Here is a 288,358-nt window from a genome sequence, read left to right as displayed (position 1 = left end):
AGGCTGGAATACCACCCCTACATCGTCTCTACGATTTTAAGTTAGCATTGGTGGTCAGGCGTCAATTTCAAGAAAGTCGACATTATTTGTACGACCTCTCGAAACTGCAGCCAAATAATTTGTTCGAAACATGACATAAAGAAACATGGAAAATAAAAACTTCGAGAACAAACTACTCCACAGATAGGTTGTTCTACACAGTTTCTACGTTAATTGATAAATATGTGAAAGCTGGCATAGATTTCTTACTCTGTACCCGAACTCAATTGCACGATATACACATGTATAGTTTTCAAGATTTCTTTGCAGTTGCTACATTGTTATCATGGTTGCTATTTTTATTTTTAGAATTTGAACTTGATATTTTTGTAATTGTTGCTTAGATAACATTGCTAACTGTTTGCCAGTGCTGTCGTGCTAAAGGCGTCTGTGGGCCTATGTCAAGCTGCCTCTTTCGAAGAGCAGCTTTTACCTGCCGCTGTCCTTCATCAAACTATTGATGAAAAATAAAACATTATTATTATTATTATTATTATTATTATTATTATTATTATTATTATTATTATTATTATTATTATTATTATTATTATTATTATTATTATTATTATTATTATTATTATTATTATTAACTATGCTCGACAAGATGATGATAATGATGACGATAAAAACTTTATTGGGGTCGCAATGTGTTGCCCTCGATAGGCACATCACTGCCTTTACCATATCGTCTCATCGCACGGACATATAAAATCATAGAAACGCGCATCGGCCAGCGCTCCCCGTTCCAGCAGACAAACTCCCGTAGCGAAATTTGACGCACAATTTTTGTTGTGTAGGTCACAGTAAGAGTTAAAGCTTCAATTCCTGTGTCTCTCCTTGATATGCGTCCGTTGGCGTATGTGCATTATTCTCTTCTATCAATTGACTACAAGTGTAACACCTGTCGAGGGCGAGTGTCCAAGGTAAGTGCTCAACAGGGGCACTGCGTTTCACCTGACGCGTCCTAAACAACCTAAAATCAGTTTGATATTCTATTACCAATGAGTACATTATTAGTCAAAAGCTTTATGAATACTAAATTGAAGTTTTTTTAGGCTGGAATGGCAAAAACAACCATGCAGCAAGACATTTCTACGCAAATATACAGCTTTAGAAGTCAATCAACCAGTATAGCCTAACTACTAAAATGTAACACATAGCACACGTTAGCCTTTTCAGCAAAAAACAATCACACGTATAGGCAGTTTGTCACAGAAGCAGACGCATGGTATCAGTCCGTCGCCCTCCTGCCGGCCGCACAGTAGCAGACGAACAGGTTATAGGTAGCGCCACCTACGGCGAGCGATTGAACGAGAGCGGGGACACGCGCTCCCATAGGAACCCCGCTATCTGAACAGGTCAGGAGTGTAGTAGGTCATGGCTGAAACTTCACAGGGCCTGCGGATATTGCTGTTGTAACCATGACCTACTACACTCCTGACCTGTTCAGATAGCGGGGTTCCTATGGGAGCGCGTGTCCCCGCTCTCGTTCAACCGCTCACCATTGGTGGCGCTACCTATAACCTGTTCGTCTGTTTCTTTACGGTTGTTTTGTAGGCGCTGGTATAAGAATGCCTGCATTCTGTAGTGAACTGGCGGCATATATGTGACTATTTCTTCCCATACATTGCTGGTTAAGCAAGGTGTTCAGAGCGCTTGAGTATTTATAGCACACTGGTTGACAAACGTGGGAACCCGTAGATTTACACGATGTAGGGCAGCCTATGCGTGGTAGCGTGCATTTTATTGCAAAAAAATTCTGAATGTCTTTTAGTATTATTATTTCTGAATAATTCTAAATTTTGGATCATAAATACGCACTACGAGTGCTTTGTTGGTCAAAATTTGACCACAAAGAGTGAAGATGACGTCAGCGAGCAGGTGCTGACTAGCGCCACGCCGCTCGTAGGTGACGGCCCTAGCGGCAGAAGGTATGAACTAGAACGTGGGCGCTGGAAGAGGTGCTCTCTGGGCAGGTCAGGAGTGTAGTAGGTCATGGTTGTAACCAGGATATGGGTAGGCCCCGGATAGTTCGGACACCTGAAGAGCAACGTGAGTATGAAGCGCGTCGAAGGGAACAAACTCGCATCGCTCAACAACGCCGTCGTGCCTGTGCCGAGGTTCGTGCCCAAGAAGCTGAGCGTAGGCGTCTAGCCCGGCAAGACCCAGCTGTTCGTGCCCAAGAAGCCGAACGGATGCGCCGAGCTAGGCAAGACCCTAGAATTCGTTCCCGAGAAGCAGAGCGCAAGCGCCTAGCCGGGCAGGACCCAGAACTCCGTGCCTACGAAGCCGAACGCAAGCGTTTGGCTAGGCGAGACCCAGCAGTTCGTGCTCTTCAAGCCGAGCTGAAGCGTCAGGCGAGGCAAGACCCAGCACTTCGCGCACAAGAAGCCGAGCGCAAACGTCGGGCCAGGCGAAATCCAGAAATCCGAGCTCTAGAAGCCGAGCTCAAGCGTCGAGCCAGGCAGGACCCAGCGTTTCGTGCCCTGGAAGCCGCGCGTAAACGCCAGCGACGTCAAGACGCTGCAGTCCGTGAACGGGAAAGTGCATACAAACGACTTAAGCGCTCCGAGCAGAAATTAGGTAAAGAACAAAACAATCCTTATGACAGTACAGATGACGAACTTGAGGAACAGTTTCCGAATCAGAAGCATGGATTCTCTTGCGATGCTTGTGATCGATGGATTGAAGAGGACTTGACAGTCGTTGCGAACGTCAAAAGTGAACTAATGGAAGAAAATGTTTCGATTACGCAGAGTGCATTTCCTCGCACCGGTGTTCGAAACTTCAAAGTGTGTTATTCATGTAAAAGCTCACTGGACAGTACTGTAAGGAGCATTCTTAAAACTTCTGTCTAGCACCGAGCATGTGCAGCATGATCTTCGGCCGTTGCACGTGGCTACAATGCCAGTCATAATTTTAGACACTACCATTTCAAGAAAAATCCAGATCATTCCTTACAAGACGAATTCAGGTGCCTAGGATTGCCGAAAAATTGCAGCAATTGTTAGGCAGTGAAGTACAAGGTGACACTCATGGCTAGTCAATGCTGGTTCACTGGCACCTCACACATGTGGCATCACACGACAACATTCTAATATATCTCATCTATGCTTCTCTGTAACCTGTGCCCACGAGTACTGGGATGTAACGGTAACGCAAGCGCAAAGTGGAGTTGCCATTGTGACGTGCAAGCATACATATGTATGCTAAACATGCAAGTTGCAACTTTGTGCATATTGCCAAACACTTGCTGATGCGACAAAGAAATGTCTGTGTGCCCTTCACATGGGTGGAAACTGATCGTACATCAGTCGTCGCTGTGTGTCGCCCCGCCGCGGTGGTCTAGTGGCTAAGGTACTCGGCAGCTGACCTGTAGGTCGCGGGATCAAATCCCGGCTGCGGCGGCTGCATTTCCGATGGAGGTGGAAATGTTGTAGGCCTGTGTGCTCAGATTTGGGGGCACGTTAAAGAACCCCAGGTGGTCGAAATTTCCGGAGCCCTCCACTACGGCATCTCTCATAATCATATGTTGGTTTTGAGACGTTGAACCCCACATATCAATCAGTCATCGCTGTGGGAGGCTTCAGCGCTGACGTTTCGAAGGCCAAGAAGAAATTGTTCTTCCATTACATTTACAATGAACTTTGTCGCTTTTGTCGCACGAATCCAGAGTTGAACCACAGTCATCTCACATGCATTGACGTCGTCATTATCATCAGCCTGACTACGTTCACTGCAGGACAAAGGCCTCTCCGATGTTCCGTTAACTCCGTCCTGTGCTTTCTGCTGCCAACTTATGCCCGCAAACTTCTTAATCTCATCTGCTCACATAAGCTTCTGTCTTCCCCTAACCCACTTGCCTTCTCTGGGAATCCAGTTAGTTACCCTTATTGACCAGCGGTTATCCTTTCTACGCGCTACATGCCCGGCCCATGTCCATTTCTTCTTCTTGATTTCAACTATGATATTCTTAACCGCCGTTTGTTCTATAATCCACTCTGCTCTCTTCTTGTCTCTTAAGGTTACACCTACCATTTTTTCTTTCCATTGCTTGCTGCGTTGTCCTAAATTTAAGCTGAACCCTCTTTGTAAGCCTCCAGGTTTCTGCTACGTAGCTAAGTACCGGCAAGATACAGCTGTTATATACCTTCCTCTTGAGGGATAGTGGCAGTCTACCTGTCATAATTTGAGAGTGTTTGCCAAATGCGCTCCACCCCATTCTTATTCTTCTAGTTACTTCAATCTCGTGGTTCGGCTCCGCGGTTATTACCTGCCCTAAGTAGACGTAGTCTTTTACAACTTGAAGTGGACTATTATCCATCTCGGAAGCGCTGCTTTCTTCCAAGGTTGTTGTACATTACTTTTGTTTTCTGCAGAATAATTTAAGACCCACCTTTCTGCTCTCCTTGTCTAACTCCGTAATCATGAGTTGCAATTTGTGCCCTGAGTTGCTCAGCGCATGCAATGTCATCGGCGAAGAGCAGGTTACTAAGGTACTCTCCGTTAACTCTTATCCCTAACTGTTCCCATTCTAGGCTTCTGAAAACCTCCTGTAAGCACGTGGTAAATAGCATTGGGGAGTTTGTGTCCCCCTGCCTTACACCCTTCTTGATTGGTATTCTGTTGCTTTCTTTATGAAGCACTATAGTAGCAGTTGATCCCCTGTACATTTCTTCCAGGATGTTTATATATGCTTCATTGATGCCCTGATTCCGCAGTGTCTGCATGACTGCTGATATTTCTACTGAATCAAATGCCTTCTCGTGGTCTATGAAGGCTATGTATAGTGGTTGGCTATATTCAGAGCATTTCTCTATTACCTGATTGATAGTATGAATGTGGTCGACTGATAAGTAGCCTGTTTGAAACCCTTCTTGTTCTGTTGGTTGATTGAATTCTAATGTTTTCTTAACTCCGTTAGCAATTACCTTTGTAAATAGCTTGTATACTATGGAGAGCAAGCTGATCGGCCTGTTATTCTTCAAGTCCTTGTCATCTCCTTTTTTATGTATTAAGATGATGTTAGCATTCTTCCAACACTCTGGTACTCTTCCTGTCAGGAGACACCTCGCAAACAGAGTGGCTAGTCTTTCTAACACAATCTGTCTTCCATCTTTCAGCAGATCTGATGTTACCTGATCTTCACCAGCAGCTTTACCTCTTTGCATTCTCTCCAAGGCTTTTCTGACTTCTTCCATAATTACTGGTGAGGTGTCATCTGGGTTACTGCTAGTTCTTATAGTAGTAAGGTCATGGTTGTCCCGGCTAGTGTACAGATCTCTGTAAAACTCCTCCGCTATTTTAACTATCTTATTCATATTGGTAGTTATTTTGCCTTCTTTGTCCCTTAGTGCATACATCCGATTTTCACCTATCCCAAGTTTCCTCTTCACTGCTTTGACGCTCCCTCCGTTTTTGAGAGCGTGTTCAATTCTCTCCATGTTATACCTTCTTACATCGGATACCTTATGCTTACTAATCAACTTCGAAAGCTCTGCCAGTTCTATTTTTGTCTGTTGTACTTGAGACTTTCATGCTATGACGCCTCTTATTGAGATTCTTCATTTGCTGGGAAGCTTGCCAGTGTCCTGTCTAACTGCCGTGCTTCCAACTTTCACTGCACACTCCGTAATGATACTTGTCAGATTATCATTCATTGTATCTACGCTAAGGTTGGTTTCGTTAATAAGAGCCGAGTACCTGTTCTGAAGCGAGACTCTGAATTCCTGTACTTTCCCTCTCAGTCTTAGCTCATTGATTGGCTTCTTGTGTATCAGTTTTTTTCGTTCCTTCTTCAAGTCTAGGCGAATTCGAGACCGTACCATTCTATGGTCACTGCACCGTACCTTGCCAACCACTTCCACATCCTGCACCATGCCTGGGTGTGAACTCATTATAAAGTCTATTTCGTTCTTGTTTTCGCCGTTAGGGCTCCTCCATGTCCACTTACAGTTTCCTCGTTTTTGGTAGAAGGTATTCAAAATTAGTAAATTATTGCGTTCTGCAAATTCTACTAGTAGCTCTCCTCTGGCATTTCTAGTACCGATGCCATAATCTCCTACGTCTGGTATCCAGCCTGATTCTTCCCTACCTTTGCATTAAAGTCTCCCATCAGTATAGTATACTGTGTTTTTAACCTTACTTATTGCCGATTTCATGTCTTCATAGAAGCTTTCAGCTGAAGCATCATCATAGCTGGATGCAGGCGCGTAAGCCTGTACAACCTTCATAGGCCCGTGTACTCAGATTTGGGTGCACGTTAAAGAACCCCAGGTGGTCAAAATTTCTGGAGCCCTCCACTACGGCGTCTCTCATAATCAAATGGTGGTTTTGGGACGTTAAGCCCCACAAATCAATCAATCAACAACCTTCATCTTTTATCTCTTATTGAGTTTAATTATGATACCTACCTCCCTTTTGTTAATGCTACATTATTCCTCTATGTTGCCAGCTGTGTTCCTGTGAATTAGGGACCCCTCTCCCAGTTCTCTTTTGTCAGCCAAGCCCCGATAGCAAAGGACGTGCCCATTCTGTAGCATCGTATAGGCCTCATCTGTCCTCCTAACGTCACTGAGCCCTATTATATCCTATTTAACACCCTCTAGCTCCTCGAATAGTACAGCTAGACTTGCCTCGCTAGATAAGGTTCTTGCGTTAAACGTTGCCAACTTCAGGTTCCAATGGCGGCCTGTCCGGATTCAGAGATTCTTAGCACCCTCTGCTGCGTTGCAGATCTGACCGCTGCTGTGGTCAGTTGCTTCGCAGCTGCTGGGGACTGAGGGCCATGAGTTAAGACGTATGCATTGATGTAACATTGTTCAAAACCTTCAATTAAGTGAAATTATGAAGGGGCATGTTCTTGTACACTGTTGGTATTCCAAAGCAGTTGTTAATCTTGAACATGAGTATTGTCAACATTATAATCAAGGATGTCATGGTCAAACTAATGATATATTCAACATAGTATTAAATACATAAAGAAACCTTGATTACATTGAATTGAACTGTTTGGTGATAAACCAGCCTCTCAGCCCGTCATTTTGATAAGGCAGTGTGGTATGTTCCCATATAATGGTATGGTAGCACCCACAACGGCCCAAAAACTAGGTAGACAATTTTTAATTACACAATAAACTTGCAAAGGAGTAGTTCCAAGTATTGTGCGATTGAATCAGCAATACTTATATATACACTTTTTTCTTGCTTGTAGAAAAGCGTCGATGGCATCAAATGTGTCCCTTCGTCTATTGAATACCTGACGGGTCAATGTTTAGATTTCAGAAAAATATTTTATATATTTGTCGGTCATGCTGTGGAATTACATATTTGATATGCCCGGTCAGCCTTTCATTGCCTCTGTGCAGTTCATGTAGTGTGAAGCTGGGGTCAATGTGGCAAAAAAGAAAAAAGATTTTGCTTCAGTGTAATATTCAGCTCAAATGAGGAGAAACTAGAGCCTGCATTGTTTTCTTAGATGCCTTTGTGATGGTGCCTGTTTTGCCGCTTTCTAATCAGAACCGGAGTAAGACCTCACATTTCTGCCACTTTCTTAGTTGTCTAGCTGTAATGTCTTGCTACAAAGACTGCTGTACATCCAAATACAGCCTGCCATTATGCACAAGCCCTGGTACAATGAAATAGTACTCTAACTAAAATTCATTTGACTACTATAACAGTGACAACATGTACTTACAAAAGAACATCTTGGGTGCACCCTCTGTAATTCAGTCTTTTGCAATTGAAATAAGGTACACAATGAACATGGCCATGAGCACAGCTCCTTAAATCATTTTTAGACTTATAATTGATACTAATGCTTGTTTGTTTGTTTTAATAGCATAGCTGTTTAAATTTGGCAAAACTCAATTGTGAAGCATTAGCTGTTTGAGAGAGGGAATCCTGCCTAGCTATGTCAAAACACACAAAGCCGGGAAAGGAGCATACCATAGTATTAAGGTGATAGAGCTAGAAAATTTGTTTCACAGTAATTCTGGTGTTAATGGCATCAGTTGAAAGAAAAATAAGCATTTTTCATGAGCAATAATTCGAGATTGATGCAACTAATGGAATGGAATGGAAAAAATAAAATCTTCCATTCGAGTGTGAATCGAACCCAGGACCTTAGCGTGGCAAGCAGACATACAGCTTCTTGTAGATATGTTAAAGAAAACACTGGTGTCAGTGTCTATTGGAGCTACAATGAATTGCACTTCAGCCAGCATGGGAATGATGGGTAGTACACTACGCAGGTGTGTCTAAACTTCGTTCTTTCGGTTCCTTTTGGCTCTGTGTGGCCTGCATCTGCTTTGTCACAAGATGAAGTTCAGCTGGTCCAGATCGCCACCTTAACCTTTTTAGACTGACATTCAAATCTGCTCACACAGTTCACAATGGTCAATTCATTTATGTGAAACACATGTGAAAACACAATTAATTCACAGGCACGTTCGAAGCTGAAAGTACCAGGCTTAGGCAAATTAGTCTACTTACCATCGTTCCAATAATGACTGAACTATCGCAATGCTGGAGTTCCCTATATTGAGTTCCCTCTAGCACATATTGTAGGAAACTATATGCAAGGAGGTGTATGATCACAATGCTGGAGTTCCCTATATTGAGTTCCCTCTAGCACATATTGTAGGAAACTATATGCAAGGAGGTGTATGATCACAAAACCATGCTTGTACTGAAAGTTGTTTTGGAAAAAAAAATAACGCTATATGAATGTTAGGGGGGTAGTGTGTGGAGTGCCCTTAGTGCATATAATATTGCATGGCAGAAGTGTAAAATCACATTAGGCATTAAAGCTGGCAAATTTCATGAGTTGGTGGTTTAAAGGCCCAGCCATTACTAAGTGCCCAAATATAATTAATCATGATGAGCAGCAAAAGGATCAACAAAGTGAAGCATAGGTTAACATGTCTTATCATAGCAAAGACTGTGAATGTGTACTTGCTGTAAGCATTCTTGGGTAGTTTTGACAGCCAATGCGACTCGTATAGACTGTCTTTTCCATGCGACACGGTTGAGGTGTTCACAGAGAAGTGAAGCGAGGCTAGTGATTAAAAAGATGATGTGAATGGGCCCGATTATACTATTCCAGTAATTACCCTGCAGGCAAAGCTCATCATCATCAGCCTGACCAAGTCCACTGTACGGCAAAGGCCTCTTTCACGTTCCGCCAGTTAACCCAAGCATACTCAAATGTTTACAAGGGAGTGAAAAAAAGGAAATGAGGAGGGGAGAGGGTGAAGCCTTGTGTTCTGTAATGCAGAAACTGAGAAAGGGTGGTGAGAAGGGGAAGGACAAATAGTAACAGCCATGTAAAGTATGGTATAGCATACGAGTGGGAAAGGAAGCGAGGGTGAGTGACTTGAGAATTAGCAAGAGTGGACAGGCTAAAGCATAGCATAGTCTTGTATCTCAAGGGGTGGGAAAGGGAAATGTTAAGGAGGGGAAGGCCATCAGCTCTGCTGTTTCCCCATTCTTTGCACCTCTATAGTGCATGTCTATCCCAATTTCTTGTTTACGTGGCGTTTATGACGAATATTTCTAACCTGCATAGCGCGTGGGAATTCAGCTAATGCTTTTACGCGTGAGACCTGGTGGGCCGCAAGATTCCTTGTAGTGGCACGAGTACCCAGTGACACTCGTTTGCTCTGTTTTAATCTACCCCGTCAAGATGCTATTCAAGTTGTGCGATAACCCGGTTAAAAATATTTAAAAACATGTGAAAGGAATGGAATAATTGGGTTAAGCTAAGGATTGTGTAAAGGAAGACCCTTGCCGTGTAGGGACGCTGTGGTGCCGGGTGCTGTAAGGTCTCTAGGATGTTGCAGAGTGCCTCAATGCCAACGCCATTATGGTGGTCGGCAGGAGTTTCTCTTGGGGTGCAAACCAGTGTTCGCGCCTGGGGGAGGAGGGGGTACTGGTGTAACTTGGGTTAAGGCAAGATCTGGGGAAGCTTGAAAGGGGGCAGGTGCCCATTTTGCACACCCTCCCCCCCCCCGCCGACGCCCATGATCGCCGTTGCCTCAAGGCAGGCACCTTTTGATCCTCTTCATCCCATCGTTTCTGTCTTCTCTGGAGTGTGCGCGGACGGTGCTGCAAATGCGGTCATGTTTACGTTATTACCTGATCACTTATTCGACCTCTATGACTGGCTTCTGTGTGCCACTATGTATAGCGGCAAACGTGCAAATTAAGGGCCAAGAGATATATCTCGCTTCTATGAAGATAACAAGCAAATAAAAAAAAAAGCTCTGGAGTTTCGAAGTACGTAAGGGAAGGGTGTTAAGGTTCCTCTAACGAAACCTGGGGAAGGGCGAAACAAGCAGTGTGCGGTGTTGTACCCATAGCAAAGGCGCTGCTAATGCGCAATGAGACAGAAAAAGAAGAAACGGGGTCCTAACGGAAGTAGTACGCACGCCACATTGTTCCGAGAATTTTTTTTCTTTTCACTTCAGAAGGCATGACGCCAAGCTTGAAGCTAGACATGTAGATAAGGGTGCTTTAGCTCCACTAACGTCGTCGGAACACTTCGTCAACATACAGCTTACCCAACTGTTTCTTATTCTTCTTCCCTACATGCAAATCTCTATGGCTTCTAGAGATCACTAACGTCGTCCGCTATTTGTTGGGCCAATTGTTCCCTTCTTGGACTGGTAATGCAGCATCATTTCGCACTAGATATGTTTGAAGAAGTGGTTTTTTCAAATATACGACTTCGCTGTGGAAGGTGCACGTTTGCGTCTCTGGTTTTAGATAAGAATTAAACTTGCACGTCTTAGTAAACTTCGGAGATTCTGACACTGCTAGTAAGTCAAAACATGATGTTTTAGGCAATAAGGACGAATCTTTAACCCATAATATGCATACTACGGGCTGGTAGTGAGACTTCCCCAATTTTTGTGAGGCATGCCCGTTTATGGTGGACCGTGATAACGACATGACAAACCGAGACCTTATCGTGCTTCGATCGTCCCTACAAATCGGAGGCACAAGTGAAATATGACCGCTGGCATCCGACAAAAAGTACCAGGACTATGCGAGATATGACCGCGCACTTTTGATCTCTATGTAACATATATATGAAGTCATGCACAAATGAAATGCGTTTTGGGAGCGAAACTCCCTATGCCTTGGGTCTTGCGTCCGCGATGTATGTAGTCGTAGTAGGAGGACACCTCCACGGCCGGACTAGAGGAGCGCCATGCGCGCACCCTTTTCAATTGAGGAGGAAACTCGTGCACGTTAATCATAAATAAAAAGGATGGTTGCTTCTGATTAAATAACTTACGGAGACGAGTATTGGTGACTTAATCTTCAATAACATTTGCCTTGAATTTGATGCTTAATAAAGAGAACTAGTATCAGAAACACACACTTTGAGCACTATATATCTGACCAGAAAATGTTGCCACGTTAAACTCGCTGGGCGCAACCTCCTTGGTTTTAGCAATTTTTGGCGAGGGTTGGGCCGCAGTGCCGTGAATATAGTGAACTAGTATATAGCCATGAACTAGAGGCGGTGAAAGGTGGGAAGTAAACACGAAGCGCAGGCCGCATAAAAGTGCGCAAGTGCCACCTCTCGTTTAGTTTTTGGAATGTCCGCTGGATGGTGCTACTTCTATACGCCGGTTCATTGCTGAATATATAATAAATGAAAAGATGCGAGATGGCGGTACTTGGGACGTTTTCACTAGATGGACGGACAGACAGACAGATGCACGGTTGGTCGCACGAACGAACACAGGGACGGACGCACGAATGGACGCACAGACGTACGAGCGGATGGATGGAAGTAAGAACAAACGGACGCGGACGGACGGAGCTTCGCCCCACTCATCATCGTGCACTCCGTGGATATGCTGTGATTTTTTTTTTATTGTGTCAAGCTGCTATTACAGAGGAGCTGTTATTAATGTTTGCTTTTCGTTAGGCCGTGCGGAGTGAATGGAAACTCGGCACAACTAGGCTATGCCTAATTTATGAGGGAACGCGCGAAAAGAATTATTTCGAAAATCATATTTTCAGTTTTTGAAACTCTTTCTCAATACGATTCCAAAATATCTATACTGAAATCGCATAGAAGTGCTTCGAAAAATTTGTTGCGCCCTCATAGGGGGCGAGCATTATTGTGAAAATCACGAAATAACAGTGATTGTCAAAAAAAATTGCCCGCAGCTTCCCTCGGGGGAACACTGAGGAGGATGCGGAGCATATAATTGGTTAACGGGGTGTTAAAGTGCGACTTACTTGGGTCGATGGCTAAATTGGTTAACGTGGTTGTAGGAGGGGGTGTTAAATGAGTGAACACGTACACACGTATGCGAAAGGGCGGCGCTGGTCGAAGGGACGTCGATCATTGTGTTTGTGGATCCGTTGGAATTCATTTCACCGCGACCTTGGACGTCGACGCGCCGTACAAACCAACCGACGAGCGGCAACTGAGTGAGCGAGCGCCGACCTTGAGTATATATACAGCGCGACGGCGCATGCACTGTCAGCTGTTGAATGTTCTCGAAGCGCGACGGCGCATGCGCGTCCACTGGAGAATCAGAATTCTAGATGTCGAACGCGGTGTGTAGAGGAGGAAGGGTGCACAGATGGTGGAGGAGTGAAGCGCGCGCGGTGTGTAGAGGAGGAAGGGATGCACAGATGGTGGAAGAAGGAGGAGGAAGCTTGCGGACGGCGCCGCACTACAAGCCTCGAGTATTAGATGCTCCGCATCTAAAACGGTGCGATGGCTCAGCCGGGATTCTTTGGCCCGTCGGAGACAGCGCAGAAAATTAGCGAATACTTGAGGGTCGTTCCGAGGACGCCGGTTGGCCGCGTCTGCCATGTTGTTCCACCTCGCCTCGCCATTGGTTCGATGCTCGCTCCGGGAGATCGTCGTCTGCTGTTTGCGCATCGCTGGTTCACGGCTGTCGAAAATCGCGCTACTTCGTGACGTGTTCACGCTCGAGTTGGTTCCTGCAAACGGATGCTCGATCAGATTACGATGTTGTGCCGCGTTCGTAGACCACGCTCGGACGTTTGTAGCGCATTGTCACCGACACCGAGCGTCATCTGGTGATTACGATGAAAAGTGTTGCAGTGGCCCTTTGAAACGGCCCTGCAATACTTTTCCCGGTAATCTTCGGATCGCTTTAAATACCCTATTGCCTCACGAATCGACTGTCGCGTTTGTTTTTTTTTTTTTGAATCCGTAAAGTACGAGCGGAGTTACAGGTATTTGTCACCCTATGCGTTTTCTCTCCTCTCGTACTATAGCGAGTGCTCTGAAATCTGCGCCTTCGTGGGAGGGGGAAGGGAGGGGAATGACAAGGGAGCAAGTAGATGCGTCCCTTCATCAGCGCGCGTCATCAACTTGAGGACTTTTTTTTTCTTTTTACTTTGAACGCGCTGCTTAGTTTGCGTGTGTACGGGCCTACATTGAAAACGTCGGTCATTTAGGCTTCCTAGCAGCGTGGGCGAGCACGTGGTGGTAGTCACGGTAACTATGTGGCTCATGATGTCCGAATCAGCGAATGTCCGTGGATTTGAGTATATGACACAGTAATTTGGGCATGTCACATCATCAGCAGAGACATGAGGGAGCGATTTCTAGCTGACTTTGAGAATTGTATGAATTCACCATCAAAGCTCGCGCCACTGTACTTTAGTATCTGCTATCTTCTGCACCGATATTCTTTTTTCCTGTCCATGTCGAGTCGCAATCACGATATGACTTTCTTTTAAAGTGTCAGTCATTTCTTAACGAACTTCGGCCACTTTGAGCGTATCTATCTATATATCTATCTATCTATCTATCTATCTATCTATCTATCTATCTATCTATCTATCTATCTATCTATCTATCTATCCGCCTACGACTTTTAGCTCTCCTGGCCGTTTCAATAATGGTATCGATACCAAAATTGGTATGGCATAACACGACTGTATGACGCGCATAAATGACTAGTCATAACATGAGTATGATGACATGAATTTCATGATTTACATTTTGTCATTATGGTGACTTTTTTATTTGAGCATAACACATACAGGGTTTGCCCGCGAGGTAAGGCAAAAGGAGGACTTACACCCTTTGACTAGGCCGTACCTCGCTGGGGCAGCAGAGACAGCGGATTCGAAAGTTGCAATTTCACTAGAACATAATAAGTCAACATGAACATAATCACTAGTACAATAAGAACATGATCGCTAATTACAGTAAGAACGTAATGACAGTAATGATATAGTAACAGCAAGAACATAATCACTAAGTAACAAGAACATAACAATGCAGTGACCAGTAATGCTTTCATGATCTTGATCTCATGATTTCATGATCTTGCTGCTCTTGCGGTGGTTTCGTTGACATATTTCAAAACTGAAATGGTATGACATGACTGTGTGGCGAACGTAAGTGGCCCTAATGTGGAAATCATGACATGCGTGTCATGCTCATGGTGCGCTCCCAGTCGTTTCACTGATTTCACTTATACCAAGTTTCGTATTACGGGATTTGAATGGATGACGAAGGTATATGACTAGTTCAAACATGATAATCATGAGATGCGTGTCATGTGAGAACATGACTACATGTCACGCTCATGATAAGCTCGCGGCCCTTTCGCTAGCTTCACATATACCAAAGTTTGTATTACGTGACGTGAATGGACTACGATGGTAAATAACACGTCCAAACATGATAATCATGACATGCGTGAGATGTAAAACATGACTACATGCTACACTCATAGCGCGCTCGCGGACGTTTCACTAGCTCCACATATACCAAATTTAGTATCGCGTAACGCGAATAGACGATGAAGGTAAAGGACACGTCCAAACATGATAATCATGACATGTGTGAGTGTAAAACCTGGCTACATCCTACGCTAATAGCGTGCTCGCGGCCGTTTCGCTAGCGCCATATACCAAATTTGGTATCGTGAAAAGACGACGAAGGTAAATATGACACGTCCAAACATGATAATCAAGACATGGATGTCATGTACGGTATAATTTACGGCCGCCTCGTAACGTTGTGCTGATTTTAAAGTTACATATCAACCTTCCTTCATTCGCGCTTCGCATATCATCAATTCCCACTGTACGTGAAATATATGCCCTTTTTTTGTATAGTCATACTTGTTCATAGTACAGGAACAAGAAAAGTACCTGAGTATAAAAGCGAATTCATGGCTCCAGTTCACAATTGGCGCCGCATGTGCATTTGTAAGCCACGCACCATATGTGCGTCCAAGCACCAAATCTCAAGTTGCGCAATGTGCACGAAGACGCTTGGCTTCAATGCGCAAGCGTCAGACCACGCACAGTCGACCCGCTGTTAACTATTCCAGTAAACACCACGTGTGCAACAGCTTCCGCCGCTTCGGCGACGTTGGCTTCGTCGGGACCACCGTTCACTGTACGTACCACACTGAGAATGACCTTCATTCACTGCGCCGACGCCGCCGTAGCATAGATTATTTCTCTATGGCCGTAGCTCCGGTAGCTCCGGCAACAACGCCCGCGCTCTCCCTTCCCTTCGTTTATTTCCCTCTCTCAGGCTTGCAAAGGATAAGAGCCAGCCAGCCGGCAGCTTCGTAGCACTGGGCCCGCAAGTTGCCGCGATTATCGGCGGGTTGAGCACGAAGTCGTACAGCTGCCTCGCGAGCCCATCATGCTTCCCTTCGCCTTCTTCGAAGCGAGCCAGGTCAAACGGTGCCTGCAAAAGAACATCCCACAGCTGGTGCGACTCCTGGAAGACGGATTCCGTAGCCTCGCCTTGGGTCCCGGTGGTGGCATCGTCCAGCCGCAGAGACATGTCGTGCCTGTCAAGGGTCACAATGGGTGCGTTTGATATATAGCCTGTGCTGTAGATTTTCCTCGTTATAATGCTGTATTATATGTGTGGCAAAAAAAAAAAAAAGGACCAGTTGGGCATATATACCTTTGTGAAGAAAAGAGCTGTAGATGACGAGAGCGTCTCAGCCGCGTTCGTGTGTGTCGTCTGCTGTCGCCCGCATTTCGAGCCGCGATTTACTTGTTCCGGGAGTCATAAGAGTGTGCACGGAAGAGGGGGAGAGAGGGTTAAACCATCCGTACTTAACGTAATGTGCGTGCGATCTATATATAAATATACATGATTACGAAAGATTATATATGCGAGGGTCCGATACGAGAGATTATTGGACATAAGGATGCACGTACGAAATATCGTTTCCTAACGATTCGACTGTGGGCAAGCCTTCATCAAAACTCACGGAGTACTTATGTTAGAGACACTTTTTACGGGTGTGTGGGTTTGCACTGAAGTGCACGCAGTACACCACAATCGCCAGCACTGCGCATCAAAAACAGTACGCGCGTGGTGAGGAAAAACATTGCCAGTAGCGATAGCGAAAATAACCATATCGCGTTAGACAAGATACCGCAGGACTGGCCCACTAGTGAGATACAGAAAAAAAAACGTAGCAAGAAGAGCACACAACAGATTAGTTAGCGCTCTGAAACGGAAAGCTTTCTGTAATCATTTTTTTTTTTACTTCCGGGAATTTTTCGTACAGAGTGAGAGAACTGACTACTTTCAATACGGCAGCCTCCCGCAAGCGGCAGGACTAAAGGTGGTAAATCAAAGCCAGCAGTTGACAACCTTCAAGCTCACAGGAACTTATTTACTTGGGACCCAATGAAAAATGCCAGGATTGAACTAAAGCACAGCGTCAATTGTACGGCCCGTAACACACAGCACGATGAATGCAGTCAAAATAACGCGAACTTACTCCACACGAAAAAAAAAAAATAGTCGGAGTTCTTTATCTGAATGTTTGGAGAGCTGCCAACAAATTTGGTCAACTGTAAAATTTAATCTTGTCACACCACAGTAGAACATAGTAATTGAAAAGTAACTGCGTCCGGGACATGGAGATTCAGGAATAGTTCCCGCTTCATATATCCCTTTTCGCAGAGAGAGAAAGAGAGAGAGAGAGAAAGAGCATCCGGATAAAGAGGCGTGACAGTCGTAATTAAAACTAACCTAGAATTTTCAGTATGGGTAGATGTACCGGATCACCAAAGCGTATCATACTAAGTCACGTATTGTGACAACAGCATGCTATCGGGGACGTTTACATATCGCAAATACTCAACCGGGATATCTTGAGAATATTTATGAATGTGTCTTTAAAGGCCCACTGATTCAAGGTAAAAATAAATTATCTTCGCCGGAAATTTCAATTCACCTGAAAAAAAAAACTGGAATATTCTTTCACATGACGGACGGGTAGTACGAAGCTTTGAGTCACTATTACGCCTTGTTTAGTTTTTCGTTATATGAATTGGTTACTGAAAATTCCCCTCCCTAGAAAAAAAAAGCGTAATTAACCCTGAATATCCTTGGGTAAGTCGAGAAATAGTACACATGAAAAGAAAAGTGAAGTGTTGACGGAAAAAAAGGTAGCAACGCTGACACCTTTAACCTTATTTTGACTTAGCAGCAGAAGATCACAGGTGCTAAGTCGCACTTACACAACGTCACTTTACATAACTGACCACGTAGCGCAAAAGTTTGACATGCAAACAAGAGAAGGAAAAAAGACGAACGCTATATTTAAACAAGGTTCGTTTCGGAGATACTCTCAAAATTCGAAATGCCCAACATGCCCTACCAGCATACGAACATGCCACGCTTCATACTTTTGTCACTTCACCTTTTTTTTTTTTTGAGGCACGCAGCCCGCAGAAATTCTGGCAACACTTGGCTGATAAACGAGAAACCCATTCCGCAAATAAAAGTTCTAGATCGCATCATTGTTTTTCGAACCGGAAGTATTTTGAAGGAACCAAACCCTTTTCTTTCAGTCTTTCTTCACGAAATCTTCTTTCTTCATGAAATCTGCCTTCAAAACCCACCTTATCAGTTGAGATTGAGCATGGCAATAAGCGCAGAGGAGAAACACGAGAGAAATCCGCTGGCGCCGATAGTATTAATAACCCATTACTAAACTGATGTGCCGTACGCGTATACTTGAATACCTGCATAATTATTTATCACTTTTTTTTTTTCGAAACAGCAACGTTACCAGACGATTGGTGCAGTGCAAACATAATTCGAAATCGCGAATCAGGTTCGAAATTATAATTATCTTATAGAGCGACTGACGGCTACTTGTTGCAAACTAATGGAACATATAATCTTTCAGACCACGCTACTACATTTAGAAATCAACTAATTGCTCTAAAGCCAACGAGACAGATTTAGATCAAGTCTTTCAACTGTAACACAACTCACTGAATTTACAGGTAAAATAGTTTACGAAATTATTGATGAAGACCAGATTGAACATTTTAAAAAATCCAAGAAGTTCGGCGTTATTCCGCATTTAGATTTAATAGCGAAGCTATTAGTATTTGCTATTGACAATGAAATTATGGCATGTATCCCCAGCCCTTCACCAAATCGAACGCAAAACGTGACAATTATGTAGAATCTTTTGCAGCAACTTGACGTTCACTCTAGTGCTCCGCCGAGATACGTTCTTACCACCACTTTATTTTTCACGTTCACCAACGATATGTTCGCTTTGATTGATTTGTGGGGTTTAACGTCCCAAAACAACCATATGATTATGAGAGACGCCGTAGTGGAGGGCTCCGGAAATTTAGACCACCTGGGGTTTTTTAACGTGCACCCAAATCTGAGCACACGGGCCTACAACATTTCCGCCTCCATCGGAAATTCAGCCGCCGCAGCCTGGATTCGAACCCGCGACCTGCGGGTCAGTGGCCGAGTACCTTAGCCACTAGACCACCGCGACGGGGCTATGTTCGCTTTAATGTTCACGGAACGGTTCAAACACAGTCTTTTGCCGATGACTGTGTAGTGTACATTGGTATATACACAGTAAGCCGTAGTCTCAAGCGACCGAATCGAGCCGATTAATTCACTAAAGTTTATCTGTTAACTGTGGGATACATGGGGCGCGAGAATGAGCGCGTCCGAAACCGAACGCGTCACATTTACCACTATCCACCGTGGTGGAGCTGCATGCTGCTGTCCCGAAGGTCGCAGGTTCGATCCTGGTAGCGGCGGTCGCATTTCGATGGAGGTGAAATGGTGGTGGTGGTGGTAGTGGTTAGATGAGAAAAGGCACCTAATTTCTGCAACCCGGTTGGGAGCACGGCGCAGTGCCTGAAATGGTGGAGGCCCGGGTACTGTGCGATGTCAGCATAGGCGTATCAGCCGAGGGGGGCAAGAAGGGCGCGAGCCCCCCTTCCCCCACCGAGAAAAGTTGGGAGGGAAAGCTGAGCCCCCCCCCCCCCCCCCCACTTTTGACAATGGTCACTCTTGGCTGCAGGCTGGGGAAACCATCAAGTAAGGCGTAGTTTTCCGTCACAACAGTAATCACTCAATCATGTTCTTACGAAAGAATGAAATTGTTCAGAGGCTATGTTACAACGTAGTGAAATTTCGCCAACATTGCCGCAGTGATAATTTTCCTTGTAGGATCTTTGAGTTGGTAGAGTTGGTAGGCCACTGTAGTAAGTGTGCATCTTATTGTTTTCCAATACTGCAGCGTGCGCCGTTCGTAGAGGAATCCCGTAAGAAATCCCCGCAGTAGCCGTGATAACAACAGAAAATTCGACTTCTTCTACGCCATGCATCGTATTTGAGGGCACTGGATTGATTGACATGTGCGGTTTAACGTCCCAAAACCACTATATGATTATGAGAGACGCCGTAGTGGAGGGCTCCGGAAATTTGGACCACCTGGGGTTCTTTAACGTGCACCCAAATCTGAGCACACGGGCCTACATTTCCGCCTCCATCGGAAATGCAGCCGCCGCAGCTGGGATTCGATCCCGCGACCTGTTGGTCAGCAGCCGAGTACCTTAGCCACTATAGACCACCGCGGCGGGGCGAGGGCACTGGATAGGCAAAGTTAAGCGATATGAAAGTTATCTGAGAAGAAGGCGAGGACTGAAGTTGGCCTGAAGTTAAAGAAAAACTGACAACAAGAAAAGTAAAACGCATCGAGCCTTTTGGTCTGCGCAGATTGTAGACAGAATAAAGAGGGACATACGATAAGTGACGATTAGAGTATGTAGGGACGCATGTGATGTAAATAAAAAAAAATCTGGAGCCGTCCCCCCTTCTGGAAAGTGGGCGCACGTAAAGCTTGGCTTGCGCGTGTCGTCCCTACAGTTTTTTTCCTTCCTTCCTTCCTTCCTTCCTTCCTTCCTTCCTTCCTTCCTTCCTTCCTTCCTTCCTTCCTTCCTTTCTTTCTTTCTTTCTTTCTTTCTTTATTAAGTGACCTTGATAACAGAGCAGATTACTATATAACAAACGGCTGATCGCCAACAAGCCCAGGATCGAGTACTTATCAGTTACTGGAAAACAGCACATCCAAGGACGTCTGCAGAACTTTTTTGCAGGGAGGTGCATCGACAAGGGGCAAGTTGGAGGGGGGGGGGTATCCAGCACAAGCAGCCTTTCTTTCACCACCATGACATACAATGCAAGATTAGTAAATATAGAGTGTGAATGTGAAAAATTGAATGACAATAATGAAGGCCAGGATGGTCGACCCTTCCCACTTCCAAAAAATATCGCTGCGCCCCTGCCCGAGTTGGAGATGTTTGCATCACGTGTCGAGCGGTATTGATTTCAGGGTTCATGAAGGCGCAGGTGTTTCGCCAATGCGTCGATTGCACAAGCGCATGGGCACGTCCAAAACGAGTGAGTGAGATCTTTCTCCCGGACGGGACACAACAAAAAACATGAATGAGCAGCTGCAGCTTCAACCTTAGCGCCGACATAGCTGTGGTGTGGATGTTACTGGGCAGGATGCTTCGACAGCGTTGACACAACATGAACAGGAAACTACTGCGTCCATAGAAACGCGGTCACTGACATTCTTAATTCCACGCATTTTTTGAAACCGGGATGTATGCACTGAAACTGAGCCGCCATGTGGCTCAGTGGTGCGCCGGGAAGGGTGCCCTTTTTTGAGGTTATTATGCGCAGCAGACGACCCATGCTTGCCACTGTTTTTTGCGGTGTTTATGTGATGGATGTTGTGTACAAACATTCACGACTGCTGTATGAGGCGGTGCCATAGCGCGTTGTCCTTATTGGCGGCGCTTTTACCGCAGGGAGTTGCTGTCTATGCCGGCTTACATCGCTTCTGGCCAATCATTGGCCACCAAGGTGATCACTTGCTACCCGAACAACAGGCCGCCCTTCCCAAGTATCCAGGGCGTTGTGATCCTCTTCCATGCCAGCACAGGAGCCCTCAAATGCGTAAGTTTGGCATTCGCCAAGAATGGGGTAAGGGATGTCGGCCCGGTTGCGTATCCAGGAGGATAGAGTAGCTAGGACCCAGGACGAAGCGCAGAAAGGAGGACGAGCGCATCAGTGTGCGCAGGGTTGCCTATCAGGGGGAAGGTTGCAAAGGTTCATTGTATTGTCCTCCCCTGCCCCCCTCTCCCATGCGATCGACTGTGGACGCGTGTCTGCTGGTGGTCATGTAAGGATGCACTCAATTTATTGTACCTTTACAATAAACAGAAAATAGATAAGAATGAGAACGAAGTAAGGTAGTAGTCGCATAATTGCAAGTGGTTGCCTGCTTTGAAAAAAAAAGCGAAGGTTATAAAGAAAATATAAGTATATTTGCGAATAATGTTATTGCCGGAGTGACAAATTAGTAAACTAGACATTAAGAGAATTAGAAACTAAATTCACCGCTCACCGCACCCTCTGTAGCATAGACCGCTGACATCTCATCGACAGCTAGCAAATGCAGGTTAAGAGAATAAAGAGAGAATACACAGGGAGCAAGCATAATGCTGTCGAAGAAAAAAAATCACAGGATATCCATTGAGTGAATGATGATGAGAGGGCGAAGGTCCAGATGTACATCGGTAAACCGTGAATTCTTCGTGAATCTTGCCTAGTCGATCATCATGTAAAGACGGTGAGCACGCGCCGCAGCGTTTTCAGAGCCCTCCGCTGCGCCGCATTCTCTTCGTCGCTCATACTCGAAGCACACAGACTGCCGGCGAAAGAGGAAGCGCGCCAAGAGCGAACCAATTTTAACGCAAGAGCGAACCCGGGCTCCTATATATCACACAGGAGCACACATCGGAGTGGAGCGAGCGCCGCAGCACCATGTAGTGAGTAATCCGAGTACCAGCGGTGCGAGCATTACAGCGCCATCTAGTGAGCGCTCGGGCGGTGGCTACTACAACGCGGGACTTGCCTATGCCTTAAGGAGTCTCACCCCTAAACACAAGCCAACCATAGCCGCTGAGCACCTTAGGTAGCGTGATACATGTACACTTCATCGAACAGATTGTCGCTTTGTCGGACAATAATTGTTCAAGTTTTTACGTCCTAATACTCTGATCTCACTATGCAAGACGCTGTATAGTGAAGGGCTTCGGAAATTTCGACCATCTGGTGTTACCGCCGCCTAAATTTTAGCGCAGGGACCTCTAGCATTTTACACCTTCATTGAAATGCGGCCGTCACAGCCGGGATTCCATCCCGCGACCCTATAAGGTCAGCAGCCGAGAACCATAACTACAGCGGCGGATGGTTGTTGCTTTGTCGTTTCTAATGTACCACGACAATGTAGAGCGCGCCGATTTTTAAAGACAATAGTCTTTCTTGAGATACTTCAACGCAAATTTTTTTATCTGTCTGTCTGTGTGTCTGTCTGTCGTTCGACGTGTCTGTCTGTCTGTCTGTCTGTCGTTCGACGTGTCTGTCTGTCAACCGAAACGATTCATATACTAGGCTAAAGTTCAACCACTTCCTCAACGCCCACCAATCTTGATTTGGCTTCAGCGTTTACACTTGTGCGCATTGTCTATTGAAAAGCAAATATTGCACATATTTGAGGCACAATATGAACATGCCAATATTTTGAGGTATTTTTTTATAATATAGCGAAGGCATGCATAAGTATAATTCTAAGGACCGTAGCGTTTATTACGCTGCGCTTACAATACGACGCTTCGCACAAAAAGGCGGGTGTTTCCAACGCTTTGCTAAGACGATACGGTGCTGCCACGTACTCGTGGGATTGCAATCTACAAATCATGGCCTCCGAGATGGTGCGCGCACGCCGCGCGAACGTTTTTAAAAACGTTGCCATATCGGAGGCCATCTTTTCGTTTTGCAAGATTACTGCAACGTGGCGCTCCTGTCTCACGCAGCGCCTCCGGACTGAGGATCCCACTCGCCAATCTACAAGGCAGAAAATCCAATCAACGCTTTACTCTCCCTCACCAGAATCCCGTTCACCAATTTTCTCGCGCAGAACATCAAACAAACGTTTTATTCACTCTCTCCTAACGGTAGACCATCATCTTTCGATGACATTTGCAGTAAAACATGCAGATACGGGGCCAATTTTTTATTTATATTGTTTTCCGTAATATACATCGCTAAATTTAAATAGTAGATAAACGCGGGTCACATTTTTGAGCTTGGCACTCTGACCATAATAACGTGACGCGATTGCGCTACATCAATGAAATAGTTGTGTTTCCTCGCAGGCGACAGGATGACGCGTACTTAACAATGAAACTCATACACCATTAAAGAAAATTTCGAACGTTATAGTCAGCTACCCGAAAATTCAGGTGCCATTCAGCCACGTTGCCAATTAATTTGGGACGGCCAGTTCTGGACGCGTGATTCTGAGACGATCTCGTGCGCTTTCTCTTCTCCAGATAATGGACGCCGTAGAGATCACCGCCTACCGCACCGCTGCCGCGTCAGCTGTTGCTACCAAGGTATGTATAAAGCCTTCCGTATTTCTGTCTATATGTGTAGCGATATTCTGTAAACCCCGATTCGAGCGATGTCCTTCCATGTCATGCGCACATTTACATGAAACATTTGGGCATCTAGCCTCCTCTATGCCACAAAGCAGACGGGCTATCGTGACAAGTCCACTGCTTTCCAACAGAGAGAGAAAGAGAGATAATAAATTTTTATTCTGAGCAGATGCAGGGTGCTTCTAGAGGTGAATGGCTTCTTTATTTCTGATAACCGTGGACTGTCATGGCCATCTTCTCGTGCCCGTTCTATCTGGCTGAGCTGATTCTTCGGGTCTGGGTTTCCTAGCTTGGCTCCCCACTGCTTTTCGGTTATTGTTCGCGTGTCTCTGCTTACGTGTAAGACGCCACCAAGGAGCCATCTTGTCTGTTCTCTTGCAGTATCTCGCCACCGAAAGCCCGAAGATCCTCGCAGTTCTGGGTGCAGGAACGCAAGCGAAAAGCCACGTCCTCGTCATGACCACGATGTTTCGTTTCGAACAGGTTCGTACGGACATCCGCAAAACACCGCTAAGGAAGTGGTAGGATGTGGGGGCTAACAAATATACGGGCCTATCAGATTCTTAACCTTGCCGCCCCTGATGGGGACAGGTGCGGATCTGGAACCACCGCGAGTCATCGGCCGTGTCTCTCGTGCAAGAGCTCGCCGCACTGGGCATTTCGGCACGCTGCGAGGCTTCCGTCGAGGATGCAGTGCGTGACTCCGACGTAGTGGTCACCGCCACCTCGTCTCCCAAGCCTGTCCTGGAAGCCGGCTGGCTGAAGAAAGGCGCCCACGTCAACGGTGCGTGCCCAAGTCTCGAACTAATTTCATCTAGGTGTGTGTAGCGTTCTTCACTGGTAGGGGAGCTTCTTCCATCACTTTCACTAAGTGCAGGGGACCCACCCATTTGATTGTCCATTACGAAAGAAAGCAAACTTCGCGACAGATGCAAGTGAAGCGATGAAGTTCTTAGAACGGCCTTCTTTTGGTCGCGTACTTTCGGAGGGTGAAGGTGCGATGTAAACAGTTCTTGGAATGAATACTACTATAATAGTGGTCCTCAGCCGCCGTTATCGTTAAAAAGCTGCGTGACCATAACGCTGCACGAAATGTTGGCGGGAAATGTCACACTGAGCGTAGTATAGCGCAGCCTTGCAACTCTGTAATGAGTCGTCCTCTGCAGCGCCTTCTAGTGCATGGGTCATCCGCTTCGGCTCCATTTTGGAAATACGGCGCTCGTTCTGGGAATCCGTCTTCTACTTTGACTATCGCCATTGTGCATTGTCGCCGAGTGCCGTCAAATAAATAGTTTTACAAATGCTGTGGAACAGACACAATACAGTGCCCCCCCCCCTCCCCAACCCCACCCACTCCATGCGATTAGGAGGATGGCGCCTCCCTGGCCCATCCATTGCGGACACTCATGGCTGCAAGGCAAACAGGTTTCTGCAATTACACCGCGTACCGCACTGTGAGCAGACGAGTTTGAGGACAAACAGTTGGTACTTTAACTTATGATTATATCATGTGCTACATTGTGCGCATTTGCACATTTATACGCACTTCCAGAATTTTGTATGGTGTTTTTGCACAGAAATGGAGAGAAATGAAGGGCGCTGCTGGCCATTGTAAACCCCTTTAGGTCGTCTGATAAAAGTACAGTTGCGAAGTGTAAGCACTACGCCATAATTCACCATACCGTGAAGTAAGGTCTCCAATGCAATGTGCTCCCCTTCGTGGCTGCATACTTTGTTGACGCTGCGAGTGATACTCACAATGATGATCAGCATCAAGGAAAAAAAAAGAATTGGTCTGCGCTGTCTGTATTAGGTGAACATCTTGTGGGGTCTGAAAAAATATGATCGCCAATCTCGGAACACACGGAGACAGTCACGCGAGTCGGGCAAACTAGAACACGTGTACACTTCTTTACATGCTTTTACATTGACGATTCAGCCAGCCTGATTCGATCCATCACTAGCGACACGCCAAACAGCCCTATATAGCCAATACAACACACGAACTACGTAACAACAAAGTAGCGCGAATGTTTTGTCGCTGATGATCGACTCGCCACGAGGGATCCGCGGGAAACGACCCCCGGTCTCCGTTCACCGCGGATAGGAGACGTCCATCCAGGCGCGCTGTTATATCAAACCGCAGAGAGACTCGCTACTGTTTTTTGTGCGCCGGCCTAGTCTCTCCGCCGCCGACCGCGCGGCGCTGCTGTCGCCTCCGTGCTAAAGTTCTTACTCCACCCTATCCCCATGGTCCTTAGACTATTCCTAACCCGCGCGAGCACAGTGCCACTTTTCGCTCGGCGGCCGTTAACCTAACCGCAGCTAATTCACGAGACGTGCGTGCACCCCGAGGCGCAAACAACTTTACAAAGACTGATATCAACCCCCCCCCCCTCTAACCTTTCAATGAATGTTTAAATCAACCACTCGCACTCCAGGGCTCCATGTAACACATTCACTTGATTCGGTCATTCCAGCGACGCTGGCGGCGCCATGTAGCTGTGCTCCGAAGCTGTCACACGGTGATAATCTGCGACGCAGTCAGTGACGCAGTTCTGTCACTCAGTAGTCATGAACCAACGAACGCGTCTTCATGCTCTGCGACGCTGACGTTGCAGTACTGACGTGCACGCTAGGGTGTCCACCCTATTAGAGTGTACTAGAACTTCTAGTACACTCTAACCCTATTGCGCGCTCGCGACATCACCGTCTTGTCCGCCATTTCGACGTACTGTTGCGCCACCTATAGTCACTGGAATGGTCGAATAGAGCGCACACTATATGCGGTCTTTTTTTTTTCTAAGTAGTTTCATGCACTGGACACGGTGCTGTTGTGGAACACTTGACTGCCACGCAGAATGCTTGAGTTTGATTTCATTTCCAACACCGCATTTTCTGCGACAAGGCCTCTTTTAACGCCCTCGCGTTGAAAAGTACCGACTAATGAGTGTCACGCCATCTCTCGGTCTCGCGCAGCGGTGGGCGCTCCGCTTCCCGACAGGCACGAGCTGAGCGTGGAGCTGATGCGTCAGGCCGTGGTCTACGTGGACAGCACCGAAGGGGCATGCACAGAATCCGGTGACGTCATCATTTCCGGGGTAAGCTTCGCGCGAACCTGGTCCTTTCGGGCAGAAATTTTGCCTCTACAGATAAAGAATTAGCTGAAATACGATAACATGAATAAAAATTAAAAGGATGCGATGAATGGGGCTAGTTAGTTCGTGTTGTAGCACAAACTACAAAGAACACGCATGACGCGGCTTGGGTGTTAGCGTAAAACAGAAGGGCACAGTTGAAGTATACACAAACCACGTTGAAGTTTGGGCTCGTCCTGTTCAATTGTGTCCTGTAGAGTTACTGTATACGACTCCTCTCCCCGCGGTAGCATATATACAGTAACTTTAGCCTTGGCTTCCCCCTTTTTATGAAAGGAAAATAAACTTCTAGTGCTTTCCTACCATTAGCGCATCACTAAGCCATAAAATAAAAATGTATTCACTTGAGAACTGAGTTTTTTTTTTCAGCCAGGAGACGCAATGACATTTTGAAACAAAAGTTCAGCACCATATATATTTCTCATCGACACATGTTCTTTTTCAAAATCATGAGAAAGCTATGCACATTACATGTGTATACCTTCACACTATTGCCAATGGAAACAAAAGCATACGAATGTAACACTTAGTGCGACCATTCATCGCGCATTTCAAAATGCATTGCGCTCCCATGGTTCTATTTTAGAATAACTATTTTCCCGCTGCCTTTGTTTGGAAAAACAGTAGACGGGCCGGCTACTAATCCTTTCTTAATTTAAACAACTATGCAACGGATTAGAATGACGCCTCAAGCAGAGTAAAAATTAAAGACAAAATTAGCAGCGTTCCTGTTCACATCCGCACAGCTCACGTTCGTATACAGTGAAACCTCGCTGTAACGAACACAAATGTACCAAATTATCGGTGATGGCGTACTAAGAATTAACGTTGCTTGGTGACACTCTATTCCAATGACGTTTATTACTTGTATAACGAAGCCTAAAGGCGAGCGCCGCCGCAATAATCGGACGGCTATGTCGGCAATAACTAAGACTTATTAGGTTCGCACGAGCCTCAAAACTAGCCCAAATAATTATTGAATGACAGCTTAGCAGCCACATTCTTTTTTGTGACACTAGAACATTGGTCAAATACACGGTCACATGCTTCTTCAAATCAATGTGTATACGCACACCTTTTGTCAAACCAAATTTGTAACGTTGTAATTTCACCAGCCTTCTCTCTGTTTGGCTAGAAATGTCTGTGAGGCAACGACTGCCTCGTTTAAAGCGGGTCCGAAGCTTAGAATAAGTAATTTTTGTATCTGTCTTCTCGCGTGAGCAGCAGACGGGCGATTTGTCAGCACAAATGTTTATATCGCCATTTCTGCGACTACCGAATATAACCATCTAGTTTGTGGACGTTGTGCATACTTCGCTACTACAAGGTTTAGCCGTACAAATTTGATTGAGCCGCTTGTATTAAGTTTTCTGTTCATTTCATTTATATTTTGATCAGGCTGATATATACGCGGAGATTGGGGAGGTCGTGCTGGGTACAAAGGAGAGCCGGCGCTCCGAAACCACAGTCTTCAAATCTCTGGGTAAGTTGCTTCTGAATTCAACGCGGCATTGTTGCTTGCATCTTTTATACATACGCGTGAACTTCATGTATTGTCTTTTTTTGCCCCGTATACAGGCATGGCGATGGAAGATGCCCTGGCAGCCGACCTTGTCTACCGTCACTTAGCGGACGATAAAAGCTGAATGGGAAAGGGATAAAAGCAAAATGGAAGGAAAGAAATGTGTTCGTATGCTTAAGGGGCTGAATCGTACGATCAGCTTAATCAAAAGCATACCTGTAAGGAGACATAATAAATAGATGTGGACACGGAAACGATGGCACGCACGTGACGTGAAAGTGGCCGGGAAAAGTAATTGGCTGCCGGTAAAGCCCTTAGCTGCCGTCAGGAGATGAGACACGTACATCTTTGTACTTCACCGCAACAATGCTAATAACGATGGTTCTAGCAGTATTCGGTTTTTAAAGGAGGTGGGAAGGGCGTACAATGCACGTGTACAATTTGAATGCGCGTGTTTAAAGGGCCAGTCAACGGACTTCGAAACGCGCAGGATAAGGTCGCGCATTTTTCTTGCGCGTGACCAACCTCCTACAACGCGCAGTGACGTCAACTCGGCGACTTGACGTAGCGCGCAGCTCGTCGATTGGTCTAAACCAGGTATCGATAAAGAGTAATGCAGTCAACGTCGCCGATCGCCGAGTTGACGTCACTGCGTGTGTAAGAAGGTTGGTGAGGCGTACGAAAGATGCGCAAGCTTTTCCTGCGCGTTTGGGAGCCTGTTGACTGGTCCTTTAATCTCTCTCTCTTCTCTCCCTCTCTTTCTCTCTCTCTCTCTCTCTCTCTCTCTCTCTCTATATATATATATATATATATATATATATATATATATATATAAAGTCATGAGATGAAGCGAACGAGCAAACGAAAAACGATGCTTTATTGCTTTATTGCCAACGTTACAGCCAGTACACGCACTTCTTAAGGACATGGCATGGGGGCCCCCTATTGTGAATAATCACTCTTAACAATATTGACATGCATACATGTTGCCCCGCCGCGGTGGTCTAGTGGCTAAGGTACTCGGCTGCTGACCCGCAGGTCGCGGGATGAAATCCCGGCTGCGGCGGCTGCATTTCCGATGGAGGCGGAAATGTTGTAGGCCCGTGTGCTCAGAGTTGGGCGCACGTTAAAGAACCCCAGGTGGTCGAAATTTCCGGAGCCCTCCACTACGGCGTTTCTCATAATCATATGGTGGTTTTGGGACGTTAAACCCCAATAATCAATCAATCAATGCATACATGTTAACAAAAAGATATTCAGACATACGCAGCATTTTGTAGATAGCGGAGCAGCAGTGCGCGATACAGAATATGGGAAGGCAAGGTGACGTGAAAACATAAGATACAAATAATATGACGGACACTTGTGATATCGAAACATTTGTGTATGAATAAAAACAATAAAAAAGGCAATGCCACGTTGAGGCACGTTCGTTGTCAATGAAATATACACGAGCATTGATGCCACTATGCATGCGGTAACAGAGTGTGCACGCGTTCTGGTCAACTAACTGATGTGTCACCGATGGCACCACACTGTAATCGCAGCGGTGAACAAACGTGTACGTGGGCTACAGTGGTTGATTTTCTGTTTTCCTGGCAAAGACGTAAGCCTCCCTAGGTTCTCGTTTATTCCAGACGCTATGGCGTTAAATTTATGAATAAGAAAAGATTCGCGAACTTCCATTTCGTAGTGTGATTTAAAACCAGATTCGAGTATTGTGGCAGTTATGTTGTCGAAAGAGTGGCCTGGGGTAGCGAGGTGTTTGGACAGGGGAAGGCAAGCCCAAGGCGTGTGACCTGTGATTATTGAAGCGCAACCGGAAAGCTGTCTCCATTTTACCAATATATTGGAGGTCACACAATGAGCATTGAAGCAAGTAAATTGCATTGTTCGTGTCGCAGTCGAAATTTCCTTTTATCCGGCGAGTGAAGTTTGACGCAGAGCTCTTAACAATTCGCGACGTGGCCATGTGGGGGCACACCTTGCAGCGCGCCTTGTTACATGGGTGACACCCCACATGGACTGGCGTTGATATTTTGGATGACGTAAGTATGTCTCGTAGGTTTTTCGATCGGCGGTAAACTACTCGTGGAGGCTCCGGGAAGACGTCTTTGAGACTGTCGGTTTTTTAATATTACTTTATTTATACAATTATTCGAATAACCAGAAATCTTCTGAAACAATATTTATGTGAGAAATCCTAGCACTGCCCCTGGCTAAAACGCTATATAGATGCGGCCATTACACACAAGATGACAAAGATTTTTTCTGGCTGGAACACATCCCTCTCAGGTCTTCGCGGAATGCCACGGAGACATCCGATTAACGGGGCGGACGACATCGCCTCCACTGCCCTGGCGTTGTCCTATCCGTCTTCCGCCAACATCCGACGCGACAGCGGCGAGAACTTTCTCAGCACTAACTGGCCGGCTTGCAGCAACGACAGGAGGCCTACCACAGCGCGAGCAGACTTTGAAGAATGTATTTTGGGGACGTTTTTTGCTACTCGCCCACCGTTCCGCGAGCGGCGGGTTTGCCTCCTCTTTCTCGGTACAGCGTCGTGATATTTGCGTGCTGCGCTACGGAGGCTGCATCCTCTGTCAGTCCAATCGCAAAAGCGCGCACTGCTGTGCACATTGTATTCCTCCGCCTGAGGATCCTCCCTCAACTCATCAACTAGTTCCGCGTTGAATCACCTGGAGATACTGGCAGAAAGACATAAATGCGCTTTCTGCGGCGTCAACAGATACGTAACTTTTTTCTTTAGATATCGCAAGCGGTAAAGTAGGACTTCAAGAACGAAGGGCTACGTCGTGTAGCGTAGAAAGAAACGCACATTGGCTGAGCTTTAGAGGACAGTGCGCTGCACGAAACTGCCGTTACAGGCAGGGCTACACTTCGGCCGAGTCTCGGAAGCAGACGACGGGACCGGGGTCGAAGCATCGCGTCGTCTGCTCTCGTGGAGCACGTGATGCAACGGAGTGCCCGAGTAGGATAGACCAAAAGAATAAAAAAACTACGTGACGAGTGGTGCAGCTGGGCCAGGAAACCATGGGGACCATGCTCGCGGTGCTGTGCACGTTGGCGGGACTCGCCGAGATCGCCCACTGCAAGCAGAGAGCGCGCACAGCCGGGGATTCGTGCTGGGCGGCCACCGACTCGCATCTCTCCAAGAAACGGGTAAGGATGATGTCCTTGCCGAGCCGTCTGCTTGAGGTGTGTAAAAGGTTCACTTCTACTATACAGTTGCCGACATTTGGTTTTTCTGAAGCGAAGCTCATTGAAAATGCACTTGTTTTTTCCTAAGCGGTCCCCCGAAATTCACAGTTCTCTTGAAGGCTTCATTGTATAGCGCGAAACGACACGCAGGTACGAAGAGGTACACGAGCACGCCACACGGGTAAACCAACATGTTTACGTTCACAAAACCACAGTGCTTAGAAACCTCCATGCGCATTCTTCGGGTCCAAGTGTCGTTGAGCGCAACGTTATTCTAGTAACTTTGATTTCGCGCTAGCTGTTCACAGGTTCACCAAGTGCATGCGCATTTCAACCCTTCGCCGCGGTGGCGTTGCGGTTATGGTCATGTTATGGTGCTTCGCTGCTGACCTAAAGTTCGCCGGTTCGGCCCCGACCGCGGCCGTCTAATTTTGATGCAGGCGAAATCCTAGACACCGCGTACATGCATGCTATGTCGGATCACGTTAAAGAAGTCCAGATGATCGAATTTGCCGGAGCCCTCCCTTATAACCATATCGTGGTTTTGAGACGTTAAGCTTGAGATGTTATTATTATTTTAACCCTTGTTTCTTTAAGGCCTACTTTGCTTTGTGTATACCTGTAACATGCATGATCAATGTGGGCAAAGCTAAGGAAAAAAAGCTATCGGTCCCGATTGCCTTCTCATCATAGTGTTAAAAAAACAACATGAATTTAAGTTGTGTGAAACCTACGAAACCTCCTTTGCTGTCATACTATAGCGTGCCATCACGGCATCAATTACAGGTATGGATTTGGTGCGTTACGGGAGTCCGACAAATATTGCGTGCCGCCGACTTTATTACGATATTTTGCTGAGCGCAGTGTAACGCAATCTGACTCATTACATGCGGGGTTACAATTGATTGATTGATTGATTTGTGGGGTTTAACGTCCCCAAACCACTATTTGATTATGAGAGACGCCGTAGTGGAGGGCTCCGGAAATTTAGACCACCTGGGGTTCTTTAACGTGCACCCAAATCTGAGTACACGGGCCTACAACATTTCCGCCTCCATCGGAAGTGGATGCGGGGTTACGAGGACAAGGCAGGAATTTCATTACAAGGAAAGCGAGAAGCAGGAATCTTGTGGAGGCTTGGGAATGAAGATGCTGAAATACGCACTGTGTTGAGACGTTTATTGGCGGACACTTGTCGACGATGCTTGACAGCGACAGTCAATGCGGGTACCGACTCTCTGCACGAGCTGCTCTTCCTCTTGCTAAAAAGGGCAACCCACTAGAAGGCGCTGGAGAGGACGACCCACTGTTCGAAGGCTTCACCACAACTACCCCGGGTACGAAGAGGGAGCCGCCTGGCGACCTAGCAGCTGGTTACTATGATCGGGTCGTGGTAGGCTTTGAGGCGCTCCACGTTGACAATGTCGCGCCCTCGACGGCGCATGTCCGAAGATGGTTCGATGGGTTCGATCAAGTAATTTACAGGGGAAGTGCGTTTGACGACACGGTAGGGGCCTTCGTATTTGGGCAATAGTTTTGAAGATAGGCCAGTTGAAGTGGTAGGGATCGAGAGCCAGACGAGCGCTCCAGGGAGGAACATGGGCGCAGTAGTGCTGGTGTCAGCGCGAATGCCTTTTTGCCGCTCTTGATCATGCGCTGTAAAGGTCCTTGCAAGCTCTCGACACTCTTCAGCAAGCTTGGCTGTAGCAGAAATAGGCGCCCACTCTGACGGATCTGGCTTGTACGGAAGTATAGTGTCGATGGTGTGCGACGGGTGCCTTCCATATAATAAAAAGAAAGGTGAAAAGCCAGTAGTGCTCTGAGGGGCGGTGTTACATGCGTAGGTGACGAAGGGTAGAATGGAATCCCAATTTGTGTGATCGGCGGCGACGTACTTGGAGAGCATGTCGCCGAGCGTACGGTTGAAGCGTTCGGTGAGGCCATTCGTCTGCGGGTGGTAAGCGGCAGTTTTGCGGTGAACAACGTTGCACTCTTCGAGAATGGCTTCGACGACTTCAGACAGGAAGGCGCGGCCTCGATCACTGAGCAGTTCCTGAGGTGGACCGTGTCGCAGCATGAATCGTTGGAGCAGGAAGGAGGCCACATCGCTCGCTGTAGCCGCGGGAAGAGCGGCAGTTTCGGCGTATCGCGTGAGGTGGTCCACAGCAACAATGGCCCAGCGGTTACCGGCCGACGTTAGTGGAAGTGGCCCATACAAATCGATGCCAACGCGCCCAAACGGCCTGGCAGGGCAAGGTAGAGGTTGCAGACCTACCGGCGACAGGTGCGTTGAAGTTTTGCGGCGCTGACATTCTATGCAGGAGCGAACGAATTTCTGCACATAGCGGTGCATGCCGCGCCAAAAGTACCGTTGGCGAATGCGCTGGTAAGTCTTCGATACGCCGGAGTGCGCACATTGCAGATCAGTATGAAAGAATTCGCATATGTCAGAGCGCAGACTGCGGGGTATGACTAGTAGCCACTGGCGGCCGTCACCGCTGTAATTGCGTCGGTGGAGAAGGTCGTCGCGAACGGCGAAATGGTGGGCTTGACGACGCAACGCGCGAGTGGATGTAGTGGATGGATCAGTCAGCAAGTCTATCAGTGAGGCAATCCATTGATCCTTGCGTTGTTCAGTAGCAACGGCATGAATGCTAATGGAAGAAACGGCAAGGTGAGACGCTGAGTCGTGGGCATTGTCGTCAGGCAAGGGAGAGCGCGACAGGGCGTCGGCGTCAGCATGTTGCCTTCCGTTGCGGTACAGCACGCGGATGTCGTAGTCTTGCAGGCGAAGTGCCCACCGGGCGAGACGGCCTGAAGGATCTTTCAATGATGACAACCAGCATAGTGCGTGATGGTCGGTGACTACATCAAATGGGCGACCATATAAATAAGGTCGGAACTTGGTAAGGGCCCAGACGATTGCCAGACATTCTTTCTCAGTGACGGTGTAATTAGTCTCGGCTTTTGTAAGCGTACGGCTTGCATACGCCACGACATATTCCGGGAACCCTGGTTTGCGCTGCGCAAGGACAGCGCCGAGACCGACACCACTGGCGTCCGTGTGTACCTCTGTAGGGGCAGTAGGGTCGTAGTGGCGGAGTATGGGAGGCGACGTCAGTAAACGACGGAGCGTTGTGAATGCGTCGTCACACTGTGATGACCATGAATGGAGAGGCCCGTTACTACCGAGGAGCTTTGTCAGCGGCGATACGATAGACGCGAAGTTTCGGATGAAGCGCCGAAAGTAAGAACACAGTCCTATGAAACTGCGCAGTTCCTTGACGGATGTCGGCTTGGGGAACTTGGTCACGGCCCGAAGCTTGGCTGGATAGGGGAGAATTCCGTCCTTGGACACGACGTAGCCGAGTATTGTCAACTGCCGAGCTGCAAATCGGCACTTCTTTAAGTTCAGTTTCAGACTGGCGTCACTCAGACGCCAGTCTGCAACAGTCTATAACATTCAGGGCACTTTATGTTCGACTGCGCCTGATAAAACGAGCGCAAGGTAATACGAACAAAGTTAATTCGGCTGCCTTCATTTATTTCGATGCACGATGAGGCGTTCCGTCGCATGCGCGCGTACATATTAAATATGTGTACATGTCCCGTGCAAAAAGCGCGACTCTACATGCAGGTGATTGATACGTGCGGCTTAACGTCTCAAAACCACCATATGGTTATGAGAGAGTGGAGGTCTTCGAAAATTTACCGTGCACCCAAATTTGAGCGCACGGGCCTACAGCATTCTCGCCTCCATCGAAAATACAGCCGGGATTCGATCCCGCGACCTGCGGGTCAGCAGCCGAGTACCTTATAGCCACTATAGACTACCGCGGCGGGGCGCGACTCTATATACAGGTGTGCTGTGCAGTTGTTGATCCAATGACTTATTGCCAGATGCGAATCGATCGTTCTGGGAAATACGCGCCACAATCCGCTTGCCAATTGTGCATGTTATGTTACGAAGTAGTTCGGCTTTTTTTTTGCCATTTTCAACTTTCGGAGAACGAATACGCCGAACATTTATATAAGCAAGTACAATTACCCACATTAACTCGGAGGTAATTTGCATCTGCTAACGAGTGCAGTATTGCATTAATTAACCTTGTATAACGATCCAACAGATTTTACCAGTAGCTGGCATCAACTGCCACTCCATATTTGCATATATATTTTTAATAGTTAGTTACCCTTAACGACCAGCGGTTATCCTGTCTACGCGCTACATGCCCGGCCCATGTCCATTTCTTCTGGGCCGGGCATGTAGCGCGTAGACAGGATAACCGCTGGTCGTTAAGGGTAACTGACTGGATTCCCAGAGAAGGCAAGCGGGTTAGGGGGAGACAGAAGGTTAGGTGGGCAGACGAGATTAAGGAGTTTGCGGGTGTAAATTGGCAGCAGCATGCACAGGACCGGGTTAACTGGCGGAACATGGGAGAGGCCTTTGTCCTGCAGTGGACGTAGTCAGGCTGTTGATGATGATGATGATCGTGTAAACTTATCCCTTCAATATAAATAGCAATTGTTCTCTAGTCCCCAACTCCGGTGTCTGCATATGTCATGAATGCGACAAACCCCTGCGCGGTCCGTGCAGACAGCTGCCAGCAGCTCTCGTGCGGTCGCACGAGACGTCGCAATGCATCGTCGTCCCTGACGTCTATAGACGTCGGGCGCCAAGCCAGCAACAGCCGCGTGTGTGAGCATTCCTCGAGTCGCGTTTCCGCCTTTTTGCTCTGCTGTTTGCGCATTCTGCGAGGACAGTTTATACGTTTCCGAAACTGACATCTACGAGCGTCCCCGGCTGCTGGGAGACTCGTGTCTGGGGCCGTTATTCATCGCCTGTCTCGCAACGATGCCGGGGTGCTGAGCAGCGAGAACGGGCGCCGAAAGAAGCGACTGGTCGCCGAGTGTTCTTTGGGTGTGAGAGCTAGCGCACCGCAAAAGAAACAGACGCATGTTTTAACGTCAAGAACGCCGAAGAAAGAGCAGCAGGAAACATCACGAAGCATCAAAACTCGCAGTGCAGTGGGATTTTCACCGCATGCTTGCGCACGGGATTAAGATGGAAATGGGACAAAGATCTATGCTGTATTTTTACTCAGCCGGACTTTCCCCGCAATTGAGCGTAATGGCGGTCAATTACGTAATGGCGGTCAATTACTTGACCGTAATGGCGGCCGAAGACTTGTGATGTTTCACTTCAAGAACTGTTTACTCGTCACCTTTACTCGCGAACGATGCATGAGCCTAATTTCCGCGTGTTTTACCGATTCCTCGCTTACGGGCCTATAGCTGATATAGGCGCAAGTATTCGAAACTCGGCTATTGCATACGTGTCGCCCCAAGGCCGCCTTTAACGACTGTCTGCGCAGATCCCGGTGCAAGTTGTCCGCCAGCTGAACGAGGCTCACGACTTGCACGATGTGCTGCGCATGTGCTCGGGTGGCACAAGCGCCTCATGGCGGCGAATAGGCACTTACGGCAAGTATACATACTTTCACGATTACGGAATAGATAACACGCATTGCATGCAGTCGAATTTCTTCATAACAATATGTAGCATATGGGGACCGTAAGTTCGTTACATTCGGTATTTGTTTTAACAGTATAGGTAGAAATCGACATTAACAGATCGGTAATACGGCTCGAGCGATGCATTTAGATACAGAAACAAAACAAAATCATTCTAGGTTTTTAAACCAGTATTAACGACGTATTCCTTACCTGCCGCCTTGTAGCCTTAAGTGAAAACAGACCGAAACGCCAGATGCTGGAACTACAGCAATACTCCGTTCGACAGAACAAGTCTGCACGTAATGATTTGAAGGAAGATGTGACCACACCTTAAACTACACATAATTCAAAAAACACAATTAACTATAAAAAAAATTTGCATTGCCTTTCAGCAATGATATTGTCTCTCACGTTAGAAAGTTTCAGTTTTGTGTGTTTTAAAAGCCTTTGTTTGCTACAGTCGATATCGCGTAGGTGCTCATTTTTTTCGGTTCAATATGAAAATAATAAACGTCATAGAAATAAAGCGCGACCAACCAAAGTTGATGTTTAGTTCGCCAAAACCAATAGTTCGCTGTATCAGTGTTCGTTATAGCGGTTCAAGTTACCACGCGAAGTGACATTTGATTCGCTGCAACCACGTTCTATACGCACCGAGAATCCGCGTGGCTGATGTGTGTGTCCTCCAGCATTTTTTTTATGAACGTAATTTAAATCTAAGTCTATAGCTGTCCATATCAACAGCTGCCTCTGTTCCATCCTGCATTCCGACTTGTGCGCTGGAACACACACGCTGGCCACAGGGCTGTACAGTTACGAACGAGCGAAAAGCTACGAGTGATATTTAAGTTACGGTTTAATAAAAGAGGAACAACGGGCTTGAAATGCACAGCATGGCAAGAACAAGCCAATTCGGTGCCGTCATCTGTATACGTCATTTGCCGTCATTTGTCTGGATCCGGCGCTTCAACTGGCAATTAACAACAACAACAAAAAAACAAGTACTGGGTGTACGACTGCCACAGGGACCATATAGTGAGCGGAGATTGCCGTTTCTGCGGCCCATCTTGGGCATTTTTGAGCTCGGCTAACATGTAAAAGTAGGGTGGTGGAGGAGGGTTCAGCCACGCCCTCACTCTCCCGCTGGCTTGCAAAAGGTTACTTCGGGGGGGGGGGGGGGGGGGGCAAGCTTCGCTCGCGCATGCTGGAACACCACCTCGGTGTCACACTGTCACCAGCTCACTTAACGAAGAACGAACGAGAACATCTCTTTGCGAATCGGGTGTTTTATCTCATTGCGATGAAGTCGAAGCACGGATCCGACATAACGGTACATTCTATCGTCCCCAGCAGGCTACCTTCTGTGGCAGATACGCTCGTACGAAGGGAACATCATGAGACAGCACCTGCAGGCGACCGGTCACGCCACCTATGAACGTGAGCCTTTCATATTTTCGCATTTACCGCTTATTACGAGCCGCATTGTAATCGCTCCAAAATACTGCCGTTGCATGTGCTGAGCTCTGTCACGTTGCTCTCTGCATGACTGTGACCAGGCAGAAAACTGTTGGACACCCCAAGGAGTAACCAGGCGGATACCATTGATGAAGAGATCATGCAAGGTGACGCACCGGCTGAACAACGGAGTGAGTATGTGCGCTGTTAAAAAAAGGCAAAAAGAAAAGCTTCGGAGCATATTCTTACAAAACGAGAACATGCGTTCCTCGCGAAATGCGCCGATCGTTCTCACGCACTTTCCTTCTCCCCCTTTGAGTTGAAGCTTTCTCTGCCGCGGGGACTCCCCTCTCTTACAGCGTCGGCGTGTTCTGGAGAATCATGACCTCCAACATTATGCACACGCCGCGGCTGCACGTTGTTCCTGCCATAGAGTTTCCCACAATACTTACTAGAGGGAACTCTGGCGCTAGTTTCTGTGGGAGTTGCAACACACGGTGCTTCAGCGAGCATGGGAATTATGGGTAGTACCCACATTTGTCTAATTTTCATACTTCTGGCCTGCTTCTGGCTCCGTGTGTGTTCGTGTGGCTTGGAGCTGTTTTTTCACTAAAACATAAATTAGCAAATTTTCACCGTTTGCGCGTTCACAACCTTATTCTTTTAGGCTTACCATTTCGAATCAAGTCCCTAAGTTCAAAAGGGTTTGTTCTTTCTTTCAAAACAAAACCGTAACCAGTAATAAACGAAGCCGCAAGTACGAAGACTAGGCAAATGTGTGTACTACCCACCATTCCCATGGTCGCTGAACGGTCGCAGCGCCAGAGTGCCCTCTAGTATGGCTGCTGCGGCGGAGTTGGCGCCGGTCGGAGAGGTGACGTGCTTTCCGAACGCGGCTTTTGCGGACCCTGGAGTTAGACGCGCGGAGTTATATATTTTGCTAAGCGCACTTCTGGCATGGAAGCTTTGCACCTGATGTGTTAAACGTAGTACAGTCATGGCAACTCGCCATAGACTCGACCAAGAATGATGATGATGATGATGATGATGGCGGTGTGGTGTTTTATGGCACAGGGGCCAGTTGGGCCAAGGGACGCCAAGACATGGCGCATTATTTCAGTCATGGTGTCAGTGACAGTGAGTAAGCGCTAAGGAGGCTCTATATAGGAGTCTGTGCGCTAAGTAGTTAGAATTGCACCATATTTCACTAAAGGCGACCGTGGAATATGTGGGGATGCGAAGCAGCGGTGGTGTTCACTTGTGTTTCCATTTGTATATTTCCGTGTATGGAGTTGTGTATATGATGTGTACCGCTTATGTTACCCCCTCCCATATCTGTGTGTATCACTGCGTGTGTGACGCGAAGTGAACACGAAGCGCTGCTAGGCGAGTGCAATGGTGCGAGCGCAGCATTATATACGAGCGCACAGCTGCGACAGACAGATAAACGGGAGAGGGGAAACGAAGCGGAGGCAGCGCTCAGCCACCTCCTCCCACCTTCTCGCGCCCACGCGAAAAGATGGGGGAGAGTTGGCGCATGCGCGGAGGGGGAGCGCAAGGTCGCCGAGGGACAGACACAGGCCCAAGCAAAAGCTGCTTCGCATTTATTAAATCGGAACGATGCCATGAAAGGTGCACGATGAATGAACCAACCGTCGACAACGGGCGTAACCGTTCTACCTGTTGAAGCCTGGGTGTTTGGAAAAATGAAAAAAAAATGGCTCCGTATCTGCATGTAATCAGCAAATGTCGTCAAAAGACGATCGTCTTGCGTGTGGAGAGAGTGTACAAAACAATTATTTCATGTTCTGCGCAAGAAAGTCGGTGAATGGTATTCCGGAGGCGCTGCGTTAGAGTGCCTCGAGCGTGCAGCGGAGGCAAACGAGCGCATCAAGTCACGCCACACGTGAGATGTGAGCGCCATCTGGCAGTTTCTTTTGGAAAACAACGCGCGTGGCCGTGCGCGCCCGTCTCAGAGGTGATAAGCTGTAGAACGCGAGGCGACCGGTAGGTGCCACCACCATCTCGTCTAGGCAAAGCGCGGGAAACATTCCCCGTTCCGTGCAAGCGTTGCACGGTAAGCGGTACGGTGCTTAAAATTACTTATGTACGCGTTTTCTAGCGAGAGATGCATGTGCAGAATATGTGCGTGTTGGTATGGTGCCCCAGACATGCGCAATAATTGCTTTTTTAATTGAGAATTGCGCAAGCGTGGACGCTCAACCGTTTCAAGTACCCGATGCCGGCAAGAGTGGACAAACAGACAAATTTACAGACTGACAGACCGAAATTTTTGCGTCGAAGGTCCCCAAGAGAGACTATGGTCTTTAAAAATGCGGCTGTGGCGCACGCAGAGCGGACCCTGCGCCTGGACAAGCGAGCCACGTGCAGCCCTCGGCCGGTGCCCGTGCGGGTGCCACAGCCGCGGGACCCGGACGCGCTCTTCTACCCGACATGCGCCGACGTGGAGCGCTGCGCCGGATGCTGCGGACACCACCTGCTGCGCTGCAGGGCCAGCGCTTTCCGAAACGTCACTAGACAGGTCAGCATTTCCATTACTTGACCGCTAACTTGAACCGAGGGGTAATTCTAGACGCCTAAAGCACCACAGGAAGAAGTAATTACAGAGAAAAGAGAGTTTTAGTACTGCGGAATGGTGCTACGTACGCATCACGCAAGCGCCTTGCGTTACGTGGCGTCGTTTGCCACTAATCGCCTTTTAGTACGCCGTAGTACCCGCGTACGTAACGAGCGTGAAGCGTGTTGCGCCATCTGGTATATCAAACTAGAAGCACGTGCTGTTGACAGCCGATGTGAGCCAATCCAAGTGTTATAGCCAGATTATGGCCATATTTTAAGCCACAGAGCCGGTCGGTGCTTGCCTTCGATGCCGCCATTTTGCAAAACAAAGTCTCGCGTTGTCGCAAACTTGTTCGAGAGCGGCGCGATCACCTCATACGTACGCACGCACGCATCTGATGCGTGCGTACGTAACGCGATACGTGCGCGTTGCGGTCTGCGCATGCGCACTACGTGGCGTCCTTACGTACGCAACGCCGCCACGTACGCAGTACTAAAACTCTCTAAAGAGCGTCAACTCGCAACTGATTTATTTGCAGGAGCAACGCAGGAAATATATAGCCGCACCACGCATGTGCAGAGCACACTACTTCACCTAGTCACATGACCACAGACATAAACTGAGGACGTACAACTGGCATATCTAATCAAGCAACGAAGCGCAAAAATCAGACTTGCGCAAGACGACTGACTGATATACTTCCCGCGTTTCTCCTGCAAATAAATCAGTTGCGAGTTGACGCTCTTTCTCTGTGATTATTTCTTTCTGTGGTGCTTTAGGCGTCTAGAATTACCCCTCAGTATGACGAACCAACTAGCCCAACAACAAGTACTTCTATGCTAACCTGAAGTTTACGGGATCGAATCCCGGCTGCGGCCGTTGCATTTTCGATGGAGGCGAAATGTCTAGTGCGTGTACTTAGATTTAGGTGAACGTTAAAGAACCCCAGGTGGTCGAGAATTTCCAAAAGCCTTCTAGTGGCGGCCTTATGGTTAGATGCCGGATTTTCAGGCACTAAAGAAATCGCGTTTTAGGCGCCAAAAATAGGCGGGTAAAACAACGTTTCAGGCCTACAATATCATGCACGATAGACTTTTACATGGATTCAAATTATTCCAAGTGAGAACTTGTGCGACTTTCATACTTACGACAGAAAAAAAAAGCAAGTTATATATATAGTTTAACGTGGTACACAGGTACCAACAGTTAAACGTAGTCGTGCAATTGTAGTTAGTCGGGCACGCTTTCAATAAAACAATCTCTCCGCTTATTCTGTAGCATGGTTAGTCAAGTATCCACGTGCACTGTCGAATTAAAACACACCTATGTAATTTTCTCAGAAAAGACAGGAGGCTATAGGGGAAACCTTTCTTACCATTAAGAGACCAGAAAAAGATTTTTCCTATTGGTCGCGTAGAACCAGTTTATCCTCTGGCGGTGAACACCTTCGAAAGTGAACTATACGAACTAAACAAAAGTCACGTGCACATCACATTTTTCTTTCTTTTGCTGCTCAATCTCGCCACACCATGTGCACGTCAGGCGCGGTGGTGTATTCTTGCCGGCACATTTCGTTTCCGATACTCACATTAACAGCTGCTAGCGGTTCTTTTCGGGAGATAGTGAAAATAGAGGACTAAATTGAACCGCATAGAAATTTGAGCTGTTAATGTTGCTCGGTATCATGAATAAACGGGCTCAAAGTTCACCAGGAAGCGAAACTCGAGGTTAAATGTTAATACAGGCGCCAATTTTGAAAATAGGTCTTTATGATCACTTTGTATGCATATGGGCACGACTGAAAAAAAAAAAGAGAGAAGAAACTTATGGGCACTATCAAAACACTATAAAAGCCATCCTTATCATCCATTCATGTTAATATATCAAAGCGGCACTATAGGAGCGTAACAAAATGAGTATTCGCCCAAAATCCAGTCAAAATCGTATCGCGTTTTTCTGACAATGTCTGTACAATTCATATGGGTGAGTCTAACGCTAACAATTCGCCAGGGTAGTCTAGTGGCTAAGACACTCGGCTGCTGACCCGCAGGATCGAATTCTGGCCGCGCTGACCGCATTTTCGGTGGAGGCGATAATGATTGAGGCCTGTGTGCTTAGGTTTAGGTGGGTGGAACCCCGGGTGGCCGAAATTTCCGGAGCCCGCCACTACGGCGTCTCATAATCGTAAGGTGGTTTTGGAACGTTGAACTCCAATAATTATTAATTGGTCTAACTCCAACAATTTTAACTTAATGTTAAATTTTGTTTATCGCTCTATAAATCAGATACGGCAATATTACCCTCCTTAAAAGCAACCTAATTAAATTGCTTTTCTGAAATTTTTAGAATATAATTTAAGTACATTACGAATTACAGCGGGCCGTGAGTAGCAACATGACATTACCATTGATTTTGAAAAGTCGTAAAATTACTTCAAAATTTTTTAATTGCTTCTTTATATGTAAGTTATGCTCATGCAAACTATATTGCAGCACATTAACATAAAAATTTCGGGTATCTTTGATCCACTTCCCACACTGGAGGCCCGATACTCACGTTAACTTGTCGTTATCTTCTCTTCTTTCTTCGGTCAATTTATTATGGCATGCATTAAATCGCTGCCATAGCGTGCATGCTGTAAATGTCCATGTTTTGCGTGTCACTGGGAAAGTCCCAATGTAGCTATTTCAAGGAGCCCTGCAACACTTTTCTATGGAATCATCAAGTGGATTCATTGAAACAGCTATATTGCCTCACGAATCGAATGCTGCAAGAACATTTTAAATTAAAACCAGAGACGCATAGGATGGAGTTGCGGAGATTCGCCGCGCGCCTTAAGCACTTTTTCTCTCATTTCGCACCAGCGGGCGCGCTGAAAGCAAAAGGGGGGGGGGGGGGGCGACGACAACAAGAAGGCAAAAGATGCCTTCTTTAGTCAGTGCCCATTATTAACTTGAGCACTAGCACTACCTAAAAGTGCTCATAAATTTTATAGTGTATTTTTAGGCTAGAACGAATGTGCAGTGCATGTTTCAGCTAACTACAGCTTTAAGTAGACTTTCATTTTGTGTCCTATAAAGAAAAAGAAGCCTGTGAAAAATTCTAACGACGGCTGTCTCAGCATAGGTGAATAATGCAACGTTGCTGAACAAATGTTCAACTGTGTATTTTTGTTACATGCTTAAAAGTTAAGCAATCTGTTAACCTTGAATTGCTTATCAAATTGGCAATTATTTTGCATTGCAGCAAAATAACTTTCGCATTGCAGCTATTTCACCAGAGTGACTAACGAAAAAAGTTCATTCAACAATCTTTGATCATGCAGATTGGCGGAACAAAAAAAAAAAATGCGCAGATGCGTTGCTAACGGCTCGGAACAATACTGTTGCGTATATGTTAGCTGAAAAGCCTTGCATAGCTTTCCACGACATGTTCAAGAGCTTTCTCCCCCTCGCGACAGGTGTTCGCCCTGCGGCTGGCCTCGAACAAGTCTAACACCATCAACTTCGAGGGCTTCAAGAATGTGCGCCTCGTTGAACATGCCCAATGCCGCTGCGAGTGCAAGGTACGTGGTCCTTCTGCCGATACTCAGGGCCGGTCGTTTGGACGACCGTGGAGCGAATGCCTCATATGTTGTAGAAAGTATGCACATGGCAAAACGTAAATCGAAAACGTCTTTGCTAATCTGTAGTTCTGGCAAAAGTTCAATAGCTGCAATTTCCGCGGCAAGGCAATTCGTGGCGATAAATAAGACTCAAAGAGAGATCAAAGTAAGATATTTCAAGTAATACTTGACGGATAGATTAGATTTTGTAGACAAATTCGTCACTCCCAGCGAAAACACCTTTCAGGCCATATCACTGTATTAACAATATAGCACCCAGTTTAAAACAGCTGGGTAATAATGGCACACAGGACGGCGTGATCGGCGATTTAATACGGAACATGACGGCGATACCGAGGACGAATATGTGCCTGGAGTGTCCATGTAATTGTCATTGCAATAAAAAGTTATGTAGACCCTAGCAGGCGCAGTCAGAATCTATGAAGTGGCGTCGTGACCCGCGTATTTTTTTTTTTCACGTTTTCTGGCGGCAAGGGCTTATATTTTGACACGAGAGGAACCGCTTATTTTTCTACAGCACATTTAAAGACAAGATTACGAATGCAGTAAATCACAGTGGCGTTGGCCAACTACAGTAGCTCTAGTCTTATGTCAGCACTTAGTTCAAAGAGAGCAGCGTAGAGGAAGACATGTGGCATCACGTCCACCCTTAGTATGGGCGAGGGAGATTCGAATGAAAGTCGATAGCGGAAAGACGCCCCAGTCCGACGATCATGTACCGTATTTAATATGAATCACTGCGACAATAAAATGTTTTATCTGACATTGGCAGAAGCTTTTTAAAGCTACGCGTAGTGTGATAGCATAATATATGGGCAAACAGAAAATGATGATGAACTCCTGTATGAATAATCTATGCATCTAGCCCGGCCTAAAGAGTCTAACAACCATACAGAAAGTATTACAAGACAGCGTGATAAAAGCGGGAATACTGCGAATAAAATTCGAACCCTCAACTTGCATTTGAAAGACAGAAATTGGCAGATTGCGAGGCCTGGGGACAAGTAAGGTTTTCCTTTGCAGCTTCGTTCTAGAACCGAGAAAGAAACAATGCTGCCATTTCACTAACCTTTCAGGCTTCTGCAAGACCAATTTGCAAAATCATAACTAACTTCACCTACCCTATAATAAATGTGATACCTCACTGAAGCGAACTCTCATGTTTGATAAGAAGGTAGCTTCGATATAAACAATATTCATTATAAACGTATACCTTCTGTTGAACTGATATCAGCACAACCACAATTTTGATTCAATTATTTACGATATTCGTTATACAGGAATACAGCTGCTGATACGAGCAAAACCGCAATTTTCATTTACTTCATTCTATACGATGTTCATTACAAACGGATACTTGCTGTTGATCTGGTATCAGCGTAACCACAATTTTTGTTTATTTCATTATAATACACGATAATTGTGTGTGTTAGCTGTATTGAAGGATGTTATATATACATTGAACAAAGGCTTCGTTTCTTTATCGGTGCTCGGCGTGCCGGCTGCAGGTGCGTCCTCACCACTGCAGCCGGGGCCAAACTTATCGAGAGGATCGCTGCCAGTGCGTTTGCAACAACGCCTGGATGGCGAGCCACTGCAGTGGTGCACACGTCTGGGACGCGAGGCACTGTGCCTGCATCTGCCGACGCGCAGACACCGAATGCTCAACGGGCATGCGCTTCGATCGAGCGCTATGCAGGTGGGCTTACCTTTATTGTGCTTGGGTGTCTCAGAGGCAAACAATTTCTTTACCCACAGGCAGGCGTGCAACAGCCAAAATAGAATTTGAAGCAATTTTTCAGAGAACTAAAATAAAAATTTGGAGCAGGTAACAACAAAAAAAAAGAAACATGGATTTTTTATGATTCAAAACAAGGTTTGCAGCAGTATAAAAAGAAGGCTTGCATTCAAAAATGATCGAGCCCGCATACAACGGCCTCACTTAAAACGAATGATACCCGCATGACCGAGGAAACTACATCATTTAAATGACACAAAGTCGCACTTACAACAAACGTCTCTGAGCGTGGCCTATCGGTTGCAGCGAACAGAGTCGGTGCTCCGGCCACTTCCCTGGAAACCCCTTTTCACCACCTATAGACCATTGGCGAAGTGCCCATATATTCATATTGTTAAACACCGACCCTGCCTCCGCAGCTCTCTACTTGTCGTTCTCCCCGACCATTCTATTTTTTGTAACGCAACCCCCCTGTTCTTTGTCCCCCGTTACACTGAGCACCTCGCATCACCAGATGAGGCCAGTGTTTTCACACGGCCACCGATCGTTTGAATACCGGTCGACCAACCAGTCTCCCCTCAGATTTTGATCGCTGGTATAGTTACACTATCGTTGGCGTCGCCGGTCCTGAGTGCTCAGACCATTTTCCAACACCGTCGGCCATCGACTTTACCCAATCGTCTGTAGCATGTCTCCATCGGTGTATCGTTCCAGTGCACACGTTTGTGCTACCCCACCCAACGTTCTAGTAACGTTGACCCCATTGGAATTGACAAATTCGCTATTCGTTCCGTGTTCAAAACCTGTTTTCGCACTCGGCTCAGCATGCCCTTTGTATACATTGGGAAGCGCAAAAACGGCTTTTACAAGGAATGAATTGCGAATTATCGAAGTTAGTGGAGCCGCGCAAGTCTGCCAGCACCACAACGCAATTCTTCGACCTCTGCCAGCGCCCCCTAGGCGCTGCCTCTGCGCGCTCAGACCACTCGCCCAAGTTTTCCAAACGCGCGAGTTGCACGTTTCGTGGCCAAGCTACCTGGCCTGCCTTCTTGCGCCTTCCCGCCGTATGCTCCCCTGTCATCACTCAATCGCAACTCATTTGCGTGTCTCTCGCAAGTCTGGTCTCCTCTCTTCATGGCAACTCCGCCCGTCTCCACTGCTCCGCAATGCCAGCCACACTGGCTCAAATTCAGAAGTTTCGTTTTTCAGTAGAAACGGGCCCAGAGTAGTTCCACGAGTTCTAGCTGTTACGTCGCGCGTGCGTGTCTTGCTCGTTGTTCATGCGTGGTCGGGATGGCGAACGGGAGACCTTCAGTGCTTTTTTCTGTCGCTGAACAAAACGTCGAAAGTGTGACCGCTTGGCTTGGGCCGCGCGTTTAAGACTTATTATAGGTGCCGCGTTGTGGAGCGCTTGCTCATATCTGTTACCATCCCGGCAGCCAACTTGACGCGTCCTGTGTCCCTGTATTTAGCCATAGAGATGGTGATGGCTGCGTGGCCGGCAGTGACGGCCACATGTGTGCGAAACCCGCGCTCGAAATCTTTGCGACCATGGCGAAACTGTTTTCGCGAGGCTGACTTTGTCGATGTCGGACCCGATGCCGAGCCTGAAGCTTCCGAACCGGACCACTCTGGCGGCGATTTCTGGCACTTTGACGTGGGAGGGCGTGCGGCACATCTGTTGCGATAATTTAACTACGGCCAATAATGATGCTGACACTGCGGAACTGTGCACGGATGAGGGCATTGTGAATGAAGTGCACGGCAAGAGCGATTTTGAAAAATCGGACGGCGAGGATGACGTAACTTTGAAGCCAGTGCCCACAAGCGTGGTTGTAGCAAATGGCTACATTAACAGCCTCGGGCAGCCTGGATATGCCACGGGCCTCGATAAAGAGCACGCTGCTGCTTTAAATAAACTCGAGACCATTCTTGTTATCGCTTGTGCTCGTCGAAACACGTGCATCACTGACATTTTCGAGAAAAAAAAAAATGTGTGCTTTCCCTCACAACTTTTTTAAAGCTGTGTTTTATTTACTATGAACTTCGTCATACAGCGAACGGATGCCGCGTCATGCTCAAGTTCGTTATAAGCGGGCTCGACTTATGTACAAACCACTTAAAATATCCTAAATCATGTAGAGGGAACATGAACACTACTATTTCAATAATGGTTGTATATTGAACCACCCACTGAGCCAACAATGATAAAAACCACATCAACATTTGCCTTGCCAGTCAGATCCTTTGACAGGCTGCAAACTCAAATGTGGATCAGCCACGCTGGCGACTTCGAAATTCGTAGAATACGTGAAACTGAGGTGAAGAAAGAAAACAAAAAAACCTTCAGCACAGATTTTTTAGGGTGATGGGAATGTCATACGCTGCTCCAAATGATTGCCAGTAACTTTTTTAGGTGTCAGCGATCATACAAGTACTCAGAATTATACGTCTATACATGCCTGAGCAATTGAACAAAATGTGCCGTGTCCCATGCCTAGTATTGCTAACCCCCTTACAAATCATAGTACGCTTTTCCGCAAAGTACCGATGTACTGCGGCGAACGTGGCTTAAACAGATTTTTGCACAGGTTGGAACACGGTTAACAAACTTTCGAACACCGCCTCACATCCCCCTCCTCTTTTCTTTTTTTTTTTTTTCATGATAGACTTAGGTATAGGGCATGACTACTCGGCTCGCTTGCAAGGCACGTTCGATAAGATAAAGTAACAACGGCGGGCTCTTTGGCCCGGAGACGACACAGAATATCTATTGCCAGGATCACAACGGCCGCCGGCAACACCGGTGCTCACAGAACGTGGAGACTGTTCCCGCTTGGAAAACGCGGCATACACTCCCAGCTTTAGTTCCTAAAATGCCATAGCCACGTTTGCTGATTAGGGAATTCGGATTTCCTGTGAAGCGTTGGTGGTTACAGCAACACATTTTTGTCTGCAAGTTGCTTCATCCTGCCGCTTGAGTCAGCATACTGATGGGCATGAGGCGTTGTTACTTTAGCTGGTCGATCGCGTCTCGCAAGTGACGCTATCTTACACCTTAGGTTAGGGTCTACGCGCTTGGATTGATTGATGGGACAGACTGCAGGTGACCACCGTGGCCTCCATTTCTTGCTGAAATTAGCGCAACTGAGAAAATTTTGAGGCTGCTTGAGCATTTCGGTGCAGCGTGGTGCAATTTCAGCAGATGTCAGAGTTCTGGTGCAGCTTGCCTCAAAACTGGCAAATTGTGTCACATTGGCACAATTGATGCAGCTGTTGCACCATTGCACAGGGCTTCGAGGCAGAAATACGGCAAACAAAATCAGTGGATTGAAACTGAAGATAGCACCATAACAGTGGACAACAAACATTAGCATTCATTTAGCAATTATTAGCCAATGCTATAATGGCTTATAGTAGTGTGAAATTAACGTAGTTGAATGCAAAGTGAAGTATAATACCCTATTAGGAATGGGGTGACCCATTTACACCTCAGCAGCTCATGGTCTGAATATAAATGGCAGGTATGACGTCATGCCACCACTGTAAAATTTGAATCAAAGGTAAACAAATGGCATATGAAAACTCCAGGCACATGTTTGACGTAGTCGTCGTCGTAAAGCACAATGTAAAGTCCAAAGACGATAAAACACCATTGTAGGCATGGAAAACCGTCAACTGTAGTGAGGAATTTCAAAATGTGTAACTTATGGCTTTGCATACGTTGTGGACATATTTACGAAACATATTTAGGGTGGAGCTGCATCGAGTATGCAATAGTTGCGGTAAGGAGCCTTTTAAAATAGTGAATTAGCACAGTTGTGTTGACTACCTAAATTAGTGTAAACTTACAAGCTGTTACTTGAGCAAGAATGCTCAGTCAAGTAGTGACACAAGACGGGAAACATTTAAGTTTTTTTAATACAAACATTTATAGTATAAAAAATGCTGCTCGGCATTGTGGCTCTTTAAACAGTGACTAAAAAACAAATTACACATACAAGATAACTTTCCATGACATCCAACAGGTTAAAAACGTTTCTCCGTTAAAATGTCTAAAAGCAATATTTACAGTAAACAGATGATAACAAATGGTTATTTAAGAAGGCCTGGCAGAATGTTGTGCATTTAGAAAGCACGACAACAATTTACCAAACAGGATTTGTACACAACAAAAATCACACATAGTAAGACACACATCATTCAGATGATATGGGTTACAAAAACACACAAAAAAGTGCATTTTCTAAAAACATCATCCTCGCAAAAGCTCGAAACAGAACAATTAGACCTAAAGTCCGTAGTACGAGTTCACAATGTCTCAACGAACGATGTGCACAGAAAAAAAAAAGGGAAGCCCCCTTATATACTTCTAAATGTTCATTCCAGCTGACCAACAAGAATCCAGTGCACCAAAAGTACCATTAATACCAGCAGCTCTTACCATCCCATATAATCCTTTCTTTCTACATTTACCACCAGTGTATTATGCACACCAAGGGGTTAGCGTAATTTTAAATTAATGTTTCATATATTAAAAAAGGAAAAAGTATAACGCATCGAAAGAGACAGCTTATGAGAGATGACTGCCAGCCCTACGTGAGTTTGGTGCTTGTGCAATGTTATGGAAGATTACATGGTGAACTAGTGAGAGGCACTGCGTTTATGTCTATCTTAATCCAGTTGTTAATGTAGTGATAGTTAGTCTGCGGCTGAACAGTGCTGCCTGACACGAACTAACAAAAGACTGTAGAACAACACACAGCTTTTTGCTTAGTCTATGTCAAGTACTTTCAGTGTCAACTTATACTGAAGCAGCAGATTTTACTTTAGTTTTAAGCAACTCACAATTTCTGTGATGATATCATTTCTGCACGTCTCAGCTTACAAGAGATCCAGGTTTATGAATGGAAGCTTTTGCTTTATGTGTGTGCATGTGTGTGTGTGTCAAGTGAGAACAAGGTATCCTTAAATTATTGCTAATGAGCAAAATTTCTTTTAAGACTTCAAGTTCGCTAATATTCCACCCTTCAATCCCGCTGAATTCAGCTCAAGACAGTTTGCAACGGAATGCTACATAACGTGTAGTGCAGATAAGCTTACTGTTGTGTAAAGTTAGCACAACTGCACATATTTTAAATTCTAATTTCATGGCACAGGATATGCAAGGCTAAAAAATATATATATATAATACTAAGTCTTTCACTTGTATGACCACTCTGGTCTGACACAGATCACGCATAAAGGATGTGGTCTGTAAAATTATGAGCAGCTACTATGTACAGAAAGGATTTGGAGTAATACATATAGTATGCTCATATTTTCAACTTTCAGATGTGTGAAAGATCTCTACAACGTGGCAGTGATGACCTGAACGACTTCAAACCACGCCTCTCTGGTGCTTACCAAGATGCACACTGCCTTTGTCATTGCTCCACAAATGTGCATTTGCACATGTTATTTCATGCTCATAACCTCACACATTGGTCTACGCCACCCACTTTTTTTTTTCGCTGCCTAACTACAGCAACACAACAACCAGAACAGCAATATTGATAGGGCCATACATGTACGAGTTTCCATGTCAAGTTCGCACCTGCGGTAATAAAAACAATCTCTCAACATTCACAAACAATAGATGTGTAAAAGCTTATTTACATCTTGTACAAGTTGGTGAGATCAGCATTTTATAAAATGCGCACCCTCCTGCCTTTGCGTAAGCACACACAAGCAAGTTGTCATAGCCTTGCCTTGGAGAAAGGCCTGACCTTTCACATTTTCTCCACCACTTGTGTACCCATCGATGAAAAACTAAGCTGCCATAACAAACCAAGCTAACTTGAATTACTTAACCTAATGATTGCCTCACACACAACTATGCAGGTGCCAAAAGCAGCTGCTAAGTACACCACATCAACTGATGATGACAGAAACACACACAGACAAAAAAAGTATGGGCAGGTGAGCAGGGAAGGGACAACAGATAAAAAATGCGTTGTGCAGTACTTTCTGAATATACATCAGCTTTTAACAGCAGCTGAAAAAAAGCTTCCTGCCAATAATAACGTACAAAAGATTCATTACGCTACCTTTGAATTGAGCAAAAGAAATATAATGCCACAAGGCTCTTCCCTTCCTTGGTAATATAAAAATTTTTTTCTCTTAAGTTGACTCAAACTTAATTTTGTGCTTTTACCACAAGCATGATCGTAATAAAAAGGGCCTTCAGTATAGACAAGCAGCTTTGCGCACTGCTGAAGTTAAAAAAAATGTCAGGTTGTGCATTTTTTCTCCTACAGCATAACATGAAACATTCCAGCTTGAACCTCCCTGTAGCTGAAAGACAAAAGAGAGATCATCAATAAGACTGTACCTAACCTAAAAGTTCTAAACAGTCAAACCTCATTACATGAACGAAAAAATGAAAATATGTTAGTTATATACCGATATTGGCGATGTACTAAAGCTCTCCTGACAAATCATGCCCTCTCGATTCCAAATTGAAAAGAATAGTAGGAATGAGCAAATGATTTAGGATTTAAAAGCAAAAAGTATGGACAAGCAACTGGATATTACCACGTAGCACACATTCCAGCAAATGAGCAGCCCTTTCCAAAGCGCTAATGACTGCAGCCAATTTAGGAACAGGAGTAAAGTATGATTTTAAACCAACTTTCAAAACAAGTTGTAGTTATTTTTTAAGGTGAACTCACATTTTCTAAGCTTCTCAAGAGCTTGGCTTTTCATTTGATGCAAGAAAATGACAACCAAATCATTTCATGTCAGCACCTCTCTAGGTCACTCAATGCTTGTATGGGAATGAATCATTTATCATACTGTTAGGCCACGTTTACACTTGAGGAGTGAAACGAAAACGCCAGAACAGCCGGACAACCACATCCGTGCGCGCCGGAAAGGTTCACATTTGTTCTGCCAATTGTGTGTGCCACCACCACTGCCTCGTATGCTACTTTGAAAATTCATTCGATTTTGCCTGTTTTTTTTAGCACTAAATTTCGTACTGAATTCTGCTTATTAAAGCAAAGTACTGAAAAGAAACAGCTCGCACCTTTTTTAAATGTTAATACAGGAGATACGCCAGCAGGAACGACACGAGCGAACGCAGCGACGATAGATTGAGCCGGCTGTGCTAAAGCAAGACACATTGTGGCATGCCAACTCAATGCTGCTGCACTGTCTCTTTCCAGTGCTCTCGGCGATCGTCATCCAAACCAAGCTCAGTATCAAAGCGACCTCGTTGAGGTCATGAAGCTTTGTTGTGATGCAAGGGTCGCTTGCAATTTGAGCCAATGCGAGCCACCACCGACGCCTTTGCCGCCATGTTAAATCTGCGGCCCGCCGTTCAGATCACGTGGTTTGAGCTAGTGCAGCCAAAGCCGTGAAGCGGAAAGACGATCCGCTTTCACGTGACTGGAAAGTTGGTCTCAGACTTTTTTTCGCGCTGACCTCGCAGCACGGTTTCCAGGCCGTGTAGGTGGCGAAGCAAGCGAGTTACCGGTGAGTTTTGCCACTTCCGCAATTTTCGATGCCAATCAATATTACTGTTACCCTTTAATACGAAGGGCAAAATTGCTCAAACACATGTAAATAGTACATAAACATGTCCACTCACTTGAGCTGACTGCTCAGAAGGTAGCTCTCGACAGCAAACTTGACCTTGGGTATGTTCTGTGCACTGTGCGCACCCCTGCCAGTGATTATCCTGAGAGTTTGCTTCTTCTGCAGACACCAGGATTCACGCTTCTTGAGCTTCACATAATTCTTGAGCACCTGAATGGCCTCTTGCACGTGCAGACCATGAAGGTCCAGGGTGTTGTCATCAGACTGAGCATTCCTTAAGGAAAATAAGGAATAGCACTGTCAGGCAGATGTTCTTTTAATTGAGCCTTTTTTACACCAAAAAAAAATCATCATGGCGAACTAAAACCTTGATATCAGAAAACGTTGCTCTGGGAAGTTAAATTAAATATTTTGCCAGCAAATAAAAATGAGCGCTATTCTTGGTAGCTTGGATCATTCACATCTTTAGGAATATTTCAGCAGTTATAAGAGAAATCCAAAGCTATGTCTAATGACAATTACAAGCTGCTAAATATGACTAACCTGGCCAGGTATGTCCTGAATGAAGTTGCTTTCGGGTTATTTTATGCTATAGTATCACGAAAGACTAATCACAACAGAAAATCAGTACAAAGTGAGCATCAAGCTGGCTGCAGGCAAGGCGAATGGTCACATAATTTATCCTGCATACACTGCAACTAATAATGAAAGAAAAATGAAGACAAAAGTAATAAAGAAATACACAACAGTTGTAAATAAAGTTATAACTATGCACTTTTACCTGAGCTGCAGCAATTTCCATGACGCTCGTTCATTTGCTTCCCTCATTTTTTCTGCATATGCTCGGCCCTACAACAGAGTGAAACAGATATATATGCTATTTCTCTCATAACTCGTCAAATACTGAAAATACAGTGGCCAGTTATGCAGTCTTGCCATACGCAAAGCGTTCAGCTGTTAAAATGATGCAAGATCTAGCAGATGTGCCAATGAGGCATTACACACCACTTGCATTTCTAGACAGTTTTTTTTTTTACTAAGCGGCTGTTGTACAGGTTGTGTATAGACTAGTGGTTCAATATGTTTAGCCGCCATCATTAGTAGCAATATTTTTGCTCATTGCAGGATGAAGGCCTATCTGACTACGATCAACAATTCAACATTTCTTGGAGGAAACAATTCCGTTTAAAGCTTGCATATTTCTACAAATAATTTGTTATGCCCATATATTTTGTTTAAAAAGCAAAAGAGAATGACTCACAAGGACAGGTATTAAAAATGGACGTAATGTATTGTCGAAATCTGCATAATTTCAACACATGACTGCCAGTTAGAGTGATGCTCCCGAAAAAACACCCGATAGTATGCCACTCTTCCAGTGTTACATGAATCACCTAGTTGCCACATTCACTTTTATTTTGGCAGTCATAAAATAATGTCTCCCAGACCTTCCAGAAGAACAAAAGGCAAATATTATTCTTGAACTTATAGAATAAGGGTGCAATCATGATGAAGCGCACTGTGAAACGGTATCAGAAAGTGTGGCGCAGTAACGATAGGAAGGTTATATAAGAATAAGACGTTCGAGCCATAAAACACCATACCAGACGCTATGACATTGCATGCTTTCTACAGCACCAGTTTTATAAACCTAATTTAGACGATACTCATGGGCGATCACATGGATACTCGCCATCTACCAGCATGCAAGGTGCTGACACATACAAAAAGCTTTATTATTTCATAGGAAGAGCATTGTAACCTGTTGCGAGTAGAATGCAGCCACTGTCTTCATGCCTCGATGGTAGGCCTCCTTGGCCTTGCGAAATGACTCTTGACGCATGTGGTAGTGCACAGTGGCCTCTCGACGAATCACGTCGTAGTCCCCTACAAGTCGCAACCTGTCGTACATGTCTTCATGGCCTTCGACGACAGGCTGCCATGCACTGTCGTCAGCTTCCTGCTGCAATTGTTTGCCAAATGGTATAACAACCGTTTGTAAGATCAAACTAGTTTTCTCACGTGTTTCAATGCAAACCAGTTTTACCTGGCATTAAAATATATTACAACGGACGGGACTTCTATGTAAACCTTGGACTGCAACTTTCATTGCAGACAATCACTAAATGACCCAGCTAGCTCTTCATTCTGCACCACATGAAGTAAAACAAGGCCAACAACTTCACAGCAAGCTTGAGCATCATGCAATATTTGTGATCTCCCGAGGTTATGTGAAAGTAAATCACAAAAACTCAAATAATAAACTTCGGACTTTGCACGCCGTACAGGTATGAGCAAAAGTTTCAAGATGGGAGCATCAGCAATGAAATAAGATATATACTATATTTTTGTACCACGGCTCTCCACAATGTCAAATTGCTTCAAGAGACTGGTGCTAAACTTTTGCACAGAGGCCATGCGATTTCATTTCAGCCAGCATTCCCACACTTTGAAATATTATTATTATTTTGCACTAATGGCCTGTAAGCCATTGCTTGCAGACGTCGATGCACACCCTATAACTAACAAGACTTGCTGGTTGAAGGATAAAGAAACGATTGAACACACTGCCAGGCTAGTACGGTATATAACTTTTCTCCTACATCTTTTCCCTAAAACCAGCCGCTAAATATGTCAAAAACAATAAGCTAAGAAGAAATCGGTGGCCTCACACCATCTTCAAGTTTTGTGAAAATGACAGAGGTTTTTTTCACAAAAAACAGAACTTTAGTTGCTAAATCGAAATCAAACTTTAGTTGCTAAATCAAACGGGTTACATGCAACAGTAGAGTTTCTTTAGGTGAAGATGGCAAACGAAATTGCCAATCAATATTTATCCACAATGAAAATTGAAAATGCAACATGCTGCAATCAAATGACTTGTAAGCTGCAAACATTCATTTTAAAGTTGGAGCTTGCGTTAGTGTATTTTAAAACAATGAAAGACACACCAAATGTCACATCAATGCAGGTAAAACAAGTGTGTGCACTGTTACCTCTGACATGCTTTCCATTTCAACAAGATCCACAATTTGCTTTTCAATGTTTTCCATATCATTTTCTTCAGGAGCTACTCCTAGGGTTTCGTTGATAGTCAAGACAGACTGGATCAACGAATAACTGCAACACAAGATATGAAACTTTACAAAAATTCAACACTTCATTTACCATTTTTTTTTTGTGCAAATGCCTCGCCCTCAAATATTGTCTGACTGTTTAAACAATTTTCATTCTAGGTCAATCTTCTAAGTTGATCTAGAATGAAAGTATAGGTAAATGCTGCAAAGACAACAATGGTACCACTCTATATTAATGATCACAAGAGAAATACAACCGACCAACCACATTTCATCATCAGTTCATATGTTTTTTTTCCAGTTCCTCATTTGTTGGAGTCCACACAAATCGGTATCCCTGTTTCCACAAATGTTAGCACAAAAATCTTCCTCGCGATGACGGATAAAGAAAGCCCCAACTACGAATTTAATGACAAGCCTCCAAAACTGCAGGTTTATGTAGTTCACTAATATGTGCTTGTAATAGACCGAGCACAAGTGCAACGCGGTTTGAACGTTGACTCCCTTCGCTCATGTATTAGGGATACATTTACCAAAGAATATGAGCGAATCAAGTGTTAAGGCAATAACAGTACAGAACGAAAAAATGCCCAATCGTAACAACCATAAGAGAATCGCTATAGCATATGCCAACAATTAATCCAAATGTATTCCCACTATGTAATAAATAGGAAGGCAAATTGTCTTTTCTTTTTTATTTTACCATACCACCCAGTAAGCTACGGCTGGGGACACACAAATTAAATTAAACTGGCAGTTCAAAACATGCAGCAATTCATGACAAGCTTGATAATGTAACTGAATGTGCAGACCAGAATGGGAGGACACAACTTGGGAGGGACTCTGGCCACTTCAACTGCATTATAAAAACACGTCTCGATAGGTCTCTGCTGCACATAGAAGTATGTGTTTATAAAGCACCAGAGCACCTGCTAAGCCAGAATGCTATTTTCTGAGAACAAAATGTAAAGCCATTAGTATTACCCAGAAAGGCCAAAAGTAGATGCACTAGATAGCCGTCACAATATGAAATGCCACACAATTGCCTGAATGTTCAAATCAAGGTATCCCTCACTGGTGGATACCACCGAAAATGTTACAGGAAACGTGGCTTCTTTTAATGCTCTTAAATTGAGTAAAAAGTTGACACTGAGAAGAGTTTCCGCATCCGAAACTTCATAATACTAGTCATGCATTGGCTGTATGATGCCTCAGGCAGTCTGGTGAAAGCACACAAATTTTATAGCATGTCCAAAAAACAGGCAGCTTTGTCATCTTTATCACTGGTATCTGTCTGTAAGTTTAAGTCGATATTATAGTTTTCTCACAACAGCCTGCCATCCCTAATTTTGTTTTTTTTTCTTCTTTTCGTGCAACTAACTTATAGCAAATATTGGTTATAATGAAATTTTTGTTTCACTCCACTTGAGTATTGTTATAAGGTGGTTTGCCTGTACAGCCAATCCTCTCCTGCCAAAGGTTGCAGTCTTTGTAAACACATGCACAATCTCTATTTGGTTCCACAAGGCACAGTAACAATGGCAGCATGGCGATTTAGCATGGATCACCCTGTGTTGTAAGTGAGTGCTGATAAGCAGGGTTGCTTGACAAATATTACAGCGCCTTGCATTCCATGCTGTGTCAAGTTCACTGCAGTCGAAGAGTTTCCAAGCAATTTAGATGTGATGCTACAATGCACAGTGCCTACACAATTATTTAATCTGTTGACACAAATCCACTCTGTAAGACAGAGAGAGGCCTGGATTTTTTTTCCTCGCATCAAATATTCTGGTGGGCGCAATGGCAATCATTTTGAGAAAAGTGACAAGCACCTGCCATCTTCCATGAACGGGTGAAGCTCGAGCAACCAATATGCCAGCATCTCCCAAGCAGTTCCCTTCCTGGAAAATTGTTTATCTACCACAAGGTCTTCTGAAGTACACTTACTTGCTTGCAACGAAGATTTCATCCAATGCTTGTCTATCAACACCTGGGAACTTCTCATAAAGCTGCTTGAGCTTAAGTTTGGTTGCCATATCCATGTAAGTATTGTTCTTTGTCTACAAATAACAGACAAACCAATTTCAACATCAAAAGAGACTAACTCTTTCCAGGAACAGTACAATGTGAGTGCACATTAGAAACAATTTTCTCATCCAGTATTGGCCGATGAACACGGGAGTGAAAGAAGACCCGATCACCCTTCATACCCAATCTTTTCTTTTCTCTTCTAAAGCTGCTTCCATTTCCATGATTTCACGAAAGCTCATTTCGTGCGGTGCCTTGCTCCAGCGTGGATCATGGTGCAAAGCCGGAGGTGGAACAGCAATATCTGGTGCGCTTTCTTTTGAACTACCCTCACCACCTGTTTGCGAATGTTGCAGTTCACCTGGAAAGAAGGCAAACTAGTAGGTTATCTGCGTATGCAAGCGATTGCATATTTAACAGATAGCCAAACACCAAACAAGCAAGAGTGATTGATAGGACTGGAGTAGAAGCAACATCAGAGTGATTAGAGCTTATTTGCCAGAATTGATAGCACAATGCAGCTTAAAAAATCGCAGTTTGAATAACAGACAACAAATGAGTATACACCACACTTTTGACCATATATATGCTGTGACCAAGACTTGCAAAGGAAAAATGAACTAACTTTCATGAGAGTTGGCTGCCATTTCCAGCATTTCATCCTCTTCCTTTGACATTCTCTGCTTTAGAGTATCCATCCAAAGTTGATGTATTTGCCTGGCAATTTCACTGCTGATCGTGACATTTAGGTCAACACTTCGGAAAGCATCTGTACAAATGAAAAAGTTGTGAATGACAGCTGTGCAGCAGTGGACACGGTGGTAAACACGAAATTCACTCACTTACCCATAGATACATGCAGTCCTTCAGAACCAAATGTTTCCACAAGCTGACATGCAAATGAGTGATCAAGGTGGAACGTGAACTCCCTGTCAACGTTTTCTGGCTTTGGTAGAAAAGTTTTTATCGAACTTTTCTTCAGCTTTTTATCTGCAGGCTCTTTTACAGTATGTGCGGTCTTAGCCAGGGTTTCATCATGCTTTTCTTCGTTTCCTGCAGGCCCTACTGACGAAGCAAGTGCTTCTGGCTGTTGGCTCTTTGAGCTCGGACTACGAGTGGTGTCCGCATCACATTCTTCATTAATAACGAGTGGTTGAAGGTCACAAGCAACATTAGAGTCCAACAAGAGATCAGCTGCCCACACATGATCGCCATGACAGTGCTGAAATATGTCTTCCAAATCAGGAGGCCTTACACCTGGCATGCACTGCTGGAGCAGCAACAGCTTACCTTCATCATCTAGGTCATCTGTAGGAAGGTCATCAGTGTCTGTGCTCCGAGCAAGCGTGTTTGGCTTATAAGCAGGAGCGAGGTGTATACACTCCTCATCCAGCATATCCGCAGGATCTCTGGCCCCCACAACACGCAGCTCGTCAGATTCTCCAAGAAGAACTTTCCCTACTACGACGAAATCCGCTGGATCGGCATAGGTCGACGCATCCGTGTAAGCACAAGCACTGTGCTTTACTTCAGTTTCCAGGAGGGCAGGCTCAAAAACGTTGAACTCTGGAAAAGTCCAAGTGCTACTGCGGACAACCTTTTCCAACCCGAATATGGGGCCGCGAGCTGAAGAATGTTTCTGCTTTGAAGTCTCGGCCGCCTTGGGTACTGTGTGTGGGGACTCTATTTGACGACTAGTGTCTGCGCTGTTTTCGCTAGTCATCTTAGGATTCACCTTCCCTCTGCGGAACCTCTGCTCTCTTGGAGTATTTGTAAGAGAGTCAAGCGTTTCTTCTTCAGGAGAGTGTTCCCAAGGAGCAGTGAAATCTGCAAGTATTTCCATTATGGGAGTATTATCACCCCTTGCTGAACCCCCGAGGTGTCTAGGAGAATCTCTCGGTGGCTTCGGCTTGTTGTCTTCCCTTTCTTCGATAACATCAGGCCAAGCATCTGTCACAGCTTCTACCACTGTATCAGAACATTCTGACTCCTCTTTTATTTCTTCTAGTTCCGTTTCAAGCCTGCAACTAGCCTCTTGTTCTGGGGCATCCCTCTCTTCAAGTATGGCTTCATTTACTGGCACAATTGATTGCGTGAGTGATGACAGTGCTTTGCGGGAAGCCCACAGAAAGTCATCATCGCGCTCTGTCCCATCTTCTGAGTCGTTGCCATCATGACCAGATGACCAAGAGTCCGAGTTCTGACGACTCCTGCTTCCAGACTCTTCACTGTCATTTTGAACAAGAGCAATGAGATCTCCCAAGCTTATAGTTTCTTCAGGGGCAGCTGTGGAAGTTTTCTCGGATGATGATGTGCTTGGATTTTGATGTGCTTCGAGTGGTAGCTCCAAAGGAATCTTATCACGTGGCTTGGAAGGCGATTCGCTAGCACTGGTTTCTTGTATTTCTAAAGGTGTGCACGCAGGCAAAACTGACGAATCAGGGCTTTTAGGAAACCGGCCAAAGCTTAGGCACAACAATTCTCCTGTAATGTTACGATCATACCGCTCCAACATAGAGTCTATAGTACGTCTCGGAACCCCATGCATATTTTTTTGTGTCAACTGCCTAGCATCAAACTTCCAGGGAGTATCCGGCTCTAAAACGCACACATGATATTTTGCCCTTAATGCCAAGGCCACATAGGGCATCATCTCCCAGATTTCCACGTTAGTGTTATCTATAATGATTGGTGAGCGACCTTCCTGAATAAACTTTTTGGCCCTTCTTTTATTCCACTCGTGTGCTTCTGACAACCTCGATTTATCAAAGTTGTATTTGCCACCTTTGCAAAAAAACTGGTCTGCACTCAACACAACACCTCGACCACATATCTTCTGAGCTAAAGTTGTCTTGCCACTGCCCGGAAGGCCTCTCATCAGCACCAGCACATTCTCACCCTCGTCCAACAAGCTGTGTATCTTCTGGAGTTCATTTTCTGACGCAGGCGATGCTTCAGGCTTGTGGCTAAAAGAGGGAGTAATGTTAAAGCCTAACTGGCATCCCGAAGCTGCCAACTGGCTCCACGCAATTGGAGGAAATGGACCTTGCTCTTTCGAGGCATCAGGGCAGCGAGTTTCTGTGCTGGCAGGCAGGCATAAGCTAGGAACAAAGGGCGCAGCATTCACATAGAGAGCCAAGTTCGAAGGCGAACTAGCGGCGGCACGTGCATTAGCAGCCAGGGGGCTTTCATGCTCGCTCTCCTCGCTAGATTTGTGAACCTCTGCTTCAGAGGTAACAATGTTCTCTCCTGCGCCAATACTTTCACTGCTGGTGGATGGAGACAAGTTGCGCGACTGCAGTGGATGGATGACACTTGCTGCACTAGCACCAGATTCTTGTGGTAGCAGAGTGAAGAGAGCTTCTAGGGCGTTGTTCACTGAAAAAAAAAAAAAATTATGATGACTTATCAGTGCACAAACTTAAGCGCGATAATGATAAATATAATCGCAGCTCTAGTACTATGACCGAGATATACACAATTTATCTTGTTAAATAAAATTGCGGCCCAGGCCTACTCTCCTCCAAGCCATGGCACTTTCACGGTGCGCTCGGAAGGATTTCTTTAGCTCAACTCTATCGTTTAATGTTTGTCTTCTTCCCGCCAAGACGACGATCGGCTGCTAGACGTAGCTAGAATTAGCGTGGAAACGGACGATGCCTACCTTCAGGCGTGCAATCACGCTTGACAATCGTTATCAAAAGAGGCCCTGAAACGGCATGCCTTGTGTTCCAATGAAGTCAAACAATGGGAGTGCCCGACAACACGATCTCAAAATTATGCACCCTCCACGTGCACGAATTCGTCAAAACAACAACACGGACACGAAATGTTTTCCTTACCATTGAACTCACATTCGGTGAGCACCATGTGTATAACATCAGCGTCGAGTTTGCCGTCAAACATCTCCTGAATGTTGCGGAGGCACTCCGCGGGATGAATATCTTCGCCAATGGCAAAATTGTTACGAATGATGCCATCGGGCTGGATGTTATCGCCAATCGGTTGCAATTCGTCCGGTCTGTACAGACCGCTAGTGCTAGCCGCACCATCGGCCGCTGATCTTTGTTGCAGGACACGCTTTTTGCGGGGCATGACTGAAACAGTTCGCCGTTTTCCGTTACGTATGCAGGTACCTCAGGTAAGAAGTTTGCTCGGAAAAGAACACAATGACACTACTGTAGAACGACGCGCTGAACATTTTCCCACCCCTGGTGACACTCGGCAGCACTGCGATTCCATGTACACTGTTTACAAAGAAAAACTCCATGTCATTTTACAGACACGGATGACTTTGAACCCTCCGATTCGCTTGTCGATGTTTCCGACACTCGCTTGACTCGTGTCGTCTGGAGGATAACCAAAAACGTGAAGTGGCACAAACATCGCATACATAGATATAAATTAAGTGTTAATGTTATTGTCATTCAACCAGGACTGTAAATAAAAAATTACATTTTAATTTAACATATAATTACTTTGGGTAAGTTATTTTTTATTTAGGCGCTCACTCATGCTATATTATAAAACGCAAATAACACGCCGAATCACCTTGTGACTTTTCAATCATGCTCGCGATGAGCATCGAGTAGACGAATTGAGAAGAATTGTTTCAATTACGTTCATTTAAACACAATATTCGGCTCCTTATCTTGGGTAAATATAGATGCAGGGCACTCAGAAGGTAGGTTAAACTTTACTTTCCTTTTACATCTAAACCGTCATCGCTAAGCACGATTTACAGCGAGTCCTGAACAGTTTGCGTGACCGCACACTGCTTTGGTGTTGTCCTTTGGTTTTTTTGTGAGATACGCGGACTTGCTCATTTGTCATTGACGGTCATAGCTGTAGGTTTTTGGCAAGTTTTCACTAGCTGCGTTGTGCTTGCTAACGCTCTCCTTTTCATGATTCGGTGTGCGATGAAAAAAACGAATCTACCCTAAAACGGGAGCGAAGTCGCTTCGTGCGATTAGTACGGGTGGCTGTTCAGGTAGCGTAGCCTCTGCGCTTTTTGAAAGAGTTGCTTGAAATATCATGTATAGCAAGCACCAGCCGTGTACGTACGTGCCCGTTTTTCTACCGTTACCTGTTGGCGTAGGCGCCTAACGCAGGAACGCCCTTGGTATTACGCAGCCTCGTCGATGTGAGGCATTTGTATCAGCTAGTGTGCCACACGAAAGACGAGGCGTCGTTTGAACGTTGCGATCACGCTCTTAATTACGAGGTTATTTCGGCTTGCCTCTAATTTGGCGTTGCACGCTTCTTTTTCTCGTCCTAAGACCTTGCCATGTAGTAGTGATTGCATCATTTTATTTTTCTTGTTGATCAAAATGGCTCTCGTTGGATGAACAGTATACGATCGGCCGCACCATTTTCTGGTTGCTCTCTCAGCAAAGTGCGTAACCGTACGAAGCTTGGGGATTGCGATTCGGCTCAAACGCGTCTTGCGGACATATTTCGTACGTACTGCTTTCCCTTAAAAGGCACTGTGTGTTAGATGGAAGATCGGTGACTATAATCGGTAGCTACGCAGTTAGGCTGGTTAATGGTGTGGCGCTGAGCGATCGTTTTTTGTGTTACCCGTCATCTTTGTGCGGCACATCAATACAGTGCATAACCCTTTCCGGTTAATTGCGTTCACTGGGCATCCGTAGCATTCGTAACCTTGTTTGTGCGCGTGCATATTTTGTGTTTTAATTTTCGAACGCTTGCGTCCGACTGCAACGCACCTCTCGATGCATCCTCATCAGTTTCCCCGTTTGCTCTCTTTTTTGCATTTCAGTCACCGTGGCGCACGCTAACACAACAAATTCGTCCTTCCTCCAGTATTCATTTAGGAATCTAGTGAGTGTACAGATTTGTTTCATTGGTCTATTGGTGTCTGTCCTGTTCACATGTCATCTTTGGTTAATGCTAGTCACATTGGTGCTCTCAGTTTAAGACACTTGAACGAAACCTGCATGCGGTGTAGCGTAGCAAAGCCTTGTTTCTTCATTTTTTTCACTGCAGACAATAGAATTTCATTGTGGTTTATAAGAGTACACATACTGTTGACACAAGTGGTTCTGAACGCTATCTTACATAAGAGTAAATGTTTGTAACATTGCTGCCATGCGATCAACTTCTTTGGACCAACTAAAGATCTGGCATTTATTCATCATCTCTTTTCGCAACTTTGTCTTCTTGCACCACGTTTTTCTGCTGTGCTGTTAGCTAAACAGTCAGAATATGAAGATTGCACTTGGCTTGATTTCTTGAACTATAATTACGCATCAATAGTCTTAACTCCTGCGATCGTGCGCTCATTGTTCAGTTCCTAGTCATCCATCATTGGCTTGTTATGAATTTAAGTTTAGACCGAGGCCATCACAACTGAAATTGTCAGTTCGAACCCTAAGGTCATACCTTTTCATATTTCCTTGCTTGTCACTATGGTGTCGCTGCCCATGCTATAATTAAAAATATGCCTGTTGGAAGTACAGTATGATGAGCGGCAGTACACAAATGGTACCATTTTGCTGTGCCTCAATTCTTCATGGAATGCCTTTACTTGCAAGAACTAGTGTTTGAGGAGCATGATATAAAGCTCTAATTTGTGGCATATGAGGCCAATAGTGTGGTAGGTTAGGCAGATTTGTGCTTGACAGCCACATTTCTAAGCACATATTTTCTTGTCTCCCCCTTTAGCCTTCTCCACATTGAGGGGAATACAGAAGAGTGTCTCGAAGGGCCAGTCGGCACATGTCAATGTGTTCAAACTAGTGCAAAAGCAAAATAAAGGCTAAGAAACATTGGTGATGACAAATAACTGTGCACAAGTTTATCGCGACTGAAGGTGTAGGCTAAAAACAAAATTAAAAAACGTTAATTGTCACATGGTCGGAGTGAATAACTTAAAACAAATGTCCACCACGAGTCAAGATAGCACAGTTAACTTAACAAAAACTAAATCTCCTTTTCAATAAGCATGATTGAGAGCTTGTTGTGACGCATGATTTTTTTTTTTAATGGATCATGAAGGCTTCAGGGATTGCGTGCACTATCAGATTTCGATCATGTGAGGACCACACTGTGGCTGTGCCCACTCTTCACTGACTGTGTGGTCCTCACACGATAGTGAAATTGGATACAGCGTTAAATCTATGAAGCATTCGCGATCAAGCAGAAAAGGATAGCGTGCATCAGTGAGTCTTCAATCATGCTACTTAAAAAGGAACACCAAGAGTGCTCTCTTTTTCTACCATATTCCATTTCTTCCTTTGTTTGTGTGCTGCGAAATTCGCCATCATGAACCAAAACCAACTAGCCCAAGCTACGACATCTATAAGTTAATAAGGAGGTTGATTTCTACAGCGGAAGCTGCTATGAGATCACAAAAGCAATTTTTGGTGCCGTAGTTGTCTGTAACCGCTATCATGCCAAATAAAAAAGGATTTTCTTCTGGCCCCCTTTGAAAAAACTCTCTTGTCGATGGCGGCCCTTCAGTTGAGAAATCTTGGCGCTGCCCCTATTCTCTGCTCCGCAGAATGACAAAAGATGGCGAAGCGGGAGCTTCCCAACTTGATAAAAGTTGTGATGTATGGCTGAGTGGGCATCTTGCAAGCATACTTGAACTAGTAGCTTCAGGAGAGTTTACAATGGGTTTTAGAAACACTGGTCTTGCAACTTTCACTGTGACAGGGTCGCACCTTCTGTACAGGCCTGGCGTTTTTTTTTTTTTTTTTGTCAAGTTGTGTTATGCCGACTCCTGGCAGACATTCATTGCAGCTTCATCATAGTGGTCATGTGCCAGTTTATGGTCCTTTTTGTTATTGTTTTTATTATATAGTTTTGGTGCAGTAAATTTGTGCACAGTTGTTTATCAGTGCTTGTTTTTTGTTCCTTTGCCTTTGCCGCATTTTCACTGCTTGGGAATATAGTACTACATTAGTATATAGAGTGCACAAGATCTGTATGTGTTGATGGCAAACTAATCCACTGCATACAGCCAGCTTACTCTTTCTGCTTTTCGCACTGAAAGCATCTGGAGATTATAATTGCATGTATGTAGTTAAATGTGAAACTTACATTGCTTCATGATCTCACTCCTGTAGTCTTAAAATGCCGGACTAGGTATCGATACCTCGCTGCCTGTTCCAATTATAATGCAAGGCATGATAAAGCACCTTCTTTTGTCAGCTTTTACAGACTGGTGGGTACTTATTTTGAAGCTCCATTGTATCCACTATAAGAAACTGTTTTTACTTGATAGTGTCTGCTTGTTAGTGTCTCATGAATTATAAAGCAGTGTCGACATTTACATAATTTGTCGCCGACTGGCTGATTGAATGTAGTCATGCACGTAATGCATGTTTTGTTATAAGAATGGTATGAGAGTGTACAGGCTTAGCAGTTCTAACTTGCTTCTTTATTATTATTATTAATATTATTATAATTATTATTATTTTATTATTGTTACATAAGAGGGGCTTCAGAAATCTCAAAGGCATCATTGATAGAACCATCACATCACGTTTCACCATTTTCTTGCACCTCATGTGACAAACATAACTTTAATGGCTGGCACTACGATAATTGGTTGGAAATGTGATTGCGTAGCTCTGTGAAGGCTTGTTGTTCTTCCGTTGATAGAAAGGGCGCATCTGGCCGTGTCAGTCTTGTAAGAGGTTCCGCAATTTTCCAAAATCCTTTGGCAAAACAACGGTAGTAGGCACAGAGTCTGAGGGATCGCTGAACAGCCTTCTTGTCTCCAGGACGAGCGAAATTGGCAACAGCAGCCAACTTTTCTGGATCTAGTCGAACACCCCCTGGGCTCACCACATGGCCAAGAAACTTGAGTTCCTGATAGCCAAAGTAGCACTTTTCAGGCTTGATAGTAAGGTTCGCTCTCCTTATTGCAGTGAGGACACTTATTAGTCTTGATAGATGTCCGTCAAACGTGCTTGAAAGCATGACCTCATCCAAGTATCGTCCAAGACACGTCTGCCACTTTAGTACAGCAAGTAGAGTGTTCATCATGCGTTGACATGGGGCGGGAGCGGAACAGTGACCGAAAGGCAGCACTTTAAATTCATAGAGCCCGTCCGGAGTCACGAACGCGGTTTTCTCACGATCGCCCTCGTCAACTTCAATTCGCCTGTACCCTGACTTGAGATCTAATGATGTAAAGAACTGGGCATGGTGTAGAGGGTCTAAAATGTCATCAACCCGTGGCATGGGGTAAACGTCGCGTTTTGTGACTTTGTTAAGCCGTCGGTAGTCGACGCAGAAGCGTAGTGTGTTGTCTTTTTTCTTTACTAGGACAACCGGTGACGCCCACGGACTTGTTGAGGGTTGAATGACGTCATCGTTCAGCATTTCTTGTACTTGACGCCTAATCACCTCTCTTTCCTTCGGGGACACATGGTATGGATGTTGGCGAAGAGGCTGCACCGACTCCTCGGTAACAATGCGGTGTTTTATAACGGTGGTACGTTGAACTTTCGATGCTGTGGAGAAGCAGTTTGAGAATTCCGTCTCAAGGTTTAGCAGCCGCTGTTTTCGTGAATCTGGCAAGTCTGGATTAGTGAATGCGGCTGCCCAGGTCAGCACAAGCTTTTGCATGCGGTGAAGTCGTATCCAATGTGCCGACATTGGAAAAGTCGGTGGTTTCACCGCGGAAAGTGGCGGTGCTTCTAGGAACGTGCTGAATTTCATTGCTGAAGTTGGTCAGCAGAGCTCTAGAGTGTTTATTCTCTAACTGAACAAGGCATCAGGCTAAGCAGATGTTCCGCTTGAGCAGCAGCGGGATATTTGCCTCTGCAATACCTTCGTAGTCATTGAATTCATCGAAAACGTCACAGGTTACCAAGGTCAACACGCTACTCTTCGGCGGTAACGTGACTTCATTGTCAACAATTCTCAAAGCATTGACGTAACTGCCGTGAGAGTTGCGCACTAAAGCGTGTGCTGTAGAAAACGTCACCTGCGACTCTTGCAAGTCGATCACGGCTTTGTTGTCATGCAGAAAGTCCAGTCCGAGAATTAGGTCCCTTGAGCAACTCGGCAGTATTACGAAATCTCCGAGATACATAAATCCGTGAATACTGGCTCGCGCTGTGCACCGTCCCACCGGAGTGAGAAGATGGCCTCCTGCCGTACGTATGTGCGACCCAGCCCACTGGGTAGAAACCTTCTTCAGCCTGCAGGCAAGACCCATGCTCATAATGGAAGTGTCTGCCCCAGTGTCGATTACCATTACTTCTTCGTCGTTCACAGTTACCGCAATGTTTGACGTCACCACTCTTCATACCACGTTTGACTGCGTCTGTACACCTTTTTGCTGCCGTTGCTGTTGTCGTAGTGGAGGATCTCCCGTAGAGTCAGCGTCAGCGGCCTCACTTCTGGAGGTCGCTGAACTTAGTTTTCCCGATTTGTAGGACTGGGTGAACAGCGTCTCGGAGCGCCGCATTTATTGGCTGGGCTCGGTGACCTGTAGCGAGCAGGTGACGACAAGCGGGCCTTTTGTGGCCGATGTTCGATACTGCGACGATTCGAGGTGAAACTCTCTATTTCCAGTGGTCGCTTGCCAGGTCGTGGACGAGGAGCATTAGGCGAAAATCCATGGAGACCCACAGGGCGGTATGAACATGTTCGGTAGACGTGTCCAGCTTCCCCGCAGTGGAAAAAAAGGGGCCTGTGGTTGGATGTACGCCAGATGTCACTCTTCCTCGGTCGTGCTTCGGCAGTCAACGGCGGGCTGCGAGGACAGAAGTTTACCTCCATTTGCTGAGCGCGTCGCTCATTGGGGTAAAACACACTGGGTGAACTGCACGATGCAGGACGTCGCACAGCTTCCGCGTAGCTCATTTCGACGGAGTGCCTCTGTTGTGGCACCTCTAACTGCTAGGGAGCGTGAACGGTTTGTCGTAGCTCTGTGCGTACCATCTCCGCAGCGGAGAGCTGCTCTACAAGTGAAGCAGTCACCTGCATCTTTTGTAGCTCCTCCTTAATGAGAACTCTGATTAGCTCTCGCAATGCACTGATGTCATTGCCGAGAGTGATAGAAGTGACCTCACTTGGATGTACACCACGGTTATACTGCCTGGCACGCTGTTGAAGGGCCCTCTTCATGGCAGTGGCTTCCTCATGGAACTCCACAAGTGTCGCAGGCGGGTTTCGAATCAGGCCAGCAAAAATTTCTTCTTTAACACCATGCATTAAGTGGCAAACTTTCTTGGACTCGGTCATAGAGGGCTCCGCACATCTGAAAAGCCGATCCATGTCCTCTATGTAAGTCGTCACCCTTTCGTTAGGGCCTTGAGCCCCTGCCCCTATAGCACGCTCCGCTGTCTCTTTCCTGTCCTCTCGGGCAAAGGCCTTGAGGAACTGCCGGTAAAACTCATCCCATGACGTAAGCGTTGCTTGATGGTTCTCAAACCACGTTTTTGCGAAGTCCTCAAGAAAGCATTACACATAGCGTAGCTTACGCTCTGGGGTCTAATCGTTGATGACGGCGACCCGGTTGAAATGCTCGAGCCAGTCGTCGGCATCTTCAAAAGCAGCTCCGTGAAATGTCTTTTGTGTCTTGGGCTGGTTGACAACCAGGTGCACTGGTGCTGGGGCAGTGGCTTTAGGCAGTGTTTAGTTCTTAATCCTCTGACGTTCAGGCATCAAACCGTGCTCGAGTTCCTGGAGACGACGGCTGGAACGTACGTGCACAGGGGTAAGCTCGGCTGAGCTACTTGATGGGCTTGCGCCAGGGGTGCTCTCTGGGGATTATATCATCTACCGTAGCCCGCACCTGCACCAGAAAATGTCACAAGGACACAGGGACGCAGGCACAAAACAGGGCGTTTACTTTCGTAACTAAAGGCCGAAAGCACGAACACCAGAGCACGCGCCCACACAACTACTTCGTTATCAGAGGCTGGCCGCTATAGTTGCCAGCCTACATTGCATCAATATGAACCACCTAATGGCTTAAGAAAAAGGTGTTGCAGGACCTTTTAAATCGTCTAAAAAGTACTAGCAAGTGTCCGGAGTGCCCGTGCCCTAAATATCACAATAACACGATGAACAAGTTTTTCTTTTGGCGCTTGAAGACTGGATGCATCATCGCATTGTACAGTGGCTCGCTCCGGTCCCTCACTTGCGGTCATCTTGGTGCACAACTACTAAAAGTATTTGCTTTTTTTTTTCCTTGTCATTTCACTAAGGCCAGTTTTACTGCTGGATATTATTGGAATCTTTTGTTTTGCCACAGCATCACGAACATTTAGTTCATGCCAAGTCTGTCATCTGAGGCCAGCTTCAATGTCAAATTAAGAAGTAATTCATATTATGATATTTATTAAACATCCTCCTTCTATTTGCAGGTAACTTGTGAGTTCCTGCAACTTTGTTTATCACTGACGCACATTTTTTCAAACTGGTGAAAGGGTTATGAAAAGCGACATTGACGACCACCTATTTCTAGCGCAAAGCTTCAAGGAAAGGCATATGAATCTATCATAAAGAAAGTTCCTGAAGCCCTCGTAAAGAAAGGGACTGCCTCGAAAAGAAAACGTTGGTCCTGATTTCGATCCCAGGATGAACTTATTTTTGGCAAATCGGCTAAGAAGCATTCTGGGAAATCTATATGGACTTCGTTGTAGCTAGCCGTGTATTATATAAACGGGTGATTCTTGATTTCTCCTTTGATTCTGCAACTTAAAACATAGGTGTTAGAAGGTTTTAACAGCATTTCACTGCAAGGATTCAAAGCAGCCTCGCGTAGTGTCTTGAAGCTGAGCTCTGGTATTGCGACCGGTCCTATGATGTGTGTCGATGGGATGCTTGACTATTGTCCCTATTGTGTGTGCCTGTACATAACCAGACGCTAGTGGAGTCGAGCAGCCTGTTGACAGGAAACTGCAGCAACCGCACTTGCAGTGACCAGCCCCCACTCCGTAACCAAGCTCAGCCGCTAGACTTCAGAATGGGCCCCCAGCGTCGCCGGCGCGCTGACAACCACGATGATGATGCCTTTGGCGGGAACAAGCGTCTTCGTGGGGGAGCACACATTGGGTGAGTTTTTGCCTCGCTCCTCTGTTGGGTCTCAAATGTCAGAGAGCACTTGAGTTGCCCTGTGAGACTTCCACGTACAAATTGTTTTTAATGCATATGGGCGACTGCCTTGGTCAGCTTATCGCTTCACGGAAGATCAACAGGGAAGGGGCCACATCTAGGCAGATTGCACACTCGGTGCTGTTGTTGCATGTTGCATAGTCGCATTTTCCTTATGTCATTTTCTACACGCAGTCACAGAGTGCTTCCGAGATGCTTACTAAAAACGTGTATTCCCTTATAGAGAAAAAAAAGTGCAGATTTCAGCTAAAATCGTTTTATTTCATTGAAAGAAGGCTTTGGCAAGTTAACTAGATAGCTAATGCATTTTTAACACATTATATAAGGTCAGCTGCATCAGTAATGGTACTATTCTTAATATTGTCATAAGTCAAAAGAAGTCATGGTGGCTTGTCTTTATAATGTTGCCCTTTAACATGCGAGCCAAAGTTGGTCAATGAATGTCTTGTTTAGCTACCTGCTATGAAAATTTGCAGAATAATCACCTTCAAGTAATTTTTCTCCTGAATAGTGCTGTATGCTTCATGCAGTCTGTCAAAACATTGTTTGAGGGAAAATAAAGTGAGAAATAAATACCCTATTTGTCCGAATAAGGATGAATTCCAGGAGAAGACAGAGGCTTGAAGAGATGAGAAAATTCTCGAACAAGGAGTGACACACCTACCCTGTTCAAGGATGTCTCATTCCCTGCCTGTAGTATAATCTGATGGTTCCTGTAGATAATGTTGTCAAGGAAAACAGAGGGGACATTATTTTGTTAGCTTATATCTCCTACTATAATTAATAATGATAAATGAAAATTTAAGGGGAAGAAAAACTTTCTGCCATGGGGAATTGAACCTAAAACTTCAGAATTTCATGTCTTACGTTCTACCAGTTGAGCCAAGCGTGTGATTGATCTTTAGTCCAATTTGTTGGGTATTTCTGTATGTGTGAGTTCTGGGAAGCTTCGCTCATACCCTGGCGGCAAATGTGGAACACACTTTTTTGTTATGAGGAAGTATGTGTAGCAGGTGCCATTTCTCATGTGCTGTAATGCAGCTTGAATAGTCCTTTTGCCATGCTCACCTTCATAATCCTTGTGCCTCCAGGTCTAAAAGAACTCTCTTCAATAGCGAATCTACTATGTCGAGCTTTTCTGAGAAGAGGTGCCTTGCTCTCTTCCAAGAATACACCTGTAAGTTCAAATTCATGTCACAAACGCTTTACGGTAGTTTTGGAACATTGTGGCTATAGGCCTAGTCAAACAAACGCTACGCACCGGTACATTAATGCAAGATTTTTAAACGCACCTGTCTTGTTCTGTATTCATGAATTCTCGAGTGCCTAGGCAAGGAAAAAAAAAGCAAAACTGATGAATACTGGGCACTCGCACTGTAATTGTCTTTGTGAAAACCTGAGTGATTGTAATGTTACAGCACGAAATTGATATTTTAATAATTGAAACTAGGTTTAATGACTGGTATTTATGGTCTAGTTAAAACTTAAATGTTTGCCCCACCGTGGTGGTCTAGTGGCTAAGGTACTCGACTGCTGACCTGCAGGTTGCGGGATAGAATCTCGGCTGCGGCGGCTGCATTTCCGATGGAGGCGAAAATGTTGTAGGCCTGTGTGCTCAGATTTGGGTGCACGTTACAGAACCCCAGGTGGTCGAAATTTCCGGAGCCCTCCACTACGGCGTCTCTGATAATCATATGCTGGTTTCGGGACGTTAAACCCCACGTATCAATCAAATCAAAACATAGATGGCTGGAATTTGGCGTGATCTCAAACTGTTTCTCAGCTAGAACAAAGTGAAGGGTTGATGTTAGGTAAAAAATTGGTAGTTTTTTTCATACACAATCGTGAAAAATATTCCAGTATAGTCGATATGCAAGATGTACGCTCTCTTTTTCATCTCTAATGTGTAAAAGTTTATTATTACTTTTATGCCAGGTCATTTGGCATCACTTATATTTTTTTGAGCTCATAACTATTAAATATAGTGATTAATCAATATAGTTTAAATGGACATAGTGAATTATCAGTTAGAACAAAGTATGTAAGAATAGTTAATAATAATAAAGTATTGCTAATTCACATTATAATGAATTTCAAAATGTATTGAAGCTCATTTCATGTCAGGTGAGACTTTGACTCATTGTTATTATGTCAGAAATAAGATTCTGATAATATTGTATACTGTAAAATGTTGTAATAACTATGGCAAAGGCACATATTAAGTGCTCCATTACTGCTGGAATTATGTGATATTGTCTGATGACAGCTATATTGATCCTCGTTATAATGTTCTAACATTTGGTGTAAACCATTCTATAAGAAATATTCTGTTTTCCAACTCTTGATGAGCACCAGAAGAATCATTTCTAGGACAAAATAGGGTGGGGGGGGTGACATCTGGTGGTGTTAAGTAGAACATACAATATTTGTGATGTAAAACTCTAAGCTAGATTAAGTGTACAATAAATACCTTGAAAGATTTGAAAAAAGTGAATAGCTCGTGTGAACCCTACTTGATTTACTGACAAGATATCTGAACTGATTTTTTGTTATCCATTGTTGCATACTGTTGTTCGTGCCCTTGTATAACAGTTTATTAAAATAGATGTACAGCCCTGTTTGTCTACCTTAATCCATTGAGTGCTTCTCACATAATGACAGTTGACCTAAGAGGCACTGGCTGTGATTTTTTTTGTGGCAGTACAAATACACCGAAAACTTGTGTGCATCTTTTAATCTATTTCTTTCTACTGCTAGGCTTTGAATATGGACCAGTTATACCCACCCCTCCCATATATCAAACTTTAGCGGTTCCCATTGCACTTGCAGCGGTGGATGAGCCTAGAACGATGGGACCTGAAGCTATGGAAAAATTTTGTGAGGATATTGGCGTCGAGCCTGAGAATGTGAGTTCTTTGTATTATTTCACAACCAGAGTCTGATGAACTATGCCTCTTACGAGGAACCTAACAAAGCGTTTATGATTTTGTGAAAGTCCCAACAAAAGTGCGTTGTTTGAAGTGGTTGGGTTTGTCTGTTTGACATTCTGCACTATGGTGTAACCAACCTCTGTTTGACTAATTGTCACTTGTGTAACACTGTATGGATATACTTGAAAATGTATTGATGCCACCCCCTTTTTTTTAAGTTCTACCTTCTCTTAAGTTTAAATCAGTGGTGCAATTGTCATGCAACAGTTACATGAAGTCCTTCTACTTATGTTACTGCGTCGGTGAAATACTCAGAGGGATGTCAATAATCTTAATATTGTTCATCGTAAGCATCTAATTATCCAGTAATTTCACCATCTCAATCAGACCTCTCCCCATCTTACCCCGCTTGTGCACCCCACCCCCTTCCAGGCAATTCATGATGCTGTATATACGTGTTAGCCCACCATTCTCTTTATTTCCCTGAGTAAGTGCAGAAAAGCTAGGAGGGGGATATTTATTATTCAGTACGAATGCATTCAAGCCTGCACCAATAGGCACACACTACAGGCTGACATCGTGAGTCAGACGGCCTTCGGAGAACATTGCCGAAGGCATGGCACGGGACTATTTCATTACAGAGGTGTCGTGCTTCAGTTGTCTGGGCTTTTCTGCCTTCTTAAGTTGTATTCAACTATAGATTGCTTACCCTTAGCCGCAAGTATACACGCACACTATTAGCAGACTGCTTTTATTGCAGTGTATTTTTATTGGCACAGTTCTGTATAAAGGTTGAATCAATAACATTGCCTTATGTGCCGTATGTTCCATATGCAAGTCATGGATGCTTTAATTCTGTGAGTGCATCCATTGCATGAGTACATATGCTACTTAATTTCTTTTGTACTCACTTATTGTTTATATCTTTGCAGATTGTCATGCTGGTGCTAGCGTGGAAAATGGGTGCCAAGCACATGGGATTCTTTAGTGAAGAAGAGTGGCTTCATGGTCTCTCGTCCCTACAGTAAGTCGGCCATTATTCATGCGCTTGCGGGAATGGTCATGACACGAGCGATAGTTGTAGCATTGAGGACGTGCAGACATAGTGTTCGCATACACACGAGGCAGAATTTGGCATGAACATTTTGCATAAACACATGCTCAGGCTCCAGAGAGTTGGGAGACAATAGCGGTACCGTTGGAGAAATCTTGCAACACTGCAAGTACATTCCTAGAAACTTGTGCCACGCTTAACACAGGGCATGGTAGTTTAGGTAAAAGAATCGATGGCTCGCTGCATTGTCTCAGTTCTTAAAATCCCCTGCTGCCTTTCATGGTACCTTGGCGGCTAAGCTGTTGCAGTGCTAAGCTCAAGTTAGTAGGTTCGAATCCTAACTACAGTGACTATATTTTGATAGGAGAAAGATTTTACAGTGCATGTCTTTTTGTTTGCTGGTTGTGCAGACGACGGCTGGGGATATGATTACAGTGATTTCACTCCTGCATAAAAGTGCGCCAAATGAAGCTTACTGCGCCGTCCTGCTGATATCAACGGAAATTGCCCCGAACTGCTCCAAAGTCGTTGGTTTGGGGCCGTCTATCACCGGCAATAGCCACGCTGGCGTGTCAAAACATATGCAGCTTATTGTCAGGGCCGCAAAAGTCACTACCACGTTACTAGAATTATTGTGCTGAATGATCAGTAGCTTGACGTGCGTCCCAAGTAATCCCGAGTGCCGGTATAACTTTTGTTGTGGAAGTCTGCTCAATGGCAAAACCCGCTCTCCGCAGCAGCTCGTGATGTCTAGCGCAATTGGTAGTGTGCCAGTGTGGCACACTACTAATTCATCGACAGACGTCGCTCGTTTCAATAGTCGCACTGCGCGTAATTTAAGCAATTTTCACTAATAACTGCTCGTGGACCGGCAGAATGTCTACGGCGGCGTGTTATTTCTGGGCATCGCAATCGAGTTTGCCATGCTTCGTGTCCATAGGAGAAGAGCACGTGAACAGTGGGAACGTGGTGGCACTTTTCCTCTAATATATGTAATTCACGGATATTCATCCAAAACAGCTTTTTCGTAATTCTGTCCTGTAGGCACTCTTGCACTAAATGCCTTTAAAAAGTTCTGCGCTTTCGAGCTCTTGAGTACTGGGGCCCCAGTGCGAATTTTATGCATTCTTTTTTTAAACAAATATCTCATTAATTGTCGGAGCAGCCGCAATTTAGTTTTAATACACGTAGCTAGTATAGAACCGGTGCACCCGAATATCGAACTCCCGCACTGCTGTACACATGCTATATCGAACGCTGTGCCGCGCTGAAGCCCAGAAGGTGGGTCTTTCCTAGGAAACGTTGATCTACTTTCAGCCGCGTTTTAACAAGTTCCGATTCCTTTGCTCGTGCGGGTGGCAAGAAAGCGGCATTAATCTATCGCGCTAATCTGGTTCATTGCGGGGCACTTGCGAGCACACCATTACGTTTGATGCGTGATCTGCGCGCCTTAACGTGTGGGCATAGTGTTTTTCAAAAAGTCTGATTGTCGAAGACACCCAAATGAAAATTCAAAGTGATTCGGCGATATTGCAATCCCTTCCTTATTTGTTAGCGCACAGTGGTATGCGATCCTGAAAAGCATGGCCTTCAAAATGTGCAATCTCGTGACGTATTTTTGGTGGTTACAGTTTTAAAACGCATGCTTCAGAGGCTATGGTTCTTCTAGCTTTTTGCATCAAAGCAGCTGAAAGCAGCTACTGTCAGCTATGAAGCCACAAGTTACATCGACATCACCAACATGTCGACGATGGGAACATGGCGTTGTCTTTGGTGCCTTGTGGGCTTGTGTACTTTTCACCTCATTCTTGATAGATCCTCATTCGGGAGTTAAACAGAACTTCAACCCGCATGTAGCGATTAAAATTATGACTCGCACTTAAAGCAACTTCAAGTAAAGCAGCGTCGCATACTTTGCTTGCGGGCCATGTGATTACTTTGGGTGCGTCATGACCACTGACAACGGCGTACGGTGCCTTAGTGAATTCTGCGACATAGCGTTTTTGGGCACCATCTCAGACAGTTGGCGACTTCATTGGTGCAGATGACGACTTAGCTGTCTCATAGTGCATCGATGCTGAGATCATGGCTGCTTTTACCGGAGTCACGGAAGTCTACCATTGCATTTATGAATATGCCAGTGCCTTCCCTGTTGCCGCTAACCATCCTTTTAGCGCTTTACAAAGCTTGAAATGGCGTTCTTTGTCAATCAACGTTTTTGTGGCCGAAGGAGCGGTATTCGCATAATTGAAAAGCTTCAGTCATATTGAGGATGACTAGAGCTTGATGACACGCAAGAAGCAAGACAAGTTTATGGACTGTTTTTATGCGAAATGAAGTGTGGTAACTTACAGTCACACTTTGTCTTCATTACACTGTGAGCATATCATTATGTAACGATTTTCCATGCCTGAAATGCTTTAATTTAGGCCTTAAATATGCGTATTTTGTATTTCAAAGTGTTTCGCGATCCCCTTCAAGTTCGATATATGCGGGATCGACTTTTAGTTGTCACATGCCCTCCCCCCCTCCCTCCAACTCGTGCTTCATGCGTACATGCAGTAGTCATTTTGGCAATGTACAAAAAGGAGAAAACCATTATGAAAGTGCTAGTTCATAGGTATGTTGTATCATCACCAAGCCTGTTTATTGAAAATAAACATGTAACAGTCAATGTACAGTAGGCTCTCAATAAGTGGAAATCTGTAAAAATCAGGTCTTCCAACTCTGGTGATTTTTCGAGGTCAATGGATCTCTATGAAATTTATTGGATATGTTAATTTGCACGTTTGAACCATTCATGGTGTATTTCAGGCTTGAGAGTTTCGTAGATTCTTCTAAAATGAATTTTATTACTTGCCTCCAAATTATCACCTCGCTTGCCAGAATTAATGGCAAAATTGTGTGTGTGTGACGTTGATTTTTGCAAAGTGGAAGCGATGGAGCTGATGTGCCAATGCAGCGTCTGCTTTGGATTGTGTGGGAACAATTGTCTCTGATATCACTGGTTTAGTACTTGTATTCTGCACCCCTGTCCACCTTTTGGTAAACAAAGCTCCTGCTAAATGGAACATATTTTCCTGGTCCTTTAAGGTTTCATAATCTAGAGTCTACTGTAATTTTGGTGAAATGAATTGAACCCTCCTAATATACAGTTACATTGGCAATACAGTGAGATTGGAGCTAAGGATTTCATATCTGAGTCCATTCAGACAACTCCTGCTTGTGGTAGGAATTTGCAAGCTATAATGGAAATACCTTTGTCAGAAAGTTGTGGCATCAACAAGCCACCAACCTCGCCTTGAAGCACATGAAACAGTATTCTAGTATTGGCTGTTTTCTTGCATTGTTTCGATACTGAAGATTCATTTACTTTTCCTGAGGCATATATTTTGCCGTCTATCTTAATACGTTTGCGTAACTGGTTACTAGCTGTAGTGGATGCACTACTATGTGCAAACACTTAAATATTTTCTTTTACAGGTGCGACACGATTCAGAAGATTCAAGGGAAGCTGGACTACTTGAAATCTCTGCTGAATGACCAAAATCACTTCAAAAGTATCTACAGATATGCCTACGACTTCGCTAGGGTGAGCTGTTATGGCTGTTTGAGAATTTGGACACACACCATTTCTATTATGGGGCACAGAAAGTTCATTTAGTAAATATTTCTAAGTGTTGAATTCTGCTATTGTAATGGAAGGTGCAGTAAACTTGTAGTAAACAGAAATATCTTGAATTGAACTGCTGCCTAAATGGAAGAAATGCTTCTTATATGATTAGTTTCAAAGTAAAAGTCTGCAACTTTGTTGATGTCTTAGTAAATGGAATTGAATGGAACATATTTTTATAGTCCCTTCATGTTCTATCTAGGGACTACCATACTTTAAAAATGTGTTGTGAACTTCAGAACTGTCAGCATAGCTTCTGACTTATGATCTCGTTATGAAATGTCCTATGCGTAGGCATGCCCATGGGGAAAAAGTGGGAAGGTTCTGTCCCATGATTGTTTAGTTTGCGGGGTTACCGTGTCTACTCGCATAATGAAGGCACTTGCATAATAAACGCACCCCCTACTTCAGTCATCAAAATCTGGATTTTTATTTTTCCTGTGTAATAAACGCACCCCCTACAGTCGTCCACTGCAGTCCCGCTAACTGACACCTGGTACCTCCTTGCCCATTGGATCTCTTTAGCCCACCCCTCTGCGCCACCTCGGCTCGCTTCCTCCCCCCTTTTGCCCACAGCCACACGCCATATAATTTTTCTTTCTATCTGTGCGGGGCACGTACTCAGTCTTTTTTTATATATATATCTATGCGCCACAGTAGGGTTCACTAACGGTTTCTGGAAAACCAGAAAGAAATGCTTTTCGCCCCCCAAAAAATTGTGACTATTTTTGCAACATGGTCTCCCATTCTCGCTTTGGTTGCAAGCGAGGCGGCCACCGTATTTTGTCATTAAATCTTGTTATCGACGGTTTGTTTCAATGCTTCAGTAGTAGCTTGCTGTAATTTTGGTTTCTTGCTACAATGTCAACAGCGGCGGTGCGGTCGTCGTGTGAGGTTGCCACAAAGCTGGCTAAGTGCGTCATGGCGTTGTAGCACAAGCTTCTGGGCACCATCGAGATTGCAGCAGATACTACTGTTGCGAGTAAACGATTGCGAGAAAAGAGAGCCACGAAATGCTTCCATGGCTTGCACAGGCGGCGCAGGAACAGCTTGCAGTAGAAAGCGCCTTCAACCACTGAAGTTGAGGGAAGTACAACAAAGAAGCTGAGCGACTCAACTTTTTTTGCATAACCAAAACTTTTCGCTCATACGAAAAAGTTTTCATAAAGTTTTCCTCGCATAATACACACCCCCAACTCTGCTATGATTTTTTAAGAAAAAATTAGTGCATTCATTACGAGAGTAATTACAGTATTGAGGCGGTGTTGGTTTTTACTATGATGGCAGCTGAAGACCTGTAATGTTGCATTCCAAGAAATATTTACTTCCCACCCTGGGAAGCTGGGGACCAAAGGCAGGTCATTGTGAGCAGCAGAGCATTGAGTAATTTTTGTTTATGCATCCTTTGCGAAACTCTGTTTCTTACACACTCATCCACCAGTGAGGGGGGAAGGGCACTGCACTGAAACATTGCTCCCCCTAAAGTGCGAGCATGGCTCTGCCGCGGTGGTCTAGTGGCTAAAGTACTCGGCTGCTGACCGACAGGTCGCGGGTTCGAATCTCGGCTGTGGTGACGATGGAGGCGGAAACATTTCCGATGGAGGCGGAAATGTTGTAGGCCCTTTGTGCTCAGACTTGGGTGCACGTTAAACAACACCAGGTGGGCGAAATTTCCGGAGCCCTCCACTACGGCGCCTCTCATAATCATATGGTGGTTTTGAGACGTTAAACCCCACATATCAATCAAATCAATGTGCGAGCATGGTTATGATTGTTACACGACTTTGATTTTATTCACTTTTGTCCTGCTCTGGACAGCACTGAACCTAAATAGCATTGTAGACATGCTTACATCCCCCAACGTTTCAAAAAAATAAAATTTCTTTTGATAGCTGTACAGTGCACTAAGCTGGTGCATAACAATTACGTGTACTCTGCTTCTTTCCTATTTTAAAACAGATGTTGCTTGATGATAAGGTGCACACTTTGATTCGTGCTGAGGTGGTACCTTTTTTTTTTTTCTTCAGGACAAAGACCAGCGTAGTATGGACATGGCGACAGCAAAAGCAATGCTGCAGTTGCTTCTTGGCAAGCATTGGCCGCTGTGTGCGTCGTTTCACCAATTCCTCGAGGTAAACAACCAAATTTTTTCAAAGAGTGCAGTTGTGCTCGGTTATATGGGCACATCCTTCTAGTAGTACTATGTACTTGAAGTTCGATGCGCGATACATAACTGTCAAGTGGTGCACATTACTGTACGATAGTTAATCCTGTCAACTGTTAGTATGTTTCATTGCATTGCATGACAGTGTTGCAATTAAGCTTACTGGAGCGAAGCTGTCATAATGGACTTGACATTGGAAGCCTTCTCAGCCTGAGCTTCGATATTTTTGTAAACCTTGTTCATCCTTGCACCTTCTTTGGTCATTAGTGCTAATGGGGTTAAGCTTGATTCACAAGCAGACAAAATAGGTTCTTAGCCTTTTGTTGGTAAATTGGGACTAGAACATTAAGGAGCACTAGAATCATCGTGTGCACTGGCATGCGAGCAGGCTTGTCACATGGTATTTTTTGCATTTCGTGGGCATTTGCAGTTAGTAGGAAAACACTAAGACTTAATAAATATAAAAGTCTAAAGTGTCTTATCGGACGCTTATCAAACCGATGAACAACTTTATCATTGGAATGTCCGGCCCGTTTTCGTTGCTTAAGAAGTTATTTAATAAAAGTGACGTAATGAGGCAATTAACCAGAACACAAAGTATAGTCTGACTCACTCTAGGCAAGCGTTAGCAACATGCATTTGATTGCATCGTCATTGCATGTGTCGGCATATTTTTAAACTCTAGGTGAAGATTATATATATATATATATATATATATATATATATATATATATAAGGGGGCGTGAGTGAGAGAAAAGGCAGAGTGATAGTTGTCGAAATAATAAAGAAGACAATAAACAAATGTCTGTTACATGAATACACTTACATTTCTTTGGTTAGTACATAAATATTATACTTATTTCGCACAAAAGCGGGGCAAAAGTCGCAATATCATAATCCTGCGACATCGTTCTGAATGCAACCATGGCACCGGACTCCTGACTTGCCACTGGCCCATGGATGGGTGGCAAAATGGTCATACTTTATTAAGGAAAAGGAAACAGGCATAAGCAGCCCTCTGTGAAGTAGCTGCCAGACAGGATGGCCAACAGACCATTGTCACTAGAAGAGAACCCAAGACAAGTTTAAAAAAAAATGAACCGTGCCAGCGCTAGAACGTGCTTTGCTCCCGATGAAGTGTCCTATAGGGGCCGGAGCCCCTGAGACCCCGCGTCATCTCTGCCTATGCTTCCACAGTATACACAGCTCGAAGGGCAAAAATGGCTGTTACTTTTTTCGTTCTAAGGTTTCTATAAATCAATTATTTGGAGTAGAAGAAAGCTAATGCCCTGGTTATAATTTCTCTTACCATTAGGTTTCACTGAGGTCACCGGTTACTGCCTATGGTGGCCAGCAGGGCTGCATGGTCGTTTAGGAGCCGGAGAAAACCTGCAATTTTAAACGGGCATCCTTAATCATAGACTGGATATTGCGTTAAAATATTTTGGAATAGGCATGTCTAATCCTTATTGAAGCAGCAAATATTACAACTGGGCAGCTTCATTTTCGTTTCACGACTCGTTTAATGCATGCTTTTAAACTTGCTTGCTTCTTATGCAAATAAGTCTGTTTGTGACATGTTAATTATCTTTCATTTTGTCTGCTGATTTGTTCCCACCACCTGTGTAGCAATCCAAATATAGAGTGATAAACAAGGACCAGTGGTGTAATGTCCTGGAATTCAGTCGCACCATCAAGCCCGACCTCTCCAACTATGACGAGGATGGTGCATGTGAGTGCTTCATCTGGTGTCTGTCATTTGAACGGGTCTGTGTTCGCTTCAACTGTGCTTGGTAGCTAGCAGACAGTCATGTCATGTACTAGCCACGAGGCAGGAACGTATCACAAGATACACTTTCATGACTAACTCTATGACTTGATTTTATGAAACTGTGGTGGGGGGGGGGGAAGGAGGGACAGGCTGGTATCTTAAAATTGCTATCAATCGTGTTTCCTTGCTTATTTCTACACCCATGTGACCTGTTGTTACATGGTATAACGACTCCGAAAATGACACCTAAATGTCAGAATTGGCTTCCAGATCTTTTGTGCTTATGCACAAGAATGCAGTATCGCTGTTTTGTTGCATGCAGTGACGACAAGAAAAACAAGCGGTAATTTGGCTGCAACTTGCTTGTTTTATCACTCTCTAAAAAAACGAAGGTAACGCAATGGTGTGGAAGAAATATTAAATATGAAAAATGGTTGTAAGATTCTGTGTGCATTTATCGTTTTCCTGCTCATTGTGAGCCATCAGACTGCAACTGCATTACTCGATGATCTTTACATCACGACTCTTGCATTTTTTTCTAGCACTTTTACTAGCACTTGACACCATCTGCTATTCTTGAAACTCGTTCTGCGCAACACTTGTTCGTTACAGTAAGGACTCGCCTGCTCTGCCGTCACTTGTCACCTTTTCTGCCCACGCCGTGTACCTGCTTTTCAGCAGTACATTGGTGATTACTCCTCAATTTTGTGATGGAAATCTCTCGGTACAAGAAGAGAGGTTTCACAACTAGGGAAAGTTATCCGAGCTGTAAAAAGTTCTCATAATTTAGCTTAGGATAGACAGGCTTCCAAACGAATGGAAGATGTACTGTGGAAATGGTGATGCAGGACAACAAGACGGCTGTTGTTTTTGTCACACACACCAAAAAAATAGGTGCTAAGAAAATAAGCTAAGTGGTGCTAACATGGTTACTAGGCATAGACTCCAAGTCTAGTGGCTAAGGTACTCGGCTGCTGACCCGCAGGTCGCAAGTTCGATTCCCGGCTGCGGCGGCTGCATTTCCGATGGAGGCGGAAATGTTGTAGGCCCGTGTACTCAGATTTGGGTGCACGTTAAAGAACCCCAGGTGGTCGAAATTTCCGGAGCCCTCCACTACGGCGTCTCTCATAATCGTATGGTGGTTTTGGGACGTTAAACCTCACAAATCAATCAGGCATAGACTCCGAGGTTAAAACATATGTGGGCCAAAGTATCCCAAGAGAAAATAGGAAGTTTTCAGTTCACTGAGTACATTGTGCTTTACCATGCCAGTTAGCCTGGATCTGCAAACAATTTCAATGATTTAACTGAGACTTACGCGTGCTCCAACTGGAGACTTTACATGAATCTGACCGTCATAATCACTTATTTAACATACAGTGGACTCCCATTAAACGAAACTCGGTTAAACAGAAAAGTCGCTTAAACGAAACTGTCTTGGTACATTTGGTTGGTATCCTATATATTTATTAATAAACGTTTCGGGTAATAGGAACATTTTTTTTTGCTTACATCGGTTAAATGAAACTAAAACGACCAAAAATCTATGAACGGCGGAAGTGGCCACGGCACTCTTGCAACCATGAAAAATATACCGTAGCGAGCCTAGCCAAGCCAATCTAGCGATCGCACATGTCCGGGCACGCCATGGTGCACGCCAAGCAGCGTTTGACGTTTCGTCGTGAACTTGAGATGGAACCAAAAAACAGCAGCACAATGCACTTTCGCTCGCAATGAAAGTAAAAATCGTTCAAGAACTTGACCGCAACGACCTTTCAAAGTTAGATATTGCGAAAAACTTCAATATTCCCAAGTCCACGCTATCGAGGATACTCAAGAACAAAGGGAAGATTGAAGAACCTGTAAAGCTTGGGAACTTCACTGCGGACAGAGGGCGGATGAGAATGATGGCATACAAAGAAATCGACGATGTTCTTTTTCTCTGGTTCAAGCGAGCATGCAGTGCGAACTTCCCGATCAGCGGCCCCATTTTGGAAGAGAAGGCCAAAGAAATTGCTACTCGGATGGGGATCGAGGACTTCCGGGTGAGCGATGGTGGGCTGAGCCGTTTTAAAAAGCAGCATGGTCTTGTCTTCAAAACAGTTTCTCGAGAAAGTGTGGCTATAAATAGAAATATTTGTAGTCAATGGCAACAGGGGAGGTTGCAAGAAATTTTGGAAGCCTACGATCAATGGGACGTGTTTGATGTTGATGAAATGAGGTTGTTCTACAGAGCACTCCCTACTAAGACTCTTGCTTACAAGGGCGAAACCTGTGCGGGAGGAAAGTGAAGCAAAGATCGTATTACGGTGCTAGTAGGTGCCAACATGGACAGTAGCGAAAAGTTGAAGATGTTATTCGTGGGGAAATCGGAGCACTCATGCTGCTTCAAAGGTGTGTGCACGCTGCCTGTCACATACCATGCGAACAGGAAAGCTTCACAAGCAATCTTCGAGACATGGTTGAGCGATGAGGATAGAAGATTTACCCAGCAGAACAGGAAGGTTATTTTTATTGTTGATCAATGCCCTGCTCACGGTCAAGTCAATAGACTCAAACCGATCAGCCTAGAGTTTCTGCCACCAAATGCGACTGCAATCATTCAACCGATAGACCAGCACATAATTCAAAATTTGAAGGTTCTCTACCACCGTCAAGTCCTCCAGCGAATGCTCCTTTGCGCAGACAACAAAAAAGATTACACTGTGGACATGCTCTCAGCTCTTCACATTCTAACCAATGCCTGGGAATGGGTGAAAGTGTCAACTGTGCAAAGGTGCTTCCACCATCCAGAATTTTCAAGACTAGAAGTCCTTCCAGACTACAAAGACAACATTGCCGAGGCTGAGGAGGCTGATATTCTCCTCAGTCAGGTGACACAGTCTACTTCTTCCACACGAGTAAACTGTGAAACACTTGATGAAAATGTCACCACATGCCGCGAGGACAGTCTTGAGGAACTTATCGCTGAAGTTCGAGATGAGGACCCGTGTTCAAGTGGTGATGAGATGGTGTGTGATCCTGAGCCCGTTGGAGTGGCGGGCAGTGCAGCAAGAGATACTGTCAGCTTGTTGCAGCGCTACTTTGAACATGATGGTGGCACAGATTTCCTGCCCAGCCTTTAGGCCATGCACTCTCACTCTGTGAAAAAATGCTTGAACAAAGCCAAGCAAACTGTTATCACCTCCTTTTTTCCGAGTCAGTAATAGTAGCAAAGTTTTTTTTTCAAATCAGCTATAGTAGTATTGTATACTTCATAACGCTTTTTTTTTTTTCAGTCAGTCACAGTTGGTGTTTTTGAAATAAAGTCAAATTTATTTCATTTTGTAGGCTTTGCTGAAATGAAAATGAAACAAATTTTCTTGCCTGTTCGAGTTCTGTTTAAGAGGAGTATTTGGAAAATAAACAAAATAATACTGCTTCACGCACAACCATTATGGAAATGTTTAAGTATGTCCGTTTACTCGGATCATATGTACAGGCTTTCAGGCTTTTTCAGAGCAGTTACCAAGGATTATCTAGCCGTGCACCCTGAACTGTGGTGAAATGCTGGGGTGATCTACCGCCATGTCACAAACTGTATTCTGCCCTTCACGTGGCAGCACTGCTCACAGCAACAATTCTAATACAAATGCCTGAAAGTTGAAATAAACTCATGGGCACGTTCACCGTGACCCGAGTAATAGTTATAGAACCTTTGCATTGCCGTTGTCGACGCTACCGCATTCTTCTCACCTTCCGCTGCTTTCGTACATTGCCACCTTCCGCCGCTCCTAACCGCTCTCGTTACTCTTCAAGGTGGTGCGACCAACGTGCCTGTGGAGAATCCGTTCCCATTCACGACTACGCTGCTTCGGGGCGAATGTATCGGCTCAATAGAAACACTTGAAATCATCACGACACTTGAAGTTCCTGATGAATTATCAGAAGTCTGCGCCCTCTCCTGTAGTTCCGTGAATGGCCCTTCCGCTGCCGACATTTTCAACCGTATCATCGACGAAGGCCCAAACCCACAGCAGAGGTGTGAGCTTTTGAGCCTCCTTGACAAGTTTCGGCCATCTTTTGACTGTCACAGCGCTACTTTAGGTCGAACATCTACTGTGTGCCATTAGATCCACACAGGTAATCACCCACCATTACAGCAGCGACCGTACCGTGTCTCGCCGACTGAATGCCGTGTCATCGATGAACAAGTAGGTGACATGCTAAAGCGCGGCGTCGTTCAACTATCAAACAGTTTTTGGGCATCGCCGGTTGTTTTAGTTAAAAAGAAGGATGGCACGATACGCGTTTGCGTAGATTATCGTTTAAACAAAATAACACGAAAGGATGTTTATCCTTTGCCTCGGATCGATGACGCCCTCGACTCTTTACAAGGCGCAGAGTTATCTTCCTCCCTTGATCTACGCTCTGGGTATTGGCAAGTGCCCGTGAATCCGGATGATAGGCCAAAAACTGCCTTTGTAACACCAGACGGCTTATACGAATTTAAGATGATGCCATTCTGCATATGCAATGCACCGACAACATTTGAGCACATGATGGACACTATCCTACGAGGCCTCAAATGGAACACGTGTTTATGCTACTGAGATGATTTGGCGGTGTTCTCGCCCGATTTCCCAACGCACCTTCGTCGCTTGGAACAGGTTCTACGCTGTCTCTCTGCAGCAGGGCTTCAACTAAACTTGAAGAAGTGTCGTTTTGGAGCACGCAAGCTGACCATTCTCCGACACGTGTCGAAGGATGGCGTTCTCCCTGACCCCGCTAAGCTACGGGCTGTTCGGGAATTCCCGAGGCTCGCGTCTCTCAAGAAGCTGCGTAGTTTCATTGAGCTTTGCTCATACTTCCGCCGCTTCGTCCGGGATTTCGCCTCGATCATGACACCTCTGACAGACCTACTTCAGGGAGACCGCAATCTATCTGCGTGGTCTCCAGCGTGCGACAGTGCCTTTGCGAAGCCCCGTGAACTGCTTACAACACCACTTGTACTGCATCATTCCGATTCAAGCGCTCCCACAGAAATCCACATGGATGCCAGTAGTGTAGGTCTTGGCGCTGTACTCGCCCAACGAAAGCCTGGTTACTGAGATTAGGTTGTTGCGTACGCGAGCCGCACTCTTACAAGAACAGAAGCAAATTATTCGCTAACTGAGACAGAATGCCTAGCGATCATCTGGGCCATTACAAAATTTCGGCCTTATCTGTACGGCCGCCTTTTTGATGTTACCGACTTACCGACCACCATACGCTCTGCTGGTTATCCTCCCTCAAGGATCCCCCTGTACGCTTGGCACGATGGGCTTTACGGCTCTAAGAGTACGACATCCGTGTCATTTATCACTCAGGCCAGAAGCATGCCGATGCTCTTTCGCGTTTGTCCGTTTCTACTGATATTGTGAGTGTCTCTATCCAAGACAACTTGCTTCCACTATCAAGACCCATCGACATGGCTGCAGAGCAGTGCAAAGATTCGTGGATTGCATCTTTGATGGATTTCCTATCTGAAACACTTGCCCGCCCGCCATCTCGAGCGCTACACCGACAAGCATCTCACTTCGCCTTCTGTGGTGGAATACTCTATCGCTGCAACTACCACCCTGACGGCCGCAAATGACTACTCGTCATACCCAGGCATCTCCATGCCTGCATATGTGCTGTTTTCCATGCCGATCCACAGTGTGCACACACCGGTTTGTTTAAAATCTACGCCAGGCTATGTTTTCGGTTTTATTGGCGCGGCATGTACACATTTGTTCAAAAGTACATTCGATCTTGCACAGAGTGCCAACGCCGCAAGCAAAATTCTAGCCATCCTACTGCACCAATGCAGCCGTTACCGTGCCCAGTGCGACCATTAGACCGGGTCGGAATAGACCTTTATGGTCCTCTGCCATATACATCAGCTGGGAATCGCTGGATTATTGTAGCGATCGCTGGATTATTGTAGCGATCGACCATATCACGAGATATGCAAAAACGGCCGCTCTACCAGCCGTGACAGCACATGACGTTGCGTCTTTCCTGCTGCAACATTTTGTTTTGTGTCAAGGCGCTCCACATGAACTTTCGTGCGACCGGGGCCGCTTCTTTCTCGAGGATGTTATTCAAAAGCTTCCTGCTGAATGCCATGTGATTGACCACTGTACTACCGCATATCGCCCGCAAACAAACGGCTTGACCGTACGTTTCAACTGCACTGTTGGCGGCATGCTTTCTATGTATGTCGCCTCCGACCACACCAACTGGGATCTTACCCTTCCCTACGTAACGTACGCTTACAACACGGCACCTCAAGTGACCACAGGCTTTTCTCTCTTCTTTTTACTTTATGGTCTAGAGCCATCATCTCCAATCGACACCATTCTCCCCTACCGACCCGACTCACCCGAAGGTATACCAGTTTCCGAAGCCGCTTGGTATGCAGAAGAATGTCGGCAATGAGCTCGCACCCTTACAACACAAAAACAAGGGCTACAGAAATTTTGTCACGACGATGAACGGTCCCACTACCAGTTTTCGCCCAAATCTCTTGTTTGGTTGTGGGTGCCTCCCACTGCTGCTCCTGGTACCTCTACAAAGTTCGTCAGCAGGTACCATGTACTTCATCGCGTCATAGAGCAAACTTCCGCTGTCAACTACCGTAATTACTCGAATCTAACGCGCACCTTTTTTCCGGTTAAGCGAGTTCATAAATCGCATGCGCGTTAGAATCGAGTACAAACAAAAAAATTACGGCCAATCTATTGCCATCGGCAAATCTAAAATGGCCGCCCCCTACGTGCGTCGGCATGGCGCGTCGTCCATTTCTGCCTATGTGTTTCTCATGTGCGGCACTTCGTACGTGTGCTGAGGAGTTCATCATCTGGTAGTGCATTAGCATCGACGGCGGGGAATGGCCGACTCCAAAAACTCGAGTGCACCACAATGCCACTTTTAAAAGAAAAGTCATCGCGTGTGTAGAAACTGACGGAAATCGGGCCGCATCGCGGTCGTTCGGAGTTCCCGAAACGTGCGTGCGGGACCGGCGGAAACAAAAGCAGAAGATTTTCGACAGCAAAGCTTTACGCAAAGGCTTCAGTGGACCACAGCAGGGTCGGTTTCCGCAAATTAAAGAGCTGCTCGGCGAGTATGTGCTTTAGCAGCGAGCAGCACAGCGGCCCGTGACGGCAGAACTGCTCCAAGTGCGGGCTATGCAATTAGTCTTAGAAAAAGGTCTAATGCGGAGCCAGTTTAAAGCGAGCAGGTGCTGGCTAACTAACTTTATGAAGAGGAAAGGCTTTTCCCTCTGAAGTGGAACATGCATATGCGAAAAGTTTTGCGGAGGAGTACGATGAAAAGCTTCACAGTTTTCAGAGGTTCGTCCTAAACTTGCGGCGCAACAACGACTACCTGCTTGGGCAAATCGGGAATGCCGATCAGACGCCTGTTTACTTCGACATGCCTGGCACCACAACCGTCGAGAAGAAGGGGGCGAAGCAAGTTCGCGTGCTGACATCGGGCCACGGTAAAACTAGAGTGACGGCAATGCTCCGTTGCACGTCAGTTAGGCACAAGCTTCTCTGTACCTCATATTTAAATGGAAGACGCTCCCGAAAGGAGTCGTTTTTTCGAGTGGTGGGATCATGCGGGCCAGCGAGAAAAAATGGGTGCGCGTTGCAATCGATGTCTTACGTTGTTTTTTTTTTATATTTTTCCGCGGTGGAAATCGGGTGCGCGTTACAATCGAGGGCGCGGTAGAATCGAGTAAATACGGTACCATGTCGAACCCCTCATGCCCACTCCGGACCTGCGTCGCCGAGGCCGCGAAATCGTACACATGGATCGTCTCAAACCGTATCACGAACCACTTGTCCTCATGACACCTTAGAACACCTACTTGGCTCCGTCTTCAGCGAGGGGCAAATATGTAATAGAGAAGTAGTGGGTCATGTGAAGGTCGGCAATCACATCGTCAGTGCTAAGCACGAAACGCTCGCCCCAGACGTTGCGCTATCGCTGGCTAGGCCTACGCTCCTACCTGGTCTCAAATAACAATTCTGGCTGTCTCAGTTCTTTATTATACCTGTAGTATCACAAAGATTCCCCTTTTCCCTTTGGCTCAAAATGGCTGGCAAAATTTCCCCCGAATATGGGAAAATTCCCTGCACAGAACATCACTGTGTTGAGCCACTATGAGACCGCAACGCCAATGTTTGAGCTTGCGCTTGGGGAACCCCCCCCCCCCCCCCCCTTCTTTTTTTTAAAGACAAAATTTTTTTCTTGACAAAATTTTGTTCTGTCTGTACGTTTGTCTGTTTGCGATAGCGATTATCGTTATGGCATCAAAGTTACCAAGCGATACCTAAAATGGCCAACCCCATTTACAGCACCCACCAATATTGCTCAAGTTTCAGCGTTCATACTTGTGTGATTGTCAATTAAAAAGCAATTATTGCGCATATCTGAGGCACCATAACAACACCTCGCTGTTTTGTATGTGTGCCTTTATACTAGAGAAGGCACACACAAGTAATTTCAAGGACCATAGCGTTCATCACGCTGTGCTGACAGTGCAACGTGATGGTCAAAAAGGCAAGTGTTTCCAACGCTTCGCTAAGACGACATGGTGGTGGCACCTGCCCGTCGCTTTGCGTTCTACTCCTTATCGCCTCCGAGAGAGGCACGCATTTTTCTTAGCGGGCACGCACGCCTTCCTTCGTTTTCGGAGATGCCAGATGGCGCTCGTGTTTAACATGCCTCGATGCGTTAGCGTTAGCTTTCGCTACATGGATCGAGATTCTCTAACGCAACGCTTCCAGAATACAATTTGCCATTTTTTTTGGGCAGAACATCAAATAACACTCTCTCCATACGCAAGACTATCGTCTTTCGACGATATTTGCAGTGAAACATGCAGATATGGGGCCTTTTTTTGTTGTTCTTTTGGTGCCAGAAATAGGGGCAAATAATTCAGCGTGTCAATTTGACTAATGACGACAAAACATGATTATGCCTCTTGCTAAAGGTAAATCCATCACAGCTACAAATAGAAAAAGCCTGTAATGCCCCCCGCCCCCGTACCCCACTCGGGGGTTTTACGAATTTCTCTGTTGCCAGGTTGGCAGGTGTGTCAGTGTGAAAATTCGCTTGGTCTTTGCATTTAATGTAGGCAGGTCAAGCAACCTAGTGCTTCCTCTGCGTGATGTACTATAGCATTTTTTACCTGTGGGATCTCTATCGTTGTTTACCTTTGCCCATTAATGTGCAGCTGGTTTACACACACTGATCTCGTCCGCTTGTAGACACCGTATTTGCATTTCTAGCTAGAGCTACCTACAGCGAACTTTTGAATGCACTTAGGAGTAGGAATGATGATGGACTTGAAAAGGTTTGAAGTGTTGTGCTCACCTTTCACCTTATGCCTTAAATGTGTACTGAAGGTGGTTGTTAACATGAACCACACGTATATACTGAATTTCGCAATATTCCAAGCATTTGAAAAGTAGTAAACGCAAAATTTTTTCTGCCAACTGCCTAGAACTGCCTGTAGACACATGTTCCTGATGCCCCTCTCCCCTCCCCCCCCTTTTTTTTCTTCTGCTCAGGGCCGGTGTTGCTAGACGAGTTCGTTGAGTGGCTGCGTGCGAGGTACCCCCACCTAAACCGTGCATCACAGACAGCCGAGGACAGTAGCCATCCTTCATTTGGTGCAGCCTCATGCAGCTGAGGGGAACTGCTCACGTGCCCTCTGCCGCCTCCCCCTAGACTACCTTACCCCTTCCCAACCCCATTTAAGCATTGGGGGGGAGCTTGGTCGCAGGTTTTTGGCACCTAGACCGTTGTCTGCCCCCTTTTGCACTCCCAGTGAATGCCGCAAGAGTACGACACCCCATGTCAAGAGGGCCAAAATTGTCTTAATGAACAGCTTCAGCCCTTGGCAACCTCTTGTCTCGTCTAACTGACTTGTTTCTTTGACTAGTTGGAAACTACGCACACTACCTCTGTGCTGGACACTTCAATTGTTTTTTCTTTTGTCCGCTTGCGGCCTGAACATTTGAAGTCTGTGCATTTGCTGCTATAATTTTATAATAATTTTGCAGCTTAGCTTTTTCACTTTGATAAGACGAAGCTTGAAAAAGTGTATTTAGTTCGTGTAGAAAGAATTTCTGATCGAGTCAGCGTGTGCTGCACTTGTCACAAAATGGGTTGTCTGTTGTGCTTCCGTGATCGTCCTTTTCTCTATTTATTCGTGTTGAAGTGGCGCAGTGCACGGCTTGTTTGCTTGCACACGCATTTTGCAGCGACAGCAGGGACTTCACTTCGATGCCATTGTGGCCAAAGTGCAGTGCCAACAGCGCGTGAATGCTTGCTCTCGTGATCTGCACGTGTGCCTAGGAGCTGCCTTGTCTCTCTTTTTTTTAAAATTTTCTGAACCAAATGTCCGCTTCTTTTCTTTCTTTTTGTGGTGCTTTTACTCCGAAATTCGCTTTTTTCATTTCGTGCACTTGTTCGTCCCGTTTCCCCGACAGCTGCGGGAAAATAATGGAATGTTCAAGAAAACTTTCACCCCACTCGGCTACTCGCTTAAGAGCGTGCAAAAGTGAAAAAGATGACAGAGTGTAATGTTATCGTCTTTTGCACTTTTGCATACCGTTACACGAGTCGCAATGAACCAACTTGCTCAGCAAGCAGCCATTCTTGACCCTCCCCCACCTTAAATATAGTTAATGAATGCACCACGCCCCATGCAACGATGGTCATCAAATGTGGCATATCACGTGCTATAAAGCGCTCCTGTACTGTGCCCTCTTGTCTGCCACTGTACCTAAGGTCGATCATGAGTAGTGTAGTCTGCCTGTGCAAGCCTCTTCTTTTGCGGGGGAGGACGCTCCTTTTAATAGAATGTGTGTGGGCATGCGGAGTGAGTTCTTTGTATGAGGTGCGCAGCAGCTTGTGAATACCTTCAGGAAGTCGGCTGGCTAAGCGTTTTTAGACGGACGGAGAGTCAGATGAGTGGGTGTGCCTTGGTGGCTTCAACAGCAGGACCGAGGACGAGTTTAGCCTCTATTTTTTTTTTTAATTTCTTTTTCGAGTTCTCTGCCTTCGGTTGCACTGTTGCAGCCACGAAGGAGTCTTCCTATCGGAGTGCCAGTAACGCAGGTGGCCTTGGGATGCTTGGACTGCCTAGAGCACTGCTATGTATTATCAATTATACTATAGCAAGGCCCTGCAAAGAAGCTCTGAAAGGAACACATTCCGTAGATTGAATTTACTAAGCATTTGCTTTTGACTATAATACTTTACAGCAGCGCAGTACGCACTTGAAACGGTGCTGCTGCTCTTCCCCCAAAAAAAAGTATGCTGTATTGAGAGTGACCTTTTAAACGAATAAACACTTGAACATGCAAATACACATTACCAAGCTGCAACACCTAGCCCTGTCTCTGTCTTCTGTCCAAGGGAAAGGAGTTAAGGCAACAGGGGTGCAACTACATAGTGCTTTCGCATTGATGACTGTAGCCGAAGAAACTACAGGGTGCTCTTTTAGGGAATAGATTATTTTTATAAAACTTCCATGAAAGTAAAGCTCCTGTCATTTTGCTAACAAACTTTACAACAAGGTAGAAATAAAAATGCAAACTTTTTAATTACTGATTTCGGTGCCGTTGCAGTGCATCATTTATAGCATAACCATTTTTTAAGTCTCTAAAATTGCTCACATGTCTGAACATTTGTCATTGAATTTTAAGGGCGAAATCAAAGCATAACGCCTGGCCTGCAAAAATGTGAGCACTCTGTTATGTTGGATTGAAACTACCCGCGACAAGAAAGTTACGAAATTTAAATCCAGGCATGCTGGAGCAGAATCTGGTCAAAATCTGCAAGTATTATAAAATGTATGAGTAGACAAAATATGAACGTGCAGTGTTTAGCGCTCGTTTGTATGTGAACAGGCACAAAAAGCTACTTTGCCCGACAGGCAAAGGAGGATTTAGTGGCTGCCCCAGAGTTTTGTGCCTCATATACAAAAGAAAGGTTTATATAGCTGTTTTTTTGTGCACAGTTGAAAGGAATAGATAAACATTTAACACTGCATGTAAAGATGAAATTATGTGCACGCACCCACGATTCGACTTGCTGCTTTTCACGAAAAAACATGGTTGCAACGTGCTTTCATCCAAGTTTCATCACATCATTTCCGATGGAGGGGGAAATGTTGTAGGCCCGTGTGCTCAGATTTGGGTGCACGTTAAAGAACCCCAGGTGGTCGAAATTTCCGGAGCCCTCCACTACGGCGTCTCTCATAATCGTATGGTGGTTTTGGGACGTTAAACCCCACGTATCAATCCAAGTTTCATCACTGCAGTTGTGGTCTGGTGCAACAGAGTGGTTGCACTTAGCTCTGTGCGTGTCTCTAAGCTCCTAGTCCTCTTCCCTTCATCTTTGTCACCGTTCTGTTATGGCTTGGTAAGGTGCACAAAACGCTATAACAAATATCTTTAGTTACGTGCAACTCTTCAATTTCTAAATAATAGATTTGTCACAAGTCGTTGTGCACTAAGACTTTCTAATATAAACAACTACCCTTAAGTGAATAATTAGGAAGTTAGTTTTTGTTCATTGTAACAGTGTCTCATTTGCTATGGTAAAGTATTTCTGCCTTGACGTGGAGTTGGGGTGCAAAAATGGCAGATGCTTTATTATCGAGATTTTTATTATTGATATCGTATCTAATGAGATAGCTGTTTTTACTGTTGACCAGTTCACATTTTTATTATTGATATCGTATCTAATGAGATAGCTGTTTTTACTGTTGACCAGTTCAGATTGCCATCGAGTGCTTGCACAGCACCTCCTCGTGGACTTCCACTATAGTGGAGAATTTTATGGTTTACAATTGCATCCTCCAAACTTCTAATTAACTACTGTGACCTATTAATACTCCAGGAAACTGGAGAATCACAATGTAAGCGATAGGTTTTGTGTTACCTTCATCCCAACTTTTATTAACTTATGAGTACGATAATGAAACATGCTGGCCTGGCATATTACACAAGATAATTCGAGGCTACACTTTACAATGAAAATGAATAAGGTCTCTTAGATGGAGGCTACCTACTGAGTAGCAATTGCTGCCATGTGTAGCATTCTCCAAAATAAATGGAAATTGAGAATGTTTTGTGCATGTTGAAGCTAAATTATTCCATAATCGATATGCCCACCCAGTTTCTTGTGTGTTGCATGAACAAAAAAAAAAGCCTCCAGACATCTGGAACCTGAAATATGCTCAGAATTTATAGGACGGCGCTTGTCTCTAGATCAGTAGCCAAGGTCTTGCGTTGTGGAGCTTCAGTCCATAGGTGTGTTACTAAGCCGTTTCAAAAGGGCCATGTAAGCAAAACAGTCATGCTTGGGGCACGTTGTGAGCTGCTACACTACTAGAAGCTCAAATTTGTTGCAGCAGTAGCGAACATAAGCAAACATTTTTTTTTTTTTTCAGATCTTGTAGTTCTTTAACAACATTTGATTGGCCACTGCATGGCTGCCTCTTTTACTGATCCTCCTTTATTTTGGACTCTTAGGTGCTCTGTCCACACCGGTCGCTCTCCCCAACTCCATGCAGTGCACTGAAACAGAGTGCACCTAGAGAGAACTTTTTTTTTTTTTACAGGGAAGAGAAATTGTCAAGTCTGTCGAGGAGCCCAAAGTGTTTTAGTCAAAGTCGTCCCCCCCATCCCCTTCTCGTCTAGTATCATCCTGTGAAGCACCACTACTGTCTTGGTAATGCAGAATGAATGGAAGCTTTACAGGAATTTCAGTGGGTCAGCAGTCAGCGCCTCCCATTCCTTACTCTGAAAATGCCGCAGTCTTGCATCCCATGTTTGCTCTTGTCCCTCGAAGAAACGGCCTCTACTCCTGCCTGAATGATAGGGAACTTTCCTTTTTTTGTGTGTGTGTGCAAGTGCTCACACAAACCAGTACATTTATTGCAAGATATGCAACTATCATACACTCAAATTATTTACAAAACTTGTCAGATTTCATTTTCGATCGTCGATCCAACAAAGCTTCGTGGAGAGAACCCTCGATTCTGGCTCTTTTCAGGTCCTTTCGGTCTTGCTGACTCACACGGAGTTTTCTATCTTGGAAGCTCTGGAACTTTTTCCTGAAAGTAAGAAAAATAAGAGCTATCACTAGGAACATGTCGCAGTACATAAGCAGCATCTAAAATATGGAAGGCCTTCTCTAATGCTTTTCACAGTCCAAGTAATTCATCATTACGTGTTATAGCTGTTCTCCACAGCGGTCTTGCACTACTACATGCCACTACCACACGCAAGAAAGCCAACAGTTGGCAGTAGCTTTGTCCTTGTCATACATGCCACTGCTTAGTGTCACTGGGGTGACATGTGCTAAAAGAACTGATTTCCTTTTGCAGCCTAGGCTGCGGAACATTTGAGAAACCGCTACCCTCTAAATTATATGTACGAAAATGGTGAGCAGACGAAGTAAATGTAGCATCTCCTTGAAATGCAACGTTTCTGTGATAGGCAGGCTGGACTCGGCTGCAGTAGCCATGTTCGAGAAAAAGGCACTGCATTAGAATCCAAGACAGGGAAGTTAAGAATCGCATGTGAGTAACCCTTGTGCTGTACAGCACTATACTGTCGCTATCTCCAATTTCTATGGCACAGGTTTGGTTTGTTAATGACAACTTGTAAAATGATTAGCAGACATCAAGTCTTCACAGTTTCTGAAATGTGTTTTAAAAGGTGCATGATGCATGCACTTAACACTTACACATAATTTACTTCACATTCTCCCAAGGACCCTCTCTCCTCTTCGGGAACATCTTTTTCCTTTGATGTATCGGCTTTAGCCACAGCACGGACCTGTCGGTACACAACAGCAAATTATCTTAAATATTTGTTGCACGGACCTACGTTCAATGAAAGGCTTGCACATTCCCTTTGAAAACTGAAGGAAAAAAAAAAGTCTCCATGATGGCTGCTCACCTTAATCATTTCATCGCTGCCTGCTGAACGGCAATTGGCTTTTATGTCTGTACCATCCACTACTGTGACGAAGCAGTTATTGCTGGCTTGAAGGGCTACTTTGCCCTGGAATAGCAAGTGCATCACTTGTCAGCGCAAGTTTTTCTCTACTGCAAACAACCACTGTTCGTAACACACTCACATCTTGAAAGACTGGTTCCCACTGCTCAAGTGGGCCTATGGCATCTGACCGCCCCACAACTGTACCATCTGGCTGGACAGAAAGGTACTTCCCATAGCCAGATTTCAAGGCTATCTTTGTGTCAGAGAGTTTGACAGCTGTTAATATTTCTTCTGGAACTGGGCCTTCACCTAGAAAAAAAAAAAGGACAGGAGATAATTTCATTAGCGACGTTCTCTTCACAATTCACTGTTCTTTGCTGTGTATTTGCCGGCATTTCAAGAGCAAAATCACCCTCGTGGCTTTTCATTTTAAGAGTTGATAAAATTGCCATGTGATGACATGACCTAGTAGAAATAGGCTGCCAGTTCAAACTGTAGGGAGGCATACAGCTTGCGACAAGGTGGGGGAAGCCTTGTACCTGCCATGTGTGTAAGGCAGAGTAGAACTTTTTTTTTATGACTGCACGTACCACATATACCGCACTAGAAGCGAAAGTTGGGTTAGTAGCCCTGTCGTCTCTCACACAGTTTTTGTCTATACTTTTGCACTGTTTTTACTTCCCAGCCACGCATACCCATGGGATTATTTTCATCCGCACGCCTTTGCCGTCTGCTGTTGGGAGCATTTGTCCGACGAATTCCGTGAGAGTAATGCTTCCAGTAACAATTCTGTTGGAGCAATGCTCCCCACGGCAGCGGCTTCTGACTAAACGACATGGGCATCGATTTCGGCACTGGCTCCCGTGGTGCGTATACTTTAGCTCACAGGAGTGCATATGAATGGATCCATGCTGTCACTAACTAGGGTTTTGGAACAGTGCAACGCAAAGCGTTGTGCATGCGTCATACACCAACCTCTTGCGGGTTCCCGTTATGGTATTCTAAAACCCTAATTTTACGTCCAAGCCATCAGTTGCAACACATGCACTCTTATGGAACATTAGAATCTGAGCATTTCATCCAAGTGGAACATGTGGATGGGTGTTCCACATTTCACAGCCGAGTTGTTTCAGCCGAAATCTTGGGACACAAATATTGTGGCTTTAGCACGAGATAAAGTCAAGAATACTTTATACGATATAATCAAATGCACTTCGAACAACAGAACACTGAAGTACGGGTAGTCTAAACGATGACGCGCCGCGCTCCAGTCTCGGGTGTACAGATAAGCAAACCTTACGTCACTGGCAGTTTCGTCTTGACGTCACATACACGGAATGCAAAACGCCACGTTAATTACAGAAAATCTCGGTGGCTCATTAGAGACAGTCGAGGGGCCGAATACCCCATTAAGAAATGAGCTTACCGAGAGGATGAGGACCACCAAGAACGAACAACCCATCATCCCGCGAGGACATGTAGCAGTACGGGCTGAACTCAATGGCTATAGGACCCGTGTACTCTTCGAACGCCTTCAGCTCCCACCATCCTCCTGTGACGAAATATACAGCATATAAAACAGTTTGGTATGCACTTCAGCGTGTGTAGAACTGTACCGTGGTTGACGGTGTCCTCACTTTCCATCCTTTCGTCGCCACCACTGGAGCTCTGCTTGGACTTGTTTTTACTCTTGTGCTTCCTGCGAGATGCAGGGGATGTCAACGTGAAACTGTCACCGCAAGCACACAGCTCGCCATCCTCGCTTCCCGCACACGCTACCCGCACAAACATGCGTAACATGGCCCAACAGATTAACCTAAAACAACTTTCACTTAATGAACTGTGGCAACCCCAAGCATTGTTCACCCGACAACGGAGTCAGAAATCAATGAACCAATCGTAACCAATGCGATCGCGAAAGAAATGTACTCACTTCGTTGCGCGGCCCTTCAGCACAAGCTTCCCGCGACGCACTAAGCTGTAGTCAGCCATATCTCGTTTAAAGTCGATGCTGTTGAACTCGTTCACGGGTAGCACTCAACTCGACATCAGCGTTGACTGACTCCGAATAATTACGGATCTAGAGCAAACCGAATTCACTGTTTACAAACACTAGTCGACACAAAACAAATTGCTTGGCCGTGAACTTAACCGGCTTTGTTATTTCGCTGTCGCGTTGATGTTTTTCTTGCTGCCGATGCTGGTTTCTGTGTTTATCATAAATAGCGTAACTTTCATATAACAAAACATAAATCTAAAAACTTTATGTAAAATTGGGTTATTTTGTTTTAAATAGTGAAATAAATAAAGTGACGTGTTATTGTTAACGCATGTCAACACTATGACGTAGTGTCCGCCGGAAGTGTTTAACGTCAGGTGTTCAGCGTCAGCGGCGGCTTGCGTTTACCCGCTCGCTTCGCTGGCTCCCTATCGCTTTTCATACGCCTTAATTTTTTTACGACACTGCTCGCGGGCGCAGTGGCAGTAGGCAGCCCTGGAATAGTGGCGCTCGTGCGGCAGGTTCGGCGCTGCTTTTGCCGGTCGACGGAGCGTTTTTCCTCCGGATACTTGCGCATATCGGCGGGAAAAAGACGGCGGCAACGAGTGCTTCGAAACGCCGACGAGCTACGGTGTAACCTGCTAGAAAAAAAAGTGATCGCACCTTGCACGGATATAGCGTGTCGACTTCGGCGATGTGTGCCTGCTCCCGTCGCTGCACAGCGAGCAACGGCTGCTCCTCGCCCGGGATCTCCGACGACAGGCGTGCTGTGTGGTAATTCTTGCATCCGTGTGAAGCTTGTCTTCAAATGACTGCAACGACGACTCGTCGTCGAAGACGCGGATGCACTCGCCTCGCTCTCTCTCGGAGTCGTCTCGGATATAACACTTTCGAGTTCACTTAAAGCGCCTTGGCTGCGGTGCTTTCGGTGAGTTCTTCGGCGGCCAGTTTCTTGTCGCCCCCTTTTTTTTGCTCCCTCTTTTTTCGCCTCTTGTTGACGGTAGTTCGTTGGCGCCGTTTACGTGCACTTTCTATCGCGACAAACCTGTGCACGAGATCGGCCGATGTTGTGCGAACCGAGAAGTGCCTCCTTTCAAGAAGCGGCTGTCTCAAGGGAACCCCGAGAGATCACGTTCCAAGTTTGCTTCCCCCCCCCCCTCCTACTCTTTTCTGCGCCAGGGTGCTTGTTGCGTAATAATCAGCGCGCCGGCTTAAAACTGCCGTCGCTATTGCGCTGACGCAAACTTCGGATATATGTCCCAAGTTTCGCGCTGCACTTGCGCTAGCGCGCTTGTGAAAACTTCGTGATTTTTTTTTTAATTCGTGAACTCGGTTCGCCCAGTAAGGAAGCCTATAATAAAGTTCTCACCGTGGTGCTGTTTTTGAACAAAACACGCTTTTCTGTTGAGCTAGTTGCCGACGTCGGCGCGTTTAATTTTCGCCTGCCAAGTTTTCACTGGCTGGGCAAGGCGGCGAGACCACTTAGTCGAGGAACGTAGTGGAATAATGAAGTCGTTCATTGTGCTCACACGCGCTCTAAGGCAACCGTGCCAATGAGTACCGAAGCATTTTAAATGGTTTCGGTTAGAGTTCCTACGGATCCGGTAGATTTGATGGTAAAAGGTTAAAACAGTGCTAAACGTACCGTGCGGATTGGTTCAAAAAAAAAAAAAAAACAGATTTCGCGATGTGTTAACATATAGTTTGCTCTGCGGTTTCGCTTTTTTTGCCGGTTTCCGACTTATGATTGGATGTATTTCCAAAGCTCAGGCGAAATATAAAAACACACAAATGGAGTCATGAAATAAAAAGGAGACAGTAAATACGCTGATGTTCAAGTAAATTTATTCCACAGTGAAAACAGGCACGACCGCAGGATAAAGAAAGTTTTTTTTTTTTTTTGCCGCAACTGGGAATGTGGCACACGTGTGCTTCCCCCCAACAAATAAATTTTTTAAGTAGATAACCTGCTTCCTTTTGTGACAACACGATAAAGACACTGCTTAAGCAGTTCTCATTTTCTTTTCTAATACAAACGGCCTGTGATGAGCGAGGTGGAATTTTTCTCTGTCCCTGTTTTCTTTCGGTGTCTGCGTGTTTTCTTAGTTCGCCTAAGCGCTGAACATGCATCAAACTTCAGCATTTTAAGTGCGGTATAATACGCTCGGCTGTCACTTTCGCCGTTCTTGCGTGTGACAGACGTTGCTCGTTAGGTACCGACCTTGGCTGTGCGCTTAATCGGCACCGTGGCGCTGCGTGAAAAGGATCCGTTCGCTCGTATTGGGACACGCTCGCTGCGCAAGACTTCGACGCCGATTCTAGGGCGCATACCGGCGGCCGGTGCGGGTCTGTGCGACGCGTGGAAAAGTTTCGCTTCGCGCGGTGTTGTGGCGGTCGGCTGCGGTGTTGTGAAGAGCGACTGCTTCTGCAGTCGAACAACGGTTTTTCACAGTCGTCGGCGTCACTTTGTAGTCGGTGTGCCCGAGGTCTTGACTCGAAGGCTGAGTGACAGCGCGAGGAAAACTTAGGAGACAAAAAAAAAAAAAAAAAAAAATGTCAGTAATGTAACTCCTAACTGCCACTTGAGCTCGGCAGTCAAATATCGCTGTGCAAAAGAGAATAACGCAGCGCGAAGAAATAAGAGGTACAGGAAAGAGTGTGACTTGCAATTAGATTTGTTTGAAGGAAGTCAGATGCGCAGTTAAATTATCGCAAAACAGTGAAGTACAAGTTGTAAGCATACTGCGGGCACCTGGCTGCACTGAAACAAAAAAAAAAATCCTCGAATAGAATACGAAAATAAAGTTTATTCATCATCAATAGTTGCAGTAAAGTGACTCTCTTTTTCCTTCGCGATGCGTTATTACCATTTGCACAGGGAGAACAAACTAACCGAACATGTCGGCGTTTCGCGTAATCGTATGGTGGTTTCGGGTCGTTAAACCACGTTAATTATTATTATTACTATTAGCCGAACATGTCAGCGATGTAAAAACGAGCTCTTTACGCAGCGCACGGGCCAGCTTTTCTAACTTTACCAAGACACAATAAGTATTTGAAGATGGTGCCAACCGTGCAATGAAACGTTAGTGGCGTGCAGTGCAGACGAGGACAGGTGTGATGTGGCAAAAGTGGGCATGTGAACATTCACGCACAGCGCCGTGCGTGACCTTGGCAGTCTTGCGTCCACGATTTGTTGACGTAGTGCCGCACCGGCACTTCACGATAATTTACGTCGAGTCGTATTTTAATATTTTTTTTCTGATCCGGTCATAACTCCGTTGCATACAGGCGTTGCTTGATGCTGACAGTGATTTTTACATTTAAAATAATTGAAATTAGAAACATATTTTAAGGCCTAGCGATGTCTGAGAATGCGAGATAAGCGCTAGCGAGATGACAGGCGGAACCGCTTTGCGAGGGTTGTGAGTCATTGCGCAGAATAGCAACGGGACACGTTCTTTATTGCCTCGTAAACTTCTTGTCGCCGTCTAGAGAAGCAATATTCAGGTCGTATTGCATTTTCTTTTTACGATTCGTTATATCGCATACTTCAATGGGAGGCACCCGACAATACGGAGTCATTATTTGTGCTTTTCAATCACTGCCGAAATGTATGTGGGACACCATAGACAGTGGGGCGAGAGGCGCTTTGTTCTATTGTTTAATTCTTGTATCCGAGCTTTGAACACGAATGCGTACAAGCAGGCCGAGTTTCTGTCGCTGGAGGCAAAGCGGAACTTTTAAAGATCTTTGCGCGATTCCATGGCGGGGGGTTTCCGTCGCGTTTCGTTGCTTGTCCGGCCACGCCTCACTTATGCTCCATCCGTCCGCTAGGCGCGGCAGTGTTGTGAGAGAACTCCACCGCGCGGTGATCTTTCATGATACGTGAGTTGCTTAGGAACATCGTATTGTCTTAAATGTTCCAATTTACCTTCACCATATTCTCGTACCTTGCTAATATACCCCTCGCTTACCCTCCTGTTCAGATGAACACGTGACAGCGCGTCACGTTCGCACGTGTATTTTAGCACGATTCCGCGCTTGCTGACGCACTGCCAAAGAATTGCGAGTTTCGTATTCCCAATTCTCAGCTGCCACCTGTTATTTGGATCTTTGGTAGAGACGTGGCTGTGTAGGAAGGTTGCTAGACCATCCCCGTAAGATAACGTCGCAGGGGAATGACAGTCGTATAGGACGCTGTACAGGTAGATATGTGCGTTTCGCCACATTGTCCCTCCTCCTTTCGATCGTGCGATTTCGGTCCTCGTCTTGCTTGAGTACGTTACACCTTCAAAGTTTCAAAGTGAGTCATGACGTGACCTTTTCTTTCTCTTATTTGGCGATCGTGCGAGAAAGCAATCAGAACGAGCTTTCGAAGTGATCACGTGGCCACACGTTCACGTCGGCAACATAATCGCATTGTGTCGCGACCGACATGCAAGGGCTATTTGGGGGGCGAAACTCCTTATGGTAAAGGGCAGTCCATCCCTCCGACGTACCCAGCACAGCATATCCACAGCCGGGCGGACGCTTCGCCCCACTCATCATCATTCACTCATTTGATATGCTGCGATTTTTTTAGTATTCCGATTTCTCGTTGCTACGCTTCGCCGCAAAGCGTTTCATTGTTTGTTTTCTCACAGAGGGTGCGCTCAGTATTTCCCATCGTTCGAGACATAAGCGCGTGTAAAACGAACGGAGCTGCAGAAGTGGGCTTCCCCTCACAAGGCCTATCAGTGCGGAGAACTCGGATTTACAGGCGCCTGCTGCATACGTACAGACAACACCGTAGTTTTCAGACACGTTAGAAACCTCGCAGGCTTCGAATGTTCATGCTAATATATTTCCCTCCTAAAATACATTTCGTTAGCGCACGAGAGTTGTGACAGATTTGTAAACATCCGCGCTTGCGAAACGTTGTCTGAGCAGCTGTAATGTTATTCCCCGTTCCTCTCAATACGCAGAGTGCGAAGTTAGTAACGTCACACGATGTGATAATACCATTAGTGATTCGCTGGCTTCGCTATGTATGACGGAGTGTGCTTAAGATCTCACATTCTTCGTGTGTTGTCCGGTGACTGCATATAGCGTGTTAATAGTTTCACAGTGCATTTGGCGAGTGTGACATTCTGTCCAATATTGTACTTGATGCTTGTGATCTTTACAACGTGTTCAACTGAATACACAAGGGAAAAAGAAGAAAATGGTGGCGTATAATTTTGTAATCAGTTCATTTTAAAAGCAGTTCCAGCGAACAGCTTGTTGGAACAGTGATTATGGCGCTCGGCTGCTGACCCGTAGATGGTCGCGGGTTCGATTCCGGCCGCGTTGGTCGCATTTCGACGGGCCGAAATGGTACAGGCTCGTGCATACTGGGCGATGTCATTGCATGCCAAAAAATATACGAGATGGCCTAAATTTCTGTAGCCCTACACTACGGCATCTCATAGTCATGTCGTTAATTGATCTCATGTCGAAAGAAGGAAGGAAAATGGGAGAAAAACAACGGCAGGGAGGTTGACTAGCCTATAGGCAGTCGGTTTGCTACCCTGCGCATGGGAGGGGGATGGGGGAGATGAAAGATAGAGAGCGTAGAGGGAAGAGAGATAAACACAGCAGATTCGGCAGCACACGCGCGCACACTCTGTCATTGTCCAGTCTTGTCTTTCGCGGTGGTGTGTGACATTGCTTTCAAAAATGGCCAGTACATTCTCTTGGACGCCAGCATAAGTTGCTGGCCTGCTAGAGATACCGGTTGCCATGTTATATCTGTAACGTTAGGCTGACGAGGACACGTTGTTGCGGCAGAGAACAGCTTTATGAAAACGAACCTCAATCCGGGTCCACTAACTAGTTGTCGCACGTTTCGCCACGTAAGTCAAGCAAGCTACACGTGTGCACGTAATCAGCAAGGTGTAGTTGACTGTCCTTGACAGCGCGGTGCAACAAGCTGCACCGAATCTGCCGCCGGCAAACACCGTTGTGCTCTGCCGAGACGCTCGTTGTTTCACTCGTGTTGGGCAACGGAGATTAGCTGCGCCACTCTTCCGCGGCTCAGAACGCGAGCACGTGGCGACATATTGGCGGGCTATAGTGCTCGTGTGCGTTCTGTCGGAAACAGCAGAAGGCCGACACGATATGGCTGCTTGTTGTCGCGGTATTCGTCATTCATCGTAGGCGAGCGCCTGTGTTAATCACGGTGCGCGTAACTATAGCAGTTCTGACTCGACTCGCTGAAAACGAATCGACGCAAGCCGAGCCTATAAACACTCTGCGGCGGTATATGTGTGGAAGGAAGGAAAACGGGGGGAAAAAGAACGGCAGGGAGGGTATATGTGTGGAGCCACGATGTGCTATAGGAGGTGTTCACGTGACGTTATCCGCGAGGGGCGCGGCAGTCGCTATATCTGTGGTCTCGCGCGCGAGCGTCATCGTCGTACCACAACCGAAGTTTTTTTGCCAGCACGTGTTACGTTGATATATCTCTAGGAAAACGAGTTATTGAGCTTGCAGCGCCGCCAAATATCGTGCTGTCACGTGCCGGATCGCAGACGGACCGTGGCTGCTGCGGCGTATTCACTGGCTCCGCCTGGCGGGAAAAGGGAATGGCGAATACCTCCTGTATTCTGCTAAAGAAGCCGACTCACTACGAAATATCGCGAAGCTGTTGGTTGACTATGAGATAAAACGTCGCATTTAGCTGTTAGTGAGCTCACCTGAAGCTGTGGAAACGCGTGCAAGCAGATTTTCTGGTTCGAATGACCGATTCCATGCTCGGTCTGCTGAAAGGGGGTGCTTATCGGGCAACAAATCGTGTATATATTTGTAAGCGCCAGAGATTACAGCAGTTGACGTTTGTCACTGCTAACACACGTCGTGTGTTGCAAACACACGTTGTCACGGTGAACTCGAATCATGTGCGTGCACGCAAGTGTATTATACCTTTTGGCACGTGGTACCGCAGTTGTCAGTTAGGCGCGTCGCGTATCTCTACTGGCCGAATTCCGTCCATCCCCCTTGCCGTTCACTGCAACGTGTTCTGCCATGTCGTGTGAAGAGACGATTGCGCGAGTTGGTGCGTCATATTCACGTATTGCTGTATCGCAACTCAATTTTGAGCACGGATTGATTGATATGCGGGGTTTAACGTCCCAAAACCACCATATGATTATGAGAGACGCCGTAGTGGAGGGCTCCGGAAATTTCGACCACCTGGGGTTCTTTAACGTGCACCCAAATCTGAGCACACGGGCCTACAACATTTCCGCCTCCATCGGAAATGGAGCCGCCGCAGCCGGGATTCGATCCCGCGACCTGCGGGTCAGCAGCCGAGAATTTCGAGCACGGAGAAAAGGGACGCAAGCACAGGGGGAATAAGGATGAGTTTGTGGTATATACTGAAACGTACGGTTGCGCAAAGCTATCCATGTTAATACCGTGTTATATTCCTGGAATGACGAAAGCATGCGAGCATATACTTTCAGCGGAGTGCCCTGTCTTTCTGTGGATGACGGAATTGTGTGTAATATAGCCTCGTTGCTCTGTCACGTGCAGGGCCGGCGGCGGCGACATGGCGACCGCCGAGGATTCTAGCATGGCGTCGCTGTCGCTGGCCGCCGAGCGCGAGGCGCCCCGCAGGAGGCGGCTGTGCCGCTGGCTCCGCGAGCTGCCCTGGAGGTGCTGGCGCTGCTCGCGGACCGCGGGCACGGAGGGCGGCAGCCCGGGTGCCGAGCCCAACCGGCGGCTGGTGCCCAACCACACGGTGCCCGAAGACACCGCGCAGCACCCTAACCGCGGGTTCGCCGACAACGCGGTGCGCACCACCAAGTACACGCTGCTGTCGTTCGTGCCGCGCAACCTGTTCGAACAGTTCCACCGGTTCGCCAACCTGTACTTCCTGGGCATCGTGCTGCTCAACTGGGTGCCGCAGATCAACGCGTTCGGCAAGGAGGTCGCCATGATACCCGTGCTGTTCGTGCTCGGCGTGACCGCCATCAAGGACGCCTTCGAGGACCACCGCCGATACGTGTCCGACAGGCGCGTCAACAACTCCACCTGCCGCGTCTACAACAAGTGAGTTGACGAGCGTTGGCGGCGGCGCTTGGTGCGTTATACTTTCAAGCTAAGCCCCGTATCGTCTGCGACAACGTTAAGGTCCATTTAATGTCTTGCTATAGATATATTTTTATACCGACAACAGTGCAAACAAAGGACAAGGGATAGGAAGAACACAAACGAGCGCTAAACTTGCAACTGAACTTTATTTGCGAAACGGAGCAGAATATAAAGCTATATATTGTTCACGAGTTATGTATTGTTTCAGAATATATCATTGTTCACGTGTCTTTTTTTTTTCTTCTATATATTCTGCTCTTCCTATCCCTCGTCCTTCGTAACGCTGTTGTCAGTACAATGGACACCAACTTGCCCAACAATTCGCTCTCTAGATATATACGTTTAGTTTGAATTACTGTTTCGTATACACATGTGACCGCAAGCACCTGTCTCTGATGAACATGTTCTTTTGGCCTATTTTGATGCGCTGGTTCGCCCGGGCGGATGGTCATTTGGAAAAGGTTCGCTGGATCACATCGAAGAGTGATTGTATACCATCGCGCGTCAAACATTTTGGGTGGTGCCACTGCACTCTGTCCAGCTCAAAGATTTTTATAGGGACTGAAACGTTGCTTACGAAATAATAGAAATGCACTGACTGCAGGTATGCGCTGGATTGTGCCGTGGTTTGGTGCTATTTGGGAATGATTATCGGGGATTACTTGTAGTTGCAATGCCGTTTTATTAGTGTAGTGTTTGATGATGCTCGGCCGATTGCCTGCGAGGTGGTTGCACCATAACTTCGGCAGTGTGTGTACTTTTGTTTAGCGTACTAATGATTTTTTATAGTAGTTGAGCACGTCAGGTGTGAAAGGTCCGACTGCGTAAAGGCACGTGCCAGAATTGGCGCCCCCTTTTTGTATGATCAAAGGAAGACACTCCCACCCCATTCCGCACGCCTGTGTCCACAAACGAACGAAATTCCCGCACGTCGACGTCTTGACGGGGAATCGCGAGCTGCGCTCCTGGAGTCGAAGAACTCGTGGTGGTGTCGGCGGACGTCCGTAGCCTCGCGGTACGCCGATGGTCGCTTGAAGGTCGTCGCGCGCACACCGCCTCTGCCGTCGATGTCATGCGGTTTTTTGATGTCATGCGCTAACCCTAAATCGCGCACAACACACCGCAACGTCTTGCCACTCTTCTCAACCAGGCCGAACTCCCCCTTCCCCACACACGCAACCCCCACAACTGCCAGTCCCAATGATGATGATGACGCCGTCATGTAGTGCCCTCTCTCGGCCAAGTTCCGATGATGATGATGATGACGCCGTCATGTAGTGCCCTCTCTCGGCCAAGTCCCGATGATGATGACGCCGTCACGTAACGCCCTCTCGCCAACCTTACATCGAATTTCGTGGCTTCGCCTTTGAAGGTCATCGCGTGGCCTGTTGTATCGACTGACCTTACACCCCCTGATCCCGACGGGGGTCGTTTTCTCGTCACCTCTAGTGGATGCGGTCCCGCCGCGGAGTTAGCGTAAGCCGCTGCGCGACTGGAACTGGGTGTACCGTATGTGCTACACAACTTCTTCACCTGTGGTACATTTCTTGCAGGTGCCCTTCGGCTATACACTCGCTCAGTTTTTTTGTTTGCAGTGTATGTTTGCATCCTTTGTAAGGATCAGTGCGCAGCGCAATGTGTGTGTCACCTTCTCATCCTTATTCTTGTGTCAGGTAGTACATAACAAACGACGTTCCCGCGAAACGGATTTTCAGTGTGGATATAACGTAGTGCGATTTGAGAATCGGCAGCTTCGAATCTAGAAAGAGTTATAAATAAACGCTTGCTAATTAAGATTGAATAAGCACAGAAGGATCAACGTAGCAGCAATGAAATTTCAGGAGCTTTTCACCTGTCGTCGACTCTTACATTTCTGTCGCTGTAGATGCGTCGCTCATTAGGCAAGATTTTGACCTATTTTTAGGGGTGAAGCTCCGGCTCCGTATGCCGTGGGTCGTTCCCTCCTCCTCCTCTGTAGTAGTAGTAGTAGTAGTAGTAGTAGTAGTAGTAGTAGTAGTAGTGGTGGTGGTGGTGGTGGTGGTGGTAGTAGTACTGGTAGTAGTAGTATGCAGCCACCACTAGTTAAGAGTTCCTCTATAGATGGCGTTGTGTGTATATGTCCTTGGGAGTAATATAAATAGACGGCTTTAGTGGTTTTCACAGCATACCCACGGAGTGAATGATGAAGTGGGGCGAAGCGTCCGTCCGTTCGTTCCAAGGAGGCAGACAAACAGACGGACGGGCGGATGATTCATGGTTTACCGATAAATCACTCCGACGCTTCGCCCCCACTCATCGTCATTCACTCCGTGGATAGACATGCTGCGATATTTTTCTTCGTTGTTTTTTTTTCTTCTTGCACGTTGAAAGGCAATGTTCCGGAACACGACGAAACAACGCTTGTTTCGTAATTGTGTAGAGTTTTCTAATTTTCGCACGCCGTGCTGCTGCTGCGGCGAAACCTAGATGGCAAAAACTACAAAAACGCTATTAAAAGAGAGAGTTAGAGTGAGAGATAGGGCTGTTGCAGCCGCTGGTAGCCGCATCGGGCAGCGGTGGCGTCGCTTCGACAGGGATTTTCACTTAATAAAATGTTTCCTCTCTCTCTCTCTGTCCACGATATCGCTATTATTTCCCGTTGTCTTTCTCGACTGGGTGGAAGAGCGCATAGCCTGGCAAAAGGGTGATGTTGTACTGGACGGGCGGAAAGAGATTCGGGCGAATACGACTGCGTATGTAGGGCTTTGTTAGGTCGACCGCGTCGTGTGACAGGGGCGCTGTCGGGAGCTGCAGCCAGACGACTGCGTTGCGTGCGGTCCTGTGTGCGTGACGTAGTTTTGAGCGAAAGCCGCCGTTCCCATTGTGCACTTGGACGTATACGTCGCTTTCGCGCTCGGCGACGGAACGGCAAGCGGAAGTTGTTTCCCAGACGGAACGACGTCACTCGCTCGTGTCACTCGTTGGGAGAGGGAAAAAGAGAGAAGGAAATTGAGGGAGAGAGAGAAAACCGCTGTTCGCCGGGACGTGACCGCGTCCTTCTTTCTCCGACAGACGGGCACTTTACTTGTCCGTGTGCACGCTATACAGCCGGTCTGCATTGCGTGGCCGCTGCCGCCGCCGCTGTCATTTGAGCGATTATTCCTCGTTTCCCACTCCTCTCTCTTGCATCACTCTTCTTCCATTGGCAGATTTCGGTCGCTGCCGTGTTCCTCCGATGATTAGCCTTACGGTCGCTCTTGCTTAATCGCCCTTCACGTGGCAGAAGGACTTGTTCCTGGGCTATAGTTGGGGCCGGATCAAATTCATTATGTAGCGCAACAACATACGACGAGACGGACATAAAGAACGAACACATCAGCTGGCGCTTTTGTCGTTGCGCACTTTTCTCGTTAAGTAGTGGTTATAGTAGCGCTTGTGGTGTGTCGTTCTTTGTGTTCCGTCTTCTCGTTTGTTGAGTGCTGCATTACGAATTCGCCCTTCACTTGTTTGCGTCGTCTTGTTTTGATGATTCCTTTCTTCTTTTTTTTTTTTTGGTGCTAAACGGACGAGAAACACCAAATCGGGAGTCATTCGCGTGATTTCACTGTGCGTGCAACAGTGCTGATCGAGGGGGGGAGTGAAGCAAGTTTATTCAGTGGTTCACAATATACGCGAGTAAATTCAACGTCACCTGGCTATAGGCCCGTTCGAGGATGGTCAGTTTAAATCTGGCCACCCACGCGCCGGAACCCTCTGCCAGAATTTGAGAGGTCAAGGAAGACCTGGGCCTCAAATTTTCTCCAGCAAATGTCGTCTGTGATGAGTTGATCTTACAGCGAAACTGCTTTAGTGTACGCTGCACCGTCTTTTGTTTGATTATTATTATTATTATTATTATTATATTTGAAGTAGTAGTAGTAGTAGTAAACCTCACTTAGCTGACGTGCCCAAAAGGGCGAGTAACGAATGAAAAAGAACGAAACTATGCGATGATGATGATGATGATGATGATTGAATTGTGTCAACGCGCGTATTTCAAATCTAGCGGCGCATCAGGGGCACCGCGTGATCTCGCCAGCCAATCAGACACGCTCGCGCGCTTGCAACTTCGTCCTTCGACGATAGTTATAGCGCGAGAACAAAACGATGACACAGAGACAAGAAGGACACGAAAGACACGAGGTTTCGGTGCGGGCAGGTAGTTATATTATTTTTACCTTTCTGTTTCGTTTTCTTCTAGATTTTTCTGTGCTGTTTTTCAGTGCCTTTGTTTTTGTGTTGTTTGTTTTTGTTTTTTCTTACTCTTGTTCTGCTATTTGTGCCATATGGTTTTTATCACATGGTTACTGTCTCCTCTATATATTTTCGTGCTCTGCGCATTAAACTCAGTTGGAAGTTAGCGCTCGTGTCCTTCTTGTCTCTGTCTCGTCGTTTTGTTCTCGCGCTATAACTATCGTCGTGCCATACCAACTAGCCCAAGCTGCCACACTTCTTCGTCCTCCGGCGGTGGTCGCAGACTTGCAGGTGGCTTCCATTATTATTACTGTACCCTCTGTTGCTTGTCCGCGTTGTGTACGCTCACAATTTCAATGAAATCGCTTCGCTCTTGCCTTTTACCGTGCCGTAGCAATACCGTGCCGCGCAGTAGCAATACCGTGCCGTGCCGATGGCTCCCTCCCTTTGCGTTCTCTGTAGCGGGCGCGCCGCACCGCGAGAAATAACGCCCCCTGTCGGGCCTTGAGTCTTGTAAATGATGGGGCTGCCGCTGCTGCTGCCTCGTTGTTTTCGTCCTTCTGTCGGTCGCCGCCGTCTGCTGTTTCCGTGCGTGCGGGGTATTAGGCCAACTTCTTTTCACCATACTCCTCCGCCTTCGCGTCGACCTTCGAGGTTCCTCTCGCCTCTCGCGCGTTTTTCGCTCAACGCCTGCGTTATTTTTGTCTCGGAAGTTGCGTTCGCTTAACGATCACACTATCGTCTGAACCCCCCTTCCCCTCGGCATCGCGTGTACTTTAAGGGCTTCGTGTTTACTTGGCCGGAAACAGGAAATAATTTCAAATCCAAATTCGGACATGTGATCGTAATACGTAGCGAGCCTATTTTTTTTTTTTTTTTGCTCTTATGTCATCTTCGGCTGTAGATGTGTCGCTCATTAGGCAAAATTTAGACCCATTTTTAGTGGCGAAGCTCCATGCGCCTTGGGTCGTTTCCTTCTCTGTAGTAGTAGTAGTAGTAGTAGTAGTAGTAGTAGTAGTAGTAGTAGTAGTAGTAGTATGTAGCCACCACTAGTTTGAGTTCATCTATAGATGGCGTTGTGTGTATATGTCCTTGGGAGAGATATAACTAGATGGCTTTAGTGGTTTTCACAGCATACCCATGGAGTGAATGATGAGTGGGGCGAAGCGTCCGTCCGTGCGTCCGTCCGTTCCAAGGTATGCCATCTTCGGCGTCGGTGTTGTCGGTCGCGTGTGGCCCCGCGTGAACAAGAGAATGTACAGTGGCGCTCAGTATCACTTTGCAACGAGGACGTGCGTGGAACCAACCGTAGGCTGAAACATTGCGCATATGACTTCGACTTGGCATTCATATGCGCAGCTAAATGATGTTTCTTCATTTTGTATCGTCCGCAAGTGAGGTCACACTTATTTCAGGCTAGTGGAATGATAGTGGATGCCATTGGCGGTGTTCCCGATGTCGCGCGCTCCCGTGTTGCTAGTCGTAGCGCGTGTCTTTCGTGTCCTTCTTGTCTCTGTGTCGTCGTTCTGTTCTCGCGCTATAACTATCGTCATGCCATACCAACTAGCCCAAGCAGCCACGCTTCTAAGTGACTGTTGTGTTTGTCCGTTCGCTGCCTCACGAGGTATTCATTACGTATACGATCTTCGTGATCTCTCTCTCTCTCTCTTTATACATCAAAGCAACGGCGTAAATCGAGGAACCCCAAGTGGTCAAAATTTCCGGAGCCCTCCACTACGGCGTCTCTCATAATCAGATAGTGGTTTTGGGACGTTAAACCCCACAAATCAATCAATCAACGGCGTAAATCGTTTAAAGCTTAAGGTATGGGTGGCAGTTTGGGCTAGTTGGTATTTCGTGGCGATAGTTATAAGCGCGAGAACAGAACGACGACACAGAGACAAGAAGGACACGTGTCCTTCTTGTTTCTTTTTTGTCGTCGTTCTGTTCTCATCGCGCTATAACTGTCGCCCTAAGGTGGGATTACGCGGTGGTTGTTTTGTAAGCGTGGCTCTGAAAAGTTATATAGACGAGAGGTGAAGAAATAATGTTAAGGTAAACGCCATCTGATGACGTGTAATCTGATATGCCCAGTTCTGTGGCACGCTATTTCAGCACCCGATGTAGTAATACGCGTACAGAACAAAAACACGAAGAAAACAACGTGACGATACGGTTGAGGCCAACATATCTTCGTATAATTAACCGGGCCCCAAAATTAGCCCCGCTCGGCTAACGTGGGCCAGTACGTCGTCGGAAGCCGGTTCTTCTTGGCCCGGTCCCGCATTCGGCTCGGCGGCTTTTTTGAAAGTCTTGACAGAGGCTGTCTCCGCGTGTCTGCTGCTGTTTGTCTGTCGCGACGTGTATACACTCGGTGTTTTCGCGATGGGGAGTCTCGTTCCTCTGGCAGCAGCAGTGCATGCGCACACCTTTCCGCGTTCTCAGGCGTTCGCCCTTGAAGACGCTTGGCACGGCCCCTCCTTCGCGTTATCTTCGTTTTTACCGTCCTCCAAGGAGAGAAGCCCACCCATGCATGCAGATTGGCAAAAAAAAAAAAAAACAAAACAAAAAAAAAACAAAAAAAAACGGTGCTGCTGGGGAAAAGAAGTGCGGATCCCACGGTGACAGTGTACTTAAAAACGGTTTTAGCGCGTCAGCGTTTTTTTGTGGCTCTTTACTGCGTTCCGAATAACCGCGCGCGTTTGCGTCCGTCCGAAAACGAGGCCCGGTGTGTTGAGCCACTGTATGTTCTTGCAGGCAAGCAGCACTGATTAACTCCAGCTTAAGTGATGACTAACGACTGGCTTTGCGTGATTCTGATTAATATCGTCTGGAGTTGCCTATATCGTCGCATTGTCCCATGCTATATATATATTTTTAATTAAAAAAGAATTTATTCGCACTACACTCTAAAAAAATATCGAGTAAAAAGGGTGTCTTTTTGTCCCACAACAATAATCGTCATCAGGCTTGCGTGCGCTTCCTTTCCTAAAAACTCGGCGCTGGCCACTTTCCTATCGAAAATGCAATGTAACCCTGATAATGGGCATGTCGATTGTGACCGGAATGTACCGGTCGCGGGGCGATAGCGCAAGAATGAAACGCAATATAGATGACGATTATTGTTGTGGGACAAAAAGACACCCTTTTTACTCGCTTTTTTTTTTTGAGAGTGTAGTAGTAATGTTCTGCTTAAAGTGCCACTTACAGCCTGCACACTAGAACACATTGGTGTAGTTTCCTGGTTATATAGATATCACTGTAAGCGGCGCCCCATTAAGTGCACATGGCTTAAGATCTTCCTGTCTGCCGTACTTAAGCCAACACGGTCTTGTTTCGATTGTAACGAAAGTGTAGACGTCTGAAGCGAAGGGCTGTGCGATTGACACTGCTGACGACATTGTCACTGCCGTGTTCAAAGCTATCAACGTCGACTCAAACCCCGACGAATGCACGAACATTTCGTCGGGTCGTCAACGGTGGCGTATACCGCTCTTGACGAGTCGAGTATGTGGTATAGTGTTGCCATTTCTTTTTTAAACGACATTTGCAAATTAGGCTTGTGCGTCGTCCGACACTCTCCCTGTAGGAAGTTTCAGCCTCGCTTTTCCTCCTTCTTCTTTTCCTTCTTCTTCTTCTTGTTCTTCATGTTCTTCTTCTTCTTGTTCTTCATGTTCTTCTTCTTCTTGTTCTTCATGTTCTTGTTCTACTTGTTCTTCTTGTTCTTCGTCTTCTTGTTCTTGTTCTTCGTCTTCTTGTTCTTGTTCTTCTTCTTCTTGTTCTTGTTGTTCTTGCTTTTCTTCTTCTTGTTTTTGCTGTTCTTGTTTTTCTTCTTCTTGTTCTTGTTGTTCTTGCTTTTCTTCTTCTTGTTCTTGTCCTTCGTCTTCTTGTTCATCTTCTTGTTCTTGTCCTTCTTCTTGTTCTTCTTCTTCTTCTTCTTAGTGTGGTTTGGGGCGCCGTTCGCGCAGCAGGCCGTGTCGTGACCCAGAACGGGAAGATAAATGCATACACAGGGCCAGAGCAGGAAGCCGAGTCGCGCGCGGAGAAAGGGAACGCGCTGTGCCGGCGGCGTCTTGACGTGTTTATTATGCTCGCTGAGCATTTTGTACACTCTGCTGCGCGCAGTCTGCACGCGTTCTCGTTTAAGAAGTTGCTGCTCTTTTGAGGGAGGCTTCAGGAATTTGTCGCTTCCTTGTCTTGTTTGTTCGTTTGTTTCTTACTTGGTGTTGGTCGTTGGCGTACGGAAGGTTCTACATAGGATGGGAAGAAGGGGGGGGGGGCGTTAGTGCAGTGTGCCCCCCGCCCGTATCTTTGTGTCCAGTGTGAAATAATAAAAAAAAAAGCTCCGCAATGGATGCGAAAATGAAGCGACGAATGCGTTTCTCGCGAAGGCCTGCAGTTGGATTCCCTGATTTTTGGGGCAAAGGTGCGAAGTAAACAGCTCTTTGTAGGGAAAAAATCAGGTGTCCACCACTAGTCGCCAATAATTATTGTCAAAGAACATATAACCGTGCTAATAATAATTAAGCATGTGAAAGGTCCCATTTAGTATATGTGCTTAGGTGAGCAACAAACAACGCGCCTATGGCGTTGTTTGCTGCTCGCCGCATTTCACCCTCCTTTACGCAGAAAATTGGGCTGCTTAGCTGCTCTACAGCAGCAGCAGCGATAAGGAGGCATAAATGTGGGAAGGAAATTAAGGTTTAAGTGGAAGCCACAATAAGAGACTGCCCAAATACGTGCTCGCCAGGAGAAAGGGAAGCATCTCGCTCCCGCTCACATTGCGTTCGTTATCATGATGCGCCGAGGTATAGTGCACGCATCTGTGCGTGTACACATAGTTTCTTAATATACACTAGAGAGAACTCTGGCGCTAGTGTCTATGGGAGCTGCAACACACGGCGCTTGAGCGAGCATGGGAATGATGGGTAGTACACACATTTGTCTAAACTTCGTACTTCTGTCCTGCTTCTTGCACCGTGTGTGTTCGCGTGGCTTGAAGTTGTTTTTTTTTTTTCACGAAAACATGAATTAGCGAATGTTCACCGTTTGCGCTTCACAACCTTATTCTTTTAGGCTTACCATTTCGAATCGAGGCCTTAAGTTCAAAAGGGTTCGTTCTTTCTTTCAAAACGAAACCGTAAGCAGCAATAAACAAAGCCGCAAGTACGATTCGCCGCCCGCAAGTAGGAAGACTAGGCAAGTGTGTGTACTACCCATCATTCCCATGGTCGCTGCACGATCGCAGCGCCAGAGTGTGCCCTATAGTTAATTTCAGTAAACTCTATGCGTGTACAGTCGACACGCTCTCCGAGATGGCGGCGGCCATTGTGGCTGCTCGCGTACCGCAGAGAATCCCTCCCGAGCGTATGGATCTGGAGCAACGTTTATAAATAAATATATATCTATAAACGTTGATCTGGAGCGCAGGCTTGGGTGCGTCCGGTTCCGAGACGTTGCACCACGTCGTTCTCGCGCCGCTGCAGCTTCTGGAGAGGTGAAAGGGAAACTCGCAAAGCTGCGTCATCCCGCCTCGGGAGGACTTTGACCTTCTATAGCTTTTTGCCGGGTCGCACACCGAACACTTCCTGCACGGGCGAGCGTAGTCGAGGATGTACGGTACCTGTGGGGCCCCTTAAATAAATCTTGCAACTATCACTTTAACCTCCTTGTACAGTACATGAGCAAGCTGCAGGGAAGGCGCGGTGATGAACCCGAAACTATACGTTTGGTCGCGTCAGGTGCAGGCAGTTGTCAGCGCTCGACTTACTGCAAAATGTCGTTAGCCTACCGCCACTGATTCAGTCCAATAGCCCTATTTAATATTAACGTGGGGATATACAGTGGGCACATGCAGAACGGAGTTTTCGAGGGTATACAAGTCGGAAGTTTAGGCATCTTATGATTGGTCGATAACATCAAGCTTCCCCAAAATGCGCTGGCGTCCGCGAACTATACCTCTGAACGAATGGTGATGTACTGAAGGGCTACCTCTACGTATACGCTGCATTCGTGACGTATTTCAGGTGTATAGGCTGACATCGCTGTACGTCTATTGTGTTGTAAGTGCGTTTCGTGTGAATTACGGCAAAAGCGAGTGTGTACGTCGTGTTCTTCGCCTTACATGTGTGGTCATTCGAACATCCTTGATTAACACTGCGTATACTAGTACGGACGTACAGACACTGTAGGAATTGCCGTGCTGGAAAGACTTCGGGAGCAGTCGGCGAGGGTATGAAGCAGTCACTCCATAAGCACTCTCATTCACCTACTCATTCACCCACTCAATCAATCAATCAATCAAGCAAGCAAGCAAGCAAGCTAGAAGCAAGCAATCAATCATGTTACAGTCTCCCACAGGGAAGCTAAAGGGATATTCGTAATCTTGCAGAAGTGACCGCAGAAAATTGTTTTCCATGCCGCATACTTGGCGTACAGAAAGAAGCTTCCGTTATGATTTCCCCGGGGATTTGCTCGCTTGCATCGTGCGGATGTCTTCGTTCCTGCCCAGCTATGTCACGTGCTCATAGGTTGTCCGGATGAGCGGCGCTCCCGTTTTGGAGCGTTTCGTCTGTCGTTTCGTTTCTTTTCCCCTGCTTTTTTTTTCTCTTTTTTTTAGTTGCGAACACCGTTACGCTCCGGTTGAAGCGCAAGACGCCCTCGCTTGAACAGCTGCCAGCAGCGCGCCCCGCTGCGAGCCAAAGACAACAACACCACGGCGCCCTGCCGACGCGCGAAATATGCTCGTCCCGGGGCCGCTAAGCTTGACGCCTTCCTCCTCCTCCTCCTCCTCCGCCAAGAGGCGGCCGCTTGCGACGGCGACAACCGCGCCACTTGTCGACGCCTCCCGTCACCCGCTGTGCTCTCCCGACTGTCAGCTTGTTGCACATTTCTGTAACACCGCGACAGCGCATGCCGCCGATGAGGGGAGGGTTGTGCTTGCACGCGTAACGATCACACTGATCAGAAGACGCCATGAAGAAAAAAAGAAGATAAAAAAGCGATGGCAAAACAAAATATCCTGTCAGCGCAACATAAATTCATTCAGGCAACCGGAAGGATACGCTGCTAGTGGTACTGCCAGATATATCCAATTCCTTCTCCCCCTTCCTCATTCTTGTTAATTTGTTTTATATATATTCTGGTTTATCGCATTCTTCTGCAATTTTTTCACGTTTTTTTCAAAGGAACATTATTATTGTTCCTATCTAATTTCTCTTTATTATTTTTTGCAAGCGTTGTAAAAAAATGATCTATTATGAGGTACAGTGTGGCCAATCCCCCATGTGGGTATGAGCCAAGATCTCCTAGGAGACAAGACAAGACAAAATATTGTAGATCACTCAAAGACCGTATAGATTGAACGACGACGGTTTCGATCCAGGCCGTCGTAGTGGCGTTTCAAAGGAGAAGACGTGCTATAGAATGCGTGCGCTGTACACTGTCCGTGCACGCTATACACGGATCGACAACACACTTTTACTCGACGCTGGCGGAATCGAATCCCGGCTACGGCTGCCGCATTTTCGACGGAGGCGGAAATAAGTGAGTTGCGCGCGTGCTTATAGATTTAGGCGTGCGTTAAAGAAATCCCGATGGTCCAAATTCCCGGAGTTCTCCACTACGGTCTCCCTCATAATCATGCTGTTGTTGTTTTTTTCTTTGGGGGGGGGGGGGGGGGCGAAATTGTTTGACAAATTTTCGTGGTACCTGTTTTCTTTCTCTTTTTTTTTTTGAGCAACCCGAAAGTTGATCGCGGTCAGTGTGTCTCATCACGCGGAAAACGCCGGAAAACATTTATATTCGAAATTTTTCCTTCGGCGACTATGAATCCGAATACACAACATGTATTCTGCAAACAGGGGGAGGTCAGCGCGACCGACAGTGGTTGGAGCTTGTGCTTTGGCGGTGTGCCGCGCATGCGTCGCGGCTCGACGCATGTCCTGCAGTTTGCCGCGAAGGCAGCCCCGCTTCCCCAGCGTCAGCTCCTTTTACTTCGTAAGTAGCACTGTGTAAAGCGGGTAATGAATAATGCGCATGCTCCGATTTTGAACACTAATTATGAGGTGCGCATAAAATCATCCTACTGTATACGTACAGCCAACCTTATGCTGCACCATTAAGTCTCCAAGTCTCGTCTCTATTCTCTCTCTATATCACTGTGTGTTTGTGTGTCACTTTTGAACTCAATTAAAAAAATTACCTGTGGCTTAGCTCGGTTGTGCCACGATATATATATATATATATATATATATATATATATATATATATATATATATATATATATATATATATATATATATATATATATATATATAGCGTGAGCTGCAGACGGATGGATGGACAGACTAGCGAGTGAGCTCACGCAAGCGCTAAACTTCCCACTGAAGTTTACTGAAACATGAAAAATATATAGCTAACCAAACGCGTGCGCAGCTTCACGACCACAAAACCACGTGACTGCTGTTGAGCTGAAGCTTATCACCTTGGGGCGTCGTCGTGGTCTTGTGGTGCTGCTCAGGCGCGTGGTTACCTATATATATTTTCCATGCGTTTCTTCAGTAAACTTCAGTTGGAAGTTTAACGCTTGCGTGTGTAGGCTTCTCTCGTTTCTCGTCCCTGAAGTTGGCGCTACTTGACAGTTCAATAGAGTACCAACTAGCCCAAGCAAAAACTTCGCCTATATAGCTCACCCGAGTCAAGAGCCAGCCCCCCTGACACGTCGCTCGGAGTTTCCAAGTGACGTCACATGGCGCCACCTTCGCGCCGTGTGACGTCACTGCTCCTCGCGCATGCGCACTGCAGCGCGGCTCTCGATGAGCCACGCGAAGGTGCTGAAACCTCGGCCAGTGTATACAGTTTACGCTACGTCATATATCACCGAAATCGCGAGAAGTGTGCTTGCATCTGCCACCGTGTAATTCGCGGTGCTTTCACTTCCACCCCCATCTAATCACACCTTGAGGCCAGTCTGTCAGTTTCTTTCAACAGCGCCTGATCGTCGAAATTTCGCGAGCCCTCCACTATACGGCGTTCTTGGTGATCGTATCCTCAACTTAAAACCGTGCTTGTTATTGGTATTGAGATTGAACGAGGACAGTGTTTATGTCTGTGTACATTAGCTAACCTTAGAGATGGATTTGTCATTTTAATCCGACAATGCACAGCTCACAGGTGTTCATAAAGTATGCGAGTGAATACTGTAGTTCAAGTCACCGCACTTTGTGGGACGCGCTGTTAGATTCCGCTACCTTTAGGTACCGTCCCATGTTTTGTGAGAAGTCTGACCTTATACAGCTACGGAACTGAGCGCATGCGTGGCTCAGGAAGGGACTGTCACCCATGGACACCGAAGGCACCACTCTGGCCGCAAGAAGAAACTTGTTAAACAATAAAAGGTGACTAAAAGTAAGTGAGAGAGAGAGATAGAATACGTCGAACGGATGGTGACGGCACTTGGAAGCTTCTGTACCAACTCGTCGGAGATTTGCATCAAGATGCACGAGGTATTGAGTCATCGTAGCCAAAATACGAGAAATCAGATCCGACACCAGATTTCACAGTGCATGTCAACCTGTGTTTATGTAGAACATTCCAGACTGGTACTTGGACCTTCTTTATACTTTCAAAGAATGAACCTCTGATTTCGAAAGTAACGGCTGTCAAGTTCGCAGACTGATTCTTAGTAGTATCAGTTAGTCCGGCGCCTCCTATGCATTGAATGGTCACGATAAAAAAAAAGGCAAAAACAAAACCGCACAGGACGAGGACACAGAAATGGCCTGTGGCACAGCGTCTCAAGCCTCTTCTCTGTTCTGGTTTTGTGTGCTTTTTCTTTCAAACACGTCTTACCGAAAGGTCCACAGAGAGACCTTAGCTGAGTAGTCTCCCTCACATTCCTCCAGTGTTTTCGCAACGTGTAAGTTACAAGTGCTCTGATAGATGATGATCGTTCTCGCTCATACTTCGTAGTCGGCAATAGTAACATATGGTTGATATGGCCGGTTCAGCTTGTACATCTCTAAGCGATTGTGTGTGCCTATGATATCGTTGATACAGTGGGGGGCTTTGCAATTATGTAAGTAGGAACGGCTTGAAATACATTGCCATTATCAGCGCCGCTGTCATCCTTTCCAGGAAACACTTTCTGATCGGGAGCCCGCGACTCGTAAAGCTGCATTGCGTGCACGCATTGCTGCGATACGCGACACGCTGCTGCCGCTACTGGCAATATCTCCTGTCATTTCCTCCTATCTCCAGTTCGTTCGCTCAGTCTGCATTGTCTTCCTGAAAGGGTGTTTTTTTTCTATCTTGCTCTGCCATTGTTCTGCAGCTCGTCGTTTTACGGTGATATTGTCGGACTATCAGATTGTGTCAATGACGCTGATTAACACAGACACGTGCAAGAGAAGGGAGGGGCAGGGAATGAAGGAGGGGAGAATATTCATCTAAAGGGGGCGCCAAATCTGCACCATTCATTTACCAAGTCCGGCCTTTGCCGTCTGATTCGTCCCGCGAGGCTATGACCCAGCAGGTTTCTGGAAGATAAGTGCGGCCGGGGATGTTGCATTTCAAGAACGTTGTACATTCCACCTTTATCCCCAGAAATCTGGGGACCTTGCGAAACAGGCCCTTGCAAGAAGGACGTAATCGCTTCATTTGCAGTTTTGCCTCCGTTACGAAGTTTGCTTTCTTTCAGGCTTGCCCATCGCGAGAATAGTGAGTGATTTAGCTGCTGTGATCATTCTTCTCCCGTCCCCCCAAATGGATAACGTTGCACACACTTATGATAAGTGTGTGGTTTGGGGGGGGGGGGGTGATTGGGTACGAGTAGACGACTCTCGCTAGTATTGGTTAAGAATAAAAGATTGCTGAGTTAGTTGGTACGTATTCATTCTAAAGAGACAGGCGTTTGGTGTCCCGACTTCCTCCTTGTGTGCGTGTTTGCACGCCCTGTGTGTTTAGAATGAACAAGTATCGCACGCTTCGCAAACTCAAATGAAAGCTTCGCCTAAACTGATTAGGGAAGTAAATAGGCATCCACAATAAAATTAAAAAACAAATTATTACTGATAATTCTCGTTCAGCCCTTTCGCGGACTCTGCGGGAAGGCAGGCAGGTGACCCCGCGGTATCTGTAGGCAATTGCACTGGTCCGCAAGCATTGCCCTGGCCCTCGATTCTTTCTCTCTCTCTCTCTCTCTCTCTCTCTCTCTCTCTCTCGAAAAGGGCAGAACGGCGCGCCCTCCGCGACGGAAAGGAGTGCACGGCGAACGTCTCCGGCGCGCGCGCGCGCCACGTCGCGCTCACGTGGCGTCGATCGGCGTAGGAAAGCCGGTTATAAGCGGGGCCGGGCAGCGCAGATAAGCGAGAGCGATCACGTGATGCGGCGACGTCTACGGCAGAACGAGCCTGCTGCCGCTGTGTAGCCAGGTACATACATGGCATGCGCCCGGCGTAAGCGCTTCGTATACGACGACACCCCGCGTTATTACTATAGGCGGCATATGCCGGTGTTACCGACGCGGTGCAACGGTTTCCTTTCTCGTTTCGCGGGCCGTGTCTGTGAGCTTAGTGGCGCCCCCTGGCGTGTCGCAAGGACGGGGCGGGCGTTCACTGGCTCCCTCGTCGTGGCTTCGCTATAGCCGTGCCGGCCGTTGCGAAATGGTGCGATGCGACGCACGCAGCTCTGTACCACATCGCATGCGGGTGGCCCCGTTGTAGACGCGGGCTCACACCGCTGTACCGCGTCACTTGCTGGCACAGTTGCCCCGCGATATGCTCCTCCCCATAGCCATTTGGAAGGTGGTGGTGGTGGTGGTAAAAAACATTTATTTCAGAAAAAGTCTTCTAGAGAGTGCCGACGTATTTGGAAGCCTGCTCGATCGAGCCGCGCGGATGTGTCGGTGCCGCCCGCCACTGGGACCGGGTGACTTGGGCGCGCAGGACAACGGGAGGCGCGACCGTCTTTTCGGCGGTGGGGGCGTTCTCATTCGTAGTGTGTATACAGGGGACTGCAGTTGAAGCGTCCGCGCCGCTTTGCGTCTGCTTGAATAGATGAGTTCGCCAATTCCTTCCGGCGTGTTCATCGCGAGTCAGCTTCGAAATGCGGAAGTCTGTCGTGGCCTGCTTTTCGCAAACTATATAACGTGGCTGTCGTGAACCGTCCGTTATGTACAGTCGCCGCCGATGTGAGTTGCAACACGTTGTCAGTACGCAGAGTGGCACCAACACTGCAAAGCGGCCTCTACATAGAGAATATATTACTTGAGTAAAACACCGTTTCAAGTGCTGCTATCCTCTAAATAGATTTGACGTTTGCTGGTGTCACCGCTCAGGCTTGGAGCCCCGTCGTCTATGATCACCGTGTTGCAACTACCGCGGCGATACGCCCTACAGTAGAGTAATATGTTGGCGCGTCTCACTACAGAGCCAGCAATAGGTCAGCGCGTGATATATTACTCTTTTGGTGCACATTTTGGATTGTATTGTTTGTTCTTCAAGTGGGCTTCACCCTTATTTTTTTTCTGGTACGTTTCTTGCCACTTCCTGCAAACACTTCCAACTTGCGCATATGTGTTGATTGATTTGTGGGGTTTAACGTCCCAAAACCACCATTTGATTATGAGAGACGCCGTAGTGAAGGGCTCCGGAAATTTCGACCTCCTGGGGTTCTTTAACGTGCACCCAAATCTGAGTACACGGGCCTCCAACATTTCCGCCTCCATCGGAAATGCAGCCGCCGCAGCCGGGAATCGAACCCGCGACCTGCGGGTCAGCAGCCGAGTACCTTAGCCACTAGACCACCGCGGCGGGGCTGCGCATATGTGTCATTATCAATAACTGCTGAATTGAGTTGACAGGCTATTACAGCGAGCGTATGCATTTGAGCTTGTATACTCGTGAACTTACGCGAGGGGAGTATAGGAATTTCTAATCTTTTTACTGCACTCTTAAAAGCACTATCAATCAGTTGTGATCTCATATGGTATATAGCATACGCAGATGTGCAAAGTACAGCGAATGGGAACGTTCGATTTTGATTATTACAGTCTACATTCAGAACTCTCGTTCTATGACGAAACGGTTACGGCATTGGCTCAGAGCATTGCACACGAGGAGCTTGTCGTCGGGCGAGCTGTTTCGAAATTGCACCTTTCGCTACATTCGTCGTTTCACCGGTGGCGAGTTTGAGCGTTGTCTTTCATGCATGAATGTTGATAACCCTGTATTCGCGTTCGCCGAAGCGATCGCACTGGGCCTATGCAACGAATCGGAACAGTTTACCGTCTTGTCGAAACGAAAGAAAGGAATCGCGGGCAATTGAGCGTCATCATTGAGTTTATTTTATTGTCGCGTATTTTCTCGTGTCCGCGCTGCCTCATTCGATTGCGTCGACAGTGCGTGTACGTATACCCGCCGGTTTTCTGGGAATGGCAGTTTTGCGAATAAGAGCGGGCTTCACAACTTGTGGGAGTCTGCGCGTCGCGACACGTGCGGAATCGTAATGAGGCGGCGTCCGCTTCATGGACCGCTCGGCGTTCGCCGCATGAATTTAGTCAGCGGCCGTGCCTTTTTAGAACTACTCTCGACCGCTGCTGGCGGCGTGCTTTAATTCACCACAGAGTACTGCAACCCCCCCCCCCCCTCCTCCCTCTCTACACACACGCGCACACATACACATATACAGGATGATATTGCGGATGCGTCATGATAAAACACGGAGGGCATGCACTCTTGTAAAACTTCCTCCATGATTACAGTGTTATATGAACAACAAAAAAAAATCAAGACTAACAGATGATTCTATAGGGAAGGCTGCGCAGAGCTTTGCGTGGGTAATCGAACTTGTGTAGTCACGCGATGCGCATGCGTCACAAGCTAACCAGTCTCAGGTCAGTGATGGAGCCACTATTTTCCGAAATTCTGCAGGATGCGTACCTCGAAGATCACTTACGTCGATCTCGCGAAGATTCGAGCGTGCTTCGTTTGCGTTGTGATTTGGGGAGTACGATGTGCCGTTATAAAACACTTGTATATAGTGTGCCTGTGCGTGAGCACATCTCTAAAAGCGTGACACGTGCAGGCGTCTTGCCCTGTCTTCTTCATGTTGTCTGTTCCGATTTTCTGTTTCTTTTGCTTCTTTTGTCATGACGCCGTATAATCTTCTGAATAGTTGGATCGGCCAGCTCTAGTCTCCCTCATATAGGACGCTCGCTCAAATTTCACGACGTTTTATTCGATTTTATGAATTGCAGTATGATAACGGGGTTCGCAATTATATCGTGTATTATTAACAGCGTTTCTGCATTCCTCGAAGCATGTACTTTTACCCATTCTTTGTCCCCCATACGGCTTTTATTATATAGGGAAGTAGACCCGCTTTAATTTCTGGCTCGGGTCCGTTCCTTCAGTATACACATCGTTCATCGCGGCTCCGTTTTTCCGTTCATCGCTGAGACACGTAGAATGCTGTGGCCCCCTGTGCTTTTGGGTCCTCTATTATGGGGACGACGCCATGACGATTTCGTGGGGGCAGCTGTGGCGTTGCTCGAATTCCCGCGCTCGGGGGCGTTTCATGTATATACCGTCGTATGACGATTTTACGCGAGGCGCATAGGCTGTTCCATTCTGGGTTGGTATACACATGTATTGTTCTTATTGTTGCGTATCGCAATTAACATCAGTAAGTAAGGTATAGAGAAAAGCCGAATGCGCTTCACTAACTTGTCTTAATGCATATGGGGCTAACGTAGCACTGTTGATTCAAAGCTTGAGAACGGCAAGGCTACACAAAGATATGGCGACGGCGATACCCATCCGTTAAAAAAAAAAAAAAGACGTCTATATTTTCAGTTTTTCAAGGAGACAATGCACAAGAACTAGATGCTAAAAGAAATATAATAAACAAAAAATATACAAAAATGAATACGGACGTGTACCCTCGTATAACTGTTGGGCCGTATAGTGAGCCAGCCCGTCGCGGCGTGTTTCGTCGCTTTCTGCATAGTTCTCCCTTTCCCTTTATCGGAGGTGGCTGAAAAGTTTTCCCGCTGGCTGCGTGGAAATTAAGCTATAGCGCAGCCGCCGCCGCCGATATAACGGTTACAAGGCCGGTGCAACGCGTACGGCGCTGTAAGCGCCGTGTGGGGGCGCAGCGGCGCATGATCTGACGCATGATTAGCTGATCCGCACTGTGGCGCACCTGCGATTGCGGCCTGCGGGCAACATGGAGGATGGTGGTGAATACGGGAGCAGAAGAAAGACGTTCTGGGAAAGAGAGAGAAAGAGAAAAAAAGCCAGGAAAGCCGTTTTGTGCGTAATGTCGACGTGTACTGTACGAGAAGTTGGTTAGGTGCGTGTGTGTACTGGCTTGCGTGGCGAAGGGCTATATATCCAAGGTTGCGGCATTGGCTTGCCTCTTTAAATCTTGACGCCCCCCCCCCTTTTTTTTTTCTTTCTCTCTAGCTTTCTTTGTGGTTCGTTTCTTTTCCTTTGTCTCGAAGATTGCTTTTCCTCGTCTTTTTTTTTTTCTTAAGCCACGTCTCGCCTAAGTGTCGCAGCTCGTTAGGCGCCTTGCCGCCCTATATCATTGCTTTCTCGGTTATCCTTTCTTTTTTTTGCCGTTGGTTTGTGTAGTACGCCTTGTTATGAAGCTGTGCGGGGACTGTGTGCAGGGGATGCCGGCGAAATGTCGTGAGTGTGTGGAGATAAGTTTCGCGAGAGCGAAGTTTTGTGCATGCGCTTTGATGTGCACAACGTCTGACCAAATTCAACATGTCGCTATAGTGAAGCCCATCGTTATCTATGGGCGTATTACACGACTGCAGTTACATCGTCACGGTGCATAAATCGGCACATTACATGCTGCATCGGCATTTTACTGCATGTCTGTTTGAGTGATTGAGTTGTTGACCGCATTTTTCGTAAGATAGAGGAGCCGCGCAATAGTAATGGGCATTGAATAAACGTCATTGATTTTCTATCGGTTTGTTTTTTACGGTTCCGCAGTCTGGTTCGCAGACTCGTCCAAGAGTTTTCTCAAACTCCTTGAAACCGTGCTTCGCATTACGCATTGTCTTGCAGCACGTTCACGTGTTCGTTTATTTCTGTCGCTATGCCGCTAGCTGTATAGGTTTTATAGCCACAAATATATAGATATACTGAAACGTTCCGTATGTGAGTTCAGTAATTCCATATGTTTCCATACGAAATACATATGTATTCCGTATATTTTCTACATATTTTTTATATATTTCTGTAAGATTCTTACGGAAACATGCGGAATTCTTGGACATCGCATACGGAACGTTTCAGTAGATATGTCTGACCTTGGGAATGCAGCGCGCATGTGAGCGCGATGCTGGAGCAGCAGCAGCTTGCGTGGCGTGGGGCGGGGTCTTGTTATGCAAATGAGGTTTCTTTCTATATATATATATATATATATATATAAGTACGACTCGCCTCAACGGCTACATGCGTTACGACATCAGGGTGGCCTACTTACAGTGTGTCGTTCTATGCCGGCGAGTTGTCTCGGGGGGGTAGGAATGTTTCGGTAGAACGAAAGGGAATGCACAGGGGCCGCCAGTACATTCTCTGCGGGAAAGCAGTCGCAGCCAAGATGGCGAATTAACAGCTATAGCGAGCAACAACTACGACAACAACAACAACAAAAAAAAAATGATATATTTGCGCCATCGCCAATTGAAAGAGGACAAAGGAGAGGGCAGAACAAAGTCCGCCACGGTGGAGCAGTGGTTATGGCGCTCTGCTGCTGATTCGTAGATGGTCGCGGGTTCGCTCCCGGCATTTCGACGGGCGGGAAATGGATGATAGAGGTCCTGTGCGGGCACGTTGAAGAAGACGCCAGGTGGTCGAAATTTCCGGAAGCCTCCACCGCGGCGAGCTCTCTTAATAATGTCATGGTTTTTGGGACCTGAATCCCCAGATATTATTATTGTAGGGCAGAATTAACAAAGGCGCTGACTTCAATTAAAAGTAAGCTTCGTTGCCGAAACTACCATTCTGCCAAGCGACTATACAGAAGCACAGTCGGCACGCCTCCATCGCTTTGAGTTTTCTGCCGCGTTTTTTGTAAGGTATGCGGATCCAATCGGCGCATTAGAAATGCGCATTCAATAAACGTCATTGATTTTATTTTCGGTTTGTTTCTTTCGTGATGGCCTGCGGCAATATTACGACAGGCCGATAGTTTTGTAGCCACACGTTTGGGACAAACCGAAGACTTCTATTGTTGTCCGGTCTCGCGACAAGCGATGCACGGTTCGGACCTACGAACCCATTTGTTCTCAAGTCTTGCGTACCTGTCGGCGTTTTGAGACTTTTCATCTCAAGCTCCACAAGAGGGTGTACACACAAGGCGCACGTGTATGCGAGTGTAGGTATAGGTGCGTGACCGCCTTCTTATATAAGCCCCGATTGTCACGTTTCGTCAAAACAGAAACATTTTAGTTTCGTGCCGACAAGTCTTCGCGCCTGAGGCTTTCGTAACGCGGTCCAGCTCTCTTAAATCCCCTTTCGTATGCAGGGCAGTACGGCATCTGCTTACTTTTGCGCCTCGCTTCCAATTCTATAGAACTCTCTTTTTTGGTTCGTGCAGAGCGGTGTATATCGCTTTGCGCGTCGACGTGGCCAGAGCGACTCGCGCGATAAAGTGGCTGCGTCGCTTTCTTGCTATACTTTTTTTTTGTTTCGTATTACTTTAGGCCAGTGTGGCGGCGGCCTCCGCAGTGACCGGAATGTCAATGCTCTGTCTCTCCTTGAAATCCAATCGGCCGGCAGAAATGGAGGGAGCTTCTCGAAAGAGGTCGGCCGGAAACCGACGGTGTGAGAGGGACTCCGCACTCGCGCCACTTTGTACACGCTTTCTCTTTTTCCCCTTTCTCTCTCTTTATCTCTTTTTCTCCTTTTTTTTAGGAAAAAAAAAACCATCTGGTCAGCAGAGAAAGGTGGTGGCGCGATCGCGTATTGGGAGAGTAATAGCGAACAAGAGATACAGAATATCAGCCGTATGTCTTTCACTTTCTTCGTTACGCATCCTTGTCTGTCAGCTGTCTTTTAGGTGCGTATTTCGCGGCCGAGCACGAGGTCCCTGGGTTCGATCCTCGCCTGATGAGGCGGCAGCAGTCTCAGACAGTGGAGTGGAAGCTCTCTGTGTATCCTCTTGATTCCGCCGCTGTTTGTGATGACTCTCCTTATCCTTGCTGATCCTTATTCCATTTTTATTCGTTGCTGGCTCCCAAATGTGGAGCGTTAATAGAGAGAAGTTAGGTGAAAGGCAGGAGGGTCAACCAAAAGAAAACTTTCCGGTTCTGTATACAGTACGTCTCAATGAAACAAAAATTGGACGAGCGTGCTTTGAAAACGCATGCTAAACAAGTTTATGGAAGGAGGTATTCGAAGCCCCATTCGCACATGTACTTCGCCGAATGCGATCAACGATTATTGACGTAATGAAAAATTCAGTGTCGCCCGTGAGTCTTCGGTGGGTGATGTTTTGTACGCAGGAGTACTCCGCAAATGTTGCCAGTGATCGCTGGTTCTTGAATACAGTAATGAGCACTCCAGAACAGCCCAGGAGGCGTTTCGAAAATCTGTGGTTTCGCTGACGCGCTGAAATCGCCGTGTTGCCTTCTTTTACCATGAGTTGTGAAGCAGCGCTTACGGTACACACGTTCGACTGTGCGAGCAATTATAGTGTATCTGACCTATTCACCTGTACGCCTTTTTTAAAATAGACAATTTCTTTTATGTCTATAACCACAGTGGTGCCACCGCCTCTTACATATCAGAAACGAAGCCTCGGTCATTCTCGTTTTTATTTTCTTTGTTTATATAATGGTTCCACATTTGAAGGGCGTGCTCTGCCCTGCCGTTATTCCTATTCACACTCTCTCCTCGTAGAATATTTGCGACAATAAGGAGCGAATTGATGTTGGCGCTTTCCTAAAAAAAAAAAAAAACGTATATATAACGAGTCTTTAGCGCCTGTGATAGCGACTCGAGAGTTCTCGCCAATTTCACTTAAGTAGCGAAATAATCGCAAGGCGCACAGGAAAAGCCATGCAGCTTGCTCGTGAAAGCGCGCGTGTACACATGAGTGCGCATGCGGAGATAGTTCGTATGCAGAGCGACCTTTCGTTTTTTGCGCACCTTTGCTCGCCGCTCGTGACCCGACGACCGCGGTCAAAATGACGACAGCGCAGTAAGTATAGCACGTGCACGGTTCAACACACTCAGTGATGGACGCGACGGCGTTAGTAGCGGCCAAGTTGCGGAGAAATAAGCGTGGATAGAAACGCTGGAGAATGTCTTTCGTGGTTTAGTGACCGCTGAGGTAGAGAGAGGTAATTTTCATCGAGGGTGGGGTGCACGTGACCGTCTGGGTTTCTAGCATGCACCTGCTGCGGGTGCTACGGCGTGCATATTTAATTATTGACGAACACGCAGTCTTTCACTAGAGCTTGCCTTGTTCGCACCGTTGGTCTGTCGTGGGGATTGTGTTTGAAGGTATAGCATCGCACGCTCGGTGACCGCAGTGGACCGTTTTCTGTAATAATAATAATCGTGGTTCTACGTCCGAGAACCACGATATCATTATGATAGACATTATGAGAGATTGCGATTGTGGTCATAAGAGCGGTTATAGCCTTTTTGGAAGCAACTGGACTATACGCGTGGCTGTAAAATTTGTCTCGGCTCGAAAGAATTGTACATACTCACCTCTCTATCTCACCATCGTCATCCACTAGTCTTTCTTCTCTCCTTTCCCCTCCCCCAGTGTAGAGTAGCAGGCTAGAGCAAGCTATCGCTCAGGCCGACCTTTCCGCCTTTCTGTAAATAAACCCATCTCTCTCTCTATCCTGAGATTTCGGCCATTTGGGGTTATTTAAAGTGCGCCTAAATCTAATAAGCACACGAGTGTCTAGCACTTTTCCTATATACATGGAAATGCGGCCGACGCAGCCGGGATTCGTACCCGCGACCTATACGGGTCACCAGTTCAGCACCCTATTATAACCACCACTGTGTGTGGTGAGAGAAGGTGTTAGAAATTTGCCATGTTGTTCCATCTGTAAAGACCCGTGAGCGGGATACATTCGTGGGGCACCCTGCAGGGGCTGACTTATGGATCCCCCGAAACGCCACACGAAAGCACGGACTGAGCTAGTGATTGCCTGTTGCGGTCCGGAGTGGGAGCCAGAGCTGACAAAGCACAAAAACTTATATACGTAATCCAGAGAGTTACAAATATTTGATAAAAAATGTGCACTTGATTCGCTATATCACTGTAAATGTTGGATCGGTTTTTAACTAATCCTGTGAAAAATACTCGAGCGCATGTACAAGCTCATGCATCGGAGAATATTAATAACACACATGACAACTGTTCTTTCATATTCATCAGGCTTGTTCAGAGTCCGGCCACCTTTTCAAAACGGAATCGTAGTCCAGGCCTCTCTTTGTTCATTTCAGCGACAAGATTTACCTTTGATTTTTCTGTATTTCCTTCAGTCACTCGATCAGTCCAGTCAGCGTCGTTGCAGATGCAGTCCTGAGGCCGCACAGGACAAGCAAAATTGTCTGCTGAAGCAGGGGCATGCTGATGTATATAACGAGATATAGAGTTACTGTATATGCTACCTTTCTACCTAAAGGTAGCATATACAGTAGTCTAACGAGATATAAACGCGAGCGCCCTCTCTGACGCTGTCAGGCTTGTTTGTGTACGCGCTCTCATCGATTGCGACCAATCACGTGAATCGCTTGTGATCGCTCTGTTTAATTCCTATACTTCGTTTCGTTGCGTTTCGTTTCACTGATAAGGGGAAGACTTTACAGATGCCTCATCAAACGCGAAAATTGACCGACTGTTCCGCACGAGTGAGCAAAATAATAATAATAATAATAATAATAATAATAATAATAATAATAATAATAATAATAATAATAATAATAATAATAATAATAATAATAATAATAATAATAATAGCGTGATGGCGTCATCACATGGCGTGAAAGATCGTAGAAACTTGTGACGTCATGACGGAGTCATTGTGACATCATAGCGTCACATAACGTGCCGTCACGGGACGATGGTGACGTCGCCTTTTGGCCGAAGGTGGGATCACGGAGGCAATGCTATAACCAGGTGTAAAATCACGTTAAGTGCAGAAAGCCTTCGGAAGGGTTGCTATATGGAGGACCAATAGGTATACACTAAGAAGAAAAAAAAAGGAAATGGGCCTTTGAGTCTTTATCGAATGCATCAAAGGGAGATCTCTTTGTGTTTTACCTGCAGTGCCCCTGCATGGGTCACAAACAGCAACCGTCACCTTTTCGGCATATACAAACGCGACGTATATAGTATACACTGCTATCCTTTTCGTCTTGATTATATAGGTGCACTACCGTTGTCCAATTTGTTTCCTCTCGGATATTGACGGGACGACGGTTCGTGGGATCAGCTGCCTCGTCCGTTGTTCCACGTAATTTTTTCGATTGCGCCAGCTGTATACGCTATAGTAGACCGATACCCCGCGATAAGGCCTACGTCGATTGGATCGCCGGAACTCGTGTCTGCAGGTGCAGGGTTTTATTACCTCGCCGTGGGAATCGCTTCCCCGCCCTGCTTTGGCCGGTCCCTTGTTTTCACTTTCTTTTCGAAGGCAGCTGCTGCTACTGTTCTGCTGCAGCACTCGCGATAGTCTGCGCTGATACTGCCGCCTGGCGGGCCGCTTCCGTGATTGCGTGCCCGTTTCCCCCACGCGTGTGTATGTACCCAGTTTATATGGGATGGGAAATGCTTTCTCCCGTGTGTATACGACTGTGCGCTATAACTGCCTTGCGGGTCTGTATTGACAGTGCGAAGAACCGACCGGTTCTGGCACGACTCTTCGCTATCATGCTATAGATATACGCACCTGCGCTACTGGATAAGTGCATTCGTCGTTTATAGAGCTTGTGTGTCCCTGATAACTGTACATACAGCGCGCACTTCAGTCGCGACTATACGGTTCTATGTCCTGATGCTTGTGTGCACCTCTTAAACATTTGCGACACAGCTGTCCTCATTTGGAGACGCGACTTCACTTTACCGTTTCCGTGCGCTGTTTTGGCAAGGCAGGGACCACGAACACTGAGCTTATATACGGCAAATTGAACATTCGTGTTACCTTAAGGTCCGTTGTACCACTTCTGTGTGAAAAGCATTGCTACACACGATTGCTTCGCTGAAAGCCGTGTCATGCGTGCCTATTGCGTATCGACAGGAATTCCGAAATATTTTTCGAACTTTTTTTAGGATTGCTTATTTGCATAATTATCTATGCAATTTGAGCGGGTTGTTGAGTTCTTTTAACGAAGAGAAATGGCATGACTACTTTTACAATAACTATATAGGTCACGAATTACGTTGTGATTACGGGTAATGTATCTAAAACAGACTAATTTGTTCTTAAACTTGTACTTATCTTAAACTGTGTCTTTAGAATTTTAACATCTGATTATGTAAATTTCAGGCATTTATAGACAGTCGATGGAATGCTCATTTTTGTCCCATGTCTCCGCCGTCTTGTAGCGTTTAAATACGTACTGACACCATTCTTCAACGCCCCGCCGCGGTGGTCTAGTGGCTGAGGTACTCGGCTGCTGACCCGCAGGTCGCGGGATCGAATCCCGGCTGGAGGCGGAAATGTTGTAGGCCCGTGTGCTCCAATTTGCGTGCACGTTAAAGAACCCCAGGTGGTCGAAATTTCTGGAGCCCTCCACTAGGGCGTCTCTCATAATCATGTGGTGGTTTTGGGACCTTAAAGCCCACATATCAATCAGTCAATCGATCAATCAATCAATCAATCAATCAAAGGCGTGTTTACTGTGTACAGAGACGGCTCTCGCGAAGTGCGAGGCCCGGTAAATGCTGGTAGGATATTTTCAATTTGACATTAGTCAACTTCCTCGTGTCGCACGTATACTGAAATCGACACTTGCTTGACGAACTCGGGTTATAGTACGAATTGCGGAGACTTCCAGCATTAGTCTGGCTATAGTTATGATGACGTCAGGCACTCAAACTTCCAGAATGGCTACTTATGCGTCAGATTCAAAATATAGCCGCTTGTGCGTCACCAACGGAGCCACTGTATCCAGTGGCAACGTCGCAATATCTTGCAAGAGCTCATACCGTATTGCGATGTCAGGGTACACAGCAGAAACCGAAACTATAGCTTTCAAAAGCGCACTGTAACTGCTTGTTCAGAGTGCACTCGCGCTTATAGTGTACACTATATGTGTACGCTCTTGACGGCTTTACCTTTTTATTTGACGCAAAAGGAACGGCAACTGTAAACTTATCGCGTCAGTACCTATAACTATAGCACGCTGTGTGTTTATCTGAGCAAGGCTCGCTGTTGGGCGAGTTGGTTAACATCAATGGCACACGTATTAGCGGCCCCGCCACGGTGGTCCAGTGGCTAAGGTAGTCGGCTGCTGACCCGCTGGTCGCGGGTTCGTATCCCGGCTTCGGCGGCTGCATTTCCGATGGAGGCGGAAATGTTGTAGGCCCGTGTGCTCAGATTTAGGTGCACGTTAAAGAACCCCAGGTGGTCGAAATTTCCGGAGCCCTCCACTACGGCGTCTCTCATAATCAAATGCCCCGCCGCGGTGGTCTAGTGGCTAAGGTACTCGGCTGCTGACCCGCAGGTCGCGGGTTCGAATCCCGCCTGCGGCGGCTGCATTTCCGATGGAGGCGGAAATGTTGTAGGCCCGTGTGCTCAGATTTGGGTGCACTTTAAAGAACACCAGGTGGTTGAAGCTTCCGCAGCCCTCCACTACGGCGTCTGTCCTCATAATCAAATGGTGGTTTTGGGACGTTAAACCCCACATATCAATCAATCAATCAATCAATCAATCACGTAATAGCGCAAACTTGGAAAAGATATTTTAGAAAAGTAGGCGAGAGCCCGACCTTCATGCGCGCTCCTGATTGTTTTCTCGGATATTTTTATACGTATAGTCCTTTGATGCGTTAATCTGGAGCGCAGCAGACTCGTACAAAGTGGACAAATTAGAGCACGTGACCCGTCAACTTTCTTGGTTTTTATCCTAGTTTCCATGTGCCCTCCGCGCAGTATCTTTTTCCTTAATATATATATATATATATATATATATATATATATATATATATATATATATATATATATATATATATATATATATATATATATATATATATATATATATATATATATATATATATATATATATATATATATATATATATATATATAGATGAAATAGATGATCAGAGTTTCTTCCGGCTACCGTAATAAAAGTTATAAACTTCGAGAATAGTGCAGTATAGGAAACAAAACAATAAAATATTTATTTAATCCTAACAGTTTCGGCTGGTGGACCAGCCTTCTTCGGAGGATGTAAGTGAAATGATACAAGTTCCCGTAGCAGAGGGTCACCCTCACAGTTTAAAGACCCTCCAAAAAAGAGAGAGAGAAAAAGACAAGCGGGCGAACGAGGTAGCAACAGACAACAAGAAGCAGAAGAAGGAGAGGAACTAGAAAGGAGCGACGGAGAGCCGCCGGAAACGAGCGGGTAATTCTGGCATTGTTGCTGCGTATAGGTAAGACGCGCCGCCAGCGGAGGCGACCAAGAAAAACGGAAAAATGTGGAACATGTTGCCGCTTACTCGCATCTCACACATGGATCGAGTTTAAATTCACGTGGTTCGGCGGCTGGCCCGTGGCATCGGGCCACACACACACACACACACAAGAAGCATACGACCCGCTCCAGTTTTCGGAATATAATGGCCACGTTGGAAAGCTAATGTGCCCTCTCCCCCTCCCTCCACCTGCCCTCTCTTGCAGAAAAATGTACAACCAGTCATACTGAAAATAAATAAATGGGTATTCTTGTAAAGGATGAAAATATATAAAAATAAATAATACTAAAAAGTACTCAGAAATGAAAGTAAAGTTTAATAATACTAACACAATCCGTTCGGTTTACGTAGCATCGAATTCGTTTAGTTTCGCTATATTGACTAACTTGCGTGTGCGACTTCACGTATGTATAAATAAATTAATTGAGTAATTCAATTTCTGTGTTTCACGAAACGTCGCGGAGACACGTCAGTCGCCCAGGGCTCTCGTTGATTCCGTGGGTAAGTGATCTGAATTTCTTTATAAAGTATGACTCCCGCTGTTCGCGCTCCCGTGTGTTCTGGAAGCCGGATTGTAGGAGTATGACACTTACGCGTTCGAAAGAGTGACCAGGAAGATTGATATGTTTGGAGAACGGCAAATTGGGGAGGCCCTTTACGTGTGCCCTGTGGTTGTTGAAACGCAAACGGAACGCGGTTTCCGTGTGTCCAATATATTCCTGTTTGCACACCTCGCAGCGAATTTTGTATACCACATTGGCTGAGTCACAGTTAAGGTCGTCTTTAATTTTGTACACACATATATATATATATATATATATATATATATATATATATATATATATATATATATATATATATATATATTTATTTAATTTTCCCCCCACCGAGTGCTCTTTACGAAACGCACTTCCGGTCTTTTCGAAGGGACGTGTCTCCAGCTGCGTTCGTCTTTCGACTTCCGTTCTTCCGGCGGCGCGCGGCTGCGGTGCGCCACCAAAAACACACGCTTCGTTTAATGAAACCACCTCGTGTTCGCCTGCTTGCTCCGCAATTTTTAGCCCGGTCCCTGTTGTATATACGCACGTGTGGCGCTGCCTACTTTCTTATACTACACAGCAAGCAGTGCTGCGCGACCGAGCTTCGTTGCACTGCGCGATCCACTTTTGTGCGGGCCGGGCCCTCCGCCGCACGCACGCTCGCTTGGCGCTTTGCCCTACGCAGATCTGGAGCGGCGATTAATTTGGGGTCTCCACATCCGAAGCGGCACGTCTAAACTGCCGACGTAAAAGTGCGGGCAAGCTTAAACGCACACACACACACGCACACGCACACGCACGCACGCACGCACGCACGCGCACACACGCACGCACGCACGCGCACACACACAGAGAGAGAGAGAGAGAGACAGACAGACAGACACAGACAGACAGACAGACAGACACAGACAGACAGACACAGACAGACAGACATAGACAGACAGACAGACATAGACAGACAGACAGACAGACAGAGACAGACAGACAGACAGACAGACACAGACAGACAGACAGACACAGACAGACAGACACAGACAGACAGACAGACACAGACAGACAGACAGACAGACAGACACAGACAGACACAGACAGACAGACAGACACAGACAGACACAGACAGATAGACACAGACAGACAGACAGACAGACACAGACAGATAGACACAGACAGACACAGACAGACAGACACAGACAGACAGACACAGACAGATAGACACAGACAGACAGACACAGACAGATAGACAGACAGACAGACAGACAGACAGACACAGACAGACAGAGATGAGGGCAGGGCGGAAAGAGTGGGTTGAGAGTGAAAGTGCACCGTGCCGAAATTTATGGCCGGGCCCCGCCGCCATGTTAAGAAAGCAAGAAATAAAGTTCTGGGATTAAGTTCAGCAGAGCAGTAAACCTCCACTCGGCGTGTCTGAAGCGAGAGGAGTCTCTGTTCAGTCGCCGCAGTGTTTCTGCTGCATCCCGTTATAGGAAGTGGTTGCCTTCGGACCCGCGTCAAGAGAGCGGGCCGGCTTTTCTCGCACAGCTTTCAAAAAAAAAAAAAAAAAAAAAACGAGACGCCGAATGAGTTTAAAATGGCAGGCCAATGACGTCACGATGACGCTCGCCAATATGCGCGGCGTAATCACGACGACACTACTACTAGTACTTCACGAAACGTGACGTCACGCGATCGCTTGGCCCTATAGGTGGGGCGATACCGGATGCGAAGCAAAACCACGTGAGGTGGAAAAGGTTTTTTTTTTTTTCAATGGATCTGATCTAGAAGGCAATGTAAAGCAACACTAAATCCTGAAAGCAGTGGGCGGGGAAGACTATACATCGGTTGTGAAGAAACAATAATAAAATGTAATTTCGCCTCTGAGTCGTCTCACTCAAATGCACAAAGAATCGATCGTATGATTTTTAATTGAGAATCGTACCGTTGCTGATTTCTCCATGAATCCCAAATTCATTATTACGGGTTACCAGTTTAGCGAATTACGCTCCGTAACCCATATATAGCCTTTTGAATGTGTCCACCTTTACCTGTTCTGTTATCGCCGCCTTTTGTCTCTGATGTATGATGCCATTGTTGCGTAGCGCAGCGTGATCGCGACAGTATGTTTCACTAAAGCTTATGAGCCGTGAAAATAACGCTGGGAGGTTGCGGCCGAGTGATGCTTTCCGAGAATCCGGCAGTGTCGCATAGCAACAGCGTCCGTCATTAAACCCGCCGCAGTGGCTCGGAGGGTTACATGTACCACTACCCCTTACTTCCAGTCACACTCCCACAACGGCTTCGCGTGCTTGCAACGGACTTTGCTACTCTATCTGTTTATTTACTGATCCACATTACCGGACTGCATCACATGTATGCAGAATGCAGAGCAACCTTCCCGAAAGCGGGCCCAAGAGGTCCCTATATGGCCTATCTATTTTCGATGGAGGCGAAAACGCTGTAGGCCCGTGTGCTCAAATTTGGGTGCCCCTATTATCAAATCATAACAGCAAGTTATTTCTTATAAACATCGTCTGTGGACGTTCCTTGTTGTCTGACCAGCATGCGTCGGCTCAAATGCAAAGAAAGGCGAGCACCGCGCAGAAGCGAAAGCTTTATAGTAGACGGTCCTTCGGCCCAACTCGGCCGCTGCCCTTGAAACGAGGAAAGGGCTCGAAAACAACGCTATACGTCGCGGCCCTGTCATATGCACCTGCGCCGAATCAAGAGCCGCAGTCACGCGGATAAAGCAAGCGCACGTCTCTGTCAAAAGTACGAGCCGCGCGCGGTGGTGCACGTGACCCCTTCGTGATGTCCACGTGACGCGGGTTCGCTGCGATCTCGACGCCACGATAAGGGAAGACGCTTGCGCTTGTGTCCGTCAGATTTCGGCTTTGCTCTTTGCGCTGCTTTAATCTGCAATGGAACTGTACCAACTAGCCCCAGTCATAGATGAGAGGGAAGAAACTTGAGGGAAAGGCAAGGGAGGTCATTCAGAACTGTGTATAGACGAAAGGCGTCACACTACAGTCTAGTGGTTTATTTATTTATTATTTATTTATTTATTCAATACTGTGGGCCTTTTCAGGCCTATACAAGAGAGGGCGTACAGAGCGAACAACGCTTCATATCGCAAAGATGATGATGAGGTTTGATGATGATGAGGTTTGATATTATAGCGTCCATTTCGCGGTAATATCTCTACGAACGAAATACATAATTAGGTCAGTGTATATTTTTAAATATTTACCCAAACGAAAGCGCCCGATATGTGCATATACATTGGTATACTGCATCGAGGACTTTGCGAAATTCGTTCATATCTCACAGGTCGTTGTACGTCCGTAGAAGGCTTTGAATCTCGCTGATTTCACTGTGACTATTTTAAAAATACAGTTTAATAAGCCATGAAAGCATTAGCCAAAGCGGGCGGGAGAGAATGAATTACGCCCCGAATAGCCGGGGCTGAAATCACAAGGGGGCGCTGCTACACGTGTTTCGTTATGAGGCTTTTCCATAGGCTCAAAGAGCTTTGTTTGTTTTTTTTTCACCGTAAGAATTTTTTTTAAACCTTGCAAAACAATTGAATAACGGGAAGCTCAAACATATTTTTCTCTTTAGTTTTAAAGTAGAGGAATGTCAACGTCAGCTCGCGCGCAGTAAAACTCTGCTTCCTATTTTTGTAACCTTTTTAACCATGGAGTCAGTGTTAAACTGCGGTTCAATGTGCAGCGTTGCCGTATCCTCGATTCAAACGATAGCGACGAACGGCGCAATGTATAAATCATACTTATATCCATATAAGAAGGCCGATAAAGAGGTGTCCAGACTGCGACTACACGATAACCTCGCTCTCGGGCACTCACAATGTCCAGTGCAGGCAGACATATACGAGTGGACAATGCGATACACTTGCAGTCCAGCTCAATTTCAATTCTGTCCTCCCAGTGTTGTTCGTTCCGCGTCGAATGACTGAAAACCTGAACGCTCGCATCAGAAATGAAAGAACGTTAAGCGACGCTCAAGTGAAACATACGAAATGATTATATTGACAAATCGCGTTATCATGACTAACTTCGCTAATTTCGCTATCGTAGTTTTGTTACTACAGAAAAGAACCAAGGACAAAATCTCAAATTTCGCCGCCGCCGCCGCCGCCACTTCTTTCTGCGCATGGCGTCACGGATTTCAAAGTATATTTTTTCGTACTTTGGAGGACTTGCCGAACGAATTTGTTGAAACTTGGCCCTCTACGAGGACAATACTTCGTTTTTTGCTAATTAGTAACTATGGAAGACCCAGTAGGCGCCGCCAAACTATATGACGGCACGGCGTTTACTGCCGAAATTTCGAGGTCCATGACAGGGCCACCCATTTTTTATCTTTTTCTGTTTTTTCGTTTTTTTTTTTTGCACGTACCCCTATAACTTACTAAACGTCTCCTCGCGGCAAGCTTGCCGATCTCGATATTGTGAAAGAGTGCTTTGCTAGTACGAGAATTATCGGGTTTTTTTTTTTGCTTTTTTGCTGCCCCCTTTAAACAAATAAATGCGTTGTACGATGAGAGCGAGCTCCGCCCTTTCCGGCTCAGCGAGAGAAATCGGCCGTAATTTTTTTTTCACATCCCGGAACAGGCTGTGTGACCCGTTGTATATGTACGCTCTAAGCGACTCTTGGTGAAGGGGCAGCTGGGGATGCGCATTTCATCAAGGTCTGCACACACGCGCCCCACCACATTTCAACGCGTTGGAATTGCCCTCGCGAGAGACCGCGAAAACTGAGGCTGTACTATATAGACGTCAAACTTCTCGAGGAGAAATCCGGCAGGCCATCTTACGCACGCTACAGCACGCCGTGTGTATATACAAGCGTTACGTAGGGCACGGCTTCGGCATGTATCGCATCTGCGAATCTGATAAGGGCTGCAGCGAATCCGCGTATACACAAGTGACTAATGAAGCGGGGCGTGATTCACCGCGGCCACTTGTGTCCTACAAATGCGATCGAGCCAGCTTATACTCTCGCAGCTTTTGGTAAACACGCTATTTTTCGATTCTCTCGGTACACCCGTACCGAATGGTACGACTCGCTTTATTCTTCATTGAACAGCGTTATACGGCACAGCTGCCGGATTTTCGCAGAGCGGAGAGGAGCAAAACAACGCGACGGACAAAACAGATGCGAGAAGCTGCACAGAAAAAGACGAGTCGCGCGTTGCAAGCACCGTCAGAACACGACATCCGTAATGTCGAAGCGCGCCCTCTGCAACGGTTGGATCACGAATTGCGATCCAGTCGAGTACTGCAGCAGTCGCAAGAACCACAGCACATTTATTTCCTCCTTCTTCTCCAGGCATTTTTAATCGGCTATAGTCCTGAATAATCTTACAAGAGAAAAGAAGGTATGAGCCGCAACGTCGCCTATACACTTGGTGGGGGGGGGGGGGGGGGAGTACGTGCTACTCTCTTTGGTGTGTCCCGAATTGATTAAGACTCTCTTTAATGAGTTTGCGTAAACTCTCTTTTGGGGTGCTACCATCACTATCCTACGAGAGTATATACGGATCTCTAAAGAGAGGTAAAGTGTAATTTTTAAAGACAGTGATATTGCCAGGTTAGCGCGCACACGCACACACACACACGCACACACGCACGCGCACACACGCACACACACACACACACACACACACACACACACACACAGTCAAATGACTTTTTTTTCTTAGAGTAGGACTTACCCGTCAAGGAGTAAACCAAAGCAAACCATAATATTGTCGAGTGAGAAACTGGATAATACGCACGCATGCAACGTATACGAGCTTACAACATTTCTGTTGTTTACGTGCACCGAAATAGACACAGCTCACGCGCGAATCGCAAGCTGGCGACGTCAATCCGCCCAAACGAAAATGAGGCGCCCCACAAGTGCAGCCCTTCTACGTTTCCGACAAAGAGAACTAAAAAAAGGGGGGTAAGTGCAAAAGGATGAAACAAAGAAGAATGCGACTCGCCTGGCGCCCCCGTTTCGATCACAAGTGGCCCAAAAGTGGAGCGGAGACCGAGAATAAAGAATATAGAGGCTAGAAGCATCACGACAGGAGGCGGTATAATAACATTAACAACACCGCGCTTTGTTGTTGCGCAAAAGCGGAGATATAGGCACGAAATTCAGAGAAGCTTGGAAACTTCTACCAACCGGCGGAGCACCATTCCGAAAAAGAAGACGAGGTGTAGAGGTGGAGGCGAAAATCCGTCCATATATATATATATATATATATATATATATATATATATATATATATATATATATATATATATATATATATATATATATATATATATATATATAGAATAAAACAACGACAAAAGACACGCAATGTTCATTCACAGCGAATGCGGAGAGGCAGTTATACGAGGAGGGGGATATATGCGGGATAAAACGATTAACAAGCCACGCGGGTCTTCGCGTGGTCATCACCGGGCGAGGTGATGGGGAGTTTCGCTGGAACTGCAGGCTTCAGGAGAGAGGCGTGCGCGGATTCTGTAATGCGCGTCGCCTCGTAGAAATGAACACGCCGAATGCAGCAGAAAAAAAAAATGGACGTTTTCTTCGAGAGACGCGACTGGTCCTCCCACTCTGCGGCACAAGACCTCACAGGAAGCTTCGTTCTTCACGCCAGGCGAACTACGAGGAGGAGTTGACTTCTATTATTTTCTTGTTCTTGCGCGTGCACATAGCCGCAAACGGTCTTTTTTTTTTTTAGGGGCGAAGCTTCTTAGGGCGTGGGCTGTGCGTCCCCTGTATGTAGCCACCTCTCGCTTAGTTCTTGCAGTGTTCACTAGATGGCGGTAGCGTCCCTTGTATGTAGCCACCTCTCGTTTAGTTCTTGCAGTGTTCACTAGATGGCGGTACTTGTATTTGATGATAAAAGATGCAAGATGTTATAAACTAGACGGCGGCACTTGTAGTTGATGATGAAAAATGCGAGATGTTATAAAATTGGAATGATGTCACATATGGCAGGTGTCATTGGTGGAAGGCAATCGTTCGATTTAGTGCAGCGACGTACGCTAGGGGGGAGCATTGTAATAAAATCGAGTGGGCAAAATGTATGGAAGATTCATGGTTTACCAGGTTTTCCTCCAGAGCTTCGCCCACTCATCATCATTCACTTCGTGGATATGGCGGCACTTTTTTTTTCGCACGACAAGGCCCTTCTCGCGTCGTACAAGAAGGTTCCCCTCATGCATTCACGGGGCCTATAGTCTTACCCCCTGCACGACACACACCATGCACGCCGTTGTCACGCCTCGAGCGCAAGAGGAGTTCACGCCCGTCGCTTCATGTTGGCGCTGCCTATTCATAAAGAATGTAGTGTCGGCAGATTTTTCATGGCTCACTGAAAGTGACTCAGGTTCGCACATTTATATCACATATATCTACGTCCATGGCTGTAAAAGAACATGGTCGACCGAGGAAAGAAAAAAGGAAAAAGCAAAACGAGAGAGAAAACAGGCAGAAAACTAAACCTTTGGACTGTTATGAAAGCACGTAATTAAATTGCTTGTAGTTAGCCAGGATCTGCCGCCATTTTGACGCCAATAGGCGGCGTTAACCGTCACGCAGTCATCGTCTAGCCGGAACGGGCCGGTTACAACTAGTGCCTGTAGTACGCGGGTAAAAACGGTAGCTATAGGGGCACTTACTTCGAACACATGGCAGAAGCCATCAATGCCTCGCACGCACAAGGCGTACATAACAGAGGCTCCTGCGCCAGTATATTCAGGTTTTTCCATGGCTATAACAAGTGAGAATGATTCCACGCGGGAACACAAGAGCCATATAGGGCAGGACGTATAGGGTAGCCATGATGGATGAACGGCGTATAGCACTGCGCTAAGCTCGGCAAGGTGAAGGGAGCAGCGAGTGATCCATCCATGCGCCAAGGCTTCCTCGTTAACAACAGCGCAACTCACTTTCGCCGTGAGGTCAAGCGCAGGACTGCTTAGGAAAAGTATAGCGGTAATAAATGTTCTATTTACAGTGGCCTCGGTTGGCAGCTGACGTCTTTCGGCTTTTGCTACTGCTTCCATAGTCAAGATCGGTGGGGACATTATCGTAAATTTTACAGCGCGAGAACATAGAAAAACACTGGGACAAAGTATGAAACAGCGCTGCCTTCCAACTGATGTTTACCTTGCAGTATGGCAGCCATGCTGCAAAATAAAAATGAACATCAGTTGGAAGTCGGCACTCTTTTCTATACTCTGTCCCAATTTTTTTTTCTTGTCTCGCGCTGGGAAATTCACCATCATGAACTGAGACCAACTAGCCCAAGCTTGTATGCATTTTTAAACGAAATCAGTGAGGAGGGGGGGGGGGGGTAGTTGGCGTTGTATTCCATGCGTCATATTTTCAGCGTAAACAGGAATGAAAAAAAAAAGAAGTGACTGAGAAGAGAGGACATATCGGTATCGGTGCGACAGCAGTGTGGCTAAACGTTATCAAGATGCTGGGTAGATGTGGTGATACCTTGGGAAGAGAGTTGCTGGAAGCTTTCCACATTAAAAGCGAGGACACAGGGTGTATTAGTGATACGTCCATACATTTGCCCTCACATACGTGGAAATTTCGTATAAGTCGCATGTTTCTTATGCTGCCCTCAAGCAACTCACCTTGGCACATTTGGATGACCGATACAGCGACTCTGTGCAGGCTACACCGATGGATCCGTAACTTCGTCCGCCTCGGCTGTAGCCTTCGTGATCGCTCAACTCGGTATTTCGCGACAGTACAAATTAGATCACAGGTCATCTTCGACAGCTGCGGAACTTGTTGCTATGCAGGAAGCCATAAAATTTGTCAACGACCAAGCACCGCGTAAATGGACGATTCTGTCCGATGCGAAATCAGCGCTTCAAGCAATCCATTCCTGCTCAAGAAGAGGCCAATTTTTCGCGTTAGCGTTAGCAATCGACCAAGCATTCGACCCAACACACAGGAGTGGTCATTTGATTACACTCCAATAGACTTCTGGACACTGCGGCCTAGTTGACAATGAAACAGCCGATAGCGAAGCAAGAGCGGCAGTATACAACGCTCCTTTGTACGTCAAAGTACCGTATTCGCCGAAGTGACGTCAACACATTGTTGAGATTGCTCATGCGCGAATGCGCTGCCACTTACTGGTCGCTACCAGATCATCGGAACAAGCGTCGGCGGGAAACAGACCCCGGTATGACTTTTCGTCTTCCAGCTAAAATCAGCCGAAGACATGCTAATATACTGCACCAGATTCGCCAGGGCGTCGCCTTCACTCGTGACTTCACCCACCTAATCGGCCGTGCGGACAGCCCGAATTGTGAGCGCTGCCAAGTGCGCGGAACTTTTAGCTCACATATTTTGTGACTGCTCATTATACGTGGCGCAAAGAAAAATGCTAACTTCAACGCTATAGCAAGCATCGGACGAACGCTATTGAGTGAAAGACACATATTGTCAGCAATGAACGACCAAACAGTGTCAAAAACTGCTACAAAAGCTGTTTTAGACATTTATCAAAAGCACTAGACTAGACAGTAGACTGTAGTGTGCTATGCTGAGTGGCTACTGTACATACGTACCACCTCTTTTTGTACTCATCATCCTTTCTCTCTTTCCTTCCTCATTCCTTTATTCCCTGTGTAGGCCCGTGTGCTCAGATTTGGGTGCACGTTAAAGAACCACAGGTGGTCGAAATTTCCGGAGCCCTGCACTACGGCGTCTCTCATAATCATATGGTGGTTTTGGGACGTTACACCCCACAAATCAATCAATCAATCAATCAATCAATTCCCTGTGTAGAGTAGCAGGCTAGAGCGAACTAGCTCAGGCCGACCTCTCTGCCTTCTAATAAATTATCTCACTCACTCTCTCTCTCTCTCTCGCCCATACATTTGCACGGCAACGAGTTCTACAGCTGCGCGCATGCGCTTTAGGTGATCTGTCTTTGCCGCGGTGTTTTCCTAAATAAAGCCAGTTGACGTTTAGCGCTTGGCCTGTGTACTGTCTTCTCCTCTCCTCAGCCAGTTCTTTCTTTTTTTTCCCCTTAATTTGTGCCAAAAATATGACGTCCGGGAATTAAATCGCGCTGCGCTGTGTGTACACGCTTTCATATCTACTCCGGTGACTTTTTATTAGCGCCAAAGATTGTCGTGTCTGCGGTCTGCATGCGTGTGCAACGAAGTCGTGGTATAGTTAGATCGCGCACTTGTTGGGCAGTTGTCTCAAGACGGCCTTCGTTGTTACATAGTTGTTTGATATACCAGTGCCTCCTGAGGCTTTGTACATCCTCTCAAGGAAATATCCAGCGTGATGCTTCAATGTGTTCGCTTCTTACGTGTGCAGTATATATCAACTGACTAAACATCTTTTGTTTTCTTTTTCAGTATCGGTATGGCAGCTGTTTGTCATAGTTGGACGACCGCTAGATGGAATGTTAATGAGGTTGACGTTGTAAAGGTGCTTATTTTACTAGCTTTTGTTATGGCGAATTGTACTACGCTGATTTAACAGCTTCCTCCCTATACCAGTCAGTTACTCGTGATTCGATTACCCGTACGATGCTTACTGATGAGAGGCTTAACTTTTAGGGACGAAGCTCCTTAAGGCGTGGGTCTGTTCATCCCTTGTATGTATGTATGTAGTAGTACGTAGCCACCGGTGGCACATACCCGGGGATACGAGATGGGAGATGGTGGTACTTGGAGTGTCCAACTAGATTGGACGCACGGACGGACGGACGGACAGACAGACAGACTAGCAGACGGACGGATGGATGGATGGATGGATGGATGGATGGATGGATGGATGGATGGATGGATGGATGGATGGATGGACGCGCGGGCGCATGGACGGACGGACGCACGAACGGACGGACAGACGGATGGACTCACTCACGGACAGACGGATGGACGTGTGGATTGTCGCGGGGACGAACGGAGGCAAGATCGAATTTAGGTTGGACGGAAGCACGGACGGGCTGACGGACTCTTCGCCCCACTTATCATCATTCACTCCGTGAATATGCTGTGAATTTTTTTTTTCTCTTGGATTCCACGTGGTATAACTTTTCAGTAAGATTGAATATGAATTTTTAGTTCCGTTGCACGGGTAAGGCGAAAGAGACGTACTGTACCTGACACCATTTAGTAACCGTTTTTTTTTTTTTTTGTCGTGCTTGTTTTGCACAGTGACAGAATGCGTATGTGTGTGAGTCTTTCTTGTGTTGTACTTCGATGTTGACTGTACAAAAACACGAATTCCTTGTATAAAGGTCTTTCGTTTGCCGATTTTATTCCACCGGGACGGATAGGACGTTTTTTTTTTGTTTTTGTTATCATGCTGTAAATTCTGTTGGCTATCAGAATCTACGGCATCGTCATGGCCACGCAAAATGTTGTGCTCGAACATTTGGTGGGTGTGTATTTTGCCTCTCGCTGCTTTTGGCTCACGAGCCTCTTTTTCTGTTTTTTTTTTTAAATTTTTTTTCTGTGCCGGATGTACTTCCATATAAACTCCCATTTCCCGTGTTGTTGGCCCGTCACGCCGATTGCAGATAAGCATATCTGATACTCTGGCAACAGCCTCGAAGGTCTCTCCGAAGACGGAGTCGTGCATCTTTAAGCGCGCGCAGAGCCCGATCTTTTAATGGTCGGGTATACGGTATAGTATAGTTGTATTGAGAGCTAACACAGCAATCCCCGTGACGCAATCGTACTCGGTTCCTTCGTCGGCTTCGTTCGTGAGCGTCCAACACTGACCTCCCCTCACTTATCGTTTCATTCCCGACTCTATACAGCATTGAGAACATTTCGTTTCCCGGCGGCTTAATCTAGCCGTTTTTTTCTTTCGTGCTTAGTCGAATCCGGGTTGTGTTCTCTCGATACGCTGGTGGAACTTATGGGAACGCGGAGCGTGGGGAAAACCCGGCGGCGTTGCCGTTTCGTTGTTTTCGCGATGCAGTGCAAAAAAAGAAGGGCTGCAGCCTTTCGTGCCACGCGGTCAATCGTTCGGAACGACGGCGAGCTTCTTGTGTGTGCGTCCCACGCGGAAAGTCCCGTTGCGTGTAACTTGTTCGCATTTTGTTGCTCTGTGTCTCTCTCTTTACGTCCGGGTCCGAGTGAAAAGAGCTGACGACGAATTGGACCAACGCATGTAACAATGCCTACACACTGCTGGACGGACAGGTCTCGGCCGTTTCCCGACGTCGCACGCGAGTATTACTCGTGTCCACGAAGCGTTGCTCAGTCTGTCAGGGAGCCCATGATTGATGGTTTTGGGTGCACGTTAAAGAACCCCAGGTGGTCGAAATTTCCGGAGCCCTCCACTACGGCGTCTCTCATAATCATATGGTGGTTTTGGGACGTTAAACCCCACATATCAATCAATTAATCATGATTGATGGTGTATATAGTGCGGGCCCTCTCTCCCGATCGCCATTTTCTACACGTCGTGGCAGCGTTCTCGCTTTGTTTTGCGAGAGACCTCTTATAAGGAGCACTTTGCGGGGTCTGTCGCAAATTTAAAACATTCACGTTTCGTTCGCGCGCGCGTCGTTATGGGAAGAAATCTGTGTTACTTGTCTTTACCACGAGCGGTTTTGTTGCCACTTTACAAAGCCTCACGTAATGTGTCGTGCACGTTAGAGAATCCCGCGTAGCCGAAATTTCCGGAGCCCTGTATACGACGGCGTTCCTCGGAGTCATGTGGTGTTCTGGGGCCGTAAAACTCCAACAATTACCTTTTATAGCACGGTGTGTGTACTTTTGGAAACGTTTCATAGTTATCCTTACGACATACGCATGCCATACGTGCAGTATTTCTTTCCAGACATCTCGATTTTTCGTGTTTTTTTTCTTTCAATCTTTTGTGACGCTTCGTTCACTTACTAACTAGTGCTTGCAAAACGGCAGTTTAACGCACCAGATACATCCTATTTTTGAACAGCGTACACTAAGGTTAGACGTAATTACGATATAAAGTCGTGCCTGGCAAAGGACGTGGCCTTGTTCCTCGGGGCATGCAGGTCGGCCTTCATAATAGCCTAGATTTGCGCCTCTGCGTGCTTGGCGCACGCTATATACTTGCTTCACGACGTGAGCTTCGCGAGAATGAGTGCTTGCAGATCTTTTTGTTATTTCCGTCTCGGACGCCACTGTGCGATAATAGAGAGCGGAGAAGGTGAAGATCCTGCAGCTTTCATGTCGGACTGCGGGCGCGTGTGTTACTGGTATACTGGTGGCGCGGCGGCCTGTGCGGATCGTTCTTTTCTGAACGTGCCTTGTCCGGTGGCTTGCTTGCATATGACCCTGGCCGCTCAGTCCGCTGTGCTGAGGATGCGCCTGATTGCGTGTCTTGATTACATACGCTGCACTGTATACAAGTATAGTGCAAACTATGTCCTTTTAAATCCGCGCACCATCGCGAATGCTGTGCGTAGCTTCTCTGCCAAATGCACGCAGCTGCCAAAAGTTCGACAGCTGCGTGCATGATGAAGTGGGTTCGTGATTGTGTGAGGAACACGCTTTTTTAATTTGACGGCTCCCTTTTCGGACGAGCCACAAACTTTGGATTATGAACGGATAAGATGCACAGCCTTGAACTGTCGGGGCACATAGCGACTGAAGAAAGAGCATGACCTTCGCGGTTAGTAACAATAGGATGCTATATTTAGTGACGCGCCTAACGAGAGTTGTTGCTTGTTAAGGCTATATGTCTTCTTTCACCTTTAGATAGTTTCTTCTGTGCCCTAATCTATCATGCATTGAACCGGCGAAGAAAGCGATTGCTTGTGTTATGCTTTTCGCAGTGCGTCGGGCAGCGCACAGGGTAAAAGTGCATAAGACGAAGACGGTGCGCGTGAGAAAGAGACTTAACGCATTTGTCACGCCTCTTATCTGTCTTCGCTTTGCGTCTTCGTCTCGACTTCGTCATGCTGTAAACCAACACGCCCAAACATCTGCCTTATAGTCGGGCTATCACTGTGACAGCTGTACGGAATCGGCCTCAGATCAGCGTGCACTGCACGCATTCTCCTCATCGCGTCCGCTCACTGGTTCCCATAACGCGGTCAGGTTTTACTGAGGCGGCCTGCATCTCCGGGAATCATGTCTTTTTCTTTTTTTTTCCGACCCCCCCCCCTCTCAATCCGGCCTACACAGCCTTACGTAGTGCATTTCGCCAAGGGGATAACAGCTTGCGTTTGTCTGCAGTCGGTGGCATCAAAGGGTTCCTCGCACCGTTCGGGCCTCTTATTCGCGTCGAAAGCAGCCATTAAGTGACCAAGTCCCCCCCACCGCGTCCTTGATCTCATCTCGTGCTAAGCGCGTTGCTCACGTGACCGCCAGACGACCATCGAGCGCCGGGGCTTCTTCGGTGTGTAACAATCTTGGCTTCAAGGTTTCCCGGTGCTCTTCATTTTCACGCCGCATGTCCCGCCCCGACGGGGTGGATGCCTGAAGGTCTTGCCGTACTGGAATCGCGAGGGTGAACAGCACGTGACGACGGTGGACGGCGCGGGAAGAAGCCATTTGCCTGGCTCTATCTCCGCGGTATTACACACGACCTCGTCCCCCGTGTGTCCCTGAGTGTGCGACCTGCGTGAGCTAACGACAGTGCGCTGCTGCTGTACAGCGAACGAGCGAAAGACGAAGTCCGTGAAAAGGGTCCGTCTTGCTGTGTCTGCGTCCTGGTATTTCTGCAACTCTCTCTGACCCTTGAAAACCTGGTAACACTGGCGTCGCAGGGGGCTTTGGGTGTTGTAACGTGACCTTCCTCGAAAATTTTCATTTTGTGCGTTTGTTCACACCCGAACACATGCAACGCACGATACGTAAAGTATTATCACAAGGTATCGACGCCGTCTGTCAGCTATAGCTGCTTCTGTGCAGGGAAAACATGACGCGGGAGTATTTGTATGTTATGCTTCGCTAGGTACACGTGCATCGATTGGTATGCCCCCTTCCGGCCGTCTGGTGCGTGGCTAGAAGTGTAGGGTGCCATTCTCTGTGTTAGTTTGCATGAAAACGATTCTTTACGTGGCACAAGGAGAGAGAGAAAATAAAAATGAGGTGGTTATGCCGAGGACTTTTCCGATGGCGCACCCAAGGCCGGGGAAATAAAATAGCGCAACGAAATGGTAGTAATGAATGAAGAAGTCGATGAATAACTGCACGAGTGTGGACGCCGTTCTCTACTCTGTAAAGGTCATACTTGCACAGAGTGTTAAAAAAACGGTGTTGCCATCCCAATCGCACATACGACGTTCATTGCGCAGTTATTGTTGCCTTTTGGACAGACGTCCGAGAAGTGCGTAAATCGTAGCTTGAAAACGTGTCCGCCCGAGTCACCTGTAAAGACGAAAAAAAAAAAAAAAGAGGATGATACACAACAAGAAGGCTGTGCTCCAATCGCACGTTTGAATATGAAGATTTTTGCAGTACTGTCAGTATGCATATATAGAAGTAACTCCGTGGGTAAGCCAACGCTATATAGGCCGCACACCCACGTACTTCTGTATGTCTTCCGATGGCTTATCCGTGTCATGTCATTTCAGACTTGTTGCATCGATTGTCATGCTGTACGCTCGTGTGCTCGGAATTCGATCGATCTTCTCGTTATCAGCTCGCGCGTAGTTAAGAATGCATTTTTTCGCTGCTTGTTTTGTCAGCATGTGGAAGTGAGAAAGAGCAGCGTATACCGTCTCTTGCCTTTTCTGTTTCTCCTTCGTGCGTTTTGCCTTCTCTCGGAATCCATTCAGTTACCCTCAATGACCAGCGGTTGTCCTGTCTACGTGCTACTCAATTGCCCGGTACATGTCCATTTCTTCTTCTCGATTTTGACTATGATATCAATAACCCCCGTTTGTTCCCTAACCCACACTCTGCTCTCTTCCTGCCTCTTAAGGTTACACCTATCATTTTCGCTTCTATCGCTCGCTCTATCGTCCTCAACTTAAGTTGAACCCTCTTTGTAAGCATCCACGTTCCTGCTCCGTAGGCAAGTACCGGTAAGATGTAGCTGTTATATATACCTCCATTTTGATTGATAGTGGTAGACTACCATTCATGATTTGATAATGCCTGCTGAATGTGCTATATCCCTTCCTTATTCTTCTAGTTATTTCATTCTCATGGTCCGCAATTACTACCTGTCCTATAAGTACAAATATTGCATTATCATTTTCCAATGTTTTCCCACCTTTCGCAAAGCGCTGTTCTCTTCAGAGATCGTTATACATTGGTTCGCAATTTCGAGGTTTAATTAAACATCGAATCTGTTCAGCAAGAAAAAAAAAAGAAAAGAAAAGGAAACGCAGGATCGCCTATGTGCATGCACGTATATAGGCGATCCTGCGTCTATGGTGAATGCATTCGCCTTATAGACGACTCGATGTCGAAATCTATCCGGCGTGCTGCTTACGTGGTGTCGTGGTATTTTTCTCGGCTTAATTCATCTCGCGCCGGCCGTTTGGTCAAGGACACGTTAGCACGAGAATTACAAGGGTTTGGCTTCAATAACGGATTGTAAAAGTAAAACTTGGTGCATATTTGTATAGCTAAGAGAAAAAAGTTCATGCTTTATAGATGCCAGCAGGCAAGAATATACATACATATTATGAGAAAGAGCTTACCCGGTCTTCCTCTCTCTCTCTCTCTCTCTCTCTCTCTCTCTCTCTCTCTATATATATATATATATATATATATATATATATATATATATATATATATATATATATATATATATATATATATATATATATATATATATATATATATATATATATATATATATTTCCTTTCTCTCTGATTTGAGACTGTATAAAGCTGAGCACCAACAAACTGTATCTTTAATCCTGATGAAGGCCAGACTCTAGGCCGAAACGTCGAAATAAAGCACGTTGTGACCGCTCACGGAGGATCTACTGGACTAATATATATATATATATATATATATATATATATATATATATATATATATATATATATATATATATATATATATATATATATATATATATATATATATCAACGCAGGCTGCAATGCACAAGTAGGGCTTCTTTGCGACGTCATGTTTCTGGGGTCTGCCTCGTTCGTCATTTAGAAGGACAGACCAGTCTGTACTCATGCACCTCACGCGGCATGTAGACATCCTGCACCGTTATGCGCCTGCCGTGCGAAACTTGCGTGCATTGCCGCAAAGTCGCGTTTATATTATACCTGTCTTCTCTGTACGCTGTGCAGAGAACAGACGCGAGCCAGTTGAGTCGTACGTGACCGGCGCCGACTCTTCTCGCAGTCGTCGACCCACGAGACATCTCGATCGCTGGTCACCGCAGCGGCGTTGTCCGAAGGACGTCAATGCGTATACATGCGAGCCATTCTGCATTCGGTGTCGGGCCTGATCGAGCGGTATATAGTTCGGTGCAATCGACGTTGATTGAAGTTGCGTGCAGTGAGTTGCTGGGCCGAGCTTGCAGGGTTTAGACGATTGTATATACCATCCTCACTGTATACCCGTGCTGCCTGGTATTGACAAAGGTCACAGACACAGATTAGCCTGTTGGTGCTTGCGCGCGTATTTGGATGCGGATATCAATGGATTAATGCCGACAATAGCTCATTTGCGGCGCTATATGTGACAAGCGCGGGCTCTGGAGGAAAGCAATTGGGGGGATGGGGGGAGCGTGCATATATCCTTCCTACTTCAAATCCTAATTTGAGAGAGAGAGTAACTTGGCCGTTGATTTTCACTATTTCGCAAGCAGCACATGCAAGCTGGTATGAGTGTGGTGAAAAGGTTGATGCTGTGTACAATACACAGAAAAAAAAATCGCGCGCGTGTGTATGGCGCTGTATAACATTGCAACTAAACCAACTTACTTAAGTTGAAATCTCATAAAAGAAATACACGAAACATACGCACCTCCTCAGCAATATAACTAACTGCTATACCTTCTTGTTTTCAATTGATCGGGTTAAGCGATTGCCTTTATTTATTTATTTATTTATTTATTTATTTATTTATTTATTTATTTATTTATTCATGTTACCCTACAGGCCCCAGAGGAGCATTGAGTAGGGGGGGGGGGGGTTTACAGAAAAATCACAATACATAAAGCATAAAAAATATATCGAAGAAAATAAAGAAAATTGTACAATGGAAGGGAGAAGAACAAACACTATAAGCAAATGCAGCAAAATACAAAATGAAAAATAAAGCATCTTTATACAAAATCAAGAGAACATATAAATTTGGAGTAGCTCACGAAATTTGGCCGGATCTCTCAAAGAAGCAATTTCATCCGGAAGGCTATTCCAAACTGCGATGGCGCGTGGCAATGCATAATTATTGAATGACCGTGTGTTGCCGAAGATGCGTCTGAAACTGAGATGATTATGAAGTCGACTAGATGTACGCGAAGGAATGTCAAGCGATAGACGAGTTGTCCACGAGTTGTAGTAGTACTTATGGAGGAGGCATAGACGGGTGACAGAGCGGCGGGAATCCAAGTTAGTAAGGGGAATATCGCGTTTGATATAGGCGTGTAATGGATAGGCGCGTGTGTACGCTGACAGTACTTTGTTCCTTCCTTTTAGTCCCTTGACTGCTTCCCCCAGTGTACCTCCGTGCACTCCTCCTCCTCCTCCTTGGGACAGTTATAGGTGGGCACAGGAATAGTTCGATGATGATGTCTCGCGACCATCATAACTCAGTGTGTTCATGAGGGAGAGGACTTAAAGGCACGTCGTATGTTATCACCTCTATATATAATTCCTCGTTTCTTGGCTGATCCTTCAAAGTGGGTGTGAGCCATGCATTTAGGCCGTCGTCGTCGTCGTCGTCGTCGTCGTCGTCGTCGTCGTCGTCGTCGTCGTCGTCGTCGTCGTCATCATCATCATCATCATCATCATCGTCGTCGTCATCATCCGATGCCTGCTTGTCGCTTAGTAAAGTGATGTCGACAAGGCGGTGTGCCAAGACGGATGTCGGCGTGTATCGGCGCTGTGTATAAGGCTGCACGCAACCTTCGAGTGGCGCTGCCCGCATCGCCGGCCAAGTGTGTACGGTGGCCTCGTTGTCGCGCGCGCGAGTGCGTGTGTGTGTGCACGGCGCATGCGTGGTGGTGGCGTGCTCTCCACGCTCACGCAGACTGGCTCGCTGCAGGCATTCGTACAATTCGTTCGAGCACGCCTCTATTCCCGCATGACAGGCGGCTTTTATTTATTTTTTTTTTCGTCTCTATTCAGAGCCCGAGGTCGTTCCGTACTGGCTTTACTGCCGACGGAGACCCGCCCCGGGGTGGCCAGTTAATCACGCCGTTCCTCTCGACTGAGCGCGAGGTCGCAGGTTCGATGCCGACGACACTGCCGCCGCGTTCCTGTACTCCGACGCTGTTCAGAAAGCCGTGAGATTAAAAAAAAATTCTAGAACTTGTTTTTAAATGTGAGCCTGCAAAAATGTATGGTGGCCGGAAAGATTTGAGTCTGCGCCTGTTTGTTTTTGTATCTTTCTTCGTGTCCCGTCCTGCCGCAGTTTTTTTCTGAAGATGGCTTATTCGTGTGTTTTTGTATATTTGGTTGTCCTGTGTATCTTCACCGCCAAAGCTGTCTGGCGAATTTTATTCCTTCTCTTCTCGTAAAATAGAGTGAGCTGCAAATGAGCTCAAATGTGGTTTAACTAAATTCGTTACTGGGCTTACTCGTAATCCTAAATACTGGATAGCGCGCGTTCGACGCAGTATCGCGAAAGAACACGGTGCTTGTCCTTTGCGTCAGATTTTGACTCTTTGTTTTGTGTTGTCGGATCCGTGCTATCCTGTATTGAAGATTAACCTCGAGTGCTCCGCTGTTTGTGATGCGTCTTATTACGGCACCTACTATTGACGTTCGCACTCGGTACTTCGGCCAACGGCCTGCAGTGCCCTCGCGACTTCGGGTTGGATGTACTGTGAAGCATTCTCTCTCTCTCTCCATCTCTCGGTCTATTGAAAGCAGCTGTTTCATGTCTCTATCGCAATCTCTGACTCACCATACGTTGTTTGCAATAGGAGAGCCAAGCTTCCATTCGTACCAGCGGCCTCGATTTCCAGCAGTATCGCAATACCTTTGCGACAGCATACCCCCCCCCCCCTATCTCTCTCTCTCTCTCTCTCTCTCTCTCTCTCTCTCTCTGTGTGTGTGTGTGTGTGTGTGTGTGTGTGTTTATCGTCTGATGCCGACACATACGTTAGTATATACCTGTCATTTTGACGCTGCAACAAGCCTTGTTGTCTCGAAATAACTTCTTCCGGTCGATTTTATTATTTGCACAATTTGCACCCTTTCTATACTTGCGCGCCTCGACTAAAAACACCTGCCGTAACAGTCAGTGCTAGAATGCCTACCTGAACTGCAGTGGTCTGTTGTTGTCCTTAGGTATGCGAGTCCGCCTAGCACCGATATGACTGGATAGTTCCAATTGCCTCAAATGGCCACCGCTTTCGTTACAAGTTCTAAACGATTGCGAAGTGCGCGTAATTAGAAAAAGGACAACACGTAAGAAGACAGAGGCACGAGAACCGAGTGCACACTACAAACAGATTTATTTCACGTGGGGCGCTATTATGTCGCCAGGGGAATAATGAAATAAAGAATGCAAGATTTTAACGCAAACTGTTTCAAAAGGAAATGTTACATGTCGTTCTTCTGCTGCCTCGCGATCCGTCCCAGTCCGTGCCTCGAAGCTAACTGCCTTGCCAGGCGGCTCCGGCCTGACTCCTCGGTCGAGAGGGGCTTTCTTCACCCCACGTGGGGCCACACCAGTGCAGGAAGCGCAACGGTGGGGCTCTCGTATGCACTCGCAGAAAACGCGTGAGTTCGGACGTATCGAGTTTCAGCGGCGCGTTGCACAGGGCCGGAAAGCCATAAACACTGCCCTAAGGACGGTTTGGACACAAAATGACACACACGCACATGGAGCGGCAGTGCTCCGACACTGACAATGTGTAGGATCACAAAAACCATAAATGCGTATGTGCGATTAATAATAAAAAAACGAAGTTTAAACATAAAACAGTTGATTAGTAAAACACCTTTGATTTGATTAATTTGATCACTTTGTTTTTGATTTTATGAAGATTTGATTAGTTTAGAGCGTTACAGATGCATAGTTTACTGCGGGCGCTATATACAGGCTTGCTTTGATAAAATGTGCTTCCAAAATCGCTCGTCCTTGTGTATGCGTTCTTGCCCCTCACCAGTATCTTACAGTGTGAGATGAAATTGTGCAGGCTTCCTCTGTCACTCTGTCGGAGTGTTGTATATAGCTATAAGGCAAGGCGGCGACGCAGACTCACTTTTTATCTTTCCTGAAATCGCCGCGCTTCACGTTTGGTCCTGCACTCGGAATACGCTTCACTATAATGTATAAGCGTGTTTGCTCAGCTATATATTGTTCAGGACGACCGCTGTCGGTAGGAGGAGGTTCTTGTTTTGGCGGTCTGTACGCGGAGACTCGGAATTGCGACCTCGATCGTCTGCGACGACGAGGAAGAGATTGACGTCTGTCGGCTGCTGTGGAGTAAGAAAGCCGATTGACAGTGGCGTGATCGACACGCTTTGTGGTCCGTTGCTCTCTGATAGGCCTCGTAGAACTACTGTATCTTGACAACACTTCGTATGAAGATACTTCTTTTAACGAAATCGTTCGAGATGACTATTACGACACTACACACGGGGAAAAAATTGCGGACAGGAAACGGCGTCGTTGTGTTGTCTCGTAACCATTTCGCACGAGAATGAACTAACTGTCCAACAGTGTGTTTTCATACAAGATTACACGCTTCCACAAGATTACACGTGATAGCGGCCTTGGAACTTTTGAACACTCCTGTAGCTATCTATAGTGTGTGACTGCGGAAGTGTATTGCGCGGTTGGCCAGAAAAAATGTAATGAGGTGTAAACATCGCACAGCCTCCTTCGCCCCACCCTCGCGTGAGTCATCCCTGTACGAGGACTTCCGACGCACGTCGCGTCTCTATCGCGTCCGATAAGTGCCACTCTGGCACGATCGATTGCCGACAGTACTTTCAAACAAGTACGCTTGTCCTTAGCTAACAAACTTCCTTTCCTGGTTGACCCGGTTTTATTCGTGTTTAACTGATAGCGGCTACGGCTAAGAAGATGCTGAAAGTATGTAATAATAATATCTATACGCCGCGAACGTCCTCGACTAGTGAAACGTACGTCATTTTATGTCGAGAAAATTTTTAAAATCTGAAACCTACAGTTGTCGAGTTGGGATTGAGATGATATACCGGTGTAATGTTCGCTTGTCCTGACCTCTATCGTGTAACTATTTATCACAGGCCAGGTCAAATACACTTTAAGAAAAAAAAATGACCCTTTAACTGTTTTTTTTTTGTCAGTTCTTACTTGCCACGCATATTACTCTCTTTGTAAATCACGACTCTCTGTACCGAGAGTAGTGAGAGCCAAAAGAGTGCCAACACATGCTCTTTTTTTTTATCTCAGTGTATGTAAACAGTTCTATATTACAAATTACCTGTGGCTAAACAGCGGACGCACTGCTTTGTGTGAGTACCGTGGGTGCACAAGTGATTCTTAAAAGAGAAAAGAAGAGAAAAGTGAGCCCCGTAACTGTCTGCATCAGAGTGCGACACCTCAACAGTAGCTCACGAGGGATGGGGGCAAGGATGGATTAAAAGGATAGGATTAAAGGTATAGAAATAGAGCGGAGGAAGGAGAGGGCGTGGCGCAGGGACAGCGACACCCACAAGCAAGGAGAAGATGGGAAAGATGGACACGCTCGCAGCAGTCCGAGGACGGGGCACCACTCCGAGCGAGAGCTCTTGTCGGCGTCGGAAGATGGCGTAGGGCGAGCACAGTCGACCAGAGCTGCGCTGTCGTCGGAGTATCGCTAAAAGGGGCTTTAAGTATCGCCGGGGCACAACCGGTCGGCACGAAATCCGGAGAGAGAATCCGTGCTGGCCGCTTGTGCCTGTGTTGTTTTAAGCGTGATGCTATAAACACTGCGGGTTCGTCTGTCCGCCGAGGAACCGGAGTGATGGTGTACACAATCGGCGTGTCGTAATAAGGAAGCTTCCTGGTCGCAAATAGAAGACCCCCGTATTACAATGCACAACACGAGAGAGAAAGGGAAAGGTGCGTGGCTGGTGCGCCGTGTAGTGGTTCCGCACGCGTCTTCACTTCCGCGTAAAATCGCGCACGCGAGAGTGAATGGGCTCGCGCCCGTTGCAGGTTTCGCCGCTTAATTCCACGCGCCTTCGGATGGCGCGTGTACCGTATCGGCCCCCGCAATGGCTGCTCTCTTATTTTCAGTGTGGAGCCGCAACGAAACGGCGTTCGCGCTCCAACCGCTCACTTCACGTGGCGCGGGCTGACGACATGGCGAGATGCACTATAGCAGAGATGGTCGATCACCACCGTATAGAGTTTCCTAAGATAACTATAGAGGGTACTCTGGCGCTGCGATCGTTCAGCCACCGTAGGGGTATGACGCGTATAGTCATGGCGAAAGGAAAGCTAAGGAGACGCCCTCGCAATGGCTGTGTTCCAATTCTTAAGACAGCACGTAGGCAGTCTTCGAAACTGCTTAGAAGACAACAGCACGTAGACCGTCTTCGAAGATTGCTTAGAAGACAGCACCGATCCCATGCTGTCGAGGAAATGGAGCACATTTAGACAGCTTTTACGCGACGATGCGCCACCTCGCGTCGAGAAGAAAAAGCTAAAAGAAACAAACGTAACAGTTGTAATTTCTGGCTGATTTCGTGTTCAAATAAAAAACAAATAAACGTTACTCACATTGAGCGTCTGGTAAAGCGTCTGCTTGTGTGCAGACGGCCATTCAGGCGAGGTTTGATCTATCTGAGCGATTCGCTGAGCCGCCATCTTGTTTAGACAGCAAAGTAGCCTGCATCGTACTTGTCTACGATGCGGTCTTCTCGGAGCTGTCTACTTTGCCGGCTACGGGATAATTGGAATGGGACTTAAGATGGCCGTTGTCCATTTAGCTGTCTATTTAGCCGTCTACGCTGAGTATTGGAACACAGCCAACGTGGGCTGCAGAGCGAAACGTGCGTGGCGGAAGTGACGTGTTTTTTGCAGGGGGTTTGTAGGACAAGGTAGGCACGCCGCGTCGTATCGTGTCGTCTGCATCACCACTCGTATGGCCGCGTTGTTGACAGCCGGCTGGAGTTCTGAATGAGCATTTTTATGCAGCTGTTGCACTTCACAGATGATGCAATGTGCTGGAAGCCTACAGTGAGTGTTGGTCTTCGCGACTGTGAGTTGCTTAGTTTATATCGCTGGAGGTCGAAATCGTGCCGTCGTTTATTCCTTCCACTCGACTCTCTCTCGCTGGTGCCCGTTGCGCTTGTGCGAGCCGCCGTAGCGTGCCCACAAATACCAGGAGCAGTCCTCAACTCTTCCCTACTTTTGGCTTCAGAAAATGGGACGTAATGGCCTCTTCTCAGTTTATTTATTCCTCCATGTGGGTAGTACACAAGTTTGCCTAGTCTTCCTGCTTGCGGACTTGAAACGCACTTGCGGCTTTGTTTATTGCCGAGTTTTTTTTTGTTTGTTTTGCTTCGGGTAGAAGAACAAACCGTTTTGAACTTCGCGACCCCGTTCTAATTGGTGAGCCTAAAATGTTACGTTGGTGAAGCGTAACTGCTGAACATTTCATTATTGTCGTCTCGTGTCAAAGCCACGCGAAGCCAAACGTAGCCGCAAGTAACGAAGATTAGACAAATGTGTGTACTACCCATCACTCCCATGCTCGCCGAAGCGCCGTGCGTGGCAGTACCCATAGACACTAGCGCCAGAGCTTCCTCTGGTGTATTTATCGGAAAATCTGTGGTCAGAGCGTCTCTGGACTTCAGTGTTTCGCAGCTGGTTGACACTCTTAGAACGGTGGTTCGAAACGCTGACGCGCCTTTTGAGATGTCGTAGACGGCGCTGCGTGTGGTTCTACTTTATACGTTATACTTATTTGACGTCTTCCCCTCAACAGGGTGTTGCACGTTCGATTGCACCTAAACGTTGGCTCACAAGCGTCGTCGGAAATCAAACACGAAGTGTGATGTAGAAGGTCCGTTCGTGTATACATACATCTTCCTTCATTTCTTAGCGACAATTTATACGTGTTATTACAGGTTGGAAAAGCGAACAGCTACTCCAACCTCTCTCTCTCTCTCACGCGCGCACGCACGCACGCATTCATGCATGCACGCACGCACGCCCGCGCACACAGTGGAAGGGTGCTGTGCATGTTTCTGAAACCAGACAACTTTATTTTAGACAGAGGATACATATATGAATACATTGGTATGGTATGAAGAACTTTATTAGGTCCTGAGGATCAGTCCAGGACTGACGTTGGCTGCTCCCCCGTCGGGACAGAAAGGCCGAACCGCTCTGCCGCCGCACGGTCCCTCTGGACAGCCCTGAGTTGGTCCGCCAGCGCGTCATTGTGCAGCATTCGCTGCCACGGTGAGAAGCCGCACTGACCAATGCCGAGCAGCGACAGAGCACGTGTTAAAAATCGAGCAAGCCCCCGCACTAACTACAATACATCGAAAGCCCGCAGTCCGGATTAATTTTATTCATGACGACCGGCTTGGGGTACATCCGCGTCCTGGGCAAGGCTACTTATAGCTTACTATAATGTCTCGTGTCATAGAAGCCAGCCACTCTCTTACCTGAACGTTTTCCCCTGCAGAGAAGAAGACAAAAAAATCGCAGCATATCCACGGAGTGAATGATGATGAGTGGGCGAAGCTTCGGAGGGTTTTATCAGTAAACCGTGATCCGTCCGTCCATCCGTGTCTATCTATCTATCTATCTATCTATCTATCTATCTATCTATCTATCTATCTATCTATCTATCTATCTATCTATCTATCTGTCTGTCTGTCTGTCTGTCTGTCTGTCTGTCTGTCTGTCTGTCTATCTATTTATCTATTTATCTATCTGTCTGTGTGTCTGTGTGTCTGTGTGTCTGTCTGTCTGTGTGTCTGTGTGTCTGTCTGTGTGTCTGTCTGTCTGTGTGTCTGTCTGTATGTGTTTGTGTGTCTGTCTGTATGTGTTTGTGTGTCTGTCTGTCTGTCTGTCTGTCTGTCTGTGTGTCTGTATGTGTTTGTGTGTCTGTCTGTATGTGTTTGTGTGTCTGTCTGTCTGTGTGTCTGTCCGCAGCTGCTTAGTGAGTCATCGAACGGTCACGTACGAGCTAGGAGGGACAGACACACGGCTTCGGGTGCTTCGCCCCTAAAGGTCTGAACGAGGAATGCTCATTCCTGCCGCAGTCTCAATCGGAGCCAGATAGCCCAGCGTTTCTTGTGCTCGTATATAATATACGCACGAGCGCGGCTATACTGCGCGAGTCTCTGCGGCACGCTATCGTGTAGTTTTGCCCGGTTCGTGCTCGCTTGCTTGCAGCTCCGTCGCTGTGTGAAGTTACGGTTGCGGGGCCTCCGATGCGGCGCGTGCCTCCACTTCCGGCTGGTGACAGGAGGGACCACCGCTGCCAGCGCAGCTGTTCGTGGGGCCGCATCGTCGATGAGAGCGCGTTCCTTCGTGCTCGCGCACGTATATTACTACGACGGGAAAGTGCGGGTTTGACGTGTATACGTGAGAAAACAGAGGGTCACGCTTCTGCCCGTTTATTTCGGGTCACGTCCTCCGTGGTGTATGGCTTGGCGGAGGTCGCGGGTTCGTTTCCGGCGGTTCCCGAAATCTCAGGCAGAGCGTCAGTTCCAGAGGCCTTACTCGCGGTGTCTCTGGCAGACAAGGGACCCACTATCGGCGCTTGCGAGGCGTTCTGGACATCCGTGATGCTCCACATCACCCTATGGTCCCCTTCGGGGAGACGCCTTCATTTTTTTGTTGTTGTTGTTGTTGCTGATAGGACTTGTATCGTGCATGCCCGGCAAAGATTAAGAAGGACTAACAGGGCGCAGTTTGGTGTCGCACAGATTCTGAAATGCCTCCTCCTTGTATATATAACCATCATTCCACTCTGCTCCGCTTCCCGCACACAGACAAAAAAAAAAAAAAAGAACGCAAATTGTGGAATCTGGAGCCGTCGCGAACGCTTTCTTATTTATCTTGTGAAACTTGCCGGGTTCAGCTATTCCATCCTGTGAATCTGATCTTCAAGTGCATCTAACTTGTATACACGTGCACCTCAAGAGGTCACCGGGTTCTATACGAACTGAAACAACTTTATATCGTCTGAAACAAATGAAACTGAAACAAGTGAAATGGTCAGAACGCCCTGACATTACTGGTACAGAGTACTTGAATGTTTTTCTTTCTTTTTTTCTTTTTCCAGGTTGTCCTTCTTTTTACTTCTATCGCGATACACGTTTCTGCAGAGCGCCGAACTGGCAGCCGTGGGATAGCGGATGCCCAAGTGGTCTTCTGTGTCGTACCTGCGTGCGCGCCATTCTGTACTAGTCGGTTCAAAGCATTCTTCGAATCAGTTTGGAGCCATGCCAACGCTGTAATAACGGCGCTACGCATTGTCTCGCTCCGTAAATTGCAGCTTCTTTTTTTTTTTTCGGCTGTCACACGCAGCTGCTCCCAGAACAACCATGCAGGGCCTGACGATATATAGTCGAAGCACGAGAGCAGAACGACGACATAGAGACAAGAAGGACACGAGCGCTAACTTCCAACTCCTTCTTGTCTCTTTGTCGTCGTTCTGTTCTCGCGCTATAACTATTGTCATGTCCTCATACCAAGTAGCCCAAACTACCACACTTCTAACATACAGGGCCGTTTCTAACGGTCAAACTCGAGGTTCAGCTAATCTTCCTCCGTCATAGCATGTACGTGAACGACGCTGGCTCGTCCTTTGTGGGATCTACATTTAGGTAAAAAAATAAAAATACCTATACGTAGTGTAAGCGTGCAGGGTACAGTTTCGACTCATATGCTAGTGCACGTATAAATATATATACAAAACTGTCAAGTGAAGTAATGAGACCTGCTGGTGTTTTGTTTTTTTTAACCTTTCTTTTTACCTGCCTCCTCCTTTCAGGACTTCTCACCCCTCCCTTGAATATAGATAGAGGGTGAATACGTGAACGCCAGGAAACTTCTCACCATTTCTCTCTCTCTCTCTCTCTCTCTTTGTGTGTGTGTTTAACTACGTAACTACGTGCGTCGATTTGATCGATTATGTGGATCGTCGTTTGACTTATGTTCCAGCAGGCGCAACCGTATCCGACAAGTTTTCCAACAGGTTCCACGGCAAGTGGGCAAGTTGAGGCAAATAGCCCTTCGTAACCACCTTCCGTTTACGAATGCGTACACTCATCGCATTGGAATGACCAATAGCGCGGCATGCAATTTACGCAGTTTGAGGAGACGTTTGTGATCATTTTGCGTCACTGCCCATCCTACCAGACTCAACGGCGTGTTGTTCTAGGAGCCATACTTAATGGTCTTGATGCAAGACCACTATCGTTAAAAAAAGATCCCGTGACCTTGGTCCACGGTTTTGTACATGCGTAAAAAAACCACGAAAGCTAAGCTGTTGTGCTATACTTGAAGACGGCAGGACTTCACGAGCGTCTGTGAACTACCAGCGCGAGTTCGTGTTGTGTGTTCACACCAACTGTTCACGGCTTTATTTACTTACTCTTGTTCTTTATTCTCTGTCCTTTTTAATATTCCCCTCTCCCCCTCCCCCCACTTGTAGTGTAGCCAACCGAGCCAATGAAGATTAGCTAACCTCAACGCCTTTCTTTGTGGTCTCCCTCGAGTGTGTGGTGCGTTTCATAGAGTTTCTCAAAATTAACTAGAGGGCACTCTGGCGCTGCGATCGTCCAGCGACCATGGGAATGATGGGTAGTACACACATTTGCCTATAGTCTTCGTACTTGCGGGCGTCGAATCGTACTTGCGGCTTCGTTTATTACTGGTTACGGTTTTGTTTTGAAAGAAAAAAAAAACGAACCCTTTTGAACTTAGTGACTTGATTCAAAATGGTAAGCCTGAAAAAAAAAAAAATAAGATTGTGAAGCGCAAACGGTGAACATTTGCTAATTTATGTTTTCGTGAAAAAAAAAAAAAACAGCTCCAAGCCACACGAACACACACGGAGCCAGAGAAGCAGACCAGAAGTACGAAAATTAGACAAATGTGTGTACTACCCATCATTCCCATGCTCGTTGAAGCGCCGTGTGTTGCAACTCCCATAGACACTAGCGCCAGAGTTCCCTCTAGTAAGTATTGTGGGAAACTCTATGGTGCGTTTGTATACGTTGCCACGCATCAAAAAAAAAAAACGAACCCTTTTGAACTTAGTGACTTGATTCGAAATGGTAAGCCTAAAAAAATAAAGTTGTGAAGCGCAAACGGTGAAGATTTGCTAATTTATGTTTTCGTGAAAAAAAAAAAACAGCTCCAAGCCACACGAACACACACGGAGCCAGAAGCAGGCCATAAGTAGTAAAATTAGACGGATGTGTGTACTACCCATCATTCCCATGCTCGTTGAAGCGCCGTGTGTTGCAACTCCCATAGACACTAGCGCCAGAGTTCCCTCTGGTAAGTATTGTGGGAAACTCTATATGGTGCGTTTGTATACGTTGCCACGCGTTGACTGTATACGTGCGCGACGCCGCCATAGAGAAAGGAAAAGACTTTCACTTGTTCAAAAAGAAAAACACAAGCGCGATGAATAAAACCGTAGTGAATTATCATTACCTGCATCTCTTTTTATTATAACTTAATCGAAATAAAAATTACGTCACGACCAATTCGCACGAACCACTGAACAAAACAAAACAGGGAATCGCTAAATCAAAACTACCTACAAAAACTATCCATTTGGGCGATGAAAAGTGGTCTAAAATCATGAACTTACGCCATAGCCAAACGTTGGTTACGCAAAGTAATTCAAAATTTGCGCCAGTGAAACCGAAACAGGAAGCGCACGCCACTTGTTTTCACCAACCACCAGGTGTGCTAGGGTCGATTGGGCCGCTGGGGTCTACGGGAGTGTCCACTCTTAACCTTTTTTTTATTTCTCTATGACGCCGCCGTCGCTGACGTCATCACGCGAAGGTTGAGCGAACCAATCGCGTGCGACGACCTCGTTCCGGGCCCGTTCGACCTCGCGGGCCACTCGCAGAGACGCGCTCGCGTGGTGCGCAGGCGACGGTGACGCAATATACGTTACGTCAAGGTCGGGATCTGGGAAAACGCCGATGTCCCCGCGTGTGCTCGCGAAACTTCGTAGTAGAGGTGCGCGGGGTTGTCGAGCCGCAGCTGTCGTAGCGTTCGCGCCGTGTTTTTCGGAGCGGACGTGACGTAACAACTTCTCGCGTTTGCCGTTGACCCGTGGCTTATTGTCGTCGCTCCCATTTCAGTAGTGGTGATTCGTTTTCCTGTTTTCCCTGCCGTTACAGATCGTAGCCCCGTACTCATCTTTTTTTTTTATCTCTTGCGTTCTTTCTGGAGCTCACTCAAAACAAAAGTGTCATTTAATACAAAACAAAAAGAACACGCTATAGGTTCAACTGCAGGTGAGCTCGCTATGCATGTAGCCAGGTTTCAGTTTTTTGCAGGTCTTTATTTATTTATTTATTTATTTATTTATTTATTTATTTATTTATTTATTTATTTATCTGTTTTCGTGGTCACACGTTTTGTTCACCCATTACTATTACCATAATCATCCTCGGCTATGTGGTTGACTACATTGCGAACCAATGTATGTGGTTATGTGGTTGACTACATTGTGCGCGCGTGTGCTGCTGTGTTTATCTCTCTTCCCTCTCTCCTGTCTATCTTTCAGCTCTCCCATCCCCCTCCCATGCGCAGTGTTAACCTCCCTGCCGTTCTTTCCCTCCCATTTTCCTTCCTTCCCTTGCGAACCCACGATTGCGTTTGCATTCTTCGCCGTATTTCGCACACGTATACATCAGCCTGTATATAACGGGTCAACTGCGTTCCACGTGTATTTTCTGCTCAACAGTTGCTGTGTACTTTAACCCTAATGTCTGTAATGTAATGGTTGTCATATCCTTCCTTCGGATATTAGCGTCATCGCGGACGGACAGCGTTGTCCTTCCAAGCAAGCTGAAGCGGTCGCATATGCGTGCATGTATGCCGCCTCGGCCCGCGGCGCTCCAGTGGCATTCGTGCCGTCCTGCCTTCGCTAACGCGCCTGCAGGCATAGTACGGCTGATATGTGTTTGTTTAGGCCATAGCGTCGCTATATATCATACGCACGCGGCGAAGACATGGCGGCTGCGCTTGTTGTTTAGCTGGGCGCGCGCGCGTATACAAGTGTACGTTTGTTCCGACGTCCATGGCGGCCGCTTCATCTGGGACCGTTAGGTGCATGCACGCGCTCTCTGTGCAGTGTATACATCTGGTAAAGCCGGAGCCACCGCTCAATGGGTGGCCCCTGCTTCCAAATGCTCGTTTAGTGTCATTCTGGCTGCACTTCGGGCATGATGTGTGTGCGAGGGGCGCCGCTCGACTGTGTTGAAATGTGACGAGGTGCCTTCCATTAATGCGTCAACGTTGTAGCTGCGGTGACTCGGTATGCTCGCCTGCACTGCTGAGCGCAGCAAGGTCGTCGCGGTTTTCGATTCGCAGCGGCTGCATGCCTCGATGAAGTCCTTATGCTAAGACCGGACGACCGTGTTGCATAAAGACATAAGCGTGACACTGTGGATATATAGTTGAATCCAGTGCATCCCTTTACGCGAGTGATAATACTTGTTGGGTTTTTATAGGTCCCAGAACCACGATACGGATGTGAGAGACGGCGTATAGTGAAAGGCGCCGGTGTTTCCACCACCTGGGGTATAAGAATGCGGTCGGCATTCGATCCCGCGACCTTTGGGTCACCAGTCGAACACCTTATAACCAATAGACCACCGCGGCCGGCCGCCTTTACGCGTGTCATGCAATCGTTGAAGCTTTCCCTCGTATAATGAATATGAGTGAGTCTTGCTTCGGTGCTTCAGGGTCATCTTTTGTTTTACCGTCGAGCTCGCACCCGACCCAGGTCAATCCAGTTATTTAAGTACAGTTCCTTGGAAAACTCATCAGGTGTGTTGAAAGGCAAGTTTGGGAGCTGCAGGCGCTTTTTAGCAGCAATCATTATTTTTATTATACTCGTCTTCTGCGCTTACTATCGGCCGTTGAAACCCACGAATTACCTCTGTTTTTTGGCGGTTGCGGTGCTTGGTTACCGATCTGACGGTTACCTATCTGATTTCGATGGATACAAAATGCTTGAGGATGGTGCTTACACTAATGCAGGCGGTCAAATGCAGGTGGTCAAAGTGCAGGTGGTCAAAACTTCAAGGATGCATCCCTTACGGCGTCCCTCGTAATCGTAATCATGTCGTTTTGGGACGATATCGTTACGTCCAGTTATTATATTTGAAACTCACGATCGCTCATATCAACAAATATAATCGAACCCGGTGGAAAATTCTCCTGGCAACCTTTCCACATTTTTTTCTTTCTTTCATCCTGTGTGCATGTCGTGCGCTTAAGCTAAGATTGCTCCGGCTGTGCTCGAAAATGCTACTTTGCGGATTCATTAAACTTTTCGCCATTTCCTTCAGAACTGAACGCTTCGGACAGTGTAATTAATTACGTACGTTCGCGGATCTTTTATACGTACACTAAGACGTGGTCCTCATCGCCAGTTTTTCCCTTGTATAACACCGTGTCGTCAAAAATCTCTGACGGCTCCACCCTCCCAAAGAAATATTTTTGGGAACGGTCCTGTCTGACTGCATATGTATCGCCTGCACTGCTTCGTGTTCGTCAAGTGTCGACATCGATTAGGCCTGCAAGCCAAATCGGAGCCTGCTGGTGGATACGGGGAAGTGTTCGATGCAGCATCTATTAGCGGGGAGCAAAGGGAACGCTGGAACTGGGTTTGCGCTCTATACCGTGTATCCGTATGCATGCACGCGATGACAATCTGTTTTTTTCACCGCGGAAGTCGCACATACGTTTAAACATCTTCGTGACTTGATTTCCGAAAACCGGAAACTCGTATCTGGAGCGTGGCATTTGCGTAGTCGCGTCTACCGCAGCGTTGAATTATACGCCTAGAAAATGATGGCGGATTCTAACTTATTTTTTTGCCGATCTTTTGCCGTTATTTTTTCGCTTTTTTTTTATTATTAGCGGTGCGCGGCTCTGGTCGTGAAACGAAAGTGTAAACTGTATTGCGACGTTTTTAACGGTAAACTATCACGCGGAATGTGGAGTCGCGTGTTAGGGCGAGAAGTCGTTATCATCGCGTCATCTTGCCCTGAACTTCTGTTAAGTTTAGATGCCGTGTGTTTTGAGCGGTACATTTCGTCAATAAGTCGAGAGAGCTTCATTGCAGTGCTTTCGCGTATACGTCACATGCAAAGTGCTCGCGTGTGGCATATCGTTTTTTTAACGCTGATTCTGTAAAGCGAAGGTGGGCAACTTTTTGAGGCGGATGGCTGAGTTGTACGAAGCCGACACAGCAGGGACTGGATGGTGAATTCCTGGGTAGAGATATAATGCGTGAATTGAAAATAATGTAAAAGAAAACTCGAATAGAAATCGCATTTATTTGCAGCATCCATGTTGCGAGGTTGCAATTCGCTATATAGCATGGGTTACGAACAAAAACCTCATTTGAGATCCAAACTGCCTTATCGGCCTTCAGAAAAAAGTGACAAGCTATAGGGTATGGGTTTGGGATAGTGTGCTGGGAGCCGTTGAATATACTGCCTCGCCGGTCGCAGCATATGACCGTGCGTTAAACCTTGCACTTGCATAGAGATTGATTGATTGATATGTGGGGTTTAACGTCCCAAAACCACTATATGATTATGAGAGACGCCGTAGTGGAGGGCTCCGGAAATTTAGACCACCTGGGGTTCTTTAACGTGCACCCAAATCTGAGCACACGGGCCTACAACATTTCCGCCTCCATCGGAAATGCAGCCGCCGCAGCCGGGATTCGAACCCGCGCCCTGCGGGTCAGCAGCCGAGTACCTTAGCCACTAGATTACCGCGGCGGGGACTTGCATAGAGACAGCCGCGCTTCTTGCAGCAATGTATAAGAGCAGCGGTACGATTCGTTTATAAATTACCGCATTCTGTCGATATAAATTGCCTAAACTATGGTCACTATACGAGGCACGCCGTATAGTAGAGGGACTCCCGATTATACTTTTTCAATTTGTAGCTCTTTGCTGTGATTTTGGTGCACTTCAAAGAGCCGCATATATATCCGGGAATATATCCGGTAATCTATAGCCTGCACCCATAACTGGTTAGTAGCGTAGCACCTTATAATAGGCGCTGAAGATCAGTGGCTTGTAGAATTTGCGTTAAAGCATTGCCTCATCGAGATATAAGCATCACGTTCTCAGCATAGTCCTTCGTGCAGTCGTATCCACGTCTACGCACTTTCTGGAGACTTAGTTCTCCTGTTCTAAGTATTTTACAAGGCTGCTAAGTGGCCCATCTACTGCGAGGTGTCAGAGCACGTTTAAGAACACCAGATCGTCGAAATTTCCGGGGCCCTCCGCTAGTGCGTCCCTCATGAGCACATCGTGAATTCGGGGCGCAAAACGTCGTATAGTATTGTCACGGGGTGAGAGTAGGCAGAGGGTAGAAATAAATTTACAGATTGCACACGGAGTACACAGTGTCCTTGAACCAAGATGGCGGAGTGGCAACAACAACACGAGCTTTTGCTGTTGTTGTTGTTGTTGCCCCTTCGCACTGGCACATACCCACTATGGGGGATTGGCCATGAAATCTAGAAGTATCCTATATGAGATATATTAAAAGGTTTATCCTTAATGAAAAAACTAATGATGTAATAGAAAATAATAATTAACTAAAAAGGAATATTAAACTAAACAAATAATTGAAGATTGAATCAAGAAGAGAAAAGGTGAGGTAATACTACAGTGGAAGACAGAAATTTTGAGTAGACCAGACAATCGAGCTTATCTCACCCGGTCACAATCAAATGAATATGCAAATTTCATTCAAAATTAGACAAGTGTCTTCAGAAATATATTTAAGCAGGCATTATTATGACATGCGCTTTGATTCTCGAATGAAGTTGCATACAGCATCGAATACGCTCCTGTGGCAATGTCCCAAGCTAAAGGCACCGAAACTTAGAACATTATCTGCAGTTAAATTTAAACCTACTGCTTGAAACGGAACAATTAAAAGTCTTTTCCTAATTAATGAATAGTTTTTACATGTTATAAAGTAATGCTCTATTGTTTCCGTTTCTTCACAGAATGGACACAGGGGGGATATCGCCAGACCAGCTCTGTGCAAGTAAAAGTTTAATGGAGGGACACGACATCGAAATTTGGTTAAAATAACTTCTAACTTTTTAGATTGACTCCACTGAGGTTTCCAGGGGTATGTTAGGTGCTGATAGTCCGTATATTTAGTAATATTTTCCATAATATCCGTATAAATAGCCCATTTTCTATATCTGATCGACACTATGTGTTCCGATTCTGGTAGTACCGAGATCACAGGGCCATCAAGTGTGGCTCGAGATAGTGAATCGGCTATTTCATTCAACCGTATGCCACAGTGTCCCGGGACCCAGACTAACTTCAGGAACTTCACATGAGGTGGAACTAATGTTTGTAATGTCGCTAGAGCTCTTGATTGTTCTGAAGCTGTGAGAGTAGTACACAGCGAAAGAGAATCAGTAATTATCATTGCACTCTCTTCGTTTGAAGGAAGTTTTCGTAGCGCTAAAATAATAGCCAGGAGCTCAGCTTCGAAAACCGGAGTGAAGTCTGGTAGTCTTACCGAGAATGACCAACCGAGGTAATCTGAGACGATTCCTACTGCTGCCTTTTCTTTATTCACAGAAGCGTCTGTTGCTATTATGTTCTTTATTTCCGCATGAGCTATGTAGTCTTCTAACCTGTCATTTAAGTAACTCGAAGATTGAAAGTTAGATAGTGGGGGAAAAATTTCATCACATTCTATCGTAATATTGTGATTTAATGCTTTGGTTCCAATTACCGATCTGAAATCCACCTTTATGCTTTCAAGTTTCTTTTGTACAAAAATAATCTGGGGAGTACGAAAGCGTGGCCAGTGAGCGAGGAAGAAGGCGTCGGGGTCACTAATAAAGGCATATGCAGACCGTCTCGCTGATAAGCCGTAAAATTTCAAGTATGTTTGTACTGTTAAGATACGGAATCGGCAAAGAATAGTTGGTATGCGAGCTTCCTGATATAGTACATTAATAGCGACATACCTGGGGAGTCGCAAACACAACCGTAACGCTTCTCGCTCTAATAAAACTAACGGTTTAATTTTGTACGTAGGGCCACCCGAAAATAATATACACCCAAATTCGAGTATTGGGCGCATGTACATTTTATATATCATTAATAAGGTGTGTCTACGTAACCCATATTTTCTGTTGCTCAACCTTCGCAATAAGCCTGAAGCTCGTTGTGCCTTTGCCACGTTATAGTCTATGTGAGGGCTCCAGTTAAGTTTCTCGTTATAAATAATGCCCAAATATTTGATAGACTCTACTTGTGGAATCGGTTCCTGATTATAAAGTACTGAAATTTGAATAGAATCTGCTATAGGGAACACCAGGAGCGCACTTTTACTGATGTTTAGAGACAATGAAATTGAATGCAGCCAAATTTCAAGAGAATACATGTACTTTTGCAATTTTTGATGCAAAGAATAAATGTCACTGTCTGCAACGAAAAATGCAATGTCGTCTGCATAAATGTAGACAGTGATATCTCGTTCAATGGGAATTGAGCTCATCAACACATTGAATAACAGCGGAGATAGGACCGCCCCTTGAGGTACTCCACGTTGCTGTTTGAATTTAGATGAGTGACATCCATCCTTTGCACAATAAAATTCTCTCGATTTTAGAAACTCTGCTACCCAATCAACAATATATCGCGGAAAGTCACATTCGTGTAAAGAATTCAATAAAATTGAGTGCTCAACGCTATCATAAGCTTTAGCTATGTCTAGTGTTACTAGTACCGCGTATTGTCGTCTTTTTCGGGCAAGCTGTATTCGGCTCTCTAAGTCGGCATGAGCACACCAAATTGAGCATTCGCTACGAAAACCTATTTGAAATGGTTTCAATATTAGCTTGTCAGCCATCCAAACTTTTATTCTATTATTGAGAACTCTCTCTATAATTTTGATCAGGTGAGATGTTAGAGAGATTGGTCTGATGTTGTCAATGTTAAAACCTGACCCTTGTTTTTTTAATATGGGAATCACTCTAGCTATTTTCCAGTCATGTGGTATCCAGGCATTGCTTAAGGAATAGTTTATAAGGTTGAGGACGTCGCCGGGTGATATCTGGAATAAAATTTTAATCATAGGAACTGTTATACCGTCAGGACCAGGAGCCGAAGAGGGTAAGTTTCTAATTACGCTTGACATTTCGGACAATGTCACTTTTTCGTAGTCAGTCTTTATAGAGGACTTTTGCCAGTTGATTGTCAAAGTCGACGAAAATCTGTTAGCTAAACCTCTTCCGATTGCCTCTAACGAATTAGTCATTTCTTCCGTCGATAACCTGTCATAATCAGAGTTAGCTAGAGACGGCAGAATTTTGCGCGATCTCATATATCGGAATAACGCTTTCTTATTTCTAGGTTTGGAAAGAAAGTCGAAATGTTTTTTGTCATAGTCTTCTTTAGCTTTAGCCACGGTGCGCTTAAATGTAGCAGCAATAAACTTGTAATCTGCCCAATTTTTGGGGGACTGATTATGAATTAGCTGCTTCCAAGCCGCTTGTCGTCGTCTATGATCACGAGAGCACTCAGAATTCCACCACTGACTACAAGGCTTTCTCGTATCAGACTCAATAGAAAATTCTGCTTTTTTGAACGTTCTTTTAATTACCGCACTTAATTTCATGGCTTTATTTTCATCGTTGTCTTCAGTGGGGGTAGTCAAAGCAACTTCTAGGTCATTTTTAAATTTGGAATAATTGATAAAGGTTCGAGCTTGGGAGTAAGATGGAATAATGGGGCAAGAAATTTCAAACAGTACTGGTAAGTGGTCACTGTTGGTGGCGCAGTCTAGAGTAGTCCAAGATACGCTAGAAATACCCGAGCTGATAAAACTCAAATCTAAGGCAGAGCGGGATCGGTCTCGGATAAATGTGGGAGTTCTAGCGTTGAGGCATGATAAATTATGGTCTATAGACCAGTCCCACAAGCGTTGTCCACATTGATCAGTCCTAAAACCCCAACTAGTGTGGTGAGAATTAAAATCTCCAACCATAATTTTTTCTGTGCACCACGAACTAACAGCCATGTCTAAACATCGCGTGTCTTGTACACCCAGAGGAAAGTAAAGATTTACCAGAGAGAAGGGAGAGCATCCAGGCAAGGTGATGTCTAAAGCGAAAATTTCACATTCGGGGGATATACTTTTGTACGAAGTTTTGATCTTTGAACTAATTTTATTATTGATAAAGAACGCTAAACCTCCACCTTTGGATGGGCGATCCAGGCGAAAAGACCGGAAATTAGGTAGGTAAAACGAATTATGTGCTGACAGCCACGTTTCTTGCAGTGCAATAATGTCTGGATTGAATTTACAAGATAAATACAATAAATCTGTACTAGCTGAATGAATAGATCGGCAGTTCCAATGAAGAATTTTGATAGAACCTATCATTTTGACAGAATTGTTTCGGCAACTACCTTATCTAAAATGCTGTCTTTAAGAAAATCGCTCTTCGATAGGTTCTCCTTCTGGTATTTTTTGTTTTTTGAATGTTTTGAAGAGCCAGTATTTTTGGAGACAGGGGATCGAGTGCGCTTTAGGGATTTGGTGTCCATGTCCATATCATCGTAATCCTGATCATCCTCTAGTATGTCTTCACCTATCCTCTGGTTGTCTGTACAAGAGGGCCCTGCAGCCTGTACCCCTGAAGGAGATGACTCTGCGTCTGCTTCACTTGGTGGGAGAGTTACGTTGTCTTGGGAAGTATCCTTCATATCTCTTGGTGTCCCATATATTTGCGTCAACTGAGTGGCTACAATATGAGATAAGGAGTCACAAAGGGTGGTGGCCAGGCGATCTATAGCTTTCTCCATCGCTTTTTCAATCATGTCTGCAATGGACACTGAAAGAGAAGCTTCTAAAGTTGCATTATGTCGGGCTGCAACACCAGCATATCCCTGGGTTCTTGCCTGAATTTCAGCGATGGCGTCTTTTCGTGAACAGCGTCTGCGATCAACAATTTCCATAATTTGAGTCTCCCGCGCTTTGGCTGAGCAATTAGCGTTATCTGCGCAGTGCTGCTCATGACAAAGACAACACTTTTCTTCAGTACAATTGCATTCATTTGCAGTATGTGCCTCACCACATTTTCGGCATCTGGGAGCTGACCTACATCCTTTTAAAGTGTGTCCATAGCGCCAACATTTCTGACACTGGAGGGGACGAGGTGACAGTTGTTCGACTCTGAATATTAAAGGCCACGCCTTGATTTCAGTGGGGCGAATCGACCCGGCAAATGTGACAATTACAGACTCAGTAGGGATCTTTGTCTGTTCTACAACTCGTGAGCATCTATAAACTGCAATAGCACCTGCCTCAGAGAACATCTCTAGGACCTCAGCTGGAGTCATGTTGATGTCTACGCCTCGGACAATACCTCTGACGCATGCTAGGTGAGGAGGAATGAAGGCGCTCACCGGATTGGTAGCGAACATCGAGCATTTAAGTAAGTCTTTGACACAGAGCTGGTCAGGAGAAAAGCAGACAATGCCTCCCTTGCCAAACTGCCGGACCTCTGTGATGGTGTGATAGTGAGTTGTCGCTGCTTTGAGTTCCGACTGGATCACTTTAGGGTTTTTCATCTTAATGACTCCGTCGTTGCTTGGGACTAGGGCCACAGGAACGGAAGCGACGCCATTGCGTAGGAACTGGTCCACTGGTAGCTCCTGCGGTGAAAGAGAAGCAGACCAGAGATAAGTCCCTGGTCCAGGCGAAGAAAGCGGCATCTGTCTGGATTGGCTAGCCAGAAGGGTACTAGCTAATCAATGCTAAGGCTTTAGATACGCCTATCCAAGAAGAAATTCAGTAGAGGCTACTCAGATTTCAGCCAAACCCCCAGAGCAAGCAAGCGTGCGAGCGCCTGTCAGGAACGAACAGCAACCTCGTTCTCGTTTCGAATTAATCTTTTGCTCGATCGCCATCTTCGTCGCCTTTATGGTGCATTCGTTGATGTTGATGATGACTTGTATCAATATTAAATTCTACGGGGCTGCCAAGTATTCAAAATAGTCGTGGTGGGCATGCAGCGATGTCAAACAGAGTGGTGCAACACCTCATGTATCGATCAGTTCGCGATCGCTGCTTCTGTCGAGTGGAAGGGTGGTGCTCGCGCTCTGGATAATGTGTACTACTTTGAAGGTTCAAGCACTGCGCCGTGCTCCCGAACGGGCTGCAGAAATTAGGTGCCTTTTTGTCATCTTCTAACCACTACCACCACCACCACCACCACCACCACCACCACCACCAACACCTTGAAGGTTTTTAAGGCGGAAATGTTGTAGGCCCGTGTGCTTAGATTTGGGCGCACGTTAAGAACCCCAGGTGGTCGAAATTTCCGGAGCCCTCCACTACGGCGTCTTGCATGATCATATGGTGGCTTTGGGACGTTAAACCCCACATATCAATCATATCAATCAATCACCTTGAAGGTTAAAGGTGCGTCACCGCTCGAGCGGTTTCGAGTGGCCTGCTGCTTTATCTGTACATACGCTATCGTGGTTTCACTTGCTGTGTTCGCGAAAACTCTCTCGCGCGGAAGGCAGACGCGATAAGGCGAAGCGTCATTTTTTTTATCGGCAAAATGAAGAAGGCGATAATTTCATTTGCCTCGAGACGCTCGCTGCTCTGCTGTCTTTTTGCGCGTCGTACCGTTGCGATTTTCGGTGAAGAGGCAGTGTCGAGTGGCCTCTCTTCTGCAACGTCTCTTTCGGTGAAGATAAGACGCCAGAAATGCATGCAGTGTCGTGCTCTTGCGGAGCCGGCGCTGCAGAGTCCACCGCTATCGGCAGTATAGCGTGCCACGACGGCTGTGTACGAGATATGCGCGCGCCTCTCGTTATCTCTTCGCTTGCTCCTGCTGCTGTACGGCTGTGTTTAGGAGAGCAGGCAACGCGTGCACGCGCACTCGCGGAGTTTCGTTTTCGTGCGTACGCAGGATTGGATTGGATTGGATAAACTTTTATTTGGTCCTCCAAAACACAGATCACTGTGTTGCGGGCAGCTCCCACGTTGAAACTAAGATGCCAAGCTCCTCAGCCGCCTCGCGGGCTTGGTGGACAGCCCAGAGCTGATCTGCCAAGGACGACGAGCTGCGGATTGCGCAGGAACAAGAGTGCCAGCTGACGCCTGCGTCGTTATGCACGTAGGCCACTGCTTTTTGCAAGGTTTTGTTGAGGCATGTTGACCGGGGGGGTGGGGGGGGGGGGGAGGGATCGTTTTTTGTAAAGGTCATTGTACAGCCAATTTTCGTTCTTTCCAAAACCCGCTCGTTCCGATTTGCCGTGTAACTCTTTTGGCGTATTTTTGGGCCTTTGCGTCGTGAAACGCGGAAACGTACTTGTAAACATCACCGAAGCTTCTGTTACACGGAATATAAGTTAGAGTATTCGATGAAGTTAGGCGATCTCTTTGTGCGTTCGGTCCACATGACGGGAGCGTGAATTCTCGCTCTTTTGCATTCGAGACAATGTTCCTGCAGATTTATGCACCGGTTTTCTGCTGTGATGTTCTTGTGCAGTGGCGTGAGCATGGTGTAATTTTTTTGTTATACCGTTGTCGTGAGTGAAGACGAACCGCTCCCGCAGCTCTCCATTGTTGCTAACGGCTGCTTTTCACCGCCACCACCTGCAGAGTGAGCGCTGCCTTCCGTCTCACGAGTCGGAACGCTTCATTCAGTACCGCTTCAGTCTTTCGCTGTCGACCTTTGCTGCCATTCGAGTGCACTCCCGAAACGATACGTCGTAAAGCGAGCTGTTGAGGGCCGGCCGTTAAAAAAAAGACAAACTTGGGGGCAGTGAGTGGACTACTAAACAAGGCACCGCAGTCGTTTTTGCACCACAAGGCGGTGCCTCTAACGGGCTCTTAACAAGACGTGTTTCACAGCTCAGAGTGTATGTACTCCGAGATCATGGCGAGGCCAACCGCGGAGCAGGAAATGAACGCTGTCTGACAAGCTTGCCCGCTTCGTTGTAGCTGTACCACGCGTCGCGAAAAGGGTAGAGTCAATTATCCTCTGCCAGCAGCTAGCTGCGGGGTTAGTTTTGCCTCGTCAATGTCTGGTGGTTATAGTCGTCGTCGCACCGACTGACTGTCGGCCGTGTGTTGTTGGTGTCGAAAGAAGCCTGCTGTTCCCTGCAGGTCGGTCCGTGCATGATGTGGGGCCGACACAAGAGACGTCCTTGCCAGGAGACATATAAGCGACCTCCGATTTCCTTCGAGAGGACTTCTCGTTTACGGCTGTGACGTCGCCTTGTGACTGTACTTTAACTATGAAGGACGTACATCGTGCCCCCCCCCCCCCCCCACCCCACTACCTTCTTTTTTCTCGAGAAAGGGAATTTATTTTATAGTATGAACAAACTGCAACTTTTGTCATATTACTAGAACCTTCGCGTTATACGAAGGTTGTACACTCTTAGATAAAAAGTTAGTAATCAGTTGGTAAACGGGCGTGTTTGCTTGTTTCCGGAGTTTCTTTACTACCTTCGCGGCATAAATTTACTAGCCAGTAGCTAGTACAGCTCGTAAGTTTAGCCGTTAATAACCAGAGAGCTTTAGTGTTTTTAACCAAGAAACTACTAAGCCACCTACGTTTCCCGATCTATTCGAAGTTGCTGCAGTACATTTTTCCGTAATTCTCACATCGTAAGCAAAATTTAGGCAAGCTTTAATTTTATCGACTACCTTGGAATAGAATTTTCCTGCTACGTAATGGCACACACATACGCAAATAGAAGGACATGGTGACGCGTAAAAAACAGCAATTATCCTATAAATTCTGTGAGTGCAAACTATAGTACGCGGTGTGCGGTCTCAAAACAGGTGTATGTATAGCCTTCGAGCTGCTGCAATAGTATATCTATGTCGAAGTCTTGGGAAGATTTACTTGTGCATGCGTTTGCGTGCGTGTTCTCGTGATCCGTTCATATGACTTCTCATACTCATATGCGCATATAATCATACGAGTATGATGACTCATATGAGCATGTCGTATGCTCATGCGATATGTTCATACGATCATGAGCATCATCGTAAATGTGATCATATGTGAATCTGATTTCACCATATGATCATGCTGTGTTCAGTTCTCTACAAGTATGTTGCCGTGATGCGAACTCGCCACAGTATAGGTACGTGGCGTTGTTAGAAACCATTATTTTTGTTTACGAGAGCCATGACAATTCGTTTTTTTTTTAAATCCTATACTTTTGTAATGGAAACTTTTTGATATGGCAACGCACACGCAAATTCAACAAAGCATGCGCAAACCTCTATTTGCGGGGCTTACTAATAATTTACTAATAGACTAACCATTCGAGTAAGCACTATTCACTCTACGGCGTCTCTCATAATCATATGGTGGTTTTGGGACTTTAAACCCCACAAATCAAACAATTAAGCACTATTCACTTACTAACTAGGTAGTAACTTTCACTAACCTGCATTTTACTACCTTCTTCTAATAAGAGACTAGTGCTTCATGTGACAAGTGAATGGTTAGTATTTGGTTAGTGAATATGCCCACCTTTACTTTAAGAGTGTAGGGTTGATCTCTGCCTGCGCCAAGTTGCCTTTTAATCCACTTCAATCACTTTCCCTTTCTGTCTTAAAGCATACAAATGTCCGCTATACCTTCCTCAGCTTCATTGCCCGTTGTTTTCGCTAGACATGCGTCCAGTAATATAAACCAGGTTTCGATCGATGCCTTCTCATTATTTAGTGAAAAACAAGGCGCAGTCTAAAATATTCTTGTGCTTACGAGATGATGGGTGCTCGAAATAATCAGAAGTTCACGGTCGAATAATGTATGTCAAGCGATAAGTCAGTGTTGGGTCAAAAAGCGTCAAGCTTGATCGTTATCGATCGATATTACGAGAAATTTGCGTCGTGGGTTGTTCATCAACAGCGCCCGAAGAAAGTTATAAAGCTGTCTTGTAGGTCATGTTTTTGCCACTACCTTTCATGGTCTGTGCTTTCTCAACCACAGAGTTGAGCTCAGGCTCAAAACTGCCCCGCCGCGGTGGTCTAGTGGCTAAGGTACTCGGCTGCTGACCCGCAGGTCGCGGGTTCAAATCCTGGCTGCGGCGGCTGCATTTCCCGTGGAGGCGGAAATGTTGTAGGCCCGTGTGCTCAGATTTGGTGCACGTTAAACCCCAGGTGGTCAAAGTTCCGGAGTCATTCACTACGGCGTCTCTCATAATCAAGTGGTGGCTTTGGGACGTTAAACCCCACAAATCAATCAGCTCAGGCTCAAAACAGATCTCGCGTGTTTCTTTTTCGATCGCAGGGTTCGTCTGCCTAAAGACGAAGGTGATCGGTGTGATAAGGAGGTGATCGTTTCGGCGATAGCCAGCGTTGTCCCGGGTGTCAGCTCACATCAGATAAATTTTGTTAATTTGATTCTTGATCCTGGCGAAGCTTAGTCAAGTATAGGCTTTCTCGCGTGGACAGCGGCGTGCAGCCGCCTGTACAAATTTGACCCGCACTCGCGCTCTAGCCGCTGTGAACTATCTATACACCATGTAGAGTTACCAGTTTAACGCATTGCAGGTTGAAATTATTTACAATCGATTCGCAGGCTTGCATTCAATTTGCAAGCGGTACTGCTGACTGGGCGGGTTGGTGCATGATAAAATGATAATGCTTTAGCGCAGCTCAGTTTGAGCCTGAAGGAAAGATACTATGCAGTCGAGAAGGGGGAAAAACAGACGACTGTGCGAGCTCTTGTTTATTGCGTACCCTTACAACACATTATATAGCTCATTCCACGTGACGCCGCACACATGACAGATAAATGGATGTGTACGCGTTGCGCCTACGGGGGTACTCGGAAATATTGGAGCACTTCGGTATTTTGGCTGCTCTGTCTGGTCACGTGGTTGCACTGGTACTTATTATGGTAGTCCAGTATAGCAGAATGTTTTTGAGGTTACCATGTTGTCACACAGTCCCGTTAATTAGGGAGGCAATCGCCGGGCTAATTCCAGGGGCCAAAGTATCGGCCCCCCGAACCGCACCACGAAAGCGTGGACAATTTAGAAGTGGTCCTATTTGGCGCGCCAGCGGACGCCGGCTGTGGCCCAAAGAACAAGTCAGAGCCGAGAGTTGATTATATTCTTATGAGCCGAGAGTTGATTATATTAACAGAATTATATTCTCAGTAACGGCAGATCAAAAACAATACACAAGTATGCACACTCCACAATAGTTAAATACAATATGTCTCCAATCAAACAACGTTCTACACAGCACAATCAGCCACACTCGAAACAACGGACACAGACAACAATACGCACCACAATGCAGTCGCATGCATTGAACAACCAAGACACTTAAAGACTAAAGAGATAGAAAATCTATTCAGTCCAAAGTTCTTGGAACAAAAGTCTAGATGATACTCTTCCGAGAATCACTCACTCAAAGTCCAGCGTTGTTGTCGTTCCGCTGCCCTCGAAGTTTCTCTTCCAGGAAACCTCGCCGAAGTTTCTCTTCCAGGAAACCTCACGTCTTCAATAGGCCACTCTCCATGCTTCAAACTTCTTCGCCGGAAACACGTCGGCTTCACACACGCAGCCGTTGCCACGCGTCTTCGCTCGATAGCGGTAAGCACACACTCTTGCCTGTAGCTCGAGTCGTCACCCCTCAGGTCGAAATCATCTTCTTCTCCTGCTTTGTCTCCACGGACAAAACCTTCGCCGACCACACGGCGGAATCCCTACGCGCTCTGGCGCTAACTTCCGTCTTCTTTTGATCTCTCACCTCGGCTGCTCCATTAAATACCTTCCGCGCGAGATTCCAGAAAGTTCTCGTCATTTCGTCGGCGCGATACGCAGCGAAGGCTGGGGAGAGGCCGAGATGGTTCGAATGCCCTCCGTGACAGATGACTCAACTCGGCATGGCCACGCCTCTTTCCTTCCAGAAATTTCGAGTGCTTGCTCGGCCGCCGATGTGGGGTGAGGAGGTTCGTCGGCGAAGCCACGCTTCCGAGGGGAGAGCGCGCGCCCGGGGAGCCTTGGATGTTTGTTTTCTTTTTTTTTCTTTTGACCTCGCGGTGTCTCTCCCGCGCGTTATCGCAAAAATTTTTAGCGCTCGTTCTGTGACACATGTCAACTCCTGTTGAAGCACACTTATAGAACATGTTCGGGAAATCGCCCTGCTTAAAAGGACTCGAAGCAACCCTCGATATACTAGATATACGTCGGTTGCACAGAACTGTTGGTAAAATAAATTCTCTCTTTTCTCTCTCGCTCGCAAAATGGTTATAGGAATGTTAGGATTTTCTCTTCCCTCTTCTCGCTCGGAGAAAATTACCGCGCCTTTACACATCTGCCTTGAAACCAAGCGCCCGTCACGCTACCTGTAAGTCGTTTCTTTTTTTCGCTTTTTCCATACGACTTAGTTGACTTTCTGGCAATTGATGAACTCTTTGTGACGTCGTTTTGCGATAAGCCAAGTAGTGCTGCAAATGACGCCATAACCAACGAAAATGGAACGAGTGCTTCGAAGAAATAACGATTGAAAAAAAAAGTAAAGAGAAGCTATAAGCTTTTTTGGAGATTAACGCAGCGATGAACCGCTCTTCGATATCGACGCTCAGCATCGCTGCATTGCAAAAAGCGATAGGGATATGCACTCGAGAAGCGAGGCCTCCGGTTTGAGGCTCGTTAATATTCTATCCTCGTGAAGGTCTTCATGTGGCACCGACTTGTTCTCTCATTGTTTCTGTTGAGTTAGTGAGTGAGTCAGTGAGTGAGTAAGTGAGTGAGTGAGTGCGTGAGGCTCAGGACGGAAAATGCATTCTGCACCTGCGCATTTCGCGGGGCACGGCATTTTTTGGTAACGTTAACTGTCCGATCTTCCGGCGCCGCGTGTGCATTGAGCAGCTTGTTTTTCTATAGAGTCTTAGCGGGTGCGCGTGTCTCTAGCTTCCACGCGACCTGATTTTCCGAAAGCGAAGCCTCCGCGGAAACCACGACAAGAATTCGGAGACACTATATAGAGTTACTGTGTATATGCTACCTTTAGGTTAGCATATACAGTAACTCTAAGAGTAACTCAAACCTGCATGTAGCGCCATCTCTCGTCAGCCACAGTGGTGGCCTGCCGTAACTCAGAATGGGAAATAATCAAAATAAAAATCTGACGAAATCTGACGACAAAATTTGATGAAAAAAAGTTAAGTATCAAAACCTACTTCCTGTTCTATTCATCAGAGACTTGTTTGAACAATCTGGCAAAGTTAGTGTCGCACTAAAAACTGCCTTCCCAGAGTGTTTAATATTTAACGATAGGATTCCATGTGTTTCTATGGGTGGTGTTCAAGAGTTTTGGGAAGCCACACGCCTTGTAGGGCGAGACTGCAATTTGGTAGTTTTTAGTAAGAAGCTTTTTTCAACAGATAAGGTTTTTCTCGTCTATTTCCCATTCAGTTATGGCAGGCTGCCGTTCCTCCGGCCGAGCAATGGCGCCACGTCCAGATGCCCGCAATTTCCGGGAATGTACACCGCCCGCTCCGTAGCACGTCAGCCGATATCCAATTCCTTCGTGGCATCGCTCATTGTTCGCAAGAGAGGTCAACGCCGCTTGCGCAGTGTCAGATGGCATCAAGACGACCTGGCGTCTCTCTTTGTCTCGCTTCATTCGATGCCGACTGAATCGAAGGCGACCTCGTATTGCGCGCGCTTTTGAATTGGTCGACCCCGTTTAAGATTACGTCGTATGTGTATCCGCGGACGTGCGTATCTTGCGGTCTAGGGCGTCCAGCAAGTGGTAGCGCTGTCGCTAAAGACGTGGAACATTTTAGTCTTTCTGTTTAGTGCGACAGTCACGACTACTGATGCGCACTCGTCAAAGTTCAGGCACACACACACGTTCAACCGTCTCTACAAAGGAACGTTGTAAAGAGAGGCCACTCGAGCTGTGACGTGGTTCAGCAAGTAAGGGTCTGAATACACGTCAGGTGGCGTAGCAATGCATGCATCCATAAAGCACGCTCACGCTTTTTGTGGTCAGCACCTCTTCTGGACAGTCGTCTCAAGGGGACCACCGAAACGCTAATCTGGCATCATTTTTTTTTTGTAATGGAAAAATATAAATGATGCCTACAATCTTCCATGTCGGCTCCAAATCGTGTCCTGCAGAGGGTGCTTAATGCACTATACCTCAAGATTCAGTAAAGTCTGCATAGAAGGTGTCTTCGGAGCACGAGAAAGCGGGTTCGAATGCCAGCACCGAAAAGAAAATCATTCTGGCTTTTTCATTATTTGTTTCATGATAACTGAAGACATATCCGTCTGACCAGCCGCTCGTGGCGCTGATGTCAGTACAGTATAGCTCGGCCGTTAGCACCAATACGGGAATGCCCTCTCTTTACGTAAGTTTATTTTCCTATGCGTATATGCGTGTGCGGCTCCTGCATTTGGCGAGCCGCGTGGTGAAACCCATAGAGTTTCTCAAAATTAACTAGAGGGCACTCTGGCGCTGCGATAGTTCAGCGACCATGGGAATGATCGGTAGTACACATATTTGCCTAGTCTTCGTACTTGCGGGTGGCGAATCGTACTTGCGGCTTCGTTTATTGCTGGTTACCGTTTTGTTTTGAAAGAAAGAACGAACCCTTTTGAACTTCGTGAGCCAATTTGGAAAAGTAATTTGAAAAAGAATGGGGTGGTGAAGCGTAATTGCTAAACATTTGCTAATACTTGTTTCGTAAAAAAACAGCTCCAAGCCACACAAACGCACACGGAGCCAAAAGCAGGCCAGAAGTACTGATATTAGACAAATGTGTGTACTACCCATCATTCCCATGCTCGCTGAAGCGCCGTGTGTTGCAGCTCCCATAGACACTAGCGCCAGAGTTCCCTCTAGTAAGTATTGTGGGAAACTCTATGGTGAAACCGGCGCACGAGAAGCGGCCGTCCGTCTTCACCAGGCCGCCTCTATACTTCCACTTTTCCTGTCTGGCCGTTCTATCCTGCCCGATTCCCACACCCGCGGTCTTGTTACGTCATAGTACCGCAATCCGTAGACGATGCGCGCGTCGGTTCCTTGTTCAATCGAGCGACGCCCGCAGAGCCTTTAGATAAGCGCGAATTTTTTTTTTTTTTTTTTTCCAGTTTGCGTAACAAGCCCGTCGTGTGACGTGTCGCGAACGCAATGGAGCGAGACGCCGCTGTGCGCATGGCCGCGTATACTGTGGTTTGTTCCCGTGCGTGGCTACGGCTGCAGATGTTTTAGTGCGATAGCCTGTAATCGTGTATGGTGTTCCGGATATATCCTAGACTCGCTAAATCGGCGCAGGTGATGGCCGCGTATTCCCGCAGTGCTTTGATAGTGATTGCTTCGAACTTACGTGTGTGTATTGACATGCGGGTATCGCTCCGTTGAAGTCTACCACCTTCTATGTCTAATTACATATGCACATTGACGATCCTGCCACTGATTTTAGCTAGTAGATGTCCACCACCGCCAGTGTATTCAGGCGCTTGTCACCTGTTCGTCGCCGCCCCCCGCCGACCTCCACGGAGCTTCCACTTCTGAATGACTGTGGCGTTTTGCATCTTGCTTTCGATCATCAATCGATCACTCAGTCGCCAAGTGCTCTCAGTGAGACAGCCGGTGTTTCTGTTCATTTTTCTCATTTGTGGCTTTGTGTAGCATGGTATAGCTCCGCCGCGGTGGTCTAGTGGCTAAGGTACTCGGCTGCAGACCTGCAGGTCGCGGGTTCGAATCCCGGCTGCGGCGGCTGCATTTCCGATGGAGGCGGAAATGTTGTAGGCCCGTGTGCTCAGATTTGGGTGCACGTTAAAGAACCCCAGGTGGTCGAAATTTCCGGAGCCCTCCACTACGGCGTCTATCATAATCATATGGTGGTTTTGGGACGTTAAACCCCACATATCAATCGTGTAGCATGGTGTATACGTTCGAGCACGTCGCTATCGGTGATATCGCGCGCTGCGCTGCTATCTATGCCACCTGTTCGGCAGCTGTACATTTACAGCCATTCGTGCCGACGGCGGACGCAGGGCTGGGCGATGTCGTCCTCGCCGAGCCTCCCGTCGTCAGCTGTGTTGCCCCGCGCCTGACTACGACGCGTGCGAAGGTCGCGGTGGGCGTGTGTGCACGCTTCCTGCGTGACGTGCCACAATATGAAGAATCGCTCTTTTTTTGCCGGAAAAACCCTGACGTGGCGGTAGCCCCCCCACCCCCTCCCCTTCTTTTTAGGGGGCGAAGTTTCTTAAGGCCGTGGGTCGTACTAGCCAGTTCTCAAGGTCACGAAATTGCGTTGCATGTCAATAAAAATGGTGCCACAGCATATCCACGGAGTGAATAGAGAGTTTTAGTACTGCGTACGCTGCGTACGTGGCGGCGTTGCGTACGTAAGGACGCCGCGTTCGGCGTAGTGCGCATGCGCAGACCACGACGCGCACGTATCGCGTTACGTACGCAGCCGCTACGTACGCACGCATGAGATGCGTGTGTGCGTACGTATCAGGTGATCGCGCCGCTCTCGAACAAGTTCGCGAGAGCACGAGACTTCGTTTTGCAAAATGGCGGCATCGAAGGCATGCACCGACCGGCTCTGTGGCTCAAAATAAGGCCATAATCTGGCTATAACACTTGGATTGGCTCACATTGGCTGTCAACAACACGTACTTCCATTTTGATCTACCAGATAACGCAACACGCTCGTTACGTACGCGGGTACTACGGCGTACTAAATGCCGATTAGTGGCAAACGACGCCACGTAACGCAAGGCGCTTGCGTGATGCGTACGTAGCACCATTCCGCAGTAATAAAACTCTCTATTGATGATAAGTGGGGCGAAGCGTCCGTCAGTCTGTCCGTGCTTCTGTCAGTCCGTCCGTCCGTGCTTCGCCCCCCCACTAGTCATCATTCATTTCGTGGATATGCTGCGATTTATTTATTTTTTCCTCCGCACGTGGGTTCGTGCGCTTCCACGCAGCAATGTGTTTTTTTTTTTTAAGTCGGCCTATGTCTTGCGGATGTATCGCTTACAAAGCTTTGCTTATACCACCGGTCGTATAGTTTATCTTTTTCTCTTTTCCGGGTGACGCAATCAGTGTCGAAGGAAATGCAAGGTGCCGATGTAATATCAACTTGAAGACAGTTTAATATTGGCCCCTTGATACACCATATTGAGCACGAAAAGAACCTAAATAACGGTACTAATCTCTTTCAATTATTGAAAGTAAAAAGTCTCTCTGTTTTGTTTGTTTTGTTGGTTCGCGTTGTTCTGTTTTTGTTCGAGGTTCACGCAGCCTAATTTGTGTGTATCCTGTTGTTTTCTTTTTGCGTGTGTGTGGGAGGTGAACTGTGAAACTGCAGACGCAACCATTTGTCAACCGGCTTTTAAATCGTATCTTTAAGTTTGACAGCTATAACCACTATACAAATATAGCGAAGTCGCGATTGCTGACTCTGAATGAACAGATCTTGTAAAAGGTAACTTTCTACTGTAATCCTTCGAAGGTTGCACACCGTCCTTTCGCTTTGGTGGCCTTCGAAAAAAAAAGGCGGAGGGGGGAAGGGCGGTGCAAAGACGAGACATAAAAACGTTACACACAACACAAGTGCAGGTCCAACTCGCTGTGGCAACTCGCTGGGGCAACTCTTGCATTTAGTGGATGACCGCTAATGTAACTTCGGGAGGCTCGGTCTTTTTCCGAATCGACGCTTTTCACGTGTCCACTCCGAAGGCGTGTGTAGCTGCTCCCGTGCACCGACAAACCCCTTCCTTCTCCGTGCTTAGTATTATATAGTCTGTCGCCTTACCGTGGAAGGCAAACAAGTCTTGGTGTGCGTGTGTGTGACCTTTCTGTTTCCTCTCTTGCCGGTCGCGGCGGCAACTTGTGCATCCGACGACGGACTTCTTCTTCTCCTTTCGCTAATCTTCCTGCGACGCTTGGCGATTGCAACCTTGTTGCACCTCGTCTCGTGTCGTCCATTTCCTGCCCCCACGCCTTAATGTCCGCTCCTCTTCCGCTGGAAAATCGCTGCGCTGATGATCAACGCTCCCCCCCGGTTTTCTCACTTTCTTCTTATGCGGCAATCCGCAGCTCATCCTTGGCAGATCAGCTCTGGGCTGTCCACCAAGCCCGCGAGGCGGCTGAGGAGCTTGGCATCTCAGTCCCCACGTGGGAGCTGCCCGCAACACGGTGATCTGTGTTTTGGAGGACCAAATAAAAGTTTATCCAATCCAATCCAATTCTTATGCACTGCTTTCTGTCGTCTCTGGTCGCGCCTCATGCAATTACTCTGTGTTGAAGTATCTGTGTACACGTGGAGTCTGTTGAAGGTTTACTTATATCCGCACCTCGAGGAGCGACATCCGTCCGTCGGGGTTCAGGCTCCGTGCTCGTGTACTCGTGGTAACTGCGCTGGTGGTGCAGCAAGCAGTATATAGTTTGACGCCTATCAGCAGTATGTTGACACGTTGACGCGCTTATCAGGCTGTAGGCTGATAAAGCAATGGTATGGTGCGTCGTGTGCTATACTGAGTCCTCGGTTCGAGGCCCGCTGTTTTTTGGTCGTGTTTGCCGGGGATGGATTAGCAGTACCAACACTACTTACAGACAAGATTCGCAGTTTATGCCGGCGCCGAGATGAACAACCTCACGGGATACGCTAATCTTGTGTTTATTGACAGTGCGGCTACCGTGTGCACGTCAAGCAAGTCAATTAAGCGCGGGCGCATTTTTTTTCATGGTCACGCCGCTCTCCCTCTAATGTGCGAGGTTACCGTGTGAACGATAGTTATAGCGCGAGAAGGAAACTAACGACATAGAGACAAGAAGGACAAGAAAGGACACAAAATACCTTCTTGTCTCTGTGTCGTCGTTTTGTTCTCCCGCTATAACTATCGTCATGCCGTACGAACTAGCCCAAGCTGCCACACTTCTAAGTTACCGTGTGGGTGAGTTGGTTTTGGATCCTCCGTTATAACGTGCCACAGCGCAAACGAGCAGGGACTAAAGGCTACGCGACAGTATACTACATAGGTATTTTCCCTTCCCTTTTGTCCCTGGTCCATTCCCCCCTCCACCCTTATGCTGTAGTAGTCTTCGTCGTGTGTGAGCACTGCTTTTCATTTGTCGTCTTTGTCCCTTTAGTTCGAGGACGGGCGTGCGTGTGTGTGTGTGGGACTGTAGGCGGTGCTCTCGCCGGGCACGTGGTGTCGCAACGAGCGGCGACGGCAGCCGCGCCTTCACAGCCAAGGTCTCTCGAACCGGACGCACGTCTTATCCGGGTCTGCACGTTCGGTCTGCATGTCTCTCACGTCGTCTTAGTTCGTTTCTTCCCTCTCTCCTCTTCTGTCTCTCTACTAACATTACGTACGTTTTTTTTTTAATCATTCGTTGTCCTCTTTGCTAATGCACGACAGCGCGCTGCCGCCGGTTGCATACGCCGCCTCCTTTTGTCCTCAAGTACCATCCAGGCGGAGACCTGTCTTCGAACGCTTCGTTCCAACGGTCGCATTGTCGCCATCGTCATAAGCCTAATTTATGTTCGCTGTGTGTCGAAGGTCTCTCCCTGTGATCTCCAGTTGCCCCCCTTGTAGCGTCAGCTCGTTATTAATCTCACCACATTGCTGACCTCGACCGTGTGCTAGTGTCCCTGGCTTTCCATTACGGCCCTCTCTTCCTCCTCGACTTTTCCCGCAATTTCCTCTCGTCTCGGTATACGTATAATCCTGTTTGTGTGATAAACGATCCGTTATGTTATTTACTTGTTACGTGACCTGTCCAGACAGACTCTTGACGCGAAGTGCATTGTAAGTTGCACGTGCCCGTTTATTTTCGTTGTGTTTCACAATCCACGTGTAGCTGTCAGCAATGCAGTGGCGACACATTTTTTCTCACTGTGGTTTCACCACGTTATTTCGGTTAATTGACTGGTTGTGGGAGGGGACCGTGGGTCCACTGCGATGCAGAAACTACGTACGATGCCATTTGACTTTTTGAGAGAAAAAAAAATAGTGAACAAAAAGAAATTCACGACGTCCCGCTAAAACGATGCGTGGATGCGAAGCATGCTGCGGGGAGCTGGTGCGCTTAACCGGGAGGCGGTGTGCTTTATTGAGAGCTTGCTCTGGCGCTAACACTAACATTGGCAGCGACGTTGACGCTCATGGTGGCGTTGCGCAGAACCTGGGGAGGCGCAAAGCACGTAGTGATGGACCGGCGTTTCCTACTAGAACGTGTCAATCGCTGCTAATGGGCAATGAGAGAGGCAGAACGACTCCGATTGGGCACAGCGACCCGCAGTTCGCTTTCAGTTAACGCGCAGGCCGCGTGTTTTTATTGTTCGACAACAGACGGGAGAAGTCTCCCACTGGCACTGCTTTGGAGGTCAAGATCCAGTGCCTACATGTTTACAGGGTGGCCAGTGAAACGGTACGTTTGTGCAGCGTGAGCAGTCGGTTTTTTTTTTTCAATCAAGAAACTCGCTATAGCAGACGCTGCCTGCGTCGGCGTTGCGAGGCGAGAGAGGGAGGGGGAGCGTAAGAGACGAGAGAGAGCGGGGGGGACACGTGGGTAGACGCCGCAGAACTGATGGACGAGGGTCACAAATGGCATAAGATATATACGCATCTAAAAATAGAGAGTTTTAGTGCTGCGTACGTAAGGACGCCACGTTCTGCGTAGTGCGCATGCGCAGACCGCAACGCGCACGTATCGCATTACGTACGCAGCCGCTACGTAGGCACGCATGAGATGCGTGCGTGCGTACGTATGAGGTGATCGCGCCGCTCTAGAACAAGTTCGCGACAGCGCGAGACTTCGTGTTGCAAAATGGCGGCATGGAAGGCAAGCACCGACCGGCTCTGTGGCTTAAAATATGGCCATAATCTGGCTATAACACTTGGATTGGCTCACATTGTCTGTCAACAACACGTGCTTCTATTTTGATCTACCAGATGGCGCAACACGCTTCACGCTCGTTACGTACGCGGGTACTACGGCGTACTAAAAGCCGATTAGTGACAAACGACGCCACGTAACGCAAGGCGCTTGCGTGATGCGTACGTAGCACCATTCCGCAGTACTAAAACTCTCTAATATCGCACGTGCAACGTTCTCCTCGACTGGTGGGCTTGTGGCCCTTCCATTACTCGCGAATAATTTCGTGCTGCGACTTTGGTTCTGGCCGATGTACACACATCGATCAAATACGTCTGAACATCAACACAGCCATGTGACGTCACGTTGAGTCCTGCCATTCCTTTCAAGTCCACGTACCGAGTGATCATTGCGCACGAGGTTAATTAACTCTGTCGATTTTAGTTTGTCGAGCGTTGCTTTTGCAGTGCTCTCATCGTGAACATGAGTTCGTACGTATACAAGAAAAAAAAAGGGGGGGGGGCGGAAAGAAAGGGAACGAGCCTGCTTGGCATTGCGACCTGTTGTTCTTGACCAATTTCCTCTTTTGTTTTACTGCGAAGCTGTATATGTGGCTAGGAGATGGTAAAATGTTTATTCCGTAACTCTTCGAGTGTGCAGAAACTACTTGCAGAAGCGGTGCTATACAGCACACGCTGATATTGTGAAAATGTATAGCTGGGGAATACCCGCCACAGCGTTATTTTATTTATAAATTTATTTATTCGTTCCTAATATTATTTAGTTGAAGAAGCAGTACTGTGAAGGTCACCAGACTCAAAGCACGAAGCACGCGTGTCTCAAATTTGGTTATTTGAGAAATGAAAGACAAAATAGAGTTATTACGGAAATAGAACAGGATATACCGCGAAAGATCCCTGCTCGCGATAAACCCGGAGCCGCGTCTTTATTCTCGCTGCTTTATCATCTGTACCAAGTTATTGGGCGATGGCTTTCTGCTTGCTGTTTATGTAGACTGCGGGTAGAACTTGTAGTATGTTCGCTTTGTTTCTGCCTTATTCAGTAGTACTTCGTTCGCGTACAATACGAGAAAACGTTTTCGGCGTCCTCTCTGGCCGCACTCAAACGTCTCGCACGTTCTTTTTGCGCATAAGCGCGAGGCCACGCGAAACCATTCCCGCTCCTGCCAGGGATAAACATTCTTGCCCGTTTTTGTTAAGTGCCGCGCTACAAGCAAGCCCGATAAACTATAGGGAAAACAACGGTGTCCGCGTGGAGGGAGCATAAATGCGTTGAGAGTAAAGAGAACAACAGCCAGGCTATCGCGACTCGTTGTGCATTTCATCTCACACTAAAACGTCGTTGGGGAAACAAAAAAAGTGTCGTGCATATATAGACACAGCAAAGTCGCGCTACAGATAACACCCGCGAGGTATGCGTAAACAGGCAGGGTGAATCCTGCAGATACGGTCGCCAAACCTTTGGCGTCACATCCTGTTTTAGGAATTCGCGCGTGCGATTTTCTTGGGACCCCCGTCGCGCGGGTAACCTCGTTGTTCTTTCTTTTCGGTGCGGGCACTGCTTCTTGGGAATTCGCGGCGTTGCTGCAGGTCTCGGGAGTGGCTGCTTTACCGATCTTGGTGTTAACGTTTTAGTGCTATTCTTATTGACTGCTGAATGTCGCGGGATTGAATACCGGTCGGGGAGGCCCCGTTTCGACGGAAGCAAATCGCTAGAGGCCTCTGTGCTCAATTTCGGCTGCACGTGGTGGAAACTAGCTGGTCGCCATTTCAGGAGCCTTTTACTACGGCGTCTCTCATAATCGTGTCTATGGTTTTTTTATTTTATTTTTATTTTATTTCTACATACTGCAGGCCTTAATAGCGGGCCCATGCAGGAGTGGATACACAGAGGTAACATGAGACATAATAACGCTCCACAAGAAGAAAAGAAAGAAAGTATTGATACACATAGGATACTTCATGACTCACATGTATACATTTTTAGAGAAATCAATCTCTTTTAGACAGTTGACAAAAGATTCCAGCGTAGAACAATTCACAACGTTGACTGGGAGCCTATTCCGAAAACCAATGGCCCGGAGTTGCGTCACGTGACGTGGTCTCTGCTACTTACCGTAGTGAAGCGCTTCGCGGCGTAAGACCTCAACAGTCATTATTGTCGTGCTTATTGTAGCTAGACTCTGCTTTTAACAGTGGATTAGCTTCTTAAGAGGGCTCGGCAACACAAATTAAGCGCGTAGTTGTCATCCACTCTTCTATAACTGTGGAATGCACCAATATCGTTGCGCGAGTGGCGGTGCCGGAAACTGAGCTGCTATAATTTCATTATAGCGGAGAAGCCCCGTTGTGTTCGGACTAGAGCGACGCATAACGTCTATTTTTGCGATCCGAGAAGTGATGCTCCATCTCGTGGGAGTGACGAGATTGGCCAACCCGCCACGGTGGTCTCTGCTACCGACCGACAGGTCGAGGGATCGAATCCCGGCCGCGGCGGCGGAGGGCCGTGTGCTTAGATTTAGGTGCACGTTAAAGAACCCCAGGTGGTCGGAATTCGGGGAACCCTACATTACGGAGTCTCTCGTAATATGGTGGCTTTGGGACGTTATAAAACCCAACAGTTGTTATTACGAATTGGTCGGTGGTTTGGATTGTCTTGACGCGACGAGTCGCACGTAATGTTCTTATGTTACCAGATAGGCCAAACAGTTGTGCGAAAAAAATTCATAAGAACACTCTTTATACTTTTGCAGATAAAAACTGATTTCTGTTTTTTTAAAACATATGAAAATTTAAAAACACTTGCAAGACGACGGTAGGAGCGCTGCACAACGACCACCAAGAGGTGAGCCAACTGGCCTTTGACGTCGGTGAGAGAGTGAAAAGGGAACTTTTTTTTTTTTCGTCGTTTGCTGGGGTTTTGATGTTTGGAGACTAATAACTTGCGTTACCGTGCAGCAGTTTGAATAAAAAGATAGAAACAGGCTCGAAAAAAAGTGAGAAAAAAAAAGACGGAGAGCAAGACAAAGAAATGAGTAAATTGAGAAACGAACAACGAAAGAAGTAGATAAAGAAAGAGAAGAAAGAGAAAGAAGAAGTGGATAAAGACAGAGAATAAAGAGAAAGAAAGATAGAAATGGCGAGAAAGAAATAGAGAAAGAAAAACAACAAGAATGATACTAGAAACCGAGAGAGAAAAAGAAAAAAGAATTGAAAGAGGCCACCCAGATACGCTTTCTTCGGGCTTGTGCAAAGTTGCCTTAATTTATTATTATTTTTATTTCGTATCTGGCCTGTTGTCTTAATCTGTTTTTCGTTCTACATCTGTACGCTATCACTATTTTTGTTTCCTTCCTCCTTTGTTCTGGCGTGCGTTCATGTAACGTTTTTGTTCTGGCGATGTCTGGTATTGACTGCATGAATAAATTATTACTGATGATCAATTGTCCTTGCTTTCCCCACGCACACATACTCAAAGGCGGCATGCAGTGAGTGCCGCGTTGCTGCATTCTCTGAGAAGATGCATTCGTTGATTATATTGTTTTTCACGGATCTTGCCTATTGTTAACGGGCGCAAAAAGGTATGACGTTTGCGTGACGGCTTCCATGTTGGTGTGGTCTGCGAAACGCAGAATCTCCGTGTCTGCATTCTTAAACCGGGTGCGTTGAGAACCGTTTCATGAATAATACGCCGTTCCATTCGTGTATACCTAGTATAGTACACACCTCAACATAGGAGCTTTGCTTTTAGGGGCGAAGCTCTTTATGGCGTGGTTTATGCGTCCCTCGTAGTACGTAACCACCAGTGGCACATACCCGAAATAGCGGTCCTTACGATTTTGACCTCCAAGGTGGTTCCGGTGAGAGATTTCTTCTGTGCGTTGTTGAACAATAAAAGATAGTGCATGTTAATGGCTGCTAAGGGAAAATGAGAGACAGGAGCATTCGGCCTTTAGGTAACGCGCACGCTGCGATCCCCATTAGCAGCTATTGGCATGTACATTGAGCACGATCTGACAAGAAAGGGTTGCTACGTTATACTCGCTGGGTGTAACCTCCTTGGTTTTAGAAAGGTTTAGCGAGCGTTGGGCCGCATAGCCATGAATACAGTGAACTAGTATATACCATGAACTCGAGGTGGTTAAAGGTGGGAAGTAAACCCGAAGCGCAAGCCGTAAGAAAGTGTGCATGTGCCACCTCCCGTTTAGTCCTTGAAATGTCCGCTGGATGGCGGTGCTTCTATATGGAGAATATATGATGAAAAGATGCGAGATGGTTGTACTTGGAGTGCTGAATAGATGGACGAATGGACACACAGACAGATGCATAGATGGACGCATGAACGGACGCAGGCGCGGATGCATGGACGAACGCAGGGACGGACGCACGAACAGACGCACGCACGGACGGGTGGATGGACGCATGGCCGGTTACACAGATGTACGCAGGAACGGACGGAAGCAAGAACGAATGGACGGACGAATGCTTCGCCCCACTCCCCATCATTCACTCCGTGGATATGCTGCCATTTTTCTTCTTGAAGTATTTTTCTTTTCCACAGTGGCATTCCACAAATCGAATTTCTGAACTTGACTTTCCGATTATCTATCGTATTGTTGGGATATTGTTGTCTATACGCTTCCGCACTGGAAATATTTTTGAAATTCCAGATTCCAAGAACTTGCTCTGCTCTTGCGCTGCTTTGATGATTCCAAAGACGGGGAAGAGTGACAAAAAATAACTTTTCAAGAGATTTGTAGTGGCTGAAGGGAATATTCTTGTTTGACGTTTATAAGCCGCGCACAAACAGCCAAATTCGGAAATCATTCGCAGCTCACGGCGTCTTATGCTTGCAGTTGCAGCAGGTCGCCGTTCTCTGTCGGTGTTGTTTACCCCGGGTTCATACAAGTGCAAAGGGTCACTGATATGTTTACCGCACTCCACGGTTCTCCCCTTTATAGGCGCTGTCAGAACACCGAGTCACTCTGCAATAAGGTCGGCGCTCTTCGGGTGACAGATTCGTAAACAGCGAAGAAAAGGGCGCGCCGGATTTATTTTTCGCTCGGCATCGGCACTCGCAGTCTTGAAAGGTGCCTCTAATATTGCAGCATATAAATACGTGCCTGTGTTTGTTTTCTCCCGCACTGCCGTGTACCGCGATATTTGTTTGTTTATCTAGCTGTTTGCCGATTTGCTTACTGATTTGTTTGTTGCTGTAGGAGACACCCGTTTGGTGACGCACGTGCCAACGACGTGACGAAAGCTATGGCCACTTTCAAGAGCCAAGCCATTTTCGGCTCAGGCTTACCCGCATATTACGTGACTGCACGGATATTGTGGCCGGAGATCATGGAGCTCGCAGGATGGGGGGGGGGGCGCAGGTGGTGATGCGTGAATAAACGCTTCAGCCGTCTTTGGTAGCGCGAAGCGGGAAAAAAAATGTTCCCACCTCCCAGAGGGGAATCGCGAGGAAATGCGAAGGCATTTCTCGCGCCGAGAGAGGGTACCGTCGCCGTCAGACATTCGCCTTCACCAACTCCTGCCATCGCCGGCGCCCAGCCACCGAACGGTCGAGAGTGAGGAGCGAGCGGACGGCATAGTGGGGCGCAGGGAGGAGAGAGAGCGAACTGCGAGAGAAGGAGCGGCGAAGCATTGCACCTACACTCTCTGACACCACATGATCCGGTTGCTAGGGGCGACGATAAGCGTGCGCGCCAGCAGCTGTTGCTATGGGAGAGGGAGCGAGAGCGGACAGATACCTTCCGGAGCGCGGACACCGCCGCGGACAACGCCGGATGCCTGACAGTGCCCTACCAAGAAATGCATTCGCATTAAAAAAAGACAACGACCACAAAATCAAAGTGGTGCCCCCTCCCTCCCCCCCGCGCCCTCCGAAAAAAATTTTCTGGCTACGTGCCTGATGCCCGAGTATACCGTATTTGTCCGCCAGCAACCAGCATTGACTCACGCTGGCCAGCGATTCAAGATTTGTCGACAGTAGATGGTGTTGACTAATGTCGGCTGATGACTGTTTATTTTCACTACTGCCAGTCTGTACACCTAAGCTATAGCAAGTGGGCATATTGATACGATTTGGGCGTGCTTTATGATACAGCACACTTCAGTGTTGAAATATATGCCAGATACAATAGGGAAATGTACGGCACATGTTCGTATGGTTATGTGTTAACGTCAACTAGTGTGTGTGTGTGTTTTTTCTGTCATTGCAACGGAAAATGTAACGGAGTGTTACTACAGCAACAACGATATCGTTATGTTACAATTTCATTCCTTATGCTTATTAATGGCGTTAATTATCCTGCTTTGAACTGATAAAATTTGCGCCTTTGTCGAGATTTTCCAAAATCGAAATTCACGTCGACCAAAAAAAAAAAGGCGCTTTCGCATGTTCTATATTTCTACAGCGCGCGTTTTGCCGAGAGCTCATGCGCTCTCTGACGTCATCGTCTACGTTGTTCTGACGTACACCCCAGCTATCCCCCACCGGGCACGTTGTTCGATTCATGGGAAGCCATGTATAGGCGCTCGTATACAATGTCACCACCGGTTGTTTGCGACAGCGTCGGTATACGAGTGGGTAATCTTCCTATGGGCGTGCGCGCGTGTTCAACTTGCGCTGTTGGCTGTCTTTCGTGATTAAAGCCACTTCATCGATCGCTCTACGAAATTCGCGTAGTGACACGTAAGCCGAGAGGTCATGGCTTAGCAATGACTCGCACCAGGAACCGCTTCTGTAAACGACAGCTTGCAAATGTTTCCTGTTGTCTCTGACCTATGGTCGATCTTGTTGGAGTTCCGCAAGCACGCTATGAAGAGCCAGCAGTATAGGTGTCACTGTCGGGAGGTAGTTGCGTAACTGCTGCGATCTTCGATACTGCAGGTGTTAGGCAGCGACGAACGGTGGTCGATGAGTTGCGTTATTGGTTTTGATTCTGTATACATACGCAGGTCGAACTTGTCGATGTCACCAAGGACCGTTACCTGAATTCCTGAAAACTCTGCCGAATATCGTGAATATAGCTGGATTCAATAATTGCGTATCCCTGCCCGCCTTTTGAATATATCTTTATAATGATCGACTTTGCTAGTTTTTCTCACTAAAAAAAATATAGTCATGTGCTTCTTTGCCCCTTTCCCCGTACGGGGTTATAGGCAAGAATTTTTGCGGGGAGAGAAGGGGGGGGGGGGGCATCTCGAATTGGTCATTTTTTCGTTCTGTATGCCATGGCGAAAACATATATGGTAGGGGGAGGCGGAGGGGTGCATGGTCTTGGCGTGCTACTCCCTGGCGACACCACTGCCAATGCATGGATGGAAAAATCAAGCGATGACGTGCCTTTCACAACGGCTTGCCATTGGTGCCCGCTTTCCCGAAGGTAAATGGAGGGGAAGCAAGCAGTCCTTTGAATGCAACGTCAATCGTCCTTGTCCCGTAGCATGCAACCCTGCGCGTCAAAATTATCACGTCTAACGTCTGACTGAGTAAATTTATAGGGTAGACTCCCTCCCCTTGCGCAATTTTGCGCATATGCGCAACAAGAAAGCGCAACAAGAAAGCGGCGCTGGATGACAGATGAAGCTACTACTGCGTTTTCATACACAGCACGTACCAACCCACCCGCCTGTTCTGATGTCTGTGCGTGGACACTCTCAAGGCGTGATCGAGGACGCGCTGAATGGTGGGCACTGTTTGGTTCCCGCTCGCTCGCCACGCATGGACGGGTGTGGCCAGACTGTGCACTGTGTTGACCTTGCTGTCTCGTCCTTGTCACGAAAGCGCGCTCACGGCTGTGTTTGTTGGGTGGTCGATAATTACACGGGATCGTTCCGGTTTATTGGGCTGCGTACGACAGTTGTTTGTTGTTTGCATGCTACAACGGATCCGTTTCCTGCAAGCGGTTGGAGTCTTACAGCTGTCAGTATTTCAAGTGCTAACGTTAGTTAGTCAGCACAGCACGGCTGCCGTGCGGTTACGAATAGCTTAAGGTATATGTAGTTAATGCCAGTTATTGACACGAATACTTGCGGCGGCCTTAATTTTCAAGACAGTTGCAGCCACATTTTCTGCAGCCGTCTCCGAACGATAACGCGCACCTGGTGCCTGGTTCTGGTTGTGCACTTCATCACTGACGAAAATAGTTGACCACCCAAAGGACAATCCTCGTAGTTTTCGCACCGTAATCTTGTGCGCGTCTTGTGTGTGTCTGCTAATTAATACGCGAAAAATGGCTTTTTCTCCTCTCTTTAGTGGTCCTTTTACGCTAGTAGAGTATTCTACCTAACGTATACTTAACACCATAGTGGAGCCTTTTACCGAGTTATGAAATACGGTGTCACCTCTCCTTTTTCACTCGTGCTTTTGCCGCTACCCCAACGAAGGCATATACCCCAACTCCGCAAATGCTTTTATAGACGATTGCTGTGGGTGTTGTCAGGCCTCGTTGTTGCCTGTCAGTCTACGTGTTGCGGACGAGGAACCTGACGTTAGGGGAGGGGGGGGGGACACAAATGCCACTGCAAACAGAACCAGCGATAAAGGAGTAGTTATGCCGTATACCGTAATTGCCGATCGTATTTCCGTAACTTGCCAACAGGCTACGTACTGTAGGGTCAAAGGGACAGTAAAGAGAAAACAACGATTTTTTCCCCCGTATTAGTAAAGTACGATTTCACAGTCCCGAAAAACGCCACTCTTACCGCGCGAGCAAACGCGCGAAAAAAAAGGGCGCGTGGAGACGCCACCCTGAGATCACTGCACCAGGCACCGTGACGTCATATAAGTTTTAAAGGTGTCTGGTGGGTCCTACGTAGCGTATAGTCGAAAAAAAGTAGTACACTGTCATCTGTGGGTGCCACATACTTACTTAGCATACGGAGTTTCAGCATGTTTCATCAAGCTGATGTCGCAAAAATACAAAAAAATATTGTGAAATCGGTGACGTCACGCGTGGAGACTTAATTGATTGATTGATTTGTCGGGTCTAACGTCCCAAAACCACGCTATGATTATGAGAGACGGGCTCCGGAAATTTCGACCACCTCGGGTTCTTTAACGTGCACCCAAATCTGAGCACATGGGCCTACAACATTTCCGCCTCCATCGTAAATGCAGCCGCCGCAGCCGGGATTCGAACCCGCGACCTGCGGGTCAGCAGCCCTTAGCCACTAGACCACCGCGGCGGGGCACGCGTGGATATTTCGGCGCGAAATTTACAAAACGAAAACATCAGCCTTTATTTTCTCCGCCAATAATTAACTTACGGTAGCGAAAGTTACGACATTAGAGTCGGGGTTCGTAACGTTCACGGCCAATATTTACGTCGTTCGCGGGACGCCCGAAATCGGCGTCTGCAGGTCAAAGTGTGAAGCGCGGCAATCCCATATGTAGTTGATTGATGTGTGGGGTTTAACGTCCCGAAACCCCCATATGATTATGAGAGACGCCGTAGTGGAGGACTCCGGAAATTTAAACCACCTCCATGGGTTTCTTTAACGTGCACCCGAATCTGAGCACACGGGCCTACAACATTTCCGCCTCCATCGGAAATGCAGCCGCCTCAGCCGGGATTCGAACCCGTGACCTGCGGGTCAGCAGCCGAGTACCTTAGCCACTATACACTACCGCGGCGGGGCAACCCTATATGTAGCATGTGCGTATGGACACATATACAGTCTCCGCGATCCGCGGCCGGCCGCCATTGTTTGCACGAATCGTTAACCGCGTTGACAAAACATCGCTCGCAAGGTCGCCACTTCGTGTGTTTTTTTGTCTCTGACTTTGTTTCTTTCTCTTTTCAAAAACCCTTGCGCTGAGCTACTTCATGCATTCTATCGTTGTTGTATAATCGCGCTCATCTTGTCAGCGCATCCTTTTATGCTTCTCTGGCTATGCATATAGACGTCAAAGGGTTCAACACATCGCCCGCTTTTTTTTGGTTGTTGTTTTTTGCGTGAGCACGCAACCGACGTTCTTTCCGTTTTGAAGTTCATTGGCGCGTCACTCGACGTTTCTGTCACATCTGGCCATTCTTCTGTGTGGAAAACAGCGTGCTTCTTCGCGGATGCAGTTAGACACGTCGCACTGACGCGAGCGTGTATAGCCCAAAATAGAAAGGTTCGTTGCTGCTGTAGCGACAGGCTATGTTTTCCTTTCACAGTAGTACTTAACGAAGCTATAACTGAAAAACGGAAGTTTCAGTTTTTCTGACGAACGCCATCGTGTCGTATATACAAGGAAGCTGAGCAAGTTGTGGCTCATGGCATGTTTCACGTTTTCCGTGTTTATGTTTCGAGTTGTACTTATGTTCGGGGAGTGTTGCTTGCTATATCACTAAGACACACGGCTCGTTCTCGCGAAGAATAAAAAATTCTAAACAACAACAACGACTACGACTACTACTACTACTACTACTACTACTACTACTACTACAAAAATAAACATATCCGTAGTTTACGAACGTATACGCTGGGAGCGCAAATATGATCCTTTGTCTTCATCGTTTTGGCAGAGGAACGAAATTCATGTTGTCATAGTTTTTTTTTCTTAACCACTGTGAACGCCTATGCAAGATGTGCATGTTGATGAAAGGTCGAGAAGCCCCTTCGAATGATCGGCGTTGGCGTAATTAATGCATAATCACCTGGCTCCACGTCGACGCGCAACATGCGTGCGTGGCAGGGTTGGTGTTGCACGTGCGACCATATTCACCCGGGTGAAACGCAATCTGCACGACTGAGTATAGCTGATCTTACATCAGACATGGAACGGGGAGGCTTCGCCCGGTTTAGGCATTCGTTGATTGATTGATCGATCGATTGATTGATTTCTTTTGCGCGGGAGGCCATTTTTATGGCCAAAAAGCGCTGGTAGAGATGTTCCGTGAACTGCGGATGTAACATGGCTGCATTCAATCGAAGTACAAGTGCGTGAAATATCGGTATGTATGAGAGTGATATAGGAGAGTGATAGATGAAGTGCGCCATATGAACCTAAATGGTGAGAGTGGTTATCTAACTCTATGTACGCTAGCGAGTATAGGACTCGTGCTTCAGCCGTAGGCTTGAACGCTAAATAGAGCAGCTGGGGAGCCCGGTGCACTGAAAATCGGTGAACGCTTCTGTTGTGAACTTTTTTTTTTTTTGTCGCAAACATTTAGGAAGGCTGCCATCGTTTGCTGTCTTTCTGTTTAAAATATGAGAGGCCGCGGCGGCGTATGCATACCATTTGCTGTTTATTTGCATGACGAAATTGCCTAGTTTATCTTCTTTATTATACGTGGAATCGTTTCAGTGAGTAGCATTTTCTTCCTTGATATTTTTATAAGTGTGCGTGTATGCTTGGAACCTCCGCCTGCGCCCTTTCGCTCGAGAGAGCTGTTGCTATACCTAGAGGCCGGCTTGCGTTTCAAGGGCCGTTTTGTAAGTTGACCCGCATTATAAGCGCCCATGCCATGAGCGCCTCGCGTTTACTACACGCTAAACACGAGTCGCTTATGGCGTGGGCGCAGCTGCTCGCCTAAGTGCGGTCGGCACTATAGCCGGCGTTGCTGGCTTCCCCTGCGTCGAAACTCCGGAAATAGACCGCGCGTGCGCACGGGTGAGTCTTGTTTTGCCGCGATATGCGATATCGCTGTGATGGAGAAGGAGGCTGTGGTCACAGAGACACGAAGCCTCCAGAAATATATTGCATCGAATGGGTCCGTATATCGCTATCTTGAACGGGCCACGAGACCCAATCAGTGTCATGTGGTCTATAAATTGGGACCTACAAACAATATTTATGGTACGTGTTTCCTTTCAGCGCAACAGAAATCTAACCAGCTAGAGTGCACGGCGATTTGCTTATTGATTTACCACTATGATTTCGGCAGGGGCACCTCCTTAAAATATCCATTTTCCCTCTCTATGCCACGTGAAAGGAGTTTCGGGGGGCGGGGGGAGGGAAAACGTGGCCGCTGTGCCACCCCCTGGCTTCAGCATCTGAAGTTTAATTCCCATGTTTTTATAAAGTGCGTATAACATGTCAGTGGCATGCTTCTTAGGTGGTAACGACGAAGCTTAACTCTCAGTATAGGTATAGTATTTAAATACCCCGCCGCGGTGGTTTAGTGGCTAAGGTACTCGGCTGCTGACCCGCAGGTCGCGGGATCGCATGCCGGCTTTGGCGGCTGCATTTCCGATGGAGGCGGAAATTTTGTAGGCCCGTGTGCACAGATTTCGGTGCAGGTGGTCAAAATTTCCGGAGCCCTCCACTGCAGCGTCTCTCATAATCATATGATGATTTTGGGACGTTAAGCCCCATATATCAATCAGTCATTGTATTTACATAATGCGAGAAAAAATAACTTGCTGTTCCAGCGGTAACAAGCATGCATGCACGACTGTCTTTCACAAGCGAAGGACGAGCGCGCCATTGTGTTGTGGGCGGAGCTTTCATTTTTTTTTTCCCTCTACAGTGTAGCCGATCGTAGAAGCTGCCGTATCGTGGGATCGACACTCGCGCGACATTGTTAAAAAGTTTCAAGGGTGTACATATGTATATTTACACAGTTCGCGATATGAGAATGGCCGAAATTCGAGAGCAAGAGACGTTGGCGTCTAGACGTCTTGCAGACTACGCATAGCCTGCAACAATCGCAGCCGCAGCGTGACGCGGTGCTTGCATTGCATGCACGCGCAACACTTCTCTATCGACACGACACCACCTCCCTCGCGCGCTGCACGGGACAACGAATGAAAGCGTGCGCGGCTATTTATAGGCGCGCAAACAATATTTGCATTGCAGCCGCGTTGCGCGTCTCGGTAAACAGGTTGTCGCAGACGCTGTTCGCGCAGGTACATATTATTATATTATTAATAGTAAGAAGCACAATCTGGACATTTGATGATTTTACGTGCCAGATTATTATTATTATTGTTGTTGATGTTGTTGTTGTTGTTGTTGTTGTTGTTGTTGTTGTTGTTGTTGTTGTTGTTGTTGTTGTTGTTGTTGTTGTTGTAGCCTATAGCGGACCTCGTTTTGTGTGAGCCGCAGTAAAGTCCCTGAGGAACTTTAAGCCGCCGTGCTGAGGCGCGCCCTCTCTTGAAATGCCATATCCCATTTCGCACATGCATGATGTGCAACGTTTAGGAAGCTATATGCAAGAAGCACGAACAGCAATATGTCTAAGTCCGCGAGTATTGTAATGGGTTTACGCGCGCGCGCGCGCGCACGCACACACACACACACACACACACACACACACACACACACATATATATATATATATATATATATATATATATATATATATATATATATATATATATATATATATATATATATATATATATATATATATATATATATAAACGAACAAACAAAGACGTTGAGCGTTCTAGCACAACTTATTGACTGCCACGTACAACGCGGTTTGATTACATTTAATGCACAAAGCTCATATTTATCACTCAACGCGAATGAAACATTATATAACAAAAGGGATGGTAATATCCTTAAAATATATATAGCTTGTTGCGAACGCATCTAAGTGCAAGAAGTCTCGCTTCCAAAGCGTTGCACCTGCTGTATGTCCCACAACCTGGATCCAGCGTGAAACTTTCTTGCTCTGACACGCTTAGAGCACACAAACGAATTTTGAAGTCATGGATGCATTCAATATGATGCAGTCATGGATGCATTCAGTATTTTCAAGGGCTAAGTATATATTTTACTATACATTACTGCATTTTTATTACTTTACGAAATTGTATACAACATATGTCACGCACATTTGAAAGAGCATATGTTCTTCCGCCGTGACATAGTTTCGGTTTCTATAACGTAAAGGCTCAGTACCAAGTTTGGCGACATTGTAACAATTCAGCCAGTTCAAGTATAGAATAGTAAAGCCGTTAAAACCGTGGGACATCGCAGCTGCAGGCATGTGAGTGTATGTAATTGTCTAGCGAGGTCACATGCGCGGTGTGGTAAGTGCGCCTCTAGTCATCATCATCATCATCATGATTTCGTTTTATTTGTTTAAAAAAAGGCCAGTAACATAATCATTTCGCTTTATTTATTTACTCATCCCAACTCCTTGATCATGTGACCTGCGTGACTACTACTACTACTACTACTACTACTACTACTACTACTACTACTACTACTACTACTACTACTACTACTACGACGACGACGACGACGATTCAAGGCACAGTATCACACTGCAGCTTCGCCGTAAAAGTGCAGCATCGAATGCCCTCGAGGTGCGCCTTCCCAAAGGAGAGTCAGACTTCGTAATTTTGCCTTGAGCTGTATATTTCGCACGCGCATCAGCTGCAGGGTAGTTAGCACAGCGGATCAATAAAAAAAACCAAAGCAAACAACCCGAAAAAAAAAAGCACCGGTCTGATTACGTAATACCACGGCAAGGGGGGGTGGTGTACGCCCCGGCAAGCTTGCGAATGAATCAATGTTTCGCTGCTACTGCTGCCATCTAGCCGCGCGCGCAATCACACAGCGTCGCCGCCGCGAACCTCCGTGGTTTCACGCGACGTTGCAACACACAAAGCGCGTTTTCCCTCCAGGCGAGTTGAGCGTCCGCTCGTTTGCGATATGCGTATAGCCCGGTGAAAGGAGAGAACTGTAGTGACGTGCCCGGGTAGCGCGGACGCCGCTAGCGGAGCCCAAAGTGGGCTTGAAGCCCGCGAAGAATGACCCGACAACGCGTAGTTCACAAACAGCCAAAAGCCCCGTTTAATGCCCACCGATGCCCTTTACACAGAGTGAGGGCGCCACCTCCCAGTTACTAGAAGCAACAGGTGGCGTCCTCTACAAGAACCACCGTATGACTGTCCAGCTCGACTTGTTCTGAGAACTATTACGAGCGCACGCGTGGGGCTATTCGCTCAAACAATGACCTAATTAGATTGCAGTGAACTGTAATGTTGTACACAACCACTAGGGGGGTTCTAGTAGTGCCTATATGGTGCTCGACAGCCGAGCCGAATGTCGCGGGATGGAATCCCGCCCGCATTTTCGGAGGAGGCCAAAATGCTGTAGGCCGGAGTATACTTCAATTTAGGTGCATCTTAGAAAAAAAACCCAGGTGATCGAAATTTCCGGAGACATCCGCTGTTGCGCCTCTCGATTTCGGTCACGGTTTCGCACCCACCAATTACCATTATTGTAATGTTATACAACCTGCAGAGGCTAGAGTGACGTTATAATTGTCGACGTGGTCATGCTTGAGTATAACCGACTGTTCACCAACGAGGTCAGATTACAGAGAGACACGGACAGCTGTTGTCTTTTGAACTTTGATCGCTCAATCTAAGGCAGCCCATTAGCAACCCAGCAGAGCAAAAGAAAGGTTTTCAAGTTGAATAACTCGTGCAGGGGTGGCTCACAGTATGAATATACAGTGTTCGGCAGGTTCTCCTCACAGGACTGCACTTTGACTGGGGCAGATGCACGTCGACAGTTTACGTGCCACTCTGAACAACGGCTGTTTGCTCGAACGCATTCGCGCGCACTATACGACGGCGCCGGATCCAAGTCAGCAAACGCGTCGGTTTACTCCGAAAGCACGTTCGCCTACCTACCTATATGCGAGGCTCTGTGCACGAACGCGTCGGGCCCTCGGAAACACTTGTTCATGCATCGTCAAGTGAAAGCTGCGTGGCGCCAGTAAGCCGCTACGGATCACTGGCGCAATTTTCCAGATGCGACTCATCGTGTGTTTGGTAACCGTGGTCTAGTGGCGCGTGGAATATGATAGCGCCGTCGAAAGTCGAACGCCGTCTGTGGCTCGCCTAGCCAATTACAACACTACACTTAGGAGTCCCTCTCTCTCCCTCTCTCTCTCTCTCTCTCTCTCTCTCTCTCTCTCTCTCTCTCTCTCTCTCTCTCTATCTCTCTCTCTCACACACACACACGCACACAATCAGTATTTATCAAGGAAACATGCGATGCGTGCAACGTAAACAATGCTAAACAATGCCCACATAGTCCCAAGTGGAGATTCGGGTTGCATACATGGAAAATCGTGCGCCAGGGGCAAGGGGTTACGGCTGTCGTGTACGGCGAGGACTTACACGCGAATACCATTTCGCTGTCGTCGTTGTCGCTACAATCATTCACGAGTGTCGGGAGATTTTTTTTTTTTTTTTTTGGGGGGGGGGGGAGGAGTGCAAAGAAGTGCAAATTAACGGGGCAACGCTGATGAAGGAGGGAAGATAGTTGGTATAGCTTTGGTGGGGAGCAAGTGTTACTGTGGCTCGAAAGGCGAGTGCCCCTTCCCCCCCCCCCCCCCCCCAACGCTCATGCCACCATAATCATTAACGGGCGGGCAAATTTCCTTGCAATTATTAGAACTTGCTATGGCCGTTTCGTCTTCTTTTTCAGTATAATTAGGGAAAGACAGAAACAAGAGAGAGAGAGAGAGATGGAAAAAGAAGTATCTCATGTTGAAGAGGGCTTGTATAATGATACAGCCAGCAGTTCAGACGGGATACTGAACACTTGCAATCCATCTTCGCGCAGTCAGCTGAACGAAGACAATGGGAAAGTATAGGATGAGCAATCCAAACGCGCTCTCAAGCACAAAAAAATAAAGAAAAATGTCGCCTGTGTCAGTGTCTCGTCCTCTCAACATTTCCTTACGTATAATTACCCTTCTGGGTAACCACGTCAAGACTAATGAAAATAAGTGCGAAAGAATGTCGCACACGCGAGCAAAAGCTATACGCTCAAGTTTGAGCATTCTATTGCGCATGTACGCGGAATGGAATCGTGACTGAATTGTCAGCCCGCTACAGAGGCAAATGAGAAGGCTGCACGCACCGTATACAATTACCGGCCCTCCATTATTTTAAACAGCGTGCACGGTTTTTTGAAGGAGGACGGACGGGCCCCTTTCTCACCGCTTCGTCGCTGCGAGAAGGAGGAGGAAACGTTATTGCGGACCCGCCTAGCCGGAAAGAACAGTACGCAGCGATTTCTCGCAGGTTGCACGAAGAGGACGGCAGGGCGAAGGAATTAAGCGCGGGCCTTCTACCATCAACAGTTTCCATTCTCTCGGAACTCTCGACAAACAATTGTTCCCGACTGCGTGACGCAATCATTAGTGTGACTTTCTCCGTCATATCTGTCTTGCAAGGAATTATATATACTGACGTCAAACTTACGCAAGCAAGACGAGTACTAAATGACGAACACTGCCCAAGACGAGACTGCACTAACGCTTCTCGTTTTGTGTTGTGCGCTATAAATGCTTAAGACGAAATACGAACATGCCCAAAAGTATACGCGATTTTAAGTTGCGCAGTACGCTCAAATGGCGGTGGCGCGTTTCAAAGGGCTACGCATTTTGATGGGTCTCTTGTTTCCTGCGAGCCCATTTTTCACTTCTTCTTGCCCTTATTTTCTTCTATCACCTTATAAATGTCTTGCATGCATTCAATGTTTGGTTAGATTCCAAACGCGCTTCTCCGTCATTTCAGCGCGTCAGCATGCAGCCGCCATCGAAGATTACACACGAGCTCGACCTGCGCGACCGTCGTCACGCCGATGGCCGCATTTCGGAGCCCACCGGCGCGCATCGGGAACCTCAACGTGTGCGCCGTCGGAATGGGTCACGCTGCAGCTTCTCTGGCACGCCATCACGCGCAATCTTCCGACCATTTTATTGACCCGGAAGTGGGAGCGATACGGCGCGAGTGAAAGCGGAAGTCGCACGCGACCGAAGAGCACGCTTCGCTGTTTGTAAGCAGCGGTATACGCGCCGTCGACATGCTGGGGCACTTGTAGTGGCGCTCGGGCTCCGCCCAGCCCAAAGCTTGCCACCGCATCCTACTCGGGAAGAACATCCCCGACGCGCTGTGCTAGGAGGCAGCGCAGTTCATGTAGAGCCAATGACCAAAGACCGGCACGTCGCTACAAGCGCCCTCTGTATGTCGCGACGGCGCCTACCACTGGCCACGACCGGGCTTACGCTACACGGCCGGGAAACGGCCGGGTTACTAAAATGGACACGGGTGGGCTATAGACTGGACGTGCTCGCATGTGCAGTCTATAGCCCACCCGTGTTCATGCGGGGTTTTGCGTACGAAAACTGCCATACAGATTCATAGTATTAAAAAAAACGCTCAATATCACACGCTTCTCAATTGTCATATGACTACCAGGGAAGCCATAATGGACGGCTCCGGAAAATCAGAATACGACCACCCCGGCAGGAATCGAACCCGCCACCTTCGGTGTGAGCAGTCCAGCACAGTAACCACCGTACCGCCTATGCGGACGCTTGCCCACTATGCCTTTAATTCGTCTTCTCTTTGTCTTTTCAACAAGCGGGAAAAAAAAGTGTGAGCATGTGCATGTGCGTACGTGGGGGGACGGAAGGAGGCGGTGGCAACGACAAACAAAAAACTGTTTCAGCGGTAACGTGTTTACGTCTGCAGAGACGGGGCACCGCGGATCCGACAACGCCTGTAATTTCGAAAGAGCACGATGAGTTGACGTAAATTAACAGCAAAGTTTTAATGACCCTCGTCGATATATAGAGTGGATCCTCTCAGGCGAAGCAGGCGCTGCTATGTTGTTTACTAAGGGTCATTGCAGCCGCAGGATCACACATAAAATACACACGCTCACTTGCCAAAAACCAAAAGCGTCAGGTGTAGAAAACCAAATTGGCATGTGCTTTATTTTGCTTCTTAAAAATGTAGAAAGAAACGCAAAAGAAAGAAATGGAAACTAAACCGAGGCGGGGGTGGGATAGTAGCCTTGCTTCGGCGGCTACCTCTTCACCTCTCAACCCAACATTGTCACTCTTTTGGTCATGCTGTTTCAAACAATTACCTTTAACCTACGCCAATAGGCCATGCTTGCTACTTTATATAGCCAGCTTGAGATGCTGGAACATTGCTAGGGGACTAATCACCCCATCTCTTTCCAATAGAGAGCCACTAAAAACAGCGCACATATTATCGTCGAAGCCTATAGGCAAATCGAGACACAACGGTTCATATAGGCCGAGTCCTTTTTTTTTTCCTCTAGTCATCCGCCAATGAGAATAGCCGATCGTAGCGATAGCGTCAGCGGCATTCGAGCAATACGCAAGACAATGTGGGTTGCAAGATTAGCTGTCGCACGTCCGTCTCCCCAAGGACATTACGTGCGTTCATAAGGACCCCGCAGATATAAAAGCTCCACTAACATTTACAGGTAACCTGCACATAAGCGTCAGACAAAACTCGCATCACCCGCCACTCAATATAGGTGGCATAAAGTTAGCTGGACAGACAGCCTGCCGTTGGCATGGGAGCGAACCTGCGACCTTCGGCGGCGGCGACTTGCTAGCGGCAAGTTCTCTTTTCGGCCACGTTATTTTTTTCTGGTCCATATCGCAAGTATTACAATACTCTTAAAAGCGGTACAATCAACGCTCCTTGGTGTTCGTTAGAATTGTGACAAAACAAATGCACGGGCCGTCGAAAAGTCCCTTCCTTCATTCGGCCTCAAACTAGCGACGCTCACATGTGTCTGCATCGAAAATTCAGTGCTATCCGAAAACATTCGAGAACTGCTTGACGTCACACAAATTAGTAAGTGTTATTGGACGGAGTATTCATGCAAGTTCTCTGTGGGACTGAAAGCGATGAGTGTGGCCGAAGCCGACACTTTTTCTTGAGTTGTATATAGAAGACTATAATTTCAGCGAGAAGCAACGAGATAAGCGATACGAATATCAGTGTACGTCTCACCGGCCTTCCGAGTGTATGAGTTAAGGCTTACAGTGCGTGTACATGTGCATCTCTAAGCAGACAGCGTAACAGATGGCGTTCGCGCAAGAGTGTGCTCTCTGCACTTGCACAACACGCAGGAAATCTCGTTATTTTTAGCGTGTATATTATGGGCTACCATGCCCCGGACTGAACGCTCGCACGATGCACTAAAAATGTTAGGTATATTCTCTCGAGTGTGCTGCTGTTTGTGTTCATGAGCAGCGCGTTTGGAAGTCTTTGCATGGAGGACTTAAAAGAGAGTTTTGATTGCGTAAAGATCCATGTTGTTCTAGATCAGCTTCTTTTGTTCGCAGACTATATATGTACTGGACAATTCTAAATCTATATATCTCTCTGTGACTCAATTATCTTGCCTGAACAGACAATAGAAGAAAGCCCGTAGGAAACTTATCGGTGAGTTGTCCGTACACAGATTGTCAATTCGTAGGGTCGTAGTCCAAAGATAAGAGAAAATTTCCATACCGAGATAACAACGACCTTCACCAAAACGGAGTGCCGTTTCAATGTAAGGGTACATACAGGTTCGATATTTTCTTCTATTGGAAAAGAAAAGGACAAAGAGGTGAGGGGGCTATTTACTGATACAATTTTGCCATTTATATTGACTCTTTCGAAATATTCTTCGAGGCTTCGGCCGTCGCCATGGTTGGTGTTAATATGAACCTTAGTGGACTTTAGGAGGCAGCCGTGGCATTTCTTCCGCAAAGCGGATAAATACGAGCATCTATAGGCTTGCACTCTTAAACGACTGACGTCACATTCGTGACCGACACACTGGTGTGACTAAACTTCTGAAGTCGCCGAGGCAGTAGGCGGTGTATGCTTCGACCATATCTGACCACACAGAGACCGCAATTTAAGAGGGACTGGAAGGGACACAAATACCATCTTTTCTGTATTTCTGCGGGGTCCTGCCAATGCCACCGTATACGAAGACTGCTGTGTGTGTGTGTGTGTGTGTGTGTGTGTGTGTGTGTGTGTGTGTGTGTGTGTGTGTGTGTGTGTGTGTGTGTGTGTGTGTGTGTGTGTGTGTGCGTGCGTGTGTGTGTGTGTGTGTGTGTGTGTGTGTGTGTGTTCACTTATGAGTTCGCAATTATTTGAGAAGCAAAAGCGCCACTCTGCTTAATAAAAACAAAACAAAAAAGCAAGAGCGACAAGAGAGTGTTGTGACACAGAGCGGCTGTGACGTGGAGTAACAAAACGTATACGTGATCGTTCGTTCTTGCATTTACGGAGCGCAAACATCGCAGACCATGGTTGTCGACCTCGCTACGTTCGTTCTGTACGTAATAAAGCGCTTCACACCTACAGCTATCATTATATCTTCTCGGTTTAGGTTGTGCAAGCGCGAGCGAACTTTTTTACTTAGTTCATCTGTCGCTCGACCCCTCGTCAACGCTTCGCGATTATAATAATCATAATAATGATAATAATAATACCTTTTATTTCTTCAAATAAAACAGTACATGAGGCCTGCCAAAGCCAATCGGTGGCTTGAGTGGCAGAGCCTGGCAGACAGCAAAACAAACCGGACGCGTTACAAGATTGTCCTAAGAGGGATGATAGGACAAAAACAACGTGCATATGAGATTAGAAACAACGGGGCATATAAGCAATAGTTACAAGCATTATACAATAGTTACAGCAATTGAAAGTGAAAAGGTGTAAAGGAAAAAAAAAAAGAAAGAATTAGAGCAAATGCTTCTTAAGCAAAGTAACACACTGGATAATTGTGCAGCATCATGCTTGCGAATGAGTGTATGTGAAATAACGCACGACATGCATTACAATTGTAGACAGATACGCCGTAGCAGTTTCTTTAATTTGTATTTCGTTTTTTGTGCGAAAAAATGCTGGGGGAAAAGTATATACATTGAAATAGGTTGGTATACATAATGGGCTCGTATTCTATAGTTCCATACTTTGTTGAACACCGCGACCTCCAAGCTCACCTTATGTCGATATACGTCTGTTACGTCTGTACAGCTGTTACGTCTGTAGACGATTTCTTAAAGGACTGGAAACGTGAACAAGTTCAAAAGCGTAGCCCAGGCGTTGGAGTCACTCCTGGCCAGCGTTCGACGCCAGGCTCGCGCCACAGCGCCAGTGCCCCGCGCGCACTTCGTTAATGTCGTCTTCTAAGGCGACATGTCACTCTTCCTCCCTTAGACGAAGTCTCCATAGCGGTCTGGAGGTCGCCTAACCTCTGGTGGTCGCAGTTGCCGAGTGGCCACTGCCTGTGACGTCGACGGTTGCGAGGGAGTGTGATCTTGCATCTCGGGCGATTCAGGCGGTTGAGCAGCTGAGCTCGATGGCGTCTCTTCTGGCGTTGCGTCCAAGAGATCGTCAGCTGCGCTCCAATCTGTCCGCGATTGGGTTGTTTGTCTGGTCTGACTCGTTTTCCTCATGTGATTGAGGTGACGCCGAACCTTTCCTTGGTCGCTTTTTACAAGCCAGGATCGTGGTCCGACGCGGCGCAGTATTTCGCCTTCAATCCAATCTGGCTTTTTCAAAAACTGCCGGATAAGCACTCTATCCCCTATAGCGAAGCGGCGTGATTTTTGCAATGCCTCCTGGCTCTCAGGACTTCGCTTATCCGTCTCCCGCTTAAGAAGATCGAGAGGGCAGAGCAATTCTCGTCCGAACATCGCTCTCGCCGGTGTCATACCTGTGGTAGTGTGTATTGTCGTGTGCTGCCGATACAGAAATCTTGCAAGTCGGCACTGTATGGACTTGTCTGCATCTTTCAAAAGCGCTCTTTTCAGCTCCGCCACATAGCGTTCTGCCTGGCCGTTTGTTGCCGGATGATATGCTGGTGAGGTTGCAGCCTGTATGCCGTTCGACGCATAGAACTGCTTGATCTCGTTGGAGATGAATGCTTTTCCGTTGTCGGAGATGACCTTTCGGGGAATGCCGAACGTTGCAAAGAGGCTTCGGAGCACGTCGATTACAGCCGCGGATGTTGCTTGTGTCACGTGCCGGACTTCCACCCACTTTGTGTATGCGTCCACAACAACTAAGTAGGTGCGTCCGAGTAGTGGCCCCGCGAAGTCAACGTGCACCGTGTTCCATGCTGTCTGGGGACGGTCCCACGTAGGAATAGGAGCTTTGGGTGGGCTCTTTTGCGTTGCTTGGCATTCACGGCACTGTCGCACCGTTTCCTCGATCACCTTGTCCATTCCGGGCCACCATACGTAGCTCCTTGCGCACTTCTTCATGGCTACCATGCCTCTGTGACCCGCATGCAGAAGTGCCAGAACACGGGATCGTGCTGAGCTCGGTATGATCACTCGGGATCCAAGTGTGATGCACTCGCGCTGTAGTGCTAGTGCGGTCGCTCGTCGTCGGTAAGGAGCAAACTCATCTCCAGTGAGTTTCTCCACTGTACCATCCTGCACTGCCTTGTACAACCTCTGCATGATGCTGTCTTGTTGTGTCAGGCGTGCTATCTCGGCAGCAGTCAACGGAGGTCTCGATAACGCTTCGAACAATAGTACGTCACCTGGAGGCCAGGGTTCATCGAGACGTTCTTGTAATGGCAAACGGCTCAACGCATCCGCGTTTTGATGGTTCTTGCCACGCCTGTAGATTATGCTGTAGTCATACGCCGATAACTTGATGCACCATCTGGTCATCCGTGGAGAAAGGACTTGAGCCGTTGGCTTTTGTGGACCCAGTATGCCGAGCAGTGGTTGGTGGTCAGTGACGAAAGTCACCTTTCTTCCCGCAATATACTTGTGGAACTTGTGGGCTGCAAACACCACAGCAAGGCCTTCTCTGTCCAATTGAGCATATTTGCGTTCTGCCGGCCCTAGCGTCCGAGATGCAAAAGCGATTGGCGCCTCTCTATTCTGGTCATCACGTTGAGACAGAACAGCTCCTATGCCATATGGTGAAGCATCACAAGAGACAAGAAGCTCCTTCTGTTCGTCGTAGTGTGCCAGTACGGTCTGACTGAGCAGCAATGCCTTAAGCTTGTCAAAGGCTTCTTGATGCTTTGTCTCCCATCTCCACGTGGCGTCCTTCTGAAGAAGCTGGTATAGGCAGCTGGCAACTGTTGCCCTGTTCTTCAAGAATCTGTCGTAGAAAGCCAGCATTCCGAGAAATGATTGAAGCGCTTGTTTGCAGTTTGGTGCTGGAGCGTCCGTTATGGCTCGAACTTTCTCTTCGTTTGTGTGGACGCCTGTCTCGTCGATTCGGTGTCCCAGAAAGAAAACTTGTCGCACCGCAAAGCAGCACTTGTTTTTTCCGAGGCGCAGATTGTAGTTTCGTAGCCTCTTCAGCACTTCTTCCAGTCTCTCGGCGTGTTCCGTGGCGTCTTTCCCACTGATGATCACGTCATCTAGGTATGCGCACACGCCTGTGATGCCTGACAGCATTGTCTCCATAAAACGTTGAAAAATGGCTGGGGCTGCAGAAATTCCGAAAGGCAATCTCTTGACCCTGTATAGTCCCTTCAGCGTGTTCAGGGTCAATATCTCTGCTGTCTCTGGCGTCACGTGAAGTTGCTGGTACGCTTGTGCTAAATCCAGGGTGCTGAAGACCTTGCCTCCCCTCAAGTGGCTGAGCATTTCATCAGTTGAGGGAAGTGGGTAGTCTGCCTTCTTTGATACCTGGTTCACTGTGCAACGGTAGTCGCCGCATATTCGCAACGAGCCATTCTTCTTTCGAACCAGTACGAGAGGCGTTGCCCAATCCGAATGCTGTGCTGGCTCGATTATGCCTTGACTTTGCAGTCGATCCAATTCTGCTTCTACAGCTGACCGGAGCGCGAAAGGAACCGGCCGTGCTTTTAGGAACTTTGGTTTCGCTCCTTCCACGAGGTCTAGTTGTACCGCTGGACCGATGTGTCCTGATATGTCCTCGTCGAATACAGATTGGTACTTGTCGAGAAGCTTCGAAACAAGTTCATCGCCGGATACATCATTGATGCCCGTGATCTGTATACCCAGGTGAGGAAACCAGTTTCGTCCAAGGAGGTTACAACCTGCTCCCTTGATGACAACAAGTGGTAGTGTCATGGTTTTGTTTCCGTGCGTAACAATCACCGTTGCACATCCGAGAACTCGAAGAGACTGTCCTGACCATGTGCGTAGGAGCATGTTGTCGGTCTGAAGCCGTGGTCGATCATCTGTCCACGTAGCTTTGAACGTGACCTCACTGATGAGTGTGCAGGCTGCACCCGAGTCGACTTCAAAATCCAAGAACTTGCCATGTACGCGTAGCCGAGTCATGACCTTCTGTGTGCTGAACGCGTTGGTTACGGTGTTGAGCTCGTAAAGGGCCACGTCTGATGAGTCCTGCTGAGTCGACACTGGTGCTGAGGCAGCTGTCGAAGTTCCTTGTTGGGGATATTCGATGCTGTTGCTCGTTTTTGCTTCTTTCCGCTTTTTCAGACAGGCTTTTTCAATGTGTCCGCGTTTCTTGCAGTAGTTGCAGGAGACTGTCTGGAACTTGCAAGTGTCCGGATTATGTAGCGCGTTACAACGCCAACAGCGTTGTTTCTTCTTTTGGGCAGAGGCACTAGAGTGACCTTGGTTGTCTATCTTGCATGTGCTTATGCAGGATTCGTGAAACTCTTTAAATTCGGTTTTCACGCGTTTCTGGTCTTCGATGGCGTTTTCAGCTCGCAGTGCAAGGTCGAAAGCTTTCTTGAACGTCAAGTCCTTTTCTGCGAAGAGCCGTTGCTGGACCTGCTCGTTCCGAAGACCGCAAACGAAACGATCACGCAGCATGACGTCCATAGGCAGCATTGTCGGATTCGCTGCAGTGTCTGCGCTTGTCCCGAAATTGCAATCTGCTGCTAGCTTTTTGAGCGCCGTGACGTAATCACTGACCGTTTCGTCGTGCTTTTGGTCACGTCGCTGGAATCGTGCCCTGCAGAAGACCTCAGACGGTTGTGGATCGAAGTGAGCCTTGAGCATCTTGACTATGTCCTCGTAGCTCACTTGGTTGGGCTGCTTGGGTTGAACGAGGGCGCAGACGATGTCATAAGTCTGTTCCCCGCACAGCGTTAGCAGATGAGCACGTTTCTTCGATGCGTCCGTAATCTCGTTAGCCTCGAAGAAGAACTGTAGCCTCCCATACCAGGATCTCCAGGAGCTGGGGCTGCCGCTGAATTCGGGTAGCCGACCGAAGTCGGGCGTCGCCATGTTATTTCCTTGACGTCGGTGGAGTGCCGATGAGTCGATCCAGTCTTCCTCGTCGCCAACTGTTACGTCTGTACAGCTGTTACGTCTGTAGACGATTTCTTAAAGGACTGGAAACGTGAACAAGTTCAAAAGCGTAGCCCAGGCGTTGGAGTCACTCCTGGCCAGCGTTCGACGCCAGGCTCGCGCTCGTGCCACAGCGCCAGTGCCCCGCGCGCACTTCGTTAATGTCGTCTTCTAAGGCGACATGTCAGGCTCGTATTCTATAGTTCCATACTTTGTTGAACACCGCGACCTCCAAGCTCACCTTATGTCGATATACGCAGCGAACGTTCGCGCTGACCAGGTGGGAGTCGCAACGAACGCGCACAGTAAATATTTTTACACCCAGAAGGGTGTAAATGAGCTTGTCCCATGGACGACACCCTTAGGGTGCTAATTCAGCACCTTCCAAAAAGGGTGCCTTTCCATGCACCCTTAGAATAGGGTGTACATGTAAAAAAACTGTAGGGTGTTACAAATGGGTGCTTTTTTTTCAATCGATTATTTATGGGTGTTAAAAGGTGTTGCAAAGGGTGCTTTCTTGTAAAAGCACCCTTTTTACACCCTTTTGGGTGTAAAATTTTTTATTTTGTGGCTCGTTCGTGTAGATTGTCCTGCGTGCGCCACCCCGCCGATCGGCGTCGTCGTTGCGCCAGCGCGGGTGAACGCCCATGCGTCCCGCCGATCGATATAGCGAAGCGGCAACCTTCGTAGTATAATGCGCCCACTCGGCCGATATAGTATGTATGTACACATCGTTCGAGGCGTGCTACGAGCTCTCTGCCGCGTCGCACGCTCCGGTCGTTCCGATATGAGCGTGAATTATTGCTCTCGCGGCGTCTCCCCGCTGTCTCACCGCGCAACGGCCACTGCATGGCGTGGCAAGCGCAAGGCGCGCTATACGTCGGCCTACATGGGTGCCTCAAACGTATTGCTGCTTGTGGGTTTAACTAATCGAACGTGCACCTAACTATTACGGGATAAAACAATGCAGACGACGCGGAACCGTTAAAATTTTGCAAAGAATGCAGACGGGCGGGCAAGGGGGGAAGGAATGTCGTGGCATGTCATCTTACAAGTTATCAGAACGACGACGTCGCAGCAAATTTTATTGTTTTTCCTTAATTTTTTTTCACAGTTCTCTTCCACTGCTGCTATATAATTTCGTATCCTGGTCACTCTGCCTGCCTTTTGTGTAGCGTATAGCTTAATTTTAGCGTGTGCGCGGTTCTGTTCGCGCTCTCCGCCAGCCCCATGGCCACAGTTATTGAGTTGTTCCTGTTCATACAATATAATCTTTTCCCCGTCTTGTCATCGTGCTTAAGCCCCTTGGAACTTGAAAACGGTTCCACCGTGTCTATAATGTCCGCTTGAATGTCGTATAGGAATGTCGTATAGGAATGCCGCGATGAATTTCATGGCCCTTATACAGCCGCTAATCACAATCATCGTCCACATTCCTTGTACCATGAACTGGCGCTCTTTGGCCATCAAATGGCCCTTGCGCCAAAAAACACCATATATCATCATCAATGTTGTATAGCTTGTAACGTTCACTCGAAACGAGAATTCGGTCTCGCGCTGAGTCTTAATATATGCATGGCGTGATCTGGCGCTGCGTGTATCCATGCATTAACGGGCCGTTGTATACATACGTGTATGGTAACTGACGCTATAATCTCAGCAACGCAGTCTATAATTAGTTAAACTAGTTAACTCGCATCGATGCTTGCTGCTACAGTCACCGTGTTTGTTAGTGTTACTCCGCTCCATAACAGTAACGGACAACTCTATACTCGCGCTGTTTACTGTCCCAGAAAGAGATGAGATCGTACGAACGACTGTGCAAACGTAAACGTGCTGCTGGCGATTGACGGGATGGCAGCCTGCAGTGTGCGCCGACCCCGTTATAATATGAAATCATTAAGCAGATTACGTCGACCGTTCTTAAACCGATTTGTTATAGAACTCGGTAAATATTTCACATACATATGACGATGGCATCAGTATACAAACCACACCATCTGGATCACAATAAATAATTGGAGGTTTACGTTTTAATACGACCGTATTATTATGACAGACGCCTTTGTGGGAGGCTCCGGAAATTTGGACCACCTGGGGTTACACATGCTTCTAGCATTTCGCTTTCATCGAAATGCGATGGCCGCGACCAAAATTCTATTCGGCCACCTTCGTGCGTATATAGTCTCGGAGGTCTTCTTTGTACACTGACAATGCATCCACTGCGTTACTGCAAGCTAATCTGGAGCCCACGGGCGTTTAGTGACAGTTTGTAACGTATCTAATTATTCTCAGCCGCGGAATCGTTCTTTAATTATGTACAAAGCCTTGAAAGCAATAATTTTGCGCCCGTATGGGACATGTTCTTTGCCGGAAAGCCGGGGCCACAGTCGTTTGTCTGCGACTCCGCGGCGCTCAATAGACGACTGCGCCGGAGTTATGTCGTCAAGTTAAAGTGGAAAGTATGTGGCTTAATTATACGAGTGTAATAATGGTTGCCACAATAAAGCGTGGGAACAAAACGCCCTGAATCCGTGTCGGAAGTGCTGCGCTCAGCGTCATGGACGCAGATTCGTAAGGTTCTTCGAAATGGCGGCTTTGAATGATAGCATCATCACGTCGCGACTATCCGATGGAGGCGGAAATGTTGTAGGCCCGTGTGCTCAGATTTGGGTGCACGTTAAAGAACCCCAGGTGGTCGAAATTTCCGGAGTCCTCCACTACGGCGTCCCTCATAATCGTATGGTGGTTTTGGGACGTTAAACCCCACATATCAATCAAATCATCACGTCGCGACTAACGTGTTTCCTTTTGATAACGAATCGACCGCAGCGTTACTGGCATCCGTGCGTCGGTAAGGAATGTACTCGGATGTGACGTACTGATTACGCGAACGCGACGCCACAAACTTTGCGGTCCGCCATACTGCGATGGTGGTTTCTTGGGCGTCATGTTGGGGGTCAGTCTTAGTGACGCGCCTTTGGGAAATTCACGATTGCTTCGCTATACGGGTCACTTCATTATAAAGGTCGGCGAAGCCTAATTCTCGTTATATGTATATAGCCGGTATACGTGAGCAATCGTGCGCTTTTCAGGTTATTGCGTTGTATCGGGAGTTTTAGTGTACATTGAGCGAAGACTATAGAAATGTCCGCATAAAGCGCTGCTGCACTGCTCCCGCGATTAATGGCCGCACTTCAGGTCGTCGTCATTCGTATGTATGCTAAGACCATATTGCTGTAATTTGCGTGACAGCGTTCCGCGTGTGTTGTGTATTGAGGTGCGTATACATATAATTACGAATTATGAAATAACAGTCTCTATCGTGAATTATGAATAACCGTCTCTATGTTATCAATATCAATATGTTGTCGCTAGCTTGACAAGAAGCTAGCATTGCCGGACAACTGGCAATGTCATTGTAAGTGTTTCACTGTTGTGCGTATCGTCCCTCAAAATATTGTATTTCCTGAACTTTGTATCTACTTGGTTACCTGTGATGATGTATGCCCGCTTCCTGTATGGGTATGAAGAAGGCCCACAGTATTGTTAAATAAATAAATAAATAAATAAATAAATAAATAAATAAATAAATAAATGTAGTATTACGCTTGCAGCACATAAAGAGCATTTATACGTTTGTTCGTGTGCGCACGCAGCATAGATGTGAAGCTGCTGGTCGGTATTATTCAGGCTGAACGAGAGAAAGAGGAGGAAGCAGTTTACTTTCGAACGCATGAGAAGCACGGGAATAGGTCTCACTTACGGCGCCGCCCGCACGTATACCGTCGCGATGTGCTTTCGAGGTGGCAATACGGCGCGTATAGATGAGCACATTGTCCTGCTCGCACGAGTCATTCCGGTTGTTGTCACTGAAACCGATTCATCTGTATGCATTCATACACAACGCTTTCCACGAGCTGCAGTGACTGGACTATAGTTGACGGGTTTGTTTGTTTTCCTTGGCGTTGCGTTACACCGGTTAGAAGGAAAGAGGCGTTAGTCGATGCGGACAACGATGCGCGAACGTGTCCAAGTGGCGCCTTCTGGCGTGTACTTGTTCGGGAAGTATGTGTGTGCTTGTGGGCGAAACGTGAAAGGAAAATAGCGTGATGGAAACGAGATACCGACGGCTGACTATATAGTAAAGCGTAGCATATGTAGAGCTTGCAATAGAATGCTCCCAATGGAATCGGTCGTTGCGAGGCTGGTCGATTTCAGAAATTGGAGCAACAAGTTTGCGTTGCGAGCCTGCGCCTATTACGCTCACAGAGAGAGCGATGAACGCGTACTACAGCAGAGTTGTTGACGTCGAAGTTTCCCGTGTGTCGTATAGACAGAAATCATTATTACTAACCGATATAAATCCTTATTACTAACCGACACGTGCTCAACCACCGCCAAAACACTGAGCAGCTGGCTGAAAAGACAAGCTCAAGCTTGCAGATATTCGCCGCCCGTGTGTTCTCCTGTTAATTTTTTTGTGGCCGAGTGTCGCGAGTTATGTGATTTGCCCAATTCTGGTGGCACATTCGATTTATAGGCGCTTTAGAGCAGGTTTAGGAATGGAAGAGATCGAAGGACTAGAGAGAGAAAAAAAGAGAGAAATACTTAGAAAGAGAGAGAAAGGGTAGACTCGGAAAGATGTAGACGGAGAAACAAATCGACGTTGAGAATAAGAGAAAGACGCAGACTAGATAGATAAAAGAAGAGAGCAAACATAGCCGTGTATAGCGTAGTGTTGTAAGGACCGGGAAAGGTAAGAGGTGAGAGGCTGAAAGCCTATAGCCAAGCCAAGACCAGCTAGGTGCCCATCAGCTCTGGTGTATATTACCCAGCATTGCAACACTTAATGCGAGCAGCCCTCCCCCCCCCCCCTTTTTTTTTTCACCCTGTTATTCGTAACTTTTTTCTCCGTGACCTGAAGTGCGAGGGTTCCTTCGTCCTGAAACTCTAAGAATAGCCCCACCCGACGACCCGAACTCTACACATGAGGGTGTGTGTGCGCATGCAATACGTATATAAAACGCGTCTTTTCTTTCTTTCTTTTTTTATTAACTGGCTCGCGGATACTCGCAGATGTTCCCAACGTTTATAGATTCTTAAAGTGGCTATAAACGTTGGGTGGCGGCGTTCATGGCTACAATCCTTTTTTTTTTTTTTTTCATTAAGGCACTATTGCTAGCTGGCAAGCGTTTGTAGTGCTGTTTTGCTAGTCTGCTCGTGGGATAGTGCTTTATAACTTCATCTAATATGTAGTCGCCCCGATGCTTGCTCAACTCGACAGATGACACTTCACGTCCGCGCAGTCTCTGTAATGTCAAGGTTATATTTTGTAATAATTATTTCTAGGAAATTGTCGCTGTACGTGTTTCAAGATATTTTCGTATATCAAATAGGTGCTTGCGGCCCGTTTGATGCAGGCGCTGCAGCAACGATTCAGCGATATGCTTGCGTAGTCCGTCGTCCAGCTATAAATTCATCTAGAATACACCGTTTTAGTTTGGCCTGCCTGAGCACCATGTTGAGTCGCGTTCACGGTCGAAGGGGCTCCGGCGCAGTGGTCTAGTGGCTAAGGTACTCGGCTGCTGACCCGCAGGTCGCAGGATCGAATCCCGGCTGCGGTGGCTGCATTTTCGATGGAGGCGGAAATGTTTTAGGCCCGTCTGCTCAGATTTGAGTGCACGTTAAAAAACCCCAGGTGGTCGAAATTTCCGGAGCCCTCCACTATACGGCGTCTCTCATAATCATATGGTGGTTTTGGGGCGTTAAACCCCACATATCAATCAATCAATCAATCAGACGCTGCTGATCGGCACACGAGGCTCCTGAATGCATGTGAGCCAAACGTTATAGCGCAGCACGTGGCCTAGAATTTAGTTGATCGAGCTAAAAATTGCTCGCTATTCTCTCTACAAATCATGCTGTAAACTCAAATGACCGCGCCGTAAACGCCAAGTCCACGGCCGTTGCCCGACTTCAGCATTGTGAGCTGCATAGTTGCCGGGGCCGCCGCGGTAGGGCGCGACGTGCTAGCGCGCTCGCTCGTGATCCCAGTGAAAGTAAGTCGCGCATCAAAAAAAAAAAAAAAGCGCGCACGGTCATGACGCACAGGGGACGTAACTTCTTTCCCTTGTGCCATCCCTCCCTGTTTAGGTTACAGTGCGTTCGTCGCGATGAGAGAAGAGATGAAATGCTTACAGCGTGCTACGAATCCTTATGTTAACTACAGTATTACTTGGCAGATTAAATAAATAAATGTTGCTCGTGAGGCAACATATTGCTCTAATGCTTGGCGCCGTTGTGCAATGTTGAAGCCACTTCCGCCACGGATATATCGTTGAAAGTTACTGCGCTTTATCAGTCCCAGAGAATTAACAACCATATATAAAAGGCGACGAATGTTAGCCCATAAACACAGGTGCCTGACTCCTCGAACACGTTTTGTATAGGGCTGACACTGGCACATCTCCAGGCGCATAGAAAGAGAGAGAGAGACGCCCTGTCGTGTTCTCGCATCTGTGCACTCCAAGCTTGAGCTGTCTGCCTCGGCTGTCGTAACAACTCTTTTGTCGACTTTCAGTGCGCGCGGTCGCCCTTCGTTTGTCGCTTATTATCTGGGATACATGACAGCCCGTTCGGGGCGAAGCCGCGACGTGCGTCCCACTTCTCCGCGGCGGCAAGCAGACCTCGTGCACTTGACCTTCTCGCGTCGTATTCACTGTCAGCTTTCAGCGGTCCACTCGTCGGGCCATCGTCTCGGTGACAGGTGTTTCTCGTACGTCAGATCTGCGAGTCACATCGTCCACGCTGAAGGTCTGGCAGCGTCCTGGCGAGGTGCGGCGAAATTCTCCACCGCGCGGCACAGTTGCTCAAAGCGGCGAACGAGCTGTGACGTGTTCGTTGGCCGTTTCAAGAAAATAGACTTGAAAAGGCGGGCATACCGAACAATAGTAAAGGAAAATGTTTAGTAAGCACATAAGATTACATCACTGCATACCTCTCGAACGCCTGCGTGTTTTGTACGGTTACCGACATGCAAGTTTGTTTCGTTTTTTCGCTTGACTTCGATCTTGCGCAGTGCGTCACGGGTTTGAAGAAAATTGAGCGAATGTGTCCTGGGAGTATTCTTGAAAATATTTGTTTTCCTGCGCATATTGACATAAGCCCGCGGTTTTTTGTGTGCACCTCCGGTTTTGTGTAGAGTGCGGTGTGCATAATGAATGAATAAACTTTAGAAGTTCGGCAGTTTCGGGCGAGGCGAGGATTGGGTGACCCTCGTTGATCGTTGATCGACGTAGCGTGTTTAGAAACATAGGACAAGGAAAGAGACAGAAGGAGCGCTTATATATATATATATATATATATATATATATATATATATATATATATATATATATATATATATATATATATATATATATATATATATATATATATATATATATATATATATTACTGAGACCTTGTGGCCTCTGCAGTTACATAAACGACTTCAGGAAGTAGACAATACGACAGTAGTAGCAGAAGATTATCTGCACTTGCTGCAAGTCTTTTCTTAAATTATTATGCCATGAGGCGCGCTCTTCGAAAATTAAGAAGAAAAAATCCTCAGCTCGCCGGACTCATTATAATGTCGTGTCGCCTTTATACTTTCCTACTATGATTTATTGCCCTCACGAGATGAAGTTGTCACTGTCAGAAAAAAAAAAAGTTTTGGTGTTCACTTGATGTTGAACGGAACCGCTGTTTTCTCTGCAAGTGAATGAAAATAAGCTTGTACGTGTGAGTATGCTACGGTATGCACTATCTTGTAGCTCGTGCAATTGTGATGATTTGGGTTTTGATTGTGCACGGTGTTAGCGTTTTCTGCGGGGACTTCGACGTTTTTCATGGACTATTGCAGACACCGTCTTGTAATTGAACATAGTACACGATTCTAGCGTGCACATGCACATTCCACGGGCGTGTGTCTCATATGTGATTATCTCCCTGTTCGCAGGCAATGTGGCCGCTATGTGAAGACTCTGTGGAAGCACGTCCGTGTCGGGGACATTGTCCACCTGTCCTGCAACGAGGTCATCCCGGCGGACATTCTGGTTCTGCGTTCGAGCGACGACCAAGGGTTGTGCTACATCGAGACAGCCAACTTGGACGGCGAGACGAACCTCAAGCAGCGGCAGGTCGTCCGGGGATACGCCCAGCACGTAAGCTTGTATACCGCAGGGTCACTTTCACCCGTCCCAGCGGTGATGGTGGCGGCGGTAACAACATTGTTGTGAACTCCGGGAAATCGGTGGCCTGGGCCCCAGGAGGTCTGCAGAATTTGTGCCCGCGTCGCCTCACTATAGCTTGCTGGGTGGCCCTGGTTGATCTTGAAGGTCGTGAGCTGCGCAGCGCGGCCGCCTCTGTACCACACCTCAGCTTCAGGGGAGACTGTATTTTCTCCGCTTGTAATTGCGCATTGGCAGAGATATTTGTCTAAACTGAGAGATAAGTGAGCCCAGCCGCGTAGCTATCTTATCGCTGCCGAACACATATCTGGATATATTCTGGCCTGAACTTGGTTGAGTTTATTATTGCGATAGCAATTATATGGACACTCTCGGCTGGATTTTGCCGCCGGCGTCGATGTCATGCACCGTATATGTATACGTATCTATATATATGAAAACGCAAGAAAGAAAAAAATCTAGAAAGAAAGCACTGGCGCGCGGAATCGGACGTGAGACTTTTGTGTCGTGAAAGCGAGGCGTTAGCCGCTGAGCCACCCCGGAGAACGTTCTTCGTCGTTCAAATGGCAAGCTACCACTTACCGCTGCTATGTTTCCGGCATTACCAGAAAGATGGCGCAATGAGCGCACGTCGCCACATCGCGCAGCAGCGCCCGCTCTAATCTCCTACGCGTACTTTGCCCGGCTCAGAGAAGGGGAGCTATGCTCCCTCGCGCGCCCTTATCTTGCGGTGGCGAGGAGGGGAGGATCGTACGCCTTGGCTGGCCTCGGGCTTTACGTGAAACGATTCTGCTGTAGTTACCGAGCGCACAAAGGTCACTGCAATCATTGCAGTCTCCGTTCGCGAAAAGCGCGCGCTTTTCAGACTCAGCGAAGTAACAAATGAGACGCTTATTCCCGTGCATCCGTACCGGTGAGTACGTTTCGGGCGTAATTTGTGCGCGAGAAACGCGGGGCACGTTTTGATCTGCTTTCCATTTTGCGCGTGACCTTTCAAATTGTTGCTATCGCGTTCATTGCTTCGCCTTTGCGGCAAAGCTGTGACTCTTTATTGAATTAGCAGTGCTTGGTGTCGGGTTAGTTATTACATGATTGAAGTAGAATCGATGGACCAAATGCTCGGGTAGGGACTGTATACGTGTCTGTGTTTCTTTGTCCGTGTGCGACCGAGCATCCTCGCCATAAGTTCTCTCAGTTGTTTATTAAAACTTTTTGTTGTATGCCACAAATACTCGCGAAAGGCAAGAAGAACACAAAAATCACAGCATATCCACGGAGTGAATGATGATGAGTGGGGCGAAGCGTCCGTCTGGCCGTTCGTTCTTGCTTCCATCCGTCCGTGCGTCCGTCCGCCCGGCCATGCGTCCGTCAGTCGGTCCGTACTTCCGTCCGTCCGTCCGTTCATCTGGAACGTGCGGACAAAAGCACGCACGGAAGCACAGACGGATGTGCGAACCGACGGACTTCAGGAAAACTTCACAGCCTGCCCCCCCACCCTTTGCACCCCAAGAGCAAGCATTTTCAAAACACAATGCATATGTTCCCAGCCTCCCTGCCCCCCTGAACAAACTGACTTGTCGTGGGTACTCCCCCCCCCCCCCCCCCCTCAGCAAAAGAATCCTGGGGCTGCCCCTGCTTCGCTTCTTGGAGACCGAAGCGGTGCCACTAAGAAAGCTGCAGTGCAAACACCCTCGGGCGCCTATCGTGATATGCATCTACTCATATTCGCTCATGGCCAACACACTTTTCACACACAACCTAACATGTTGCTGATGCCACTGACACAGACTCCGGTATTTCTACTAAACAACTCTTCAACACTACACATTAAATATGGTGCAGTAATGAGAAGATCAATAAAAATTAGTGGGTTGGCCCATAAGCAAAGCATGCATATGTCAATATCGGTGAATTAGCTGTATAATGCAAGGTTCATAGATTTATGGGCTTCTGTACCCGAGTGAACAAGAGCTTAATTACATTAAAAAATGTTGTGATATGCATGCTTAAAGAAACAGCAGGGTAAGACAGCTCACCCAAAATCACTATGCCATCTGAGCTTTGCCAGCCTTTTCAATGCACTCATCAGAGAGCTGGGGCAGCTGTCTCTTCCGTTCTACCTGAAGGAGACGGTCACTCACCCCTGCCTCTCTGACCTTACCGCATGGGCGTAAACTGCCCTGCATCAGTTCTTGACTAACCCTCGCACCGTTTTCCTCACTCTCACAGCTAGTGGGTTTCGGGTATCTTATCACTCTTGAACTTTATGCTGAACAGTACGGCAACGGTGAACATTCATGTTTCCATTTTATGATGTATAATTGAAAATGAAACCTGCAGGTTCCAATTTTATGGAACTGCCACAAGTGTTGAAGACTGGGCGAGTTGTTTCGTCATACTTGAACTGGTATAGCGCATTACGGTAAAGAAGAAACGGCTGAGCGGACCAACACAAGAGGACAGAGCGCTCTGTCTTCTTGTGTCGGTTTGCTCTGCTGTTTCTTTTTTATCGTAATGTGGTATACCAGTTCACGTAATCAAACTTCCATAATTAGTACATGTTCTGACCACAGTGGCAATGCTGTCGAGACCCACTTAGAGTTACTGTATATGCTACCTTTAGCATATATAGTAACTCTAGACCCACTGACGTGTGCTTTCATACCTTGATAGATCTTAGTGCTTATGGAAATTTGCCCATTTGCTGATATGCACTGGTTCTTTTCTTTGATACAGAGTGATACCTTTCATCCGCTGTCATTTACAAGTACAGTGGAATGTGACCCACCAAACTGCAAGATCTACAGATTTCATGGATTCATGTAAGTTTTTTTTTTTTTTTTTGGTGAGGCGTGCTACCAACATTAAACTCGGTAAATTTGACCACCACTGCAGGCAACAATGGCCACAGCATTCTGAAGCCAAGCATGAGGTCGCAGGTTAAATTCTTGGCCACGGCAACTGCATTTTCAGAATTCGAGAATTCATTTGTACGCATTAGATAAATTTACATGGTAACAAAAGCTGCACGTCTTGCACTAATGGCACAAAGCTGGAGCCACCAGCAGAGCTAGTGTTTGACACAACTAAGATTCGCTAGTAACGCCAAGCTTTTGCTAGAGATTTTAAATTTTTGCTCGTAGTACTAAGTATGGCTAGACTTGGCCAGACATGTCATATGACTACCTGTCACGTGATATTGTGGTTTCAGTGTTGTGGTTAGCTGTTACGTGGTTTTTGGAAAGAACATGTGAAGGGACCAGCTGTTATGCTGCCCAGGGCAGGAACATGCCATGTGACTATAGCTATTACGCAATGTTTCATGATTTCAGCCACGTTAGTAAACTTTACAAGATTTTTAGTTATGTGGCTAGATCTTGCATGTTTTTATGTATTTTTTAGTTACGAGAATGTTGTTACATAATTTTTTGTTATGCGAGTAGTTTTTATGTGATATTACATGATTTTTAGTCGCATGACTAGTTGTTACGTGGCATCACACCATTTCAGACCCATGATTAGCTGCTTCATAATATTACGTGACTTTTAGTCGCGAACTATGATGCGACTTTTAGTCGCATCATAGTTCTTGTATACCACCTTGGAAAAATCGACACACGTGTTGTGGGAGCAAAGCAGAGGAGGGCGAAGCAAGCGCATACCCGTTCATGATGGTGATAATCGCTGTTCACACAACCGGGCACAACGACAAACTTCTTAAAGATCTCTGCTCTTGAAATAATCAAAATCTCACCTCTACGGCAATGTTTTATACTGGCATATGTTGTTTTGAAACATTGAATTTCATGAGTTGATCTATCGCACTGATGAATTCCATACAAGTCACTTATCTGCAGCTATTATATTTGGCTAAGAAAATACTTCTTATTACACTAGCAATAATATGGACTCTCTCAATTATTTTTGTTCATTGGAAATGCCACCATGTTCTTCATAAAGACCAAATTGATAACATCCCTCCTGCGCATCGTATGTTCTACCCACAGCTAAACATGTGCGAGCGAGAGTGATAAATGCGTCTGAAGCAGGGATCAAACATGTCAGCTCACCTGCATTCCTCTAAGGGTGCATGAGATAGCATCCCCCACTTGTTAGTCCTGCGGTCAAATGCTTAACCAGCGAAGAAACATCCCGCCCATCTTGAACGAGCATGAAGGAATGCAGGGAAGCTGCACGCTGTGAACTTTGATTCTAAGGGCATGGCAAGATTGCTGGAGAGTATGCTATCTTGGCAGGCATCAGCGGTCAGCTTGTATACCCTTCTAAGTTGCTGCACTGTAAATGCTGACAGACTGTGCAAAAAGAGCATCTCTCTCTGGAGTGGCCCAATTCTCTTGCATTAGCATTTTGTAGAGTTAAGCGATATCAGGTCCAAAAGAGTTAGCTGCCAGCTTTAATTCATATAATATTACAACTTGTTGCTATCGCATTCACTGCTTCAACCTTCTACTGAAATTGTGATTTTCTATACAACTGCTGCACCCAATAATCGCCAGAGATATTTACATGTGCATATTCAAAGGCATTTGCTGACACATACATTTGCTGACACATATGGTGCTAACTTTATTTCATGCAGCTGCCATCCTACTGGAGAAAAAGTGCCAATCACTTCTGACAACTTACTGCTTCGAGACTGTGTTCTCAAGAATGCGGACTTCGTCGAAGGCATTGTTGTGTATGCTGGTATGTGTGTCGTACTATTTATATTAAGGCAACTGCTTGACATGCTGTTTGAAAACACTGCATATTATTCCACTTCAGAGTTAAATTTCTTTTAAGTCCTTGCAATGACCTTTTTTAAATTTGTAGTTGTAAGTGCTGATGCATTAAAAAGGGAACATAACTGGGGCACCATAAACTATATTTCTTGCCATCTGTTAATCAGTGTTTAATGTCTGGACTGTTGTACCGTACAAGTATTTAATGCTCAATAGTAGTTCTTCATCGTAGCTGCAGGTTCTCTCAGCTTTTTCTGATGGTATTTTTAAAATCGGAACAACCTTTTGCAGGATTTGAGACCAAGGCAATGCTCAACAACAATGGGCCAAGATACAAACGCAGCAGACTGGAGCGATTTATGAACAGAGACATCGTCTGGTGCATTGTGATACTTCTCGTCTTGTGCTCTGTTGGTGCAATTGGTAGGTGCTCAAACTGTACTCGCATGTTTTGCTACAAAACTTGTAAAACAGTGAATGTATATAATATTCAAGAAGGCACCTAAAACAAAACTTGCAGCTACTCCACTGCTCAGAATGTTCAGCGAGTTCAACTGGTTTCTTCCCCAAGACAAATATGAACCTATCAAAACTAGTGCTCATTGGTGAAGATCATTTATGTTTTATGCCATATAGTGAACTAACTCATATGTTCAAGATATCTTATTAGAAATGGGATGTTGCGGTGCATTCCACCACACTTCATGAATTTCAATAAGTTTTTCTCGTAGCAGTTCTTCTACGTGGCAGCTCATAGACTGCGATATATCCTTTGTAGAAGTTACCATGCACGCGCCTATTGCACATATCTGTACACACTTCCTCAGACTGCATGCAACATGAATACTCATGTCCAGAATTCTTTACTGATGCCTCGAAAACTCGCACTTCTGTCGCTTACGCAGCTGTTGGTCTATTTTAGATGCTGGTACTATGCATCCGGACACCGGCATTTTCACAGCAGAAGCTTATGCGATACTTGCGGCCATTAAACAGATTAAACAACTAAGATTACGAAGTGCAGTAATATACACAGATTCCCCGAGTGTGGTAAATGTCCCCAAAACTCTAAAAAAACACAACACTCTATCCTTGTCTCGCTGTACTCCCTCAGATGCATGCACGATCTACACATTAAAAAAAAAAACGTATCATTAGCTGAGCGCCAGGGCACCGTTATATATGAAAAAAACCTATTGGTGGACCTGCTAGCTGCATGGGCCAGTGAAACCACTGCCTATACATAAATAGCTATCCCTGCACTTCACTTAAAGCGATTCTTTAGACGAAAGCTCAGGGCTCATTGGCAGGGCACATGAGATAGCCAAACTCAAATCAAACTATTCATTATCAAGCTGTAACTTGGTCATTCACCGCCACTTTTAAAATCGCGTTGTACAGAAGTAACATTTACAAGGCTATAAGAACAGGATGCACACACAGTACCGTATTTACTAGCGTAATAGATGCACTTTTTTTTTTCTCGAAAAATTGGAGCAAAGTTGGGGGCTGCGTTTAATACGCGGGGTAAATTTTATGAAAACGTTTTTCGGGAGGAGAAAAAAGATGCGGTAATGTAAAAAAGAAAAAGTTAAGGTTGCTTAGCCTTTCGCAATTTACACGCGCGTGCACTGTTTAGAAACAGCTTCCTTGTTGCACTTTACTCATCTTCAATGGTTGATGGCGCTGTCTTCTGCTAGCTGTCTCTGGGCCGCCCGCGCACGCAAAGACGCTTTGCGACTATCTTTCTCCGCAATCGATCGTTTAACCGCGACAGTGGTAATCTGCTTGTGATCTCGAGGGACGCTCTTTTGAAAGCGAGTACTCAGGATAGAACGGGGAACGAAGGGACAGTTAGAGTGAAGGGAAAAAAAAAGTGGGCTAAAAAAATAAAGGGGGGAGGGGGTTCGCAGGAAGCGACCGATGTCGGTTGGCGCGGGCAGTTTTGTGACCTTCGCTCCCTATGTGCTTATCGGCTGCGATGTCTCTACACTCGCAACGCTCGTGAACCCCGCTGTGGCGCACAGATAAGACGGGGGACGTGCCGCGCACAGAAAGAGAGAAAAGCAATAGGCATGCAGCAACGGGCGAAAGGGGGGGGGGGGGGAGCGAGCCGAGGTGGTTGGGGGGGGGGGGGGGTCGGCAATGTAATAAAAAAAAAACGGAAGAGAGCCAACGGGTGAAGAGGCGCCAGGTGTCGGTTAGCGCGACTGCAGCGGATGAATGTAGGAGTTGCGTTTATTACGCGGGGGAAAAAAATCGAAATTTTTGTCTGAAGTTGGGGGTGCGTTATTATGCGAGTGCTTTCATTACGCAAGTAAATACGGTACTCACTCGTGCCTCTTGTCTGGTGGGTCGCGGGTTCGAATCCCGGCAGCGGCGGCTGCATTTTCGATGGAGGCGGAAATGTTGTAGGCCCGTGTGCTCAGATTTGGGTGCACGTTAAAGAACCCCAGGTGGTCGAAATTTCCGGAGCCCTCCACTACGGCGTCTCTCATAATCATGGTGGTTTTGGGATGTTAAACCCCACATATCAATCAATATCAATGTTCATCGGTGGGGGAACTGCTTTTCTAGCACGAGTTATTGCTAGCACCTTTAAGGACGTGCGCAGTTTTGATGTGATATATTCAAGAAATTCATAGCATAACCTCTTAGGAGAGATCGCTGCTGTGTTGGCTGTATTGAACAAAGCTGCTGCCTTGTGGCCCTTGGACTCCAGGGCGTTGACGAGACTTCTGTGCTAATGTCATGCAGCTGCACCATCACGACCTCTTGGCATTTATTCTCACTTGCACATTTCACATCACTTTCGAGATTTTAATGCTAACATGTTTTAACCGCTATAGCGTGAGGAATTTCAAACGGGCCCTGAAACACTTTTTCAAGTAACCATGGAATGAACTCTCTAGAAGAGCTTGCTGCCACATGAATTAAATGGCGCAGAAATTTCAAAAATCCGTCCAGTGGTAGTGGAGTTGCAAAGATTTGTCGCTTGCTGCAATTACGTTCTTCTCTGGTCCCGACGAAAGCGCTGGAAGCTATGCAGGGAGGGCTGGCAGGTGCAAAGAAAAACGTCACGCCGCGTGCTTCGTGACCTTGAGCACTTTTTTTATTTTTTTCTTCGAATGTACGGCTTTTTTAGTGTGAACATGCGCGCACGCGTGGACAAGGTGCTGTCGGGAGCCCTATCTACCGATCGGCAGCGCTTTCTGACCATGCTCAAAAGTTGTTGCAGGGCCCCTCTAATGTCCTTATATAGTCACTTACCACAATCACTGCCCACATCTCACTTCCCATGACCTGGTGCTCTTTGGCCATCAAATGGCCTTTGTACTTAAAGCAGTTTTTCTATGTGGCTGAACAGCATTGAGCTGAGAGTACTTAGTCTGCGTGACTCAGCAGTTGCAAATGGTATTGCACATAACTTTACCATGACGGTTGACTTGGCGTTTTGCAAACTCGTCGAGCTAGTACACTTTCCTGTTGGAACTTGCATTCTTCCATATTCCGAGTGAATTCACTGTTTCAAAACTGCAGCTACACCCCTCTACATTGGTTCCCATTCTTTATAGTCCCTAAGTTGCTGTAAAGTTGACGTCTGCCCCATGACTGCTGATAAATGTTATTTTTTCTCAACAGGTTGTGCATTATGGTTGAGATCATTTGAAAACCGAAAGGAAGTCATATTTATACCTTATGAACAGGAGAACAGGTACATACCAGCTGTTGAAGGCTTCATTGCATTTTGGACATACATAATTATTCTTCAGGTGAGTGCCCTATCATCAATGTATTCTTAGATTCAGGACTTATTACCATGAATCGCTATAGCATGTGAAACTGCTGTTCGAACTTTTTATAAGCTTAAGTAGTTTTTTTAGGGGGATTGTAATTAGCAGATAATTGCCACTCTGTTATCTCGCACCACCTTGGTTCTTTTTCACATTACAAACAGGTGTGTTGCAGAGAGGCACTGCGATTGCTTATAGGATGTGATGTACATGTAATTCTATTACTCCCTAGGTCACTGAGGCATAACCTCGTTCCACACTGTAGAGTGACTTAAAGATTCTAGCACTTTTCAGATTACGAAAGTATTTTTGGGACGTTTTTGCTACCCTAACACGCACACGTAAGGCATATTCACAATTCATCCGTCTCTGCTTGTGTCTTCAGGTGATGATACCACTGTCACTGTACGTCTCAATTGAGATCATCAAACTTGGCCAAGTTTTTCACATCCACGAAGACATAGAGCTTTTTGACGAGCGATCAAATCGGCGCCTCGAGTGCCGTGCGCTGAACATTCCCGAGGAGCTGGGTCAGGTGCAGTACATATTTTCAGACAAGACGGGAACGCTCACTGAAAATCACATGGTGTTTCGCCGCTGCACGATCGGCGGCAGGGACTACAATCACCACCACCCCAGTGTGTCTGAAGGTATGAACAGAGACATACGTTTTCTGGATTGCAAGTAGCTGGCATCAACCATTCTGAACAAAGTGCACAGCTTAGTGAACTTCGAACAAAGCAGTAATGAAATTAGTGCTATCATAAGCCTTACTCTGCATGTTTTTTGTAGTTTTCTTAATTTTTGAATTTTTTCTACAGAAGTATGAGTGCTATGTTACATATACAATGTGTAAACACAAAATTACAGCTTCGCTACGCAAGACTGCCACTTCTTCATGCCCCGCAATGTATTGTCACACAAGTTTGCATGTACAGGGTAGTGCTAAGGATAACTTGTGCCCTCTGCCCTGGACAGCATAATTTACAACCTCTATGGCACTACCAAGAGTAAACTGGCTTTAAGCTCATCGTTCTACATTCACTTTTTCACCTTGAGCGTGGTCCCCCTCAACGATCACATTCGGTGGCATCGGTGCTGGCAGCCTATGTTTAACAGTTCATCATCAAGGTGTTTGAGGGAGAAAGGGATAGTGAAGGCGATGATAGGCATATACTAGGCTTGTACGAATATTCGAACGAATAGTAGAGTATTAGAATTTGGTTCAATTTGAATTAAAGTTATTGAAAATTAGAAGTATTCGCAATGAACGAATAAAAATATATTAGTCCGCATGTGGCTGCCTGTAAAGGTGGTTTCACTGCAGTGTAGGGAGTGCTAAGCTGTGAAAGCATTTATACAGGGGAACTTCGGTCTGCCTCATTTCAAATACTGGAAAAAATTTCGCGACCGAGATAACCTGCGGGATCGATTACGGGAAACATGTGTATATAATCTGCAAAATATCAACAGTGACAATTGCTTGGAAGGTATGTAAAATTAATTTTGAATTTGGCGTTGAATGTGCGATCGACTCCATCGCGCTATGGACACCCTCACAGGGGACCCTTGGGGACTTCTCTCACGTGATCACGCCACTGCAAGTTATGACGACATCATAGCCGCCATTTTTCTTTGGTTACGTTTGCTCCAGCAGACTGTTACTCAGCAGCTGCTCACGAGTCCGAGGCCGCGGCACACAGGGTGGAAGTTTTGTGTTTGATGAAATTGCTGTCCCGTTTCCCGTTCGAAAAAACTTTTTTATGCGCAACACACGGAGGTGCGTCACAGTTCTGTGTGCTGACATGGTCAAGCGTTGCGCCCGGCTGCTAGGTGGTGATAGTTTCACCTTGTGGCTTGTTTTTTTTAAACTGAAACTGACACTGGTCAGCAATAATGAGCCTGTAATTATTTATCTGTTCCACGCTGCAGAAAACCGTGTATCGTGTTATGACTAAGAGACCCTCAGGAACACATTGCAACAAAGAAACGCGAGGTCAAAGTTTTTGTGTCAGTATCCCTTTAAAGGTGCCCTGCAACACTTTTTGAGCATGATCAGAAAACGCTGCTGATCAGTTGTCGAGGCTACAGAGAACACACGAGTCAAAGATTATCGCGTGACCTGTGGCCTGCAATTCACAATAAATTCTCGAAGTCAGCTAAAAATTGTTTTCCTCTCTGGGAAATGACGCCACGAGCTCAAAAAATGTTCCTCACAGAAGCTGTATCAGCCATTGGCTGATTTGAGCACGGCGCGCTCGGTCGTTACTGAGGCCGCCACGGGAGGCCGCTTTGTCCACACGTACGTGCGTGATCCCACTGAAAAGCTGTGTAAAAAATTCTCAAGGGTCACGAGGCACGCGTGACGTATTTTCTTTCCCCATGCCATCTCTCTCTGCATAGCTTCTAGCGCTTTCGTCAAGATGAGAAGAGCGAATGCGATTTCAGTGTGCTACAAATATGCCCATTTTCTTTTATATGTCACATATATACTATTCAAATTCGATTCGAAATTGTTCGACCAAAATCACTATTCTCTTCAACTTTGCTTGGAACCTAAAATTCACTATTCGCACAAGCCTAGCATTGCCTTAATGCTACTCCGCCTCAGAAGCTGTGTCTCCTTCTGTACCTTTATTTGCTGTGTTTACATACAGTTGTTTTTTTGTGTGTGTGTGAAAAAGTTCACGCACTTAGAAGTTTCAGTAATGTATTGGACAAAAGATGATAGAAGTTTCAGTAATGTATTGGACAAAAGATGATGCCCTAAATACACAATATTGGAGAGAATAGATATCTTGCTTGATTGAGTAAGATTGGTAGAACTTGATAACAAAAGCTCTCACAGTTTCGTGACTCATATAGTCTCTTTTTATTCACTTTCCAGCTGAGGAAAACGACATCAAAATACGCAGTTATAGCTGTGGTTCCAAGCCATCTAAGGCAAGTAGTTACATTAATTTTTGTTATTGAATCGTTGTTGTGTGTGTTCAGCAAGTGTAAGAAGAACACACTTTCAATATGTGTCTTTGCTGGCCAGAAATAGGCAGATAGTAATGGTGCTTAGCTTTTTATGGGCTTTTGCAGCATTTGCAAGTGATGGGGATGCTCATAATTACTGTAGAATCAGATAATTCATGACTCTGTATTGTTTGCCTTGAAGGAATCCTAAACCACCTCCGATATTTTTTTTAGCGTTTGATGTATACACGTACATTGATTTCAGAATTCCGCAATGGTGGACAGTGCCAAACCAGACTTGATTATGTGGTGCAGGCACATCACAAAATAAAAGAAACTATCCCGTAATTTCTCCGAACCTTTCAGTCCTTTGGGTTAGGTACGCACGCTCCCTGCTTATCCTCCTCACAAGGTGAGGAAGAACACTCTGGCAGGAGAAAAAGATGAGCCAATGAATGGAGCATGGTGAAGGAAAGAGAAATGAGCGAGGGCTGCATTTCAATTATCAGATTCGTGTAACTCCACGATTGCGGTACCATTTTTAAAAATTCTCCAGGCCATGTGTTCACTGTATATTCGTCCACAGCTACAACACCACAACTGCATTTCGACCTCTTGGTAGTTTAGGGATCCTTTAAGTACTACATATTCAAGAGTTGCTTGTTTCTGCTGAACTGCCCTTGATTGTGGCGTATGGGGAAGAATCGGTACTGCTGCTATCAATGTGCATCAGTTGGAGTACTGCATATTGCAATGTCCCTTTTTTATCACGTCGTGCTAATGTTCTCAAATGCGTGGTGTTGAAATACAATTGCCTTCTCTTTTGTCCAGGATGACACTGTGTTCACGCTGAACCCTCAGCTGCAAAGGGAGCTGTCCAACATGGAGTACCAGCTACGCATGGATGGCAGTGGCCAGCAGCTTTTCCTGAGCCCCGAAAGCCAGCGGGTGCAGGAGTTCTTTCTCCTTATGGCCACCTGCAACACTGTCATTGTTTCGAAATACCCCCACAAGGACATAGTGAGTTTCAGCCTTAACCCTTCCCGTCCCTTTGATCCAATGCTACTTTGTTGTAGTCCATGTTGTTGTACAATGGTACAATCGTAATACATTAGAAGTGTGGCAATTTGGGCTAGTTGGTATGACATGACGATAGTTATAGCGTGAAAACAGAATGAAAACAAAGAGACAAGAAGGAAACGAGAGATGACGATAGTTATAACGCGAGAACAAAACGACGACAACGAGACAAGAAGCCGTTTAACATCCCTTGTGTCTTTGTCCTCGTTCTGTTCTCGCGCTATAACTATGGTCATCATTACTTGTACAATGGTAGTTTGTTTATCTTAAGTGGTGACAACAAGGTGGCATTCCATCTTCTCCTGAGCTTTTAACAAGCTGGCAGGGTTCTTTGAATGCTTATGCGTAGTTCCGTTGACCAGTGAAATGCGAACGCTGTGGTGGAAGCACCAAACATGCAAATATACGATAGCTTTATTTGCATCCTTCACATCAAAGAGAAATATTTATTTATCCTACGATGAACTGTGTGCTCTTCACTGAAGTTATGATCAAGCATACTGGAGTGTCCCGTATACTATCACGGTCTCTCTCGACTGCTTCCAAGCTTCATTTTCGAAGAGAATCTGATGCCCTCAGGTTTTTTGGTCAGTGTCGGTTGTTATTATTATTATCATTATTATTATTGTTATTATTATTATTAAGTATAGTCATTTGTCCATGCTGGCACGTACAATTTTTTTTCGTCTATCTACACAACAGGCTCACCCAGTGAGGGCCGAGCTTCTAGAGTAATGGTACTATGATTTTGAAGACACAGCACCATTTTCGGTTTTTATTAATATCGGCTTGTTTTCTTGCTTTTTCTCTATACTCTGCTGTCAACCACATTGCTTCGTATGTTTTCTTGTTGCCTCACTTTGAAGCTGCGCTCAAGAGCAATCTTGCTAATACATTTCGGACTTTTGCAGAATTTTTTTTTTGTATGCTTACAGGACAAGATGACTTTTAACTAACACGCCACATTATTGGCTGTACTGTTACACTGTTTTAAATTCTTTCTTTCTACCTGTGCACTAATCTTAATTAGTCATGTACTAGTTGCTAGACTGCCAGTGCTTCTCAGTGTGTTTTGCTTGTGCTGGTCCGATTTGTAGGTGTCGGTGCTTACTATATCCACCTTTCTTTCTTTTTTTTTCCCTTTCAGATGAACAGCAGTGGCTTGTACCTAAACAATGGTAGCACCCATGCAACATCTCCCGATGGTTGTAGGTCACCTCTGAAACCGTCCTGTCCCTTGCCTTCCTCGCTGCCATCACCCGTGGCCCGCAGTCTTGCCGTGGCATCAACTCCGACGGATTCCCGTGCTTCGACGCCGACGCGGCCACACAGACTGGCCCTGCCTTTCCTAAACTTTGTCACCAGTCCCTCGAGGCGGACCATGACGCCGTCGCCTACACCAAGCCCTCAGCTCCAGCCAATTTACGAAGCCGAGAGCCCAGACGAGATTGCACTGGTTGATGCCGCTGCACGTTACGGTTGCAAACTGCTTCGTCGTACACCGGATGCAGTTACGCTCATGCTGCCTGGTATGTAGGAAGCTGGTGCAAGCTAGCATGCAGCTAACAAGGAGCTAATCTTAAAGACTAATTCTTTTTGCTTTAAACCAGGGTTCTTACTAAATGATTTCATGAAAACTGTGTTACAAGTGAGGAACTGTCAGCTGGCCAAAAGGTGTTTTCCCCTCCCATTCATAAAGTAAACTAAGTATATTATTTTACACCAGGAATCGTTACTATGTCATCAGCTCAGTCACAACTTGAGTGCGTCCATGATTTTTATCAAACTATTTGTGCATCTCAATTTATAAAGGCTGTGTGTTCTATCCGCCCAGAGATATGGTAATTCTTTTCCTTAGCCTTCTGTTCGTATTTATGTTTTCCGACACATTTCACCGACATTTGTTGAATTATTTTCATCTTTGTGTAATTGCTTAGCTGTAGACCTCTTCTCCAAGCAAGTACTATGATATCCAGTTTTTGCCAAAGTCTCAAAACTACTGTCCATGACGCTACAATTGCAAAAGTGAAAAGTGGAAATGAAACCCTTTGACTCTTCCACTGCACAGGTGAGGGGCTGATCGAGTACAGAGTCCTGCATCTGCTGCCCTTTGACTCATTCCGCAAGCGCATGTCCATCATTCTACAGCACCCCATCACCAAGCAGAAGGTGCTGTACTGCAAAGGGGCAGACTCTGCCATCCTGCCACTGCTAGCCCCTACCAAAGACCAAGGTGGGTAGCCCGATGTTGCAAGATTTGTTGCACCATCGTTTCGTATTAAGGCGAAGGCCTCGTCACATGCTGGTCTTGAAATACACCATGCTGCACAAGAAATCGCTTGACATCACGCACATCAGGAATGAAAACCAGCATTTGAGCCGGAATCGAACCCAGGCACTCTGCGTGGCAGTGAAGCATTGTTGCATAGATCCATGCCAATTCTCGAAACTTCTTTGAAAAGAGGTGTCATGTCTAATAATTTTTAGCGTTTAACATCCCAAAACCGTAATATGATTGTGAGTGACACCATAGTGGTAGGTCTGTGGAAATTTCAAACACCTAGGGTTCTTTAACGTGCGCCTAATCTAAGCACATGGGTTTCGAGAATTTCTGCCTCCTTCGAAAATGTGGCCGCCGCAGCTGGGATTCGACCCTGCGACCTGCGGGTCAGCAGCTGAGCACAATAACCACAGCTCCACCGTAGCGGACAGTGAAATCAAGCAAATGCATGAACTGTCAAATGTATAGCGCCGGGGTAAAAAAACCATTGCATGACATTTATCGCTCGTGCAGACAGGAATTGTCAACCCGTGCATGTGTTTGAGCAGCATGCATACATTATGCATATGACTTATTAAAAAAAAAGCTATCAACTTTCTTCAATTCCAATTAACTTATGTTTATTAATCTCAGACTTAGATGAAGTTTCTCAATCTCGGACTTGGATGAAAACATGTATATAAGAACATGCAGGCATCAGCAGTATGGCAGAGAGAGTTGTAAGAAGACTCAACTAATTATGTTGAAGGTGTTGTTAGTCCAACATAACGAGTCTAGTTTTCAACATTTACTGCATGTGCTTTGAAAATTTAAGTGAAGCAAGGGGATTAATATCATTGGTGTGAGGAACAGATGCGGCTCGTGCTTTACAGTGTTCACCGTTCATAAAGCACGCGTCTTCACTTTTCTTTCCTCATTTCACAAGTTATCCAACACATTTGACATATACCAACCACAAATGAAGGTAGAAATGAGTTATTGTGCTTAAACCTCTCGATCCTCCAGCATGAATAATTTAATGAACAAAGTTCTGGGTCTCACATCCTTAAGTACTCCTTTCTGTCAGTTGTATACTTTATGCACTTTATTGTAATACATTGTGTAGTTGCCCCGTGTCCATTTGGTCAGTGGCTTGAGCAAGTTCTGCTTTGCTTCCGTATAAAAGCAAAAGTCGCAATAATGCACTTTCATAAAGCGAATACATAAGTCCCCCCTCCTTTTTTTTAACAGTCATGCGTCAAGTTATACTACGCACTCAGCAGCACCTGAACCAGTACAGCAAGAAAGGCCTCCGGGTACTTTGCATGGCAAAAAAGGTGGGTGAACAGCTCATTTTTTCACAGTGTCATCACACCGATGATAATTATCATCTTGTACTGAAGCTAAAGCTATGAATAGTAATTGCACAAGACAAAGGCATCTCTCAGTACTCTCTCATTATAGGTCCTGGGCTGATCACTCTGTACTTCTACACTGGCTGCTTTGTATAGCTTTGTGCATTTTAATACTACTGCCTATTTGTCCTCTAGTATTTACGACTATGCACTTGAAAGTCAGACTGATGTTACCAATCTTCTGCTTGATTTTGTTTAATGTATTATCATCTTCTGTTTGTTCTGTTCTTTACCAGTCTCCTTATATTATTTTTCTAAGGATTTCTCACTGCACTCTTATGAAAAGCTTCCAATATTTCTAATGTGTCAGGAACTTTATTTCTACATGTGATGGAAGCAACTCATATTTTTCTCAAGTGCATGCTCTACTGTACATTTATTTGGGCACATACGTGTAAGAGAACAATTGTGAAGAAATTTTTTTTGTTTTTATGAGGAGCTCTAAGTGCACAGTTGTGGTACCAAGTGGTTCAGGTGGATTACTATGACGCCGGTGTAGTTGCAACTAGTTAAGATGCCTGTTTTGCATTTCATGAACAGCAAGGCATCAGCCTGTAATACTCCAGTATCAGAATTGTTTCTAACTTTTACCACAATTACTTTGTAGTCCTTGCCAATTTCTCCGAAGACTTCAATGTTATGCATTCTTGTTACTGTTGCCTTCTCCTTGGAAACTTTATATGTAATGCAAATAGTCATTGAAGGATTTGCCTGAGGTAGCATAGTGATGTGCACTTTACTACTTCAGGTGCTGGAGGATGAAGAGTACGAAGAATGGTTGGAACAGCACAAGGCCTCTGAGCTCAGTGTGGGAGATGCTGAGGAGAGGCTTGTCAGCTCAGCTCGCCTTATGGAAACAAACCTGGAGCTGCTGGGAGCAACTGGCATCGAGGACAGGCTCCAAGAAGGAGTTCCTGAGACCATAGCTGCACTACGGTCTGCTGGCATTGTCATCTGGGTCCTCACAGGAGACAAACAGGTAAGCTTTAGACATTGCCTCTTATGTAGGATTTGTTCATGGCGACGATTGGAAAAAGGCATGGGACTAGTTACAACTGGCAATCGAGGAGCTATGTGCAGTGACCACATTGAAATGCACTTTTCTTTCACAGTTCATGCAGTTAGTCTACTCATGCAGTCATCGGCTTGCCAAATAAGCATGCATGCTCTAGTGCATCCAACTTATCATCCATGTGCACTTCAACAGCAGTGTCTTGACCGAGAAATCTGAGCAGCAAGTGTCTGAGCCAAAACAGTGTTTCTGTCTTGCAAAGTCGTTGGGCGGGTTAGGTTTCTTTTTTGTTTTTACTGGTCACTTTTCTGTCAATCTGGCCATGCGGTCGCTACAAGTCGCTTGTGTGTGTGAGCTTAAAGCAACAGCTCGTATCAGCTCATTTCACTCGACTTCTGTCCATGTCACTGCATAAAAATTTACTGCAGAATCTCTGGCTTGTGCTTATACGTTTGCTCAGGGGTGCATCGCAATATACAGACCATTGCTTTAACTCTCTTTTGCAGGAGACTGCCGTCAACATTGCTTACTCATGTCGGCTATTCTCAACAGACATGGAAGTTATAACACTCAACGCTCGTTCACAGGTACGTCAACCTTGGCTTGTTTTTGAAGGGTTGAAGGCCGTTCTGTTACATGTACACTTGTCAAACTCAACAAAATTACTGTGGCTTAGACAGCATTTAAGTATGCACTAGATGTGGGGTTGCATATGTGTAGTTATGAACTTGTTGTAGTAGTTATTCACTTGAAGTAAAGCTGGACAGGCATTAATGTTACAGTGGTTAACAGAAAAGGGGTAAGTGGATGGGTTGAAAGAGAAGCTGTTGTATGTGTTGGGCATGGAATAGAATCTTCATCATTAGCATGAGGCACACACAGTTGTGCTTTATCACACTCGTAGGGACGCATCTCAGTGGCATGCCTTGCAGAGGCATAGTACATTGTGTAAGACTGCAAACATGGCTTTCCACTGCATGGCCTGTCAATAGCTGATGAGTTGGATTGCAGTGAGTTGCAGTTTAGGCTGTTTTATTAGTGAGAAAGTTATTCGCTTCATCTTGTACAATTTTGATTTTACACTTCGACTTGGTGAATTATGCACATGGTATGTAACAGCTGCATCTTTCCAGTATTCATGTACAAAGCAGAAGCCTAGAGGCTTACAAAAAGGGTAGAACTTAGATTGAAGATGACTCGGCTAGCCTTGGAAACAAAAATGATGGGTGCTATGCAAATAGCAATATTTTGAGTGCGAGGGATTTTCGAACATTGAAGTGCAAGTGCAAATAAAATTGACTATTCATTGAAGATTTCTAGAATATTTTTCATATACTTTGAAGCGAAATAGCAGAAAAAAAATTTACAGATGATTTTCAAGCATGTTGCTATCTTATATTCTTACGAGATAGCAACATGAAACTGTTTTTTGTTTTTCGCTAGGTTAATGAAACGCTGGCAGGTGGGTGTTTCAAAGTGATCTTATCAAGAATGAGGCAATGCAGAGGCATAATTGCATTGATGTACATGATTTGGTGCAACCAGAGTGTTGCCGACTCTTTACACCTGAAAGGCAAGATCATTATCTTGTCAGCCTCTCCTCCTCTTTCAATTTCTGTGAAAACCCAACTGACGTGGCGGACGAGGTTATGCTCCCTTCAACTCCAGTGTTTCAAATGGGCCTCATATAAATCTGTAAATAAGAACATCTCAAATTTTGGGTGCTCAAAATCTTCAGCGTCCAATTTATTGCACTTGCTGCATAAATATTATATCCTAAACCTCATTGAGCCCCCACCTCTGCCACATTTATCATCTCCATATTGAAAGCAGCGTTTGCTTGAGCAAATACATTTGCGACCGTAGCAGAGCCTGAAAGGCAGCTTTGCCGCAATGCGATTGTAGTGAGGTGAAGCGTGCTGAAAATTTGAAGGGGTCACTTTTAGTCGGACGGCTGATTCGTCTTTGCGAAATTTAGATAGTTATGAATAGCGAAATTTCAGTGCGCATCGAATCAAATAGCAAACGCTACTCGAAAAATATTCGAGGTTTACAATAATCACACGCCCCTAGCGTTACCTGAACTAACAAGTACAGAGCATTGTTCGTCAGTAAACAAGCAAGTGTTAAGGACATCTTAGTTCAAATCAAGGAAGGAATGGGCACAGACAGTGCATGTGGTGAAATGAAAAGCAACCGACTAGACTTGAAGAAAAGTCTAGCGCACGAGGGGAAGGCTGTGAAAGTTAGGTGGGCAGATGTGATTAAGAAGTTCACGGGTATAACATAATAGCAAAAGCACGATACCAGCTTTATATGCAAACCTATGAAGGGGCCTTTGCCCTGCAGTGGGCGCAATGTGGCAGCTGATGATGATGATGCAAATGATGGTGCTTGCAGGAGGCCACTGAGGAAACGATCCGCTTCTACCTCGAGCAAGTTGACCGTTGCTTGACCTGCTTCACGGCAGACATGGAGGAAAGCCAGAGGCGGCGCTCTTTCTCCACGCTCCTGTCACGACTTGCCAACTTCCTTTTCGGAAGGCGTGGCCCGGTCAGAAGTGAGCCGGTTGACGACACACAGCCGAAATTCGGGGCCTCCCTTCGACACCGAAAGAAGCGGGCACTGGTCATTGATGGTCGCACACTAAGCTTCATCCTCGAACACTCTGCAGATCAGTTGTTTCTTCGCCTGGCGCAGCAGTGCAGCGTGGTACTGTGCTGTCGGGCCACTCCCTTGCAAAAGGTAGGCAACTCATTGATTCATCTGATTGATCCATCAAACAACTGAAATGAATTGATCTTTTCTGATTATGTTCTTTTTTTTTTCTAGGCGTGTGTTGTGAATCTCGTTAAAGACCGGCTGAATGTGTTGACCCTTGCCATTGGTAAGTGTCAGCTACCTTACATCTGTTGTGCTTTATTCATTTTTTCCCAGTATTGAAGCACTTTTTCAATAAATATTGGCTATTAATATTAGCAAAGACAGTAGCAAAAACATTGTAAATCTACCAGAACGTTTTTATTCTGATTAGTAGTTCTAGCTTTTGAAAATAGTATGTATATAGTTGTTTTACTTGTCTGTGCTAAGTTGTACTTGATTTTGTCTTAATAGTCTCTCATGTAGAAAGCAGGAAATTATCACTGTGTGGTCTTGACATGGCCGAGCAAGGTTTGATGCTTCCCTTAATTGAAATATACATATATAAAACCTGTGCCACACATATATTCTCGCTCGTAGCATTAATTATGCCAGCTAATTATTCCGCTACACTTGAATTGCTCAGCACAGCCAACGTGTTTGCTGTGGCTTTCAGGTGATGGTGCCAATGATGTGAGCATGATCCAGGCGGCTGACATTGGTGTGGGCATCAGCGGCCAGGAAGGCATGCAGGCCGTCATGGCAAGCGATTTCGCCCTCGCCCGTTTTCGCTACCTCGAGCGACTGCTTCTAGTCCATGGACACTGGTGCTATGACCGGCTGGCCCGGGCCGTAGTGTACTTCTTCTACAAGAATGCTGTACGTCCCTCCTGATAGTATTTTATTTAAAGAGTCCCTAAATCACCCAGTTTAGTTGTGTTTCAGTTGTGAACAAGTCTACTATGAATGTGTGGCTGCAAGAATTGCTTTTGATGGTGCTGTAGTAGCAGAGGTACACACATATGATGATTGAAATGCAGACTTTGCTCGTCTTGCTCTCTTTCCATTCCTATGCTTCGTTTGTTGGCTTGTCTCTGTTCTTGATTGACTGCTCCTTTTTGCCGTGCGAGGAAGACGGAGTGCATGTACCTGCAAACAGATAAACAGGTTCTTTCTGCTGCTGACATGACCAGACTCTTCTGGTGACATTGTGACCAAAATCGGGGATATCAAAAGGCTTATAGGAAAGCAAGGAATTGCTTTGTTTTATCTTGTGGTGCACCCGCAGCACATATCGTTGCCATGTTTGGCACTGTTGGTCATCATGGAACTCTGTACTTGATTTAATGCACACATTTGTTTGAAATTTAAAATAAAAAATATCGGAAGTTATTCAGGCACCTTTGAACATTACAATTTTTTGCTGCTGGTTGAAGACCAACCAGAGCAAAATTTCACTTCAGCCCAGTATATCACGAATGGGTACCTAGCATACACCTATCACTCAAGCAACCTTTACAAATCTGTAGCTAATACCTGCATTCTTTTTTTCTTGGCATCCTTTAGGCAGCACCAGAGCAGATCTCGGCAATCATGTCCATGGCGACACGTGTCCAAACTCGTGCCTTTAAATTTGCTCCTTTTTTTATTTTGTTATCAAAAACAGCCACCTTGATGAACTATTCTTGAGGTTTCTACACTATCTGAAAATAGGTATTTTCTACACTATCTTTCTCTATTTCTGCACTATCTGAAGTTAAGATGAAGCCTCAGATTTTGTTGTGGGAAATTGGCTTTTGACAACTTTATGCTTCAAAAGCTGTCCAGTTTCGCTATTGTTTCAATTTCATCATCTCCCCAAATGGCGGTATTGTAAAACTTCCTTAGCTTTCACCGCACATTCATACCTTTGGCACGCAGAAATCAGTTCTAAGTCAATCAGCCGAGCGAGAACAGAGGTAGGCTGGCCACTCATGAATATGATGTTCCTGCAGCTTCTTTGGCTTGCAACATCTTACACCCAGTTTTCGTTGCAGGCGTTTATCTTCATCCTTTTCTGGTACCAGCTGTACTGTGGCTTCACGGGAGCGGTCATGATAGACCAGCTTTATCTGATGTTGTACAACGTGCTGTTCACCTCGCTGCCACCGCTCATCCTGGGCATCTACGACCAGGACTGCCCTGCCCACCTGTTGCTCAAGAGGCCAGCCCTGTACACTCCGGGCCGAAAGTCTAAAGTGAGTGGTTTCACGCTAGAACTCGACAACTCCTGTGCGTTACCGGCCTCGCAATCCTGAACTGCTGCGATGATGGGAAAATATGCAGTTGAACCCGGACGTATAGCATCCGAAGGGGATCACAATATAGTTTTATATATTCTTATGCTTCTTATATATATAAGCTTTTAGAGTAGCCATTTCCAGACTAAAGTGTGAAATGCCATGTTACATTTCTGATTTCACATCTTTGATGTGTAATCCATTTTTTTCATTTTCAGACGTACACCAAGTATTCTTTTTGGGTCAACATGCTTGACGCATTGTACCAGAGCATTATCATCTTCTTTGTGCCATTTTTTGTGAGTATAGAATTTGCCGATTCCCATACACTCTCACGGAAGCACAGTGTTAGAAAACTCATTTTTCCGTGCCTGCTTTCTTCGTGTTCCAACTAACTACTCTCAACCCATCTTTTTCTCATTCTGTTCGTTCAAGAACCCTTTCATGTCTGTAGTTTGGACCTAGCTGAAATTACTTTGCCCAGCTACAGCTCATGCTTGCATTTCTGCGTTATCGCGAAAAGGTATTTCGAAGCTTTCTTGGTGTTGTGCACAGCTTAGTTCAGTTTTTGTCAGCTTTTTCTCCTAAGGTGAACAAGTCCGCAGTATGATACAGCACGTGCAGTTACTTAGAACGCAATGGGTAGAGGTTGGGCTGACCGAATTCTCATGGGATACACAATCAAGATAGTAAGGTCTTATCTTTTCTTTGTACAATTTTAGCTCTGTAATTAAATGTTACATTTTGTAAACTACTAGAAGAATGTGAAATGTATTGTTTGAATAAAAGCCATATCTATCTACATGCTTTTGTGTCCGTTCGGCAAGCTTGCACGTATGGCTGTTGAGCAACCTGCATATTTGAAAGGAAGGCCCATGTTTTCGCTAACTGCTCCTTTCGTTTGGGACTTGTAACACAGTGCATTCCCATTTCACTCATTTTTTGGCTTTTTTTTGTTTTTGCTGCCTCAGTCCCCCAATGCTTTTGCTGCAGCAACAGCGACCTTGCAGTAGAGAACCTTCTTTAGTTGACATGCGTTTCCTTTGGTTGTCCTCTCCTCCTCGTCCCCCACTCTACAACCTTCCCCCCCCCCCCCCTACCACAACCGGCACCTCACACCTCCTTCTACACCCCACCCCCCTCATTTTGTCCTCTCCCACTCCCTCCTTCACCACCACATGTGCACTGCAATTACATCAACGTCAACGTCTGAAGGTGTACTATGACAGCGATGTGGACATCTGGGAGTTTGGGACCACCATATGCACCGCCTGCTTCTGCGTCCAGATGCTGCACGTTGCCATTGAGTGCAAGTCTTGGGTGAGAGGACCCTTTCTCCTGCATTGCACGCACTGAATGCTACGTGTCTAAGTGTGCAACACGGTATGGTAAATTATTTGCATGTTCATAAATTAATAATAAGTGTCGCAGTGCTGATCAACAGGTGTACATTAGAGGACACGAATATTAATACCCTAGTATCAAGTCTTAAAGGATTATTTCATATTCGATACAAGGATGCTGCCATCTTCAGCCGCTGCTCAACCGTTTCCCATTTTCTACGATGCGATGTGAAATTAATAAGGTCACACAAGATTTTACGCACTGGGCCAGCTGTTTTTATGCGTACAAGTTGACTGAGCACTAAGAGTGTGCGAATAATCTAAACTTCAAATATTTTTCGAATAGTTTTTGCTATTCGATTTAGTTTGCACTGAAATTTTTCTATTTGTACTTCCCGAAAACAAATACAGTCTAGGTATGTCATACTGCCAATGATTGCTTAAGATTCTTAATATGCTTTACCCCATCACATTCTCGTAATGCAGCAAAGCTGCCTTTCAGGCTCTGCTACGTTTGCAATAGTAATGACTCGAGAAAACGCTGGTTCCAGCGTGGGTATGATAAATGTGGCAGAGGTGGGGACTCGATCCATGCTGCTTTGGACCTGAAATTAGGGCAGCAAGTCCCAAAATTCAGGCTCTGAATATTTCTAGCATTCGAAATTTCAGGTGTTCGTTTATAAATTGACATGTACGTGGCAGACTTGGAGCTCCGAACTTGGAGGGAGCACACCCTTGTCTGGAACAGCAGTTGGGCTTCCACAAAAGTTGAGAGAAGAGGAGAGGTTGAGGAGATAGCGTCTTTGCCTTTCATATGCAAAGTGTTGTCAGCAACACTCTGGTTGCACCATATCGTGCACAAAAAGGCAATTCGACCTCTGCTTTGCTTCATTCTTGACAAGAGAGCTATGAAATACCACCCCGCCAGCGCTTCGTCGACCTAACCCAAAGAAGCACTTTCATGTTGTTATCCTATAAGAATCTATGCTCGGGAATCCTCTCCAAACTTTTTTTTCTCTGTTTTCGCTTGGAGGTATTAGAAAAATATTTTACACATGTTCTAGAAATATTCGAAAAATATTCGATTTGCATTCACACTTCCACATTCAAATTCGCTTTGCACCCAAAACATCGCTATTCGCACAGTTCTACTGAGCACTGTTCATTTATTTGCTACTGTTAGAAAAGAACTATGTTAACAGCCCGAAGTGTGGCACTTTAACACATCAATAAAATAGTCTAAGTTTGCTGTTAAGATTCTATAAAGTAGGTCAGTTTTGTCATAAGCATATACCTTGTAAGCCAGATTGCAAGAACACGGAGGGAGCAGGTATTGCCTTCCTTCGTTAACCTTCTTAGACCTTATACTTCACTTGCAAACATTTGAATGGGCTTCCTGTCTGAACAAATACTTAGCATTTGAAAGTAAGCAAGCCTAGTGAGACTTATAGCACTTAGGAAGATGTACATGCGCATAACATAAATTATATCTTGTTGCACTACATATATACATAGCGTTACAATTTCGCAACTTGAGCAAACTGTGCAGGTATATTTTCTTTTTTTTTTGGTGTGCGGTATTGTTTTTTTTATTCAGAAATGAGTATTTTGTTTCACCTGTGCTGTTCCTTTTGCTTGCAGCAGCTTTTTGAGCTGCTTTTGGACATAGCTGAGTATTTCAGTAGCATATTGGCTCTTTCATAGGGCAGGGCTTGTTTGATATGTTGTTATGAGACTTAGTGAAAAGAACGATTTTTAAAAGCAAGGCATAAAATATATTATGTGTAGCAGTTTATTATGCTTTATATCTTGTAAGTGCAACTTCAAGCAAGTATACACAAAGGGATACAATTTAAAATGACAGGCTTTTCTATCATTATTAGGGATATGGTTTGTTAAACCCCATATATATCAATCAATCAGGTTTATGGTTCCTGTCATAGACATGATTTGATAATAGTACTAGTGGAAAATGTTCAGTTCTGTTTGCATCGTTTTTCTTTAATTGCCTGATGTTATTTGCATATCAAAGGTAAATTGTGGATTTGCTGTTAAGTGACAGTAATGGTTGTTGAAAAATAAAACAGAAGCCATACTTTTCATGGCTATTGCCACAATTTAACTATGTATTTGTGATCATAAGCATATATTTATGGTATTCTAAAGCTGCAATTATCAGCTCAAAAGTGTGCCATTGCCCCTTTTTACTGACCATTGCTTTCTCACTTCAGTTACTGCAACATTTGGTTTCACAAGAACATACACTATACGTTACCTTTACGAGAGGTCAAGAAGCCTTGCTTAGTAATGTACATACAACAGCATCAAATAAACATAGACAGAAAGGCACATGTACTGTGCACAGCAGAAGTATTCATGTATGTTGTTGCCTTTGGTCATTTTGCACCACTGCTTTTATATTAAAGTACAGTCGAACACCTTTATAACAAGGTTCTTGGGACTTTCGTGATACTTTTTATACAGTGAAATTGATTGTAAAGGTGGCACACCGCAATGTTCGAATGTAAGCAATTCTTTGTTATACAGGCGATTTCATTGTAGAGATGCTTGACTACACAACTGGCATAGGCCGCAATACAACTGTTTGTTCAATGCGTGTTGCCTTTAACTGTTGTCTGCAAGTACTGTCTTTTCATGGCATCTTTCCAGACCCTTATGCATGGGATGTCTATAGTGGCCAGCTTCTTTGTCTACTTCGGATTCGCCCTTCTGTACAACAGCGTGTGTTACGATTCCCCGACGCTCCAGAACCCGTACTGGGTCATGCAGCATGCCATGGCCACTGCCAACTTCTGGCTGTGCCTCTTGCTCATTCCTGTGATTAGCTGCCTGCCCAGGTGAGAGTTGCTTGTTTCTACGCCTGCACCTAGATAATCGCCTGCTGGACTGATAGATGTGGCACTGTTCAAATTGTACTTGCATTGTTGCTAGCGTCACTCGCAGGCAGTCAAGTGATTAATTTTAATCAAGAAAAGTCGTAATATAGTCCATGAGGAGCCACAAAAGCAGATGGATTCAGCGACTCGTTTTGCTTTGGAGGTGCCTTATAGTCAACAATGTATCTCATGTACACAGTGGAAGCTCGGTTGAATGTTGCTCCCAGTCTTGTGACGACCCGCATTTTATGGCATATTAATTTGGTCCTGGCAAAAACCACCAGAGAAATAACCTATGAAAAACCTTGATTACACAATGCAATTTTACACTGACCCTGCATCACGCTCTCCGATACTATCCTAGAACAAAATAACCATTTTTACTTTAATTCAGTGCCTCCCAAATATTCGTGGGTGCGAAAGGAGAAGTTATGTGTCCATAGGTTGACGATCAGAAAAAAAGACATTGAGACAGCTACAGTATGCCTTCTTGGAATGGAGCAGTTAATTCTCCTGGCAGTTAATTTTGTTCCACCATGATCCAGTTTTCATGTCTATAAGATCACTTCTTGATATGCCTTGATCGCAGGTGTATTTGATGGCCATGACCTACACAAGCTCAATCCACACAAGAGCAGCTTTAGCTAATTGACAAGCTCGTTTCCAAGATTTAGATATCTTCGCGTTTTCATCCGATGGAAACATTACCTGGTTGACATGTAGCTGAAGAGCTCTCCTTGCTTGCAGCACCTGCAGTCACAGGCCTCAAGCATGCAAAAAGGTCGTGGCACAGCAATCTACAACATGCAAAATAACTTTCCGTTGATGTGAGCATTCATATTTGTGAAACATCACCTATTGCACTTCATGTGAGAGCAAACGCGACACACATAGCTTGTTAAGTGCCAAATCATCTATGCAAACTCGCAATAAAATGTCCTTTGCCGTTTTTGTGATGGCGATGGCACTGTAACTGAATTTTTTTATGGGAAGCTGTTGCCAATGCAGTGTCAGCTACATCCTTTCATGCAGGCTTTTTTCAATCTTGTTTTATGGGAAAGAAGATGCTCATTAGATTAATTTTTCAAATGTCAACAATGAAGATTCGCTCATGCCTCTTACAGTTAAATGCACCTCTTTCATGTGTGTTACAGTTTTTAGATGGAACGTGCCCAACATGCATAGGTTGACGAGTTGGTCTTCACACTGTAAACATGCATTCCGAGGGACACTAAAGGCAAATGTTGTCGATATGAATTGTTGGAAGAGTGTTTTAGAAACTTTGTTGTGCTTTTCTCATGCCAAGAAAATGCTTAATTTGAAACGAAAACCTGTTTTAGTAATCTGTGTACCATTAGCACAATTTAAACTACCCGCTGCCTAGAATGGCCTCTTGATGTAGCCATACGTGCCTTTTACCCACTTTACTGCACAATAGCCAGCCCTGCGACATAACGAAGCTAGGGAATTTAGCCGAGCGCAGCCTGGTGATAACAAAACAAGGATATTGTCAAGAAGTTCTTTTTATACTAATCAGGCTGGAATGCACTAATTGCATTTTATTTCATCTTGTAGTGCCCTGATATGTCCTACTATGGGTAGTTTGAGCATTACTTCTGATTGTTACTTGTGATTAACTTTACCGAGGCCCTCCTACATCATCTTATATTCCAGAATGTCCCAATGGTTGGTGCAAATTTTGTCCTACATTTACTATATGTTCTTATTTACTATAGCACCGCTGGAAACCACGTACAGTTAAACCCCTTGATGAGAGGCATGCCCCTGACAGCAATTCTTGTCGTTTATATGAGATGTCTCTTATTAGCAGGGTACCTAGTATGCATTTTCTTATCAACCCATATTTTAGTGTAGGTACACTGGTGTCTCTTGTACCCATTTGTCTCTTATATCAGTGTCTCTTATGTAGAGGTTTAACTGTAGTGACGTGATGAGTTAGCAAGTTAACACTCTACCTGGGGGCGCTGAAGTAGGGGGAAGGAAAGAAAGAAAGAAAATAACTTTCTTTCAGTCCTATGAAACGCAACTGGGTCCTGCACCCTGCTCTAGCGAACGTTTATGAGTTAAGGCCGTACCCAAGTGGGAAGTTTCTTTAGTCGAGACCGGCGACGGCCTTGGTCTGACTTTTTTTTATAGGATAAGCCCCCACTTCTTACTTCAGGAATGTTCTCTACACCTTTAACGAGGTCATTAGCCACTACCAGATGAGCCACAGGACTTTCCCCTTGCCACATCGAAATCTCGCGAGGCTTCAGACTCTCAGGCTCATTCAAATAAACTCGTATCCCACACTCCCATTCTTCAGTAAGTGCATAGAAGTCATCCCTTTGTGTCCCGACTGTGGTGCAGCAAGCACTTTTAAGCACATGCTCAGGGAGTGCCCTTTTTTACAGCACCCCACAGACCACATATTGATGGAGGAAGCATTTTATCCATTGCTCAAGAGCCATAACTGGTTTGATCAAATCCGGGCTGTCCAGAATGCCCATGATTCAGCGATTAGGTTTGACCTTTGTCCCGAAGTGGGAATGGCCAGCAGTCTTCCCCTATAAAAACAGGGAAAAAATCTTTCAGAACCGAATAAAATTTACTTTCTGCTTACCTACTAAAGCACTGCTGCATATTGTCACAACGTCAAAGCAGAGGTCTTGCAGCAGAGATTGAGACACCAGAAGCAGGTCGGTCTTTTTCATAGAACGCGCAAGCGAGTTCTTCTTTTTCGTTCATTTCATAGTCCTTCATGGCACATGCACAACTGCCACCGTGAGAGACAGTCGGCGTCGGTGTGCCCCTTTCCAGATTTATAGATGATGGTCATGTCGAACTCTTGAAGCCTTAGGCTCCAGCGCGCCAAACGGCCAGATGGATGTTTAAGGCTGGTGAGCCAGCACAAAGAGTGATGGTCGCTAACAACCTTGAAGGAGCGGCCGTACAAATATGAATGAAATTTGATGACCACCCACACCACGGCAAGGCACTCCTTCTTGGTAGTCGAGTAGTTCTCCTCTATGTGAGAGAGAGTTCTGCTGGCATAGGCTATTACTCTTTCACAGCCGTCTTGCCACTGCACCAGAACGGCACCCAGACCTACATTGCTGGCGTCAGTGTGAAGTGCTGTAGGGGCTTCTTGGTCGAAGTGCGCAAGGACAGGAGGTGTTTGCAGGCGTTGTCATAGCTCATTGATTTCCGTTTGCTCCTGTTCACCCTCAACAGAAGGGGACGTCTTCACCTGTGAGTTGTGTCAATGGTGCCACAATAGACGAAAAGTCCTCGATAGATCGCCGGTAATATGCACACAACCCTAAGAAGCATCTCAAGGCCTTTTTGTCACATGGTGCAGGAAATTGCGCTACGGCGTCTATTTTGGCCGGGCCAGGTCGAACACCCTCGTGACTGACGACGTGGCCTAGGAAGCTGAGTTCGTTGAAACCAAAATGACATTTTTCCAGCTTTAAAGTAATGCCGGCCGAACGTATGGCTTGGAGGGTGGTGAATAAACGGCTGAGATATTCCTCGAATGTTGCTGAGAATACTATAACATCGTCCAGATAGACCAAGCATGTTTGCCACTTCAGGCCTGATAGTACGGTGTGCATGAGACGCTGAAAAGTGGCTGGCGCTGAGCACAACCCAAAAGGAAGCACCTTAAATTCGCAAAGGCCATCGAGCATCACAAAGGCTGTTTTTTTATGATCTCTCTCGTCGACTTCTATCTGCCAGTAGCCGCTTCGGAGGTCCATTGAAGAGAAATAGCGCGCATGGCGCAGCCGATCGAGTGAATCGTCTATGCGAGGCAGTAGATAGACGTCTTTCTTCGTGACTTGGTTCAATTTGGATAATAAATACAGAAGCACAAGCTGCCATCTTTTTTCTTGACCAAAACCACGGGGACGCCCAAGGACTTTTCAAAGGTTGTATGATGTCATCCACGAGCATCTTGTGCACTTGCCTCTGAATTTCCTCGCGCTCTTTCGGAGCCACACGGTAGGGGTTCTGCCGAATCGGTCGCTTGTTGTCTTCAGTAATGATGCTGTGCTTAGGCGATGGTGTTTGCTGGACTTTTGGCGTACGTGAAAAGCAGTCTTCGAATTGGTGTATAAGTTCAAGCAAGCGCTTCCTATCGGAAGGCGGTAGCGTTGAGCAGATGTCCACCGACAAAGTTGTCGAGGCAGGAACAGTCGTGTCGTCTGGTTGCAAAGTAATACAATCCCCAGCTTGGTCTACATCGTTGTAGTAGGCTATTGTGGTACCCTTCTGGATTTGACGACGCTCGTTGCTGAAGTTTGTGAGGAGCACTTCTGCCTGTCCACTAGTAAGCGGCAGGACTCCTCGCAATGGAAATGCCTTGTGTGAGCAAAAGAGCGACTATGTGCTCCGCTATCACATCTTTATAGCAAGGCCACTCATTGGACACCGACACGATCTTAAAGAAAAGCGCCATGATCTTAAAGAAAATCCATGCCCAAAATTAGCTCTTTACAGCAGTCTGGCAACAGGACAAAAGTGGCCACGAAGCTAGAATCCCCGATGCGAAGTCGAGTGGTGCATTTACTCGTGGGAGTCATCAGCTGACCACCAGCATTCTTTATGTGCGGCCCTGTCCATGGTGTCTTCACGTTTCTAAGGCGGACGGCAAGCTCTTGTCGCATGATTGAGAAGTCGGCGCCAGTGTCAACCAGTGCTGTAACGTGATGTCTGTCAATGAGAACACCAAGATCAGCACGTACAACTTCATCGGCATTAATATTCGTTGTCGTTGTCGTCATATCTTCTTGCCATGATAGGGGGAACTTTTCGATGTCTCAACGATTAGCAACCTTGCCCCTGGAGGTCGCATCGGTTAGTTTCCCCGGCGCGGGCTATGCGAACAGCCTCTGGTGACGTCCGCGTAGCTCTGAGGGAAGTCACGGTGACGCCCAGGTTATGGAGATCACCAGCGACGCGGTGGAACTGCTTTGCTAGTCGAGAGTTGATCGGCATCATGGGCGTGACCGTCTTCAGAGCGGAAAGAAGTGGGACGAGAAAAGTTCCTGATCCCGGAATCACCATGACGGCAATAGCGCGCAGTGACCTGGTTCTCCGCAGCGGAAGCAAATAGGTCGACGGTCGGCCATGCGCCATAAGTCAGTTCGGCGAACTGGTGGTTGTCTTATAGAATCCCTTTGCCCCCAAGGTACGGCAGCAGGTCGTGGCGGGAAGGGCGTCGAGACAAATGACGGTGGAGGACGACGGACCACATCAGCGTAGCTCGCTGAATGTGGCTCAGGACTTGGCGCGGGTGGTGTAACGGCTTGCCTCAACTCCTGGCGGATGATTTCGGCTACAGATGCTACAGGCGGTTGGGGAGGAGAAACGCAGAGGGCCCGAAGTTCCTTGCGCAGTATTTCTCTAATCATTTGTCGCAGGGAACTTTCGCAGACGGCAGTGTTCTGAGCTGCAGCACTTACTGCCGTGTGGTTCGGCAGGCGTGGTCTGCTATGGAAGGATAACCGCGGATGTCGTAGGAGCTGCCATTCTGATAAGAGGCGGAACAGGTGCGGACTCTGGACTTGGGAATAGTAGGCGCCGACTGAATCGGTGCACCGGAGTTGTGACGAGGGGCTGAGTCTCTGAACTAGGTGAACGGGTCCTAGCAAGACTGTCCTGCGTCAGGTTGTAGGCTCCAGCACCTCCACCAGTGTCATGACGTCAAAACAAAGGTCTTGCAGCAGAGATTGAGACACCAGAAGCAGGTCGGTCTTTTTAATAGAATGCGCAAACGAGTTATTCTTTTTTGTTCATTTCATAGTCCTTCATGGCACGTGCACAACTGCCATCGTCTTTCTTAAGCAAGCACGTGACAATATAATATTGACATTTCAGACATTCTCAAGCAGTGACCTTTCACTGTGACATAACTTATTTGCCTTCAGTGTCCCTTTTAATTAAAAAATGATAAATCGAGTCTGAACTACATTACGTACACATTCATGCAGGTTTGTGGTAAGAGCATTGCAGACAAGCCTGACTCCAGGAGATGTCATGCTTACACTAATTGAAGAGAGGACACGCAAAAGGTGCCGCGATTCAACCCGTGGGTCAGTGTCGTGGTCGAGGAATTCTCGGGGTGTAGCAGTGGTGTTTCAGTCGGCGTGCCGACTTCCCTTGGACGACTTGCCGTCTGTGGCATCATCCGCGCCAACTACGTCGACACTGGCATCATCACACTGCCTCCAGGCGCGGCCCTCATCTTCCGTCGAAGACATCAGGACCGCGTTGCCCACATAGCATGCGGAAGACGTGGAACGTTGTTAGTTGTGTTGTACTGCGTTTCAGATGGACAGGTGTTTTTTTTTTTTTTTTCATTGTTTGTGGGCCGAGTGTGCCTTCTGTTTTATTTATTGTGAATAGGTATTGTACACAATAGCACTGATGCTAAGATGTTGCACGAAAATTGGGAACCGAGTCTTTTGTGCTTGGAAATATCTTGCGCATATAGGTGTGCCTTCCTGCTGTATCTCGTGAACGCCAGCACTGCTTAGGTGCAAACTTGCATTTTCTGAGTCGTTTCCATAAGGAGTTGTTATTGTTATGTTACGCAACATAGCTTGCTTACATTCAGTGTTTGATCACATGCCATCTCAAATAAGAATGCATTTTGTGCTTTCGCAAATGTTTGCAACTGTACCCGAATTAGGTCTTGAGCTTCATGCAACAGCCAACTGTAGCCGAAAATTGCATAACGCAGGTTGACAGTGATGTATTTTTATCTAGCCCTTGCGATGAGTGTTCTGCAGTTTGTAAAAGATTTGAATGATATGCACCTAAAAAAGAGCAATTGGAAATTGTAAACCACGGACATTTGTACGATGTTCTTACATCAATCATCTCAAACTGATTTTTCAGGCAACATTCATAAGGGATGTTATGTTTAAGTTATTCACATCATGTGCTTAGCATATGATGCCAAATGTTTCGGCACAATCACCATTTGACGGAGTTTTATATGCAAGTTAATCACAGCAACGAAATAATGAAGACACCGAAATTATTTGTGGTGCAGAAAAAAAAAATTTCATATCGAACTTTGCATGTGCTTTATCACTGGCATTTGCCGCTATTAAATAATTTGGCAAGGTTAGGTGGTTTTGTGTTAATTTTGTAAACGTTTTAAGATGCGCAAAATGAAGGCTGCAACTTAAGAGGCAGCAGTAACTGTGTGAGAGATCACTGCCATCAATGTGTGGTTTGCAGAAGTGCTGCATAACTTTCACATGCAGTCACGCTAGTCATGTTTCTCTCGTTGAGCTATTAAAGTGGTACAAGGGGCAGTTGGAGACTGCTGAAGTGCCATGACTTCTATTTTTTATTGTTCTGCCAGCCGGTTTTTGTCACCCCGATGATTATTTCTAATACACTGCTGCATTGTTTGCGGCACTTACAGCTTGATGACTTGTGTGCTGTGCTGTGTGTGTTTGTGCATGTCTGTGTGTTTGCTTCATTCACATGCGTTCAGAACTTACATTCATACTGGGGCCAAGAGTCACTCTTCAGAATTGAAAACAGCAATGCCATGTCGCATCATCGTCATGTCTACGTCGCAATTTTTCTTTTAATCTGTGTTGAAAAACCGTGATGTTGTTGTCTTCCAAACTGAGGCATTGTGGATGTACTTACGTCAGTGAACAAAACAGTTTTCATTTTTTCCGAGGTACACATCTTATGTAACATTCCAGTTTTTAAAAGTTTTTTTTCGGTGGGGGGGGGGGGGCATTAGCGCCGCTCAACTTCGCTTGTCTTTTCCCCTCATTACAACTTGAGAACTTGCCGTCACGTGCCTACGTCTAAGGTAAGGAATGAATGTGAGTTGTGCAGCAAGACCTCTACCATGATCTTTTGGTGCCACGAGTGTTCTTAAACATAACAGGGTGTGATGCTCGGCATGATACTTTTCTAGTGCCTGAAGCCACTACAGCATTTAGACTACAATTTCAGCCACTCCGGCAAGAAGCGAATTCTAAAGTCTTTGATCAAAATGCAGAAGTGGAGAGTAGTATAGCGATTTCTGTGCATCTTTTTTTGCTCTCTTGCAAAAAAAAAAAGAAATCTTTGTTGCCTGTGGTATCATTCAGAATGAATGCTTCATCAGTGTGTTGTCCCCTCACTTTTTTTCGTGTATCTGACAATTTTTTACCTTTTTGTACTTAGAGAATTCTGTTTATATCGTCACTTCATTGTTCACTCACCGTGCCATTGTTTGCCACCAGAACTTCGACATGTTTTCAGTTTCATGCACTGCTTTAAGTAGTTTATACACTAAATAATGAAAAATGGTTGTCACGGCTGTTTTGCTTCGGCAAAACACACCACATCATTATCTGTTTCCTTATATAACACTCAATAGTAATGGCACAGAAATATTTATATAAAGTTGAATCGCTCGTTGGCAGCACAATGTGAACTGACTGCCCTTTTCCGAGTACAATGTACATTTTGTACATAGAACAAATGCTTGTCAGCCATGTAAATACCTGTTTTCTCATCAACCTCTTCAGGAAGAGGCGTTTTTGTAAATGTGCAGCAGGGTCTGGTGCTTCCACTTGTCTTCTTTCTTATCCTGGCACATGGACAACAGCCATCAAATTGTGATAATGAACACATCTTAAGCACTGCGTGTATGAGTACCCGACATGCTACGCGCACTTTTTTTTTTCAAACTATAAGAATGGTTATAAAACAGCGCCTGTCGGAACACTTACTTTTGTTGAAATTTAGTAATTTCTCATTGCAAGAATAAACGGTTGCAGCGTTTTGTGTCACTATGTTGCCGAGAGTCCTGATTTGCATTATAGAGGAAGCTACATGCATGCACTCATTCATTTTTCCGTTAAAGTTTGAAACACAAGCACAAAAAAAAAAAATAAAAGTGGTGAATCAATTGTTGCACAACAAAATAGCTGACAAAGGCATACATTTTGTTAAAGGCGAACACTTGACAGACGGAACTGGAAGCAATGTATTAACCAAGCATGTGGAAATTGCTCGGCATCTTATTGCGCATTCATAGCTTGCACATGACGTCGTGGACGCAGAACACAGCTCCAACGCGGCAGTTTAAATGGTGTCAAGGCATCATAACCGTGTGGCAGTTAACCTGTTTCAGTGTGATAGTGATTTTGCTAGAACGTTATTGGGCCTCTGTACATGAAGAGAGAGAGAACCAGCATGTGATGTAGTGATAACGCTAACATGACACCACAAAGTTCCCGTCCCATCATGCTGGTGCTCCAGCTTTATCGGTGATGTCAGTGCAAGGCAGTTATAAAAAAATCTATGCATCTTCATGAAGTGAGTCATGAGCGAAGCACTGGGGACTTAATCAACTGCCTATTAGTGCATGTAAATGAGTGACAATGCATGTGTATCATAAATACAATGTTTTATTGTTCACAACTCGTATGTTGTGTTGAGTTCTGCATTTTGTTTTGCCTTCATTATCACTGCTCTGTGGTCTATGAAATGTAGAGCCAATGGTTCTTCAATGGAATCTAGTCTGAAAATGGTAAACACGAGCTCTATGCACGTTATATCTATATCAAGGCATTTGTGGTCTTTTAAGTACTCAGGCGAGTCTTAGGTGCTTCAACCCTGCGTGAATGTTTCGTTTCTTGACTAGGCTGGACTTGTACAAGGGCTTGCTTATCAGCTTTCAATTTATGAGCACGTCGGTGGCTGCGTCGTTGGGTTTGTTTCTGGGAAAGCATTGCACCGTTTTCCGAGTGTCTATCGGGAAGTTGACCACTTGACCTTTGCTTCATTACTTCCCGTTGCCATGTGTTAAACACGTGTTGGTCATGAATGGGAGCCGTGAAGCGATTGCTTGCTGCTTCCCGGTCTCTCGCCTACGAGGTAGCTTGCGGTCACATATGCATTGAACCACTACACAGCATGCTCTCTCTTACGGATTATCAGCTTGTTGCCGCTGCTTCCCAAATTGTCGCCTCCAGGCTAGCTTGTTTTCTGCATCTGCGTTGCCTTTTGATGGGGTCAGCATATGTTCATGTTTGTCTTCATTCATGGCAGAAAGAGAATGTGTGGTCTAGAACGCACTTATTCTTTAACACCATCAGCCACAGTGCGAAGAAAGTGCACACAAAGCCTTACGGATGTGCAGCGGGTACCTCGCTTATCAGCAGAATGACAAATGGCATAGTGGGTACTTCCCTACTTCATGAAAGTAGGCTGCGACAGCCAGACAGCCACACAAGGAACTTTTTTTTTTTTTAATGGGCCAAATCCAGAACCGGAACTAGCTCAAATAAGACTGTATTGGCACATAAACACTCCCAAATTTCCTCTAAAACAGTAATAATAAACTATTATAATAAACTATTATTGGGCACCCATCATACGCCAATCATATTACAGTGGGTGTTTAATAGCTACCTTGCATGTTCTGTGCTGAACAACGCACAGTGGGCCAGCCTAGACCCGCCAAGAACTGCCAGCGCAGATGGAGCGGTGGATCCGCTCGGTGGACTGCCAATCTCGGAAATGGGCGATCCAGCGGCTCGAGGGGGCCCTGGCCAGGCAGAGGAGAACGGGAACTCGTGTGACCCAAGTATCACTCATGGGAACTCGTGGGAACCCAAGTATCCTCTGTCGGGTCAGGTTCAACCCTCGAGTTCTTGGCTCAGTGTTTCTAGGACTGCATAGACTAGAACATTAGAAGGCTAGAACGCGCCCTGCGAGGCAGGCACCTACCCCACGCAGGATCCTGTGAATAAAGCATTTTCTTTCTCTAGATCCTAGGATGCTTTACTTCTTTAAGCACAACCAAGCTTCTTTCGCCTTTGTTAACAAGGAACCCAACGTGATCATCATCAGCCTGACTATGCCCACTGCAGGGCAAAAGCCTCTCCCATGTTCAGCCAATAAACCAGGTCCTGTGCTTGCTGCTGCCATATTATACCCACAAACTAATTTTATCTGCCCACCATTAATGTATCCATAAATGTCATATTTTGTTTAGTGGTGGGTGTTTGCTTTCCTCCTTAACCTGAAGAATTGTTAAGGTATTCCATAATATAGTAGATTGCAAGCTGTTGTATAGGTGATGTCTAAACATAAAGCCATGATGTTTCAGGCTCCTGCATTTGAGGAGGATTGTTGCTTGCTACAAGGAAGTCTACTATTGACCTTACATGTAAAGTGTAGCACCACGCCAACAAAAAAAGTTGCTGCAAATCAACAAAGTGAATGCTGATGATAGAGGGAAACTATGTTCTTAGGTCCTCAATATCTACGTTGAAGTCGCCAACTACTATAAAGGACAAACAAACGGACAGATGCATGGACGGTCGGACGAACAGAGTATGTTTAAACAATATGCATGCTACGAACGTTTTCATTGCGGTATATGTAACACCTGTGTTTCTGTCGGATGGGTACCTGCGATGGCAACAATGAACATTGTGAGAGGCTCCAAAATAGATTCACTTTTAAGAAGGCTCTTCAAAGGGCAGAGATGCTATTGTAAGCCATTCCTCGTCGACAGTGCAAGCATTGTCTTTAGCACAACAGCCATAGAGATAGAACAGCCCTGTGTGATTGAGATTGACTGAAGCCACTCTGATTGGACACTGCTAGTACATGTTGAATTATGAATAGAAAGTCCTTTTTGGAAGCAGTTCCAGAGGGTCTAGTTTACGTTAAAGATTGGTTCTGGCTCAACTGCCGCGCGATGGATTGTTCTGTGCTATGCGCGCAATGCTGTCCAGGCAGTTCCAAAAGCTCATCATAATTCGTCGCAAATGGCGACACCATGCAAGTGTGAAGTTAACATGGTATGTCCTCTCGGGTCCAGTGGATTTCTTGCACAATAAACAGTTATTGCATGACATGTTGCATTCTAGCCAAACAGGTACTGGACCTTGGCAAGCTCCCCGATTATTCAGTGAGGCATGCAGGAAAAGCGAGATTTTCGGCGTGCTAACCGGGGTGAGCACTGATCCTTGATCCGCAAGGGGGCTACACTATAACGCAGCGCCCGTTCCTACGCGCGTCCAGCTGTCCGTGCTTCGGCGTGCAGAACTCGGACACAGCGCGTGCGGACCCCCAAAACGACGACCTTGACCTGTGCACTAACGCTAGCGATTCTTGCGGATAACGTCATCCGGGCGTGTTTTTCCTTCTTTAGCGCTAGTATTGAGCCGATTACTTCTTGACTAAAGTATATCTACTTTTTCTCATGACGTCATATTATAAATGCGCACTGATTACACATGCGCATGTACCAAAAGTTAATTCGTGCTTTATTAATACGAGGGTTCAAATAGACACCTGTACTAACAACTGCGAAATTGTCTTGCACAGAACTATGAGAACTCGCACACAAAAGCGGACGGCGGTTGCAATAACAAATTATGCTTGCACAGGTGTACTACGCTACGAGTCGGTATTCGCTGAGAGAATATCCCGGTGAAAGTCCCCTCGCGTCCCTCCGGTTTTCGAAGTCAATTGAACGTCGGTGATTTTCAGATCTCTGCTCGCTGCTTTGCACATATCGTAGACGGTTAGTGCCGCGACCGTAACGGCGCTCAGGGCTTCCATCTCGACGCCAGTCTTTCCCGTGCATTTCGCATAACTTTCAATCAGCACCTCGTAGGTGCTCTCCACGAGTGTCAAGTTCACGTCCACTTTGGTCAGGAACAACGGGTGGCACAACGGAATCAGCTGGGAAGTCTGCTTGGCGGCACTGATTCCCGCTATCTGGGCAACGGTCAGCACGTCGCCTTTCTTCAAGTTGTTGGATTTCACGAGCTCATACACGTGCTTTCCTAACAGGACGCGCCCAGACGCAGTCGCTGTGCGCACCGACTCCGGTTTTTCCACAACATCGACCATCCGTGCGCCGCCCTCTTCGTCAACGTGCGTCAGTTTTCTGGTCCCGTGTGTTGAGAGCAGACGACGACCAACGCACGCGCTAGATAGACGAAGTAGAACCACTTGCCTCCACGATGCCGCTGGATAACTCGCACTGCCAAAATGTCTTGCTAACGCGGACGGCATCATGACTGCGTTTGGAAGGAAGCTCCTCGTACTTGACACTTTAGACGACGCATAAAAACAACTGCGGCAAAGCTGTCTAAGTGCAGCCAACTAAGCATTTGCATAAAAACTACTCGAAACACAGCTGGAGCCAGGCGCAGAGGCAATACTACCGCGATAGAATCGTAGCGCTGTCGTCGGCAACGATTTTTTATGGTCGCCGCTAGGCGCCGTGCCACAGCCTAACCACAGAACACAACCATAGAACACCTACACAACTAGGTGTTCTGTGACACAACTGCACGCCACAGCGGCCGTGGCTGGGTACAAACGCACCAGATCTGTAAGCCTGGGGTGAGGTCTGGTGAGATCAGCTTGCAAAAACAAATACAAATAGACGGGTGTATGGACGGGCGAAAATACTTTTGACGCGCAAGCATGAACTTCGCGTGTTGTTGTCTTTCAGCAGCAACACTTTCATAAAAGGGCGAGAGTGTGAGCCATGTGGGCCTTTCCCGTCATAGTTTTATTAGCCCTAGAGTTAATATACTGATTGATTGATTGATTGATTGATTGATTGATATAGGGTTTAACGTCCCAAAACCACTGTATGACTGAGAGCCGCCGTGGTGGAAATCTCTGGAAATTTCGACCACCTCAGGTTCTCAAACGTGCACCCAACCGGGATTCGATCCCGTGACCTGCGGGTTAGCAGCCGAGTACCCATAGAGTTTCGTACAATAATACCCGAGTACCGTAGCCGCTAGATCGAGTTAATATACTGTTATTAGCATTAACTGCGTTTCCTGTGACCGTGCCCAGCTATGCCTGTGACACATGCGGGCAACAGACGTGTGTTCGCGCGATCTTGTGATTTTTTTTCTTCGGCAAATCAACCGAATCGCTTCGCTTCATTAGTCGGTAAAGACCAACCAGGCCGAATGTTGTGAGGCTGTGTAGCAACTGAAGTGGCACTTCTGTGGCACCACCATTTCCTGAAAATACGATATGGTTTGAGCCCGTGCACATGAAACTGCGATCGATCGCACTTGTGATTTGCTTGCGCTAGTGAGTGGCTACGGTGTTACAATCATAGTGACTGCACCAAACTGGTAGGTGTTCTGTGACCGCACTGGCAGCACAAAATGGGGCCACAAAATGATTTCTTTTTTTTTTTCCTTTTTTTCTGTGCTTTCACGTCACTTGCGATAATAGCGCCAATGTTTAAACAAAATAAACACTGTTTTCTAACTTGGTTCCTTTATGTAGTGACTACTTTTCGAGCAGAAGTTCAAAATACAATAAACATAAATGATTTAAAACTCCGCACATATTGTGGTGGTGATGGTAGGTGTTCTCAGGGGAAAGTACAGTAGTGCGGGTTGTCGTGCGGCAAAGCGTGATGGCTGTAAACAAGTATGGCGTGTGGTGATACCCGTCGTCTGTGCAGCGAAACTGTGAGCGCCACTCGAAATTGGGCCCGCTTGAGCGCCGATTTACTCAACGCTGCTGTTTGCGAACACGCGTTAATGTTTCTCCTCCTTCGCTTTTAGATCTCGCTAGTGCTCGAAGACTCTTTAAATCGAATTGCTCCAAAGCGGTACGCCCATCGCCTTGGCTACTACATGTTTGTGTTTTCGTTTTTCTCGTGTTCGTGATCTGTGAAGCCGCAAAGTTCCGTACCAGAGCTTTGTTGCGGCTGTGTTAGTGCTACTGGTTGAACGCCTGCATGCATTTTGGTCGATCGATTGGGTGTAGCGCCTGCCTGTTTTGCGAAATTTGATGCCGACGTGCAACTGTGTGCGTTTTCATGTCATCCTCTCTCGAGATAACGGTGCAACTCTAGCAGTTCTCATGGGCGTCCGGATGTCGTGTTTTCCTCCGTAGCCTGCTGATTAAAAAAAACAAACAACGAATAAAGAGAAGACGGATATTATGCGTAATAACTGTATTGTTTGCATTCGCGAACTTTGTTCAGGAGTTCGCCATGTCGTTGCCGCCGTACAGTGACAGTCCCACCCCGACGCCCTTTCGGAGTCCAGTGGAAAATGATTTGCCTCCATCTTACGACGACATCACAAATCCGAATGGTATGTAGTACTTTCCCGGACCTAACCTAAGTGCGCTACCATACATGACATTTCTGTACGCAGACATACACGTGTGTTGAAGCGTGCACATCTATTCAACTGCTCGATTTTTCGTCCTCTGCTGACAACGACGAAACAAAGCCCTGGTGTATTCACGCAATTGACATAGCTTTATTGCAGAGACGTCAGACAAGCAGGAAAGGGAAGAGTGAGGAATAGACTGTTTCCCCCACCACACCGACCTAGCTGCCTTAACGGCTGGATTTCGAGACACGTTACGCTGGAACAAGCCTTGCAAACCTTAAAATGCTGATAACAACGATGACGCACTTATTTTGTGCACATCACTGTCAATGCACAGTTAGTCTGGCTTAACCATCACCCTGCGGTAGTGCCACCTCAATCGTGCTGGTCCACGGCACAGCTGAGTAACGTTACGGCCGGTGTCAGGTAGAACCATAGCATTCTTTAGGTGTTCTCACACTTCACCTGCTTTTTCTAATACACATCGTACTGACGTCACAAACTATTAAAGTCACTTTTCAAAAGTTCTGCGACTGCAGTTGTTGCATAGACGGTGGCACAACTAATTGCTGGTCAGCCCAATTGCTTTGAATATTTTGTGTGTTTGTGTCTGTAAATCACAAGCTCATGTGTATGTGCAGTTTTCACCTGTTCATAGTGCACGTTTGGCTGTGTTGTTCAAAGCCTCTCTTTCAGAAACCTTCACGTTTGCTTCTTTTTCATTCCAGCTCCCCCTCCATCCTACCAGTCGCTCTTTGGACAGGTTCGCGAGGTACACAAGACGTCCAACGGTGTGCTCGACTTCTTGCGAAGCGTCATACTCCTCTTACTAGGCACCTGTGAGTTGTCTGCCATCCTTTAGATCTGGCTATTGTCAGAGCAGTTTATTTAGTGTCTCGTGTTCATGGGGAGTGTAAAGGAACCGACAACTGATTTTTTCGACCCAGTTCTTTCCAGCGCGACTGAGAGCATGCCCTGCCTAGTGTTCATAGCTGCAGTAGTTAATCCCAAAAGCACGTAGTCATCTTATAAGCAGCAGTTTACAATCTAAAAGGCTCTGAACATGGATCTGCCCTTTCATCCAGCAACACTGAGAATTGATAGCACTGCCGGTAGCCTTTCTGGTGTCTTGTGCATGCTCTCGTTGTTCTTATTTCGCAGGAGTTCGTGGAATTCACTATGCTTAACCACATTTATTCTGCGCTTTACAACTATTTTTTAAAATAGCAAGCCATTACAATGAGACGATGCGGCTCTATACAGCTTCCCTGCATGTGAACCGTGCTGCGAGCGCATGCGCCCAAGGTTGTCGCGCCCTTGTCGGGGATGGCTTGTCCCGTCGTCGTTACTCTCTCGACACACGAGCCATGCCAAGTAACTGAGAACGCCACTGAGAATATGTACAGCCGCGCCTAGTAACAGCGCGGCAACGATATATTAGCAATAACACTGGTGCTAGTGGCACTGGTTGTTGTTGAATAAACTACAGTGTGTTGGTGCACGAAATGAAAGGATATAGATTGTATGCAGTTCCAAGAGCATGCGGAAGGCTTAAACCGCTCAAGACATGCCGACTAGCATCGAATCATTACGTCACGCGAAGGCAGCGCTACTTTAATGCATACTACTAACTAACGCAAGCTTATAAGTATTATATTTTTATAAAATATTATCAATTGCCATAAAGAATCAAGCAATGTTTGAGTGCTAACAAGTAAATTGTTGACAGTGTACATTAACGCACGATCACGTGGCAGGGGATTTTGGATAGTTCATGTTTTTGCCACCAGAAATGCCATAGGACAATTTTTTGCGATTTTCAATGAAGAAATAAAAATATAAATACACTTCTCACGAGAAAAACAGGGTTGGTTTGAGTCAGTATAAGGGACAACCATTCAATTCGTGCAGTCATCTCATTTCGTGTTCTCGGCAGTTGTCGGTCCCTTTAGGTCAATTCGATATGCAGTATACAATACAATGCATTGCCAAGCAGCGACGCTTAGTTAGAGCAGTTTGTACATGTGAAATGTTGCTAAATGCAGTGGGAAAAAGAATTTGTATGTGAAGTCAAAAAACAGGGCTCATTCTGCGTTTCTCATCTTTAGTCCACAGTTGATTTTTCTTGCAAAGTCACAACAACCTGTTGAAGTATGTAGCTGCTTCCGTAGCAGTTTGTTGATTTTCATGAGCCTTCTTTATGTTATCTGGAATAACCTGCCATTTTGGAAGTGGATTGATGCTGCTGCTAAGCTGCTGGTGCGTCAAACTTTGCTCTCACTTACCAGTTGTCAAGCTTGCACTTCATTTGTAAGAGGTGTAAGCATATTTACACAGTCGACTCGCACTGATAAGAATTTCATGAGACATCACATTTCTGCGTGAATTTTTAGGCTTCCGGTCATTCGACAATCAAGGGGAGACACTACTCGAATACACTTTTTCTAATTAACCCTAGAGCAATGAAACGTCAGCTGTTTATAGAGCGTTAATATGCTGATTTCAAATATATAATTAGTTTTCTTGCAAGCTGCATACGTTTAGCTCCTCAACATGACAAGGTGAAAACATTAAGCCTTTTTGTCTTCTCTCTTTTTAATGTATAATTAGTTATTATATTACTAATTACATAATAGAAATTTATTAATTATTAATCATTACATTATGTAATTATTTATTATAGAATGCAATTTTATAGATTTCATTATATAATTAATTATTATAACTTTATTACATAATAAAATATTGAAACTCAAACTAAATAATTGCATTTGTCATAATTTAGAAAAATTTTGGGCAAAATTTCATGCAGATCCGAGCATTAGCAGTACACGAAAAAGGAGGGGCATATTGAAAAAAAAGGGCAAAAATCTGTGTTTTCAGAACGAGTTTTAATGATAAATTTAAATTTTCTTTATGAAAGATGTCATTAAGTGACAAAATTTACTCGCAAAAAAAAAAACAATACTCTTTGTAATGGCCACTGCCACTATAGTGCGCCAGGGCCATAAGTCTGTCACTCACAGCACTTTCAAGCTAATTTGTCACAGGCACTTTGCTTAAAGACATTGCCATGAAATGCTTGCCAAATGTCTTCCACTCCATCTGGCAGAGCCTTGTGCCGACTGCAAGCTAGGCAGAAGATCGACAGAACTTCGAAATCTAAACTTAAGCCCAGTGTCGAGGGACACAACGATGACGATGCCATTGTGGCTGTAGCTGTGCCACGTACCGTCGTACATAATGGCAATGTCGCCCCTGCTAACTTCCCTCACTGTGAGCTCCCTCAACCTCGCATAATCAGTACAGATGGCATTCATTGCCACATCACGGACTTTCTGGCTGATGACTGTGAATGACCCTGATGCATTGCCTTTTGCAAGCCAACAATCACTGCAGACCAGACCAGCTGCTCGTAGCGCATTCTTACGGAGCACACCTCCACAACAGCTTTCACGTCGACGGCGTAGCTATCGTGCGAGCTATGGCTTTCTTCATCCGTAATGGAGATAAACACACAAGAAGAAGCGTTGTTCAACTGCCGACGAGACACAAACCCTGCCTGTTTGGCTCCACAGCACATACAGGCGCGCAGTGGCCAATGGCGGTCTTCGATCCATACCACGTGATTTAAAAACCAGTCACGGCACTCGAAAAACGCGGCAAGAGCATGCTTCTTTTTATTACTTTTTGTGCTGCAGCAGTGTGGGAAACCGTTGTTATTTGAAGAGTGAGGCTCGTCCCTTCGCCTCAAGCGATCGACGATGCCGAGCGGCGGCGCATTATCAGCGGCAAGGTGCTTGAAGAGTGCACACTTTCGGCCTTTTAACAGCTACCTTGTGCTCTTTGTAAACAATTTTAAAGATTTTCTAGTTGAGTCTCGACATAGATTTTTTTTTTTTCAGAACTATGGAGGTAATCAAAACAGGTGAAAACAAAAACTCGACAATTCTTTATAAAACTCGTGTTTTCTACTCGCATCTCCCCTTACAGAATTAAAGGTTATCGCACAAGTTCATGTTCATGCCTAACTTATTTGAAAAAGGTGTATAACTTGTAGAACTGAACATGCTTAACAAAGTGGCATGTTTTGTGAAGTTGCGTTCAAGGCAACTGGATCACTTATCGTACTCCCAACAACATGTGGCGGCCCCAGTGTTAAATTGGGCATGGTTCAACTGTTACAATATTCATTCAGATTTCATATTTTTTTGTCAGCTCTTCATCGTGGTTATTCAGTATCTTAAGCAAAAAAAAGTAAGCATCTTCAAGTGCATCATGTATGGTGAGAACATCATGTATGAACATCATGTATGGTGAGAACATCATGTATGAACATCATGTATGGTGTGCCCTATTCTTAAATAGGGCACACTATACATGATGTTCAGATCTGACAGAGATAATGCCACCGAAATTTGAGATCTTACAAGCTGATTGTAATCGAGTCTATGATCATTTCATTTTGTCTGCTTCATGTTTCATTCATGCACTGCTGTAGATGAGGGCAATATTGTGCACTAAAATTGTGCTGTTAATTATGAAGACAGTTAAACTCGCTGTTGTGATTCAATACCAACGATCCTTTTTTTATTTTGGTATTGATTTACACCAATGAAAGAATGTGACTACAATTGTACATTAGTTGCTGCTTCGTCCTCTGATACAATTTTCAAGTACGGCATGGTGTTGCCGTAGACTTCCTTGTATTCTGTAGGGAGCTCTCTGCACTCAGGAGGCCGCATATTACAGAAATTACGCTTGTGAACTACATGTGTATTGCTTTCTTTTATTTTCCAGTGGGATGTTCAATCTTGGTTGGTGTCACAGTCATCATTCCCGTCAGCATGATAGTGATAGGTGAGTGCATTGACTCTCTTGTGGTGAAACAACTTGGAGTGACTTTTCGAGTTACAGTCTGTTCGGTGGACACCATTAGTTTAAGCTTAGAGGGCAGTTCCAATAACCAAGGAAGTCTTTATGAACATCTATAATGGTTTGGGTGAGCTTGAAATGAACTTCCTTTGAAATGGTTTATCTAGATAGGTTTCTGAAGCATACTGAAACGGCAGTAGCACTGTCATTGAACGATTGCTGTAACATTAAGGATCGTGTGCATATGTATCCAACAGAATGTACATGCTTTTGGCAAACATTTAATTAATACATGCTGTTTCCACACTTGCTGTGCTTGCAATACTTTCAATTCAGGTGCAAATTAAGGAATGTATGTCAGAAAGATGGAAAGTTGGGCAAGTTGGTATGGTCGCATTATTAAAAATGGGTGTGAAGAGACAAAAACGAAAGGTGCTTGTTCTGTCCTTTCTCGTCTTCGTCCTTGTTCCTTCGCACCAGCCTGTTATACTTCGGTGGTACAGGCAGAGGCCCTTTATTTTACATTATTTTTGAAGCATCACCATAATGTTTGTCCCTTTGCACCCAAATTTTCAATTATGCACGTTGAGGAACTCCATTCGGTCAAAACAATCCAAACACCACAACTGTGGCGTACCTCATTGTCATTACATGGTCTTGGCACATAAAATCCAGTTTCGGGGATTTTTTGGGGGATATTCATTATTTACATGTAAAAATAGAGAAAAGAAATGTTCACTGCTTCATAAGTGATTGGTTAATTGTTTGTAGCAGAACAGTGCAAAAAAGCACAAAAGACTGAAGACGAGAAAGAGACACAAAGTAGCGCTGAAAAGCATTTCATCATTGCTTTTGTTGTTTATTGTGCTATACTGCAGCAAATCTTTACCAAGTGGCCCAGTTTACCACGCCTCTTTCGGTAATAGCTTTCTTCATTATTTTTTCCCTTACTCTTTTAGGTACCACGTACTTAAGTGACTGTCCAGCTGAAAAGTACATCCCTATTTTCCTTGTGATGGGTGGAGTGTTTGGGGTGCTGAAAACGCTACTTGACGTCTGTGGAAAGTGTCGACGTCCTGACAGTGGTGGGGAAGCTGGCCGCAACGTGGCGGAAGAGCAGCGCGCTGAAGAGCGCACTTGGAGCACGCTCGTCAATTGTTTTCTTTTTGCCTGGTATGTTGCTGGTAAGTTTTTGCAGCACAGGATGATTTGCTGCTTAGTATTATTTGTCGTAATCTCTTTTGTGTTATCTGTGCTTAATTTACTTCTTGTCAAATCGCTACTCATTGTGCTAATGGAAGAGAGATTTGTGGGGTGGATGCACCTGAGGTCTTTTAACAGAGCAGCTGTGAAAGCTTTTCGTTTCACCGGGCAGTGTGAGCAGAAACGAACTGACACGTGATAGCTCGTCTTTTTCTCCATCTTCTCTTTCTCTTTCACAACACGTTTGCTGATTTGTCCAGCCATGGAATGCAATAACTATGATGGGCGAGTATGTAACTTACGTAATTAAAAGTGAAGTAACATCCAGTCACGTTACTAAAACCATGTAACAGCTGGTCACAGGAAATGTTCTCCCCATAAACGACACAACAGCTAGTCGCATGATTAACATCGCGTAACAATAGTCGCATGACTAAGTGTTACATACCATCACATAACTAAGATCATTTAACACGATGTAACAGATAGTCATGTGAGATGTTGTCACCATAAATCACATAATTAGTCACGTGACACAAAATTGTGGTACCGAGGGACAGCTCGTGCCAAAACCACACGACGAATTCCCTCAAAAACCATGTAACAGCTGGTCAAGTGACTAAAATCGCATAATAGCTTGTCATGTGACTAAGATCACGTAACTAGTCACATATTGTGCTCCCACAAAGAATCTCGTAACAGGTACTCACCTGACTTAAATTGCAACATTATTTAACGGCGAGTCATGTGACATGTTCTTGCTAAAAACCACGTGACAAGTGTGCACTGTGGGGAACCGACTGAAACTAGAGATGGATAGCCAAGCCTAACCATACATAGTACACTTAAACCTTGCTATAACGAATTTGGATACGTATAACGAACTATGAGTAATAATGAAGTACGTGACCTACAGCTTTGCCATTGATACAGTGTTGAAAATAATGGTTTATAACAAATTTTCGCATATAGCGAAGTATTTTCGTGGCATATGCGAGTTTGTTATAATAAGGTTTGAGTGTACTACATACTAGCAAAAACTTGGCAACTCTAGCAAAAGCTTAGAAAAAAGGTCGAACACTAGCTCAACTGTTGGTTTCAGCCTTGCACTGCTTGTGCTAGCTGCACTATTTGAACAATGTAGTTGCTAGCCAGAAACCTAGATGACATTTTCATAAATTAGTATAATGACTAGGCTACATTCTTCATAATGTGGTAAATTACAGTCAAAAATACCAAGCAGAACAACATAAAAACAAGAAACAGTAAAATGTGGGTGCTGGTTGTCTCTTTTAGTGGTCGCTCAAGATGTTTTTTTTTTTTTGCATGCCATTTTCGTCTAAGGGCGACTAAAGAGATAGAGAAAAGAAAACTGTGCTTTAGGCAATTCTGACTCCTGTGGTAATGGGCTTTAAGCTACAGCCTACATGTGGAATTGCACATATAGCCTAGTGCCTCTTTCGCTGTGGCAGTTAGTTGGCGGACTTTTTATTCGTGAACTTTTCCCACTGCAGCTGGAACCTGCTCAAAGCGTAGTTGAGGAATGGCAATGGGTCACAATAATGTTGCAAAAAGAAGTGCACTGTACTGGCCACTCAGTTCCTTAGCGTGTGGCAACCCACAAAAATAGCAGGGAGCCACGATAATGTCTTAAAAATTGAGCTCATTTACCATTTTTTTTTATCATGAATTGTTGCAGCCACATTGCTTCGTCATTGTTAATGCCAGCAACGGCCACTTGCTACAACAGGACATATGAAGTCGATTGAATCATTGGAATGGAATCCCTACATATTGTGGCCCACGATATGTACTTGCTGCTCAGCAAGGGCATGCTGCCGATCACGCATTTTTACTGCGAGTGTTGCCTTGTTAGTCTGCATTTCACATTGGGAAAGCTTCTATAGTATGTGATTAACATGGGTGAGAATCTTTGCAATTATGGGCAAGCCATGTTCACCATTTCTCAAAGCGACACTAACGTGAAACTATAAAATAGTGTAAACTGATAAATTATACTCTGCAAGCTCTAGTGTAGTTAATTTCGTCCCCATGGTTTAATAGATGAGAACAATCAATGTCAGAAGTCTAAATTTTAAAATTCCCACCAAAATCCCCAGTGGTGACTTTACGGATCTCAAAGTGCTTTCTTTCGTACTTGGGACGCATTGGCTTTACGAAATTTCCTGAATTTCAGTATGTAATGTCTTTGGCTTCCTCAGAAAACTATGTATTGAATTTTTACTGATTAGGAACTACATAGGCCCAGCTGCCTCGAAAGACTGTGTACTTAATGTTTAATGATTAGGAACTAGTAGTACGTAGGTGCCGTCAGAATCTGACCATCATGGCAACTAGTGCAGAAACATGAAGGTAACATCGCCATCCTAATTTTCTTTGAGTTTTTTCTCGCTTACCTGAAGTCTTCTTGCAGCAGGCGTGGTGTTTCTAGTGTTGTGAAAAATTAATTTACTAACAGGAGAAAGACTGTTTTTGATTTTCCGCATCGCTTCAACTGAATTACCGTTCGTGCGTGCTTCCAGGCTGCGTCTGGGTGTACCGTGCCTACCCTCCAGACTACACGAACATCGAAAGCCCCGCATATTGCGACAGGACTTTGTACCTCTTTGCGTTCGGCCTCGTCACGGCGGGGCTGCTCTCGCTTGGATTGGTGGCGGCCTGCCTCTGCTGCCTAACACTCTTCTCGTTGCTCTCGAGCAAGGATTGATAGCGACAGAGCCCATCCACCGATACCGGCCTGAAAAGCCCGCAGTCACGGGTGGCACGGGCACCGCTCTCAAGCTCAAGACATCCGTGCCCAGCTGCCCCTTGCGAAGCGAGTGTGTACAGAAAGACGTTGTGACCCGGTGATACTGGATTTCTAACCGTGCAACAGCTACGCAAGGCTTCTCCGAGAGAGCTGCTTTTACGTGCAGTGAATGGTGGTCCAGGCAGTCGCGCAATTTCTCCATTTATTTCTGCGAATTTCTTGCTAATATGAGTGTTTGACTGGTGAAGGACACCAGTTTGAATAGCCTTTCCTACCAGAACATGGGCACTGGGGTCGCATTCCACGGTGATATTTTTTTTTTTGTTTAGTACCACTTTTGGGTGCCGTAATTGTGTTCTTAACAAGATGTGTTTGCAGGTACACTGCATTTGACTACTTTCAGTGGGTTTATTTATTTTGAATAGGCAAGAAAAGGTACCACACATATAGGCTGCACGCGTGTTTCAGTCTGGACTGCAGTTATCACTTACACACGCATGAGATCCATGTGCGTATTAATACCCTTACATAGAAGGTGAAACAACCACTGAAGCCGAAGATGGTGTTACCTCAGATGATTCGATGATATTTATTCTTTGAGTCACAGAGAAATGAGTTGAAAAAACTTAGTTGTCTAGGTTTTACATCCTAAAACCATGATATAACTGTCAGAGACGCCACGGTGGTAGGCTCCATAAGTATCAACCAACTGGGGAATTTAACATGCGCCTACATATAAAGAAATGAGCCTGTAGGATTTTTCTTTTATTGAAATATAGCTGCCACATTGAACATTCAATTCCACGATTACCAGGTCAGCAGCCGGGCACTATGACCACTAGACTGCTGTAGCAGGTGTGTTTAAATAGCTTGTACTATATACTAGTCTTCATGTACTTGCAATGTTGTCACCAGATGCCCCCAACAAATTGTCTGTACTCCAAAGGAATCAATGGAATGTCTCATTTGATTCCCTTAACTCCATTACTGCGTATGAACAGCAGGTTAAAAACTTGCAAGTAGTGCACAAACGGTGTATGTAAGTGGAATAGTAGAGGTCCCACAACCTTTTAAGCTGCAAGAAACACCTGTAGCCCCTCCAGACATACTTGGCCAGCTGACTTCCTAGTTTAAAACTGCGGCTCCCTTGTTTGCCAAGGTGGTGTAGCAGTTACGATGCTCAGCTGCTGACCCAAAAAATTGCGGGTTCGATTCCTGCTGTGGCAATCAAATTTTGGTTTAGGCAATATGCTATACTGTGCGGTGTTGGTGCACAATAAAGAACACTGCATGGCTGAACTTTCCGAAGCCGACCACTGCGGTGCCTTTCACAATCGTACCATGTTTTGGGATGTAAAACCCGAGATATTATTATTGCAGCAGCTCCCTTTGAAAGCCTGCGCGAGCTGAAAGGCCATGCCTCTCGTGCCAAAGCATTGTTTAAGGGGCACGAACACATTCGCAGCTGTCTTTTGTCATAGTGCCCGGCTGCTGACCTGGTAATCGTGGAATTGAATGTTCAATGTTGTCACCAGATGCCCCCAACAAATTGTCTGTACTCCAAAGGAATCAATGGAATGTCTCATTTGATTCCCTTAACTCCATTACTGCGTATGAACAGCAGGTTAAAAACTTGCAAGTAGTGCACAAACGGTGTATGTAAGTGGAATAGTAGAGGTCCCACAACCTTTTAAGCTGCAAGAAACACCTGTAGCCCCTCCAGACATACTTGGCCAGCTGACTTCCTAGTTTAAAACTGCGGCTCCCTTGTTTGCCAAGGTGGTGTAGCAGTTACGATGCTCAGCTGCTGACCCAAAAAATTGCGGGTTCGATTCCTGCTGTGGCAATCAAATTTTGGTTTAGGCAATATGCTATACTGTGCGGTGTTGGTGCACAATAAAGAACACTGCATGGCTGAACTTTCCGAAGCCGACCACTGCGGTGCCTTTCACAATCGTACCATGTTTTGGGATGTAAAACCCGAGATATTATTATTGCAGCAGCTCCCTTTGAAAGCCTGCGCGAGCTGAAAGGCCATGCCTCTCGTGCCAAAGCATTGTTTAAGGGGCACGAACACATTCGCAGCTGTCTTTTGGGTATTGCATAACCTGTACACGAGATTGTCCTTTCTTCAATACAGACTGCTGAGCTCCGCAGTTATTTGTGGAAAGCAGCCTATATATTTTGCCCTCTCTTGGATACTATGACTAAATGCTCAGAGACATTAAAATTCTGGTTTATGTCTACAGAATAAAAGCTGAATTTATCGAGCTTGAAATAATGTCTGGGCAGCACAACAGCACGAAGACAGAGGAGACCAATGAATGGATAAAGCATGTGTTGTACTCCCTAATGAACTGCTTATTGAAGCAGAAACATTATGTGTGATAGTTGTAATCAGTGTGGCAAAAAAATAAATAGTGCACACTATACAGAGAAAGGCTGACTACAAAGAAAGTGAGAACAGAGCACGTTTGAGAATATAAATGTAAACCCAAATCAAAAATGACATTGTGAACCCGAATTGATGTAGCCATCTTTCAATAATTTTGTCAAATTTTGCATGCACAACCATAAACTGTGCGCGAAATTCCTTGCAAAGAAACTTAGTTCCATTTTCTCAACTAGGCCTAAAATTAATGGCGTATTTGGTTGGCTGTACTGGTCCCCTGGCTCGATGTCGCCAGATGCCAAGGCAGCTCGCAATTAGAGCACGAGAGGCAGCGTACCGAATGCGTTGGCAATATCAGAGCAGCGCGGAAAGATGCCGGGTAAACATTCCTGTGCCGCATCGAAAAATAACACTGATCAGTTCAGTGGACATCTCTGAAATAGCTGGACGCAGCGACAGAATTTCGAGCTCAGCACATAAATATGGTGATCGTCATCATCCGAGCTACTATATTCAAAACAAATCACGTGTCTGTCTGCGAGCTGCAGTAATGGCAGCATAGACCTTTGCTCCGCCATTGCTAGCCGCCGCTTCTTTCATAACATGGTGTATTTATGGCTTCGTAGGTGTGAACTCGCCACACACATGCTGAGAAATGCCACTAACAACGCACGGGCATGAATCATTATGCACCCGGCGATGTCCCTTTCCGAAATGCACGCTCGCACTGTTGGCTTTGTTCACCTGGTTCACCTGCCGGCAGCCACCTGGTTTGCCGGCTTGTGTCATGTGATTCGTTCTTCTGGTCAGGTCACGCCACGCTCTCGCTTCGAAGTCAGAGCAGTTGGGAGCACTCCGAGTCGGAGGCTGACGCTCTGAAAGAACCAACCGAAGGTGGTCCAAGCGCTCGAGTTCTACCCATCGAATGGTCAGTCACTTTGCAAAGCACTTCAGAGCACTCGTAAATGTCCAACCGAATACGCCGTAAGTGTTCACTTTATGGTTGCCCATCGAAGATTTTTGTGCATAAATATGTATCCTGGTTAATCTATAACCATATTTTTTTTCTGAGGTTGTTATTCACTTATCTAGCAGAGCAATTTTGGGAAGGCACTTTCCAACATGATTGTTCAGAGTAGTAAACTGCACTGTCTGTCACTCGACTTTGTCTTTGTTCTTGTGCTTCCAGTTATAGTTTAAAAAGCTGACGTACAAATTTGCAAGTATAGCATCCAAACTTGGTACTAAACAAAATTTACAGCATGCCACCACTACCCGAAATGTGATCAAAAACGAACCTGGCTGTCGCGTCAGTGTCACCTACTATAGAACAGAATGTTGAGGGAGGGTCTTTTGACGGAATTGTGACATGCTGTTTATGCTGTAAGAACTGGCCTGTAATTCTTTTCTGTGCATTTGTCACCAAAGGGTGAAGTCGACCTCTATTAATAGAATTTAGGACATGCTGAATTGGTTTGTGTGGCACAAAGATTAGTTTAAAGAATACTAATCTTGCATAAAATCTAACATCCAGTATCTTTACTTAAATTTTCTTGTTGTTTCCTTTGTGAACATTTGTAAAATTAAATAGGTGCATCGTATCAGTAGCCTTGCTGAAAAGCCTAGCACACATTTCGTTTGTGCGTCAAAAAAAAAAATTGTTAAAAGCAAAATACTGCTTGCATAACTTGATTATGAATGGAAGTTGTCGACTTCATGTCTTTGCTATCGCTTACTCCTCGTTTTCCCGCCTGTGTTGTGGTATTGTAAAAATATATGCTCAGCAAGTAGCATGTCTCTTCGTCAGCGTTCACGAACATTTTTTGTGCCAACATTGCTTGGAACTTCCCACAGTTTAATGAGTGGTGGCTCTGCTGGCAGGGTTGCCAGATTTGGCTACTTTTTTAGTCCAGTAGTGGCAGAAAAGAATTCCTCAGTTGCTTGGCTATTCTCTCTTTAGCCTAGATTTTAGCAAAATTGCGAGTATGCTGTGATGCTGCAGCTGCTAGCTTTTGAAAATTTCTGTACCAAACAAGGCGGCCAAGGTGCTTTTCCAGAACAGAAAATTGAATTTGACACTTTTCACACAAGACAAAGTAACTTTGGGTATGTCCTTGGATTCGTGACAAAAACTCGGACGAAACTGTTACATGCAGCCTCATTTTGTAGACCACCTACATTGCTGGACACGACTTAAGAATGTAATTGCACCTGAGCAGGACAGTCGAAAGGACTCTGCGTCCCGGGCACCACGCAATCATTGATATTAAGAATGGACATCCGACAAACTGCTTGTATCATTGCTTAACATTATGTAAAGACGGCGACTCGAGAATAAAGTATAGTGGCTCCACTTCGTCATTGCATAAAAAAATATTGTGAAAATTACTACAGTTTATGCTGCAAACCCTGCAACTGAGATTTTAAGCGAGCACATCTATGCCTTACTTACTTTCATTGCCACGTCATGGCTGTTACTTCTAGTCCTTTTGAAAACAGTCCTGCGCTTTTGTCTGTTCTTTTAGTCGTCACGCGAAATGCATTGAGTTGTTTTTGCAACAGCATACGAAACTGTGTATTCCTCCACTAGATGGTAACTAACATAAGCAGTTTGTGCTTGAATTTTAGGGATTCTGATTGTGAAAGATTTAAGCTGCATTTACATTTTAGCCTAAAGGCTCCTGCATTTAGTCACTTGAAAATTCGCAGTTTTTTTCTTTTTTGCATAGCTATCCTTGACTACTTTAGCAGCCTTTGACAAAAGATGGCTTCTTTTCTGGCTAGCTTTTCTAAATTTTTTACAATTTTTTGTCTTTTCGACCTGGCAACCCTGTCTCTTGGACTGTATACATAGTAACTGTTCTACACATGTATGAAACCACTGTGCCTGAAACATTTTTTTTTTCACTTGCTGGCACTCGTGATTTTTTTGTGTACTTCATACAGAATCGGTGCATTTCCCCTGACGAGCAGAACTTGTAAATTAGCTTCCACTTATCCACCCCATGGCAACTTAATTTGATGCTTAACGTATGAAATGATTTACAATTTCATGTATTTTTCTAGAAAAAAATGTACAAGAATATTCTGGGATCTTATGCTCAACTTGACAACTCAAGTTTGAACAAGGTTTGAAAAGCAATTACATGATGTTTTCAGTGAAATCCATGTCAATGTCCTAGGCGTCGCATGACACAATGCCCCCCCCCCCCCCTTTTTTTTTTTTGTATATAAATTGCGAGAAATCTAACCCTACTCTTAAGGGTGCACAGTCAAAATTTGGAAAAAAAAAAAATCAATTCTTTGCCATTTCGAAAGGTTGACTTTTTGTGCATATTTTCCACATTTGTGATTTTCTTAAACAGTATTTTTGTGCGTGAACAGCAGTTTTTTTAAAGCAAGTAGTGAGTGGACACGCATACTGGGGATAGCCTCTCATATGCGCTCTGTGCTCATTGTCCATTAAAAAAAAATACTTGATGTACAAAAGCCAAAACACCTGTCTAAATTCAGCTGTGTATTTGAGATTATCAGGTAACTTCTAAGTCAGTCCGAAAGTCCGAAAATTGTCTGCACTTTTGCACTCGCACTTGGCCTTCGGAGTGCATTGGTTCGAACCTTTTCAGGTTCTAGCTTTGTTACAGCATCTGTTTGTCGTGCTTGTCGATAAGTTGAGACGCTGAGTGTAAGGAAGGTCTTCAGCAAGTGTAAATCTCTCGGGAACCAATAGAGTTTTTTAGTAAATTCGAATTGATGCGGGTGACGTACAGAGGCAGTGAACGCTGAACCAGCAAGCTCTATGTTAGTGAACTTCTCAGCATTTTTGGCTTCCTTCAATGCAAATCGAAAGCAAGGTGCAACTGGGTACACCCTAAAAGACATGAGTATTATTTGTGATGCGATTAGACTGAGTAGCACGTGCAAACTGCTTGGTGCAAGTGTTGAGGTAATGGGAATTGTGTAGCAAAATCTTTGCCTGTTTGTTTAGGTGCAGAGGCTTAAGGTTTGCGACATTCTACATTCTTTCATTTATTGATGGCAATATTGTGTGAGCCTGAATTATGAAATAGTCACGATTGAAACCTGGCCAAACTACAGTCAATTTGCTGGAAAACATTCACCACAGTCGACAATACATTGCGGATAGAGCTTCATGACAGCTCACAAAAGAAGCACGGCAAGCGATACGAGAGGCTCCAAAGTGAAAAGCTGACTTTTGCAACGATTACCAAGCTTGTAGCTACTAAATAACATTGTTGAACGGTGTTTGCAACAAAGTATGTTCACTTTTCTGCTGTTTTCCAAGTTTAAACTGGATTATCCCAAAACCAATTTTTTATTACTTAGGTACCATTATTTTCTATGTATTCAAAGATAACCAGTTGATTATTTTTTCCTGTATTCTGCATAAATGCACAGAACATCTGAAGCAGAATTGAAATTATGCACTTCACAGGTGGATCACAAGAAAAATTGAATAAATTGAAGCCAAGTGTAATGTCTCAAAAGGTGTTCTGCTAAAAGATGGACATGAATGTTGTATTTACATGGTGAACACCGCCATGCCCTCAGCATAGCATTCACTAGTTTCAGTTTTTTTTTTTTCTGATTTAGAGGCACAGAAGAACTTGTGTGAGCACAATTTGTGAATGCGACAAATGACTAACTTACCCTGGGTTGTTGTGCTCATTCAGAAAATGGTGTTTCTGTTTACATAAGCTCTTCGATTTGCCTCTGTAGCCTTGCAACTGATGATTACTGCTTTGGCTGCTGCTGGAGTTCGCTACCAAAGCTGTCGCTCGAAAGTGTTCTGAAATTGCAAATGAACTACTAGTAGACATTTCCACTGTGCCAGTACTGACATTCAGCCTGTTTTTAGTATACAATATGTACGCTGTTGTATTATATACTCGCGTTGAAGTTAGCTTGCCGGCTACGTATTCTAAGGTGAACAACCGAGAGAAAACTGTACGCATGAATTTTGTATGAAAGGGGGTGTCCAATGCTGGCATCTATGTACATTATTCAGTGTGAGAAAAATGGAACGGTTTCAAAGGGGTGGCATTCATGTGACCTTCTGTATGAACCATGGGTCAACTGTTGTGCCTATCTCTGGCCTTTTTGAATCTGCAAGCCAGGTTTTGGACATGTCTTGCGTGCAGCATTTCCCTTGGGGAATGTTGCGGATCGATAGCCCAAGGGTGATGAAAGAGATTCAAAATTTGGACAGTGCGGCTTCTTGACAGCCATGTTTGACCGCAGGCCTGAACTCGTCATAGTGATAAGCGATGGAGGAGACAAACGCAGGAGGCTTGCGTAAGCAGCTGCCATAATGTATCGCATAAATGTGCTGTGCACTAAAGATGTTGTATGCTGCGTTCTGAGCAGTGGTCAGTGACTGTGTAAGAATGCAGTGGCATTTGCCTCTGAAATGAGAACATGTATCTTTGCACCAGAGACTGCTCACCATGTCTAATCTACCTTGCACTTGCTTCATATCTGTACCCCTTCTGAAAGAATTTTTTTGTATTTGGGTTGTGGTTAAAGGGACACTAAAGGGCAAAACTATTTTTCACGCATTAGTGAAGTACAATTTTCCTGAAAACACCATTCTTACTGCGACACGGCACTTGACAAGCGAGAAAACGCGTGAAAAGAAAATGCTGGTGGAGACACCACCTTGCGAGACCTGCACCAAACGCCGTGTCGTAGAAGGTTTTGACAGCGTCTGCTGGGTCTTATGTAGTTTCCAATCGGTAAGAGTAAAGTACATTGTCATCTGTGGGTGCCATAGACCTAACATACGTAGTTTAAGACAATTTCATCAAGCCAATGTCGCAAAAATGCAAGAAATACATTTTGAAACTTGTTATGTCATGCGTGGAAATTTCCTGACAAAGGTCTAAAATGAAATTTCAATCTTTAATTTCTCTGCTAATTACAAACTCAAGACATTGAAACTCATGGCGCTAGAGTTCTCAAAGCGCAGTTTACCAATCTAGGCCAAGTCACTGTTGCTCTTTAGTGTCACTTTGTCACCCATGTCTTCAGGTGAAGGGATGAACCGAACAATTGAAAATTTTGTTGTGTGTGCTACTGCTGCTGTGTGCTCCGGCACAACAACAAAGGAACTGTGGAGAGAGAACAATTTTCAAAATGGGAAGTTGGGACAGTTTCTCCTTTAATTTCTTCTTGGAACTATACCTATCTGCACTATGCGTTGTGTTCCCCCTGAACACGCAGATCTTCATTGTGCATGTTTGTGCTGCATGATGACAGTTTGGTTGTTTCACATAAACTGCTGAAGCATCCACTCGCACTGCTGATACAATAGAAGTAATTACCAATAACCTAAACTTTGAAGTCTTTCTTTCAGGAAATCTGTTTTCTACAAATGTTTTAAAGCATACGTTCATCACATAGCAGTCTTCTTTTTCCCCCGTTTAGTATGCTGATGTCTGCTTTTTGCAGTAATTAATGCTGTGGTAAAAAGAAAGCCAACATGTGCTGTGAACTACTAAAGCGACCTTCATATGATTGAATAGTTGGTTTGTTTTCTGCATGTCTTTGGAAGTGTACTCTGAAACAATCAGTGACAATTCCTGTAGAAGAAAAGTTACAGTTCATGAGAGAGAAGGCGGTAATTGACACACACAGAGTCGCTAGTTAGGGGAGCTCATTGTTTGTGTGCTGAACAACTGAAGTTCTTGTGGCTCACATCTTTGTACTAATAATTTCCGATTGGCAGAGATCCAATGTGTATACAAACAAAGCAGCAGAACCACGATGTGAAAACCCTACGCAAGACAGATTGGTGTTGTCCTTAAGAGTTCGTGAAGAAATGCTTTAGTTGCACCTAATTCTGATACGCCTAGATATGATTCCCATACTATTACCAATTCCACATGCTTCTTCGTGCCTGCAAATGGGAAGCTGAGGTCACCGAAAGAAAAAAAAATGTCCCATTGCTAACATTGTGGAATTGAATTGGCATGGTGTTGCATATCTAATCGGCTTGCCTGATGTTATGTATCATTTCAGTTATATTATTACTGAGCATTTTTGTCCTTATGTTTTCTTCACAATGCTGTATGTCTCAAAGGCCATGCAGTTAAAACTTGGCGATCTATGCTATGTCAGTTGTGGTATTTTGTTTCTGATGGACATTAACATGGGGCCACTCGATTCTTGGCCAATCCCCCACAGTGGGTATGCGCCACTAACAATAGGAGAACAACAACAACAACAACAACATATCAGGGGCATTTCCTGTGCCTTGTGATATTTTGTTGTGTTTAATTATCTAAGTCATA

The 288,358-nt window shown here is 46.0% G+C and overlaps 8 protein-coding genes and 1 non-coding gene across 19 annotated transcripts; 7 read left to right on the top strand and 2 right to left on the bottom strand.

The window, feature by feature from the left end:
• Positions 1–2,043: 2,043 nt before the first annotated feature.
• LOC142777761 (uncharacterized) lies at positions 2,044–3,356 on the top strand. Its single transcript, XM_075882018.1, has one exon. It carries the CDS (start codon positions 2,052–2,054, stop codon positions 2,895–2,897), a length of 846 nt encoding a protein of 281 aa, XP_075738133.1. The 5' UTR covers positions 2,044–2,051; the 3' UTR covers positions 2,898–3,356.
• Positions 3,357–15,626: 12,270 nt separating this feature from the next.
• LOC119160087 (ketimine reductase mu-crystallin) lies at positions 15,627–28,823 on the top strand. Its single transcript, XM_037412818.2, has 8 exons — positions 15,627–15,888; positions 21,193–21,340; positions 23,782–23,844; positions 24,271–24,372; positions 24,481–24,673; positions 26,869–26,990; positions 28,446–28,530; positions 28,626–28,823. Exons 1-8 carry the CDS (start codon positions 15,719–15,721, stop codon positions 28,691–28,693), a joined length of 951 nt encoding a protein of 316 aa, XP_037268715.2. The 5' UTR covers positions 15,627–15,718; the 3' UTR covers positions 28,694–28,823.
• A 2,460-nt stretch (positions 28,824–31,283) lies between these two features.
• Positions 31,284–52,342, top strand: LOC119178978 (uncharacterized). 3 transcript variants are annotated; one of them, XM_075882014.1, is made up of 8 exons: positions 31,289–31,788; positions 37,167–37,275; positions 38,662–38,745; positions 38,865–38,954; positions 41,118–41,305; positions 44,805–44,909; positions 46,478–46,668; positions 52,042–52,218. In XM_075882014.1, exons 1-8 carry the CDS (start codon positions 31,624–31,626, stop codon positions 52,079–52,081), a joined length of 972 nt encoding a protein of 323 aa, XP_075738129.1. In that variant the 5' UTR covers positions 31,289–31,623; the 3' UTR covers positions 52,082–52,218. The 3 variants fall into 3 exon arrangements, with proteins under 3 accessions (XP_075738130.1, XP_075738129.1, XP_075738131.1); XM_075882016.1 differs by having other exon boundaries at positions 31,290–31,752; XM_075882015.1 differs by lacking the exon at positions 46,478–46,668 and having other exon boundaries at positions 31,284–31,788; positions 52,042–52,342.
• On the bottom strand, positions 50,611–63,742 carry LOC119178952 (NEDD4-binding protein 2). Of its 2 annotated transcripts, none has more exons than XM_037430079.2 (10): positions 63,236–63,742; positions 60,240–62,771; positions 60,019–60,162; positions 59,576–59,754; positions 59,313–59,425; positions 57,285–57,408; positions 56,051–56,251; positions 55,070–55,137; positions 54,341–54,562; positions 50,611–53,043 (listed from the first exon to the last, which is right to left on the bottom strand). In XM_037430079.2, the coding sequence occupies exons 1-10, from the start codon at positions 63,486–63,488 to the stop codon at positions 53,001–53,003; spliced, it is 3,879 nt and encodes a 1,292-aa protein (XP_037285976.2). In that variant the 5' UTR covers positions 63,489–63,742; the 3' UTR covers positions 50,611–53,000. The 2 variants fall into 2 exon arrangements, with proteins under 2 accessions (XP_037285976.2, XP_037285977.2); XM_037430080.2 differs by having other exon boundaries at positions 56,051–56,248.
• Positions 63,743–63,935: 193 nt separating this feature from the next.
• Positions 63,936–94,015, top strand: SCCRO4 (DCN1-like protein SCCRO4). 4 transcript variants are annotated; one of them, XM_037430075.2, is made up of 10 exons: positions 63,936–64,077; positions 65,176–65,237; positions 72,306–72,440; positions 73,592–73,677; positions 75,330–75,406; positions 76,363–76,454; positions 79,968–80,076; positions 82,185–82,289; positions 83,951–84,053; positions 93,680–94,015. In XM_037430075.2, exons 1-10 carry the CDS (start codon positions 64,060–64,062, stop codon positions 93,799–93,801), a joined length of 909 nt encoding a protein of 302 aa, XP_037285972.1. In that variant the 5' UTR covers positions 63,936–64,059; the 3' UTR covers positions 93,802–94,015. The 4 variants fall into 4 exon arrangements, with proteins under 4 accessions (XP_037285972.1, XP_037285971.1, XP_037285975.1 ...); XM_037430074.2 differs by having other exon boundaries at positions 75,258–75,406; XM_037430078.2 differs by having other exon boundaries at positions 64,005–64,077; positions 72,250–72,440.
• A 3,996-nt stretch (positions 94,016–98,011) lies between these two features.
• On the bottom strand, positions 98,012–101,269 carry FRG1 (FSHD region gene 1). The gene is made up of 7 exons (XM_037430073.2): positions 101,067–101,269; positions 100,750–100,832; positions 100,560–100,685; positions 99,273–99,442; positions 99,092–99,196; positions 98,877–98,968; positions 98,012–98,241 (listed from the first exon to the last, which is right to left on the bottom strand). Exons 1-7 carry the CDS (start codon positions 101,123–101,125, stop codon positions 98,094–98,096), a joined length of 783 nt encoding a protein of 260 aa, XP_037285970.1. The 5' UTR covers positions 101,126–101,269; the 3' UTR covers positions 98,012–98,093.
• Positions 101,270–101,921: 652 nt separating this feature from the next.
• LOC119178873 (phospholipid-transporting ATPase VA-like) lies at positions 101,922–261,269 on the top strand. The gene is made up of 23 exons (XM_037430072.2): positions 101,922–102,060; positions 108,690–109,208; positions 227,987–228,191; positions 230,955–231,040; positions 232,819–232,925; positions 233,252–233,383; positions 236,603–236,733; positions 237,140–237,404; positions 239,642–239,697; positions 240,547–240,735; positions 241,943–242,324; positions 242,864–243,028; positions 244,307–244,392; positions 245,219–245,449; positions 245,989–246,069; positions 247,883–248,227; positions 248,315–248,369; positions 248,799–249,001; positions 250,159–250,359; positions 250,620–250,700; positions 251,617–251,721; positions 254,415–254,602; positions 260,638–261,269. Exons 2-23 carry the CDS (start codon positions 108,706–108,708, stop codon positions 260,927–260,929), a joined length of 4,089 nt encoding a protein of 1,362 aa, XP_037285969.2. The 5' UTR covers positions 101,922–102,060; positions 108,690–108,705; the 3' UTR covers positions 260,930–261,269.
• On the top strand, positions 137,141–137,213 carry TRNAS-GCU (transfer RNA serine (anticodon GCU)). The gene has a single exon. It is a non-coding gene; the product is annotated as a tRNA-Ser (tRNA).
• A 7,706-nt stretch (positions 261,270–268,975) lies between the features above and the next one.
• LOC119162822 (transmembrane protein 272) lies at positions 268,976–278,746 on the top strand. Of its 5 annotated transcripts, XM_075882012.1 has the most exons (7): positions 269,062–269,148; positions 269,245–269,291; positions 269,670–269,781; positions 270,534–270,644; positions 274,606–274,665; positions 275,640–275,864; positions 278,427–278,746. In XM_075882012.1, exons 3-7 carry the CDS (start codon positions 269,679–269,681, stop codon positions 278,609–278,611), a joined length of 684 nt encoding a protein of 227 aa, XP_075738127.1. In that variant the 5' UTR covers positions 269,062–269,148; positions 269,245–269,291; positions 269,670–269,678; the 3' UTR covers positions 278,612–278,746. The 5 variants fall into 5 exon arrangements, with proteins under 5 accessions (XP_075738126.1, XP_075738125.1, XP_075738127.1 ...); XM_075882011.1 differs by lacking the exons at positions 269,062–269,148; positions 269,245–269,291 and adding an exon at positions 268,976–269,038; XM_075882010.1 differs by lacking the exon at positions 269,245–269,291 and having other exon boundaries at positions 269,059–269,148.
• Positions 278,747–288,358: the final 9,612 nt, after the last annotated feature.

This window comes from Rhipicephalus microplus, chromosome 2, assembly GCF_043290135.1.
Source record: "Rhipicephalus microplus isolate Deutch F79 chromosome 2, USDA_Rmic, whole genome shotgun sequence".
Classification (NCBI taxonomy): domain Eukaryota; kingdom Metazoa; phylum Arthropoda; class Arachnida; order Ixodida; family Ixodidae; genus Rhipicephalus; species Rhipicephalus microplus.
This window is presented reverse-complemented; position numbering and strand designations above follow the sequence as displayed.

What these genes read in the sequence shown, in the direction of transcription:
- FRG1 (XM_037430073.2), bottom strand. Translation starts at nt 101,125, where the DNA reads ATGGCTGACTACAGCTTAGTGCGTCGCGGGAAGCTTGTGCTGAAGGGC. An exon ending in TGAGGACACCGTCAACCACG is followed by an intron (nt 100,686 to 100,749) that starts GTACAGTTCTAC and finishes ATTTCGTCACAG; the next exon opens with GAGGATGGTGGGAGCTGAAG. An exon ending in GGGAACCAGTCTTTCAAGAT is followed by an intron (nt 99,197 to 99,272) that starts GTGAGTGTGTTA and finishes TTGCTATTCCAG; the next exon opens with GGCAAAGTAGCCCTTCAAGC.
- LOC142777761 (XM_075882018.1), top strand. Translation starts at nt 2,052, where the DNA reads ATGGGTAGGCCCCGGATAGTTCGGACACCTGAAGAGCAACGTGAGTAT.
- LOC119178873 (XM_037430072.2), top strand. Translation starts at nt 108,706, where the DNA reads ATGGCGACCGCCGAGGATTCTAGCATGGCGTCGCTGTCGCTGGCCGCC. An exon ending in CACTCAACGCTCGTTCACAG is followed by an intron (nt 246,070 to 247,882) that starts GTACGTCAACCT and finishes TGGTGCTTGCAG; the next exon opens with GAGGCCACTGAGGAAACGAT. An exon ending in TGTGTTGACCCTTGCCATTG is followed by an intron (nt 248,370 to 248,798) that starts GTAAGTGTCAGC and finishes TGTGGCTTTCAG; the next exon opens with GTGATGGTGCCAATGATGTG.
- LOC119178952 (XM_037430079.2), bottom strand. Translation starts at nt 63,488, where the DNA reads ATGCCCCGCAAAAAGCGTGTCCTGCAACAAAGATCAGCGGCCGATGGT. An exon ending in CACCGAATGTGAGTTCAATG is followed by an intron (nt 62,772 to 63,235) that starts GTAAGGAAAACA and finishes TTTTTTTTTCAG; the next exon opens with TGAACAACGCCCTAGAAGCT. An exon ending in AAATGGAAAGCATGTCAGAG is followed by an intron (nt 56,252 to 57,284) that starts GTAACAGTGCAC and finishes AAACAATTGCAG; the next exon opens with CAGGAAGCTGACGACAGTGC.
- LOC119162822 (XM_075882010.1), top strand. Translation starts at nt 269,110, where the DNA reads ATGGCGTGTGGTGATACCCGTCGTCTGTGCAGCGAAACT. An exon ending in GTCGTCTGTGCAGCGAAACT is followed by an intron (nt 269,149 to 269,669) that starts GTGAGCGCCACT and finishes AACTTTGTTCAG; the next exon opens with GAGTTCGCCATGTCGTTGCC. An exon ending in CGTCAGCATGATAGTGATAG is followed by an intron (nt 274,666 to 275,639) that starts GTGAGTGCATTG and finishes TTACTCTTTTAG; the next exon opens with GTACCACGTACTTAAGTGAC.
- LOC119178978 (XM_075882014.1), top strand. Translation starts at nt 31,624, where the DNA reads ATGGGGACCATGCTCGCGGTGCTGTGCACGTTGGCGGGACTCGCCGAG. An exon ending in TGCCGAGCCGTCTGCTTGAG is followed by an intron (nt 31,789 to 37,166) that starts GTGTGTAAAAGG and finishes CTGTCTGCGCAG; the next exon opens with ATCCCGGTGCAAGTTGTCCG. An exon ending in TCCGAAACGTCACTAGACAG is followed by an intron (nt 41,306 to 44,804) that starts GTCAGCATTTCC and finishes CCCTCGCGACAG; the next exon opens with GTGTTCGCCCTGCGGCTGGC.
- SCCRO4 (XM_037430074.2), top strand. An exon ending in TCTCTTCCAAGAATACACCT is followed by an intron (nt 73,678 to 75,257) that starts GTAAGTTCAAAT and finishes TTCTACTGCTAG; the next exon opens with GCTTTGAATATGGACCAGTT. An exon ending in TTGGCGTCGAGCCTGAGAAT is followed by an intron (nt 75,407 to 76,362) that starts GTGAGTTCTTTG and finishes ATATCTTTGCAG; the next exon opens with ATTGTCATGCTGGTGCTAGC.
- LOC119160087 (XM_037412818.2), top strand. Translation starts at nt 15,719, where the DNA reads ATGCTTCCCTTCGCCTTCTTCGAAGCGAGCCAGGTCAAACGGTGCCTG. An exon ending in GTGACGTCATCATTTCCGGG is followed by an intron (nt 26,991 to 28,445) that starts GTAAGCTTCGCG and finishes TATTTTGATCAG; the next exon opens with GCTGATATATACGCGGAGAT. An exon ending in CACAGTCTTCAAATCTCTGG is followed by an intron (nt 28,531 to 28,625) that starts GTAAGTTGCTTC and finishes CCCCGTATACAG; the next exon opens with GCATGGCGATGGAAGATGCC.